This window comes from Acipenser ruthenus, chromosome 1, assembly GCF_902713425.1.
Source record: "Acipenser ruthenus chromosome 1, fAciRut3.2 maternal haplotype, whole genome shotgun sequence".
In the NCBI taxonomy this organism is placed as follows: domain Eukaryota; kingdom Metazoa; phylum Chordata; class Actinopteri; order Acipenseriformes; family Acipenseridae; genus Acipenser; species Acipenser ruthenus.
Window position 1 is genome coordinate 45,072,168 of NC_081189.1, and position 221,677 is coordinate 45,293,844.

At 39.4% G+C, this 221,677-nt stretch overlaps 3 protein-coding genes across 6 annotated transcripts; 2 read left to right on the top strand and 1 right to left on the bottom strand.

The window, feature by feature from the left end:
• Positions 1-29,143: 29,143 nt before the first annotated feature.
• On the bottom strand, positions 29,144-66,789 carry c1h9orf85 (chromosome 1 C9orf85 homolog). The gene is made up of 4 exons (XM_034034514.3): positions 66,566-66,789; positions 49,355-49,461; positions 47,966-48,079; positions 29,144-33,448 (listed from the first exon to the last, which is right to left on the bottom strand). Exons 1-4 carry the CDS (start codon positions 66,665-66,667, stop codon positions 33,157-33,159), a joined length of 615 nt encoding a protein of 204 aa, XP_033890405.1. The 5' UTR covers positions 66,668-66,789; the 3' UTR covers positions 29,144-33,156.
• A 258-nt stretch (positions 66,790-67,047) lies between these two features.
• On the top strand, positions 67,048-106,749 carry abhd17b (abhydrolase domain containing 17B, depalmitoylase). Of its 2 annotated transcripts, XM_034034394.3 has the most exons (5): positions 67,048-67,508; positions 67,856-67,934; positions 79,080-79,554; positions 104,560-104,739; positions 105,508-106,749. In XM_034034394.3, exons 3-5 carry the CDS (start codon positions 79,088-79,090, stop codon positions 105,725-105,727), a joined length of 867 nt encoding a protein of 288 aa, XP_033890285.1. In that variant the 5' UTR covers positions 67,048-67,508; positions 67,856-67,934; positions 79,080-79,087; the 3' UTR covers positions 105,728-106,749. The 2 variants fall into 2 exon arrangements, with proteins under 2 accessions (XP_033890285.1, XP_033890283.1); XM_034034392.3 differs by lacking the exon at positions 67,856-67,934 and having other exon boundaries at positions 67,050-67,508.
• An 8,653-nt stretch (positions 106,750-115,402) lies between these two features.
• Positions 115,403-186,485, top strand: cemip2 (cell migration inducing hyaluronidase 2). 3 transcript variants are annotated; one of them, XM_059025683.1, is made up of 25 exons: positions 115,403-115,478; positions 115,798-115,975; positions 117,480-117,822; positions 121,461-121,601; positions 123,290-123,851; positions 129,016-129,185; positions 129,654-129,842; positions 131,128-131,297; positions 134,382-134,591; positions 135,312-135,517; positions 136,049-136,118; positions 136,949-137,077; positions 150,340-150,428; positions 158,445-158,576; positions 159,057-159,092; positions 159,492-159,647; positions 163,969-164,146; positions 166,205-166,420; positions 166,897-167,108; positions 167,650-167,832; positions 169,927-170,146; positions 175,940-176,041; positions 178,751-178,896; positions 184,562-184,668; positions 184,763-186,485. In XM_059025683.1, exons 3-25 carry the CDS (start codon positions 117,492-117,494, stop codon positions 184,957-184,959), a joined length of 4,152 nt encoding a protein of 1,383 aa, XP_058881666.1. In that variant the 5' UTR covers positions 115,403-115,478; positions 115,798-115,975; positions 117,480-117,491; the 3' UTR covers positions 184,960-186,485. The 3 variants fall into 3 exon arrangements, with proteins under 3 accessions (XP_058881666.1, XP_058881673.1, XP_033890991.3); XM_059025690.1 differs by lacking the exon at positions 115,403-115,478 and having other exon boundaries at positions 115,613-115,836; XM_034035100.3 differs by lacking the exon at positions 115,403-115,478 and having other exon boundaries at positions 115,614-115,975.
• Positions 186,486-221,677: the final 35,192 nt, after the last annotated feature.

Consider the following 221,677-nt stretch of genomic DNA (forward strand, 5'->3'; position numbering starts at 1 on the left):
TGTTTCGTCGACTAGCCCACAACACCTCAAGAGGGCTCGACGGTGATTCTGGCGTCCCAGCATCACCCCCCTCCGTCCTCCACTCAACTCAGCCCAGCTTACTTACCTGTACATCAGCGTTTCTTTCTTTCTATTGTGCTTGAGATCCCCAGCCAGAATCTTTCCGTCTCAACCACAGCCAGTTGCTGCTCCTCTCTGCTGCTTCAGATAAGTTCTTCACTGTGCGACGCAACTCTTGGCCACTGAATCCGACGTCTCTGAGAAACCGGGTTGTAGAGTGTGCCACAAATCCTCGACAACCCACTTCCACTGGGTAAACCCGGACTCTCCATCCTCGCTGTTCCGCTTCAGTGGCTAGTTGAGCATACCGCAGTTTCTTCCTCTCATACGCCTCATCTACAGCATCCTCCCATGGCACTGTTAACTCTACCAGGTGAACAAGGCGTGCTGATCCAGACCACAAGACAATATCTGGTCGAAGGTTAGTGGTGGCAATCTCAGGTGGAAAAATAAGCCGTTGACCAACATCTGCCAGCATTTTCCAGTCTCTAGCAGCTTCCTGTTGTCCTGGGCGAGGATTGGTTTTAACACCTTTTCTTGGTGGTTGCTCTCCTGGGCGGAGGAATGTTGTCTTTTGTGTGTAATGTTTTGATGGAACAGGTGGCAACTTATTGGTCATGTTACGCTTGTCTTCCAATGCTAAGGCCAAACATTGCAGCACCTGGTCATGGCGCCAAGTAAACCGTCCTTGGCTAAGAGCCACCTTACATCCTGTCAAAATGTGCCTTAATGTTGCAGGTGATGAACACAAAGGACATGAGGGATCCTCTCCTACCCAGAGGTTTAGGTTCTGTGGTGATGGGAGAACATCATATGTTGACCTGGTGAGGAAACTGATCCTGCTCTGTTCCATTGACCATAGGTCTTGCCAGCCAATCTTGCGTTGTTCCACACTCTCCCATCTCATCCATTCTCCCTGCTTGGCCTGGGAAATGGCCTTTATACACCTCATCCTCTCCTCCTGCTTTTACACCTTGTTGACTACCAGCTTCCTCCTTTGAGCTGGGGCTGCCTTGTGCCATGTAGGAGGAGCTGAACTGAAACCAAGACCCCCTCTTCCATGCTGAACTTGCCCCATGATATCACCAATTCGAAGGGCAGCCTTTGCATCTTCCACAGCTTTCTTTGCCGCCCACTTTCTTCCAGTTTTCAACACAGGTGCTGCCTCCCTTACGCATTTGTCACGTGACTCTACTAATGTCATTTCCAGTCTGACCTTGGCGTACTTAAACTCCTCAGTTAGAGCAGAGACTGGTAGCTGCAGTATTCCTTTACCATAAAGTCCCACTCTGCTGAGGCAGCGTGGAACTCCCAACCATTTCCTGATGTATGAACTGATTAAAGCTTCCAGCTTCTCTACTGTTGTCAAAGAAACCTCGTACACAGTCAGTGGCCACAGCAACCTTGGCAGTAGACCAAACTGAAAGCACCAGAGTTTTAGTTTACCTGGTAGAGCGCAGCTGTCTATGCTCTTCAACCCTTCCACTGCTTGTTGTCTAACTTCTCCCACACAAACTGTGTCCTTTAGATCCCCGTCGTACCATCTCCCAAGACTCTTCACTGGCTTCTCAGACACTGTTGGTATTGCCTCACCATTAATGAAGAATGTTTTATCTACTACTTTGCCTTTAATTATAGAGATGCTCCTTAATTTAGTGGGCTTGAATTGCATTCGTGCCCATTCAATGTTATTGGTTAATTTGCCCAATAATCGATTAGTGCAGGCTACTGTTGTAGTCAAGGTTGTCATGTCATCCATGTATGCTCAAATTGGTGGTAGTCGCATTCCAGAAGCCAAATGCTCTCCTCCTACTACCCTCCTCCTACTACCCACCGTAGGTACGGTGAGTATGACTCTAACCTTTTTTTCCAGTTGTGATTCACTCTTTTAAAGCTCCTTCTATCGAGTTTTTCAGGAGTTCCCTTACAATTATTTGCTGGAAGTAGGCTTGCCACTTCCCCGGAATCAGAAACTCGGCAACTGAAGGCTGAGCTAATGCTACATCGCTTAGCAATTGTAGTCTGCTTACTAACCTCTGAAGCTTGCACATTTTCCTCTGCTTTTTGCAGCTGTAAAAAAAAAAGAGAGAAGGGAGAACACGACCCTACAACGCGTCTAGCCCCGCTCTGCCGCCACTGTCGACTTGAGGGCTCTGGGCGACCTTGTCACGCCCAACCGCGGTGTGCGGCCTAGTGCCCCTAAAAAATCCTCACACTCCAGTTTACTGTTGAGTGCTGTGTGTACTGCTGCCTTGCGGTTAAATAAATAAATAATAAGAACTGTGTGCTTCCTCCATTAGGCCTGATATGGCCTATTGTTGAGTAAGAAAATCACATTGTTCCACTCACCCATAAAGCAGTGATTAGGTTAAAAAAAAATCCTTGTTTCTGTCTCTCTTTTTTTGCTTCTCCAGGTCTGCAGGCTGGGCCACCCCACTGCAAGCTTCGCGCTGCACTGGTCATGTGACTGCACGGCAACTGTCTGCAGGCTACGCTCCACACCGTTGCAAGCTACGCGCTGTTCCTGGTTGTGTGACTGCAAGCAGGCCAGACACAGACACACAGCCCAGTACCTTGGGGCTTTGCCCTTGGTACTTGGTGCTCGGTGCTTTGGTGCCCCCGTGTCTAGGCCTCGACACCCACGGTACCCTCGGGTCCTCGGTGCCTGAGAGCCGCGGTGCCTCAGTGCTTTGATGCCCTTGGTGCACTAAAGCCTCGACGCCTTGGTGCCTCGATGCCCTCAGTGTTCAAGCATTTCCCGACATCGGTGGCTTCGTCCCTCGGTGCTCCATAGCCTTGGTGCCTCGAGAGCTACACGCCTCGGCACTTCGACGAGGCCTTTCGAGCCCTGTGCAGTGGCGCCTTCGGTGCCACGCTGCCTCTGAGCCTCGGTACCTCGGTGTCTCGGCACCCTCAGTGCCTCAATGAATCCACGCCTCGGCGCTTCGACACCTTCTAGGCTTATGAGCTCTGCGCATTGCACCCTCGGTGGCCTTGGTGCCCCTGCGCTCCATAGCCTCGGAACCTTGACACCCTCGTACCTCGAGGATCATACGCCTCAGCGCTTCGACGCTTCGAGGCTTTTAAGCCTTGTGTCTGCGGCATTTCACCCAGCACACTCGATCCCCTCTGGGCTTTTTGGTGCCTCTGTGATCTATAGCCTCGATGCCTCGGTGCTTCAGCTCCATCGACGCTCCAGAGCTCAACACCTCGATTGAGGATGTCTAACTTCCATCCGTGCACGTCCTGCAGGCGCAGATTACCTCTGCAAGACAAACACACCCTGTGTGTGAAGTGCTTGGGATCCCAGGCCTCCCCTCCCCGCCCTTTGAGCCCTACGCAAAGCATTCCTTCTGCACAGGCTCCACAGCGTACCCGCAATCACTGTAGATCTCCCACAAGGGGCAGAAAGAGAGGGAGAAACACAGACCAGGCGAGGGACATCGCCGAGTTAAAGAGTCAAACGGCCCAGATACTCGAGCACTTAAGCCTGTCTCTCAATACAGCACACTGTTCTTAGGTGTAAATATGTTACTCAGCCATATTACAAAATGCTTAAGAAAAATTACAGAACATTTGCGTTACTCCTTAACAAAGGTGAGAGAATATCTGGAATTAAAAAACCTGCCTGTATAGTTAAACAATTAACTTCTTGGTTACCTTACAATACATTTAATACCAAGATACCATTGCAGAATTTTATTTAGATCATAATTATTATTATTTTTCCCCTTTCAGAAACAACACTGAGGTATTTGCACCGATCCCTCTCAGTGATGACAGCAGTGTTGAAAACACAGAAGAAACTGTGATAGGTGAAAGGTAGTGCTTTATTTTTTGTTTGCATAAATTTTTCCTTGCCTGTTACTTTCATGTTTACTAGTGTAATACTAAAAAAGAATGATGTTATACCCATTTCATTAGAGGATTAAAACACAACTCATTGAATACTTAACCGACATTCGCTGCCTCCTCAAACTGATTCGTGTCTTCAACAACCTGGAAAGGTCCAGGTTCCAGGGTCTACCTTCCTCGTGTTTCGTCTCCACTTCAGGGTACAAAAGACATGTCTTTGCAAAGAACAAGAGTCATTAACTATTTAGGTACAGTATGCCACTGCGGCAATGTGCCCCACCCCTGTGTGTATTTTTGTGTTTTATGTTGTATTTAGTGTGTAAATGTTGGTGTATTGTAGTTGGTACATGGGATATAATGTGGGTAATGAGCATAAGTGTTTAAAATGTATAATTGTATTTAGGCATGGGGATTGCACTTCACTTCACATGTATTTAAAGTATGTAATAATATGTGAGCACGGGGTTGCACAGAATTAGTTCACATGCTGGGATTCAAGTGAATAATTAATTAGTAATTGAATCCCGGCACAACTGTATATATATATGCACGTTTTACTCACTCAGGGTTGTGTGTTTAGTGAGTGGAGAACGGGTGTGGAGAGGTGAGAATTTCAAAAACTAAAAACTAAGGAAAAAGTAAATTTAAGTTTCTTTGACTCACCGTGTTTGTTTGTCTGTTTGTCCACTGTTTGTTTTAGTGTTAATCCATTTTGGTCTGACGTCACCACTACAGCCTCCTTGTCACACGTGGTGTGAGGGTGGGATAACAGTGCCTCTGAGACTCAGGCCAGAAAGATTACTGCGGGGAAAAAAAAAATGGGAAAACACGGCAGAAGACAGCAACAGCAGGAATGGAGAGAGGTCCCGGAGCATCCACAGCCCAGGAGGGAGGAGACAGAGCCTTTCCCATCCTCTGAGGAGATGCTTGACTGGTTGTCGGACCCAGAGTGGAACTGGGAGGACCTCCCGAAGGTTGTTGACCTGCTGTGGGCCACAGATGGGGAACATTGGGAACACTGGGAACAACACTACTCCCCAGTGCCCTTGTGAACCCAGCAGCCGTAGTGATCTACTACTTTGCTGCCGATATGGGACTGCCCCAGCAGGTTGCATTCCAAGTAGGAGGAGCCACACCTACCTGCACCCTCACTGGGCTAAAGGGAGACTACTTGCAGCTCCCATCTCCACCAGCAGAGGAAGCATGCCTCCTGTCCCCATCTCCACCAGCAGAGGAAGAATGCCTGCTGGTTTTGCAGAGCCAGAGGGAGAGGAGCCGTCTCCAGCGCCAGAGGGAGAGGAGCCATCACTGCCGTCTCCAGCGCCAGAGGGAGCGGTCCGACCACTGTCTCCAGAGCGAGAGGGTGAACCACACCAGTCCCCTGCAAGAGATGGAGAGCCGCACCAGTCCCCTGCAACAGAGGGAGACCCGCACCACTCCCCTGCAACAGGGGGAGACTACATGCTGCTCCCACCTCCGTCGCCAGGAGACTACACGCTGCTCCTACCTCCATCACCAGAAGACTACAAGCTGCTCTCACCTCCGTCGCCAGGAGACTACATGCTGCTCCCACCTCCACCACTTCGGTCACTAGGAGCAGAGCAGCAGGAGCTGCCTCTGTCTCCACCACCTCCACCAGGAGCAGAGCAGCAGGAGCTGCCTCTGCCTACACCACCTTCACCGCCAGGAGCACAGTAGCAGGAGCTGCCTCTGCCTCCACCACCACCAGGAGCAGAGCAGCAGGAGCTGCCTCTGCCTCCACCACAGGCAGGAGCATAGCAGCAGGAGCTGCCTCTGTCTCTGCCACCGCCAGGAGCTGCCTCTGCCTCCACCACCTCCACCAGCAGAGGGTGAATACCTGCCGCTCCCACCTCCACCACAAGAGGAGCTACAACTGTGTTGGCCACCGCCCGGGGATGCCTTCACGTCACCGTCCAGGGATGCCTTCAATGTCACCGCCCGGGGATGCCTGCCTCGCACCGCCCGGGGATGCCTGCCTCGCACCGCCCAAGGATGCCTGCCTCGCTTCGCCCAAGGATGCCAGCCTCACTTCTCCCAAGGATGCCAGCCTCGCTTCACCCAAGGATGCCAGCCTCGCTTCGCCCAAGGATGCCTGCCTTGCATCGCCTGGGGCTGCCTGTTGCTCTGCATCGCCTGGGGCTGCCTGTTGCTCCGCATCGCCTGGGGCTGCCTGTTGCTCCGCATCGCAGCAGGAAGTACTGTGGCCAGAATCCCACCAAGGGGAACTGCCGGCCGCGAAGAAGGGGGGGGGGGGGGGGGGAGTTCCAGAGACCACCAACCCCAGCAACAGCTTCGCTGCTGGAGATCGTGTGGAACGTCAGGAGACCTGCTCCCACAGCAGCACTTTCACTGCTGGAAGTACTGTGGCCGGAACCTCACAAAAGGGAACTGCCAGCTGCGAAGTAGGGGGGAGCAGCCTTTCCACTGCCAGGACTACCTTGGCTGGAGGAGCCAGACTGGGAGCTATTGATGTATCTGCTGACAGCATTTCCGCTGTCAGCTGGGAAGCTGTCGGCATTGCCACCAGCAGCAGAAGAGTGGCAGGAGTGTGCCACCCCACTGTCAGCACTGCTGTTGACAGCCTTACAACCTGTGGGTCCCTTAAAGCCTCCAGTTGGACTTTTGGGCTTTTAAGGGGGGAGGTGGCCATTGAGGCCATGTGTGCTGCGCACAAGGGGGGTATATGTGGCAATGTGCCCCACCCCTGTGTGTATTTTTGTGTTTTATGTTGTATGTAGTGTGTTAATGTTGGTGTATCGTAGTTGGTACACGGGATATAATGCGGGTAATGAGCGCGAGTGTTTAAAATGTATAATTGTATTTAGGCACGGGGATTGCACTTCACTTTACGTGCATTTAAAGTATGTAATAGTATGTGAGCACGGGGTTGCACAGAATTAGTTCACGTGCTGGGATTCAAGTGAATAATTAATTAGTAATTGAATCCTGGCACAACAGTATATAGATTTATTCGCATTTTATTAATAATCATTCAAATAGCTGACCTAACACAAATTTAACTAAAGTATTAATTTTATAAGCATTCATATGCATACATTATGAAACACGCAAATTTAAAAAAGCTTATTAAATATTCATTTTAAAAAGGTAGTGTATATCTACAGGTAGTGTAAATTGGTTTTAGTTAAAACTCATGTTAAAACTCATGTTGCTCATGTAAAGGATTCCTTTTTCCTGTCAAGTCATATAAGAGCCTTTGAAATCTAGGGTATTAAAGCACATTGCACAGTTCTTGCATAGCACAAGATCATGTAGTAAATAATTCATAGTGCATTAATGGTAATGGTGTAATGAGTTTTATGTATTTATATGTATAATACCAGTACAGTATACAAGATTTTTAACATACCTAATCATTTTTAAATACAATATAATTACCTTGATGAGCACTATTGTCTGTCTCTGTCTATCAATATAAATCTATCTATATGAATCAATGAGGGAAAAAAATGTCAGTCAACTATACATTGCACTTAAATTATGGTTTAAAAATTTTAGCTGAGCAGGTCAATTAATCACCTGCTTCTCTTCTGAAAACTTCCTGATTTGAACCAGAAGGGCTTTTACATAATTTCTGGCACCAGTTTTTCTTGGCATGCTGCTAATAAGGTTTCACATACTGATTTTTTAATTTGGCCTCGTTTTTCTTGGCACACGTTTAAAAAGATTCACACCCCTTTTTGTAAATTACACATACTTTATAAAAAATGTGCCCCTTTTTTATTCCCACTACTTTTTTATTTTTTGCTAACCTTGTTTTTAAATTCCCACAAAAATGTGGAACACTACATATACAGCATAAATTAGATAGAACATGAGGTGTTAGGTCACTTAAACCTGTAGTCATATGACCTGACTTGCTACTTTTCGATATTAATCGGGAAATCTTGTTAAACGTTGAAATTCCCAAAGAACAGTTCAATTGAAATACATTTACATGAGATAAACGTCAGTAAAACCGATCGCTATTTTTTTAATTTTCTTACTAAAAATAATAATTTAGAAATCATCTTTAGTTTGTGTAGTTTTTATACTTGTCCAGTCTCTGTTCTGCTCTGAATGGCTAGGGGTCACTCTCAGTCATCTCAGTGGCCCCTTAGTAGGCTACTATAGTTTCAATGTCAGTCATTTCATCCTGTTCTGACAGGTCTCGTTGACTGAAGCAGTGCTAGAATGCTCTCATTCGTTTATAGGACTGTCAATCATCTGCACCGACTGTGCACTTTCATTTGCCAGTTACAGCGCCTGTCATTCAAAGCGCCTACTTTGAAATTAGCTGGTTAAGGTGTAGGTGAGCTTTTGCTATAGGTATACAGTGACAGTTACTATTTTAATTTGAATGGGGTGCAAGAGGAAAACACTTAATGAGTATTGTGCACAATACCCTGACCGACGGCTGAAGTCTCCGCGGCAGGACTTAGCGGGCCCGTCTGCCTTACTTTCCAGTAACTCGGAGTCCAGCTGTGCTGAAGCAGGAGAGGATGGAGCTCAGACATCGAATAAATAAGTGCAAGATAGTTCTGTTCAGCTATCTAATGTTTTGTTCTGTGCATGTGATCTTTATCTTTACAGCTCTTCTGGACCAAACATTATTTCAATTAGAATTTTGGTAAAGGGGTTTTGCTAAATGAGACGTTTCTAAATCGCATAAAAAGTTTTTTTAAAGCTACAAAGCTAATAGATCGAAAAAAAACCCTGGTAAATTCTTTGTAAAATAAATGTTGATGTTAATCGTCAATTTGACCAAAAAAATACAAATTGAATAGTAGCAAGCCAACATATGATTACGTGTGATTTCGATGACCATTCAAAATACATTCCTTGTATTTTCAGACATGGCTAGTCTTCCTGTCGTATTGAAATCAATTCGACTGGAATATAGAAACAGGTGATAACTGATGGAGATTGCAGGTGATAACTGATGGAGATTGCAGGTGATAACTGGTCAAAAGACCTATCGTATTTAAACTTACAATCTCACACTATAGAAACGAGGCCCAGGTCTCATTTGGTGTTAATTTTGAGCTGCAACTGGCCTCAGCAGATATCTTTGTCTGAGCCCCCCTCTGGGCATCAGATATGATATGTCTGAGAACAGAGTCACAGCAACATACAGAATATATATATGTATGCCAGCTTCACAACCACATTCAAAACTACGTAAAAGTTACCCTCAAAACCCTTTCAAAACCCTTTCACCTCTAACAGCACTGACAAAGAAACACATTTGAGAGGCTTTCCTTAATTCCCACTGTCTGTCTCCAGGCAGTCAGCCAATAATGCATTGCATCCTTACTCTAAACTTTACGATTTAAGTGTCACATCATTCAAACACATCATCTACCTCCTCCTTCACACACGCTTCAAAGCAGACCATATTTCACAGACAGGCAGAGATTAGGTGTGGCTAGAAACCCCTGGCATTTAAGCACAAAAAGAATATCAAAATCTTGTAGAGCGGAGAGTGTGAAGACAGAGTATCAGGGATATGGGGTTCCGGATAAAGTGTCCTCATGCAAAGAAAATCTCAAAAACAGAGGCAGGATAAGAAAGTTTAAAAACTACAATTCCCGACATTTCTCCCATAGACAGAAAGCAGAGGAATTTAGAGACTACGATTCCCATAATTCCCTAGGAAGGAAAATGATCTGATTGACTCCTAGACTGGTATAAAAAGGGCCCAGTATTCTAGTCATGGGTTGGGTGTAGAGATGAGAAATGCAAACCAAGGCAAGTGTATGGAGAGAAGTGCAATGTGGAAAGAAGACAGTGTTGATTGTGAATCTTTAATGACAAAGAAAGTTTATGGTACAGACAAAGGAATCTGTGTGTGTGTGTGTGTGTGTGGAACTTACTTACCAGAAATAAAAGAAGAGTGAGGCTCCTGCTGAAACAAAAATACACCTGTGACCTACCTTCTCCAGGAATGGAGGACACCTTTTGGATCTGAAGTAGCTGAGAAAATGCTACACCGAAACAGTGAGTACACCTACGCTTGTGCTTTGTTTACTTGGTGTATTAAACCAAGTGTGTTTGCTGAAAGAACGTTAATACTGCAGTGGATATTGTGTGTTATGGAAAGAGCCTGTTTGATTACATGGACTGTATTATTAATACTCAGTAGCATTCAGACCTGAAGGAACATGCGCTGGGATAAATAAACGGGCCTAGTTTTCTTTTAAGCTTCCCCCGCAGTAACTGCCCTATAAACGACTGTGTTATTTTAAAAAGGGGACACTGCAGCCAAAATAAAAAGGAACAGAAGTCAAGGGGTTGATTTTAATACTTTATTTAAATATTGTGACAATCATTTTGAAGGGCTGTAGGGCCTAAGAACCAGAGACCGCTGGACTGCTGGGCTTTCACACGAGGGCACTGGCCTGTAAACAAAAAAAATATTAATGAAAACGTGGAAAATAAATACTGTTGTGCAGTAGTTGGTGATACTTACCTTGTGTGTGAGTCCATCCTCTTCAGGGCCTCTGGATCTGCTCTGTGTGGGTGTGACGAAGTGCCCGCCCCTGCGTGTATTTTGTGTGTTATGTGTTGTATGTTGCGTGTGTTAATGTTGGTGTATAGTCATTGGTACACGGGGTATAAACGGGTCTGTGTTTCACATGTATTTAAAAATGTAGATTTGTATTTAGGCACGAGGAGGGCACAAATCACTTCACGTGCTGGTTAAATGTAATATGTAAGCACAGGGTTGCACAGAATTAATTCACGTGCTGGGATTCAAGTGAATAATTAATTAGTAATTGAATCCCAGCACAACAGTATATATAGATGCACATTTCTTTCGGGGTTGGGTGTTCAGTGAGTGGAGAACGGGTGTGGAGCGGAGGTAAATGTTAACGAAAAGAATAAGAAGTAGTTGTTTTGTACTCGCCGTGTTTGTTTGTCTCTGTGCACCGTTTGTGTGTTAGTACGTTTTGTTTGTCTTTTTATTTTGGCGTATAGTGCCGTGTCCTGTTTTGTGTTCAAACCTTTTATTTTCTGGTCTGTTAATTATTAAATGCTGAGCGCGATCACGCGCTCAGCTTCACCAAAACTCCAAGTGTCTGTGTGTTTCTCTCTCTGATCTGACGCCACCCACTCCGGCCGTCTTTGTGACAGTGGGAAACCCTGGTGGCCAACTCTGGAAACAGCAAAAGGCAATACCTGTGGAAAGAGAAAACCAAACACCTGAGAGGAGTACGGATCCTTGGGGAATACTTACCAGGAGAAGCATACTTCACCTCATCGCTCCAAAGAAGCTCAGGACTGAGATTCACTTGACAAGCCCTCACCATAGGAATTCCCGTTACTGTGGTATAATTACCACAGTCAACCTCATCCTACTGTTTGTCATGTGTAGTACTTCTTTTTACCTGGTGAAGGCCAGCTTCAGCAGGGCTAGACAGGGGAAAAGGACAGTTTAGTTAGTGCCCAGTGGGCAGGTTTTTGTTTTGATATATTATTTAATTGCCAAACTGAACTGTGTAATAAATAAAACTTACCTTTGGTTCAGTATTTCTGGCATTCCGACTCCTCTGTGCAAAATGCAAAAATTTGGCTACCACAACAAATACAGAATGCATCGTTCACAGTAATTATATTTAGAATGTATATAAAACCTTACAATCCCCCCCCCCTTTGTAACTGTCACGTGTGACTTTAAAAACCTTTCCTCCCTTGTACAAGGTGCGAGCACCTTTTTTAAGTGAAAGGTGTATGCGGCAGAGATGGATGGCTCTGATAGAACCAGCTTAATTTCTTTGAAGTTTCCCCACTGATGAGGGAGATGAAAATGCAGAGATGGGAGCCCAGCTAACAAGATTTAAGGTTTTTGCAGGTATCAGGCTTTTAAAGACTGTCACCCACACTTGTGATGTCCAGAAAGGGAATTTGAATCTCGCTGGAAGAGATGATCTGCTTGACATGGACTGGATGTTGTAAACAAATTGTTAAAACACACTGTTTATGATAATGTTATGATATACTCTTTGTTAGCTTATAAGTAATGCTGTAGGGTTCTGTATTTGAATATTCTATTATTGGATCTTTGTAAGTCTGAGCAAAAAGGGAGCTGGGCTAAGCTCGTTGACCAGTAACACCTGTGAAATTAACTAAGTTTTCCCTTGTCTGAGAGCTGCCGGAGCAGAATGTGTAACCTTGAGAGAAAAGCAGAAGTGAGCATTTAATTTAATTAAATTAGAAAAGTGTTCACAGTGAAAGTTCTTATCAGGAAAGCAGTAACTTTAATCGGAAAGAAGTTTGTAAGCCAAAAACACGGAGCCTCCTAGGCATTGCAAAGAAAAAGCAACCTTTGGACAGAATTACATTTGAAACAAAAAGTTTTACTGTAATAGAAAACAGAAATATTTATTACAGGGAAAATGTTTAAAAGTGAGACAATTTAATGCAAAGCCGTGACCAGATTTAATATCTTACTGTGGGGTACCCCTCGGCTCTGCTTGCCGGAGTAAAGCAGTATTAGACATTCAAAGTTGGTTTGCTGGTTGGCCGTGTTTCCCATTCAAGGCCATTGGCTATGTATAAACTGTTTATATTTTACTAACAAGAAGCATGAGCAAGGCAACATTAGGAATTTTTGCATCCAAAGCGGGACTTGGCTGGTTAGACACTGTTTCCAAGTCAAGGTTCCTTCGCTGTTTATAATCTCTTATATTAATTAATGGAAGGTACTTTATGGTTCAAGAAAACAAAGCGACCCTCTCCTGCTGAGAGTGTGTCGGTGAGGAGGTCTCCGTCTGTTTGATCCCATGTTATGGCCCGCAAGCAGCATTTATTTTATTTGCAATGTTCAGTCCATTTAATCCTCTTTGAGAAAAACATTACATGACTGTTAATTTAAAAAATAATATCTTCTAGTATAATGTTTTGTTTTTGTTGCTGTTTTGGCAGATGCCTTTACTGATTTTCTTGTCTGGTTTGTCTCCTAACACAACCCACAATTCCCCTTAATAAGTAGGCTCATTATATATTTTTTTTAAATGTCTCAGGTGTTCAGCTTTATAATATGGGTATTTTAAATACTCTATCCTGATTGGTCAAAACAAATAGACTTTTGTTCTTGTAAAAACAACTTCAGTGAGTGACAGCTAAATGGTTAAGTTCACCCATACGAAAATGTTCTATAAAGATTCTATAGTTTATAGAAATCAAAGATTCTATAGAAAATCTATAGTAGTTTGATAGAGTTCATGTAGTGGTTCTACAGAAATGGCTTGTATAGAATATATATACTGTGTATATATATAGATAGATAGATAGATAGATAGATAGATAGATAGATAGATAGATAGATAGATAGATAGATAGATAGATACAGTGCCTTGCATAAGTATTCACCCCCCCTGGACTTTTCCACATTTTGTAGTGTTACAACCTGGAATTAAAATGGATTTAATTAGGATTTTTTGTCACTGATCTACACAAAATAGTCCATAATGTCGAAGTGGGGAAAAAAATCTACATATTTTTCAAAATTATTTACAAATAAAAAACTGAAAAGTCTTGATTGCATAAGTATTCACCCCCTTTGCTGTGACACCCCTAAATAAGCTCTGGTGCAACCAATTGCCTTCAAAAGTCACATAATTAGTTGAATGGAGTCCACCTGTGTGCAATTAAAGTGTCACATGATCTCGGATTAAATACACCTGTTTCTGGAAGGCCCCAGAGTATATTAGAGAGCATATCTAAACAAACAGCATCATGAAGACCAAGGAGCTATCAAAACAAGTCCGGGATAAAGTTCTGGAGAAGCACCAATCAGGGTTGGGTTATAAAAAAATATCCCAAACTTTGAACATCCCCCGGAGCACCGTTAAATCCATTATTAAAAAATGGAAAGAACATGGCACAACCGCGACTCTGCCTACAGAAGGCCGTCCACCAAAACTCAGTGATCAGGTAAGGAGGGCATTAGTCAGAGAAGCAACCAAGAGGCAAATGGTAACTCTAAAGTTGCTGGAGAGATCCACAGCTGAGACGGAAGAAACCATCCATGGGACAACTATAACCCGGATGCTCCACAAAGCTGGGCTTTATGGAAGAGTGGCGAGAAGAAAGCCATTGCTGAAAAAAAAACATGTCAAATCCTGTTTGGATTTTGCCAAAAGGCATGTGGGAGACACAGCAAACATGTGGAAAAAGGTTCTCTGATCTGATGAGACCAAAATTGAACTTTTTGGCCTTAGCGCAAAACGCTATGTGTGGCGCAAAGCCAACACTGCTCATCACCCTGAGAACACCATCCCCACGGTGAAGCATGGTGGTGACAGAATCATGTTATGGGGATGCTTTTCATCGGCAGGGACTGGGAAACTGGTCAGGATTGAGGGCAAGATGGATGGAGCCAAATACAGTGAAATTCAAGAGGAAAACCTCTTTCAGTCTGCAAGAGACCTGGGACAGGGGTGGAGCTTCACCTTCCAGCAGGACAATGACCCTAAACACACAGCCAAAGCTACACTGGAGTAGTTTAAAAACAAGAACCTGAATGTCTTAGAATGGCCCAGTCAAAGCCCGGACCTCAATCCAATTGAGAATCTGTGGCAAGACTTGAAAATTGCTGTTCACCAATGGTCCCCATCCAACTTGACAGAGCTTGAGCAATTTTGCCAAGAAGAATGGGCAAAAATTGCAGGATCCAGATGTGCAAAGCTGGTAGAGACTTACCCAAAAAGACTCACAGCTGTAATTGCTGCCAAAGGTGCTTCTACCAAGTATTGACTCAGGGGGGGTGAATACTTATGCAACCAACAAATGTCTTTTTTTTTGTTTAATTAAACAAAAACAAATTAAACCCCTGTCTGCCTTGAAATTTCTGCCTGGGAGAGACCTTGCTGATGCAGTATAACTACCTTGTGTCTTGTTGCTGTGCTCAGTCTTGCCATGGTGTATGACTTTTGACAGTAAACTGTCTTCAGCAACCTCACCTTGGTAGCTGAGTTTGGCTGTTCCTCACCCAGTTTTATTCCTCCTACACAGCTGTTTCTGTTTCAGTTAATGATTGTGTTTCAACCTACATATTGAATTGATGATCATTAGCACCTGTTTGGTATAATTGTTTAATCATACACCTGACTATATGCCTACAAAATCCCTGACTTTGTGCAAGTGTACCTAGAAGAATTGATGCTGTTTTGAAGGCAAAGGGTGGTCACACCAAATATGGATTTGATTTAGATTTTTCTTCTGTTCACTCACTTTGCATTTAGTTAATTGATAAATATAAACTATTAACATGTCTATTTTTGAAAGCATTCTTACTTTACAGCATTTTTTCACACCTGCCTAAAACTTTTGCACAGTACTGTATATATATATATATATACACACAGTGCTGTGAAAAAGTATTTGCCCTCTGTCTGATTTTATGCATTTTTGCACATTTTTCACCTTGTATTTGGTCAGATTTTTTTGTGGGTTGTAGTAGTATATAGAGGGAGTCTGAGAGAAGAAATGACACCAAAGATGGTGCTTCTTTCATTTGTTTTGTGTGCAAGGTAATCAAACATGCAATCTTCAGGTGTGAAAAAGTTATTGCCCCCCCCAGTTAACTCAACCCAATTAAAGGGATCATTAGGGTCAGCTGTTTGAGTACGTTGGTTAACAACCAGGCCTGATTTGGGCCAGCCCTGCCCAAAATAAATCTGACTAACTTTGGCCCTTACCATCAGAGTGAAGGTGTCAGCACACAGGTTCTAGAGGCATCATGCCACGAACAAAATAAATTCCTGAAGACCTCTCCAAGAGCAAGGCGTAAAATCGTCACAAAGAACCCTAAAACAACATCCAGGGATCTGCAGGCCTCTCTTGCCTCGGCTAAGGTCAGTGTTCATGACTCCACCATCAGAAAGACACTGGGCAAAAATGGGATTCATGGCAGAGTAGCAAGGAGGAAACCATTGCTCACTAAGAAGAACATGAATGCTCGTCTCAAGTTTCGTCTCAAAGCACCTGGATGATCCTCAAGAGTTCTGGAACAATTTTCTATGGACAGATGAGTCAAAAGCGGAACTTTTTGGCCGACATGGGCCCCATTATGTCTGGCGAAAACCAAACACTGCATTCCACAGTAAGAACCTCATACCAACGGTCAAGCATGGTGGTGAAAACACTTTAAAACACTGGAGTGGCTCAAGAACAAAAAGGTGAATGTCCTACAGTGGCCCAGTCAAAGTCCTGATCTCAATCCCATTGAGAATCTGTGGCACTATTTGAAAATTGCAGTCCACAAGTGTCGTCCAACCAACCTGAACAACCTGGAGCAAATCTGCCAGGAAGACTGGGCCACAATCACTCTGATACTGTGTGCAAAGCTGGTACATACTTACCCCAAAAGACTTAAAGCTGTTATTGCAGCGAAAGATGGCTCTACCAAATATTAATGTGTGGGGGTTGAATACTTATGCAACAAGATATTTCAGTTTTTTATTTTTCTTAAAAATATTTCCCAACATAAAACCAATGTCACCTTACAATAATTGATTTTGAGTTTCAGTGTTTTAAAATAAAATATCAAACAGAACGAGATTTCAATGTACCATTTGTAATTCAGTAATATAAGAGAATTGGTCAGGGGTCTGAATACTTTTGCAAGGCACTGTATATATGTTATTGCAGTTTACTGGTAATTTTGTAGTGATTATAAGTAAAGCCTGACAAGGTTTTATTTTATTTGATGACATAAATTGAGGAAAAAAATAAAACAATAAATGTGAATAGTCATGTAAGCAAAAACTTTTATGTTTTGCTTTTGTAAAAGGAATGTAACAGAATTGTCCTGACTTAACAAATAATGCAAAACAGTAACAAAAAAAGAATAGGGATTTAAGAGAGGAGTCTGGAACGTACTTATGAATGTTTATTGAGAAAGTGTGTTAATATACACCTTCTTGACATAGAGCAGGCAGCTTGTATATTGCAAAACTATTTTTAAAAAAGGAAACAAGAAAAGGGGAGATTACAATGAGTGTTTTTTTTTCTTTTAACAAATCAGTTTATTTTTCAAGTCTGGGTGATGTATTAATTATAACAGAGATAGCTGCTTGTAATAAGACACAGAAAAACTCAGTAGAGACATTGAGAATTAATAGCTGTAGAGGCCAAACAGGTCATTGGACCAAATTATTATTGGATCTTTGTAAGTCTGAGCAAAAAAGGGAGCTGGGCTGAGCTCATTGACCAGTAACTTATCTGAGAGCTGCCCGAGCAGAAGCCTGTGTAACCTTAAATTAGAACAGTGTTCACAGTGAAAGTTCTTATCAGGAAAGCAGTAACTTTAATTGGGAAAAAGTCTGTAAATCAAAAACACGGAGCCTCCTAGGTATTGCAAAGGAAAAGCAAACTTTGGACAGAATTACATTTGAAACTAAAAAAGTTTTACTGTAATAGAAAACAGAAGTATTTATTACAGGGAAAATGTTAAGTTTAAAAGTGAGACAATTTAATGCAAAGCTGTGACCAGATTTAATAACTTACTGTGAGGTACCCCTCGGCTCTGCTTGCCGGAGTAAAGCAGTATTAGACATTCAAAGTTGGTTTGGTGGGTTGGCCGTGTTTCCCATTCAAGGCCCTTGGCTCTGTATAAACTGTTATATTTTACTAACAAGAAGCATGAGCAAGGCAGCATTAGGAATTCTGGCATCCAAAGTGGGGCTTGGCTGGTTAGGCAGTGTTTCCAATTCAAGGTTCCTTCGCTGTATATAATCTATATTAACTAACGGAAGGTACTTTATGGTACAAGAAAACAAAGCGATCCTCTCCTGCTGCAAGCGGCATTTATTTTATTTGCAATGTTCAGTCCATTTAATCCTCTTTGAGGAAAACGTTACACGGCTGTTAATTTAAAAAATAAACTCTCCTTATTAATTTGTACTTCTTCTAGCAGTAGGACTATCTGTAAGCTAGCTCTGCTAGTATAATGTTTTCTTATTGTTGCTGTTTCGGCAGATGCCTTTACTAATTTTCCTGTCTGGTTTGTCTCCTAACACAACCCACAATTCCCCTTAATAATTAGGCTCACTATATTTTGTTTTTTAAATGTGTCACATGTGTTCTAACATATTTCATAATTATTAAGTTCCAACAATAAAATGTTGTGAAACTTTTGCAGCTTTATAATATGGGTATTTTAAATAATCCTGATTGGTCAAAACATGTCACATGGGGTGTTGATATAACAGCATATCACCATGGGTCGGCACTTCTTTTCAAAAAAGAGCATATCACTGGCAGATATCTTGTAATAGAATTTATGAAAAAACAAACAAAAATAAGACCAACAGCCGTTTTATCGCAATAAAAATAACTAACCAGCTTTATGCAAATGTGACCTTTTGGAAAATCGAAGTGTGGGTGAGATTTTGAATGAGTCTGAATTGGACATCATTGACTCTAATTCAAGCAGTGAAAAAAGCAAAAGTGTTCAAATGAATTCAAAACTCATTTGAACACAGCTGTGAGATCTGTGATGCAGATAGGGTTGCCAAAAATGCTCTCCATTCAGAGGCTTTCCAATACGCTCTTACTTTCAAAGATCTAGATCAGTGGTCCTCAAAGGAATTTGGGCATGGGCATAAATTGATCTTGACTGTTTGCGGGCACGCTGACTATTGCATAGGTTCCCTTTCAAGTCGAAAATAACTATAAAGGTATGGCATATTGTCATCAGGCAGTAGGGATTGGCAGATCTTTATAGCAAAGCTGCCGATAGGCCTCTGCGCGAGCTGCCGTGTAAGCCCGCCCCCTTGGGAGCTTACTATACGCAGCCTGCAGAGACTCATTTCCTCTTTTGTCTTCAGGATCGGTAGAGGTAGATAATAGAGCTTGTTAACTTATTGTACTCACTAAGCTTAGGCTTGAAGTTGGCTATTGCCCCTTCTCCAAGTTTATTTCAGTTGCACTCTTCTGAGTAATTATTATTATTGTTAGGATTATATATTTTGTATTTTTACATTTATATATTTCCTTCACGCTTTGCTTCGGCATCACATTTTGTTTATTTTCGTGGTTTTCGTTTCCCTATGTTTAATTATTAATAATTATTTTATAATTATTATTGTTGTGTTTTTGGGGGTTTTGTAAATAAAAATTATATATTGTGTATATATATATATATATATATATATATATATATTTTGCTTAAGGACGCGCGTTGCATTGGCCTTGGCCAGGCGTGTACCTGCAGCCTCGGTCTTGCCTCTGGCTAGACCGTGTGTGTGGAGCCTGCACTGCAGTCTCCCATATACTACCCCTGCGGTGTGTTCTAAAAATACCGCGTGGTAGCTGTACTGCCTGCTTACAGTCACCAAATCACTATATAGTGTTGCTGCAGCGTCCCAAAAAAAACCAAAAACTTTCCCTTTTCACTATTGAGGAAGACAATCACCAAGCACATACTCCCTTAAGCACCTAAGGTAAGTATTGCACAGCATCAGACAGCGTTCCAGCACTAGCGTCTCCGCTGTGCGGGTCAGCTGACGCTTAGGCGTCTCGTGCTAGCGTCTCAACGCTTGGTACTTGCGCTTCGGCGCTCAGTGCTCCGGAGTTTTTGGTGTCAGCGCTTCGGCGCTTGGTGCAGAGCTTCTGCACTTTGTGCAGTGCTTCCGCGCTTGGTGCTTTGCGCTTGGGACTCGGCGCTCAATGCACGCACCTTCGGTGCTCAGCGCTCAACGTTTCGGCACTCAATGCTCGACGCCTCGGTGCTCGACGCTCCACGCTCCATGCTCGACGCTCCACGCTCGGTGCTCGACGCTTCGGGGCTCGATGCTCAGTGCTCGACATCTCGGTGCTTGGTGCTCGACGTATGCACCTTCGGTGCTCGACGTTCGACGCTCGGTGCTCGACGCTTCGGTGCTCGACACACGCACCTTCGGTGCTCGGTGCTCCACGCTCAACGCCTCGGTAGCAATGTCGGGCTTTCATCGTTGTGTGACCTGTCAGGCGAAGTTGCCTGCCAGCGATCTGCACAATGATTGTGTAGCGTGTCTGGGGCCAGAGCATGCTGGATCCACTTTGGCGGATAGTGCGTCTTGTCACCTCTGTGTTGGCTTCCAGGCACGCACCCTCCGCCAAAGGGAGAAGAAAGCAGTGGGTGGGCACTCTCCTTCCTCAGGATCATCCCATACCATCTCTGCCCCACCGTCGTCTACGGCGACGCCGCCAGTGCGGCTACAGCTCTCCAGGAGCCCGTCCTCCCAGCTAACAGCTGGTCAGAGGTCCCCCAATAGACGTGCTCGGGAACGCTCCCGCAGCCCCTCCCTAGATCACCTCGCCAGAGGGGAAGCTCTCGTTCCCCTCATCGGGACAGGCGATACAGAGACAGATCGGGGTTGGCGGAACTCACATCTAAGATGTCAGAGTTCATGGAGGTCACGATAGGGCAGCAGTCCCTTCTCATGTCATTAGCAAATGTGGCGCCCCGGGTCTCAAAACAACCAACCGGGCCCATTGCTAGCCAGCCAGTGGCTGCTCCACAACCGGTACCTGTCCCCGTCCCTCAAATACAACCTCAAGGGGTGTGGGATGTCGATGCAGTCTCCAGTCGCATCTGACGTGGAGACTCTTTTGGAAGAAGTCAGTATAGAGGCTGAGGTAGCCTCCCTGCACTCTGAGCAGGACGAGCTCGAGGTGCTGGATACCAACGTCCCTATGTGGTCGGTGGTTGAGAGAGCAACCCGCCACTTGGGCATCGAGTGGCCTATGGTGGAGCTACCGCGGCGCTCCCTGTTTGAGTCGCCTTCAGCCCAGCCCCATCAGTCCAGGGTGCTCCCGGCATTCCCGGACTTTATTAAGGTGCAGTCCACCTGGGGAGCTCCGGCCTCTGCCCCTGTGACTTCTCGCAAGGCCTCAGCCTTTAATATGCAAGGGGCAAGCGAAGCTGGGTTGGCATCCTTTCCACCGGTGGACGCTGCGTTCGCCGTGTTGGTGAAGACGCCAACGCTATCAGGGCTGACAAGGGATCCTGCATGCTCCAATAAGCAATGCAGGATCACAGAGGTACACCTTAAGAAGGGGTACGCTGTGGCCACAGAGGCGGTCAGGCTGTCGAATGTGGCCAGCCTGCTGACGGTCTACCAAGCGTAAGAGACCTACCTTAAGAGACCTACCTGACTGCCCTTCCGCGGCCCTAAGGACTGAGTTGGGGACGATCACTCAGCTGCTGGTAAAGCTTGCCCAGCTGAATGTGCGGGCTCAAGGCAGGAGCGTCTCTGGTGGCGGCCAGAAGGCAGTTCTGGCTCTCGCAGGCGAGAGTGCAGGAGCCTGATAAGGCCCCATTGCTGGATGCCCCAATCACACCGGGGCACACATTTGGCCCGGCGGTGAAGGAGATGCTGCAACGCTCCACCAAGGCGCGTGAGGCGTTGCAGCAAATGGCTAGGATGTGGCTGAGTAAGCCTTTCCAGCCGAAGCAGCCACAGGAACACCAGTGGCGCAGAACACCGCCACAGCAGCAGGCGCACCCACTGGGTAATAAAACCTCCCCTTCAAGTGCATCAGCGCGTGACCAGCCCGCGTTTGTAAGACTGCAGCATGGAGGGTGGTGCCCTAGAGGAGGTGGCAGGCCACGCCCTCGTGGCTCTGGCCAGGCCCCTCGCGAACGAGTGCACTGACGACATCTGGGTGCACAAAACTATACTCACCGGGTACACCCTTAAGTTCCGGTTAACCCCCCCCCCCCTTTTGGGAAGTGGTGGTAACTGCAGTGAAGGACTTGGTTCAGTCCTCAGCTCTGAATGTGGAAATACAGGTATTGCTCAGGAAACGTGCCATTCAACAAGTAGACCCTGCTCTGATCGACCAGGGGTTCTATTCCAAATACTTCCTGGTGCTCAAGAAGGACAGTGGACTCCGTCCTATTTTAGATCTGAAAGTACTGAACAAATACCTGCGGGTGTTATCGTTCAGGATGCTTACGCACAGGCACATCATCCAGTCAGTCCGACACGGTGACTGGTTCACCACCGTGGAACGGACAGATGCATACTTTCACGTTCCCATCTGCCCAGGTCACAGGAAGTATCTGCGGTTCGCATTTCAGAGCAGGGTATACAAGTTTTGTGTCCTTCCATTGGGCCTGTCACTAGCTCCTCCAACCTTTTCGAAATGTATGGATGCCATTCTAGCTCCTTTGCGGGCTCAAGGCGTCGGACTGTTGAACTATCTGGATGACTGGCTCGTCTGCGCGCAGTCGAAGGAGCAGCTGGCACAGCACACAGTGATGGTTACAGACCATCTTCAGCGGCTAGGTCTGAAGGTCAGTTCAGAAAAGAGCCGTCTCATGTCGAGCCAACAGACCGAATTCTTGGGTCTGCATCTGGACTCAGTGTCCATGGAAGCGACCCTGTTGACACAAAGAGTTGCCTTGATGGAGTGGTGTCTCTCCCTATTCAGGTTGAGAAAAACAGTCAGCATGGAGCTGTGTCAGTGCATGCTGGGGTTGATGGCCTTCCTTTGGGCTTACTACACCAGAGACCTCCGCAGGCCTGGTTCAATGCCTCCGCGTTGCATCCGCAGAGAGACAAACACCGCAGGTTGAGGGTATCCCGAACCTGCAGGGTAGCGCTACACTGGTGGAAAGTTCCGTCGAACATCTGCCTTGGGTCCCATCTTCCGGAGGGAAGTCATCATGACCAACGGTTCCAACCAAGGTTGGGGAGCAGTCTGGAATGGGACAGGGACCCATGGAGTGTGGTCAGGACCCTGGAGGTCAGCCCACATCAGTGCTCTGGAACTCAGAGCGGTGGACCTCGCCTTTCGGCACTTCTTGCCAGTGCTTCTAGGCAAGCACGTCTTAGTGCGGTCAGACAACACCACAGTTGTGGCGTATATCAACCGCCAGGGTGGCTTGCGGTCCCCCGTTCTTCACCGGATGGTAACACGGATGTTGCTATGGGCACAACCGCGTTTAACCTCTCTGAGTGCGGTTCACCTACTAGGCAGAGTCAATTACGCAGCAGATCTCCTATCCAGAGGAGGCCCTCTTGCGGGCGAATGGCATCTTCACCCTCAGGTGGTAGAGCGCATCTGGGAATGGTTCGGCACAGTGCAAGTAGAACTCTTCACTTCACGGGAGAGTACGCACTGCCTCCTATGGTTCTCGGTGAAGGACCTCGACAGCCTCCTAGGAGTCGATGCACTGGCTCACGAATGGCTGCCAGGACTCCTATATGCATTTCCACTGATTCAGATGCTCCCTGCCTTCTTAGAGAAGGTCAGGGTAGAGCAAGCAACAGTGATTCTGATCGCTCCTCGGTGGCCTTAAAGAATATGGTTCCCGAGTCTGATGCAGTTGTTGCATGGTCGCCCGAGGGAGCTCCTTCTACGAACTGACCTGTTGTCCCAAGCCCAAGGAGGGCTATGGCACCCGAACCCCAAGCTCATGCAGCTATGGGCTTGGCCCCTGAGCGGGAGTGCCTGTCAGCCTTAGGGCTTTCGACGGCGGTGATTTTGACCATTCAGCGTGCCAGAGCGCCCTCTACTAAGTCGCAATATATGTACAAATGGCAGTTGTTTCAAGGTTGGTGTCTGGCTGAGGGCCATGACCCAATATCCTGCCCTATGGCAGTGATATTACAGTTTCTACAGAAACTGTTAGATGAAGGGAAATCTCCCTCTACACTTAAGGTGTATTTAGCCGCCATATTGGCTTGCCATGTACGCATTGACGGTTTGTCACCAGGTTGCCATTTTCTGTCATCTCAGTTCCTAAAGGGCGCAAGACGCTTGCGACCTCCAAGGACGACCAGTTTACCGTCATGGAGCCTTGACGTGGTGTTAGAAGCCCTTACCAAGGCACCGTTCAAGCCTTTCCACACTGTGGATATGAAGCTCATGTCTATAAAAACTTTATCAGTGGTATCAGTGGTATCAGCCAAACACGTGGGCGAGTTACATGCACTATCAGTGCATTCATCATGTACTCGTTTCGCAGGAGACGGTTCTAAGGTCTCCATGTGTCCAAACCCTGCCTTTTTACCCAAGATCATATCCCCATTTCATATGAACCAACCAGTCGAGCTGATGGCGTTCCATCCTCCTCCTTTTTCTTCCCCAGAGGAAGAACGGTTACACATGCTCTGCCCCATGCGGGCATTGAGCTGTTGACTGTACAATGACTGTGAGGCAAACAGAACATTTGTTCATATGCCATGGTTCTAGGACTTTGGGTCACCCGTTGTCTAAACAACGCCTTTCCCATTGGACAGTGGATGCTATTAAATTAGCATATCTTCTGCCACCAGGCCTTCCGCCACCAGGGTAGTTGAAGTCGCATTCTACTAGGGATATGGCGACATCCTGGGCCATCTTTAGGGGGGTGCCGGTGTCTGACATTAGTGCTGCAGTCAGTTGGGTTACACCGCATACTTTTACGAGGTTCTACCATTTAAATGTACTGAAATGTATGGACAAGGGTGTCTGCTAAGAAATAAATAATAATAATAATAATAATACTGGAATCCTCTGCTCATTTGGAGCATCCGTGTTACACTCTATGATGCCCTAGTTAGTGGTCATATTGAGTATTGTCACGATATTGTGTTGATTTCCACCTTAGGACAGGTGTCATTGCGAGCGTAGATGCTGAGATTCGGCTCCGCATATGCGTAGATGTATTGCCTACGCAGTTGCGTTATGACGTAAGTCTGTCCTGCTGCCGAGAATCCTCCCTCACGCCGGCTTGGGCACACTGTTCCCATACCTTGATGGTTATTTTCGACTTGAAAGGGAATGATAGGTTGCGGATAACCATCAAGCCACGAGTTCGCTCCAGAAGCCTTCACGGCCTGAAGAGCAAAAGAAGAAGTGAGTCTCTGCGCACTGCGTATAGTAAGCTCCCAAGGGGGCAGGCTTACACAGCAGCTTTGCTATAAAAGCTCAGCCAATCCCTACTGCCTGACGGCAATATCCCATACCTTGATGGTTATTTTCTCTCTCAGGGAACCAGGGTTGCATCCGCAACCTATCGTTCTTATCCTTCCCGCGACATATACAGTGTGTGTATGTGTGTGTGTGTATATATATATGAGAAAAATAATACATGTTAGTCAGAGTTTTAATGGGAGTTATTCTTGGCTCAGACAGTAATTGTGAGCGCTGCGCTTATTCTTTAAATAATTTAGGCTATATGAAATATGCAATGCAAATATTTGTAAATAGCATGTTTACACAGATAACTATGAGTAAACTAAAATAAAAGAGGATGGATAGCGTCTCGCTTTGTTTCAATTTGGCAAAATTCCGTTTAAAGATCGCTCATAAAGATCGTTGGTAACTAAACCTACTACGGCGTTTCCCTTGCCTGTTGAAATGAAAATATATATAGAGAGAAAATTAAATACAAATTAGTGAAATATTATCAATAACAGTTGCCGAAATTCAGTGCTTAAGTGGCATATTAACAACCCGCCTCTGTTCACGAATGATTGGACAGCTGTCAGATCTTTTACTTTCCCATTGGTCACTTACTCGCCAATTTTCATTCAGTGCTTGTGCTTGCTTATTATTGGACAGCTGCATAAAACTCTCCTATTGGTTAAACTTACTGTCAGTACCTGCAACGGAAACAGACACAGTTTATGCCCCACCCAGCTAACTTATGTTTGGGTTACCGCAGAGAAAATAAGAACATAAGAACATAAGAAAGTTTACAAACGAGAGGAGGCCATTCAGCCCATCTTGCTTGTTTGGTTGTTAGTAGCTTATTGATCCCAGAATCTCATCAAGCAGTTTTTTGAAGGATCCCAGAGTGTCAGCTTCAACAACATTACTGGGGAGTTGGTTCCAGACCCTCACAATTCTCTGTGTAAAAAAGTGCCTCCTATTTTCTGTTCTGAAAATGCAGATATTCAGTTGGTTGATCGTATCGCAGAGGCCCTTCAGGAAAAAAAAATATATATATTATGTCGAGTACGTAGAAGCACAGCATAAGCGAACACCACTGTCAACAGACTGCTGTGACACTTTTGTTGGAAAATGTGTTTAACCCTTTGCAGTCCATTTATTAAGTGCGCGTCAGGCATGTCAGGTCCAATTTATTTTCACACGTGCAGTTAATTTTAGACGTGCTTTTTTTTCCACAGTCAAACGGGTTTAAAAGGCCCTGCATATCAACAAAGCACTCACTAGGCATCTCCAGCCCCGCACCACCCTTTCGTTCACTATCGCTTTCACATATGCTAAGAAATAAATAATAACAATAATAGTCGTACATACCGATCAATCAGCTCTTGATCACTCATTTTATCACCAAATTCCTCATTAATGCGATCCAAGTCATTATTTTATTACTATAACATCTCAAAAAAGCTCTGCAAATGTCCGTCATATTCTCTGAGCGCTGATGCAGTACCATCCAGCTTGTTTCCTTAATACCGCCCCTATGTGATGCCAGAGGCAAGTATGACTATTCATGAGATACGCCTTTTTTTTTAATATATATATTTTTTTAATCGGCTTGTCTCGGCTCCTGTCGCTCCCACTCGGCCATTGAATGGTTTTCTCGGCTTTTTCTGGAGAAAAAACGACTAGAAACCATGGACCGGATAGGAATAATTGCAATGTCGGACCAGGTCCGACATAGGACCGTAAAGGGTTAAAGCTTTATTTATTTTCCTATGCTATGACCCGCCAGAAATGTGTTCACGACCCATACATTAAGAACAGCTGCCGCGGGCACTATGGCCTAGCTTCGCAGGCACGAATTTGCCCGCGGGAACCTCTTTGAGGACCACTGATCTAGGGAGTCGCGTGATGTTTTTGATGGTGGACTTAGAATTAATGTTGTTTATTCTTGTTCCAATATACCAGAGCTCTTTATGATAAATACGATCAAACCACACGGTTGTAAGTTGTCTCATTACACCAAGATCAATGCAATGCATATAGTCAACAATAAATCCAGAGACATTGAAATAAGGAATTAGCATGAAAATAGGTCCTTTCACTACATAAATGTCTGATTGAGCAGTATGAGCACTTGGTGAATGGCTTATCATTTCCTTATGCTTTCGTTCTGTTACTTCTTGGTGTAGATATACTTGCACAGGGCCTTTCCCCTTTTCCATACAGTGTCCAGGATGAACACACCAATTGCAACCACATTTTCCATTGAACTGTTATATTTTGGAACACAGCTCTCACCACACTATCACAGGAACATATCAAACAGAAAACAAATTATAGAATGTTGTTACCATTATGGTACCAATGAAATCCTGAAGATGACAAAACGTTAATTTCATCAAGGAAAGGTTTTAAAAAATGTAGTGATCACAGGTTCCTTTTTCCCCAAAGCCTGACAATAGCGTATGCTTTTTTCGATCCTGGGGAGGCAATTCATTTATAAAGGACGGTATAGGCCTGAGACAGGATGTGAGTGGTGTGACAGTGAAGTGAATGCCCAGTCAGTACTTGAGTGCAAAAACATCCATGTTTAATGCATAATAAATAATAAAGCCGCCCCTCTACCAGCGATGGTATCGGGGGTAGACAGCAGGTTACAGTCCCGAACAGAAAATACACTCCAATTCCAATCCAGTGCACAAAACTGTGCTCTCCAAACTGGGGATGTGGTGCATGTCTGTGAAATGCAGTGAGGGGAGTGCTCAGGGGTTTGTGCTGCTCCATGGCAGCAGCTCACATCTCCTAATCCTCCTCTGCAACACAAGACAAATAAACACAAACAAACAGCACAGGCTTGTTATTCTCTTATTTAATGGAAAAGAAAGCTACTTCAAGAGATTTCTAATGATTGTCTGAAACTAAATTACTACCAGGTAATATTAAGTATGGCTCAAAACATTGCACCGATACATCTCTCTCTCCTTTCCTATTTCGATTACATATCTTAGATAAAACATGTAAAAAAGTGAATAACGCAACACAGAAAAAGAGTGTTATTGTGACATTAATATACATGAGAAAAGCTGTGTCTCAGTTTAAAGCCTTTTAAGTAACTTTATTCCATTGTAATTTATTAACTCCATACGTCTACTCTAATGACAGACTTTGCGAACAAAATTTCAGTATTTAGCTTACACCAATGCGTTCACATTCAGCTCCAGAGACATCCAATTCCATCAGGTCACCCAACTCTAAGTCAACTCACAGGTCGCACCCACCTTGTGTTACGATCCAGACTGCGGGGGGCAATGTAATGGCAGCAAGCGAACGGCAAAAATATGGACTTAATAATGCACTGGAGACAGGGTTGGGAAATTGCTGTGTTGGTGTGATGTTTGTGTGCTGTTGTTTCATTCTGCACTGTTGTGAATGTGTTTTGCCATCAAATTGTTCTCTCGCTTTCCTTGAGTAGCCTGCCTGCCTGTCAGTTTCTCTGTGTGTGTGTGTAAGGGGATACCGATGGGCCTATAAGTGATGAGTGGGCAGAGTCAGCGTCCATGAAAAGGAATGCTGTGCACCAATTGAGGAGAGTTGAGTTGGTAGTATGGTACATGAGAGAGCAAGAGAGAACACGATAAGAGCGCAAAAGCCATTGAGAAAAAGGAGCTAAATAAAATAGCAGTTTTCACTGATTTTACCACCAGAACCCCTGCATATAGCCGGGCGCTACAATATAAAACAAATTATATAAAAATTATCCAAAGGGATTCGGTATAACTTTGTTTTCTTCCTTCAATTTTTCTTTTTTAAGTAAGAAACGTATCCATTTCAAACATCGAAAACAAATTCAACCAGCCGCCTAATTAATAAAACAAAGTGACTCATTTAGTGTGGGGTGGTATCTTATTTATACTCATTGTGTGTAGGTGTGTGTTTTGTTTAAATTGTTATTATTTAAGATAGTTTGAATTTTGCTGTGTGATTTGTTTACTGTACTGTTTTGAATATGTGTGTGTATTGTTTTTCTTTGTTTGTTCCACAAATTAATAATTGAGCACAATTAGCCATGTACCAGTTCCAGGAGCCAGACTTTAATTGCCACAGGTGCGTGCGATTCTGCATCAATTGACAGACTGCTATAAAATCAGAACCAAAAAAACAGAGCAGAGTCGCGTTGGGCAGTTGGGACTTCAGCAAAGGGACTGCAGGAGTAAACAATGTGGACACTGAACTGAAACACGGGAACCATTCAGAAGTGGACAAAGAATCGCTTGAAAAACAAGGGAAGTGTTATGCATTGAACAGATTAAAAGAAAGAAGGAGACTGTTTGAAATTTCAAAGGAAATAACTTCTTTTTATTTTGAGGACTTCAAGCAGGAGTGTAGCATATCTTGTACACAGCTTCCATTTTGCTACACTGCTGTTTCCAGAAACTTCCACAGCTTAATTAACATAACTGTTCTAAAATGTATCATTCTATTACATAAACAGCCAACAGAATCAATATACGTATCATCCAAATTAGGTGAACACCCTATAGTAGACTCAGTGCTTAACACTTTTTCAAAGAAATAGCTTTCAGCTTTAACGCTTTTTACACTACAGCTCCTCCCCTGTAACTCTCAAAAACACCTTTGAGACTTATTTTTTTTTTCCTTTACAAAACATCATTCTGTATTTTCAAAACACACACACACACACAAAAGAAAAAAAATGTACAAATTCAATCTTTGAGGAGCACGGACATTCTGTATGCGATTTCTCTCTAATGCCCACAGTAGGTGAAAGGGGCTCCTTTTCCTGGCAGGAATACTAAACTGAAGATGACCGTGGGTAGGGGGCATCTGGACTGGGTGAGGCTGAAAGGACAGTTGAATTATGGACAGATAAGAATAACTACAAAAAAGCGGTTTGGTGCAAGGAAGACATAAAGTATATATGTCGATAAGCCCCAACCACAACAAGCAGTTTGATGCAAGGAAGGCACAAAGTATATACAGTGCCTATAATTGTAAAGTGTTTACCCCACTTTAACGTTTTCACAGTTTGTTGTGTTACAACCTGAAATCTTGATGCATTTAAAAATTGGATTTTTTTTCTTTTGATTTACACAACCTACTCACAACTTTGTTTAAAAAAAAGGAGGGGGGGGGGGGGGGGTGAAAAAAAAAATCAATTAAAAATAAACCTGAAAAATCTTCATTAGATAAGTATTCACTCCCCTTGCTATGACACTCCTAAATAAACTCAGGTGCAACCAATTGCCTTCAGAATTCACACAATAAGTTAAATGGAGTCCCTCTGTGTGCAATAAAAGTGGTTCACATGATTTCAGATTAAATACACGTGTCTCTGTAAGGTCCCACATTTGGGTAGTGCATTCAAAGCAAAGATACTACCATGAAGACCAAGGAGCTTTCAAAATAACTCCGGGATAAAGTTGTGGAAAGGCACAGATCAGGGGAGGGGTATAAAGATTTCAAAGGCATTGAATATCCCTTGGAGCACAGTCAAGAATCAAGAGTCTAGATCATCAAGGAAGGTATACAGCACCACCCGGAAATTGAGCAGCTGGGCAAGAAGGGCATTGGTCATAAAAGTCAGCAAGAGGCCAATGACAACTCTGAAAGACCTACAGTGTTCCATGGCTGATATGGAAGAAACTGTCCATGTGTCAACAATAGCTTGGGTACTCCAAAAATCTGGCCTGTATGGAAGAGTGGCAAGAAGGAAGCCATTTCTGCCCATGTAAAATCCTGCTTGGAATTTGCAAAAAGGCATGTGGGAGACTGAAAAGATGTGGCAAAAGACTCTGTGGTCCGATGAAACAAAAATGGAACTATTTGGCCTAAATGCAAAGCATTATGTCTGGTGCAAACCCAACACATCACATCACCCAGGTAACACCATCCGTACTGTTAAGCATAGTGGTGGCATGCTATGGGGATGCTTTTCATCGGCAGGGACTGGGAAGCTTGTCAGGGTAGAGGGCAAAATGGATGGAGCTAAATACAGGCAAATACTTGAGGAAAGACTGAAAGAGACCAAAACCTACAGGCAAATCCTTGAGGAAAGACTGAAAAAGACTGGGACGGAGATTCACCTTTCAGCAGGACAATGGCCCCAAGCACACAGCCAAAGCGACACTGGAGTGGCTTAAAAACAAGAAAGTGAATGTCCTAGAGTGGCCCTGTCAAAGCCTGGACTTGAATCCAATTGAGAATCTGTGGCAAGACACTAAGATTGCTGTCCACCAACGATCCCCAACCAACTTGACAGAGCTTGAACAATTTTGCCAAGAAGAATGGGTGAATATTGCACGATCCAGATATGCAAACCTGGTAGAGACTTACCCCAAAAGACTCACAGCTGTAATTGCTGCCAAAGGTGGTTCTACCAAGTATTGACTCAGCAGGGTGAATACTTATCTAACCAAGACATTTCAGTTTTTTTATTTTTCATTAACTGTTTCACAATAAAAAATCTCTTGCCTCTTCAAATTGTTGAATAGGTTGTATAAATCAAAGGAAAGAAAATCCCATTTAAATGCATCAAGATTTCAGGTTGTAACACAACAAACTGAAAACGTGCAAGGGGGTGAATACTTACTAGAGGCACTGTATACATGTCCTGAGGGGAAAAAATACATTAACCATCAAAGGACTGCGAGTTTTAGAGGCAAGATACACAAATGACACCTACTCAGCAGAGTGAAAAGACTATATTCAAGCAAAAGTAAACATTTTGCGCTCCAGATCGATTGTTAAACAAGGTGCTGTCACTCTGCTAAACAAAGCTGCAACTCCAGCACTGTGCCTGAGTACAGGACCCAAGAAGAGAAAGCAAGCTACAAGCAAGTCAACGACCAAATGCTACAAGATTGAGGCCTGCTGTGCACCTAAAGCTACAGTATCCAAAATAATCTGTGCCCTGCTACCGGCGTAGCTAAGGATTCAGTGAAGAGGACCGAGCGGACGGGCGCTGTTGTGGATCCCATTGGGAGTGAAGACTTTGCAGCTGTTTGTTGATCCTACCAGGGATTGAAGACTTTGTTGCCTAGTTTGTTAATTCTATTGTGGACTGAAGACCGTTGCTGAGAGGAGAGCCTTTTATACTGGACACTTCAACAGATTTGAGTTTCCAAACCAGCCAACCAAAAGCCTAAGCTTCAACAACCATTAAGTATAATTCCAGTTGCATTTTCCTTTCATGAAATTAAATTAATTGTAACATATTCACATAGAATTGAATTGTTAATTATTTAGTTTGCACACCTTGCGTATAGAACAACTTTTAATGAAACTCAATGAAATAACTAGAAGTAATCTACCTCATACTGTTGAGTTTATTTTAAAAGTAAACTTGCTATAGCCTTAATCTACATACCATTAGTAAGCTTAAATGGAATATACTCTAAGGTGTCGGCACCATTTCAGTTTAGGTTGTGTGTGTGGGTGTATATTAGCAAGAGTGCTGCGAGTGTATTATTTGAGTGCGCAAGCCAGATCAGATTTCACTGGCCTGCCAGCTGCTTAGCATAGTATGAAAGCTTGGACTTGTTTTTCTGTGCATAGACACTAAGATTTACTTTCTGACTTTTCTGATTTCGGTTTAATATTTATGTACTTAATAAAATACTACTATTGATTAAACATTCCTTGTGTCCAGCGTGTGTATGTGTGTTCATAGTAAATCCTTGTCAATTAAATACTAAATCAACCTAGATAAACTCTATATTATTAATTATAGAATTGTTCTTACAGCACCAACCTTTCTTTACATCATTTGTGGTGAGACTATGTATATGGTTGGTTTGTTTCCATGAAAACTTGTGACTCTTAGAACTTGATGTAAATACATCTCCCCAATGGATAAGACAATTGTTTGCAGTCACTGAGGTATGCCATTTCCTGAAACACAACACATGGGGTTACTCTTGTATTAAATATGATGGTCTGAGAAAATATAACAAATACAGTCTGGAAGTATTTATTTGCAATACTTTAAGCAATGTTCTATACAGTACATACTTTAGAGAAATTTACCTATTGAATGGATTGAGCTGATATTATGCATTTCCTCCTTCAAAATGTTGTGTGCAATTTTCTGGGTCTATATTCCACTCACTTTGCATTTTTATTTACATAAAGTGGATTCAGATATAAAAGAAAAGCTTATGAGAATGGCACCACCTGGTGGCTACACATTGCAAGTATGCTATTTGTCTTGTAGGGAATTCAGATATGAAAATAAAATCACTAGGGCCTTCTAGGGGGAGCATTCAAAAGATAAAGATGAGTGATGTACTGTAAAAAAGCACAGTACTCTCATCTTCTCTGTTACTGCTTTGTAGGGTTCAGCATTTTAACTGAAGAGATGTCAGGGAGCTCTCGATTCCCTGTTTCTGATGCTCGTTCTTCCTGCTTAGACTCCCCTGTTCTCTTATTAGGCCTAGGTGATTCAGTTGGCTTTTCTTTGACATCTGGTTTATCTTCTAAATCACTGTCAGAATCATCAGGGTCACTGTCGAAATCAAAGTCCTCTTCATAATCATCTTTTCTTTTTCTGTGGCTCCGTTTTTGACCAGATTCCTCAGAATTGTCCTCTCCTACCTTTGGTTCAGTGTTCAGGCTAAGAAAGAGGAAAGAACATTTTAAATGTTGAGGAAAAAAATAATACAAAATTAATTAATTAATTAATTAATTAATTAATTAATTAATTAATTAATTAATAAATAATAATACTACTTAAAGCCAAATATTAAGATTTAAGGTTAGTATATTGGATTTATTGATATGAAATATTTATCGTCCCTTTATTTGAATCTCCCGCTATTATACTAAAGAAAAAAAAATGCAAAACAGAAATTAATTTGCCACTGTGTGCTTTACTTCCTTATGTCACCTGGCTTCTTGATAGAAAGAAAGAGACAATCAATCAAGCCAGAGTCCTGCACGGGGCCGACCCAGACCCGAACCTGCAGCAGCACCATCATCTTACCTACGACCCGACCCGCTTTGATAAGACCTGCAACCCGACTCGAACCCGCAAGTGTTTGTCCTTTACCTATTGCCTGCGTCGACTGGCTCCCTCACATTCACACAAGATATCGCTACCATTCTCGATGGATTGAGTTTATACAATAGGATATACAGCGTGGTAGCTTTCTCTAGTGGTCTGGATATATTTTAACATTGTAACATATTAACTATCTCTACTTACTTTACTATAAAATACCTGTCTATTCCTTTTGTGCCACCAGTTGAAAGGGAGCTACATCTGTGCTTTCACAGGGATGATGTACCAGTTTTGTACACAAAAACATAATGACAGGTCTTACAAGCAAAGAATCCAGTGACATGTTCATTTTTTTCATTCACTATGATTTTAAAAAGAATTCCACACTTCTCATTTACCTCTCAAACTATTATCCACCACATGATATAAACCCTTCACGATGTTTTGTTTAACCTCGTCCACATACGCTTATAATATCACCAAGCAGACGTTATAAAAGAATCTTGTGATGTATCAAACAAGCGGCAATACAAACCGCTTGTTTGAGCACTGCTTAATCAGCTGACTCCTCCCTAATCGCCTCCTGCTTTAATGCGTACATTTACCTTTTAATACGTTATTTGGGAAAGGGTTACAGATGAGTACACTGAAAGGACAGAAAACATTTTTGGCGATTCAGACCCGAGCCTGACCCGAAAATGACATTTTTTGAACCGCACCCGGACTGCAAACTGTGAAAGTTCACATTCCGACCTGAAACCATCCTGCTTTGCAGGTCAGCCGTGGACACCTGTGGGTACCCGGCCTGATGCAAGACTCTAAATCAAGCATTGCGACTGGAGCGGAAAAGCTGGTAAATGGAAGTTTCTTTAAAACACTTACTTATTAACAGAACCGCTATGTAACGCTACAGAAGTATGTTTTTCCATTGCTTGTACAAACTTTGTAAATAAAATATGAGCACTACTAGCTGTTTATGAAACGTACCATGTTATTGCACTCTTGTGTTGGATCAAAATAATCTTGCATGTATCTATTTATCAAATTTTAGAATATTGCTGTGGCCACTTTTGTACATCTCCATATACCCTGGGCCGGCCTTAAGGCAAGACGAGCAACATGGCCACCTAGGGCCCCCACTGTTTAGGGGGCCTCATGCTTAACCGGACTGTCGTGAGATTTAGTGTGTTCATTACGTGAGCGCAAAACGCTCAGGGGTGCAAATATGGCGCTATGGTACTAGATTCTAGCGCTAGGGTACCTTACATACCACCAGCAACATTAAATTCTGGCGCCAGTAAACATGATTACATTTTTTTATTGATGTTTTATTCCTTGGCAATCATAGATGACGATAGTTTCTCAGTGGGTCTGGACTACTCACATGACCCCCCCGCACTCATCCACATACATAAGAGAGAAGGTTTGTGTTGTGTGGGAAAGTGATAGGAAACATGTTGCATCACACTTTTACAGAGTTATCAATTAAATCTTTCTTCAGCAAGCCAAAAAACTATGGACAATTAGTAGATAACAAGTAACAATACATTGTAAAATAATGTTTTGTGTTCGTAAGCCTCTTCATTTTACTGTGAAAGTTAAGGTTGTTAGTTTATAAACACATTTAGTTGATTAAAAATACCCACGCTTTGGTTAGATGCATAGAATCACAGATTTATGTTGTTGCAGCTAATGTAAATCTAATCGATTAATACAATTCAATGTAGCTGAATTCATGAGCTATTTAGTTAATGTGTCGAACATTTGGGTTACTCAGGTCTGCCGTCTTAGATTTCTTAAGATAGATAGATAGATACATAGATAGATAGTTTTTACTTTTTGAAAAAACAATTAAATAAAATACACAAAATCAATATTTATAAAACAGATATTATCACAAAATCAATTCAGATCCACCCAAGGTGAACAAAATACATAAAATATTATGGACACATAAAAATTCACATCACAGATGCTCCTCCAGATCACCATCCTTAACAGCACACAACACACGGTCTACACACCAGACTTACTCAAACATTGCTATATTATGCATGGCTTTATAAAAATTAAAATCCAGTCTAACCCGTGTTAATACAAGCATTCTAAAAATGACAAAAGGATCAGTATTTAAAACGTCATTCATTTTGTTTTTTCTGCTCTTTAAAATTGCTAATTTTAATGTGCCTGTCCAATAAAAAAAATTCACCAGCTGTTTTGAGTACTTTCTCTTTTTACAATACTTAAAACCAAAAATAAGACACCTCAGAGAACACAAAACCCAATCCAGCAAGCAATTCCTTCAGAGCAGCAAACAAAGGTTTTAATCTGGTGCAGAACACAAAACAATGGTAAACAGTTTCCCTTTGTGAGCAAAATGGACAGGAATCTTTCACCTCAGGGTTTATGATGCTCACAAAGGAGTTAACGGCAATGATGGTATGCAAGATCCTCCACTGCAGATCCCCCGATCTTTTTGGCAGTGGTGGCTTATACAGGGTTCTCCAAGCTGGCACTATCTGTTCCGCCACCCCCAGCTTCTCTCTCTCCAGTGTGTGTCTGGTATTGCCCTGAGCTGCTGCTGGTAACGGCCCTTTACACACACCCTATACAGCTGTTTCCCCTCTACTGTACACAGAGGGAGATCTCTCAGACCCTCTACTGTCAGTAAGTAACCCTGCTCATCAGAAGCCTGACTGATCGCTGGGGACACTAACAGTGATGGAAAGGGGGAATCCGTGTGCAGAACTCTCTGTTCCCTAAACAGCTGGCTTAAGAGCTCCAGCCCCTCACCGGGGAGAGCAGCACGCACCTGGGCAAGGAAAAGCTCAGCAGTGCGGACAGACCGCATCCCCAGGGCAGACACTAACCACTGAGGAGTCACCCAGCTGTAGGTGTTGAAATCTAAAAGGGCTTTAAGCTTTACAACACCTGCCTTCACTAACCTATGTATAAAAGTAGCAGACTGAACAATATCACACTTCAAGAAAGTATTATATATTAACGGCTCTTCTAGGAGCCAATCAAGATTAATGTTTTCAGTGCCCCTCTGCTCAACACGCACTGCACTGCCATGCCCTCAACAGGCTCCTATAATAATCTGGCAGTCGGTCCATCTCCAGTTTACCCATCTGTCTGGAACGCAGTATGTTTGGTCTCCTTGCACCACCCGCCCTATCACAGTCCTGAGACGGTTTGCGAGGGCTCTGGAAAGGATTTATAAATCGGCACAGAGCAACGACGCAAGTCTCCAGTTTTTAATATTACACAGATCTCCCTTTTTAGGGAGAAGAGTGATGACCGCTCTTCTGCAACTCTGAGGCAGAACTTTATCCTGCACACTCTCCCTGAAAACATCCAACAAGTCCTCTCCCAGCAGAGACCAGAACTTTTTATAAAACTCCACTGGGAGGCCATCAAGTCCAGGTGTCTTTCCATTGTTCAGCCCCTGCAGGGCATCAGAGAGTTCAGTCAGTGTCAGAGGACTTTCCAGCCCCTTGGCTTCCTCCTCAGGCAGCTGAGGGAGGTCCTGCAAGAAACACTGTGATTCCCCAGTTTCCTCCACCGCCTCTGCTGTAAACAGGTCCTTATAAAAACCCACAGCCAGCTTCCGGATCTCTGCGTGCTCCCTGAGCTCCTGCCCAGCCGCTGTCCTCCGGCAATGAATCACTTTGCTCTGTGCACTCTTTTTCTCCAGCCCAAAGAAATAGTGAGTGGGTGCATCCATCTCCACTAAGCTCTGGAAACGCGATCTCACCAGAGCCCCCTGCACCTTTACGTCCAGCAGATCCGCTAACCCCCTTTTTTTACATTTTAGGACTGGACCTCAGAGCTCTCTGGAGCTGTAGGATGTCCTGTAGGATGGTTTTATTTAAGCTCTTTGTGACGTTTCTAGTATACTGCTGACAAAAAGATCGAGTCTGCACCTTCCCTACATCCCACCATTGCCGCAATGAGGAGAAGTCTCTTTTTTTACATCTCCATCTCTCCCCCCAAAAAATTAAACTTTCCTAAAATGCTCGTCATTAATCAAAGCAGTATTAAAATGCCAGTATGCACTTTGTATTCTCAGAGAGGGGAGCAACACGCTGGCAGAAACTAAACTGTGATCTGACAGGCTTGTGGGGCTGATAAACATAATTTAAACATTTTTTAATCTTGTTTTAACAGTATAAAACCGGTCCAATCTAGCCATGGAAACATCAGTGCCATGTGTTTTGACCCATGTATATTGCCTATCCTTTGCATTAATGTTTCTCTACACATCAACTAGTACCATATAGTTTTCAATTCTAACCAGCTCCCTGGCAGACTGAGGATGTGGCTCAATGTGATTCCGATCTAATCTACTATCAGCTGTGCAATTAAAATCCCCACCTAAAACTAACACCTCATCGGTTTTACATCCGACCAACATACCTTCAAGCCTCTGGAGGAAGCTTACTCTCTCCCTACCATCAGTAGGTGTATACACATTAACAAAAACAAAGACTCTGCCTTCAACAACCGCTTGGACTCTGAGTAACCGTCCTTGTATGACTTCACAGGCAACTACAAAGCTCGGTTTAAACCCCTCAGAAAACAAAATGCTAACCCCAGCACTCACATTAGTTCCATTACTGAAAAAAAACTCCCCTTTCCAATCCTTTTCCCAATCAACCTGATTTCCCCCATCTATGTGAGTCTCCTGCAAAAACGTAACATGCAGATTTTTCTGCAAGATAAATTCAAACAATGTGGCTCTTTTACAAGCATTTCTACAGCCATTAATATTAAGGCACCCGATATTAAAGCTAACCATTGCAGAGTTTGAAAAGGAAACACATTGATATTCAGAAAAGAAAAACAAGCAGACAGTAAAGAGAAAGAGTATTAGGAGTGTACTGGCCATCAGGACTGACTGTTTAACATTGCCACGGCGTTTGCTCGATATGTATTTGAGGCGCACTAGCTCCTGAGTACTAAACGTTTCCTGAGCAGAAACGATTTGTTTTAAACCTCGTACTGAGCTCAGAAACAAATCAATAAATCGGGAAAAAAATCCTCAACAGCAATTCCCCTTCGCCCTTTCGTCTGCTCCAGGAAATCTTTGATACTTTGAACACTGTACCCTCCCCGGGGTTTATACGCACCCAGCGATTGCGATGCTTGAGAGGAGTCAGTGAGACTGCCTTCATCCTCACTGTCTACAGCGGGATTGTCTGTCACTGTGCTGACAGCCTGCGCGCCGCACGTCTCTGCAGAGCTCCCAGGCTCCATACCAACACTGCTGCCGTCAGAAGAAACGCTGCGTTTTTTTGTGACAGCACTGCCCTCTGTTTCACTCATCCTTTTTTCTCCCGGCAATCTAAAAACCTCACTATCCTCGGCGAACTTTACCCCTTCTACCTGTATCTGAACATCACCCCACACACTAGCAACCGTCTCTGTGTCCATTTGCTCACTCTCTCCCTCTGTTCCGTGACTTTCTGCGCTCTCATTGTCTTTTGCTGTATCTTGTATTTTTGTTTGGCTTTCTGCCCCCAACACAGCATCACTGCCTGCCTCCTGGGGCTCAGCTGCCCCCCCACCCCACGTCACTAGCCTGCTCGCCCTCCGAGCTGCCCGCAGGTACTGATCCGCCGGCGAGCCCAGCACCGGCCGGTCCTGGCTTCTGCTTATCAGCAGTCTCGTCTCCCTTACTCCCATCCCGCTCCCTACTCTTTCTCGGGACAGTTTTTCACGAGGTGACCTTCAGTCCCACATGTGAAACACTTAGAGTCAGAGGTTGCATAAATGACATAATCACTGCCATCCACCTTAAATTTAAGCGTGATGTTAAGATCTTCATCGATGTTTTTTAGAATCATAAACAACTGCCTTCTGAATGACATAACATGTTTCAAATGTGGTGACTTGCAGCCTAAAGGGATTCTCTTCAGCCCAGAAATGAGCTGCCCATATCTAGCCAGCTCCCTCTCTATCACTTCATTTTTCAGGAACGGGGGAACATTAGAAAGGGTGATTTTCCTAGCAGGGACAGCTAAAGGAATTACGGGGAGAAACGTATTATTGACAACAATCGCCTTTTCTACAACCATAGACACTAGCTCCCCTGTACCTAAAAAAACCACGATCGATCCACTCATGCGAGAAGCCGATATTACGTTTTTCACAACCGACTACCTCCCCAATAGCGAGCACACATTCCTCCAAAGGGATAAACCCCTCGGCGGAAACTTTAACTCCATGCCGGCGGGTTAACCTTTCAAACGAAAAGTTTAGCAGCGGCCTCCCTCCTGTGCCGGCCATCCTGCCCGTTGTCGCTGACAGAGCGTCAGCTCAGCACATAGAACTGTTCACCAGTACACTTTAAACAAGAAATGCAAAACAATATAAAAACAAACAAGAGGAAAAGACCGACAAACCTGCCAGCAGCGCTCATGCACACACCACCACTCCACACCGCTCTCACTCCGCCAGGCAAAACAAGTCGAGATAGATAGATAGATAGATAGATAGATAGATAGATAGATAGATAGAATGTAGAAAAAACTAGGGCTGTTCCGATTAACAGATTAAAATCAGATTAATCAACTAAAGATTTGATTGCAGATTATTTATTTATTTTTTTACAATTGAATTGTGCAGTCTTTGTAGACAGAGAAATGCGTGCTGCTACATAGGGAAGTGCTGATTTGAAGCGTGCGCTCTCTCTTCCTGGAAGTGGTAGGACATTGGTTTTAAGCTTGTATAAAAAGGGGTTAAAGTTGTGGAAAAATCAATAATTGTCTTGTTTTGTACAAGGATTGCTGACAGCTACAGATGTACATATGTATTTGGAACTAGAATGTTTATCTATGTTGATTTAAAATGATTGCCAAATGTGTGTCTGCAAAGTTTCTCGTGTGCATTGTAATCACAGCTGTTGAGCTCTGTGGTAAAATCCAGCATGGCGCATTTATCCTGAATAACATAATAAACTGTTGATTTGGTTATAAACCTCCGAGTGTTTGTTTCCGTGTTTGTGCATTGCTAATAATTTTACTGTTTAAGGGTTACCCCAGAGTGGTTAAACAGTACGCGTAACTGAGCTTGCCCTTGGGACTTGTGACTGGTTATCAGGTCCCTAAATCTAAAAACACTCCGACACAGACCTTGACAAATTACTGAAATACGAGACATCATTAATTTAATTCTGCTGAAACAGCATCTTCTGTGCCGTCTCAACTTCGCCTCCTGGTGGATCTTTTCAATGACGCGCTATCAGAGTAGAAAGGAGGCGGATGAAAAGCCTCAAGTTCCACCGTCTGGTTAATGTGGAATGCCGAGATGGTTTTCGGCAAAAAAAAGCAGGATTGGTGCAAAGTGTAACTTTCGCCCTGGCTTCTGCAAGAATTAAGCAGGCTTTAGCAATTGAAAAAGCTTGCAATCTCACCCACCTGCTTAGTGAATGTGATTGCAAGCAAGAAAGCTTCAAGCACCACATTAAGCCTCCAGCGAGGGACAATGTCCTTCATAGGTGGCCGAAGCCGCCGAGCTCCCTTTAAAAATTGCCCTGCCAGGAAATTAATTCCTGGAGAGACTGAATCAATCATAATATGACAAGCTGAAATGGCTGCAAAACAGAGCTTTAAATGTAGAGGGGGATTTCCCTTCATCAAATAGGTCTTAAAAAAAGGTAAAATTGCAGTATAACTGCCATGGGACAGGTCGTGGGGTCAAAACCCTTAGGCAGGCACCACGTTTGGAACGCACCCCACTTCTACCCATACATGGACGCCGCTCTGGCACTCTAAGTTGTCAATGACCCTATTAGATAACCCCAGATGGCTCAAATGTTGCCGTTCAGAGGCCAGACCCAGAACTGTAGGCTCGATGGGTCGGGATGCCACAATGTCCTCCGCGCCTCACTGAGCAAGTCGCGGCGTTTCAGCAAAACTGCACGTCTGGCCGCTCAGGAGCTGCATCAGGGTTGAAAACCAGTGTCTCCTGGGCCAACAAAGGGCTACTAATTGCACCCTGGCCCAGTCCTGTCTGATCTTTTCCAGGCACAGCGGATGCAAGGCGAGTGGCGGAAATGTACAAAAATTCTGCAAGGCTAGAAACACCAGGGTTTGCATATTCCTTGCGCTCCCCTGTCGTTCCAAATGGCGCCCCAGCCAAGGCTGGACACATCCATGATAATAACCTAAGTGCAGGTGGGCAGGCTGTGCCCACCAGGATAGCGCCTGCAGACAGTGCCAGGTTCAGGCCCAGGTTCAATGCAGGCTGAAAAAACCCTGTTGTTGAACCAGGCTTGGAGAGAACGGATCTGCAGAAGATTCAAAGGCAGGGTCTGGGAAGCTGCTGCTATCAAGCCCAGAAGCCTCTAAAACATCACAACTGTAAGCTCTTTGTTGAGCTGAAAAAGCTTCAGACAAGCGGCTATTCTCTATACTCTGTTCTCCGACAGAGTGGACAGCGTGGACCTGGAATCTAGACACACTCCTAAATAGGAGGCTGTTGTGAATTATATAATGATAAAGTATAAGAAACTAAAACAACTATTTATTAACCTTTTAATATCATTAATATTATTTACCGTATCTCAACGTTAGTATATGTAGGTGCATATGATTACACGATGCACCTATATACCAACTAAGATATGGTTGCTACTGTAACATTCATTTGATGTTCTGGACCCCGCACTTAGTCATCACTGCACAGGGCCCCGCACAGCCTAAGGTCGGCCCTGCATACAGCTATACATTAAGTGTAAAATCAAAGTAAAATCCTGGTTTCTCTGGTCTAGTCTACTGATTGTTGAAGCATAACATCTCATTCTCCGGGCAACAGACAGGCTGCCTTCAATCATACCGTAGCAACCAGGCGATCTTCATTACTCAAGCTTGGCGTGGTCGTATCTTTTACTGTTCTTGTGTTAACTGTCTTTTCAAATGGCTATTTATACAGATTCTTAAAATCAACTCATTTTGGCAATTCTAACTCAACTCAAATACCAAAAACTGAGCATCTGGTGTTTTTATGAAATCGCATGACTTGAGCTCAGTATTGTTATCCCAAGGAACAATACTACTCAAACAATTAACAAACCTACCTGCTCACTATTTGAAACGTAAATAACATTATATATGTGTCCAATGAGCTACTGCTGTAAAACTTAGACTGCTGCGTTTTCATTGTGCATCAGTACATATTAAGTTAACAGACTCTTGCTTGGACTCCAGCAGCTTACGGTTAGTCTCAATTATCTCTCAAATTTGACAATCTTATTTTTCGCTCTTTAAAAAAAAAAAAAAAAAGACAGTTGAAAACAAACAAATACAGCCCTCTAATTTGTAAATTAAAGTTGAACAAAATAAAATTAGCACAGCTGCGGTTTGTGTTCACTTCAGTCTGTATGCAAAATTAAGCAATATAACCCAATAGAAAACTAGTGCTGTTGGTTTTATGCAGCACTTGTTTTTGTTACTAACAAATACAAACATTTTCCTCAAGAGTAATTTCTATGATTCAGTATTTAAGCTACTGAAGTTATTAGCAAAAAAAAATGTATTAAAAATATCTAGTAATCTACGTGCCAATGCTATTGTGCTGCTTGTTCAGTAACTTGTTTCCATAGTGTGTTCATAAATTTTCAAAAACTCCTTCCTGGCTTTGCTAGAGAAGAGCGCACAGTGCCTGTGTTAAGCTGATATGCTGAAAAAGTTGCTGAAAGTAAATCAGACTGCATCCAGTTGTTTGATTTCTTCAACTCGTCATTGAAACTGGAGGCCTGTTGCTATTGTGGTTACTGTATTGCCGCTGAACCAAACACTATTCTTGATTTCATTTAAGTCTACATTGACAGACAACATTCAGAGGGTGTGTAAAACAGAGATTTTCTTTCATCAAGCAGAAAAAAAGGTAACACACAAATACTGTATTTACCAGCAGATTGACTTGGAACAGTGATTAAACCTAGTTTGAAAGGTAACAGTCAAGGTTTTCTTTACCAGAGATTAAGGCCCTTGTTAGGAGTGGGCAATATGCTTTACGTATATATTTTCTATATATATATATATATATATATATATATATATATATATATATATATATATATATATATTATATATATATATATATATATATATATAGAAAATCATGATATACAACATTTTGATCAAGGTTCATTTTGTACATACTATTGTAACAGGGTGGTTGGTGCAGAGGATTGCAAGAACTCATGACACGTGAGGATTGGAATTGTTAAGCACTTTTCTTGTGCAATGTTATTGTGTGCTGTGTTTTAAAATGAACTCCCTTCACCCACAAAAGCTCCTTCCCCAATTACGTCTGACTCAGGTAATTAAATTATTACTATACCTTCAATAATCAAGCCCTGACTCAGACTTACCATGGAGTTTTGCATTAAGAACTCCCGCCCTGACAACAAAGACTACACAAAAATAGACTACATAGCTACACAGCCCGTGCCTGTCAGGGCGGAGATGTCTCATTCCCTCAGCTATCCCAGCTGTAGTTATTTTCCCCCTGCTACAACTTCTTCTGTACATTTTTTTTTTTTTTTTTTGCCAAAAACACAAGTTTGTCACCTGCGCCAGGTTTTAGTTTTATACGTTTGCAAGTAACAATGTTACCACAGATACTGAAAACTCTCTCAGATGGAGAATTTGTTGCTGGTATGCACACATACTTCTGTACAAGTTTGCGGAGTCTAGGTAAATTAATCTGTTGAGCTTTCCACCAGATCAATGGATCTGATTCACCATCAGTCAAAGCAGTATGCATGGAATGATTTACATCAAAGTAATATTTTGTCTTTTTCAAGAAATAGAGGCATTAGTAGCTCCTGATACACTTGACTTAAAAAAAAGCTGCCCAAGGTCTTAAGTTTTTTAGCAGGTGCCCCTTTATTTGCTGCTTCTCCTACTCCCTGAGATTCAGTTTCAGTGTTACTGGCTATGGCAGCAAACCTTGTCCTCACTGATATACTGCACTTTGAATCTAGGGTCGATAAGAGGAGACATCAAGTAGATCTTGGGTGTGCGAGTTGGAATACTTCTCATTCCAGTAACTCAGAATCTTCTCTTTGATTGACTTTGCAAGTTCAGTCTCATCTTCCTCAACAGCCAAAATCTTGTTGTTAAGCAGATGCAAAATAGGTTTGAGGTAGGAGACATGGACATAGTTTTCACCTGACAATGTCTGTGAAATCCACCAATGTTCTCAAAGACTTATTCAATGAATCAAGCACATCAATGTCCTGCCATGTAGGTAGTGAGTGCCTGTTTTTTCTGTCAGCAGTTAGGACTTGTGCAATTGCCTTTTCCCATTCCAGCACCCTTTGAATCATTTGCAGACGTGATCCCCAGCAAGTAGGTGTTTGTGTCATCAGCTGGTGCTGATAGATTGAGCTCAGCTTGTGCTAAGTTCAGAGCTTTTCTTTTCTTCCAGCTGTAAGAGAAAGCGCTCACCAGCCTCTTGCTCACACCGATGGCATGGTCAATGCGCTTATCCCCTTTCACGCTGTTTTCCTTAAAAAAAACCACACACAAATGTAAGGAATAATTTATATAAAAAAATATATATAAAAATGTAAATCGCCAAGTTTGAATTAATGTCACCAGAAAGTGTATGTTGCTGTACACAAGAGAAAGATAAAACAAACGACAACCAACTAGTCTAGTACTACAGATCAGATTTTAAAATAAATTGCCACTTTGATATTCATTTTATCCCATTATGTAAGATAACAATAACATTAGCGATACAATTCCCTCCTGCATTTAATTTCTACTCAAGTCAAAAATATTACTCCTTTTTGAAAGGGATTGTAATAGTTAAGTCATTAGCCAAATTATTATTTTTTTTAATTTTGCAAATTTATGCAAAACTGTACCTTTCTTTTCTGTATATAGTTCTTTAAACTGCTAATAATGTCTAACAGCCTGATGCAAAAAAAGACTTAACGTAGAAGCAGTTTTAAAAGCTGCTTTTATATAATACGATCCCAAGCTAATTATGTACGTTTAAATTGTTTACAAAACATCACATGCTTTCCTTTCTTTGAGTTTTCATGTATTAAGACCCGGAACTGAAATAAAGACTTACCGATAACAAGGTGAAGTCTGTGTCCAAAACACTTAAGTCTAGTCCACACATTTAGTTCTGCATCTTTGACGACGTTGGTGTGTAGCAATGCTGATTTGCTGCTCTTCTGTCCAGGCAGGCAGAGCATCTTGCAAACCTTGTGCGAGTGCTTCACCACTGTAGTCTTCAGGAAAGTACAATGTTTGCAAGCACTTGCTGCATAAATTCTAATTAGAATCAAATCAATGTAGTGCACAGTTAGACTAATGTATGTAATGAGTCGTTCGGCTTGACCACAGGTACGTGGTCCTGGGGGTGGGGAAGAGATATACGGGTTAACTCTTCGGCTGCTCACACATGAAAAACACTTGCGAGTTGGGAGTTGGTATTTCTTGTCGATCGTTTTCAATAACTTTCTAAAGCCTTCTTTTTCTACAGTGTAGACAAGAACCATATCTTTCGCAACGTGATACGTTACTGCATCGGTAATTGGATTCCATTGTTTATTGTCTGGTTCATAGGGCACAACATTGATTCAGAGATAGGGGTTTGTTTTTTGTTTTCGATGGCTGATTTAGTAGTCTTGTCGGGCTGTCATTTTTCACTGCATTTACTGTATTCAATGGGATGTCGTTGCTTCAGGTGATGAAACAGGTTTCGATGTGTTGCCTCCTTTAGCTGGCAGGGCATGGCATGGCACACTACTGAAGATCAGCTTCTCTCCCTTATCTGAATGAAATGAAGTTAACACTTCACTGCTTTGCTCTTTTGTGAAGTGACTGACTGATGAAGACAAAGTGAAGATCCGAACTCCCTAAGTTTATACATATTGGGGAGAGTTCAATCGACTGTAGTTTAAACGAATCCTTTTAAAAATTTACTGTGATCTGATTGATTAAATGGGTGCATGTTGTATAAAATATTAGTTCTGCAATTCAAAATTGAAATAATAAAATGTAATAAAAATAATAATACCAATCTGTACTTTGAGACCTCCTTATGAAGTTCAAATGGATCAGTCCAATGCGCACAGGATACAAACACAAATTCAGAAAATACATTTTGTGCATCCACTTCCCTTGCTGTCTACACATCAATAGGTTTAGTTTTTTTCGCTCGGTTTGTGCATTGGTGTACACTGGCTATATTTATATACATTCTATATAATATACATACATTATATATATATATATATATATATATATATATATATATATATAAATACACACACACACACATATATATATATATATATATATATATATATATATATATATATATATATATATATAATACATTATACATTACACACCACACACAGAGATACTGATACAGCACAAATAAATAAATAAAAAACCTAAATAACAGAAAATGTTTTTCAAGTTCATACCGCATAGTTATCAAAGTCTTTTTGGCGTACAGCTCTCCGCCTGCTGCATAATACAGTTCAGATCCCTGCCGTTATATTTGTTTACATCGTCGAGTTGAATTTCAGAAAGTCAGAAAACAGACATTTTAATCACCATTTTAGTATTTGGAACATCTTAGTAGTAGTAAAAGTTTTGTAATTCATTTTCTGTTAAGTCACAGAATCGCTGTACAGCAGTTTTCACATTTAGCCATTTTCTCTTGTTGGGGACGGGCGGTATGTTCCGGTATGTTCCGTTGAAAAGGGGCGGGACTGACAGTGATGTGAAACAATCACATGTAAGAGGAAGACTATTGCCCAGTGGTGTAGGGATGTTTGGGCAATAGTTCAATCTATTTTTGTTCCTATGACGAGGTTTTAATCAAATCACAGGCCACAATTTCCAAGGATTGATTGATTCATTCATTCACATCTATTAACAGTATACTTTAATAATTATATTTTTTACAGGAAGTAGAATTACAGTGTTAGGTTTCATGTAATTGTTTAGTTGTCCAGTTTCCAGCCAGATCTAATCCCATAGCCTGGGCACAGAGGTCTACATTTTCAGATAAACATGCTGTCTGATAACATGTCTTTCTTTACCAGCACAATGTAAAGAGTGTGAAAAACAAAACACTTACGGAATCACAATTTCTTCTTTTTTTCCACATTTAGCACAGAGATCCAGTTTGAGAGCACAGGGTTTACACATAATGTAATAGGCATCTCTCACAGTCTTCTGGAGGCATTTAACACTGTAATGAAATAAAGATATTAGGGAAGTCCTTATATAATGGCTCATAGTTCAAAGCATGGTGAAGATTAAAATGAAGCACAATTAAAATTGATTATTGCCCGTTTAGTTATTATTATTATTATTATTATTATTTATTTCTTAGCATTTGTAAAATTTAAAGCACAGAAAAGGTATGACACCGTTTGACTTATATACTGTATAACTAACATTTTTCTTCAAAATATTTATAAATATTTCTGTAATTGTTTTTGCTAGTGAAAGGCCCTTACAAACCCAATACTGTAAACACCTTATTTTTAATATCTAGAGCCGATATACCCAGGTGGTAATTGATTCAATTCCAGCCCAGTTAATTTCAATTTAGTTGAATTTTGCGTGAAATTGCAGAAATTATCATAAACATTAACAGTAAATGTATTATAGACGTTAAAATCTAGACATCCGAGTTCAAAGGAATATCTATTACCATGGAATCAGGCAGTGTTAAAATAAGACTGACCTAATGTTAACCTTATTGTTGCTTACATGGTTCTCGAGCCTGTTTCAATTTAGGAATTTAATAGATTAAAAAGGAATAAAAACAAAAAGGTTATTTATAGTAAAGAGTAGGCTCATAATTGCGTAGGCTGTCAAGAACAGTTGGATAAAATGTCCTTGCCTAGCAGTGTGTTGGTAACTGCACAGAATGCAGGTTTACCCACTACATCCCATTACATGCCCATTATCTTAGTAACCAACAATCACACCACAATCCGGTGATGTCATTTTGATGCACAGACATGGTTCAGGGCTCCATAATTTCACTGAAAGCTGCCTTTCACAGACAAGTAGATCAATCATTATTAATTATTCAAGAGTGTTCCATACAGAATCTGAAGTCTACAGTTGCAGCCAATTGTTTGATGGCAACCCCTTTATAGAAAAAAGACTGGAAAAGCCTGCTATTTAATCAAAATGCAGACCGGCTTTGGGAGATTAAGGTAGTGTTTGATGTTCTGTGTGAAAAAAAAAAAAAATAATATATATATATATATATTACACACACACCAGAAATCTTAAACATTACATCTGGTACATCCAATCCAGGGATGACTAAGTACAAAACTACATTTTCACTCTAATCAGTCGGTTTCTTAAAATGATAACAATTTGCATCGAACATTCTCATGGCCCAAATGCAAATACTGGGTTTAACAAAAAAATAAAAAACACTAAAAGAAAATAAAAATAAACACTTTTTTTTTTTTTTAAATATGAAGATTCATTAACTTACCATTTTTTTGACTGATCAAGTGCTTTGTACTTATTAAATTTTATTTTCCACTCCAACACATCTTTGCAGCGCTGACAAACACCCTCATGGACCTTAGCATTTGCTTTCTATAAAATGAAATATAATTATCAGAAATAAAATATTAAGCATGTATCACATTAAAGACTTAACATGGTTTATAAAATTACTAAGGAAAAAAAACAAACATTGTTAAAAGTAGGTTTCCCCGTACACATTTTGTTCAGAGGATGGTATTCACTTGATTTATAATCCAGCATCCTGTACTTGCACACTTGAGCAAAAGGATTCAGAGGAAAGTATGAGGAATGTTGTTTGGTGCGATACAGTTTTTTTTTTTTTAATTCAACAACTGTTTCTGTTCTTTACTTGTGTGTTTCACATGCAGGATATGCAAATATTTCCAATGCGCTGCAGATAAACAGCCACATCCTGGTTCTTTTGCTACACTGCAGGTCACATGGTCTGACTACAGCAAGACCACTGGAGTAAGACTGAACTTAACGAAGGGACTTAGTACCACGAAGCATGCACACATTTTCATCTAATATCGGTTTGGGTCAGTTTGCTCTGATCACAGCCATTAATATTTCAGGCAATTGCTGCAGAGGATTGTGATGGCAAATGAGTTGTTCAAGTTTATCCCGAACATGCTCAATTGCACCGAGATTCAGGGATTGTGGTGGCTATGAAAGATGCCGTCATGCTCCTCAAATCAATCGGGCACAATTGTGGCATGGCGAATGGAAGCATTATTGTCTTGAAAGTAGCCATCAACAGGGTACAAATGCTGTAGGGTTTGATCCGCAATAATTCTTAAGTAAACTATGTCATTCATTCAACCGTCTACAGCAGTGGTTCTTAAACTATGGGTCACAACTCAAAGTGGGTCGCGAGCACCTTTCTGAGGAGTCGCAGCACGGGAACATAAATGCAGCTGCATTCTCCACCTTTCTCACTTATTCCACTCTGTCGGCATTTTCCCGCGTCTGCACCAACCCGAGGACGTCTTCTTACAGCTACTACCATTATACAGTGATCCAAGAATTTGTGAAAGCAGCTAATTAAGATGAAACGAAAATACAGGGATATCTTTTTTAATTTTGAATTTGTAAAAGCTGTTTGGAATACAGGAGCGGCCTCAATGTGTGTTTTGTGGGGAGGTTTTATCAAATGAAAGCCTTAAGCCAATCAAACTGAGGCAACATTTGGAAAAGCTTGCTTTTAAAAAAAAAAAAAAAAAAAAAAAAAATCGAGCGGCCAACTTCAGCAAGCAGAGTTTCGACAGTGGAAAAGTATGTTCAAATTGGATTATAAGAATATCATATTTAACCAAATAATATTACAATCTTTTGCATTGCAGCACACAATTAATGGTGTTTGTTAGGTTTGTGAGTGATGGAGATATTCAAGAGGAATTTATTTTTTGTGACCACTTAGAGAAAGGGACATTTTCAAGGTTGAAGGACTTGCAGTTGAAATGGGGTGATTGTGTAAGGATCTGCACAAATGGTGCTAAGAGTGTGATGGTTTGTAAATGGCTGTCCAGGGGGAAGGTACTGGATAGATTGTGGGAACTGAGAGAGGCGGTGCAAGCTTTTTTGGAGAAAGAAAAGTCTGACTTTTCTGCCTTCTTTCTTGATACCAACTGGTTGTCAAGGTTGGCATATTTAGAGGACATATTCAGAAAACTGAATTACTTGAACTTGGGTCTTCAAGGCAGGAGGTCCAATGTTCTGATTCTCTAAGACACCATTCAAGGGTTTATGGCACGCCTAAAATTGTGGCATTCTAGACTGGAACTAGGAGAATATGGCACGTTCCCTATACTTTCTGCCTTTCTTGCCCCGCCCACCAAAGATTAGATAATTGGCGTCTGTGAAACCAGCTACATACTATAAATGTTTGCCTTACATGAACATTTTTTATTTCCATTTGTATTCAAGAAAGACATCTTTATATCTTAACAGGCAATGCATATGGAAGCTATTTCAAGCTCTAATTATGTATTTAAACAGAATAATAATAATGTTATTTTTCCAGTAAAACATATTAATTTCATGGATCATCCCAAACAGAAATAACATTCAGATTATATTACTTATTTATTCGGATCTTTTGCCTTTTGTAATTGTCACAACATACATTTCCTTGACTTTAAGTACAAAATTAGGTAATCTGTGCTGAAGATAAATTAATAATTAACCTCTACAAATTGAAGTACAAGTACTGCAGTTATACTTGTACTTTTTTTAAACTCTTGTTAACATACAAATGTTTAAAGTAGTGTTAAAAAAGGAAAACAAATAAAAAAATAAAAAAGGGACAGAAAGAGGCGTCCTGATGCACAGAATACATGGAATAAATGGCCATGCCAAATATTATTGTTACATTCAGACATCTAAATAATTTATTAAAACCACAAGTTGTGAATAGTTATGGGCAATGCTGTATTATAAAGTACAAGTAAAGAACTGCAATTCCGTATGAGATCCATGTACTGTACTTATTCAAAGTGTACAAAAAGAAGACATCAATACGTGAAACAAACTAGCACTCTAATTTCAAAACACCATTGAACTTTTTTGGTTTCTTGAATTGTTAATGAAATGCTTCAGCAGTTCTTCTCCAAGGGTATGAACAAGGCTGTTTGGCAGTCTTTACCTATAATCATGTGTGATGCAGTTGTTTTAGAAATTACCTGTTGCTAAGTTACAGGAGAGGTGTGTGGAAGAATGCATTCATTGCTACCAAGAAAGCCTTCACACGGAGGCACATAAAAGCTGATTTACAGCATGCAGGCAGGGACATTATAATGCTGCTTCCGACGTTCAGCCTTATAAATGGGCAATTCCATGATAGTGACAATGGCCATGGAAAAAAAAAAAAAAGTTGCATTTATCAAAAACATATCTTCCTCTATTTATTCATCTATATTATGCAGGCTGTATTATTTTTGTTGAGTTTGTGCCTTTTTACTTTACAGCCATTTGAAGTTACTGTTAAAGAAGAAAAAAGCAACATTTTCAGAAGTCCAACTTCCATACATTTTAGGATCAATGGTTGGATAAATCTGTTACACATTTGTAAATACAGAATGTCACATTTTGACTCCATGGGTATGTAATACCAAGTTACTAATATTACATTTTCTTGAAATAAAGGAACATATTTTAAAGCAATTCAAAATAATGGTGTTTAAATAAAACCAAATGTCACATCCACAGCATTTTCTTGGTAAAGTTTTTATACTACATAAGTTGTATACTACATTATATTTTTTTCAAACTTTCTCTGCAAAGCTAACTTTTTAAAATAAATGCTATGGAATACAAATGTTGACCCTCTAATAGTAAGCGTCCAAATTAGCGTTATGGACGTGACTGGTGAGATTGCAAAGAAATCCCAAAATATGAATTGTAATCACAAAAGGGCACCATAGCACATTGTTATGAGACTATATAAACAGATCACAATACCAAAAAATTGTGTCTGCCATTTTAATGGGGATTCAAATGTTTTTACATTTTCTGTTCATGTTAACGCTCCTCCTTAAGTAAAATGTCGAGCACATATAAATGTAATAAAACATTCACATGTAGTTTAAAAATACGTTATACAGAACAGTAATCATGTTTTTATAATTTAAATAAAAATAAATACTGTACACGTTTATTTACAAGTAATTTATGCTGCTTACGATATATAAAGTAAGCTTGCATTGCAGGAGCAACACCAACTGCAGTGGACTTAGGCAAAACAAATTGTCACTTTAACAGTAACCGTTCCAAGCAGGTTATCAGTCACAATCACATTTCACTACTTCTAAAACTAAATAATAAATAACATGAATTTACGCTTGTCAAGTGACCCCGGAGATTGGTTGTGCCTCCATGATACATCAACAGTCGCTTGCAGTTTGCATTCAACTTTTTTTTTTTGTTTGATCTCTGGGCATTTAACAAAAAAAATCCCAAACAGCAGAGGGGTTTCGAGACATTTCTTTCAATACAGCTTACGCTATACAACGCTTTGCTGTCGAGATGGCGAATGAAAGAAGAAAAAGGTTTGCCACTAGTTAACACGAGTTGGAGGGGGTAGGGCCAGACGGTGCTCAGTTTTATGCTTAAAAAACTCTGTAAGGGCATCCCTGTTAAACTAGTGGGGAAAATAACAAAAGCACACGTTAAATTAGGCGACTGCAAAAATGAAATGCGAGTTAAAAGTAGGATCAGGGATGAGCAATTCACATAAATTTGTCAGCTCTGTTTGAAATAAAATTAAAAGGGACCGGAATTTGGCTCGGGCAAAATATGAAAAAGTAAAAGCAAATATTGTTTTGTAATTAATAGCATTTTCCGAGTTTAATTATGACATAAAATCAGCTACATTTGTTTGAAGGAACGTTCCCTAATTAAAAATAAAACCCCAAAACTTTGAGCTCTACTTGTGAATGTTCGCATTTACTTTTTCCTAATTACTTGTTTTATTTCTTAGCAATATGGACCTCTTAATATGGTGATAAAAAAAATATAATAATAATAATAATAATAATAATAATAATAATAATAATAATAATAATAATAATAATAATAATAAAATACAGTGCGTGGTGGGATACTATCATATTAATTTCCACCGTTCAATGTGCTGCTAGGAACTGTAACCAAACTATTTTAATAGTAATAGTGTGTGTACGCATTAAGCCCAACTAAACATGCAATGGTACTTCGGTGTGGACGCTTTGAATTGGATTAATTAAAACATTTGCGTAAGGTTCTTGAGATCGGTTATGTAGTGTGGACTGGGCTTAACAGTAAATATCCTTAAATCACCAGGAATTTTTCACAGCTCGGTGGTGGGAGGAGAGGGGGGCGGGGGCAACGAAAGAAACAGAGATCCTCGCAACCCCCTGCAGGCGAGGCAGGACAAGTCATGCACAAGCTTACACTTTGTGGAAGTAGTTGTCGGCATATATAATATTCTATATATATATATGGTTGTCAGTAGTAAATTCACGACTGTCGTTTTGTTTTTTTTCCCCAATCGTAGCCTACTGCATAGTAGTAGTTTCTGCATGCGAGTTGTATTAAAATAAAGTCTACTAAAAAAAGCTATACTAATAACGTGCATCATCTCACATTTTAAATATTCTAATAAACTTAACTGTGATCACGTGATTGTGGAATTTTGCTTTTGTTGTTGTTCCGATACATACATATGGTCATTAAAAGACTGAACTTACACTTGATCACACGTGTGCTTGCAAGAATAAGTGGAACACCTGTTTGTCACTGTTGTTCCATAGTAAAGGAATATACAACAAATGTTTTTCCCCCCCCCACTTATCACAAGTAAAACTGGACATGTACTGTGTCCCACATTTTATATTTTAAAACCTACACACTATATGAAGGTCATACAAAAGTTTTATTGTAAAATTGTGCAACTTTGGATTTTTTTTCTAAAGACCTTGAAATAAAAGACTGCATATCTCAAAACTCCTTGGAATACACATTACTGTTCTTCGTCTGAACGATTTACTTATTTAACCCAGATTGTTATGCTAGCCTCGTCGCTACAAGCGAAACGTTTTCCCTTGTGGCTCAACTATTTTTCCTCGAAGTTCGCCACGGTGGCGAAGGCTTTGAAAAAATTCACTTGTGTAAGACTGCCAGCACATTCAATGTGTGCTGGTAGATTAATCAATACTGACTGTTTAGTTTGATTTCATTTTGCCCAATGAAAGCTCTTTAGCTGGATCACGTCGTAACATATTATACATGCCACAAACACTGTGTTTGGCGGAAGGACAGACGCTCTAAAACAAACAGTCAGCGGACGGCGCTCATGTAAAAAAAAAAAAAAAAAAAAACCCACATGGCATGCAAAAGGAAAAAAAAAATGTTGTAAAACAAATTGTACAGACCAATTACCAGAATCATGTTCTGAAAGATGTAGCCCAAGGAATACCAGTCACCCATGTACACACAACTAAAATATGACCGTGATACTAGTCACTGGGAGGTGAAGCAGTCATGGTGTCAAACACACCCTCTGATCCCGAAAGAACATTTTCAAACACGGCAAGTCAGAAACACGCAGTTTCAAGATCACAGCTAAGTGTCTCTCCCCCCTCCCACCCCGTTGTTTGCTATCTCTTAAAACTGTGTTGAAATATGTTTTGGAAATAGTAACAGAGTGGATTCGAAAGAGGAATAATTTAATAAAATAATAAATATTTATTGAGTTTTAATGTCAGAATCGGTGCAATATTATTGTCAGTAGTCACAGGTGAAAGAACACAGTAAACAAAACTAATGTAAAGGATTATGCAGTACATGAATATCTGCAAACCTATTCAGAATTTAGGAAATCTGTAATTACGTTACTTCATGTGGGACTAAGTTTGGCATTTATTAAATGGGAATCAGAGTTATAGTGCAATTTAAATATAATATTTGTGTATTGTAAATGGTAGGGTCTGGCATTTAAATATCTACATGTTTTCAAATAAAACACACATCCTTTTGCCTTGCTGAAACAGTATAACTTGTTTATAGTATTGTTAAGTGGCTAAGTTTTTCCAGTGTGCTAAAAAATGTTAAAGTTACTTTAGCCACAGTGGCTAACTAAATGAAAGTCTTAGAGGGAACGTAGTTATGGTATAATAATAAAGATCTGCAGTGGTGTTGGTTGTTACAGAGCTGTGTATCAGGGGCACACCCAGGATCTAGTCTCATCCGTCAACAGTGGGGAATGTGCTAATAAAGTTCCCTTTCAATTCAAAGACGACCACCAACATTATGTATGGGATATTCCTGCCCTTGAGGTAGGTAATGCTGAGCTCTCTATATCAGAGCTGCCGAAGGCCCCTTCCTGGGATGACGCACTCGGTCCCGCCCACTGAGGGTATAAAACCACCACTCACAGGAAGATCTCCCTCTTTTTCCATCGAACTCGTGAGGGCGACTGAAGCGACCTCGTAGTTGGTGGTCGTCTTCTCTTTCAAGGAACCAGGGTTACGGCAAGTAACCTAACGTTCAGTGAAGTTCAATCTTGTCTCCGTGTCGCATACATTACACGCACCAAACTAAAGAACATGCTGTTACAACCAACCCATTGAAGAGTATTGAGAGCTGAAACATGTATTTTAAGCAAACCAATTTCTCACATAAAAGGAATAATCAACAATGTTTCACAGGATTATTATTATTTTTTGGCTGTTACGCAAACTGAAAACACAGCGTAACGGCCCGAATACAGCGTCATTTTTCCAGATAACATAATGGCATGTTACGCTCAACAGCGCTGGCGAGAACACTTAATCGCACGGTTATTTTGCTGCAGTGTAATAGATTACCGTGAATGTGCATGGCTGCATCCCTTTCCCATTCTGTGTGTCCCGTGAACGCAAGACAAAATATTTTTCTGTCCAATGGATTTATTTTGCGTCTGATGGAAAATTTGGCGTTAACACAACCTCTGTTAAATGTTCCATAATTTTCATTGATTTAAGAACGCCCAAACACACCTTTAAACTGAAGTGACATCAGGGTGTTAATTCAGCCACTTCATTCAAAGCACTTGGATTTCACTTTTCATTTTTGCATCACGTTATTATAACAATTCAGGACGCACTTCAACATTATTATTATTATAATAATAATAATAATAATAATAATAATAATAATAATAATAATAATAATAATAATTATTAATTTCTTAGCAGACACCCTTATCCAGGGCGACTTACAATTGTTACAAGATATCACATTACACATTATACAGATATCACCATTTTTTTTACATACAATTACCCATTTATACAGTTGTTTTTTTTACTGGAGCCATCTAGGTAAAGTACCTTGCTCAAGGATACAGCAGCAGTGTCCTCCACCTGGGATTGAACCCACGACCCTCCGGTCAAGAGTCCAGAGCCCTAACCACTACTCCACACTGCTGCAATATATATAAATAATTTTTGTGCCAGTTTACATGTTTTTATTTAATACGGAGACAAAACTTGAATTTAACTACTTGTAGCATGTGTCCACTTTGTTTTTGTCCGCATGGATATTCACAACCAAAGGGGAAAGGGTGAGTTTCTAATTTGATTGGCCACAGTGCAAAAAGCAAAACACACGCATCACATCCATAACGCTGGACTTTGGGTTGTACTATTAAAATATTAAAAACCTGATAGATTAATTAATATGATTTTGGGGAGCAGAAAAGTCTCTTACAAAATTACATTAAATGTTCTGGGTGCAGGTCCCACAAATTAGACTTTTGAGAACATGTAAAGTGACCCAGAAATGCTTGTCCATTTCTGTCACATCCATAACGAGTTTTTTGGGCAACAAAAAAAAGAGACTTTGAACCATGGAATTTTAACAGGACACAGTTTAAAGAGCACTTCATCTAAATAGTCTATACCGCTTCTTTAATTAATTAAAAGAGCCCTTTATGTATGGTAACAAAGTTACATTTTGTGTGTAAATGTCACACTCATAAACGCTGCAATTGCCCAAATACAGATCTACTAGAAACCAAACCCCGAACCCCAGACTATGAGTAAACAAACAGACTGCTGTTAGCACTGTATTCAGCAGGTGGTAATTTGTATTAATATTTACTGCAGAAGTTTATTCATTCTGAATTGGCAGGTTTGGCTGCTGTTGTCATTGTGAGGAGGCCAATTTTAAAAGCCACGTAACACCCTCCAGAAGTGCATTCAATAGGCAGAGCGCCCCAGGGACTTTTCCTATTGAACGATGCACATGTCACGAGTGCTTCTTAACGGTAGCGAGTCAAGCTCAGAGCTGTCTCGCTGGAGGTTCAAAATGGCCGATTTATATGACTAAGACATGTACAATGAGCAGGGATCCTAGTTTTCCGCAATAAAATAATTATTCTCAAATAAAGTAAATGAATCTGCGTTATTCTGCAATAATAAAAGGCTAAAATTGAGTCGTTGTGTAACAGTTAACACAACAGGAAGTATTGGTACACTTTCAAATTCGAGTTACAAGCTGAATTGGCATCAATCAATCATATAAACAAACGTACCATTTTACTTTAAACATTAAATATGTCTGTGTAGTAATTTAAAGTTTATCTCAAGTTAGTCTTTATCACTTGGATGGCTATTGCCAAACTCATCGACCCGATCTTGAAGTGATTTTTTCTATCGTTTTCGGCATCTTTAAACAACTTGAGTAGTAAAAACGCACCGGATACTGAAGTAAACTGCAGCTACGTTTCAGCATGAACGCGAGTGACACTGACCGTGCGCCTTGTTCAACCTTGACCTCTGTACACCAGAAGCAGTTATTGAACAAGTATATTTTTTTCAATTTAAAGCAAAATTGCCTGTGTTGATGATTATATATCAAGTGTGTAAGTGTATTGATTTGGTTACCAAACAGCCAGACAGCATAGAAAATCTGTGTTTTTCCACAGCAAACGGATTCCTAGGATCCCTGTTTAAGTAATATTTTTGCTGTCTTTGGCTTTTATAAACAGACTATGGTTTTTTTTTGATGATTGTATTAGAAAATATAATGACAAATAAGACTTGCGTCTCAAGACGCAAAATCAAAAAAGTGTCAGTAACTTCACATTACAAAAATACCGTACAGTAATTACATTTAAAAAATATATATGCAAATTGCAAAACTTGCTTAAAGCAACTGTTTTAATACAGAGATTTCTTGCCTGCTATTGAAAAACTGCTTGCTCCTAAAGCCCGGAACACACTGCCCAATGCGACCGTCATATCTCAATGAAGACGATCGCATCACAAAAAAATCTTTGCCAGCGGGCATCACACACTGCCCGACTGAAATCGCAGGAAGGGACGCACAATTATTATTATTTTTTCTGATGTTTGACCTGCCCTGGATGCATTAAGTACAGCGGCAATAGGGCAAATCAACGACAATAGGAGAAAACATAAGGCTATGACAGTAGACAATAATACCTACAATTTTGGCTAGAAGGCATAGTGATCGTAAAAACCACATGAGACATGCATATATTCTCACCAATACACACACAAGGTACTCTATTGGTTAATATCTGTGCCGATATCTTTTGAAAACAAGCCCCGACAGCCCCATAATCATTGTACTTAACTGTTAGACAAAATATTTACATAATAGTTAACTGCTGCTACAAACCAATGGAACCTTGTGTGTGTGTGTGTGTGTAATTTATATATTATATTTTATATATATATATATATATATATATTATACACACATACACACACATACATGGCCTTAACTAACTAGGAGGACACAGAGGTTGTGTCCTTGGTTGTTTTTTTTTTTGGTAAATTCTGGTAAAGTACAGAAGGCTCCTTAATTTTCTCTGTTGGTTTGCTGTGTAACATAGATTTGGAGGTTGAATAGTAAATACCAAGCAGTCATATAAATACTGCCAGCTATAGCATGAAACCTAAGATTGACCTTGGTAGAATGTCAGCTCTGGTTACGACGCTGTGTGTGTGTGTCATTATATATATATATATTATATATATATATATATATATATATATATATATATATATATATATAATCTATACACACACACACACACAAGTAAGAGATAGCTATATAGATAGAGAGAGAATGCATGCATGTCTGTCTCCAGTAATATGACTTAACGCGGTGTGCTCACTGGTTGCTGACTTTGAAACTTGCGAGTGGGTGTGACACACTAGCTGATGAGTGTGAATCACATCGCAAAATATTAAACACGTTTAAACTTTGCAATCGGATGATTCTGTAAAATCCCACTGCAAAACATAACACATTGCCCGATGCGACTGAAAAATAGCGTCTAAACCAATGCAATGTATGTTCAAAAGTTAACATTTCCTTATATAGAATGAAAACTGTATTCTAGACACCCCTATTAGGTACAGTTTTGCTCACTTTTTTTTTTCTACTCTTGGGCTGGTCATGTTTTTTTTTTGATTGTGCAGAGGCATAGGAAAAGAAATGGCAGAAAGAGGAGGATGAAAAGCGAAATCTCTTTGGAAATATTCTGTATTTGAGGGCAAGGAAAGCAAAAAGGTGAAATGCCAAAAGTGCAAGAAAATTCATGAACATAATCAAACCACATCTCCTGAAACATCTGAAAATTTACCACAAGGAAAACATTGGGCAGGATCCACAGGTACCGGTATGTTTATTTTTGTTTACATTTAAATGTGTAACATTGCTTCCCTTATTACTGCTACTACGTAGTATTAGTAATGATACCTTTATATTTGCAAATGATATATATTCAATCATACAACATTTGCTCAATTTTGAGGGTAATTTAGTTTATTTACATACTTCTATTCATACTTTCTTTGTTTTAGAGTGTTGAATATGATGGTGATTAATAACAACGACTATTATTATATGCAGTAGCAGTGATTACGATATAATGATTTCACTCACGGTCGGAAATACACATATCTGATGCGCATACGCAAGAATACGAAATAGCATCAGCTACTCAGCTATTCTTTTCTTCCGTGCCATACATGCCTAGAGTTAATAATTGACCAGTTTCAAAAAAACTACCGTAAGGGACAAAGTGACAGCTACTTTTGTTTTGTTTTATTTATTTATTTTTCAGTTATGTTTTAACACCATAACGTGCCAAAGGTGACAAAGTGACAGCCTTTTTGGTTGTTTGGTTTTATTTGTGCCCCCCCCCCCCCCCAATTTTGTTTTATTTTCACTTTTCTTAAATTAAAAAGCAGACCAAATTGTAAATAGTTCTATGATGCAATAAATATTGTTTACACAGCAGTATGTGGGTGTTTCTTTATCTTGTATTTATTGGAATCGGAATCAACAGGAATGGTTTTGGGAATCGACTCCAAAAACGTTGTCATAGTGTTACCCTTTGTTTCACTGGAGCAGACAGAGTCATGTGACATTGACCAGTGCGCTGACTGAATAGGATTGCTTTAGTTGTCAGGACGTTGTCAGGGGTGTTACACGGGGCAATCCTGGGAAGATTTGGTCGCAAGCAATATAGTTGCTACTAGTAAATTGCCTAGAGTAGACAGTTGCCGCTAGAGCTGCTGACAAGCTTTTGAGATCAATAATTATGAACAACAAAAAATAATTGCAAAATTATTTTCATTCTCCCTTGATACTAGTAAACTTCCAGACTTTTTCAAGACTTTCATAACAGAGACATGGTTTTTAAAGCGTTTAAGTCCCGGAAATCACTTAGGCATTTTTCCACACTTTCCACACACACACATACATTATTGTTAACACCTACTGTTTTGTAACAACTGAGCAAATATAACTTACTATCTCTAAAATTTAAGTTACTTAAATACAAATTCTGTCGTTTTTTTATATATATATAAAATTTAGTAGTTGCCAATTATTTTTATTATTTTCTCCCAATTTGGAATGGCCAGTTATTTTATTATGCTCAGCTCACCTCTACCACCCCTGCGCTGACTCGGGAGGGCGAAGACGAACAGACACTGTCCTCCGAAGCATGGGCCGTCAGCCGACCGCTTTTTTTCACACTGCGGACGCACCATGCAGCCACCCAAGAGCTACAGCGTCGGAGGACAACGCAGCTCTCGGGCAGCTTCCAGTAAAAGCACTTGCGTAGACTGCCGGATGCGCCCTATAGTCCGGACGTCGCGAGTTCGAGTCCAGGCTATTCCTTTGCCGACCGAGGACAGGAGTTCCCAGGGGGCGGTGTCATGCCAAATTTGTCCCCCCCTGAGTCATGTGACATGTCAGCGTTCTGTTGCTATGCGCGTCACTGCTTTTGCTCCACAGATCTTGACACTGACAGTTGGAGTTCGTTGGCGCCGTCATACAATTGTAATCAAATAATTTATCTTTTTACAATACAAATTTGTAATACTGTGTTTTTTCCCCCTCAAAAAACTACATTTATCAATCGATATGGATCACTTGAGAGCGGTATATCGCTACCTCAGCACAGGTGAGTATCCTGAAAAAACCACCAAAGAGAAGAGGGGTATCAGAAAGAAAGCCAGTACATTCGTTTTGAAAGGTAAAAAAAATAGAGAAATATTGAAAATTAATATTAATACATTATAAGTTATTGAAGCCGTCCTGTATTTCTGAAGATGTACATAGATATTTAAATAAATGATAAACGTGTTATATATATATATATATATAATATGAAAGAAAAGGTTTAAAAGATTAAAACATCTCTCTATATATAACTAATAGCAGAAATGTGAGTACCAGAAAACAGAATTTGTATTAAAGAAGAATATATAAATATATATAAATTATGTAACTTAAGTGTCTTACAAATGACCATTATAAAGGGCAGAGACAGTTTTCCACATGTCAGTATTGTCAGTGGTTCTAATTCTTTTGAATAGGTTTTAGCTCATTCTTTTTAAAAACATTCATTTAAAAATCTCCACTCATTGAAGTATTTACTGTAGTATTATCTTTCCTTTTGTTTTATCTGTCAGGTAAGTACCTGTGTGTCCCTGAGAAGACTGGAGAGTGTCTCTGTAGGGTTGTGACTGATTAAGAGAATACTGCCATTCTCAATGAAAGGGGAGGGGGGGGGGGGGGTGGCAGAATTAGGAGTCATTTGTTTTATTGTGTTGGACAGCAGACGTGGAGGGGTGATGAGGAGATGGACCACAGCCAGGCTCTGATACGTAGACAGTACCCACAGGTGGGAGGTTTGTATGCTGTCACCAGCCTGACACAGCTGACTTCCTTCAGCTCACCGGCTCAGGGATTTGTACAGATTCTTAATGTGTCTGGCAATCACTGGGTCACGGTAAGTAACATAGGCTATGAGGAAGGTACTTTAAATGTGTTTGACTCTTTGGGAATTAATAATAACCATGATTTCCATTCCCAGGTCGTATCACTGCTGCAGTACAGTGGAAAGACAGTTTGGATCGGGTGGCCACATGTACAGCAGCAGCAGGGATGTAGTGACTGTGGACTGTTTACCATCGCAAACAGCCTCACACTCTGCATGGGTGGAGATCCAGGTAAGTTATGTTATGATTAAAAGCAAATGCGTAATCATCTTTTTTCTTGTTTTGTAGATGGATCTCTTACTCCTTTCCCGAGCTGTGAGAGAAACCCCCTCCCGAGATACATTTCTGTGATGTGGAGACCATACAGGATTGCACTGGAGCTGTGGTGAATGGTTCCATGGCCAGTGTGAAGATCTACAGCCAGATGACCTCATAAGTATGGAGGAGTATATGTGCTCCATTTGCAGAGTTACACACATGGGTAAGCATGGTAAGTAAAGGCGTAACAGGTTTATTTTGTTTTTTTACTGTATATGTTTTTTTGTACATATTATACTAACACTCCAATGTGGTAATGCCTGTCAAGCAACATTACCATAACTTACAGCTATTTACATGTGTATTGTTAATAAGACTCATTGTCTTCAGTGTTTATTTTTCATGAGCGCACAAACTACTTATTTTGAAGAATTTATTTTTTTCAGCAGACCCTGATTCTGTATTGATACCTTTTTATTTGGAGAAATATTGCAGATGCTTTTGCACTTTCATTTTTAATTGGTATGGTAGTCTTAGTTTCTGAGCTACTGAATTACTGCCTGACTTGAGTATTTCCAGGGCAGAGATATCAAAAGTAAACTGGATATCAGTTCTAACACCCACCTTGTTTAATGTAGTTATATTGAACCAGCTGGGGAGGGGATGATTCACTGTATTGAAGTGAAATTGTGCCAAATAAGGTGGGTGTAACATGATATAAAAGTACAGTAGATGTAATTCTGAAGTAATAAACAACTTCACATTTTACGTGTACATGTTTCAGACATTAATGCTTCAATTTCAAATTCAATTTCCATTCTTATTTACTGATATTAGACAATTACATACTATAAAAGTTAAGAGTATGAAATGTCCATATGATTTACTGATAACACGTCACTATAAATTGGTAATGTCATTTTTAGACAGGCATCCTCTTTAAAGTCCTTTTTTTGTGGGTTATGTGAGAAGGCATTTTAAAGTTCTGTTAAACCTGCTCCTAACACCCCTCTCCATAGGTCAGGACCTTGACGTGGTGAGGGGGCTTTTTACCAAAGCTGACCTGCAGTATAGTGGGGTTTTTTTTCACTAATGCTTACACATTAAGTCTTGGATAGCATGTTACAATGGAAAATATGCAATCTGATCATGTACTTGTTTTATTGTGAAGAATACAGAAAAAGTTTGCTACATTTTTCAACATGTGCCTTTTTTGTGAATGTCTTTCTGGTTTGGACAACTACATCTGATACACAACTCACTAAAATGATTGAGTGCAGATTTCTGCTCGCCATGCAGTGCTCTGTTAAGGGTTCCCCAGCACTAAGACTGGACAACTCGGATCTACATTGACTTCTACTCTAGCATTTACACAAATCTGACATCCTGTATGCTTCATTAGTTAAGAGCCTGAATTATACACACTAAAGTCAGGGAGAACATGTAGTGATTAACAATCATATTGCTTCTAGTTCCAAATTTGTACTTTTGAGTGTTTGAAGTTATGGAAGAAACATTCTTATTTTATAGCATATGATATAATTTGGCTTCATACATATTTAACAAATGCATATACAGTATTACCGATAACAAAGGAACAACAACCAATCTGCAGACCTGCTTTGAGAAATGACAGGCTCCATTCCTGGATGATGCCAATGATCTGACAAACAGTGTAGGAAGTGGTAACATATACAATGAGGGTGTATTACTTCATTTTTTAATGACAAGTTATATGGTTAAACTAAGAGAAATGTGTTTGCAGATTTAGTGCAAGACCATGCATGAATAATGCTAAAGATTAAATTTTTTGACCTGTTCATCACGTGAAGAGCAATCAAATAAAATACAACCATTTATGATACAAAAAACATTGTTAAATATTAATAATAAATATAATACGAATAAATGTAAAAAAAAACACGCAAACGTAATTCAGTAAGTAAAACAAGAACAATCAAATACAACCATTTATGATACAAAAAAACACTGATACAAAAAAATAAATACAATACAAATAAATGCCAATAAAAAAGCAAACGTAACTTTCAGTAAGTAAAATGCCAATGTTTTACCCTATCCTCTCCGCATCACGAAACCTAATCGTCACGTGACTCGTACGCTAATATGTCACATGACTCAGGGGAGGGGACAAATTTGGCAGCGGCACTCAATTGGCCGAGCGTCGCCCGGGGGGAGGGAGGGTTAGGTCGGCCAGGGTGTCCTCAGCTCACCGCGTACCAGCGACCCCTGTAGTCTGGCCGGGCGTCTGCGGGCTTGCCTGTAAGCTGCCCGAGAGCTCCGTTGTCCTCCGACGCTGTAGCTCTTGGGTAGCAGCATGGTGAGTCCGCAGTGTGAAAAAAAGCGGTCGGCTGACGGCTCACGCTTCGGAGGTCAGCGTGTGTTCATCTGCTTGTTTAGAACCACCTAGTAGCGGATGTGACGTCACACTAAAGCCGCGCATATACATTTCCCAGTGCTGCTGGGCAATGTCCCGCCTTCCTGACTTGTTTCTATCACCGATTCGTTCTGAATACTTTAAGCCCGCCCCAACTACTGAGTGACAGAACATACCTACATTTCTATTGGAGACTACGTTTGCGAGATTTAAAACGAGATTACAATCACGAATGGAGGCTTATTAACGGGATTTAAAACTGTATTACACGAGTTAAAATACGGAGGATTTAAAACAGAATTGTGACAAAATGTAAAAAAAGCCTACACACAAAAAAAAAAACCCCGAAGAATGTGCCCGTGACCATAGGGATTTCGTTGTGGAAGACATACATATTTTGACAGAAAAAAAGACGCTGAAGCATTTTGGAAAGTAACCGAAAACACTCATTTGATACAGTATATCAAAAACGAAAGAGCCAAACATAACTCGAAAATAGCTAAAAAAAAATAAGCACCGAAAATTACAGTTAATAAAAACCGAAAAACAGAAACCCTATAATTGACAAGTGAAATAAAATATTGCACTGAAAATATAATACGTGTCAACTTCCATCTGTTTATCTACAGACTAATTAAACAAGCAACCAAACATTATCATACTATTAACAGATACATATAATAACTATAATTTTTCAGCAAGTTACCGTAGTATAATCAGCACTCACCTTCAATTGTACAGTTGCTCCGTATTTGTTATTTCTAAACACCGTTGCGTTTTGATGCTTTTGAGGTCGTGAGCGAGACACGTTACCTCTTTGAGAACTCATATTTACTGATGAAAAACAATTACGTTACAAAATGTGACTAAATCAGCGCAGACAGTACAGCCACATGCACGTTTGTCAGGCAACCCGGAAGAAAACCCAGACATGCTCATTATTTCACCGAGTAACACTATAGTTTTTCATTGGTTCCCTTAGTACAATGGTTTGCCAACAGTGAAAATCTGATTGGCTCATATTGTTTTTTTTTTTTGAGAGCGCCCTGAGTGTTGAGCATTACGTCATGCCATTAAAAAGATTCGCCTTACTTCAAAGCGATTGGTCTGTACTCCGACATAGTAATTTCCTATTTGATAATGTCTGTGCCACTCCAGATATCTCTCAACGACGACATCATTCTGCAGTTGTCAACCCAGCTTCCTTTCTATAGGTATTCATTTTTATTGGAGATTTTTTCATGCCGTCATTTTTTTTCTCCTTTCTATTGGTTGAAATTACTTTCAATCTCCTCCATACCCTGGCTTCTTGTCGCCCACTGAAAACAGAACAAGGTAGTAAGAATACGGTACAATAGGTTATTGTCTGTAGCAGGTTGAAGGGATAGAGCGAGTGTGACTGTAGAGGTCGGGTTTAGGTTAACAGGGTTAAAGTCTGTTTGTCACTCTTCAAATTTTTTTAGCCAAGACTCAAGAGAACTGCCGCACATGTTCACGCGATTATTTAATTAGCAGGGCAGAGCCGAGTTTGGTTTTTTTGCAGATCGAGCGAAAGAACGGTGTGTGTGGGGCGAGAACGCCGGGGGTGACTCCAGACATCGTGTGTTTTTGTGATTATTATTATTTGTACCACTTCAACATTCAACATTCAACTGCTGCTGGTCTTCCAGGTTCGTACAACGTTCTTTATTCTTATATTACTTTATTGCTGTATTAGCAAAACACGGGGAATGAGATGTACGGTATTCACAGTAACTGAAAATAATTTTCATTGCTTTCACTCTGGGTATATCCAGACAGTTAGCTACCCTCTTTTTTTGTAATTCTTTTTTTTTGCGTTTACATTTTTACAAAAACAAAGGAGAGAAGAAGCAATACACAAATACAAACACAAAATAAATTAAATAGAGTAAACAACCTAATGTGGGTAATTACGACAAGAAACAGCAGCAGATTCCCACCCACACTAACTTTTCTACACCCTTGTCATTCTATATTTTACACTATTTTTTAACAGGGGATCCACTGTACATTATGAATTACCCCATGCAGTAAGAGGGCGATAAAGAGAACATGATAGAGAGGAAGAGCTGAAGGTGAGCAGAACGAGGAAATAGAAAAGAGAGAATATATATATATATATATATATATATATATATATATATATAATTTTACACACATACACATTTGTTATGTGAGCAACCCTCATTCTGATGATAGAGGGCAGATGCTATGCAATCATGATGCAGTCACATATGACTAGATTGCGGTTTTGGGGTTTCAGTCATACCTACTGTATCTTTTTAGAGCTGTTGGTCTTGGAAGATTTCATGTGGCGGTATATATAGTGTAATACCGGTACCTTTTGAAAATGAAATACAAGCTTTTATAATGTTGAATGACTAGGTTACCATAAATGATCTCATTTTAGACACAAAAATTGAAATGTCGTCACGTAAACCTTGCTTTAACACTTAGTACATTATTGTCGTGGAAACGTGTGACCCGAACACTTGATTTGTATTTTATAATCAGAGGTAAATTGCTTTAATGGCGATAAATCATTGCAAACTGTGTCAGTGTATTTTTGTCAGGGAATATATATATATATATTCACACTGGGCCTTTTGTGGCCAGGCGACCAAGCAAGATAAATTACCACACCACACTCACATTCCCTGTGGTCCATTATATACACAAACTGATTTGGAAATTGCTCTGATGTGATTTGGAAAGAATGCAGTGTATGGGTTTTGTATTTAAACAAAGAGGCAGTGCTACCTTACATTTGAGCCCATCCTAGTAACAGAATCTAAATGTATGCTCAGTCATTACTCATCACCGCATGGACTTGAGTAATGGTGCCCAGGGCCTCCTATTCCTAGGCAGTTCATTTATTTTGAGATTTTTAGCAAAAGGTACCATGAACATTTCTGGAATTAAAACCGCACAATATAACAGCAACAAAAGAAAATTATGAAGCAGTCAAGACCAGATTCTTACTGGGTGGGGGTGGGGGTGGGGATGAAGGAGGGGGAGGGGGAGCGTGTAGTATAGAGGATATAGTGTCGGTGCTGCGTGTCCTAGACTTTTGGCAAACCACATTACATCATTTGTTTTAAGCTTCTGTAAAAGTAGTTAATCCTAATAGTCTAAAATCAGTAGATACTGTGCTAATGAGCTGTGGTTACAAATGCAGCTTTGACTGCAGTTAAAACAAAAACAGCTGTTATAATACTGGGCAAAGATATACACTGTCTTGTTTCCGGTTCTTGAATAAGATCCATAATCTTGGCACATTGATATTGACTGGAGCCATTCCAGGTACAGAACATGCCTTGGGCAGTTAACATTGATCCCTGTGAGCTGCATCTAAGCCATCCATATATCTCCCTCTGTAAAGGATAATTAAAACTACACAAACCTTTTTACATAAAGAAGGCTTTTTATGTTTACATTCTCAGGTACTACAGCGATATCTGATCTTTGTATTCAGAATGGATGGGACTTGGGCAATCGCACCTGCTTACAGTAGCACCTGCTTCTCAAAGGCCATGAAAAACAGACATAAGATATGGCAGTTTTCCTCTGTATATCTGGTTATAACACAAATCCAAAAAAATATTTATATTAAATAAATATTAGGCCTGGTTACAATACAATGCTGAAGCATTTGGCCCTCTGTCATTGCACATTAACTTTATAGTGCACTTGTATTTCTAGGCATTAAATGCATCACAAAAGGTTGACTTATTCATTAAGCTGAAGATTTATCAGATTTGTAGCATTTGAATTAATTGCCATTAAGTGATGAAGTTCTGTGTATTACAATTTTACAAATGAGGGGGTGTTGCTACTGTATGCTTGTATTTGAATAAATGAACACATTTAGGCTGCATTCACACGGGGTCAGTTTCAAATAGTGCTGAGACAAATATCCAAATATTTGAACAAATATCTTTTGACATGTATTCGGATACAAAAATCAGATGTTCGTATTTGCTACAGATGACAAAAATACCTTGCACTTATTTATAATTCAGGCTCTGGGCATAACCCCGCAAAAAAATAAATGTACAGAGAATTTGATTGATTGAATGTGTTTCACGACCAATTAGATACAAAATAAACTTGAGTAGACATTTAAACTGTACAATGTTTTTTCTATAGCCATCAGTTTCCAAGATGGTGGATATTTCCCGGTTGCGTGTTGGATATCTCAGGAAACAAAGCATGTAGAAAGCCCTTTCTGGTATCAAAATATAGGTTTTTGGGGTCAAGAAGTCCAAAAAAGTGTTATATTTTTGTTCGGATTAGTTCTACCAGTTTCAAGATGAACAAAAGACTGAACAAAAACTGTTTTTAACTGAACAATTTTGGAATGACAACATAGCATTGATCCTCCTGGTATCTCTGTTTACTTGTTTTGTAATGACAATAAAGACTGACAGGCTAGGCTTATTTCAAGAGCAATTTTGGCAATTATTTTTCACACTTCCAGAAAACAGAAGATTTTACTATTGATGTTTTGCATTTGCACCATTTTGTGTTGCACATTTTGCACCCGCACAAAGTCACCAAGTCATCCGGTAGTGGCCTGAGACATTTAGATGGCCATAAAAGACCATCCATCTGTAGTCTGTTGAACTTGGCATGGTGTAGTCATGGTCGAACACACTGATCAGATACTTTTCAAAATTTCCAATGTCTCTCTCTGATAGGTTGTCTCCAAATTCTGTCAAATAATTTTCTGGCTGTGCGCTCAGTGCTGTATGCTTGGTTCCAATCTTGCTTAAAACGTTGTCTCCAGTCCCAATGTGAGATTTCACCAAAATGCTGCACAGCGCAGGTCCAAGCTTGGCTAGGAGGTGGTGCAGCAGGAAATAGCGACGTTTCTCCCCAGTCCCGAATCTAACCCAGATTCTTTTAAGCCTTTCATTTCGAGGGTGCATGTGTACCTTAGCATCAGCACCACCACTTCGGTGTCATTTGACAGGATGACAACACACTGGGCACCATGTCCAACTGCCCAGTTTGCACGGGGAATGATGCGTTGGTCAGCCCCCTCAATCATGGTGCTGAGTTTGTAAACTTCCGTTTTTTCACTGTTCGAGTGCAGCTCTGCAGGGACAACCTTGTCATTGATGACTATTCCACTTGCAATGACTGGGAGGTTTGCCCGAATCTATTCGGTACCTAGTTGTTTCCAAACAAGTTGCTCCAAGTTGGTTTTGTTTGTTGATGATGTCCAGAACTTGTCCATTTGAACAGGAATAAGTGTGTCGGCATGCTGGTGTTGGACGCTCTCCGGAGCCTTTCTGGTTCCTTGACAGACAGCTCATTGTAGCTATCAAAAACAATGTGCAGCTCTTGCACTTTACAGACCGCCTGTGAGCTTTGGAGCACCATGCTGACTGCTTGTCCAAAGTTCTATTAAGTTGATGTTTTCACCATTCAAATTTGCCACATGAAATCTACGAGGACTGCAGTTTTTAACTGAGACACTGGCTCAAACACACAGTCTTCAACTGTGAGTTTTTTCTCAAGTTCAGCAATTGGTGTGTTTGGCTGGTTTAGTCGCAGCATCACCTTCAAACAATGGGCTTGTTCGCAGCAGATCATGAGCCAAAATATCCTTCACTGACTCTCCTCTCTCGTGCAATCTCCATAACTTTCTGTGCCTGGGTCAGTTGCTTTGCTGTTCATGGCTGGTGCAGCAGACTATCCAGCAGGTCTTTTTGAGTCAGTAAAGTCCAGGAGGTTTACCTTTGATATCGTGTCTGAGTTTTTTTTTTTTTTTTTTTCTTTCAAAATTAATCTTTCTTTGCGCAGTTGTTTGTAGGTTTTTGATCCGTGCTTAATAACATTGAGCAGACATACTTTGACGCTTTCATTAAAAACACACTGTTTGGTGACAAAGTTTTGAAGATGAATGTGCTTGGTGACCTCCTTGGAATTTCCTTTCTCCTTCATGAACTGGAGAAGCCTTGTGACAATGGTGTCAAACAGCTCTCCTTCCTGTCAGCTCATGATGAGATGTCTCCCTGTGATCCATTACCTTTGCGTTTGTCAGCTCACAGAAGACATTACTGATTGCGAGGACTTCATGGTAGACAAGCTGACATTCGGCAACATAGTCACTCCTCCTTGTTTGGCCAACAATGCCTTTTGAGCTTTTCTGGGACCTTTGGATTGTCTGCTCCAGCTTCATGTCTGGAGCAACAGAAATGAACTTGCCTTCCTTCTCTCGTACCACAAAGTGGCCGTGGATGAGGATTGGGTTGTCCACTTCAAGCTTTTTGATTCTTTCCATGTACCAGGAACCATACAGCAGGTAGCTGATGCAGTCAAACTTTTGGAACACTCTGATCAGTGACTCAGCTGTTTGCATGTGCAGCTCCCAGTTTCTTTCACGGTCCGATGGCACCAGATTTTTCACGAAATTCTTCTTAGAACTCCACAAACTTTTGTTTGAGACTTTGTTTTATCCAGCAACATGTGAAAAAGCAGGTGACATTTATTTTCGTCGTTTGATTGCAGTGCTTCCCTCAGCTCTGATTCCTGAAATCAATTCATGGAATTCATCAGATTTGTTCCTGTTCCAGAAAGCTTCCCACGTCATTATCTCGGAAACAATCGAAACAATCAGCATGCCTTGCAGCGAGCGGACATAGTGCTTCCCATTCAGGACAGTCTGGACAGTTTTCCCTCCAAAAATGTCAGACTCTGTCAGGGCATTATCCAATCCACCCCCACCTATGTACTTCCCAACACAGTGAAGTGCCACTTTTGCCATATGAAACATCCGCATCATTGGGTACAAGTCTTCAAATTCTTCAGGGTTGCTTAAGACTATGTCAGCAACAAGACAGACTGATGTACCTAAATGCGCACATTTTGAAAGTTTTTCATGGCTGAGTACACTGTATCATAATTAGTGACTGGGGATGGAATCACTGGGAGGAATCCTACTCGCTTGAGTGGGACGGTGCTCTGAGAGATCAAGGCGTGTAACCCTCCCCATGGAGGCCCTTGACCTTTATCTCCTGATGGCAGTCCGCATCTCGCTAGAGTGATGAGAAATTCTGTGTCAGCTGCCTTGCATTACACAGTGTCAGATGGTTGCAGCCCGACATCTTCAGCTACTTTGAATGTTTAAGGCAGGCTTGGCCGATTGACTGGCTTACGATGATGGCCCACACGTTAGCCTGGCAGCTCAGACGTTAGCTTGTAACTCTGCTTTTTCAATTTTGCGACTGAAACATTTGTTCGGGTGAAGCTCCACCCGGGAAACCAATCTTGAAATAGCACCATCACTGTGTCATGTGTGCTAGCCGTGCCAGACAATGACGAGCCATCCTCAAAGTCAAAGTTATCAAGAGCACCAATGGTGAAGCCTGTGCTGTTGAAGTGACTTAGAATTGGTATACTATTGGCTTCACATGTCTGCATAACATAAGCAGACAGCAGATTTCGGCTTCTCAGCAAATCGGCATAGCTGGTGGATACTCAGATTCTTCCACGACTGACACAGTTCATTAGCATCACAAAATTTGTCCTGATGTTTGAAATCAACTTTCTGCATTTCTTGCCTCAAGGTAGCTCCTGCTGATTTGACAGAATCATGCAATCTTATTTTTGCAGCAAGCTCCTCAATGCTTAATTCAGCTGAAAATACTAGCAAAGGCTCATTTTTCCAATGGGATTGACAAAATCAAATTTTGTCTTGGTACGTTCTCACGAGCAAGATTTTGACCTTGTTGCTATAGATTAAATATTCTTGTCAATTTTGTTAATTAGTTCTCTAATCTCAGTGAGTGTGAACCCCTAGCCTAGATGATCTAGGCTAGGGCCATTTCTTGCTACTGCCAAGAAAAGGCCGTCCCTCAAAACTCAGCGCTCAAACAAGAAGGAGACATGTGAGAGAAGCCACAGAGAGGCCAACAACCACTTTGAAGGAGCTACAGAGTTCAGTGGCTGGGAGTGGAGTAATGGTGCACCAGTCAACCATATCAAGAGCTCTGCATAACACTGGCCTGTATTGGGAGGGTGGCAAGAAAGAAGCTGTTACTCAAAAAGTACCATCTGAAAGCACGTTTGGAGTTTGCCAGAAAACATGGGAGTGACCCAGCTGCGATGTGGGAAAAGGTTTTGTGGTCAGATGAGACCAAGATAGAGCTTTTTGGCCAAAACTCAAAGCGCTATGTGTGGCGCAAACCTAACACTGCCCATGCCCCAAGACACACCATCCCTACAGTGAAGCATGGTGGTGGCAGCATCATGCTGTGGGGATGCTTCTCATCAGCAGGGACTGGGCATCTTGTTAAAATTGAAGGAAGAATGGATGGAGCAAAATAAAGGGAAATACTGCAAGAGAACCTGCTTCAGTCCGCTAAAAAACTGAAGCTTGGGAGGAAATTCACCTTTCAGCAGGACAATGATCCCAAGCACAAGGCCAAAGCAACATTGGAGTGGCTCAAGAACAAAAAGGTGAATGTCCTACAGTGGCCCAGTCAAAGTCCTGATCTCAATCCTATTGAGAATCCGTGGCACTATTTGAAAATTGCGTTCCACAAGCGTCGTCCAACCAACCTGAACAACCTGGAGCAAATCTGCCAAGAAGAATGGGCCAAAATCACTCCGACACCGTGTGCAAAGCTGGTACATACTTACCCCAAAAGACTTAAAGCTGTTATTGCAGCGAAAGGTGGCTCTACCAAATATTAATGTGTGGGGGTTGAATACTTATGCAAGCAAGATATTTCAGTTTTTTATTTTTCTTAAATATTTTCCAACATAAAACCAATGTCACCTTACAATAATTGATTTTGAGTTTCAGTGTTAAAATAAAATATCAAACAGAACGAAATTTCAATTTAGCATTTGTAATTCAGTAATATGAGGTAATTAGTCAGGGGTCTGAATACTTTTGCAAGGCATTGTATATATATCAGGTGATTCCAGCTGGATTATTAATAATTTGTTGTTGTTAATGTATGTATGTATTTTCTTATAACAAATGCCCTTATCCATATAAACCACACAGATCAACACAGCAACTCTTGGGCCTCTATTTAAAAGTTTTAGACAGCAAAAAAGTAAACAAACCAGATTTTAGACATACACTCATTGTGATCTCTATTAAAAGCCATCCTAAAACCCATCCGAAGGTGCCCCAAAACATATTATTATTTATTATTATTTATTATTATTACTACTACTACGACTACTACTACTGGCGTATTTATGTATTAATGTATCGGGAAACAAAGGCAACACAAGTAACAAACAAGCAACCAAACAAAGAACATCAACTTCCTTTTATATGTTTCATTGCCACTTACTTTTAATAATAATTTAGGCAACTCGATACAACAAAACAACACACGTTTATTAAGTAGTTGGCTTCACTTACAGGTTTGCTAGCATTTTTTCTCTTTCGTTTTCTCTACTTCTGGTGTTCCTCCTTCCTGCTCATACATTCCAGTCACAATATCTACAGCGCCATGTACTGTGTGTATTTTAAATAAACTAACAATACAACACTAACACCCCTTGTAACATTACATTCTGTACCATTGCAAAAATAAGTTTTTCAAATTTAGGATATAATATGTCACCTAAAATGTAAAACCTAGCTAACAATTTTACATTGTTACATTTCATTGCCACAACATTACAGCCCACTTTGTTTGTGACAAGGTTAAATAAATGTGTGGATTCCAGGAGAGGTTGTTTCACTGTGTGTGTGTGTGTGTGTGTGTGTATATGTATATATAGATATATATATATATATATATGTATATATACACACACACACACACACACACATATACATACATACATACATACATACATCTACCAACCTACCTCCCTCCCTCACAAGCTCAGGAGCTCAGGAGCTCAACACACTGCAGTCAATACCCTAGTTAAGGGGAAATGTATCCATATGTGTTATGCTTAAATTTAATACTTAAGGTGTTTTATGTCTACAGAGAGAGAGTAGCGAATGGAGACACTATTCGGCAGTGACAGTATTGGGCACAGTAGGTGCCAAATTGTCACTTTGCCAAATAGTGTCACATCGTTATGTAAATGTACAGTAACTACCTGTTGGGTAAACAAAAAACATTAAACCGTAATTGTTTTTCCAGAGGATCATTTCTGTAGACTTGCCTTGTACAGTAGGCCAGGCAACTACCACATAAATGAGTCATTAATAATAATAATAATAATAATAATAATAATAATAATAATATATATATATATATATATATATATATATATATATATAATATATACATATATATATATATATATATATATATATATATATATATATATATAAAACAAAAAAAACTGCTGACTGAGCAGCAGGGTGGAGGAAGTTGAAGTTGTTTGTTTGGTTGCTGGTTTGCTATTAAAAAATGTACTACATACTTTCTTTGTCTCTGTTTTCCGATACCACAGCGAATAATAACAATAACAACAACGACGACAAAAAACAACTAAAACAACCCGGGTGTGTCTGGTCTACCCGGAATGAAAAAAATAAAATGTGGTGTCTTTATGTACTGTTTTGTAGTTAATTCACTGGGGTAAAGTAAGTCATACACAATTTATTCTTTACTCCTGGGATATTTTTCTATTTTAATGTGCTACATATTATAAGGTATTTCTGTAAAATAAAGCTATGCTGTCTCTGCCTGCTTTCCAAGCAATATAATGACTTTTATTACTTTTAGAAAAAGGAACGAATATCGGAATGAATATTTAAGTTATGTGCGAATATCCAAACATGAAAATCCTGTGTTCGTCCCAGCTCTAGTTTCAAACGGTCTTGGTGTGGTTCCTTTGGATGCCAGTTAAAGTTCTTTTTTTTGTGGTCCTTTTTCATTTTTTCAGGACCAAGTTCATTTGTGTTCACAATGCAGTTTGCAAGTGCCCTCGGTTCGTTTATATGGTGTGAACCAGATGTTTACAATGTCCTGCAAGGTATATTGAAAGATGGCAGCTATTGATGTGTCATTTTACATATTGCTGTGGAAAAAAAGCACTGGGTTAACTATTTAATTGAGTACATTTCTTGAATGCCTATGTTAAGAGAATGCAGCTTACTCAATTATGTACGGTTAATTTGAGAAAAATCGGAATATATTTTACTATTTATGTGAGTTTTGTACAGTTCGGCTTGGATTTTGGTGTCTGATCAAATTTTCTGTCAGAGCTTCAGTTTCTCGCACTGTCCATGTAGTTTAGGATTACCAGATTTCCACAGTGAAAAACTGGGACTTCTCTGATTTTTCTTCAATTCACTAACACCGTAGCAACTCTTAAGCTGTTAATAAAAATAACAGTATATAAAATAACACAATAATAATTTAAAAATTAGACATCAGTGAATTTATTGCAGATCATAACAACACATTATTTTCTTTATATTTTCATCTAGTCAAAACATGTTAAATGTGGGGGCTCCCGAGTGGCGCATCCAGTAAAAGCACTCGCGTAGAGTGCAGGATGTGCCCTATAGTCTTGACATCACCTCTTCGAGTCCAGGCTGTTCCTTTGCTGACCGAGGACGGAAGCTCCCAGGGGGCTCACAATTGACCAAGCGCTGCCCGGGGGAGGGAGGGTTAGGTCGGTCAGGGTGTCCTCGACTCACCGCGCACCAATGACCCCAATGGTCTGGTCGGGCGCCTGCGGGCTTGCCTGTAAGCTGCCCAGGGCTGCGTTGTCCTCCAACGCTCTAGCTCTGGGTGGCTGCATGGTGAGTCATGGTGAGGACAGCATGTGTTTGTCTTCGCCCGAGTCAGCGCAGGGGTGGTAGCGGTGAGCTGAGCTAAACAAAATAATTGGACACTAGTAAATTGGGGAGAAAATAGCAAAAAAATAATTGCAGACTACTAAATAAAAAATAAAATAAAAAAAAAACATGTTAAATGTACAAAAATAGATCAGCTATTACCATTTAAACATATGGTATACACAATCAGAATGATTAAACAAATAATCCATTAGATTATTTATTTTATTTTTGAATGGTACAAACACACAACCTAATACATTACACTGCTATTAAGTTGCTGAGCATGCCAATATAGTTAAAATAAATACATAAATAAATAAAATACAATAGCGAAACTGGGACGATTAGCCTAACAATTTTACTGTTTCTAACTGGCACAAAAAAAAAAATAAGGCTGTAAACAATCTTCCCCAGAACGATGTGTGGTAACCCAAATGTTGTGGAGCATGCTGTTTCCATGTTAAAACTGTACAGGTGCCGTCACAAATTACAGACACTTTAAAAATATGAAAAATATAAACATGTCGAGTTCATTGCAGTCATCAGCTGCATAGATTAACCACTCAGCAGAATGAGGCAACAAACAAGTGAGTACAGACAGACATTAAGTTGCTGTTTTAGTATCACTTTAGTGTCTTAACAAGTTGTTGTATTTTAAGAAGTTGAATATGATAGCAACCAACTTGCTCCTGAAGTGACCGAGGAGCCATTGGCTCCTAAGGCAACAACTGTGTCTTGAGCCCTGATTTGATTTTTTTTTTTTTTTAAAGTAATGTATTTTAAAGAATAAACAGGAAACAAAAGCAAAACAGGTCATGAAGCTCATTTGACCAAAAGTGCTTTACCGATGTTATTGCAAACACTTGTACAAGCAAATGAGACAATTGTGTGATTTTTATGTTTCGTGCTGAATTTACAGAATCGTGATGTGTATCGTATCGTGACCCTCGTATTGCGATACATATCGTGTTGTTAAGACACTGCCCTAATTAGAAGCTTAATTGGTCCAATTAATTAATTTAGGGTACAGTTGGAACAAAAACTAGGAGGGACACCAACCCTCCAGGACCAGGATTGGACACTCCTGCTCTAAATAAACACAGCCTTATTCTACCAACAAACAGTTCAGCCAATGTTGTACTATTTTGTTGTCATGATGTGGGACTTTGCTAAACTCCCTTGTGCATGTAGTTCTGTGGGACATTTAAAAGCAGTGAGAGAGTGTTCTTAATTTCTGTAATGTACAGCTGCTTGCTAATGCTGAGTGACACATGCACGCATAGTTACTGCCTTTGCTGTATTGTGTAGATAATTTGGGGCTTTTATAAGCTTAAAAAAACACAGCTTATGGGGCTGTCTGATAATGTAATTTCATATTATTAGAGGGTTTTTTTTGCAGTAGATTGACTCTTTCATGTTTTTTATATTCCAGAACAGAAAATGAATAATCTTTCCTTTAGTGAGCTGTGTGGCCTGTTTTGTTGCCCTCCGTGTCCTAGCAAGATTGCCTCAAAACTCGCTTTCCTGCCACCCAACCCCACGTACACCCTGATGTGTGATGAGAGCGGCAGCCGGTGGACTCTGCACCTCTCGGAACGAGCAGACTGGCAGTACTCAGCCAGGGAAAAAGATGCCATTGAGTGCTTCATGACCAGGACCAGTCGAGGAAACAGAGTAGCCTGTATGTTTGTTCGCTGTTCCCCAAATGCCAAGTTTACCCTGCTCTTCTCCCACGGGAATGCTGTGGACTTGGGTCAGATGAGCAGCTTTTACATCGGACTCGGCTCTCGAATAAACTGCAATGTCTTCTCCTACGATTATTCTGGGTATGGAGCAAGTTCTGGGAAGCCATCAGAGAAAAACCTCTATGCAGACATTGATGCTGCCTGGCAGGCACTCAGGACACGGTAAGGAGACATTCTGTCTGTCTAATAGTAACCTGACCCTATGTTCGTTGCTCAGAGGGACTTTAGTAATTGACTTTTTCAGTCCCCACATTCAGCATACATCTCTTAGATTACCTACCCCCCATTTCATCCCCTGTAGAGTTGAATTTCCTATTATTGCAATTGTTTCCTGGCAGTGCTATTTAGCCATGTGCTTCATTGGTATACATCCAATATCGGTTTTTAGTAATCATCCACTTTGTCATGAGAAATTACTGTGTGGTATAACCAAACACATTTTCAGGGTTGTATTTCACTGTACTATACCCCTCAGACTGAATAAGCTGTCAGCTGATCTATAGTCTCATGCACTGTAACTCTAATCCTTAATAATACGATGGGAAACTGCAGTGCCAGTCTGCCACGTGAGCAAGCAGGAGGCATAAGTCATGAGAAGTATTCTGTTTTAGCAAAAGGATTTAGTAGCTCAATACAAATTGCTGCCTTTGTTTTTGTGTTTTAAACAGCTATTGGAGTTTTGAGTATTGAGCAGTGCTAAGATTTTTAATACATATCTGATACAAGTGAAAACATTATTTGAATTATTTGTTAAAATAACCTAAATACTGAAAAATGTAAACTAAAAAGGAATGTATACTTCAAGTTATCAGTGGTGAATGATGTAGCGGATTAACGCTGATATGAGTCAAATACCAATGTTCATGTGTTTTCTTATAAAGCTGTACTGTACAGTATACAAGACAAGTACATTTTGTTCCTAACTCTTAAACTTTTCAGTTTAAATCTTTTTCTACACTGTTAAAAAAAGGGATTTGTGCGACCATATGGTTGGGTTATTCTCTGGGAACCTTATTTCCATTGGGCTCTATAATAATCTATGTAGTCTGTTTCATATTGAAACCAAACGGTTTTTAATATGCAGTAAAGATTCAGTACTTTAATACATCATGGAGCCCTTCATGGTAATAATTATTTCACTAAAAGATACATTTCTAGCATTCAGGTGAAAGAGTAAGGAAAGTTGAGACAATTTTTTTTTACAACTAGAGAGTAGGGAAACTTACAGTACATGGTAATTCACAAAAAATGGTTTAGTTTTAGAGAAGATGGATGCCAATCCTTTCTCACTATGCCTAAAGTCAGTAATGGTAAGATGACATTAATTGCAACTGGCCAGGGTGGAACCATCCCCTGTAATTAAATCAGTCCTGGAATCCATTTCTGTCTGCACAATGAAATATGCGACATACTGCACATCATATGTAAAGGGCCACTGTAAATCCCTATGGGGAATGTCCTGATAATTAATAGTCTTGTTGATCTAGCTTGCTTATTATTAAATTACATTGTTTGCTGACAGTTCAGATAATCCGTTACTGTTCTGATTATACAAAGAAGCACTACACATCCATTGAGACCATAGGAGAACAGGACAATACTGTATGTTGACAATGTAATCTACAGATCTGTGTAGTCAACAAATGACAGTGGCTAAATCACTGCTAGGGGTTGTTTACAGCCGTCCTCATAAGAGAAATAAACAGTACTCCATGTGTCATGTAGTTTCTGTTTATTAAACAAGTACACTATATGCAGAACAAAAACATAATGGTATAATTAGAATTAGAAAAAGGATCAGAGATTTCCATTAACCTGATTGGTCAATAAGAGGGATTTAATATCTGATAAAGGATCTAAAATGTTACCTTTCAAGCTGTGTTTAATCACTGTTCCAACTCAGTCTGCCTGAAAATATGTAAATACAGTATTTGTATATTTTACCCTTTTTCATCTTGTTGAAAGAAAATCTCTGTTCTTGTACAAGCCCTCTGAATGTTGTCTGTCAATGTAGACTAATTCTGCTTCCTCGCTGTCCTATCTATCTATTTAAATTTAGAAAATTAAATTTAAAAATCGAGAATAGTGTGTGCTGCCAGCGGCAATACAGTAACCACAATAGCAACAAGCCTCCAGTTTGAATGACAAGTTGAAGAAATCAAACAACTGGATGCAGTCTGATTACTTTCAGCAACATTCCTTCAGCACAGTAACAGCACAGGTACCATGCTCCCCGCTAAAAATGCCAGGAAAGGAGGCTTTGAATAAACTTTATGAACAAGTTACTAAACAAACAGCACGATCAGCATTAACACATTATTATTATTATTATTTATTTCTTAGCAGATGCCCTTATCCAGGGTGACTTACAGTTGTTACAAGATATCACATTATTTTTTTACATACAATTACATTATTTTTTTACACATAATTTTTTACAATTACAATTACCCATTTATACAGTTGGGTTTTTACTGGGTAAAGTACCTTGCTCAAGGGTACAGCAGCAGTGTCCCCCACTGGGGATTGAACCCACGACCATCCGGTCAAGAGTCCAGAGCACTAACCACTACTCCACACTGCTGCCCCACATAGACTACTGGGTAAGTTGTTCAGTGGTTAAAAAAAAAAATTGTGTGATCCTGAGCAAGTCACTTAACCTCCTTGTGCTCCATCTTTCAGGTGAGACGTAGATGTAAGTGACTCTGCAGCTGATGGATAGTTCACACACCCTAGTCTCTGTAAGTCGCCTTGGATAAAGGTGTCTGCTATAATAATAATAATAATAATAATAATAATAGATACGCTTAATTACTAAAACTTTTTTATATTTTTCATTTTGACCTATTACACAAATACATGAACATGCACTCAAATCCTAATTTAAAAAATTAAAGTCAGCTGTACTTTTATTCTTTTACATGTTTTACAAACAGTTCACAAACCGTGTTCGCTCTTCTGTACAAGGTACCTGAATTGAAGAACAGCTTCATGTAAGTAGAAGCTCTTTTTTTTTTTTTTTTTTTTTAGTATTGAGGTATTATTTTGCAATTGGAAATACCCACAAAGCATCCACTGCTGGAATTACTCATCGAATAATGAGGAAAACATTTGTATTTATTTGCAACAAAAACTAGTGCTGCATAAAACCAGGAAAAAAAGAAGAACTGTAAATGTTTTTTTTTTTTTAATGTACCTATTTTCTAATAGCAATAGAACCCTCCAAAAAGGGCTTTAACATTTTTGTAATGTTAAATACCCTCGCCTCCGGCTCGGGACATTTAACAATGTGAAGTGAGCCTTACACAAACTATGAAGCCCTCTTCTTTGGGTTCTATTGCTTAAATATAACTGTCCTAATACCATATAATTGGCCGAGCACAGCCCAGGGGAAGGAGGGCTAGGTCGGCCAGGGTGTCCTCCGCTCACCGCGCACCAGCGACCCCTGTAGTCTGGCCAGACGCCTGTGGGCTTGCCTGTGAGCTGCCCAGGGCTGCGTTGTCCTCCGACGCTGTAGCTCTGGTGGCTGCATGGTTAGACGGCAGAGTGTAATAAGCGGTCGGCTGACAGCACACGCTTCGGAGGACAGCGTGTGCTCGTCTTTCCCGCTCCCGAGTCAGTGCAGAGTTGGTAACGGTGGGCTGAGCCTAAAAAAAATAATTGGACATTTACTAAATTGGGGAGAAAACAATAAAAATAATTGGCGATCACTAAATTAAAAAAAAAAAACATACTTCAGTCAACAGCTACTGTAATCTGCACATCCAACAATGTATAAGACCAATATTAAATCTTCTATAAAAAATAAGAAGTAACCTAAATTATGTAGAGTCCAATCCAGATTGTAATTCAGGTCAGTCAGTCACTCCCTGACTGGTCATGATTCAATCATACAGGTCTAAGTACTGCACTGAAGCAAAAAGTGAAAGCACTGCGAGCTGGGTAATCCCTAATTAACTGGCCATGGCCACAATTAGAACAACCCTTCACTTCCTGTAAATGCACAGTGCTGCAGAGTACTTAATACATTTACTATCTACTGTATTTGTAGGTCTGGAGAAAAAATATCCAAGGCTTTCCTTTGGAGAGAATAGTTTCTTGAGGCTTTAAGGATTTGCATGTGCAAAGCACAGGCGACTAGAAATGGGATTCAGAAAAAAAACAAATAATCAGACTGGGGATTAGAAAAGACAAAATGGACAGCTGTCTAAATTTGTAAACATTAACTTTCTCACTTCATAACTGTACCACAGCCTTTGATTTTATATGGATGTTGATTCTATTTGCAGTTAGATGATTATTATTATTATTATTATTATTATTATTATTATTATTATTATTACACATTTTTCTTGTTTTAACGACAAATTCGACGTGGATTTTAGACTGCATTTGAAACCATCAACCCTTTTTTGATATTCAAAAAAGATTTTTATAGATTGGCATTTGAATCAAATTCTGTATTTATACATCTATATGAAACTGTGGGATGTTATTTGACAACAGTGGTTGAAATGGCAATCCTGGTATTGAAAGGGTTGCAGGTGGTATTAATCTATAATCCTCATTAAAATACATTAGTATTCCATACTGTATGACATGTGTAGCTGTCCAAACAGAATGGACCTGAATAATTCCAATGGCTGTCCCAAACTCTCAGAGACAGCGAATAGTAAAATGTAACAATGCCCTCCTCATTTCTGGACACAGAAATTGATATATGAAGAAAGTTGGCAAGTAAAAAAAAAAACCAACATATTTGTAAATACAGACTGTTACCAAAGGCAAAAAGGAAACTGGGTTGCTTAGCTAACTGTGTGCAAAAAAAAAAAGAATGGATGTCATTTTTATATTGAAAATACGGTCTACATTTTGTATCCCAGGTAGAAAATTGAATTGAGAGGATGTACAAATGAGTGTTTGGGTACTCCCATTCTACTTCATGGGAATGATAAATAACAGTTCTCAACAGTTCTCCTTGAAAACACTGTTGAATGTTTGATTAGAGCACACTGTTTGGCCTGGATGTTTACAATTTATAATCCACCTAGTAAATCTTGAAAGCTTTTGAACTCCCTTACCCTTTGTGCTGCACTTGAATGGATCACTCTTTGGGCCTCCTTTACGAAAGGGCACTGAACTTTATGGTGTGCGATATGTGCATGTTAATGATTTCTGTATTTATTTCAATTTTATTAATTATCTCGTGAAATAGTGGGCATATTATGGTGCAGACTGATTTTATTGTGCCATACTATGGTAATCAAAACAAATATGTGATTTGTATGGTAATGCATGATCATATATTTAAATGAGCATCCAGCTCAGAATAATGAGATGAGCTGTATTCACATGCTATTTACTAAAGGACGCTAATTTTAGTGCGTGCATTAAAGTGATTATTTATTAGTGTGTACGGAGACCAGGCTTTAACCACTGATAGGCGCGCTGTTTAAACCTCTTCTTCTGGCCTGAAAACTAGGGATGTGCAGTTCGATTCTTTTTACTGACTCGATTTCGTTTGATTCATTCAGTTTAGTGAATCAATTCAACGGATTTCTTTGATTCGCTGATTCATGAACGCGAAATAAATACACATAAATACAATAAATAAACAGTCTTAGCTTTATATATACATTGACAAAAAAACTCAATATCACAAATTTAAAATAATTGGAAATAGAAGAGTCTTTTATTTCAATGGAAATCTCAGACAGTAAAAAAAAAAGATTATATAATTCCAAGTCTCAATATTTAACTTATATTCCAATAGATAACGTTTTTAACAGCAATGGAAAAAAAAAAAGATACTGACAAGCTGTGAAAATGCGAAATAATAAACAGTACCACTATGACTGTGCCTTTTCATGACTTCTGTCCGGACACTTGGCACTTCTTTTCTGGCACACTTGATAACAATGCTCATTACGTGTTCTAATTTTGTAAATTTTCCACATAATGCCTGTTGATGCAGAATCCAGTGTAAGAAAATTGGTACTTCTGCATTTCTCTCTTTAATTTTTTCCAGCACACTGCTTTGACCAGTCATATATGGTGCTCCCTCTGTTGTAATCCCAGTTACTTTCTTCCAAGGTAATTCTGCACGTTCCAGGGCTTCTTGAAGTAAAAAAAAAAAAAAAAAAAAAAAAAAAAAAAAGCCTTTCCTGCGGTTGTGTTGTTAATGGCATCCACAGCACTTTTCAGAAAAACCTTTAGTTGACTCCATAGCTTTTTTCATTTCCAGTAAACTCAAAATACGTTGCTTTGTGCAGCATGTCATAGTGACGTTGTATGTTACAATCTTTCATAACTGAAACCGTTGCACTGCAAATCAGACGCATTGCCTTGCTGTCAAAATTATTCATCTGGCTAATGATTTTGGAATCTTCTGTGTTCCGCCTCCACCTTTCGCTTCTGTGACCTCTCCAACTATGTTTTTTGGCCACAAAGTAAAATAAATAGTTTAAACAAGCCTTTGCTTCACTATCCTAATCAAACTTGTGTGCTGTGTGCGTGAGGAAACAAATCCTGTGTGCTATTTGATTTGCTGTTTTACTACCTATGTGAGCTGTGATTGGCTTAATGGGAATGTCACTCATGCAATACAGACGGCACATGTTGAATATGCGTGTTATATTAAAGAGGTGGGTTATTTTAAAGAAGAATTCCAAAACGTACATGTGGTGATGTCAGGCCAGGAAATGCAGGACACAGAATGGTGAGTGAATGAATGCGCTGTTGCGCTGGTTTATTGCAAAATAAAAGGTTTAGACAAACACAAAACACTTGAACAGAACAAAACGGCACAGGCCAAAACAAACAGACATGAAACAAAACAAGTATAGTGCTAGTCTAAAACTAGCACGCGTAGCAATAGTTTTTCTCTTATTTAATTCTCCTCCCGACTCTTGCTCTCTCCTCACCGAACACACTCACATACAGCTGTGCCAGGATTCAATTATTAATTAGTCATTCACTTGAATCCCAGCACATGAACTAATTTGTGTAGTCCCCGTGCCCACATACTAATACATATTTTCTCTGCATGTGAAGTGATTGTGCAATCCCCGTGCCTAAATACACATATATTTTAAATCGCTTGTGATACGCAGCCCAATTTATACCCCGTGTACCAATATATACACACCACATACAACATAAAACACAAAATATGCTCAGGGGCGGGGCACCCTGCCACAGTACAGTACATCAATGCAATTTCAGAAACTAATGGGCGAACTGTATGCATTAAAGGAGAAAGGAAAAAGGCTTTTTTATTATTTATTTTTTTACATCAGACTACAACTTGAAAAGGTAAGAGGTGCAGTTTCACTTTACGTTGCCTCTGCCTGTCCCCTGCTGAGTGCTGTGTCTGTTGATCGCTCATTTTTCGGTCAGTGTAAGCCACCTCCACCTTCACAATAAGCTACTGACCAAAAGATACTCCGGGACTGCTGGGGCTTTTGATATCACGGTGATCACGGGTAAGTCTCTGACATTATCGTGCTCATTAAATTATCGCTCACAATACATGTAGTGTGCATGGTATGGTATGTAAATTAGCCAAATACTGTGCACGTAAATTAATGCGTTCTCTGTTAGTAAATGGGGCAGAAAATTAAGATTGATCGCGCACGTCAGGCTCACTATTTCATGTGCACGCTAACTCCAAATTTAGTGCCCTTTCGTAAATGAGGTCCTTTATCTCCAGTCATATTTGGCATGTTACCAGACATGTGATTTTAATGGGAAAACAGACTCCGATAGCTTGACAAGATATAAAAAGTATAAACAGTAACAAACCTTTATTATTTAAAAAAAGAGCATATACAATAACTCCTCAAAAAAATAATGTTATTATATTGATACATACATTATTTTCACTTTCAAAGATATGTATTAGTATAGAAGCACTTAAAATTGTTGGACAAGACCCAGGCACCATACACACACAAAGTGGTATTGTGCACATCAGTCATGAAGTGCTGTACCATTGCTGTGTGCCATTCCAGTAAAGATTTTAGGCGCCTTCCTGATTTTATATTCACAAGGTTGGCAGCTGTGCATTTTAAACAGAATTGACTGTTGGTATCTAAAGTCAACAATCCACCCTTCCAAGTACTGTAGCGGCAATCAATTGATTTTTATTTATTTACAAGCGGCTGTTGTGAGTGAAATACAGTGTCTGCTCCTCTGGCTTGTCACCAGCCACAGAGGAGAGTTCAGAAGCTAGTTTTAAACCTGATCTCATTGAATGAGTAATCAGCAACCATATTCCCTTTACCTGACCACATCAAGGGCCAAAACTTGTGACTCTTTACCCCTGTGATCCTTCTACTGTAGATGGAGAAAAGGGTTTATTGTTGATGTGAACAGCAACAGGGAATTGGTTAATATTCCTTGTTTGCTTCAGAGCAGGTCATCTTCTCCTGATCTCCTGTATTTTGAACATTTGAGGGGATGCTAGAGGTGGGTGTGGGTTAGGATCTCTATATACACTACAACTGAGCCTTCCCTGTGAAACAGAAATTAGTAACATCTACTGTATGAACTTGTTTGATTTGGCATTTATGCCACAATACCTAAACTAAAATAATGTCATATTGTAAAAAAAAAAAAAAAAGTACAGTAATATCTGATCACTTTAGAAGATTAATTTTCTTTATTAGCACAGATGTTTGACCTACTTTACAGGTAGCCCAAGAAAATCACTTAGTGGTATCAAGGCTTTAGCCATAATCACAAATTGGTTTCAGTCAAAACTTAATCTCTGGAGCCTCTGTTTTGATTTATTGCAGTATCCACAATGCTGTAGTAATCAGTGAATTAAGTGCTGTATTAATTGTACAGATTAGTTCATTATGTTGTGTGGTATACTTTCTTTGCAAGAGTACAGTATCCTTTTCAGTAACGCACCTGCAGTAATGGTATGTATACATGTGTTATTATGATTGAGGGCAGTATTTGTAAGAGTATACAAACATTAAAAAAGTAAGCATTGAGCTGAAATTTGACCTGTGATTGAAAACCCTTTTTCAGTGATAACAAATGTACTGTAAATTACAGAAAAAGACATTTCTAAAATGTGGTCTACTGTAAACAAAAATGACCTTTCCCCAACATAAGCTGCTATTGTATGCTGTCTCCTTATGGTTAGGATGGGATGCAGTCACAAGCACTTCAACTTAATTAAACAAGCAAGTATAACATTGTTTTAAGTCTACTTATATCTGTAGCACCTGTCATTAAGTCTATCCTGAAAAAAATCATTAGCAGTTAACATTTGTCTTGCAGTTTGACTGACTACTTGTACGTACTGTAAAATGCCACATCAATGCTGTTATCCCTTAATTAGATAATGTTTATTGTTTGCTTTGTGTACTTTTAAATGTAAAGTTATGTCTGTCTGCTCTGTAAATGGATGTACGTAGTTTACCACACATTCTTAAGGGTCTCAAAATCTAGTATTTTTGCTCTGTGTTTTCAAGATACAGAATGGTTAGAAAGCATTCACTGACTGGCAAAAGGAAATCAAGGATATCCTCATGAAGTTGTATTACAATTTGTATTGCTATACAGTAGCAGTGGTGGTATAGGTATGCAGGAGTGTGGAATTAAAAAAAAAAAAAAAAAAAAAAAAAGCACACACGAAGGTAGAATATAGGTAGGGTTTCTGATTTTCAGTATAAGCGATAAAAAACGATAATACACCCAAGATTAAAAATAAATAAATGTTCCCTGTGCAGTTGGGCAATGTCCCTCCTTCCTGTCTTGTGTCTTGCATTGATTAATTCTGAGTACTTTAAACCCACCCCAACTACTGAGTGGTAGCAAATTCCTACGTTTTTATTGGAGGATTGTAACACGCTTGCAAGATTTAAAACACGATTTATAATTAATTGTTTTTTGTTTTGTTTTTCTAGTTTGCACCCTACCAAGGGAGGTTTAGTTTGTAACTGCTATTCTGGGACAGAGTCTCAAGATATTTAATAAGTTTTAAAAAAAAAGAGAGAAGATTGCTTACATTCTATGTATATTTTCTGATCTTTTTTTCATACTGCTGCCAGTTAGACAAGTACAAACTATTGCTATTAGTAAAGGACTTTTTTTTTAAACGGAATGTTGATCCTGCAAATGTGACAAGTCTTTCTTTGAATTAATGTGATACTTTGATTGGAATACAGTCAGTTTGGTGTGAACATAAGTAGTTATGGTCTCTTTTATATACAGTAAGTAGGATAGATTAGCCTTTTGAATTTTAGCACTGTTTGAAGTCTGCATAACATTTCTGTAAATAATGCAATAGACTTTATTCACAGCAGACTCAAAACAAGACTTGGTGTGTAGCTATCCACTTCCGGCTGCCGGATTCATACTGAAGTGGAGTTATAGTTTGAGAGAAATGTGGTGTTGCATTGTTGTGTGTCCAATTTCTAAATGTGATCCCAAGGGAAAATAAGAAGAGACATCTGTCCTAATTATCAGGCAAATAACAAGAATCCTCCAGTTTACCGATGTATCTTCACATAACAATATGAGAAACTTAACCTTGTTCTTGGTGCAGGACGCTGTGTAGTTTAACACATTATTTTATAAATGGGTAATGTTTCATAAATAAATCCAAATAATATACACAGTAAATTATGCAATTATACTTTGAGAATTATACAATGTATGTAACCCTGTAGTGTAATAATCCCACGTCTTTTTGGAATACTCAGTTGGAATACTGCTGATTTTTATTACCAATATGCTATACTTATCAGTACTTATTTGGAGTACTCTGAATAATAAAATATTACCCTGTAGGTAAACGTAATGTTTGTGTTATGTGGAGGTTATATAAGATGTCCCATGAATCATGAACACATTTAATGATTAACAGGTTACACAGCAAAGTGATAATACTGCAGTATACCTGGGCGTGAACGTCTGTCACTGGGTTATAAGCTTTTTTTATTAACACATGTTAAAATATAGAATATGTTTGAATAAGTAAAGACAGTTTGTCACACAATGCATGACAGAAAGGGCATCCTTACCCCATCCTTACGGTATGTTTCGTATCGGGTATCCCCCTTCATGACAGTCTGGATCTGCCCCTGTATAGTATAGATCATGTTTTAACTCCATACATATTTTTTTATTAAACATTATCTGATTTTTAAAAAACATTTTGACAAACAGATCTCGCACAGAAAAATAATTTAGTTTCCATAATTTCTCATTAGCAGTAGTAATGGTAACATACAGTCCCCCACTCTTTTTAAATTACTGCCTATTTACCAAAATACTGCCCATGCCCTCTATAAAAATACAAGAAGATAAAATAAAATAAAAAATAAAAAATATATTTACACCGCCACACACTACTATTGTGGGGCTGTCATAATTACACATACAGAAATCTACCCATTTAAAAAAAAAAAAAAAAAAAAAAAAAAAAAAAACACCACAGGATTTGTATTTCACTCCCATTGCACTGAAGCAGGGTTCCAGTAAACAAGCTTGGAGTCTCTCAGTATTTAAACAGTAAGCAAAGCAGATTCATTCATTCAAAGCATTTGCTCCAGTGCAGAGTTTGCACCACTTGAAATAAAACGACTCTTTGCTGACTCTTATTTCTATTAAAACGTGAAAGAGCTGATTAACCAAGACTTTCTACTCCTGCGAGAAACGTGCAGAATGAAAGCGACGGAATAAAATAAATTACCGTTCATTTTAAATAGTGCTCTTATAATGTAAACCCATAATTAATCATCCAAATTATTTTTTTTATTTGACGAGTTTAGCAAATGCATATTCATCAGAACACAGCCAATCAAATCGACAGGTCAGCCGAAAAGCTCGAGCTGCAACCCTCTGAACTGCACATTGGTTAAAACTTATGATGTGCTTACAACTAAACTAACGCAGCTAAACTCTCCGTCTTTTAAAACCTGCTTAAGCTCATTTTATTGCTGAGTGTAATTTTATAATTAATATCGCACAAAAGTTTATGTATGCATGCACTTTTGTCTTCTCTGTATTTGTATAGTGACATCACTGTTAAATTTCTAATTTGATAGATCAGGATTTAAAACTACATATGGTGTCTAAAACAAATAGTCTGGCATTGCAGCATTTCTTATTTTTTATATTGGATTCAGATGTTGCAAAGAAAAAGCCACTTATTTGCACTGTACAAAACCACACAGGTCCTGCAAATTTAGAACCTCAGGTACTCAAAATTATTTAATAGTATCTTAATCAGAAAAAAAACTATGTTAACGAAACTTTTGTTTTTAAATAAACAACATATAATAATGTCAATCTTTTTTTTCTTCAGTTTATAAAAACTTTAATGTAGGGGCAGGCATGTGCACGGGCAAGTGACTTGGTGATTTTTCATGGCTGGCTATGGCCATATTAATTTCATCTTCATGTTGGTACAGCATCCACACTTCTGTCAAACTGCACTACCTGATGCGATCTAATTTAGAACTAGACTCGATTACCCCCTGAGGTGGTCTCAAGTATGGTATTAACCACTTCAACACCATGATGTAAAAATGAAAATGAAAACCCACTTACAGTACAATGCCGTACGTGCGTGTGTGTGTATGTGTGTGTGTGTGTGTATATGTATATATATATATATATATATATATATATATATATATATATATATATATATATATATATAAATAAATAGTGTTATGTTATTATTTTTGTTTTATTATTTGTTTAGTAATTTTAATTTATATAGTTTTTAGCGAAAGCTAGACATGGCAACGTACGTGGTGTTGGTTCGGAGGATTTTGATACCAGCGACAGTGATGCTTACTTATCACTCAGCGATGATGATAGAGAGGATGTGGAGTCAAGAACAGCAGGGGCTGGGTGTTTATTACTGATCCCTATAATGATGCCAGTCCTCCATCATTTGATTTTGCACCTGTTTACACAGATTTGTACCCCGCCGTGGAACTTGAGAGTTTTTTGGCTTTTGTTCCTGAAAAGCTAATCACTTTCCTTTGTGACTGTACAAACAAAAGAGCATGCAGCTACTTTACAGGTAAGCCAGCTGCAAACTGGAAGGTGTTTGGTTTGAAATGGCAGTGCTGTGATGAAATACTATCAAAACACAGCACTGGGTACAAGGCAATAAGCAAAAGTCTGCGGCAGGCAGATCCATCAAAATGCCTGCGCAAAGTAGCCCTGTACACACTGGGAAGCAGAGACTGCAAAAAAGGTGCATGGTCTGCTACGAAAATGAAAACAAAAGAAAGGACACAAGAAAAATGTGCAGTGGTTGTGAAGGCAACCCCGCGTTCTGTTGTATTGAACATTTCAATAAATGACACAGAGCAAGTCGATAATGGCATACGTTTTGATGTTTGACTTTTATTTGATAATTACTGTTTACTGATTATTATTGTTATTGGTGTTATTAGCAGTGTTTTTGTTTTCATTGTTCAAACTAAAATAAATTAAATAAATAAATAAAACTTGTTTTTATCTCTGTGTTGAACATGGGTATGTAGTACACAGGAGCATAAAGGGTTAATGAAAAACACAGTTTAGGTCATTTTATTTATGTTTTATTTGTCATATTTTCTAGCAATTACAGGTTTGAAAACCTTATTATTATTTTCAAAATCTGGTACCTGGGAAGGGGTTTCATTTTTACATCTGGAGTTGAAGTGGTTAAACGCTGCGTAGTGTAGATGCTAACCGTATTTAGCAGTTTTAAGCTGGTTTAAAGGCATAGTGTGCACAATGCCTTTAAAGAACAGTAAAATAAACCAGTAAAATAAAAATTTAAACTTTGGCAAAGAGATCGGGGTGTCGATCTGAAAGATGTTTCAGTAAATTGGTGGTGTTTCCTCCCTTGTTTTTCACTTCTTTTAAAACAATTACGACATTTTAGCTGTCTGCCTTTAACCAGATTGTAGTTGTCATCTGGCTGAAATCCAAAATAGATTGCTGCAGTAATTTAATTTTCCCAGAGCGCGCAGGGTAGTTGGTCACTTCTGCTAAGCGGAAATGAGTAAGCTTAGTTCATATTGTTTTTAAAGCACACAATTAAAGTTTTACTTTAAAAGCTTAAAAAAAAAAAAAAAAAAAAAAAACCAGATAAAAAAATCACGGTACTTGGATATTTTTCTTTACCCCGATATTAAGTGTCATAGGATTTTGGTATCACGATGTACTGTGGTTGTCAGTACACCGTGAAACAGTACTTTGTAACACTTAATACTCCCCTTGTTTGTGAGCAGTTTTCTTGTGTTAGGATATAGATTAGTAAAAGGTTGTGTTTTGAATAAATAACTGCAACAACAGTAGGGCAGCAGTGTGGAGTAGTGGTTAGGGCTCTGGACTCTGGACCGGAGGGTTGTGGGTTCAATCCCCAGTGGGGGACACTGCTGTTGTACCCTTGAGCAAGGTACTTTACCTAGATTGCTCCAGTAAAAACCCAACTGTATAAATGGGTAATTGTATGTAAAATAATGTGATATCTGTATAATGTGAAATAATGTATAATGTGATATCTTGTAACAATTGTAAGTCGCCCTGGATAAGGGCGTCTGCTAAGAAATAAATAATAATAATAATAATAATAATAACAACACAAAAACTGTATTCGGTGGGTCATTTTAACCGAAAATGGAAAGTGGTGCTCATAAAGTATTAACGTTAATTACGTTTCATATCCCAGTCCCAACATGGTCTACCAGATGGTAATGCCCGCTCATCAGTGTTATATTGCTTAAATAAAGAATGCATTCTACTTGGTAGATCTGCGCAGTTAGTTTGGAATTTTCTTGGGGGAGGATGAGTAGTGTGCGTGTTTGCCAATGGGGTGGTATTTCTACAGGATGTAATGTTTGTTGAAAATAGGGAGTGCCACAAAAATGTGAGTGTAATTCTATAGTGAGTGAGTCATAGGTATTTTGTCCTTAATGCTTTTGTTTTACTGTAGCAACACACAGTATTTTGAATTCGGGAGCAAAATAGCAACGTGAAACAGAAGTTGAATAGAATTATAAAAGGTGTACCATTTTAAATACATCTTTCATGTTCTTAATTAATAGTTCTACTCCCTACTCCCAAATATTTAAGTAGTATCTCCTCTTATGTCTGTACAGTCGTTAAGTCTCCAAGTACACTTGATGTCTCCTCCTATGTACAGTACACAGTAGTAAAGTATTGCAGTCTTTTTCTTAAGATCCTGAATTGTAATAAAGTCAGTTATGTGTTCAACCAAATCATTCAGCTAGGTGACAGTCGGCAATTGACCCTTTTTACATTGTTGAGGGACTGCAAGATTTGGAATCCCAATGAAAGTGAATGGTAGAAAAGTTCCACTTGTCGTATCACTGCAAATCTGTGCAGAATGTGACCGAGGGATAATATAACAATTGATAGCTAGTTAGTCCCTCTGTCACAACTATAAAAGATCTGTAGTTTGGCTGCACGAGGAAGGGTGTTCCGGAGTGGAGAACGAGTGTGGAGTTAGGAGGTAATTTAAAGACAACAATTGCTACGTATGCTGGTTTCACAGCCAGCACACTACTTGTTACTGTTTATTGTTTGTTTGGTTTTTTGTTTGTTTGGCCAACATGCCTTTTTGTTTGAGCGTTTTGTTTTGTTTAAATCTTTTGTTTTATTATTTAATAAAACCACTGAGCGCCTTAGCGCCTCAGTTTGCCCCGCCATTCATTGTTTTGGTTTCATTTCCCTGGTCTGTAAGCTGGGTTGAGTTGAGGGGGGGACGGAGGGGGGTGATGCTGGGATGCCAGAATCATCGTCAAGCCCTCTTGAGGTGTTGTGGGCTAGTCGATGAGACACCGAGGATGAAAGGTGCCCACTTGAAGACCCCAGAGATGTACCCTACTTAGCTCAATCCAGACGGTTGTCATGCTGATGCTCCGGGTAGACCGCACTGTGGTTGATCCCCGGAGCCAGCATCGCAGCCGTTGTGTGTGCTGATGAGCAAGGGAGGCAATAAGCTGATCCCTGGAGTCAGCATTACACTTCAGCCATCAACACCAGACAGAAGGATATCTACATCATATGGAAGGAAGCGCAGATGGATGGAGACACATATGGATCACATTAGTTTTCTGTAAAGTTATGTTTTAGTTGGTGCTTATCTTGGCGAGAGCCGAGTTCAGATCAGCATGAAGTTTTAACATCTACTCTCGTGTAATGGAAATCATGCATTCAAAAAATGTAGAATAGTGAAAAACAAAAATAGACATGCATTAACAAAATGCCCTGAAAACTTAACATAAATAAACAATTTAAATGAAGCAATAAGCTCAATAATTACGCTAAAAAGTAAGTGAAACGCTTACCGTTATTTTTATTTTATTTGGAACTCCAATAACCCTACGTTATCTTTCCACAGTCAAATCGTAGAGTGCCTAAACAAGCACAGGAATTTACCATAATAAAAAACAGTAATGAAAAAGAAAATGTAGAACATAAAAAAGCCCAACCAGATATAGTCAACGATATGGCACATTATTCAAATTCTTTGTCGTACTATATATTTAAGATAAAGCAAGCTTATTTTTCCGTTAAAAGTGCTCACGGCTATAATGTTCTGCTGCCCGGCTGTACAGAATTCCTGGGGAGAACCCTGCAGACGATAATCAAACCAATTAAAACTGGTTCTAAAACCACTTAAAAGTGACATGCTATAACTTAGTTAAGTGTCACAGAACGCATAATAACACACTATTGGAACATGTAGGCTTTTTCTGATAAACACACACCTTGTGTGGGACAGTGTACACATTGTTCCAGTTAAATGGCACAAGCTCTTATTGTTTCATCAGCCTTTGTTCCTTTTCATTATACAACCCGTTACTTATGCTTTCCAATTAAATGATGAAGGAAGTGAGAAAACATTGAAACGTCTGTAAACATTGTGCGATTTTCCTGTGCTTTAATGTAAGCTCTGAATCAACACAGGGTTAATAAACTCTTAAAATTGGAGCTGTACATAGCTGGTGCACATCATCTGTTTGCAATCGCCAGCCTTATCATTCGATCTTGTGATACGTGGGTATAGCTCTATGCTGCCTGTGAGAATTGAGCAAAACTCATATTATTTTTCTTAAATGTAACTTCTTGTTATCTGAGTTTCTGCTGACATTGGTAAAGTGAAGAAGAAACGCAAATGTGCTTTGTCTCACACCATGCATCATGCGAGGGAAATAAGACCAAATTTGGTCAAGGAAATTACATAAGCTAGCTGTATATCTGTGCTGTAATTTCTTAGCTCAGACACTACACTGATGGCAGCTCGGAAACTAACATCTCTGTGCCATGCTGGCTCAGAAGAAAGCATGTTTGTCCAAGTTTATAGATAAGCTTCAAGTTCAAGTTTGTGTACCGACTGGTACCATCTCGGTTACATACCCTTGGAGCAACACAGGGCTTTAAGCACAGACTGGCAGCAGGAGGATATGCTGTCCATCGCCGCCTCTGAGGAGGTGGGTGAACCGGAGATCCCCTCTGAGGAGGTGGACTGACAGCCCATTACCGGCAGCTAGTCGCTCCCTGACGGCAGAGCTGGCATTGATTAAGAGGGCTGCTATAAGATTGCAAGTGCCCTGGCCTGCAGATGAGGCACGGAAGCAGTCCATCTTTGAGGATGATCCTGCTCCTTCTCCCGTGTCCCCCCCCCAGTGCACGCAGATTTTCTTTTTGAAGTCTAATCGTCCTGGGGTCACCCGGCTACAGCTCCAGCTGTTTCCCAGGTCGATTGAGGGCGTTGTACAGCCTGTATGATGTGGAGAAGCTGGGATTGGCCCAGTTTCCTCCCGTAGATGTTGCAATTGCCTCTCTGGTGCAGGCACCTAAACTAATGCCCCTGACCAAGGACACTACCTGCCCTAACAAGCAGGCCTGACCTGTTTATTGAAGGCTCTTTCTGAGTCATAGACCCTCACAACAGCAGCTGGAGGAGGTTGGTGAATAAAAACCTGCTCCGTATCTCCAAACTGAACGGACAGGCTGTGGGCAGAAATCTTGCTGCTTTGATAGCTGCAAGACGACCACTTTGGTGTCTGATTGGGATAAATCACCTCTGTTAGATGCTCCCATTACACCGGGGCATACCTTTTGGTCCTGCGGTGGATGAGATACTGCAGCGCACAGGAGTGCATAAAGGAACTGGTGCGTCTGCTCCACAGCGACCACCCCTGGTGCACAAACCAACGGAAAACTGGCGCCCAAGGCTCCAGCAGCCTCAGAGACCAGAACAGTTGGCTGCAACTACAGCCAGAGGGGGTTTTCATAACTGAGTCGCGGCTGCGTACTGTGGCAACTTTAACAAGTTCCACTGCCAGGCGCAGAGGCAAAAACCTCATGCTAAGCCATAAGCCCAGCAGCAGCCCTAGGCCCAGGGCCACTTTTCAGGAAGCAACCTGGAGCATTGGCATCAGTGCACCATGGACATCTGGGTGCTTACTACCGTACAGACCGGCTATTCTCTGCAATTCTAGCACGGTCCCCCTCCCTTTCGGGGCGTGATTACAACTTTAGTTACGGACCCGTGGTACTGTCTCAGGAGGTGACAGCTCTGCTGCAAAAATGGGCTATTTGTACGGTACACCCTCTCCGTGTGATGGAAGGGTTCTACTCCAGGTACTTCCTGGTGCCCAAGCGGGATGGTGGCCTCAGACCAATCCACGACCTCAGACAGGTCAACCTGTATCTGAGTCGACGGAGGTTCAAAATGTTGACCACGCAACAGCTGTTGCAGTCAATCCGGCCAGGCGACTGCTTCGCCACGGTGGACCTCAAGGACGCGTATTTCCACATCCCCATAAGACCAGGGCACAGGAGGTACTTGCGGTTTGCTTTTCAAGGAACCACGTACGAGTTCAATGTACTGCCATTTGGCCTCTCTCCCTGTGCCTTTTCGAAGTGCAAGGAAGCTATCCTGGCCCCATTGAGACTCAGAGGCATCAGAGTGCTCAATTATTTGGACGACTGGCTCATTTGTGCTCAGTCTCCAGCACAGGCAGAGGCCCACAAGGAACTGGTCACCGGCCACCTTCAATGGTTAGGCGTTATGGTGAATCATGCGAAGAGCTAGCTCATGCCTTCTCAGACATCCTCCTGTCTTGGAGTGTGCAGAGAATAGCTGCGTGTTTTGGAGCTCTTTCAGCTAAGAGTGCTCATGGTAATGGCGTTCCAGAAAATGTTGGGCTTGATGGCAGCAGCTTCCCAGACCTTCCTATGGGTCTCCTGCACATGTGCCCTCTGCAGGCCTGGTTCAACAGCAGGATTTTTCAGCCTGCATTGAACTGTGACCGCCTGTTGACAGTGTCTCATCACTGTCTAAAGGTACTCTCTTGGTGGAAACAGCCAGCTCATCTAAGCCTCGGCGTAGTGCTGGGCAGTGTCACCAGAAGGGAGGTCGATACCATGGATGCATCCAGCCTGACCTTGGGGCGCTGTGCGGAATGGCAGGGGTGCGCAAGGTGTGTGGAACCGCCCTTGGCAGGGTCTCCACATCAGTGTTTTAGAGCTGCAGGCAGTTTACCTGGCCTTGCAAATTTTTTTGCAGGTGGTTTCGAGAAAGACATGTGCTTGTCCGTATGGACAGCACAACAGTGGTTGCTTACATCAACCACCAGGCCGGCCCAATCTACATCGCGTGGCCCGCAAGCTTTTGCTCTGGGCACACGAGAACCTCCTCTCCCTGCGGGCAGTCATCTGAGATACTGAGAGGCGGACCTCCGAGGTGGTGAGCCTCATTTGGGAGAGGTTCGGGAGAGCAGTGATAGATCTCTTTGCCTCCCAGGAATCAACCCACTGTCCCCTTTCTCCATAATAGCAGGCAGGGACCTGCTGGCGATAGATGCCTTGGCACACCAGTAGCCGAGGCAACTGTTATATGCCTTCCCATGCTCCTGCTGTGTCTGGAGAAAATCAGGCAGGACCGGGCCAAGGTGCTAGTAGCCCCTTATTGGCCCAGGAGGCTCTGGTTTTCAACCTTGATGCAGCTCCTGAGCAGCCAGCCATGGAGACTGCCCAAGTGCCGTGACCTGCTCAGTCAGGCACAGGGGACCTTTTGGCATCCCGACCCATCGAGCCTGCAGCTCTGGGTCTGGCCCCTGAACGGCTGCATTTGAGCCATCTGGGGCTTTCTAATAGTGCTAGACGCCTTGCAAAATGCCAGAGCACTGTCCACGCGTTCCCAGTATGGGTGCAAGTGGTATGTTTTTCAGACGTGGTGTCTGCCTCGTGGGTTCGACCCCACAACCTGTCCCATGGCAGTTATACTGAAATTTTTGCAGGATCTGTTCGACCGGGGTAAATCCCCCTCTACATTTAAAGGTCTACCTGGCAGCTATTTCATCTTGCCATGTCAAAATTGACTCTCTACCCCGGAGCTCACTTCCCGGCGGGGTAATTTTTGAAAGGGGCTCTGCGGCTTCGGCCACTTATGAAGGACATTGTTCCTCGCTGGACGGTAAACGTGGTACTTAATGCACTGATGAAGCCTCCATTTGAGCCCCTGCATTCAGCTAAGCTGTAATGTTTATCACTCAAAGTGGCTTTCTTGCTTTCTTTCACCTCTGCAAAGTGGGCGGGTGAGTGAGATGTAGGCATTCTCTATTGCAAAAGCCTGCTTAATTTGTACAGAGACCAGGACAAAGGTTACGCTCTGTACCAATCCTGCCTTTTTGCTGATGACGATCTCGTCATTTTATGTCAGCCAGTCTGTGGATTTGAAGGCTTTCCATCCACCTCCTTTTCAGTCTGACAGGGAGTGACAGCTCCATACGCTCTGCCCAGTGCAGGCCCTGGTGTACCACACTGACAAGACGAAAAGTTGGAGGCAGTCTGAACAGTTTTTTGTCGGCTATGGGGCTAAATCCCATAGCCGACAAAAAACATATATTTTAATAAAAAAAAAAAATTTTTTTTTTTTTTGGAAGGTGTTGCAAGTCAAGTGTATCTTACAGCTTGCATATTATGTGGACTAAACACACTTTAAATCTTTCTGTTACTTATTATTAAATACTTCAGAAGATTCAGTTTATTTGAAGCAATAGGCCCTATTACAGCGATCATGTGCATACTTTTACTTTCCTTTAAAAGACTGAGCTGATGTTGCATTGCTTGTATTGAAAAAAATCGTTGCCAATTAAAAATGTTTTTGAAATTTAGTTTTTCATTCTACCTTTTATTGGTGTAATTAGGGTAATAATGTGACTTCTGCTGCAGTGTACATAGCTACAATATATGCCAAAGTATTTCTCTCGGCTGCTCCATTGTTTGACTCGGCAGATTTACTGGCCACCATCTCTTTGGGCCTCACAAAGAGGATGTAGAGGGAAAGAAGAAAGTAACAGCAGCTTGGAGCTCTGTGTTAGCACTGGCTGTTGTGCTGTTTCACTTTGAACCACAGCCCCGGCGATCAAGAGCAATTGAAGACTGCACTTGAAGCTGCACAGGAACCCACAAAATGCCAGATACTGATACAAATTCTGGAAAGAAGGGTCTTTACAATTGAGAAGTTTATGATGTTGATTTAATCAAATTCTGTGTAATCACAGTAAGAAAGATGTACACTGAATTTTCAGTTATATATTTTTGTAACAATATGCAAAAAAATACATTACCTAAATCTTTCATGCCAGTAATAAAATTATCTACAGTAACCCTGCTTTTTCAGGGCTCTGAGAACTAGCATGTAACATTTACTTTTTCTTTACTATACTAAAATGCACAGAAAAGACTGTTAGCTGTTGTGTTGTTTTTTTTTTTGTTTGTTTGTTTTTTTTTAAATTTAGTAGTCGGCAATTGTTTTTATAATTCTCCCCAATTTGGAATAGCCAATTATTTTTAGGCTCAGCTCACCGCTACCACCCCCACACTGACTCTGGAGTGGTGAAGACGAACACACACTGTCCTCCGAAGCGTGTGCCATCAGCCGATCGCTTCTTTTACACACTGCAGGCCCACCATGCAGCCACCTCAGAGCTACAGCGACGGAGGACAACGCTGCTCTGGGCAGCTTACAGGCAAGCCCACAGGCGCCCGGCCAGACCCACAGGGGTTGCTGGTGCGTGGTGAACCGAGGACACCCTGGCCGACCTAAGCCCTCCCCTCCCCGGGCGCCGCTCTGCCAATTGTGCACCTCGCCCTGGGAGCTCCTGTCCATGGTCGGCAATGGAATAGCCTGGACTCGAACCGGCGACGTCCAGGCTATAGGGCACATCCTGCACTCCACGCAGAGTGCCTTTATCAGATGCACCACTCGGGAGCTCCCAACTGTTGTAACAAAAGTTCACAATTTTTATTTGGTTAAATTGTCTCACACCATTGCTAAAATAGCATATTTTTACATGCGAGTGTGGTTTGCATAACGTTCTGAAAAATTGTTCTGATTAGCACAAAGATATTTGGGGGGGAGGGGGAGAGATACTTACTGTCCCATTAAAATAGCCATTAGTCTTGTGAAAGCAGGCTACAGTATGTGGAGTACTGTATTGCCTATTGAAATGAACAATACAGATTGATCTTCAAATAACTCGGTTTGATGCAGCAGTAAAATACATTTCTGATGTGTTGGCACAAATGGGCTTGGTGTTCTGCAACATGCAATATTCCATACAAATCAATTGTGAATTCCTTTCTTGGTTAGTGGAGAAACAACTTTTTTTCAAACATTTGCAGCATTCGATAAAGTGGACCCTTCATCATTGTTTAGTGTTTAAACACATGTTTCCCTGTGTAAGTGCCTCACAGAATACTTACCCATGAAATACAAAACTATTGGTGGACATCACTGTAGTTCTTATGCAGAACTATTTAGTAAAGTCTTTGTATAAACACTGTTCTTTCCTTGATCTATCCTGATATGTAATCCTGTTACAGTGGGATTTTTTTTTTTTTTTTTTTTAATATGAATTAGGATTTGTTTTGAAATTCAACAGATCATAAATAATAAATCTTGTTTTGCTTACTGTGTGCTTGTTGGTCATTAATATGTCTCAACTATACATTAAGTGAATTATTTTAGGGTAGGAACATAAGTAGATCCAATGGAAGTGTATCAATCTGGTTTTGTGTTCTGTAGAAAATAAACAGCTGGTGTAATATTGGTTAGTGTGCTAGGGAAAAATGATGTACGCTTGGATTTTTTTCCTATTGTAAAGTTAGATAGATATACTAAATATTTACCACTATTTAGCATCTATGGAATAAAATTCTCATACCGGTAGGTTACATCCTATTTGGTGTATGTGTGTTTTTCTACCCATAAGCTGTTCTAGGAAGAGAAAATCATTACTGGTATAGTAGATGATTGAGTTTTCATCGCTATTTATATCTACAGACGTGCTCAAATTTGTTGGTACCCCTCCACAAAAAACAAAGAATGCACAATTTTCTCTGAAATAACTTGAAACTGACAAAAGTAATTGGCATCCACCATTGTTTATTCCATATTTAATAGAAATCAGACTTTGCTTTTGATTTTTTATTCAACATAATATTGTAAATAATAAAACAAATGAAAATGGCATGGACAAAAATGATGGGACCGCTAACCTAATATTTTGTTGCACAACCTTTAGAGGCAATCACTGCAATCAAACGTTTTCTGTAGCTCTCAATGAGACTTCTGCACCTGTTAACAGGTAGTTTGGCCCACTCTTCCTGAGCAAACTGCTCCAGCTGTCTCAGGTTTGATGGGTGCCTTCTCCAGACTGCAAGTTTCAGCTCTTTCCATAGATGTTCGATAGGATTCAGATCAGGACTCATAGAAGGCCACTTCAGAATAGTCCAATGTTTTGTTCTTATCCATTCTTGGGTGCTTTTAGCTGTGTGTTTTGGGTCATTATCCTGTTGGAGGACCCATGACCTGCGACTGAGACAGAGCTTTCTGACACTGGGCAGTACGTTTCGCTCCAGAATGCCTTGATAGTCTTGAGATTTCATTGTGCCCTGCACAGATTCAAGGCACCCCTGTGCCAGGTTCAGCAAAGCAGCCCCAAAACATAACCGAGCCTCCTCCATGTTTCACTGTAGGTATGGTGTTCTTTTCTTTGAAAGCTTCATTTTTTCGTCTGTGAACATAGAGCTGATGTGACTTGCCAAAAAGCTCCAGTTTTGACTCATCTGTCCAAAAGACATTCTCCCAGAAGGATTGTGGCTTGTCAATATGCATTTTAGCAAATTCCAGTCTGGCTTTTTTATGTTTTTCTGTCAAAAGTGGAGTCCTCCTGGGTCTTCTTCCATGGAGCCCACTTTTGCTCAAAAAGCGACGGATGGTGCGATCAGAAGCTGACGTACCTTCACCTTGGAGTTCAGCTTGTAGCTCTTTGGCAGTTATCCTTGGTTCTTTTTCTACCATTCGCACTATCCTTCTGTTCAATCTGGGGTCGATTTTCCTCTTGCGGCCGCGCCCAGGGAGGTTGGCTACAGTTCCATGGACCTTAAACTTCTTAATAATATTTGCAACTGTTGTCACAGGAACATCAAGCTGCTTGGAGATGGTCTTGTAGCCTTTACCTTTACCATGCTTGTCTATTATTTTCTTTCTGATCTCCTCAGACAACTCTCTCCTTTGCTTTCTCTGGTCCATGTTCAGTGTGGTGCACACAATTATACCAAACAGCACAGTGACTACTTTTCTCCATTTAAATAGGCTGAATGACTGATTACAAGATTGGAGACATGTGTGATACTAATTAAAGAAACTAATTAGTTTGAAATATCACTATAATCCAATTATTTATTATCTTTTCTAAGGGGTACCAACAAATGTGTCCAGGCCATTTTAGAATATCTTTGTAGAATAAGCAATAATTCATCTCTTTTCACAGCTTCTTTGCTTTATTCTATGACATACCAAAGGCATGCAAGCATACATGATAAAATAGCTTTTAATTTCATCACTTTTCAGGAGGAATGAAGCATTATTTCAATGAGCTGTAAGGGTACCAACAAATTTGAGCACGTCTGTATGTGAAGTCATGGCATCTATTCAATTGATGCACTGTAAAATGTGGAGGACAAAAAAAGACAGCTTTCCTTTATCTTCATAACAAATGGTCCTATTTAAACAACCAAACACTGTAGATCTGTCAGTGAATGTTTAGATCAATTGAATAGACCCATATTTTTTTTTTCTTCCTTGTATAGATACGGTATCCGCCCTGAAAATGTGATCATATATGGCCAGAGTATAGGAACAGTACCATCGGTGGACCTTGCTGCACAGTATGAGAGTGCAGCTGTCATTCTGCATTCTCCCCTGACCTCCGGAATGAGGGTAGCTTTTCCAGATACAAGGAAGACATATTGTTTTGATGCATTTCCAAAGTAAGTAAATGATGTCATGTATGCAGAATACCTGTACTGTACATGGACAAAAACTGCTTTCTAGTTCTTTTGCCGGTAGGTACTACAGTACATTGTGCCAGTTGAGTCATGCTTGTTACAGAAAGCATGCTTATCCCAGGTTTTGGTGACATATAGACTTTTTTATTATTATGTGAGGAAATACCAAGTAATTGTCTCTTCCTGACAAGGTCTTTGTTCCAAGCATGTTCTTTTTTTTAATTAAACGTCCATCCAAGTCCTAAAGTTGTTGACTGCTTAATTTATACCTGTTGTAGAATATCCCTATTTGATTGTAGTTGATCATGCATAATAATAATAATAATAATAATAATCTGACATTGCTGAAGAGTTGGATGGAATGCTTGTCATTTTTTCTGTTGCTGCTGTTTTGTCCTTTGTCGTGGGTTTAATAAAAGCCTTGTCCTTCACAAGCAGCAGCACCTGTTTGCATTTTAAACAGCAAGTGTACCACACAACAATGTATCCACTCAAGAAGGAGCTCATTACAGCAATGTTCAATGGCTGTACAAAGTACAGGTGCATTAATAATGACTGCGTCTGCAAATAGTATTGTAAAAGAAAAAAAGGACTGGTATTGTTCCCCTTTCCAAATCCCATGTGTCAGTGGACATATGTATGCATTTATGTGGGCTGTAATTTATTTATTGATCATTATTCTAAAATGCACGGGCAGTATCCTGAAGTCTCACAATGATGTAATTCCCTTTTGTCTTTTGTTTTTTGCAGCATTGACAAAATTTCTAAGATTACCTCTCCAGTATTGATTATCCACGGAACAGAAGATGAAGTCATTGATTTTTCACATGGACTAGCACTATATGACCGCTGTCAAAGACCAGTGGAGCCGTTATGGGTGGAAGGAGCTGGCCATAATGACGTGGAGCTCTATGGACAGTACCTTGAAAGATTAAAACAGTTTGTTGCACATGAGCTGGTGAATTTGTAAAAATAAAAAAGGACTTTAAAATGTTCTGTAACTGTGAATTTGTTTTGTTTCATTGATGTATGTTTCTTCTCATTTATGGACTGTACATATCAATGTGGTAAATAAGCTGTAAACCTGAGGGGTTTGTTTGTAAATCAAGTTTGCTGCCTTTTAAGAAATGTACGAGTTATGATTTACAAACATTAATAATGAAGGTTTATTTAAAAAAAAAAAAAAAATGCTGGAATACTATATTGCAGTCAGTCTATAACTAGTTTCTGTACTTGATTCAAAGTAAGGTAAGCAATTTTGTTACATTTCTGTGAATACTTAACTGAAATTGTATTACATAACATTTAGAAAGTACTGTATACAATTATAATATTAATTCAGAAAATTGCTGTGCAAGTGTTGCCAAATGTTCAGCAAATTTATACAGAAACATTTTTAAAACATCACAAGTAAGCTTAAATGTTTGTTTTTTTTCAAAGATTTTGTTTTACTAAATAATAATAATAATAATAATAATAATTCAGTCAGCTTAAAGTTTACTTTTCTTTCTCAGACCACTCTTTAAATGTTGGATGAATTTGAAGGCATAACAACATACAGCTTGGTTAGTAACCTAGCTAGTTTTTTTGCCACTCTGTTAGACTTTTTTTTTTGTATTTAGTTTTTTTAGTTAGGAAATATAAGTGAAGAAGATGCTAATCGTTTGTAGGTGCGGACGAATCCATACAGTCCTCTGGCTGTAAATGAATTGCTGTAATATGCTGTTTACTTTGTAGATCGAAATGGAGAAAACACATTCTCTCAGCTTTTTCAACTTGTAAATAATGTAGTCTTTCTACTTTACAGTTTTATTTCCTCCTTGTATGTTTTGCTGACATATTTGTAAATCAAGTTTCTTTTAAAACAGGGTGGGTAACAAAATTAGTATTTATCCTGCCCAATGTAGTTATTTTTTATTTTTTGTGTAAGCTACCTTTCATTACAAAGGAGCTTTGCTTGTAAAACACTAATAAATACAATGTTAAACTCTTTTTTTTATATATATATATATACAAAATCAACATTCAGCAACCACATAGCTAAATGCACACTATATATTTACAAACTGTACAACTGATGAAAGTCAATTTACACAGTCACTGCTGAACACATACTGTGTAAACATATTTCTTGATTTCTGATGTCCTGAGATTGCCATCTGCTGATCTGAAATGCCTCGAGAAACAAACAAGATGAATTCCATGGTCTATATAAAATTAAAGACAAAGGATCACTGATTGGCTTTGGACAACCTGATTTCTCACCTGAGGGTTTTCACGGTTTTTGTCTGCAGTATTATTCTGGTTAAACTTTTAAACAAAGTCGCAAACCTTTTCATGGAAAATATATATATGATGAACCAGAGAATCCTTGGTTCTGTACCAAGTTGAGTATTGGCTAATACAGAGCAAGCCAACACTCCTAGAATGCTGTACATACCCAGGCCCACCAAAAAAATATAAATTTGTCCTGCGGGTGGAGCGCTGTTGCCCATTTTGCCTACTCGTCTTCCTTACCAATTAACTTGGTATCCCTGATTGGACAATCTTCGGCTCCTCAAATACAGTATATTAAAAAAAAAAAAAAAAAAATTACATATAAATAAAGCCTCTTTGTATCCAAAAAAAGATAATATCCCCCCCCTCTTCATATAACAAAAAAAGTCCCAAAGTGCAATGGTATCCACCCCTTTGAACAAATGTATAACAAATTTTCATTTTTTTTTTATTATTCCTGTGGATATTATAGTTTCCAAAGATTGTGTTTCAATTTAAATGACTATATAGGTAAGTATAGTACAGTATAATGTTTAACAAAAAAAATGTTATGCAACTTTTAACTTTAATAAGAGCAGTTTGAGGCCAGGGGACTTTGTGTTTCATCTTTCTTAAGTTACTGCAGCTCCTGGCTGCCAGGGAGCACGACTGCCCTCTTTCCTTCACTTTTTGTGAATAAGCATGCAATGCAAATTTCTTTCCTATGGCACATCTGCAGAACCACACAAAATGTAAAACATGCATGCTTTCTGTGGCCCCCTGGTGGCCACCCTGCAACACAACTACATTCATAAAAAAAATAATCATACAGTTCTTTACAAAAATGTTTTTGCAAATTTAGGAAATGTTATTACCATTTAGTAGTACAGTTTTTGCAGTACAATGTCATTAATATACAAAAACACAATTTGTTAAAGAAATGTGATCCATAACTTAAAAACGCAATAGTGCTTAATTTAGAAATACTAAAAGACACTTCAATTCAATTACAAGTGTTTCGACTGTCTTTTTTAAATGTCTCAAGAAATGTGTCATTTGTCATTGAATTTAAGTTTCTTATAGTATTTCTAATGTTGCTTTTGAGCTGTGCACAAACTGGTTTCAATGGTCGGGGAGCTTGAACAAGTAAAAACTACATTTAGATGTAAATTTGGATGTCAATGTAAATAAACTGGGACTGTCTGCTTTAAGAAAGTTTAGAACTCCAGAATATTGTAGTAGAAACACACAAAGGAAATCGGCTTTAAATACTTCTCCCATTGCACTGCTCCCCAACCACTTCAGCTGTTAAACTTATAATAGGGTAAATGCATGGGTTACTATTTTAGATAAAGGCTTGTCAGTTGTTTTTAATAGTTTGATCATCTCACTGCTTATATTATTTGTCCACTTTTTCTTTTAAATTAAAACACAAAGGGGCTGCAGGACGACCCTAAGGAGGCTGTGTCAGGTTGCACATCCCTTGCTTAACATATTTTTGCAGCTTACTAGTCTATAATATGCATTTGTAATACAATATAAATGGTGTGTGACCCAAGTATAATGCAGATCAGACTTCCTTAACTGTTTTAAATCTGCTACACCTGCATGGGTAGTTGGCCTTGCAACTTCTTTGTTAGCAAACAGTATCTGTTTTTGTCGTTCTAGTCTTAGTTGCCTGATTCATCTTTGATAAGAGAAGCAGTCGAAACAAGCAATAGAGTTGTCACCTAAATATTATTGCCACTATGGCCACTGGGGGGAGCCAGGGAAAAGATTTCCTTTGTGTATCATTGGTGGAAGGATTAGGGGTGGAATAATCAAAAGGCAGAGAAATAGACACATTTAACTCATAAATATTTATTCCATCATTTAAAATCATGACAAGGCACCAGGGACAAAACTGCCTGTTTGGTAATTCAGGTCATTCATGACTCATTTGCCATGTTCAAACATACTTGACAGTACTTCACCAAGCTGCTTACCATTATTAATTAGACCCATCACATTAAACACACCTAATGGGTTATTAGGTAAAAGTTTTACTTCACCATGTAGTGTATTAACAATTCTTTACTACATTTCACTAAGCTTTTTATGATTAAGAAATGGACAAACGAGAATGCTTTAAGCTTTGCTAATATAATATTACTTTCTACAGGTGTTTGTAGTACACATAGAGTGCATTAATTGATGTCAGGTAGAAGCTACTTTAATTAAAAAGAAAAATAGTACAGTATGTAGCAATTCAAAATGATCTTGCTCAGCGTATGCCATGTATGTAGTAATGATTAATTAAAAAGGAATAATCAAATACAACTTTCAGCAACTTTTCAATATGATATATAGTATTATAATAGCAGTTTATAAATTTAACAAAACGTTTAGTTGTAGAATAGGTAAATATTAGAATTATTGGATAATGATACATGTTAATCCTTTGCCTTTTGTAATATGTTTCATACTTTTTACTGATTTTTTTTTTTTTTTTCCATACAAGAAGTTACAGTTACAGTTCCCAGTTCACATCATCAGCACTAAAGGTCAGATTTATCAGTAAAAACAGGTCATTAATTCCATATGCACTGTCAGCACTGGATAATGTTTTTTTACAAGTCGGAAGTTAGTGATTTATATAGCAGGAAATAGGATGACATCCTGTAGGCAATGACAATGGTCAGCCAGGACAGTTTTCCTGTTTATTGGAAATCCAGAGTGTGCAGAAGACAACTGCCAGTTTTGTTCTTTGGCTCAGTCAAATAAAATACTTTTTTTTTGTTTGTTTGTTTGTTTTAGTTTTTATTTTTCGTTCATAACATTTTCCATTACTGCTTCGTGGAAAAAGACCAGTATTCCAAAAGCCAAAAGGTAAGCATTGTACAGACTGGAGCTGGCTGGCATCCAATACTGAGTTATTTCATGTTTTAAACTGTTTTTTTTTTTTAAATGTTAGTGTATGAATTCCTATAGACTACAAGGGTTGCACAAATCGCAGTGTCATTTTTCCTTCAAGCCTGCTGCAATCATGGACACAGCGACCTTGAAGGTTAATGGTTACATTTCTATTTCAGGGAACCAGGGTTATGATAATAACCTAACGTTCCCTTTCAAGTACGAAATGTAACCATTACCGAATCGGTCAGTATACCCAAGCCGTCACAAGGGCAAGATTGTTGCACGACCGGAACGCTACAAGGCTAGGCCGAGGCTGCCTTGTGCGTTACCATTTGGAAACCCAGTAACAAGTAGCTAACGCTAAAAAGCTGAGGCAGAAACTTGCCTCTATATCTGTGTTGTAAGGGTCGACAGAGAAGCTGCCCTTAACACCTTTGATTGTCTTCAGCAAAAGGCAGGATTGGTACTTAAGCAGACTTTCGCTATGGAGAATGCCTGCATCTCACCCGCTTAGTGAAGGTGACAGCAAGCAAACAATTGCTTGAGCAATAAATATTTCAGCTCAGCTGACTGCATGGGCTCAAATGGAGGCTTCAAGAGTGCATTGAGCACCATGTCTAACCTCCAGAGCACTGAGCTCCTGGGGAGACAGAGTCAATTTTGACATGGCAAACTGAATGGCTGCCAGATAGACCTTTAATGTAAAGGGAGATTTCCCCTCATCAAACAGGCCTTGAAAAATTTGCAGTATTACTGCCATGGGACAAGACGTGGGGTCGAACCCACGAGGCAGACACCACGTCTGAAGACGCGCCACTTATACCCGTACTGGGAATGTGTGGACTCTCTTCTAGCATTATGTAAGGTGTCAATAACCCTATTGGATTGACCCAGATGGCTCAAATGCAGCCGTTCAGGGGCTCAATAGGTCGGTATGCCATAAGGTCCCCCGTGCCTGACTGAGCAGGTCACAGTGCATCGGCAGTCTCCACAGCTGGCCGCTCAGGAGCTGTATCAGGGTTTAAAACCAGTCTCCTGGATCAATAAGGGGCTACTAGGAGCACCTTGGCCAGGTCCTACCTGATTTTCTCCAGACACAGCGGGAGCGAGTGGTGGGAAGGCATATAACAGTTGCCTCGGCTATGAGGCTCTGGGACCCTCATTGAGAAGTCTGCCGCCCAGTTTATCACCCCGGGCAGATGTACTGCCCGCAGTGAGAGGAGGTTCTCGTGTGCCCAGAGATGGAAATGAAATGGAGACTGGGTGACCTGAAGCCACCCTGGTGGTTCATGTAAGGCACCACTGTTGTGTTGTTTGTGCAGACACGCACATGTATCCCTCGAACCTTCTGCAAAAAAATGCTGCAAGGCTAGGAATTTGTGCTCAATCTCCCTCTCACTCTCGTTCCTCCTAACCCTCTGCAACAGGATGATGAGTGGTGCAGTGAAATTAAGTTAATGTCCAGATGTATATCACAAAAACAATCCGTATTTATTAAATTTAAACAATAAATCCACCCTGCTACCAACTATGGTATCGGGGGTATACAGCAGGTTACAGTCCTGAAAACAAAACACAAACACAAACAATTGTAATCCCGACGTGCACGGAAAAGTGCTCTGTGTCCCTTAATACGGCTGGTGCTGTGCTCCATTGTGCGTGCCTGTGCAGTGCTGAGTAGTGCCCTGGGTGGTGATGCTGGCTCACTGGCTGCAGCTCCCTCGCTCCTCAATCTTCTGCAACTTAGTACACAACAACAAAACAATAACAAACAAGCTCCAGCTTCAGAGTACGTTTCAGCGTAAGGGGCCGTACTCACGTAACTGGGTCCCCTTTGTACCACCAAACTCCTCCCTGAAATCAGCCTGGCACCAGGGTTTATCCAATCTCAATGTTACTTAATTTGGGAGATGGCCACATTACGCATGCGTTTAGCTGGATGGGGAATTTAAATCATAATAAACAAATCATACAAAATACAAAATAAATATAGGGGCGGATTGAAAACTTAACTTTCTTCTGAGGGCCACTAATACAGTAATACATTTTTTTTTTTTTTTTTTTTTTTTTTTTTTAGAACTACTGTATTCAGAACCAGTGAAATATAGTTTTGTTGTATAACACAGGAGACCAAAATATGAATGTTTGTTAACAGGTTAATTTACTGTAAGCTTTCTACAAAAACAAAATAAAATGATTAATGGTGTTTTTATGTAACACAACATTCTGTTATGATTGTTTAATTTCAGAGAACATGTGGGTGTTTCTAGGTGTTTTTGTCTTTATCCTTCCCAAAGTGTGAGAATCACTGCTGAAATGAATGCTGAAGCTTCTCCACGACTTCAGAATAGGGCACGGAGTCACGGTTATGATCAGAAAACATCTGCTGGGAGGTAGGAAAGTGAGAGAGTTCACCTCGCTGCATTTGCGTATGGAATAGCTTCAGTTTAGTTTCAAATCTTGTGCTTTGTTTGGTGAGGTCAGAAACAAGTTGTTCCTTTCCTTGAAGATGGACATTCAGATTGTTCAGACGGGCAGTAAGGTCAGTAAATAAAGCAAGATCACAGAACCACTTTGCATCATCCAGGTCTTTTTTTCTCTGTCAGAAAAGCTTTGATCTCCGCCAGCAGCACCACAAACCTTTTCAAAACTTTACCTCAGCTGAGCCACCGGACTTCGGTATGATAAAGCAGATCACCACAATCAGCATACATTTCTTCTAAAAATGCTTGGAATTGACGGTGGTTGGGTATGCAAGATTTTATAAAATTCACTGTGGAGACCACAAAATGCTCAGCCCAGATCTTTTCCGCACAGATTTTGCTGGTGAATAATACAGTGACACTGGAGGAGCTGTTCCTCCCGATCACCCAGATATTGCTTGAGATGTGCGATCATTCCATTTCTCTCACTGGTCATCAAAGGTGCACCATCTGTTGCAATGCCTGCCAGTTTTGCCCATTCAAAACCCAAACTCTCAACCTTATCTCGGAGACTGTTATACAGATCAATACCCGTGGTTCGAAGTGATGCCAATCCTACAAATTATTTTAAGATTGCGTCGCATGTTCATGCAAGAATTCTGCAATAATTCTTTCCTTGGTGGGAAACTACAGCCTACAGCTCCTCCATCAGTTCCGAGTCTGCCGATCGCTTGGAACGGCGACTCTTTTTCTTCCCCCTCAGGGGAGGTGAAGGAGAGGCAGAGGAGGATGAGGAAGACTGTGAAGACGGCTTCCTGCAGAGCCATGGGGTGAGGATGCAGTCACCTCTCTACCAGAGGGTGTAGAGCTGTGGGAGAGACATTTCTCCAGCGTGCACTTGGAGAAATGCGCACAAAACTCGCAAAAACTGTGGTTCACCAGTGCCTCCTTTGCTTGCTCTGGCCCCAGGCAGAAAGAGCATCTGCCCTGCTTGTCTTCACCAGGCAGATTGGCCCTACATGTCTTGCAGGGATAAAACCCAGGCATTATGCAGGTAGCAATGCAGTGTACAGTACGCTGCTGCTTAAAGTACAGTAATGGGAAGTTCAAGACCTGAATAAGACCGGCATGGTACAGGATCGAGAATGTAAGCCTTGGTCGGTAGAGGGTCAGAACCGGGATCGTACCGGGTCGTTTAAGTACTGTTTCGGTGACTTTAGATGGTCCCGGTGCGGTAACCTCGGCCCCGGTTCGGCACAGTATCAGGAATGGTGCAGGTCGGTGACCTCGGTACCAGTACGGCACGGGTCTACCAGTCCACAATTACCAAGGGTAGCACTGTACAAGGATGCCCACCTGTGCACGCTACTGGCTAAGCCACTCAGACAATGCCCACACAAGACTGAGGGAAGTCGACTTGTTAGAATGAACTAACAGCTTACCGGTTCGGTACCTGTTCGGTAACCTCAGTCCCGGTTCGGTACGGACGGTACTGGGTTGGTAACAGAGTGGGCCAGTGACCTCAGTACCGGTACGGTATGGGTCCATTCAGTTCGCAATTACCACAAGTAGCAATGTAAGGGATGCCCATCTGTGCAAGCTACTGGCAAAACCACTCAGTCAGGGATTCCTGAAGCAGCCTCTTGGTCCTGCGCAGCACTGCTGAGCCCAGCAGCTGCCCTCACTACATGTGTACCGCATAAAAGAAAATATTTCTTACATACAATAATAGTTATACAATTACTTATACAAACCGTCTTGTAATTTTGTCCGAAGTCAAAATGAGAATACAATTATACACTAACCACATTGACACTGACTGGTAGTGTAAATTCAGTTGTATACAGCTGTGTAGTTGCTATGATTTAGTTGTACCTTACCTTTATGCTGTTGAACATTTTTTAACTGAAGATGCATTATTTTTTTTCCGATTTTCCAAATTATGTTTACTGAGATAGCCTTTGGACCAATCAAACTAATTAATTTAATGACCTGATGGTACATGGCTAGTTTTAGCTATCAGAAAAAGCATTGTTTAGGAAGAGTGTGGAGGAATGGGAACCCATTTAAAATACTCAATTAACTTATTGTCGAAAAACACTGTAGTATGCTATTATATACTGTTTACTGCTGCATAAAACTAGTGTTTCTGGACATTGCTGCTATGTATTTTTTATATATACACGGAAAATGGATGAATCTGGATCACAATGCACATAGTTTTTCATTTAACATTTCAAAATTGTACCCAGTCATTATTTTGCACGTACGCTAGTTTTATGTCGATCATTCCCCAATGTTAAACTAGGCCCATTCACATTAGCGTTTAATAACCGAGTTAAGGGTTCAAAACCCATTTGAAAGTGCTTACCTCGAGTTGCATCCACAATAATCACGGTTCTAACCGAGTTTGACAACCGAGTTTGAAACCTACTCAGGACGTAATCTCGAACTCGGTTGTCGGCATACCTGATTAGACAAACTGGTTTAACTGTAATCTGGACGTGAACCGTGTTCGAGTCTGGTTACACGGTATCCTGCGATATCACCTAGTGCTTTGCTGTAGTACTTTACCATTCCCGGTTACATGAGACGCCGTAGTTTAGGGTTCTATACTGTATGTACATACGAACGAGAATAAAGAAAAGACCGAATTAAAATACAGGAAAATCTATTGTTGTCATAATATTCCATCGGTACAGTCAGGTATGCAAAAAACTTAAAATGTGTCCAAAACACTTTTTAAATTATCTTTGATCACATCATAGTATTAGCAAATTCAGGTCTTTATTTCGACTTTTAATTAAATTAAAAAACGCCTTATCTGCCCCAGATTTTCACTTTGTGCAAATGCCCAGCTAATTTATTTACTATGGCGATAGCATTTCACCCCCCTCCCCCATACGAATTATTCCCCTTTTGATTAGACGCTTTTGGTAGCTCCTCAGTTCTGCTCCCGTGTTCAATGAAAACAAACAACAACATTTACTGGGGGGGGGGGTCGGAAGAGAGGGAAGAACGTGTATACATTACAGGGGTTTCTGGGATACAGTCGCCCAGAGCATTTCTTTTTTTTTTCAACAGCTGGGTTAAACTACCCGGTTTCATTACGGCAATCTGGACGCTCACTGTTAGGCTAGGGTTCAGGTAAATCGGGTTTGAAGTCGGTTGTCGAATTTGTTGCTCTAATGGACAGGGCCTTATAGACGACGAAGAAGTACTTAGGATATTAACAGTAACGTTAAAGAATGTAGTATTTAAAATTAAACAAATACTAATGAAAACAAATACTGTATACCAGTGCAGTAACAATTGCGCTTGACCAGACATTTCCAATAACTGGTCAATACACTTTTATGTCAGCAGGTGGTGTGATGAGACAATGCAGCGCACCTTGTAATCTGACTATACTGTTTGAGGCCACTCCTTAATCTTGTGTCTCACTTCCTTTTCCATCTGCTTATAGGAAGGGGTCTGCCGGAGGTTACTTTTAAAGGAAAAACATGTAAGAAATGTAAAACGTCAAAAAGTGAGAAAGATATTTTAGCGTTAAGAGGTACTAGAGAGAAGTAAAGATCTTACAAAATCGACTCGATAAAACCGAGAGCTGATGGCAAGTGAAGCACAAAAGTAACAAAAAAACGGTAAGATATCAACGTAATTCTATAGATAATTACTGAACAACTTCAATTTAAATTTACTTTATTTGCAGATTATAGTAAACGATGGGTTTTTTTAACATTTTTTTTTTCATTTGTTTTCCAGAAAATAAAATAATACAAAAACAAATGGGTATAAACGAATAGTGGGAGCTATAAAACAAAGTAAAACAGTAACAGGAATACAAAATGAATTAATAAACAATAATAACATATTATATATATATGTGCATACATTACATATATATTAAAAGGGGGGGGGGGGGGGGGGGGCTAACTAAACACATTTCTGAGATAAGAACATCTGACCATGCCGTTACAGTTTTTACGCTGGCATGGTGTAACTGTAGCTGTACTTCTCTCCACAAGCACAAAATCTGCAAATGAAAACAACTAAGTGCGAGCTAAAGGTATCTCAGTCTCCATCCAGCCTCATAAAATTAACTTTTTAGCTGCTGTTAGTCCTGCCAACAACAGTCGTCGTTTCTGAAGGTTAAGTATAATAAGCTGTTTTAAAATTTGTAGCATGCATAAACTCTTTAAATTGCAAAACTTGCACGGCACTTTTGTTACGGTCAAGCAAAGAGATAACTGTGTTCTAATTATTGTACCTAACTGCACTGTGTGTATAAATTTAACCAAAGATACTTACTAATATAATTGTACATAATATGTTATTGAGTAGTGTTAAAAGGTCTAGTGTTGAATAACTTTGGTTCGTGGTAAAAGTTGAAGAACGCCCTAAGACAGTCGGATCAATACAAGCGGCTCTCCTCAAGCAAGCCGTTACGGTTATTTGCGCTGCGCTGATTTTGCCTTGCCTTGTCTGCATGTGCAGCTGCTGCAGTCACAGTAATTAAGTTGTACTTCGTGGGATTCTTTTTTAAGACATACTGAACAGAGCAGGAAGTACTGGTATGTGTGTGTGTGTGTGAGCAAATGTCTTTTTGATTTGAGTAAAGTATGCACAATGTGTATGTGGCATGTATGAAACAAAGTATGTTTTGGGTTTCAACCCCCAACTTCTTATTGAGCCAGCCATACAAACAGAGCTTAGTTTACAAAACTATAGAAATTGAAAACTAAAGACATAAAGAGCAGACTGCACTGAAGAGACAAGTTCAGGGATGGAAATATGACTCCCAAGGCATAGCAGTTTGATCCATTCCTGGTTTTACTATATTTAATAAAATACACCTGAGCTTGTTACCTATACACTGGGGCTAATCAAGCACATATTAAAACTTGAAATGGGTGAAACTGCTGTGCAGTAGGAGACTTATTTCCATCCCTGAAGTTCAGTATGTCGTTTTGCTTCTAAAACATGTATGGTTTACAGGTTTTAGAAGCAAAACGACATACTGAACTTCAGGGATGGAAATAAGTCTAGAGCAGTTTGCTGTATTGTGGTTGTACTGTATTTGCTTCTACCGAAGTCTACAGATTCTCTGGTCTGAGTTGACTAAAAGCAATGTTGTTTTGTTTGTAGGCAGCTGACAACATGCAAGTAACTGATGTCTCCAGACGTTCCCCTGTGTTTCTCCCACCCCCCAATGGGAACAGCCACAGGTCACCTGGTTATGTGCCGGGAAGAATTGCTCCAGTCCGATCGCCACCCCCGCCAAAGACCAAGCCTTCTCAGAAGCCTTCCTCGGATCCTCAGCAAGGCCACGCCAGTTATTCATTTGCAGTGGGAGAACAGAAACGAGAACAGGCAACCACTCAAAGAAGGAGAAGCAAAAACACATTAGTATGCTTTGCTGTTTCTCTTCTTGCTTTCTTCATAGTACTCATTCTTATGCTCAGCTTGACAACAAGAGAAGTTATTGATGGTAGGTATATATTCAGTGCAGAGTTTGCTATGTACATTTTGTTTACATTTAAGTTGAATTTATGAATCAAACGCTATTTTACTGACAACATTTAGTCATATGACCCTTTAGCGTGTTAAGTTTTAATTTTTAATTTTTATTTTTTAGGGGTAGCTTTGCTTTTTCACAGACTTGACAACATTTTCTTTCATACCTTATGTGGTCTAGTGGTTACAGCAAGTAAATCAGTCGTTCTCAACCTTAATCTGCTCCAATGCTTCATTTTGAAGAAGCAGCGTTGATCTGGGTGACAGAAGCAAAAACACAATGCTGGTGTCAATGCCCCGGAAGCAGTTTGTTACGGACGCTTCCATCCAAGCGTCTCTGGATTGAACCGTCGGCCCAAATGTTGATTAAAGCAAATGTTTCTTCATCCCTGCAGCAGTCTAGCTCATGGTGTGTCTCAAGCAACAAAAATATGGGTAAACAGAAATGTTCTTTGAGGAAGTGAAACCTTCACACATGCGTTGCTATTTGCTGTTTTGTCGGCTTACAAATGGCCGTCATGCATTTTGTCTCACTCGACCTGGGTCAAAGCGTGTCAACCCACATCCTGAGGTGAGTCACTGCCAACCCAGGTCAACCCGGGCACAACCCAGGTATGTGCTTTCACACTACACAGGATTGTGACCCGGACACGAGTGCCAGTGTGAAAGGGGCTTTAGTAGTTGATAACGGCAATTAAAGACGCAGGACTCTTTCTGAAAGAATCGGGTACTCACCCAAGCACTTGGTCCAAATCTGATTTAGGGGCATTGATGAAAACCTGAGTATTAGCTGTTCCACTATGGATGAGTTTGATTAACATTTCTTGGGCATTGCCCAGAAACTTGAACATCGTAGAAGTAGCTGGTATGAGCCGCTGGCTATGGAGAGCTCGTTGGGAGCTGTGCAGCTGTACTTTGACACGCCAGCTGGTGTTCTGACCCCCTGAACACAATACAAAAGAGTTCACTGAAAAATCACAGCTTTATTTTGCTCTCGCTCAGATACATACTGCCTTAACTTCTGGCAATCTGTATCCTAGCAACCAAGGAGCGCACAGTTGTGTTGCGGCTGCTAACATGATCAACTTAAACCGCATCTGCTCTCATCTCGCCTGCATGTAGTTGTAGCAGTAGGAGTGTAGTTCTAATCGCACTTGCTTATATATGGCCAGTACAATTATGTTAGACTGTGCTGGGGCCCTCCGACTCAACGTGAGCTGCCCTTGTTTTTATGTATTTTGTTATTCAGGTTACCGATTTTTTTTGCAACATATCACCGGTGAGAGAGGTTGAGAACCGCTGTCCTCTAAGTTAGCATCCCAGCTCAGCCCTGACTTGCGCTGTGACCCTCGTCAGGTCACTTGATCTTCTTGTGATTCAGTCCCCCAGCTGTATAAACGGGCAGATGCAGGGTTCCACTGTAAACAGGTTGAGTGCCAGTCTCAGGTTGTCATCCGTAAATAACCAAGGACTTTATTAAACTGAAGGTGTAATAACCATGTATTGTCTTAACTTTCTTTAGCAAAACTACATTGTTTTGCTACTGATATTTTTCTAAGGTTTATTTTTACCGTGACTCCAATGAAGCACATTTGTCATGCTAAACTTCCTGTGTTACAGGAAGGACCCCACCTGACCCAATATTAGCAGCAATTCACAAAGCCTTTACTCTACAGTGTCGTAACAACTAGAATAAACAACTTCATACAGTACGTAGAGACCTTGAATTCATGAGTTGTTTCTAGTAATACCAATATGTTTTACTTCTTCCAGATTAATGGATTTTGTGAAATTCCCCCCTAGTGCTAAAAAGAGCATAGAATGCAAGGCTAGGATAGGATGTGTAACACATGCAGCTGTAGCAGTATAAAAAAAAATGGCTTCACCAGAGCCAAAGTAAAAAAAAAAAAGTCTGGGAAAAATAAAACCAACAGCAATTACAATACAGGACTTCAGAGAACATTTTTGAGAGAAAACGAAAGCCTTGGTTGTTACATTTAAGTTGGTATAAATTGATTTAAAGCCTTAGAAATGACTGAAACCAAAAATGCCTTCACCTATCGTAACTGTTGACAGTAAAGTTACTTTTACTGCATTGACCCTTATATGTGAAAAATCTTACCTAAGGCAGTATTACAATGAAGCATTACGGCACGACGGGATCGGTTGACATGATATAACAGCACACTTAAGCCTTAATGCTACTATAAAATGTTTATAAAATGATTGGATTTATTTACTTTTTAAATGAACACAGCAAATTAAAATCAATCTTTCCAGTAACCGTAAATATCACTAGGTACAAGGAAATAGTTCCAGTGAAAAGTAAACATTTGTTTAAAAGTGTTTTATTTTAATAATTGAACATCAATTTATTCATAAATATAATAAATATTGATTAAAATGTGTAATTAAGTAAGTCATTTCTGTGTATCAATTATATTCACATATTTACTATTATATTAATAGACATACATATTTAAACTTAGTAAATTACATAAATAAAATCTGATAAAACTTAATTCTAGATCAGTGATTTTTGGAATATATGTTCACTTGAAAATTGCCAGATGTTGTGCAGTTTTATGCTCTGAATGAACTCTATTGACTGCTGTACTGCCAGAAGGGGAGCTGCAGGTGAAAACAGCGGTGTCTGTGTGAGAGTGCTCACTTTGTGCATTGCAGGAATTTTTGTTTTTTTTAATTTTTTAGTGTTACTGAGGGATAGTGTGTTTTGTCTTTTTAACTTGTCTTAGTTTTACAGCTAAAAACATGTTAGCATTGTTAAATTTTGTGTATTTCGCTAAATTCACTTTTCTGCTGTATGGTGGGCCATTCAAAAAGCGATTCATACCAGCTCACAGACGTATAAAATGCTGTATTGCGCTCCATCTTTATTCATCACTGCACCGACATAAAATTCCCTGAGGAGACTGTCAAGTCGTCCTTAGAAAGTACATTAAATGTAAGTCAGTAACTTTTTCTTAGACAGTTTTGTAGGATATTCACAGCCCATTTAGAAGCCATTATTGTGTTTTTAGTTTCATTTCAGTTGAGGTCGAGTTGATTCAGTTCTGTTTCCGTTATTTCACTATGCCGTTTTTCTTGTCCAATACAGGAAATTCATCTTTATACCATTCTTAAACAGATTTCCATTAAAAAGATTATAATTTGATTCTGGGTCTGACATTTATAATTTGATTCTGGGTCCGACGTAAGTGGCGAAGAAATTTGAATCTAAGGGAATGTGTCTGTTGAAAGTTGTGTGGGGTTAATGTATGGCTGATGGAACGCAGCTAACCAATCGGAGAGCAGGATTTTTCCATGCAGATTTATAATGAAAATTAGGCAAACTAAATAGTAACATTAACATTCCATAGCAAAAACACCAGTTATTGGCTCATTTATTTTAATTTTGTTTTCATTTGCCTTGAAGTTATAGGTCAGTGTAATACCAAGAGCTGGCTTCAGTTTGGGAAGAGGGGTTCCTGGCTTATTTGTTCCTCCAATTTTAAATAACTTATCATGGTTTCCTGCAGATGAGGAGCTCCATTGCCACTGGGGTTTGTGATTTAAAAAATATTTGAATGTTGATCATCTTAATAATTTCAGAAAACTGCCCAGACCACAACCCTGCTCTAAGCAGCTGGAATCCCGGACATGATCAACAGAAGACTGTAATTATTAGGAAAGGGGACTTGTTTCGTCTGGAATCTTCTGCCACTGTGAACTCTATAATCATTCAGAAAGGAGGTATGACTTGCATCAATTCAATATTTTTTGTTGGATAGCCTTTGAAATATGCTTTAAAATAATAACTATTTGTGTAAGTCAGTGGTTCTCAATTTGTGGTCCGCAGACCACTGGTGGTCTGCCGGCTCCCTTCAGGTGGTCTGTGGAAAGGTTACATAATTAAGTAAAGGAAGCGGAAGCATAGTTTGTAGATCCCATTGTGGAGTGTCTAAAATGTATTCCTTTCTAGGGAGTTTTCGTGTGTTGTGCTCGCGTGCACTCAACACAGGTGCTTGTAAAGTGAGGGATAACACACGACAGGGTGTGCATTGTGTTGCATTAACATACAGCTGTAGTTGGGTTGGAGACATGAAGCTTAAGCTTCGTGCCTTCACCCAACAAAGCCGTATGTTAATTATTATTATTATTATTATAATTTTTTTTTTTTTTTTTTTAGCAGACGCCCTTATCCAGGCAACTGTTACAAGATATCGCATTATTTTTACATACAATTACCCATTTATACAGTTGGGTTTTTACTGGAGCAATATAGGTAAAGTACCTTGCTCAAGGGTACAGCAGCAGTGTCCCCCACATGGAATTGAACCAACGACCCTCAAGTCAAGAATCCAGAGCCCTAACCACTACTCCGCACTGCTGCCCTATGCAACACAACGCACAACCCCTTGAGTGTTATCCCGCTTATTAAACGGATACAATAAAAAAAAAAAATTGTATTATATATACTTCCGCTTTGGAGAAAAGTAGTCGCTCAAACAAGGTTCTATTTGTTGTAAACATTAAACTGGAGGTTTTCAACATTTCCATTTGGAGAAGCCAACAATACAAAAATACATTATTGCCATTTTTAAATGCTTGGTCACTAACAGGCTATGATTGCGGTTTATGTCAGCACTTTACAGAGCGATTGATACCAGAACGGAGGCTAACATAACAAAATTGAGTACTCTTGACCAGCCGAATTATGCACTGAAGCATAGAATTATCCTAACGGACCGCTTACATTTTTAAGACGCTGTTTTAAAGTCGATTACCATTTCTTTATTTTTCATCAAATCAATAAAAACACCAGCTGCCCAATAATTTGTTTTCTTCGATTTTACTAAGTTGATGACTTCTGTTGTTGAGACCTCTGTGTCTCTTGGTTTTGCTGCTTGTAATTCTAGCCTCCAAAAAGATCAAATGTAACAAAAGGAATGTCACTTATTTTTAAAAAACTTTAAGAGATATTTCACAACAATGTGTTATTTATTGCAAGTTTAATATGTTGTATGTTGATCATTTTATTAATTGAACTGTGCTTCGTCAAAAATAAGTTCTGCTGTGCATTGTACTATTTAACTGCAGGGTAAAAAATCCTCAACAGCCAATCAGCGTGCAGCATCCAAACATTCCGTTTTATAAATTACAGATTTGTAGGAAACACCTCCTCGGAATTCGAGCTAGAATTACTTTGTTTATACCTGTTAAAATGATCATAATTCATATAATTATCCATTTTATTTATCTGTTTGTAACATGTACAGCCATGCTTAGTGATTTCTATTCATATTTACTCTAATAAAATAATAAATATTGTCTTTAAAAGAATCATCACTTTCTAATTGTGCGACAAACTTTACATACTATCAGTATTTTGTTATGTAGTTTGTTTATTTATTTATTTATTTATTTATTTATTTTTTTAGGTGTACTGGTCTTTGCTGACGATACGGAGGGCTTCAAAAATATCACCTTAAGAACTCGTTATATCCTGATAGAGGATGGTGGTGTGCTTCACATTGGAGCAGCAAAATGCCGCTACAGATCCAAAGCCACAATCACCTTGTTCGGTAGAAGGGATGAAGGTGAAGAAGTGCCGGGATTTGGAAGGAAGTTCATTGGTGTCAGAGCAGGGGGCTCCCTGGAGCTGCACGGAACTGAGAAGTTATCCTGGACGTTTCTTTCTAGAACTCTGCCGTCCTCTGGCTTGGCTGCCGGAGGATATTCCTTTGAAAGGAATTTTAGCCGTGGTATCAACCTCCGAGTCCTAGACCAGGACACGGCAGAGGTTTTAGTTGTGGACAGGTTTGATACTCATGAGTCTAAAAACGACAGTCGAAGGCTTCATGAGTTTTTGAAATCCCTGCACCCAGGTCGTATAGTTTCGTTAGCTGTTGGCGATTCAGCGGTGAAAAGTCTACTAGATGAAACCAAGAGAATCATTGCAGATCTTCTGGGAAGCACTTTTGTCTACAATTTAAAGTACAGGTAATACTTTTTTTTTTTTTTCCCTGGCGTTTCAATAGTTATTATTATACAGCAACCTAGATACATTGAAATACAAAGTCTGAGGTATTTTCTCAACCTCCTACAGTCAGCACTCGGATATCCGTTACCCAGATACACGTCAGTCACGTATTAAGAATAAAATCAGTCCCCATTTTATATAAAATCAATCCCCATATATATATGGTATGTAACAAATTAATGCACTTACACACGCAATTTCCGACTCTGTCACCAGTTTTCTGATACAAAGCCCATCTCTTCAATGTTACAATTTATGTGAATATCCGTCACAGCCCGCGTTTAAAAAAAAAAATAAAAATAAAAATCTCTAATGCCAAATCAGTCTGTCTTATATTGTGACGTTACACAGCGCTTCCTTCAGTTTCACCTGATGAAAATGCAGCCAAAACAAAGCGAATATGACAAGCTAGGGTAATGTAACAGTTAAGCATTAAACAGTTTTAGATACTGTGATGTGTTTTTTTTTTATTTTTGTCTGTGATCTTTTGGTGCCTTTGTCGATTTACATTTGCAAGTGAACTGTGACATTAGGGCAGTATCGAGCACTATATTCTGCAATTTAGAATACTGACTTTGGATGCTGTTTTAATTCTGGAAACTGTGTTGTGTTTTTTTTTAATTTATTTAATCTTTTGATTTTGCTAAATTGCATTGCCTTTCAAGTTTTACGCAGTTCTGTGTATGGATAACATTTAGATTTCATTTTGCTGTTGGGTCGTTAATTGGAAATTTTACATACCGCTACAATACGTAACGGATTTAAAAGTATGTACTGTATTACAGTTAACATGTCGTCTCTAGTTTTCGCAAATGGTATTTTCAGAATCATATCTTTCTGAATTAAAATACTACTTCTGTTAAAAATATAGTACTGTACCAACAAAACCAATACAGTACATCAAAATGGAAGCCTACTTATTTTAAAACACAGTCTTATTTTAAAACACAGTATTTTTGATATTTTCAGTTTTTCAGGGAACACAAAAAAGATACAAGGGTTGGAACAGGCCAAAATGAAATAATCAAAAATGCATCACACGCGTTTAACCGTCACTGAAGTCAAAATGTTATAGGGTCGGGTATATGAGAGTGCTGACTGTATATTGATTCTATTTAGAAATTTAGATTTGTTGTTAAAGGTAACTGATTGAGAACACGACCGGTAAGAACAGAAACTCTCACTTCCTTCGATGAAAAGAAAAGAAATCTCTAGAAAACAAACAGACCTGCAATTCACTTGTAAAAATGTATTTCTCATAGGAGCAGTCAGAATTTTTTTTATTTTTTTAAAGCTTTGGTTATTTTCTCATAAATCATTTAAAAACAAATAGTTCATTTTAGTTTGATATTCTATTACTTTTTCAATCTAACACTGTATACAATCATTTTTAAAACTAACTGTATATTTTTTATTTAAATTAATTGGCTATGTATCTGGAAGAAAACCCTTGATACAATTGTACAGTTTTGTGGTCAATGTCTATTTCTTAAAAAAAAAAAAAAATATATATATATATATATATATATATATATATATATATATATATATATATATATATATATATATATATATAGAAATTGATTGCTAGTATTAGTTTAGAAGGAGTATTGTCTATTCTGATAAGTTCAGTAGTTTATTTTCAATGTTAACGGCAAGTCTGAAAATGCTATTTACTCCCATTAAATACATCAAGGTCACAACTGCAGAACTCCAAATTAGCCAGGTTTTCCTTTCTAGTTATTGGTTTTATTTTAACGCAGGCCTATGTATGGAATATTAGCAGCTACAGCAAAGTAGAAGAAGAAAAAAAAATACCAGCCAAGAAAAATAATCCAATATCCCTGGAAGCGATCCTACCTGCCCTCTCACCCCCCTTGAGTGTAAACACACCAAAAACCGAGTCAGAACGGGGTGGTAGCGGTGAGCTGAGCCTAAGAATAATTGGCTATTCTAAATTGGGAGAAAAGGATAAACAATTGGCGACTACCAAATTTAATAATAATAAAATAAAAATAAAAGATTCATTTCTGTTACTTACAAGTCCAAATTCAAATGAGCCAATTTGAAGTCTGACAAGTCTTGATTCAGACTGGTCTATAGTTTAAGTATTTGACGTTTATACATAGACTTGGAACTGACATAATCATTGGGAATTAGACTGAAAACAAGGTACAGATTGAATAGAATCAGAAACACAAATTGAAATAGTGTGCATTTTTTTTCTTCTTATAACTACATTTGTACTTTGAAGAATTGAATGCAAAGCTTCTACCCCACTACCACATCTACCAGGACTGCAGTTCATAATTACAGTATGTCATCTGATGTAACAAATCACTTGTCCTCTTTTTCTATTTTACACTCTCATTTTAAAATATACACTCAGCTGCTATGGTTACTGGTAAAAATTGAATTACTCACAAGTGGAAAAAATAGAATTTAGGCCATTGAATATAGGACCTTTGTTTTGATAGCTAAGAAAGTTGTTGTATATTTATTTTGTTATGAATACAGTGAAAGAGCACAGGAATGCAATACAGTAATCTACTGTGGTGCTTCCTATTGCTGCAACAGTAGATTGCTTAATGTAAAGTGAGCTAATGCTGGGTTGCTCAGGGAATGATTAACTAAGCCAATGTTCTCATTACTCTGCATATGTATTGAAAATAAGCCATTGCTTATCAGTGTGGAAACGCCTAGATGCTTGAATTGTGAGTAAAGCTAAAATGTCTGAATTCCAGATAGGCCAGATCCACTTTTTTTTTTATCTGAATATTGTTTTATTCACCTTCTCCTGTTATGTACTAACTTCCATTGACCACCATTCACCTGTTCTTAGCATAAATTAGTGATTTATTGTTAAGAAAAGTCATAGTATAGTATCTAGAACTTCACACTTTTCTTTCTATGCTGCTCATAGGAACGTGGTTAAGTGTGGTCCCTATGTTCTGCGCAGGAAGGAAACTTTCACAAGACTTAACTAAAATGCAATGAGTTAAACAAGGCTAAATATGTATCTTTAACACCCGTTGCCATTTAACCACATGTATCTAAAAGTGTGATATAAAGAGTTTTATGAGTAATAAAGCAGTTCTTAATCTGACAGTTTAAAAAAATGTCTGCTCTCTACAAACGACCTACTGCAATATACTGCAGTCATTACATATAGTACCCATCATGACCTGCGTGGATGCAGACTTGTGCTTTTCGATGGCGGTTTTATCACTTCCAGGAACACCTTTGAGTCTTGATTGTCAATTCAGCAACTGTGTTAAGGGGCCGGCCAGTTGCGCAAACATCCACTATTAGACCCCTTGTCAATATCCTTCTGCTTTTCTTGTTGCTGAATAGTTGCACACAAAGTTTAAGAGACAGCTTATCAAATCTTGCTATACATTATACATGTTTCTCTATTGTGAATCATCATGACTTGCAGTACCAAAAGAATACTAAACAGGCCGTTAGGAAATAATAATGTTTTTCAGCCAACTACAACACCAGCTTGACTGACAAATTGAAAGTTGGAACTTCTTAAGTCAATAACAATGGGGAAATAGTTTTCTTTTTAAAATCATAACATGTGTTTTACAAGCCTAAACATTTTTGGGTCGCTGGCAACTGCAGGTCAACACTGAACAAATAGGTTTAAAAAGCAGTTTGAAGCTAGTTTTTCTGTAGTAATTGTTGGCTGATGACTGATGGGAGGAAGTCTGTTCAAGGACTTGTAAAGAAGGACGGGGTTTGGAGAAGCCCTTTCATCTTTAGTCTCATAACAAACAAACATGTTGCCTACTTCTGAGCATGGTGAACAGGAAGGCTACAGTGGAGCAAGCAAAAAAAGAGATTAAAAGGGAGGGACTTGACCTGTGAGTTTGATCAAAAGCAGTTAGTCAAAACACTGGAGGAAACAATGAAAGCTTTTGGAATAAACAAAAAGTTAAGTGGCTAAAGAACTGTCTCATTAAGGTAGATTTATCATCAGCCTTCTCTTTCTCTCTATATTGTATTCATATGTCTAATTTCTTTAGCCTGCTATATTCATGAATGACTTGAATGAATGTATAATAATTTCGAATTGCATGTGGGCTGACGGTTTATCTCAAATAATTCATACTGGTCTCCCTTGCTGTAAAAGCTCCCTCATATATCTTGTTCCCTTTTTACTGTCTGCAAGTTAATGAACGTTGGAACTGTTAGCAAGTGAGAGGTGTGGAGATCAGTTACTGTAGTTGAAACATGCAGATTCACAGCTATAGAGGTAATGCCCCTTATACAAGTTTTTGCATAGTATTTTTAGTTTTACTATGGTGTTCCTATGGTTATACAATGCTTTAACCATAGTTTACTCTGGTTTGACATGTTTATCATCCTTACAATGCTTACCTATACTTTACCATGCTTTCACTATGCTTTATTGCACTTTGCAATGCATTTATTATGATAAACTTTTATAAAGGTTGGTTCCAAATAGGGCACGAGGACAACTAGTCGATCAATAAATGATGATTAATTGATTAAGCAATTAATTGTTGCATCTCATGTTAATAGAGAATGTTCCATAACAATTGACCTGTATAGACGAGTAATGGGCACAGGCACAACAGGATGACAAACTTGTGCCTGTACTTCCTTTTCCCATTTGATTCTACAAGTTCAAAGTTGCACTTGGCTTGGCTTTCTTGGTTGGATGTTTTAAGCAACCTCTGTATGTTTCTAAAAGCATTATAAAATGATGTTACATTTAATAATGTTACTTACTGCTATTTCCTCCTGTGATGATACTGTTTCGTTTTAAAATACAAACATAGTTGGAAGGATATTTTAGTTTTGGGAAAAATAGTTGATTCACCATGTTCATGTTTGCCAGAAGTATTATCATCTCAAGTCTTGAACATGATTCCTGGTTTTGGTTTTGGTGATATTTTTAAGAAAGCATGCTAGGGATGTATAGATAAAAATCAGAACACCCATTAACAGGTATGATTTAATAGATTATAACCAGATATTTGTGATGATTGATAGATAAAGTGTCTAAAAAATGTGTGTGATGCTGCTTCTCCTTTGACTGGTCTTGAATGGAGATTGTGGATACCTAATCCATTTATACTGTCCTCCCTGCAGACAGGCATGGGCCCTGGTTGGTGTTATTGGCGGTGGCAACGCCTCCTGTAGTGAGGATGTTCGAGAGCATGAGAACCACGACACCGGAGGACAGGCTGTTGCTCGCAGGGAATTCATCACTGTCGATGGAGTGAGATTCTCTGTGAGCGCTTATAGCGAGTGGAGAGAAGGTTGGAAACTAATTCAAATTCTTCATTATGTACAGGGTTTATTTATTCCCTTTTCCAGTCTTTGCTGCTCCACAGGGACAATTGCTGAGAAAAGTGAGGGTGGGTCAGTTATTGGATTAAAGTGTGTGCCTCTGCTTTAATCAACAGACTATCTGTGTCTGCATGCCTGAGAATAACTTTCATTCCAGTTGAGTCGAGATTAAGAATGTCTCCTGCTGGCGGTGAACTGTGTATTTTAATCAACTAAACAACCCTAAAGTTGTGCTTTATCATGGGCCTCTTTGCACCGTGTATTTATTGTACTGATGTTAATAAGAGGTGTCGGTGGAATTAAGTTAAAGATGGTATACATATTACATGTTCAGTTAATAACTGTAAAAGATGCAAACCATGCATTGAAAAGGGCCAGAGTGTGGCCTCAGACTCATTCAGTTTGTTTATCAGTAATGATCTCCCCTCCTCCCACAGGTTTCCCGATCTCAGGTTTCCAGGTGGAGGTTGTGGATGGGGTGATGTTGCACATGAAAGATGATGTTCAGAGCTGGAATCCTGGTGACCGGGTTATCATTGCCAGCACAGACTTCTCAATGTACCAAGCCGAAGAGTTCTCTCTTCTGCCTTGTCCAGAGTGCAACAAGTACCAGGTCAAAATACAAGGTACACAGACAGCATACATAGTTATAATTCTGTAGTTGCTCACAGAATAGCGGTCCTTTAGATATGCATCCATACTGTACTAAATCAATGTGCTTTACAAACTCACAAACTAACTGCTGGTTTCACAGACCCCGAATAGCACTAATCTTGGACTACCTTATCTGTTTCCATACTTTTCAAGCCCACTTATCTTGCAGCAATAATACATGTTTGATACTGTCCTCATTCACTTCCTGTGTTACAGGTAATATGATCCTAATTGACCTATAGCCAGTGACACAGGAAGTGAACTTTTACATTGGCATCAAAACAAGTGCATGGAAACAATGTTTGGTCATTATCTCAAAAACACCAAAAAATTCATAGATAAAAAACATTCTCCCACGTAAAAAAAACTTCATGCTAAGACTAACGACAGCAGGAAGGAAGCTGGATCTTACTCAATTAGCTCCATTTACATCACAACTTTGTTGAATAGGAAATGGTCAAGAACATACGATGTGTGCAGTTTTTATTTTATTTTTTACATTAGGTTGTCAAAACAAAAGGCCAAGCTAATTTGATGGGCCGCCAAGTTTATCTTTTTATTCACGCTTCCTAGTCTAAACACAGCAGCTTTTATCTGTTGTCACTCGCCAACACTTCATACAGAAACTTTATCAGGCCATCCACAGCCCATTCTCCTCAACAAAAAATCACTGACATTTGCAAGAACAAGGCTTTACCTAGGATAAGAGCACAGAGGCCGAGTTATCTAATGATGTACATCTGGGTGGTGTCGTATTTCAGACGCACAGCATTAAATAGGACTGGGAGATGGATTCATCCTCTAGATTCTGAAATTATTTTAAGAGTTCTGGAGCACACTGTTGGCAATGCTTACTAGTAGATGTAACCATTAACTAGTCTATAACCTCCAGGACCTTAGAATGCAAAAAAATTTGTATGCAGAAAAACATAGTGCAGCTACCAGTGCTGTTATACAGTGAGGTATTACTTTTATTGTTAGTCAGGGCAAGCATAGTTGTCAAAACATCGGTGGTAATTTTGTGTGCAGAATACTGGGGTTTTGAAGTCTTGTCAGTGTTTTTTCTGAACAAGCTTGTCAGTAATTTGGTTGAATTGCAGTGTCAGGTCTAATGCAATTGAAGGATATAAGTCCAGGTGCAGTATGTCCCCCCTGTGGTTCCTCTGACGCACACACACACACACACGTACAGTTTAAATAAGATATCAGAGTTCAGTGTCTGATAAGTAACCAACTGTTTTGATTTGTATTAATCAGGGAAGCCACAGTTCACTCATGTAGGTGAGATCATTGACGCGATTGATATGAGAGCGGAAGTTGGCGTTCTGACAAGGAACATTCTCATCCATGGGGAGATGGAAAATTCGTGCTATGGAAACAACTGGTGCCAGTTCTTCAGTTACGATACATTTGGGGGTCACATTAAGGTTTGTGTGTTTTTTTTACAATTTGTAATTTTTGACACGTTTTGGTTTTCCAGTGAAACAACTGATAATGACTGACCTTATGACTGCTGTACGTGTATAACCAGTTTTTATTTGTAATTGTAAAGTATTTTTGCTGAATCTGTTTTCGAGTGAAGATGGGTTACTCAACCAATGAGTCATTGAGGATATTTGCATCAAATTGGGCTTTCTTTTTCATGGAATTTTGTTATTTAACTTAAAGATCAAATATACCTCTAATGCGTTGACATTTAGGTCCTTCACTAATGCAGCCAATAATAAACATACCCCACTTAGATGGTAGTGTCAGTTGTTAGTTAACATTTTAATAAGGATCTGTTTTACATTGCTATGGTCTCAGGGACTAGTATTGCTTTACTACCACTGATATATTTTTGAAGCTTACTGCTGTATATAGAAATTCATTTTTGCAGTGCTGTCAGGAAATAGTCAAGCCGCACTGGGAAGATTTCTTATTAACAAAACCATGCTAAAATGATTCCTTTATCATTATATTTCAATAGCTCTTACAAAAGTATTTTCACAAAGGAGATGCACAGCAGGACATCTTTTATAATTGAATAAGCCACAGTGCATTGGTTCTTCCATTACAAGTGACTCATAAATGTCTTTGAAAGCTGGAATCCATTTAACTTTTATTGTGTGCTGTTATTTAAGTAATAATGAATTGTCTTTGCTTGTCACTATTATTATTATTATTATTATTATTTATTTCTTAGCAGACGCCCTTATCCAGGGCGACTTACAATTGTTACAAGATATCACATTATTTTTACATACAATTACATTATTTTTTTACACATTATTTTTACATGCAATTGCCCATTTATACAGTTGGGTTTTTACTGGAGCAATCTAGGTATGTTCTCAATCTCATGCTGAGATTGAGAACATGGACCTTGGTCATAAAAGTGTATGGACTTTTTTTTTTTTTTTTTTTTTTTTTTAAGGGAATTTTATAACAATTATCTTGGGTTAAATTGCTCTTTAAAAAATGAAAATAAACTCCTAGCCTTTGCTATAACAGTTGGAAAGGCTTGGTGAAGTTCAAGCTTGATAGAATCCATCCAAAACGTCCCTGAGGGGCTCACCTGGTAAAGACACACCTGCATGGTCATACAGTCAATTTGCTGATTTTTGAAACATTTGAAAAGTGAGCAAAAAAAGGAATCCTTAACATACCTTAAAGCTTTATGAATAGGACCTAATGATTGAGTATATTAATGTTACACTTATAAAATACTTTTTGTAGTTGCCATTCGTTTTTAAAGTGATTAACCCCAGATGTCAGGGAGAAATCGGTTTTCTAGCTTCATTTAAAAGAATGGCAGATGCTGGTGTAACTATAATATTACCCTTGATTTACATACTGTTTGGTGTCTCATGCCAGGCATAGCAAACTCTGTGAAATGCTTTAAACATTAACACATGCCTGCATAAACTCATTAACTGGAAAAATTCTGTATAGTGTTCAAGAAAATAACAGGAAGTGGCCATTGCCATACATAATGGTTCAAAAATACATACCAGATTTGAGATGGACAATTTTAGGGTCTGAGCTATTTTCGCCTATTTTATAATGTTAGATTTGTGGCTATACCTATTTAACTATAAAGGTTACAGGTACATGTCATACATGAAATGAATGTGCACACACTAGGGTTCCATAAAAAAAAGTGAAATAGTCTGAGACTCACCCTGTTTAATACAGATAACAAAAAACACAGAAAGAGAGAGGTGCTTTTTAGAAAAAAAAAACATCATTTACTGTTTGTAAAATGTATTTTAGCATGGCCAGCTAAAATCTGACAGTGTACAATAAAACTTCAACATGTAGGGAGCATGTGGATTTTTTTTTTTTTTTTTAACAAATTGGATAATAAAGCCATTATACAAAAGGGACCAAAAGCAACCAAAACAAAACCAAAAAAAAACTTAATTGAAAAATGTGCAAAAGAAAAAAGAAAACACATTCAAATTTTTCCTCCCAGGGACCATGATCATGTGACGCAAGATTAAGCTATTCACTTTGGCTTGAATGGCCACTAAGGTGGCGACCATGGCAACCTAAATCTAACAGCTCTTGTCTCGTGCATCTGATTCACTAACACGAAAAGCAAATCTGTATGTATCGGAAAGTAGGTTCTTGTGCCTTTGATGTCGCCATTTCTCTTATTTTGTAAAGATTTGGGGTGAAAATGTTTGTTTACTGCGAGGTCTGCAATAACATTGCAAAACACTTGCATTCACGGCTGTCTACTGACATAGTCCAGTACCGGAAATACATGAGTAGGACCTCTGATTCTCCTCTTTCCAATGGTGTATCTCCATCAGGGCTCTCTCACAGTGTCTTTGTAAAAAGATTTAAATGGCCAGGTCGCTGGCAGGTTTTTTAACATTCGGTGGACCCTATAGTTAAATTTTACAACAGTTTCAGAGATCTTGCTGGTATTTAGAAATAGTGAAAGAACCTATAAATTCAATGATAAACATTCCGAGACATCCAGAAAGCCATTTTTACTACAACAAAAACAGTGTCACAATTAAACAAGGATTGAACTTATAATATGGCTGCGTCAAGGACAGCAGAAAAAAGCTTCTAGTTTTTACTGGTTTAGAAACCAATTATGCAATTTTATGTATCCATTGTATACCATTAGGGTATTATAGTATATAAATGAATAAGGTTTGTGGTATATCATATTGATTTAGCCTGAATTGAAATCCATAACCTTATCTTTGTTTTCTATTAGGTAGATTTGTTTTGATCACAAGTAATCAAATGAATTAAAGTATGGCACTGGAGGGGCAGTTTTGAATGTGTTGATAGCTGTACACGTCTGTAATGTGTGGCTTCCTACTTGTGCATTTTAAAATACGTTTTACTAAACCTCTTAACTAAACAAATTAATGGAGGCTCCAGGAAGGACTAAGATACCGGTACCCAAACCAATGTCATGCTGTCTTTAAAAAGATTCTATAGAGTTAAAATTATAAGAAAAACTAATTAACACCACCATTGACTGACTGTTTTGTGTCTTACAGATTTTGGGGAACTTCACATCAGTACACCTGTCCCATATTGAGTTGAAGAACATGGGTCAGCAGGTGAAGGGGAGTTACCCTGTTCACTTTCACCTCTGTGGAGACGTGGATGAGAGGGGCGGTTACAGGACCCCAACATACCTGGAGGGACTGGCAATCCATCACTCGTTCTCCCGCTGTGTCGCTGTCCACGCGACTAATGGCCTTCTGGTGAGCCATTGTGTTCATCTAAAGAAAGCTAATATGAGGGGGAATGGCCAATGGTCCAGTTATTATTTAACTTTGGGTACATTTTAGAGAAAGTCCACACAGGAAGTTGTCCCACTGTCCTTGTCTCAAGACAGACCTTAACCGTTAGAAAAACATTACATGGTGTAACCTTAAATAACATCTATGGCCCAACTGATGTTTAAGATATTTTTTATGGTATTTAAAGGTGTTATCCAGACAGTTGTAAAATCCCAATCACATGTGTAGTTGCTGGGATTCTCTACCACTTCAATAACATAGAGGCAGATTCAGCTCCTTAGTAACACATTTTATTAGTCATACCTTTTAGGACAGATGTTGACTTTCCATGCAAATGAATAGGCCTAATGTTATCCAGCTTTCCTTCGAATGTTAAATTATTTCTTTCTAAGCCATACTTTGTTTGGTTGTTGTTTTGAACCTGTCTTTAAATGCCATCAAAAAACTTCATTAACCCTTTCTTGAGGTTTAACTTGAAGGTATTCATTTAAAATGTAGGTATTGCACTAGTAATGCCACAATTGAAGAAAAGTGCAGCTGCAGTGTAAAACAAATACTGTATGGCCTTAGTAAGTAAATATGGCACATAACTGGTGTCTGGGCATGCAATAATACAAATCTAGATGTAGGTGGTTACCCTGCCACTGCTGGTCACTAAATGGCTTCATTGTGCTGTCACAGATAAAGGACTCTGTTGGCTATGACACACTGGGACATTGTTTTTTCCTGGAGGATGGGACTGAACAAAGGAACACTCTGTACCACAACCTTGGACTTGTCACCAAACCTGGCACACTCTTGCCCACGGACAGGAATGACACTATGTGCACTTCCATCAGGAACAAAGTTTACGGAAACTACATCCCAGTACCGGCAACTGACTGCAAGTAAGAGTGAAAAACAGTTTACACACTGGGGGGCAGGGTGGGGTCATGCAGCATTACCTGTTAAACATTGATTTGCTTCTTTTTTACTGTATGTTCCATGTGTCCAAAATGGCACTAGTAATCAAAATGCCATGCTTTTTACCAAGCATGAATGAATAATGTATTGTAGTAGAAACATACAGTACAATTCTGAGGAAAATAATCCAACCCTGCATATTTCCTACAATTTGGATACATGGAGGGGCTCGTATGTACGCTAACATTTTTAGAAGCCAGTTTATCTAGTCTCATTTTATATCTAAAACGGTACTTGTAGCCTACTCATCAGAAATGTTATTTTTGGTTATAAACGCAAAGTTTTGTGATTTTAAAACTGTACTGTGGGCCATCTCATTGAAAAGTCTGCTCAGTGCAGTGCAACAAAGGGTTGAATTTCTTCTGTTAAAATAAAGCATTGTGTGTGGTTTACACAGGAGGGTAAGGGTATTGCTCTGTGTTTGTTTCACACTCACTCTCTGCTATTTGTTTCAGAGCAGTCTCTACGTTCTGGATTTCCCATCCCAACAATAACTTAATCAGCAATGCTGCTGCAGGCTCACAGGTGAAAAATACTGAAATTCTTTCCCTTACAATTTTGTAATCCTAGATTATATAGAATTAAGTTACTTGTTCATGCTTTTCAAATATTTAGAGAGTACAGTAGACTTCTTGTTTCTGTGACTGTCTTTTGGGTTTCAATAGGATTTTTAAACAGTGATCATGTTGTGCCCTTGTTTACCAAGTGTGCAGGTCTGTGAGCGGTTTGTTTTGCACAATAATGATACAAACATTACTGTGTTGATAAGACCTAATTTTGGCGTAGTGGCCATGCACAATGGCGTAGTGGTTAGTGCTGCTGCTTCACAGCACCAGGGTCCTAGGTTCAAATCCGGCCTAGGGTACTGTCTGTGTGGAGTTTGCATGTTCTCTCCGTGTTCACGTGGGTTTTCCCACGCGAACCCGGGTACTCCGGTTTCCTCCCACAGTCCAAAGACATGCTGTCTAGGTTGATTGGTCACTCTAAATTGCCTTCTGTGTGAATGAGTGAGTGTGTGTGTGTGGTGCACTGCGATGGACTGGCCAGGGGTGTAGTCTCGCCTTGCGCCCTGTGTATGCCGGGTTAGGCTCCGGCTCACCGCGACCCTGTAAAGGAGTAAGCGGTTAATGATAATGGATGGATGGATGCTGGTGTAGCTTGTGGTTTATTTTAATCGCAGAATTCAGGCACCCAGCTGATTTCTTTTTTAAAATTAGTTAATTATAATTTACATTACAATTGTAAAGTATTTAAGTGTTACTTTAGAGCATGCTGTGGTTTATATAAGCTAATGTGATCATACATGGAGATTTAATAAAATAAATGCTTACAATGATATCTGTTTAAACCACCAGGATACTGGAATATGGTACCTTTTTCACAGCATGTCTACAGGGGACACTCATGGACTGTCCCCCGAGACAAAGGCAGAACTCACTCCTCTAGGGATATTCTACAACAACAGAGTGCATTCCAACTTCAAGGTAAACCCGTTCTCGCAATTATAATGAACTCTGCAGTTGTCTGAAGTGACATGTTTTTTGTTTTGTTTTTTAATTAGTTAATAAATTGTTTCTTTATAGTAGCATCTCTTGTAATCCAGCTCTACTGCACAAAAGTGTTTAATGATGCTTGGTCAAATGCAGGGATAAAAATTGAAAATATTATAAAACTTATTATTTGCTCTGCTGACTGACAGAGAGATGGTTATGGTTTTGCATTCAACAAAGAGGAATGGCTGATCCACTTAAAATCAACACTTTTCAGCTGTCTACACTGAGGCTGCTTGATACCTCCTATTATACATGAAAATACCAGCCATCTGGATTGTATTTTTGGCAAAGGTGCAGTGTGTTGTAGATTCTACCCAAATATTATTTCTTACCTCGTATGATGAACTCCACACACAATGCAAACTCCCGGTCTTCATGTTGCTTTGGTCAAGAGAAACAAACCAATCTCTTACCCAGAGATTGTTGTAATATAATCATTTTGGTATTAGGGATGTGCTTTTGGTAAATTTTTATGAACATTTAAACTTTGCAGTATCAGTGTTTTAAACCATATCTACACACACACACACACACACACACACACACTTTATATTGCATTCTGATACTGATAGTCCTGGTTAGTATTTTCTAATCAAATAAACCCTAAATAAGCAAATAATGTTTTAACATCGCAAAGACTTATCTAAAAGGAAGGGGGGAGAAAACAAAAAAACAGTAGGGAGACCACATCAAAACAAGGGCAACAACTCAGGTAAGACCACTATTAAATGTATTTATCTTAATGCTAGATATCACAGAAACAAAATGTTAGAACTTGAAGCTACAGCACTAACAAGCAACTACGATGTGATAGGTGTTACAGAAACTTGGTTGTCTGAGAGTGATGGAGATGACTATAATATTAGTGGGTACACACTGTATAGGAAAGACAGGCAGGACAGAAGAAGCGTAGGGGTAGCGCTATACATAAGAAATAGTCTTGAAGCCCAGGTGTTAAATCAGGACAAAGAAAACAATGCAGAATCAATATGGGTCAGAATAATGGACAAAAATTCAAAGGGCATAATAATAGGAGCATGCTATAGACTGCCAAATTCAGACGCCAAGCAAAATAATCTGTTATACAATGACATTCGAAATGCATGTAGAAAAGGAGAAGCCATACTAATGGGGGATTTCAACTTCACCCGTATAAAATGGGAGAACCCGGAGGGGAGCATGACGAACGAAATTGAAATGGTGGAAATGACAAATGACTGCTTCCTAACGCAATTTGTCAAGGCACCGACTAGAGGGGAGGCATGCCTTGATTTAGTCTTTACAAATAATGAAGACAGAATAACTAAAACAGAGGTCAGAGAGCCATTGGCAAACCCAGACCACAACAAGGTCTCATTTGAAGTATTTTTTTAAAACCCCAAAAGTAATGACTAAAGCTAAGGTTTACAATTTTAGAAAAGCAAACTATGAAGGTATGAAACAGAGACTAACAGAAGTAGATTGGAGTAAAATAGAGGAAACATCCACAGAAAAAGGATGGCTGTTTTTTTAAAAATGTAGTACTACCCAAAAGTAGACAAATCTAAATCTAAAACAAAATGGCCAAAATGATTTATTAGATCAATTAAAAAAAAAATATTCAGCGAAAAAAGGCACTTTACAGAGCGTTTTAAAAGGGATCAAACACAAAGTACACAGAAAGAGTACTTGGAACTGGAAACACAAGTCAAAAAGGAAGTTAGAAAGGCCAAGAGAGAGATATAAATCAATATGGCTAAGGGGGCTAAAACCAATTCCAAAATGTTTTTCCAATATTATAACAGCAAGAGAACATTCAAGGAGGAGGTTAAATGTCTAAGAGACAAATGGCAAAATCATAGATGAAGAAAAAAAAATGGCAAATATATTAAATGATTACTTTTCACAGGTTTTTACAAAGGAGGACACGGACAACATGACCCACATGTCGACCTGTTCCTATCCAATTTTAAATAACTTTAGCATAACAGAAGTGTTAAAGGGACTAGGAGCTCTTAAAATAAACAAATCCCCTGGGCCAGATGAGATACTCCCAATAGTACTCAAAGAAATGAAAGAAGTTATTTACAAACCGCTAACCAAGATCATGCAACAGTCTCTTGACACAGGGGTTGTACCGACAGACTGGAAAATAGCAAACGTAATACCGATCCACAAAAAGGGAGACAAAACCGAACCAGGTAACTACAGACCAATAAGCCTGACTTTTATTATATTTAAACTTATGGAAACACTAATAAGATCCAAAATGGAAAATTACCTATATGGTAACAATATCATGGGAGACAGTCAGCATGGTTTTAGGAAAGGGAGATTGTGTCTAACTAACCTACTTGACTTTTTTGAGGATGCAACATTGATAATTGCAAAGCATATGACATGGTTTATTTAGATTTCCAGAAAGCTTTTGACAAAGTCCCGCATAAAAGATTAATTCTCAAACTGAACGCAGTAGGGATTCAAAGAAATGCATGCACATGGATTAGGGAGTGGTTAACATGTAGAAAGCAGAAAGTACTGATTAGAGGAGAAACCTCAAAATAGAGCGAGGTAACCAGTGGTGTACCACAGGGATCAGTATTAGGTCCTCTGCTATTCCTAATCTACATTAATGATTTAGATTCTGGTATAGTAAGCAAAAATAGGAGTGGCAAACACGTTGCAGCAGCAAAGGTCATTCAAAATGATCTAGACAGCATTCAGAACTGGGCAGACACATGGCAAATGACATTTAATAGAGAAAAGTGTAAAGTATTGCATGCAGGCAATAAAAATGTGCATTATAAATATCATATGGGAGATACTGAAATTGAAGAAGGGAACTATGAAAAAGACCTAGGAGTATATGTTGACTCAGAAATGTCTTCATCTAGACAATGTGGGGAAGGTATAAAAAAGGCCAACAAAATGCTTGGATATATTGTGAGAAGTGTTGAATTTAAATCAAGGGAAGTAATGTTAAAACTTTACAATGCATTAGTAAGACCTCACCTAGAATATTGTGCTCAGTTCTGGTCACCTCGTTACAAAAAGGATATTGCTGCTCTAGAAAGAGTGCAAAGAACAGCAACCAGAATTATCCCGGGTTTAAAAGGCATGTTGTCTGCAGACAGGCTAAAAGAACTGAATCTATTCAGTCTTGAACAAAGAAGACTACGCGGTGATCTGATTCAAGCATTCAGAATCCTAAAAGGTATAGACAATGTCGACCCAGGGTACTTCTTTGACCTGAAAAAAGAAACAAGGACCAGGGGTCACAAATGGAGATTAGATAAAGGGGCATTCAGAACAGAAAATAGGAGGCACTTTTTTACACAGAGAATTGTGAGTGTCTGGAACCAACTCCCCAGTAATGTTGTTGAAGCTGACACCCTGGGATCCTTCAAGAAGCTGCTTGATGAGATTCTGGGATCAATAAGCTACTAACAACCAAACGAGCAAGATGGGCTGACTGGCCTCCTCTCGTTTGTAAACTTTCTTATGTTCTTATGTTAAAAGTAAAAAAAAAAACAAAAAAAACCTACACATCAAAGTATATATTAAAATGTTTATATTTATGGTTGTAATTAAAGTTGCTAGTGAAGATATATTTATACTATATACATATTGAACACATTTTCGGATAGTATAATGTTTTTAGAATAGTGTTTCAAGGGTCATTTAACAGCAATAAAACAGGAACCGATTACGTTTTTTTGTAGTGGTGTTTTTTTTTTTTTGGTTTTTTTTTTTTTTGTTATAAGTAACTTTGCCCCAAATTATATGTTTTAAAAAAAATACTTGGAAATACTTCTGTAAAAGGTCATTACCAGGGATAAAGTAGCACAATATTTTGGAATTTTAAAGAGCACTGTGTCTGATATTAAAAAGTCTGCCTCAGAGATTTAAAAGTTTGCGGTCTTTGATAGTAGGGGTGGGACTTTTGAGATCTGTTGTTGCTTGAGATGAGTACTTGAGCATTACAATTTCCGAGTACTCGAATCAAACACCACTCTCCTCTACATACTGTACTAGTGTACATAAACCTCCCAAACATTGCCACAAGTATTTTAAATGCCAAACTAACACACAATCAAGTAATATATTAAGTAATTAATATAATATTTGCCTTCTTGTGCAGTTAATTGTATATGGTCAAGTATTACTAAATAACGTAAAGTATTCAAATTCACGTATCCACACAACTTTACATTAAATTGTAAAAAGAGATGCCTGGTCTACCTGTTTGAAGTGTGTCTCAGTGGTCCTTTAGTACAGTAGTTCCAACATACAAATAAAAACTGAACTAAACATAAACATCAGTTCGGTCCAAAAGCTTACAGAACAATTTCAAGTGAAAAAAGCCTTCCACCTATGGGAGGATTGGGGAATGGGGTCCAAGAGTCTGTGGTAATTGCAACTTTTTCTCCCTTTGAAAGTTTTGTATGAACAGCTGCAGCACAATTTTCTTTAAGTTTTTTCAGCCTCGCAGTTGTTTTATGGGTCGGCACAGTATTGGGATAATCTTACATCGATTTCAAAACTGCTGCATTCACGATTCACATGCACTGTCCTCGGGGGATAACGTGATCGCGCCCAATGTTCTGCCAAATCTATAGCAAATGTTGTTATGGATGTTTGCTTTTTACTGCCATCAGTAACTCCATCCACAACAATTCTGAATGTTTTCATTTCAAATTGTGAAGCATTGAACTTGTGTTTTTGTGGTACAGCAGTTTTGTTTGGCATAATTATTTACATACCACAGTTTTCTCGTCCATTCCTCAAAATACTTCCAAATGTGGCTTCCTTTGTTTAGAGATGCCATTTTAAATAGAACAAACTCTGAAAAAACACTTGGCTGCTTTTGTTTAGAGATGCCATTTTAAATATATAACAAACTCAGAAAAAAATGCTGATCATTAACGTTATTTAACCCCGCCATGGAATTGATACCGTACCACGCTTACTACAGGCATGAACACACACAGTGCACCAGTGAAGCGCCAGATCGACCGAGAATAAAACCCGCCCCAGTGTCAATCTTTCTGTTGCACCAATTAGAAAAGCTACTTGGAGGCAATTGCCAAACCCCTTCCTTTTTATAATATCCGCCCTTACTGTGGCTCTAGAGCATTCTGATACGCGACGGACTACTGATGATAAATTACTAAAATGAATGCATAAAAAAATATGCGTTTGGTGACATTTGTCATGTGATCGGTTATAAGTCTAGCATATTATTAAACGTTTTACCACTTCTTTAGAGTTTATACGTTTAAACGTTTAAAATTCCCATCCTTATTTGGTATCTAACACAGTCTCCTGTGTTCGCTTGGGTAAGGACTAAATATAGTCTTTATTGTTGTTTTTGCGTGTTTTGTTTGTTGTGCACTTAGTTACATTTTTTTAAAGAGTTTTTTTCCCCTTTTTTTATTGTTTTGTCTGTCCTAAGCACAGACTTAGTATAGGTGTTTGTGTTGCTGCGTTTTTGTTTTGTTTGTTAAAATTATATATATATATATATATATATATATATATATATATATATATATATATATATATATATATATATATATATATATATATATATACACAGTACTGTGCAAAAGTTTTAGGCAGGTGTGAAAAAATGCTGTAAAGTAAGAATGCTTTTAAAAATAGACATGTTAATAGTTTATATTTATCAATTAACTAAATGCAAAGTGAGTGAACAGAAGAAAAATCTACATCAAATCAATATTTGATGTGACCACCCTTTGCCTTCAAAACAGCATCAATTCTTCTAGGTACACTTGCACACAGTTTTTGAAGGAACTCGGCAGGTAGGTTGGCCCAAACATCTTGGAGAACTTACCACAGTTCTTCTGTGGATTTAGGCAGCCTCAGTTGCTTCACTTCCAGGACTCCTTGTTCTTCTTTACGCTGAAGATAGTTCTTAATGACTTTCGCTGTATGTTTGGGGTCGTTGTCATGCTGCAGAATAAATTTGGGGCCAATCAGATGCCTCCCTGATGGTATTGCATGATGGATAAGTATCTGCCTGTACTTCTCAGCATTGAGGAGACCATTAATTCTGACCAAATCCCCAACTCCATTTGCAGAAATGCAGCCCCAAACTTGCAAGGAACCTCCACCATGCTTCACTTTTGCCTGCAGAAACTCATTCGTGTACCGCTCTCCAGCCCTTCGGCGAACAAACTGCCTTCTGCTACAGCCAAATATTTCTAATTTTGACTCATCAGTCCAGAGCACCTGCTGCCATTTTTCTGCACCCTTGTTCCTGTGTTTTCGTGCATAGTTGAGTCGCTTGGCCTTGTTTCCACTTTGGAGGTATGGCTTTTTGGCCGCAAGTCTTCCATGAAGGCCACTTCTGACCAGACTTCTCCGGACAGTAGATGGGTGTACCAGGGTCCCACTGTTTTCTGCCAATTCTGAGCTGATGGCACTGCTGGACATCTTCCGATTGTGAAGGGAAGTAAGCATGATGTGTCTTTCATCTGCTGCAATAAGTTTCCTTGGCTGACCACTGCGTCTACGGTCCTCAACATTGCCCGTTTCTTTGTGCTTCTTCAAAAGAGCTTGGACAGCACATCTGGAAACCCCTGTCTGCCTTGAAATTTTTGCCTGGGAGAGACCTTGCTGATGTAGTATAACTACCTTGTGTCTTGTTGCTGTGCTCAGTCTTGCCATGGTGTATGACTTTTGACAGTAAACTGTCTTCAGCAACCTCACCTTGTTAGCTGAGTTTGGCTGTTCCTCACCCAGTTTTATTCCTCCTACTCAGCTGTTTCTGTTTCAGTTAATGATTGTGTTTCAACCTACATATTGAATTGATGATCATTAGCACCTGTTTGGTATAATTGTTTAATCATACACCTGACTATATGCCTACAAAATCCCTGACTTTGTGCAAGTGTACCTAGAAGAATTGATGCTGTTTTGAAGGCAAAGGGTGGTCACACCAAATATGGATTTGATTTAGATTTTTCTTCTGTTCACTCACTTTGCATTTAGTTAATTGATAAATATAAACTATTAACATGTCTATTTTTGAAAGCATTCTTACTTTACAGCATTTTTTCACACCTGCCTAAAACTTTTGCACAGTACTGTATATATATAAATTCTCCCTCTTTTAGCTTTATTAATTACTTCTTTCTGGATCTTACTTTTCATATTAATGTGCCTGTCTTCCCCATGTCCTCTGTTTCTACATTGCATGGTTCCTCACTGTTTTGTAGTAGGAACCTGTTTCAGTGTTTGTAGATACTTCAGACACAAAGGGGAGGGGCTTCGTTGCCCATAGCACTACGATCAGATAAGTCAGCTCGTCATCCTCCTCGAGACCAACAAAAATGCAGAGCAGCCTCAGGAACAGCGGAGCTCTGCCATGTCTGCACGAGGAAACAGTCATGCAAGTCTATGCATTCCCACAGCAGCAGGGAGAGAAACCAGCGGCAGCCACTGTGGAGACTCCAGCCTACACTGCTCAGCCACCTCCTTCCCAGGTCCTGATCCAGTTGGTAGGGGAATTTGAAGATTTAAAAACAGACTCGTCTCCACAGCCTGTAACCCCAGCAGCGGTCCCTGAAACCGCTACGCCCCTCTGGTTGACGATGACATCATCGATCCCGCTCCTGACGATGATGCTCCACAGAATACAGAGGGCTCTTTTCTTGTTGATGCTGTTTGAGAAGGATTTCATTCTCTTTCAATGTCAATACCCAGACCAAAACAGATGAGGACGATTTCCTTCACAACTTTGATACAAACGATATAAAAAGCCTTTGAAGGGTTCCCCTTCTATAAGGCAGTTTGGAGGCCTGTCGGGGGTATATGGGAGAAATCTGCCTCCGAGGCGCCATCTCTCTCTAGATTAAGTACATTCTACAGGGTGCCAGCAGGCCACAAAGATGACCTTTTTAAACAGCCTTAGCTGCCTACCATCCTGGCTACCACAGCTGCTGGTGCACTCTTCAGATCCTCCAGGCCAGATTGTGCGGACATGAGGATGCTTTCTGAAGATGTATTACACAGCCTTTACTGGGCCCAATGGTTTATGGGGAAAAATCATCTCCCCGTCACAGTCTGTAGTCTTCCTGAGGCCCAGTTCTATACACTGTCAAGAAGAATGTACCTAACAGAGGAGAGGGTGGCCACAATCCATCAGCTGGCAGATCACTTCAAAACGAGCCAGGCAACAACACAATTTTCAGCAGTTTCAGGGCACATTGGCAGCATCAGTCTCTTGGTAAGGGACTGTCACAGGGTGGCTTTGTGACTGATGTCAGACCAGAAAGGAATACACAGAGACAGTAGTGGAGTGTGTTGAAACTGAGTCGCGGCAGCGCTCGGTGTTTTAATTGAACAAAATAAAAAGGTTTAAACAAAACAGAAGACAGGACACGGCACTTGCGCCAAAATAAATAGACAAAACGGATTAACACTCAAACAAACGGTGGACGGACAGACACACAAACACGGTGAGTAAGAATAAACAAACAAGTATCGTGTCTCTTGCACGCAATGGCAATTGTTGTTGTTGTTGTTGTTGTTGTTGTTATTATTATTTCACCTTCTCCTTCTCTCTCCTGTTCACTACTCACCGAACACCCAACCCCGAGTGAGTAAAACGTGCATCTATATATACTGTTGTGCCGGGATTCAATTACCAATTAATTATTCACTTGAATCCCAGCACGTGAATTAATTATGTGCAACCTCGTGCTCACATATATTAAATACTTTAAATGCACGTGAAGTGATGTGCCATCCTCGTGCCTAAATACAATTATACATCTTAAATAACTCGTGCTGCACACACCCATTTATATACCGTGCAGCCATCTCTGTACACCAGCATTAACACACGCAACATACAACATATAACACACAAATGCACACAGGGGCAGGGCACATTTGCCACAGGGACGCACAGAGGTCTCTCCTTTTTTTTCTGGAACCCCACCATTCCAGATGTCCTCCATATCATGTTTTCTTGGGGGCTGCACCAAAACAAAATAAAACACCTTCACATATAGCATCTGGAGCATCTAGCCATCTTCCTGGTACTGTAACACAGGGGTTCCCAAAATGGGGTCCATGGACCCCCAGGGGTCTGCGGCGAAGCTTCAGAGGGTCCGCAGCAAATATGTAAAATTATTTAACAAAAGAAAATTATGTGTGAAATATTTAAAAGCAAATCTTAAAAGTTAAGTAAACAAATCTTAAAACTCATGCCCTCGCGACCCCTGCCCTGCATATGTACTTTGAATGTCCCTGGTTGCTTGTTGCTTTTTTTGTGCTTAGAGTATGTACCATTATCACAAAAGTTGGGTGACTTGCAATTACAATTTAAATAAACAACTATAGCCGCGACCCTCACCAGGAGAAGCAGATCGATAATGGATGGATGGATGGATAAGCAGCTATATTAATGCAATTTACATAATGAGACTACAATTAAATATAAAGCAGAAAGAATTTCTCGCAATATGATTAAAAAAAAAAAAAAAAAAAAAAAAAATTCTAGATATATTCCCCAGCGCTGTTGATAAAATAAAACATTCCACTTCTGCACATGTACAGTGAGAACTCAACAGAGTATAACAGTCAAAATGGAGCGGCTTCTGAAGCACTTGTTGCCAAACGTATGGATGATGAGTTTAATCAGCTGCTGCAAGAAGTGATAAAAATTGTGAATATGATAAAAGCTAGGCCGAAACACAGAATATTTGCTGTGCTTTGTAGTGAAATGGGTGCCAGCCACGAGCACTTACTGCTCTACTCTGAAGTACGCTGGCTGTCAAGGGGGGTAATCATGCAACGAGTGTTTGAACTTTGACATGAGCTGAAACAGTTCTTATCAACAGAGAACAGCCAACTCAAAAGTTGTTTTGAAAATCCTCCATGGATTCTGAAACTATCGTACTTGTCGGATATATTTGGACAGTTAAATGCTCTGAATCAAAGCATCCAAGACCGTGACGTAACTGTATTAAACATGCAAGACAAAGTTAGAGCATTCACTAAAAAATTGCTCTCTGGGAAAATAAACTTAATGAAGGAGTGACAGAAATGTTACCACTTTTACATGAAGAACTTAAATCTTCCAGCATGAGTACTAGCAGCATCCTGCCACTCATCGTGTCTCATTTGATTCATCTGCAACAGTACTTCAGTGAATACTTTCCAGAGCTCGAAAACAAACATTTGAACTGGATCCGAAATCCCTTTGATTCTGAAATCGATACAAACCTGGACCTGAAATCCCAAGAGGAGTTGATTGAACTGTCAAACAATGGGACTTTAAAGATTAAATTCTCTGCTGTTCCGTTACCACAGTTCTGGATACATATTATGGATGAGTACCCTGTTAGAGAAAAAGCTCTAAGAACTATTTTACCCTTTGCTACAACATATGTGTGTGAGACTGGGTTTTCCACACTGACAGCACTGAAGACAAAGCACAGAGCATGTCTGCATGTAGAGAGTGACATGCGAATATCATTGACTGGAATGAAACCGCGATTTAATGACATGTGCAGGAATTACCAAGCACACCCATCCCATTAGGCATGCAGAACCCAGAGTACTTTGTAAGTAGTATTATTTACTTAAATTTCTTTTTATCATCGTACCTTTTTGTTTTATCATTTAATTTGTTGTTTGCAATAAGAGTAAGGTATCTGCTTAGTATCTACAAGAAAAAACGTTGGGACTACTACTGGTCTGCCTTTATGCTACCATATGTCTCTTTGAGACATAATGCGTGACTAAGTGTATTTTTTGTAGTGATGTTGTTACCCTTGTAATGTATATGTAGTACATTATATGTAACATTTAAAAAAAAATGGATTGTCGCAATGGATAAAGGTGTCTGTAGCTAAATTACTTTAATAATACAAATGATAAAGATGTCTACTAATGACATTATTATTATTATTATTATTATTATTATTATTATTATTATTATTATTATTATTATTATTATTATAATAATACAGATTCATTGGGTGGGGGGCCTCAGCCAGGATTCGGAATGTTTTGGTGGGCCTTGAGCTGAGAAAGTTTGGGAACCCCTGCTGTAACCCTTCATCCAGCCTTTAAACAATGGGAAGTACTAGTTCACAAAGACCACACCACTGCATAAAACACATCAACCACTAGGGAGCACAATCCAGGCAGCTTACTTGCCCGAACTCAACAACAGCATCACAGACCTACTCATCAAGGAGATTATTCCCCGAGTGACAGATCTGTCCAGATGTGGTACAGTGGGTATTAAACAAACTAGGTCATCCAAAATTAGACCTGTTTGCCATAGCAGAGTACATGCTTTCAGCAGAGAGCAGCCATGGCAACAGAAGACCTGCGCATTTCATATATGCATACCCGCCCCTGCCACTACCCCAACAGTGTTCAGGAAGGTAAGTAAAGAGTAAGCCAGTTACATCCTAATATTGGGCCGAGGTTCTGGTTCTCTGGGATTCTGGAAATGGGCAAATTTGGGCCCCTCCACCAACCAGTGAGCAGCGATCTGCTGTCCCAGAACAATGGCAAGGTGCTCCACAACAATCTTTCACCATTATGACTAGCTGCCTGAAGATTGAAAGATAACTACTGAGGAACCATGGGCTAGCGGAACAAGTAACTAATATTGGGCCAAGAGGTTCTGGTTCTCTGGGATTCTGGAAATGGGCAAATTTGGGCCCCTCCACCAACCAGTGAGCAGCGATCTGCTGTCCCAGAACAATGGCAAGGTGCTCCACAACAATCTTTCACTATTATGACTAGCTGCCTGAAGATTGAAAGATAACTACTGAGGAACAAGTAACTAACTTTCTACTTACTCAAAATAAATAAATAAATAAATAAAAGTAGTAACTTACTGATCAGGCCTATTCAGGTAAATGGAGAGACATTTTCCTCTGGTGCGGTTCAAAATTCCTGCACTGCTTGGATATCTCTGTCTGAAATATTTTCATAACCCAGCCACCATTTTCACAAAGTTATTTCCCTATCCGCCATTAAGGTTCACATTGCTGCAATCTCCAACATGTTACCTGGCTGGGAAGGTCACTCTGTAGGTTTCCACCCTATGGTGCCTAGTCATTAGGAGGGTTAACCACCTAAGACCTCCAAGGAAATGCATCGTCCCTCAATGGAGCCTTAGCCTGGTACTCAACAAACTCTTGGGACCACTCTTGGCTACATGTGAACAGAAATTCTTCACTTAGAAAAAAGCATTTCTAGTGGCAGAGACCTCAGCAAGGTGGCTCAGAAACGGAAAATTTGTCTGCTAACAGACAGTTTTAAGTTGGATCACATCCTGCATTGAGTTCTGTTACAGCTTCGAAAAGAAACCAGCTCCAGGATCCATCAAAGCCCACTTGGTAAGTGGAATGGCTACTACATGGACAAAACTAAAATCCGTTTCAATACAGGACATCTGCAACGCTGCTACCTGGGCCTCCTTCGAGACCTTTATTAAACATTATAACTTGAATGTCTTGCTCTCAGCCTACTTTTGCTCACTGGTGTTAACTTGTGACTTTCTTTGCTAACATTTAAGCTACCACCCTCTTGTCTACATCATTTGGTATGGTACACTGTGTGTGGAGTTTGTCATACATGGCCCTGGTATCAGATAACGGGGGCGGTCGTAAGTAAACAAGCTGGCTGCCTGTGAATCAGCGCACAGAGAACACGGACATTTGCAGAGCTTTTTTGAGATGTTATAGTAATAAAATAATGACTTGGATCGCATTATTGAGGAGTTTGGTGATAAAACGAGTGATCAGGAGATGATTGCTCGGTATGTACGACTTATTATTATTATTATTATTATTATTATTATTATTATTATTATTATTATTATTATTATTTATTTCTTACATAGGTGAAAGCTATAGCGAACGAAAGGGTGGGGCGGGGCTGGAGATGCCTAGTGAGTGCTTTGTTGATATGCAGGGCCATTTAAACCCGTTTGACTGTGAAGAAAAATACTTTTAAACAGCGCGTCTAAAATTAACTGCGCGTGTGAAAATAAATTAGACCTGGCGTGCCTGACGCGCATTTAATAAATGGACCGCAAAGTTGGCCAGAGCTAAAATGTAATCTGAGACTAAAACACAGCCTCTCTCTCTCTTTGTGTGATGTTTGTTTAAAAAGTCATTTCCTTTTTTAATGAGGTGCATTATTTATTTCAGGCTGGTCTCTTCATTGACAAGGGAGTTAAAACCACAAATGCAAGCGCTGCTGACCCAAGGGAGTACCTCTGCTTGGATAACAATGCTAGGTAAGGTCTCGAGCGATTTTGATTGAAGCCTCAACACCCTGTCACAGTTATCTCAAAGTGAAATGCTTTTATTCACACTATGGACAGAACTTTTTTTTAGGAAACAGATATTTACTATTTTGGATTATTGAATTAAAAGACAAATCAATCATACAAATCACAGAAATGTGGCAGATTTGAAACATTTCAAAATGTATTGAATAAGAACATATGAAGTCCAAATGAAAGACTGATGTACCCTTCAGCAGCAGGTATCAGGACACTAATGGGACAGAGTTTACATATTGCCAAAGAATACTATGAATTTTTAAAACATTAAAAGTATATTTAGTGTTTGCATATTTTTCAGAAAGCTTAATTTTACTTACGTTGACAGCTCTACAATGGCTGTTTATGAGGTCCACATGAGAAAAATGAGAATTAAGGTACTGTTCAGTCAGTATTTCTTCAGTCAGTACTCATCCCTATCACATAGCCCTTTGAACCCCACTGCCTTGTAATAGCACCTGTTGGAGTAAGCAGGCCTGATGGAGCTGCACATCTGTTGGTGTCAGTCCCCAGGTCAGTTGTGTTCACTGGATTTTACAGTACAGGGTATCTAAAGTATTCTCTATCCTTCTCATTTCCTTGAAGAATGACCCAATAAGGCAAATATCTTGAAATTCAATTAACTTGAAACAAAAGTCCTCTGTTGCTTCCTTAATGGTGCCATGTCCTATATGATTTTCAAGGTGGGATTTTACCTTATGAACCCATTTGAGTTTTCTAATGCATGACAAAGCTTTTAGATTTCCAAAATTCCTCAAGGCAAACCGTTAAAAGGAAAATAAACACCGAAAAATTCAAGCCATACTTATAAGAGTATGAAAACAATGTGCGCGATAAGCGAAAACGATATTATGCTGGCGTTGGTTTCAGGATGCAATGAATCAACACGTACCTGAAAGGCAGACACAGGCATTGAAATTTGCAAAGGATTTAAAACAATTGGTGTGACCCGAGACAGGCATGCATTCATTACTTTCACAAAATAATTTGTTTTGTAGATGCATTACCTAAATGAATGTTACTAAATTACTTCCTTTTGTTCTTATTACATCTTCTGACATTAAAGTTTTACAGTGTATGTAAGACAAACAATTACAGGAAATAACGTCAGAGACAAATAGAAAATTCCTAAGTTATGGACCCTCTTTTAAGAAACCACCTGTGTTAAGAGGCCACTATTAGACTGTCCCTTGAGTGGTCTCTTAATACAGGTTTGACTAATTACAAGATGAATCAATTTAGATTCTTAAAGGTGGGGTGCAATGACATAGTCATTGTTGAGTGCAGATAAACTTTCTATACATGTCCTGAAAGTTTAATTCACATTTGTTACTTATAAAGTGGAAAAAAAGGCAAATTTATGGTTAGACCGTTTTCAAAACCCTTCAAGACCTCTACCCAGAAGAGCGCACGTGCGTGACGTCACACCAGGACATTCACTGGTGTAAACAAATGCAGCAGATGGAGGATAGAAGTGAAAGCGATGTTACCGGTTCGGATGTTGTAGCATCTTAAATCAAACAGATCAGAAATGTTGGTCTTGTGTTTCATTTATAGTCGTTTCACAATGTAAAAAAAAAAACAAGAAAGCTTGTTTACATTTTCACTTCTTTCTCTTCCGTGGTTTGTTGTAGTCTGTTGATGGTAGAGTAGCACATTTTTTTTTCTGTGTCAGTGTTTCAGGTTTTTTAATTTGACACCAACAGCAATAAGCTCGATCAGAGATCTTCAGAGCATGGATCACATCAGCTTGTAGTTATCAAGTTGAGTGACACTTGACTAGGATTTTACCTCGGTTTTTATGGAGTTTTTGCTTTGCTTTTTATGTCAGAAGTCTCAATTCAATCTCAAACATTAATCAGCCTTAACAGTTAATAACATTTTCAGAACACCCGGTAACTCCTTCTATAAGATTAATTAGCCATCATCCCATAGTCCACCTCTCCTACATTTCCAAAATATGTAACTTGAACTTTTGAACTGATGTTATTCTTTCTTGGTACCAGGGAGTTCCTGAACACCAGCATGCATGTGAATACAGTGCAAGTATATGAAGAATACATAGAAAGATGTGTTTAATATGTAACACCTACTGTGGTGTAATTATTCCCAATCCTGGGTCAATATATTGTGACAACTCTGAAAATGTGTGTTATGTTTGTCACTTCCTCCGGACCTTTTACACTGTCCTCTAGCATAAAAGAAAGTCAAACTTCCAGGAATGTGGTTCAAACATGACGGCACCTGTGTGTTTATTATTTACAGTGCTTAAAAAAAAAAAATCCAAGATAAACAAACAAAAGCCTAACTCCTTTATGGATTTCTAACTAAACAAGCAAGTATCCCTAACTAACAGTCCGGGCAGCTAAGCTGCTTACCGGCTCCAAAACACCAGGACTTTTAAGTCCTACCTTGCACAAAAGACTCGGTTCTTGTTTCCCTTTTCTCACAGCTCACAGCTCATTCTCCAACTCTCCTCCACCAACAGGGTGACCCTGCCCTTTTTAAAAGGCTCCCAATTGTTTAATTGAAGGCAGCTGTTGAATCAATTACCCAATCACCTATTTTATAATTATGCCATCTAAAATGGCTGCCCATCAGTCCCATGGCCTCCTGGGAATTGAAGTCCTGTTGCGCCAGACCAACAGGACTACATTTCCTTAAAAAGGGTACAGACTGCTCAAAATCCGTGGCCCAAAATACCGGCCCTCGACCACAGTGCCCTACACCTCATCACAATATATATATATATATATATATATATATATATATATATATATATATATATATATATATATATATATATATATATATATATATATACACACACACACATCAAAAGACTTATTTGGTTGGCTTCAATATAGATGTGGTTTAACTATTATTATTACTATTATTATTATTATTATTATTATTATTATTATTAATTTCTTAGCAGACGCCTTTATCCAGGGCGACTTAGTCGTAAAAAAAAAAATACATTTCAGGAATCACAGTACAAGTATAAATACAATTAAGAGCAAGATAAAATACAATGACGTCAGTTCTAGTAAGTACAAGTATATTACAAAATACGAATCAATATCAGAGCAGATAAGTGTCAGTGATAGTTACATCAGGATACGATTAAATGCAAAACACTACAGATTGAATAACACTAGTGGCAGATTACAGTATAGTGATCTGTAAAGTACAGGATTAAATGACGTAGAGGAGGTACAGCCAGTTTTCTAGTGCAGGTGGAGAGGAGAGGTCGAGTGGGGGTGTAGGGAGAGATGAGGGTCTGGAGGTAGCTGGGTGCAGTCTGGTCAAGGCATGATCAAGGCAATTAACTAAAACATATTGGATAGGGACTGGTAGAAGGCTCATGGCAAACTTCAAAGCAGGCAACTATATATCCAAGTATTCTCACTTTAAATCCAGTCTATCAGGAACATAGTCAAAATATGACTGTCCTATTTTAGCCATTCAGTGCTTTAAACTAAACGTGACCTCTCTCTGTTTTTCTCTTACAAAAATCCTGTTCAGGCAAGTTTTGAACCACCTCCTGTCGAGGTCATCCATCATTAGTAGAAGATACCAGGTGTTCATTAGTTCCTATGATTTAATAAGTCCATATAGTTCACCACTGACTCCCCCTTTCCTGTACCAAGAGGTATTTCTTATATGAAATAGATCACTTACCATAGAAACCTTGGATTCCAAAGCCCCCAAACATTACCCTCCATCTGGTACTGCAAACAAGCAAGGGTTACCAAGATGAATGACCTTCTCTTTGGCAAATCCTACAATATGCCTGACACAGACTGGTACTATTATGCTTTGACTGAAGTTTTTACTTTAAGTTAATTTCTACATTTCTATATTCTCTTATTTTCAAACTCTTACAGTTCTTCTGTTAAAATAAAACATTTAGACTTATATTCTGTTTGAATTATTCTAGAATACCTGTGTTTAGCTTAAACACTACTTTCAGATCAAGCTTACTTCTTTAAATAAGAAACCTGATGCTCATGTCTGCCTTTCTGCTCAAGGTTATAATAGACTAAACAGAAATGTAGAGTGCTCTAGCATAACTATAGGTTAATACATAGCATATTGTAACTTTTTGTATGAACAGTGTGTTTTTAAAAATTTGTTTAGTATTTCTTCTGGCTTTATATTCTTTAAAACACAGTACAGTTATTACTACATTTTAACACACATACAGTTTCACAAATGTTCAATTTGCATCCCAAAGATCAGCCTGCTTCCAGTAGCTGTCACAGTCTTGGGTCAGTTTCTGCTCTCAGTAAGTCTGTCAAAGCCACCACAGGTGTGTCTTTAAAAGCCTGATACCTGCAAAAACTTAAATCTTGTTAGCAGAGCTTCCATCTCTACATTCCCATTCCCATCATTAGTGGGCAAAAACATTTTAACTGAATCTGGGTCCATCAAAGAACCACACACCCTTGCAACTGAGGCCTTCCATGCAAAAGGATTTAATGACTTCTAGCTCAAAAGGGATGTGCCAGAACCGTCTGTGACAACACGTTACTGGAATTTAGTTATTAATCAAACGAGATTAAATTATCAATTGTATGTTTCGAGTACGCCACCCTCAATAAAGGTGAGGTACCTCCAGTTATCTCCCGTACAGGTATATAACTGGGCAGAACATCAGTGACTGATAGGAAGTATACAAAACAACAAGGAGGCAGATTGCAAATAAAATGAGCGTTTATTGTTCAGGTTCACAGTAAAAACAAGGCATAGACCCTGAAGTATTCTGAAAGTTTTAGTTATTGTTACATCTTTTATAGAATATGATGTTTAATATTGATAAGGTTTACTTGAGGTAACACCAGACTTTACATAATAGTACAGTCAATTACACAGCGTCACACACACACACACACACACAACCCGATAACCTTCACTGTCTGTGTAGGCTATGCCTCGCTGCAAAGGTTCTTAGTCACTCGGTCGGCTGACACCCTTTAAACATAATCAAATAAACAAAAAAGAATACAGACTCTACCGTCTTTGTTTCGAGACACAAAGAACAAAAAAAAAGGTGTGTTCTCCCAGCTCTGGAACTCCGTACAAAATAGCCAGTCTCTCGTTTCTTCACTGTAGGCTTTTTAAAAGCCGAGCAATAGACACGGAGTACGTTGGATCTCAGTGGCAACAGATCAGACGTAATTTATCATGCAAAACAAGTACAGTAATACCTGTCAACTTATGAAAACCCGAGAACCTGAGGTCTCCTTTTTCGGACTTACTGCACAACTTTCTCCGAACAAATCAATATAATAGTTCTTACATATACAATAAATAATACTTTATTCTTAACTTGTAGCCTATTAGAATCTGATATAGCCTACATCAACATCATAAAGTAGCCTAAGGCATTTTTGCAGGTCGGATGGGGAAAATAATAATAAATAAATGAAGTTGAAGTTTTTATGTGCAGATTGGCGATCTAAATAATCCGGAGGAAGGTTTTACGCGGGAATGTCCCGACGAAATCGAGAGACTTCACAGGAATGCATACGAGAACGTGACATAAAGTGATCATTTTATCACATTATTTATTAATAATGTACGTGGGAGGTTGTTGGCTATATAATCGCGTCACTATACATATTTTCATCAAACAGTAAGAGATAATTATAATGAAATGATAGGATCATGCCCTTACCCTTTTCCTGGCAGCCGCTTGAGTCCCGGTTATTTTACTTTTTTTTACTAGAAGATGATGCTGCTGCTGTCCTGCAGGTACCAGCCGGATAAATGGATGGTACTGCAGCCTTATTTAATTTAACTTTTTTTAACAGCACCCATCTTGAACATCATTAAATTAATAAAGCTGTCTTCGGTAAAGTGGGTGCTGCAGATGCAGCTGCTGTTGGGCTTAGCATCCCAATCCCTGGTCCTTCCCACGAACTTCACCCATTGCCGGCATCGTGCTGGCTCTTTAGGAAACTCGTGTAGAGATACCAATGGCCATGCAGTGTTGGAGCAACCATATAGTACACGCCTATTTACCACGGTATCTCTCCCCTGGGTGCGCTGTGTTTTGGTGAGCGGTAATGCAGGAAAGCAGCGGGCAGGATGGTAAGCTTGTCCTGGTGTGACGTCATGCATAAATTAGCCACAGCTTCGAGTGAGCTGGGCTTTTCATAGAGGTGTCAACTTCAGAGTTGTTTTTTATACACTTAGCATTAAAACTACACAGATACTTTTATTGATCTACCAACAGTACTATACAAGTGAATGCTGAAAAAAAATGAAAAATCATTGCACCTCACCTTTTAAGTGAATCCAGTAATGGATTATAAAAAATGGCATAAGCAATGTAAAAACAGGATTAACTAACACAGAGTGATTAAGGGCAAAACAATTGTCTTAGAGATTAAATACAAAACACACTATTAATTTTAATATACAATATATACCTTTTAGGATACCTGAATAAGACGAAAGCGTGAACATTATAAAAAGCCAACTTCCCAATGTTTCAGTATGTTTAACATACCTTTGTCAAGAGGAAAGTGTGTTTGAAAACAAACAGTCAAGGTACTTATAGGCTTTTGATGCTATGGCAACTACACTCACTTATTTATATTAAAATATATTAATGTGTTTGTGATGTAATTTACTACATTCTATCTAAACCTTCAGGCATCATGGTATTGAGTCTATCCATTTAATTTATTTTTTTCTTTATTCTTTTGTATTGTATATTCTCATTTTATTTCTTTTAAAACCATAAATTGTAGGTCACTCATGTTCATTTTTTGTTAAGTGTTGAACTATTGGTTCATTACTTTATTTCTTATGTTTGATAGGTGATTCTGTATTATTTTATATAATGCTGTACCTGTCTCTCCTATGTATTTTATTTTGTACATGTGTTGACTGAAACGCTATCTATTGGATTTGACGAAAGTTTTCTTCACCCTGTAAACTGTAGATAAAATCTCTAGTACAGTAGTCTACTGTGCTGCCTTAATGTACTATCCCATTTCCTCTGGGACATTAAATCATGACTGGTTTGATGGTTATTACGGAAAGCATGGGGTTTCAGTTAATGCCCTCTCAGTTTCAGCCACAGTATAACAGGAAGAGCACACAGCAAAGCTTAATCTAACACCCCTTAAGAAAATGTTGACTATGCTGTGTCAGGGAACCAAGAGGCTACAGTGTACAAAGAAAGTGACTCACAAGAGCCATCTGATCCCAGTGTTGAACTGTTCCAGTAGCAGAAGAAAAGGGTGGATTAGTGTTGACATTCTATTGTTTATCTGGCCTTTACCCAGTCCAATACAAACCGAGGGTTAAAGGCTCTGTTTTTTTTTTTCTACTGATATGATTATTTTCATTGACTTTCTTCTATAGTTGTCTGTATTCTGCCATAACTCAAAGCTTTCATTAATTATTTTCTATATATCTTTGTTGCAAGGTCCTACAAAAAGCTCCATCCTCCCCAATACCTGCCTGTTTATACTGTGTCAGATTATCAGACCAACAGGCATGTCCCTGCTGTTAACTGCAACTGAAGAACACTGTTTTATAGATTGGAAAGTAAAACAAAAATGTTAGAGTATTTCCCTTTTTTTTGTTATTTAACATGCAGTGCCTATAGATATAAAATGTTAACCATGTCCTTTAAAATGTTTTAACGCAATTTATATAATAAAATGGGCACTATGCCTTTAACTCATTTGCAACTGTTAGAACTCCTAATACTCTTTGTTATATGCCACCGTGAATGCATATCCTTCTTCACAGACTAAATACTTTTTTGCATACTAGTGAATTGCTCATCCAGTTGTGATGAAAATTGGTTAGGATATTCAGAATCGGGGATATATGGAGGACCTGTCTATTTACATTTTTAAATGTACATACATACCAAGGTAGGTCAAAGTGATCATGTTTTTTAAGAAACTGATAGATTATGGCTGAACCCTCTCATTCCAGGTTCCGTCCTCATGTAGATGCTGACCCAAAGAAACCTCGTGCTGTTGCTCTCATTGACAGCTTGATATCCTTCAAGAACAATGACCTGGGTGCTTGGGTCAGAGGAGGAGACATTCTTATTAAGAACTCTGGGTAAGCCGCTTTCTTTTATTTCTGTTCAGTGTTGTAACACTAGGTTTATAGCTAGCAGTATGTGCATTGTAACGTTTTGACAAAAGGATTGGACAAATTGCACTGTTCTGATATAAAGAAATTAATTCCCTAAATCCAACGGTTTAATTTAGATTTATCCAGAATGTATCTTCCATAAATGATACCTGTTATGTAAACAGAATGTTCCATGAACTTGCATGGAGTGCTGCATTTATTTTCTTTCCTATTTGGCCATCTTCATTCACGACTACAGTACTCCACGAATGTTCAAGGAGTATTCTTCTATGTAACATGGTAATTTTTGTCTGTGATGTGTATCTTAAGCATGCTAATATTTGTGTACTACAATATAATAATAATAATAATAATAATAATAATAATAATAATAATAATAATAATAATAATAATAATAATAATAAATAATAATAAAAAACGACTTTTCTTTCTTATGTTTGTTAGGTTTGCTGATAATGGAATTGGATTGTCATTTGCAAGGTACATTTGTCTGTTCTGTGTTTAATGGACTATGAAATGCCTATAATCGAACACAATAATTGCATTTAAGTGCAAATAATGAACTGAAGCTACTAGGTACACACCTCTAGAACTAGCTGATACAGTATAAAGGCACTAGACTTCACAATCTGTTAGAAAAATGCAAACTGGGGTTTCAGACTATAACTGAAACACTACCCTGTAGATCTAGAAATAAGAATCAGTGTCATAAAAAATGCAGAACATATTTGTTAAAGTTGCAGTGTTAATCATTTTGCTTAGTTCAGCTTTGTTGCACAGGTGTCTGCATTGTTCTTGGAAGAGTAAAAGTCAGTGCTAAATTCTGGTTTGTTTTATTAGTCATTTCACTAACAATTGTCCTATTTGTATTAAATGCAGTGATGGAAGCTTCCCAAAAGATGTAGGCTCAAGCCAGGTAGTGTCTGAATCACTGTTCGTTGGGGAAAGCAAGAACTATGGAACTAACGGTGGGCAGAACAAGTACTGGGGAGTAGGAGGCGGGGAGAACAAAACCAGGACTCTTCCCAGAAACAAGTAAGCAGCAGAGGTTTCACAGCACGGGGAGAACGTAATGCAGTGGCATCTTTTTTTTGACACCATTTCTCTGGTAAATGGTCATTCTGTTTTGCCTAAATTTTGTTGCTTGTTCTTTCAACCATTACATGGCATAAGCACAGCAAGCTGCTGACCTTATTTTAGGCAGTAGGCAAAAAATGTATAGATTACTTCAATGTATATTATTATAATGGAATTCGGTTTAGTGGTTGGTATTTAAAATGGCTCTTTGAGGCACTGATAGACTGATTGTGATATTCAGTGTAACAAATGTTACATTTTTATGGAATGGCCTGAATGGTGTGGGGCTAATTCTACCATTTATGTTTTGCCTATTACAGTAAGGTGCCAGAAAATGTTTTAGTCAAGGCTCCTATTTCCCATTGTTTTATATCTCTTCTTTTCTTGAGATGAACATATTGTGTTACGGTTACAGGATGAGATTGCTATCAGTGCCAATTATTAAAAACAAATACAATAAAGGGAGGAACTAATAGGATTATAGCAGAGAGCTTTTAAGCTGCACTTGAAGCAAACAACAAATGCATATTGGAGCAAGACCAAAACAAGAATTGAATAATAAACAGCCAACATTTTCTGGATTTAATCCACTGTTTCCAATTAACGTTAATCTGCCACTGCTGTTATTCTTCAAGTCAGCAATGCCATGCCAGAAATACGGAAGAGGGTGACATTGCCCTGGGGGAAGCATGTTTTACTGAAACCAGTAGGACTATTATTATTACACCGTGTAACAATTTTTTTTTTTTTTTTGGTTCCTGGGTAGTAAGTGTTATTTCCTAATTGCGTATGCCTCAAAAGTATAGAAAATGGCTATTATTCCCCACAAACTTTGCTTTTGTGACCAGGACAGTGATATTTTGAAATTTACCTATTTTCCAGAACATTCCAGTTAGATTCAGTGCTGAGTAAACTTGGAGTAACTTCTAGAACTTTCCAGTAATATAAATAGTAGTATAAATACAGGGGCCTTAAGCCCACCAGTTCAGTTTAGTTCCAGCTGCCTAAGTGGATACATATCTGCATTTTTCTGAGATGGCATCAAGAGGCTGCAATGGTGGCATTCCTGATGGGTCTCCAAGGCGGTTTTACCAAGTTTCCCTGCTATCTTTGCCTTTGGGACAGCAGGGACACCAAGGCGCACTAGCACAGGCGGGAATGGCCACAGCGGACCGAGTTCTCTGTGGGGAGGAACAACGTCAAGTGGGAGCCACTGGTAGACCCCCGGAAGGTGCTGATGCCACCACTGAACATCAAATTGGGCCTTATGAAACAATCTGTCAGAGCTCTAGATAAGGAGTCGGCAGCCTTCAAGTACCTTCAAGACTTCTTCCCTAAGCTGTCTGAGGCAAAGGTCAAAGCCGGTGTCTTCGTCGGACCACAGATAAAGAAGATCCTGGAGTGCAATGAATTCCCCAAGAAGCTCACTAGTAAGGAGAAAGTGGCTTGGAACAGCTTTGTCACAGTGGTTCGGGGCTTCCTGGGCAATCACAAGGCCGAAAACTATGTGGAGCTGGTTGAGACTCTGGTGAAGAACTACGGCACAATGGGCTGTAGGATGTCCCTCAAAGTCCATATCCTTGATGCTCATCTTGATAAATTCAAGGAGAACATGGGAGCGTACTCGGAGGAGCAAGGCGAGCGCTTCCACCAGGATATACTGGACTTTGAACGCCGCTACCAAGGACAGTATAACGAGAACATGATGGGAGACTACATTTGGGGGCTGATTCGTGAAAGCGATTTACAGTATAATCGTAAATCTCGAAAAACTACTCACTTCTAAATCTTTTGTAGTCATTTTTGTATTACTTTAGTATAAATACATGTTAATTTGGTTTCATATGTTGTTTTTTTCTGACTTTATGTGAACGAAAAGATACAAATTCGCCAGTTTTCTCATTGGAAATAGGTAAATTTCAAAATATCACTGTCTGGTAACAAAAGCAAAGTTTGTGGGGAATAATAGCCATTTTCTATACTTTTGAGGCATAAGCAATTAGGAAATAACACTTACTACCCAGGAACAAAAATTGTGTTACATCGTGTTATTATTATTATTATTATTATTATTATTATTATTATTGTTTTTATTTTTATTTTTTGCTGCATTGGGGCTGAAGTGCTGACACTCTGGGTAGGCTTTTGGGCTTGTGTGTGTGTGTTTATGTCGTTGTGTGTCCTATGCATGTTTTTATGTTGTGGTGTGTCTGTTTTTATTTTGTGGTGTGTATGTGTGTGTGTGTGTGTGTGTGTGTGTGTGTGTGTGTGTGTGTGTGTGTGTGTGTTTTTATCAGAGTTGTAATGACTTGAGTCAATGACTCGACTCGGAATCAAGTCGCAATTTTTCGTGACTTGAGTCACTGACGTCAAATGACTTAATTCGACTCCCTGCTCAAAAGACGTGACTTGACGACTCACACAAAAAAGTCTCCATCTGACTCGAGTCATTGTCTTTATGATAAAATCAATAACAAACTTATTTCATTTTCAATACATGCAGTCCCTCTCTCACACACGCAGTCATCTTATCATTTTGCACATAAACAGGTTCCTGCCATGTTTGTTAAGACCATTGCTAAGGAAATAGAAATCACCTGCGGTGGTGGAGTTCGCTTTTAATAATTATACAGTCGACCGAGAGAGAAACAAGCAGCTGCATCTTGCCAGCACTGTAAAGCGACAATATGAATAAACTGCATTCACATAGCACCCGTAACTACCACTAAATTTATACCGGTAGGTTTTTAGTTTTTTTTAACGGCTAAAATGAGAATCTGAATTAATTAAAAACTCAGGCACAATGCAACAGCTGTAGTTTTCCTAAATGAGTAGGTAGTCGATATTCGATATTTAAAAAAAAAAAAAAAGCCAGGGCAAATTAAACAACACGGCAGAAAAAGCACTGAATATTTTTATTTTTCAGGTTTTGTTAGCACACAAATGAATGTATGGAAAACATTTCTAAAATTTTACCTAGTGAAAGCTGATAGGGAAGTATTTATTTGGTGCTCATTATTCTCTTTATTTAATGTATGTACAGTATGTATGGTTGTATGTATTTTATCTGTTTATTTATGGACACCATATTTCTTAAGGGAGTTGGTGCTTTGTAGCTATTTTTAAATGTCCCTTTAAATCCAATTCTGAATAAAATGTTGTTTACAGTACACATTTATTAAGCTAATGCAAACATTTGGAAGTTTACCTAAACTAATATTAGTTAGTCCAAGGTCAGTGCTAATCAGGGTCTGTGAAATTAGAGGTTTATGTTTAAAGTCTTTAGTTAAAGACAAAGGCTTAAAACATTTTTCTTTTCTTTCTTATACTTTAACATACATATACATCAAACTTTAACTTAAAGTTTTATGTATATTAAGTATAAGATGAGAAAGTTTAAAAGATTGATTTGTTTTTGTACTTTCTTCAGTACAGTATTATGTTTTGTTATGCCATTAGGACTCCACAGACACCTTTTTATTACGTTTTGTGCTTTTGTGAAACAGTATCTGTTACTTAAAAATGTCTAGTTGATACTTAATGGAAAAAGACACTCCATAGCTCAGCTTACACTAAGAGGAGAGATATGTAGTACAAATTCTATGTTACCTGTGAATTATATAAAACTGAATTATATAAAATTGCCTCAGTTTCTTTATTTTTCCAATTGTCTCCTATGTGTTAAAATCTTGAAGTAATATCTCAACATGAAATAAAATGCCACCAAATTTATTTTAATTTAGTTTATGTATCTGAAACAAAACTATAAGGAAGTGTCAGCGTTGAGAAGTGAGAACATATTTAGATATGTGTTTTGTGGTATCATTCATTACTAAACATCCAACCCAATTAAGCACAGAGAAAGGGGTCTTTATACAGTGGCAAAATGTGCTTATAAATAGATAAAGGAATCAAATTCACGTAATGAAAAGATGAAAACAAAGCAGAAACAGTGGACTTTTAATGGTGAACATAAGTGGGGCAAGTATGACCACATTATTGTTTTGTTTAATGATTCATTTGTTTATGTATAGATTGCTACTCTCATGTAAAACTAATCTGATTAAATCAAGATATCTTGAACTGTCAGAACTAATGACTCGAAGTGACTCGAGCCAGATTGGTGACTCAAGTCTTTACTCCCCAATTTTGGTGACTTGTTACAACAAGTCACCAAAAAGAAAAAAATGTTTTTTATGTTGTGGTGTGTTTATGTTGTGGTGTGTGCGTATATTTGTTTTTGTGTGTATAACCATTTTTGTTCTGTTCCCCTCAACAGGACATTCCCTATCAGAGGATTTCAGATCTATGATGGGCCTGTACACCTCACTAAAAGCACCTTTAAACATTTTATACCTACGTCTGACCGCTACACAAGTGCTGTAGGCTTCTTCCTGAAAAACCCCTGGCAACTCACACCCAGGAACAACATTTCATCTGTTAAGTTTGAAACAAGTGTAAGTTGCACCTCCTTTATTTGTGGATTAGATTTAGAACTGAAAGGGTGCCTTTTCACTGGCACTTTTTATTACCACACAGATAACTGTATATCAGATGGTTAGATTTCTCATTATTATTCAAACGCCTGCACAGCATTTAACCACAGAAACACTTAATCTGCTTGGGGTATAAAGTTGTAAAACTCTTGATTTAACCAGATCAGTGTTTAACTAGCACATCCTTCTCCAGACCTGGGCTTTACTTCTATTTTTTTAACGGAGAAGTTTCCATACCTGTACAGTATATCTTTTAAGAGCGTCCTGATCGAGTGGTTGCCTTTATCCACATTTATCCAATGAATCAGTTAAAACAAATACACAAATTGCATTGAAATAGTTTCATAACATACTGTACATCATACTGTTGCACACAAACAAGGTCAGTCATAACCGCTGGATTTCTTAATGATAAGCACCAGTCTTTGCTCTTTGATGTTTCTATCTAAATAAAGCGTGAGGCTTGTCTCTTTTGTTGCAGCAGTTTCCAAGAGGGGAAGGGTGAAATCTGAATTTCCAGTTAAGAACTGAGGCCATTGTTCTTCATTGAGAAAAGAAAATTTGAATGGAGATACAGTATTTACAGGCAACATACCAAATATAATCATTCACTGAGATCATTGAATCTCCTTTTTTCTAATTTCAAGAAGAAATCTGGAACTTTGAGTAATGCCTGCATACCCATTAGTAAAAGTTCAAGTAGCAACAGCACTTTTGGCTCGCATCTGAAAGCTAAAGTGCTTTTAGCTTTTTTGGTAAAACAAATGCGTTTTCACATCTGGTGTTGTACTTTTCCCATTGACTAAATAGGTTAAGTGTAAAGCTAGTTAGAATGGGATCATCTGAAAATAACTGCAGGGGCTGAAAGTCTGAAATACTGTGTGGTTAGAAAATATATTTACGTTATACTGCCCTCTGCTGGCTATTTACTTTTGTTTTAATGTATACCACTTGGGGACACAAGCTGCTATTGTTCAGAATTTCATATACAGTAGAGTCAATTATCCGATCTTTGATCAGCTGTACTGTCTAATCAACCGAACGCACTTGTAATCACGTGATGAATTACGTGTGGTGTATTGTGCACACAGCTTGTGCTGCTAAAACGGCTATGAGATTTAGCTGCCAAAAAAAGGACCAGCAGACTGAAACAAATGAAAGTTACAGAATTATTCAGACCACCAAAACCTTACCTGGAGCATTGTGTGCTTTAAATGTCGCAGTTAAATTCAAACAGTCACCTCGTTTCTTGATTTTTCTTCTACTTCGTCAGTAAGGGCTGGCGATCCTGTCGGTGTTATTGAGCAGCTAAGAGCTTTTTATTGTATTCATTTCAATTGCACATTATTATAATGCCTTAACAGCAAGTATCAAAGTATAGAAATATTTTACTGAATCTTTAATGATTCCTAAAGTTCTGTAATGTGTCAATTGTACTGAATTGTATTCTTTGATGGTTTTACAAGTTTGGTATATGGTACATTTAATTACAGTATTTAATTACCTTAACTGTAGGTGTTCAAGTTGAATTGTATTAATTGAATGATTTGTGAAGCTTTGTAATTTTGTATGTTTAATGTGATAGAATAGGTTACTAGCTATATATCATCAGTAGGTACTTGTGTACGTTAACTTTATTCTATACATCGTTAAAGGTACAGTAATTGCTATTAATACCTATTCGATTATCCATACAAATCGATTATGCAAACTAGTATCAGTCCCAATTAGTCTGGATAATTGCCTCTATTGTACTGTACAAAACGTATGGTTAAAACTGAGTAACACAGGATTTAGTTTATCAAAACGGTCTTCAAATATGGTTTTGTGTATATTTCAAATACCAGAAGATTATTCTACTAATTTGCTTTACTTTTATTAGGAGTATAACCAACCAACTGCTCTTGGTCTTGTCTAATGTCAGCAAACAATTACAGATCATAAAGATCAGGCACAAAATAAACATTATAATGGAAAAAGCTGTGCTTAAAAATAATAGAATTTTGTTTCACCTGACAGGTTTCTCTTAAAGTTTTCTTTGGAATATCTGGCCCTTGGTTTGAAGAAAACGAACTGGACGGCGACAAAAACTCGATATTCCATGACGTCGATGGCTCTGTGACAGGGTATAAGGATGCATATGTGGGCCGAATGGATAATTTCTTGATTCGCCATCCAGACTGTATCAATGTCACTAAGTGGAATGGGGTCATATGCAGTGGGAGGTATTCTCAGGTAATATAGACCTTAAACTGCGGCTGTTGGTCTGGCAGCTTTTACAGAGGCAATAAACACATTAAGGCCGTGGAAAGGTTAGAATATTATGACACAGTCTGTCAGATATGATGGTGTTGTGGTCACATTGAGCACCACACCTTCCGTTTGCACATAGACTACTGTTGCTACTTGTCAAATTTCATTACTTTTAGAACGTTTCTTTTTTCCCAGCATGTGTATTGAAGGAGGAATCTCGATCCATTGGAAACACAGCACTTTACCCTCTGGATTGGGGTTGTGTACTGTTGTGCAGTAGCTTTATACAGTGCAGTGTAACTACAACATAATAACTTCTATTGTTATTTTTAAAACATTACAAACTTAATGAAAATGCTGGACAAGTGAATATTGATGAAAATATTGGTGAAAATAGTTTCAGCTGTTTTGATGTACAATCTCTCATTTATGCCCATGATTGTTTTTTATTTTTTTAGGTGTTTATTCAGACCTGGGGTTCACAGAATCTGAGTATGTCTATAGTCAGGGATGAGTACCCATCCAGTCCCATGACTCTGAGGGGCATCAACAGCCAGCGGGCCTCCTTTCAGCAGTACCAACCGGTGGTGATGATTGGCAAGAGCTATACCGTTCACTGGAATGGCAGTGCCCCAAAAGAAACCGTTCTGTACCTGATTAACTTTGATAAGTAGGTTCATACTCCAATAACAGAGATTAAGTGGTCAATACAGTATATGCAGAAGTTCTCTCTTTTATATGCACTCACAGGCAGCCTGTGAGACATTCAGATATTTTATTTTCAGTAGAACAATTCAGAGATTGTTCCTGCAAACAGTCTCAGTCCTACAATTTGCCTAAAATCTCCATGCGAGTCTCCTTAAAGGACTAGATCACTTTCTAATTCAATGAGATACTGCATTTCCTCCCCCCCTACTGTATTGAAAAGGTGGGTAACATATGATTCACATCCAACTTGCGTGCATTGTTCTCCTGGCCTACTCAGTCAGGCAGCATTTAATGCTGCTGATTCAAAACTAACTATACATTGATGTCACATTATGAAGTGGTAAAGCCTGAAATTTGTAGCACAATTAACAGGTTTAATGATGATTAACAAATATGCCATCATAAAAAAAAATAATCACTTAAAAGTTCAAGCCCTTAGTGTATTGATATAAACATTTTAGAAAACAACATGTCTAGCTCTGAATTCCTTTTGTTATTGGCAGGGGTGACTGGATTCAGGTTGGGCTTTGCTATCCCCCTGACACCACTTTTCAAGTGATGTCTGATATCTACCAGAGACAGAGTGCTAACTTTGACAGCATGGAGGACTATGGGCCTGCCAGCTCCCTGGAGGATCTGCAGAAGAGCATGTCTGAGAGAAAGTTCTTTTTTGACAACAGCACAGGGTGAGCTCAGTGTGAAATTAGAGTTTCTGTGTTTCCAAATCTTCTGGATGATAATAGGCCACTGCAGTGCACTGAAATATACAGACATGTTCAATGTGTTTCATTTACTGTATATGCTGATATACTGAAGTTTGGTGAGTTTGTGAATGAATAGCCCTTATAAATGTTTACTATGGTCATTTTACAGTTTTCCTATAGTTATACTATGCATTTACCATTGTTTACCATAGCTTTCCATGCTTTTTAAGGTTTTCCAGGCTGTACCTCGCTGGGTTTCACAATGCTTACCTGTGCTTTACCATGCTTTCACTTTTCTTTATTGCACTTTGATATGCTTTTAGTTAGGGGTGCACTGATAAAGATTTTGTGGGCCGATACCGATAGCCAGTGGTTATCTACCAATATCGTCCGATACCGATAATAATAGACAGTGCAGGTAAAGGATTGTAAACAACTAGAACAAGACATAGGGCCTATATTTAAACTGTTTTATAATTATAAATGTTAAAAATGAACAGATTTTGTTTACTTGATGTATTAGACAAAAATGAACAGGTATTGTTTACTTGTTGCATTTACTTCAGAAAATTAATACAAAGAATAACGTAGTATTATGTTGTGTGCTTGACAACAATTTATACATTTGTTTTACAACAGTTACACAAAAATTAACATTTTGCATTTGTACTAGTAAAAACACTTCTGTAGAAAATATATATAAGGTGACATTAACTTTTATAGCCACTTACTGTCAAACATTATTATTATTATTATTTATTTCTTAGAAGACGCCCTTATCCAGGGCGACTTACAATTGTTACAAGATATCACATTATTTTTACATACAATTACCCATTTATACAGTTGGGTTTTTACTGGAGCAATCTAGGTAAAGTACCTTGCTCAAGGGTACAGCAGCAGTGTCCCCCTACCAGGGATTGAACCCACGACCCTCCGATCAAGAGTCCAGAGCCCTAACCACTACTCCACACTGCTGCCCTACATTGAGTATTATAACTTTTACCTATACTGTACAGTAGAAACGAAACGTAGCCTACGCAATGTCAACTACCACAGTGTTAGTTAAATTCTTATTTTAAGCATACACTGCTTAAATGCAGCCCAACTTAAATTGTTCACTTAATCAAAAACAAAAAGATGTCATAAAAATATCCGGTTACAAAATTCAGTCAAACTTGAATTTGTTACTTAACAAAAGACGGCACAGTAATCAATTCCTGCTTCAAAATGCCACTGAATCCACCTGCAACCAATGCAGACTAACACACATTACAAAAGTTAATTTTGAAGTAAATTGTGTGAATAATAATAATAATAATAATAATAATAATAATAATAATAATAATATAATAACAACTTAAACCATCAATGTTATTTAGGATTCAACCTATATTTATTTTTAAAAAGCATCAGAATAGTATACTATTCATCACAGTTCATCATTGGATTTAATGTCAGTTCTGCTGCACACAACTCGCTATCCTATTGTTGTCTTCAGATATTTAAAATAAAAGATCCACCGCTCTTTTTTGAGACATATTTATTGCTGGATGATCGCACGTTACACAGCAGTGGGAAAATGACTGTCTCTGTTCTTGCATCATTGGTAAGCTCGTCTGACCAAACATTAAATTCTGTGCAGGAAAAAATTCAAGCATGAATATCTGTGTACATTATTGACTAAAATAACAAAAACTGCCGATAGTCAGTTGTGTTTTTCATTCCTTATATCGGTGCCATGCCAATAGGCTAGTGAATATCGGTGCACCCCTACTTTTAGTATGGTAGACTTTTATAAGGGAGCATTGTCAGTTACAGTCAATAAGTGCACAGCTAAATCATGGGATTAAGTGTGAAGCAGAAACAATTGTATCCAATTAGAATATGATTAAACACTGGAGCTACCTACAATTCTCCATTTACCCTTTCTAACTGTATGATTTACTGTATAAAATGAAAATTCCAACATCAATTTTAGTTAAAGGGACAGAGAAGGTTAATATTAATAAACTGTCATTAAGCTATAATAATGTTCTTATGTTCTTAATAAGAATTGTGTTTTTGCTTCTTTAGGCTGTTGCTGATATTCTTGCATGCGAAACACAGCAGAGATGGACACAGTTACTGCTCTACTCAGGGTTGTGAGCGGGTGAAAGTCACTGCCACAATTAAGTCCAAAGACACCAGCAACTGCATGACAAAAGCTTATCCAAAGTACTCAAAACCACCAAAGGCCATCATAGCGATGCCACCACGGACCACCACGCAGTGCAGTAACTGTGGAGCTGCTAAGGTAAACCCAAGTGAAAGTCAAACAAAGTATTCCTTGTTCTTGTGGTTGAACTCTAGGTCTGTTTCACACAACATTTGTACGGGGATTTTTTCATTTCACTGTCCTATCCTACATAGCATTTTCCTCCCTTCCCTATTATAGTGTATGCTGGCAATTAACTGCTAGAAAACAAAGTTTTTTGAGATCATAATCTTGTTAGTTTTAGGTTCTTAACCACTATATAACCTGATAGAGATATTGTGGTTGAAACTTGGTTTGGACATTCTTTAGCTCTGACAGAACATTGTGCAATTGTCCATCTTCATACAGTCATCATGGGACTCTTAATTGGGTTGCAGCGATACAGTATATTTAACATCACGATACAAGCTGAACAGAAAATGACAATATCCCAAAATTATCACGATAAATCTGAATCTAGAACTCATATTTTGTTCTTTTTAGATGCTTTTAAATAAAGGAACCGTTGTACAGTATTAATGTCAACAATAATAGTATAGAATACATGTAAACTTTCAAAAGTAGTGCAATAGTACATGCATGTCCAGACAGTAAACAGACTACAACACTAAATACACTTTCAATTCAGTGAATGATGTTCAATTAAGGAAGCAAGCAGGCAAGTCAAGCACAGTTATACTGCATATACACATATAGATACTGAATGCTTTACTAGAAAGAGGGACCCCTATTTTCAGTATTATATTGAATTAAATAGTCACCAGCCCTGGTTTGTATTTTTTAAACAAGTAAACCCTAAATAAGCAAATAACAACATTTTAACTTCACAAAGACTTAACTACAAGTACAAAAAAAAACCTTGCACATCAAAGTATATATTGAAATGTTTATATTTATGGTTGTAATTAAAGTTGCAAGTGGAGATATAAACTATATACATGCATATTATTGAACACATTTTTGGATAGTATTTTTCTTTTTTTTGTATAGTATTTTTTATTTGTTTTTTTTAAATAAGTAACTTTGCCCAAAATTATATGGTTTAAAAAAAAAAAAAGAGGAGACGAACATCAACCACTGTACAGCATTAATGCAAAACGGCTACAGAAAAACAAAAGCGAGTTGTGCTTACAATTGAAAAAAAGTTGGAAGTACTTTCACTTCTGGAAAATGTAATTACCAGGGATAAAATAGCACAATATTTTGTAATTTTAAAGAGCACTGTGTCTGATATTAAAAAGTCTGCCTCAGAGATTTAAAAGTTTGCAGTCTTTGATAGAAGCGGTGGGATTTTTGAGATCTATTGTTGCTCGAGATGAGTACTTGAGCATTACAATTTCCGAGTACTCGAATCAAACGCCACTCTCCTCTACATACTGTACTAGTGTACATAAACCTCCCAAACATTGCCACAAGTCCTATTTTAAATGTCAAACTAACACAATCAAGTAATATATTAAGTGATTAATATAATGTTTGCCTTCTTGTGCAGTTAATTGTATATGGTCAAGTAATACTAAATAACGTAAAGTACCGTATTACTTCGAATTAACTCCGCCCTTGAATTAACACCTCACTCAGATATCAGCTTTTTAATAGACGCTGCCCTCGAATAAACGCCGCTCTCAAAAAAGAAATGTAAAGGTATTTTTTTTCTACCCTGTTCAAAAAATAAAGAAAGAAACACACAACTCTGGCTATGTACATGTGACGCCCCCGAAGAGACTGCAACCTCAGTCCAGCATGTAATACAAACTAATGTACACCCACCTTAGTAAGCAAATGTTATTTTATAGTACAGTCCCGACAGACAACCCAAGATGAGCTACTTACAGCATAGCAGTCCTTCACGTCCCTTTTTTTTCAGGCAGAGTTCAGTGCCAACACAGCAGTGGATAAAACAAGGGCTGTCTGTTTACCTCATCCTCAGATTGGATGGTGAAAACTTAAACTCAGAGGAACTTGGAGCTTTGCCGGTCACTCGAAGCGCTATCCGAAAGCTGGCTGAAGACATCTTCTTGTAGGGGGTTTAGTTTTGTTTTTTATTCAATTGGAATTTTACTCAGTCCTGTACAATTTTATATAAAAAAACTTGCTTACTATCTATGAGAAGATTTAGTCTCGGTTTCTCTTACAGAGAAATTACAAACAAGCAGGTAAATTACAGTGAGAAAAAAAAATAAATTAGAGCCTCTCATGGCGCCGTTTCAAAAATGCCTTAAATCATTTAATAAAATATTGCAGGGTTTGTAAAAAAGCTTACAGAACAATTTCAAGTGAAAAAAGCCTTCCACCTATGGGAAGATTGGGGAATGGGGTCCACGAGTCTGTGGTAATTGCAACTTTTTCTCCCTTTTGAAAGTTTCGTATGAACAACTGCAGCACGATTTTCTTTTTTCAGCCTCACTGTTTTTGTTTTATGGGTCAGCACAGTAGTGGGATAATCTTACGTCGATTTCAAAACTGCAGCATTCACAATTCACACGCACTGTCCTCATAGGGGATAACATGATTACTCCCTGTTCAGCCAAATCTATAGCAAATGTTGTTATGGATGTTTGCTTTTTATTGCCATCAGTAACTCCATCCACAATAATTCTGAATGTTTTCATTTCAAACTGTGAACTTGTGTTTTTGTGGTACAGAAAATTAGTTTGGCATAATTATTTATATACCACGGTTTTCTTGTTCCTCAAAATACTTCCAAACGTGGCTTCTTTTGTTTAGAGATGCCATTTTAAATATATAACAAACTCAGAAAAAAATGCTGATCATTAACGTTATTTAACCCCGTCGTGGAATTGATACCGTACCACGCCTACTACAGGCATGAAAACACACACAGTGCACCAGTGAAGCGCCAGATCGACCGAGAATAAAACCCGCCCCAGTGTCAATCTTTCTGTTGCACCAATTAGAAAAGCTACTTGGAGGCAATTGCCAAACCCCTTCCTTTTTATAATATCCGCCCTTACTGTGGCACAAGAGCAGTCTGATATGCGACGGACAAATGATGATAAATTACAAAAATTAATGCATAAAAAATATGCGTTTGGTGACATTTGTCACATGACCGGTTATAATATTATTAAACGTTTAACTTCTTTAAAGTTTAAATATTTAAAAGTTCCATCCCTAGTTATGTAGTGCTGTGTCATGTTTTTTTACAAGATGAAACAGATTCGTATCACACATTTCTTTCATAATTTTGAATTGTGTAGGTTTATGGGACTGCTTTCTATTAATGATCTAATACACCCCTTGGTGTGTAGCAAATAGATCAATGACATCAATCAATCGATCAATCAATCAATCAATCAATCAATCAATCAATCAATCAATCATCTCCCAAATAAATGTGCAAAAACTCACAGCCCTAGCTGTCATACCTACAGTAAAAAAAGGTGAGTGGTGAGGCATTGACTCAGACGGGCGAAATTACAGGCATTATTGCAGAGGGAGTATTTTTAATATTTGGTAGATAGATTTTTGTCACTGATCTACACAAAATAGTCCATAATGTCGAAGTGGGGGAAAAAATCTACATATTTTTCAAAATTATTTACAAATAAAAAACTGAAAAGTCTTGATTGCATAAGTATTCACCCCCTTTGCTGTGACACCCCTAAATAAGCTCTGGTGCAACCAAATGCCTTCAGGAGTCACATAATTAGTTGAATGGAGTCCACCTGTGTGCAATTAAAATGTCACATGATCTCCGATTTAAATACACCTGTTTCTGGAAGGCCCCAGAGTTTGTTAGAGAGCATATCTAAACAAAGCATCATGAAGACCAAGGAGCTATCAAAACAAGTCCGGGATAAAGTTCTGGAGAAGCACCAATCAGGGTTGGGTTATAAAAAAGTACCCCAAACTTTGAACATCCCCCGGAGCACCGTTAAATCCATTATTAAAAAATGGAAAGAATATGTCACAACCGCGACTGCCTAGATAAGGCCGTCCACCAAAACTCAGTGACCAGGTAAGGAGGGCATTAGTGAGAGAAGCAACCAAGAGGCCAATGGTAACTCTGAAGGAGCTGGAGAGATCCACAGCTGAGATGGGAGAAACCGTCCATGGGACAACTATAACCCGGACACTCCACAAAGCTGGGCTTTATGGAAGAGTGGCGAGAAGAAAGCCATTGCTGAAAAAAACCCATATCAAATCCCTTTTGGATTTTGCCAAAAGGAATGTGGAAAAAGGTTCTCTGGTCTGATGAAACCAAAATTGAACTTTTTGGCCTTAGCGCAAAACGCTATGTGTGGCGCAAAGCCAACACTGCTCATCACCCTGAGAACACCATCCCCACGGTGAAGCATGGTGGTGGCAGCATCATGTTATGGGGATGCTTTTCATCGGCAAGGACTGGGAAACTGGTCAGGATTGAGGGCAAGATAGATGGAGCCTGTTGAAGGGTGGGGGAAATCACTGACACCGGAGACAGAAAGCTGGGTTTCTAAACACCCCTTGGGTGCACTATTTATTTCTCGCCACAAGGTGGCACTGAGACACTGTTGTTACCAACGATGGTAAAGGTGTCTCAGTGCTCACCTATAGCGCACACGCCATTGCAATAAATCATAAGAAAACAGAAGGCAAAAAGAAAACAAAAATAAATACAAAAAATCTACAAAATAAAGATACTGCACTCAGCAGCCAAAACAAACGCCAACCTTCGCTAGCCGCACGACCTGGGATTCCGTCCTACACTCACCCTGTTCCCTCACTACTCTATACAATTCGGGGGTCTGCCCATTTATTTTCCCCGCTACAGGGTCTCTGCTGGCCCATTCATTAAAATCTGGCAGACCTGAGGAAACAGTAGAGCATTATCTTATAGGGCCAACAATCACCCCAAGACCCGCCTCCCAGCCATTCAGAGAGAGGGAAAGTCCACACACCCCCTCTCCCACCTCCCCGTGTCACGGCCATGACTGACAGGCGGTTGTTGGACGACTGCTGCCCTCTTCCTGCAGCACTGTGAACACGCCAGCAGAGTCAGCACAGGTCTCCCCCTGTTACAGAGCCAAATACAGGTAAAATTCTAGAGGAAAACCTGTTTCAGTCTGCAAGAGACCTGGGACTGGGGCGAGGTTCACCTTCCAGCAGGACAATGACCCTAAACACACAGCCAAAGCTACACTGGAGTGGTTTAAAAACAAGACTATCTGCCCACAGTTCTGGACAATTTAATGTTACACTACACTCTGAACAAAAAAAATTCTAGCCCACCGGCACCTCATTCCTCCCCCACCAAATCATAGTTTATACACCCTTTTCCCTGCACATTTACAATGTTACTGAGCCAGTTGCAAGGGCAGTCATTCATTCCAATCTCCGGGTCTCTGCACTGACTTATATACAAGTGTTAGGCCCGACCTGTGCCTCATTCAAATTATATGCAGCATAGACTATGTGGGCCTAGGGACCCTAATACCTGCTGCACATGAAGTGATCTCATACTGTGGCAGTAAAAGTTCAGTGAGGGACTGCTGTACTCTACACACATATTTTAGTGAAAAATTACATTGATAGAGAGATTCCATTCCCACTCACCATGTGTCCCGGCTGAGCCAGAAAAATCAAGAACTGCAACAATTTAAAGCACACTATGCTCCATCTAAGATTTTGGTGGTCTGAGTAATTCTGTAACTTTCATTTACCTCAGTTTGCTGGTCCTTTTTTGGCAGCTAAATCTCGGGTGCGTTTGGTAGATTAGACAGTGCGGTTGATCAAAGATTGGATAATTGACAGTCTACTGTACATTGTTGTGTAATTACTATAGTTTGTTTAACCAGCATTTTTTGTTTTGTTTTGTTTTTTTAAAAGATGGTATTTACAAGTGATCCTCATAAAACCTACCTCCAAGCACAGATTAAATCCCTCAGCAAGGAAGAGATACAACAAGGAGATAACGAATCATTTATCACAGTAGGTGACATTTATATTACATTGTTTTGGAGATATAGAAGATTACATGTGTGAAATACTATGTACTATGGTACTTATTCACAAAGTTTAAATCATGGTAATTATTTAACTGTTTGATTTATGAGGTGCCTTTTCACAATACTGTTGGTTTATTTTTTTATTATTATTTTTTTACTGTAAATAAAGTGTGTATAAACATTCTCAGTTTTAGGTTTAAATAGTTCTTTTGAAAAATGAGAAGAAACTAATAAACTCTATATAAGAGTTGAATATGGTTTACTGAACTGCAAACTTGATCTAAATAATCAAAATTACAACACAGTCCTGAAGAAAACCTGACAGCTGTTTTCACCACAATTCCCACTAATATTGGACTACATGAACCTTAAATAAGGTTTGTAGTTCTAGACCAGGGCTAATTTGATTCTGTCAACCAACCATACAGGTATATGCAGTACATTTTGTTTTGTTTTTCCTGAATAAGGCCCAATGTTTTTGTAAAGCCAAAAACTCCAATGATTTGACCCAAGAGTGTATTAGATTACAGTGTTTAAAGCCTTTCCCAGTATCTTTAATAGACCCAGCTGAATATCTTTATACACTCTTAGACAAAAGTATTGGCACCCTACGCTTATTATACCATAATTTTAAGGTAACAGATTAAGGACAAGCATTTAGTAAACTTTAACCACTTTTTAATAAAATAAAAAGCTAAATACGCAAATTCTTTGTAATTTTACTAATAATATTTATCAAAATCAAACAAACTTATTTATTTGTTCATGGCAAAAGTATTGGCACCCTGCTTTATTTTTTTATGTCCTCTTTTATTACAGCTTTCAGAAGTTTATGATAATTCTTAACCAGTATGTTACATCTTGCTGGTTAAATGTAGACCCATTCTGTTTTGCATATTTCCTTCAGCTCAGACAGATTGGATACACAATGCTTGGCTAAAGTTTTTTCAGATCAGTCCAAAGCATTTCTATTGGACTGAGATCTGGTAATTGAAAAGGCCATTCTAGAACTTTTTATCTCCATTTTCTTCAAGAGTTAGCCATATGCTTTGTGTCATTGAATGTCTCCAGTCCCTGAACTGCTAAACACCTCCATATCATACATGTTTTAATTGTAGGTACAAGGTTTTCTACAAACCATACTGTGGTCCGTTTTGGGGGGGAAAGCTCTATTTTGGTCTCATTGGACCAGAGAAATTTGTTGAAGAATGCTTCAGTTTCCTGTTTAAAGAAACTGGCAAAATTTAGATGGTTTGTTTTATGAATTTTCTTTAAAAGTGGTTTGCAGCGAGGTCTACATGTATACAACTCTTCTGTGTTCAGGTGTCTTTGTACAGTTCTTTCATGCACTATTATGCCTGATGCTTATAAATCTTTCTTGGCTGTTAATCTTAGATTTTTTTTTTTTAGCTGCTCGGACGATTCTCTTACCTGCTGTACCCATAATTCTCTTTGGATGTCCACTTCTTTCAAGCGTTTCAGATGAATTTGTTCTGTGGTACTATTTGATTATTGCTCTGATTGTGGATTTTGGTATTCTGTAGCCATTCCCTTTGTTGTAGTTTGCTACAAGTGCTTTTCTCAGATATGAATCCGACTCCTTTGTCTTGACTGTCATCTGCTATGTTGCCAAAACATTCTTCTTCAACAGATGTTGGAAATAATTCACTTTTTTAGGCTGTTGACTTTATAATGCATCCTAATTATTGTGTAATGGTTTTCAATCAATTAATATGTTTAATTGGTTCTTAAATGTTTACAGACTTTTAATGTAAAGGTGCCAATAATTTTTTCATGAACAAATACAGATGAACCCGCTTTGTAGCATGATTGCTGTGCAGGCGATCATGTAAGCCATGTTTCACGTTTGTCTAGCAGTGTTTTAATACTGTACATTTAGTCGTTCTTTACATTTAAACAAATGCATATAATTTACTACAGTACGTTTTGTATCATTAACTGGAACGAAACAGTTTGTGTCTATCTAAAAAAGGCATGAATTGTCGACTGATGAGAGCTATCAATTAGGCATTGCACTTGATGGATTTTTTTTGTGTGTGTGCATTTGTATAAGACTGACTTAAAGAAGAACATTTTGGTGACGTTGGTGTTGGTGTTTTGTAACGGAATTGTATCCCGTTAAGACCGCCCACGCAGTATTTAACAGGCTGCACAAAACATGACAATAAGCGGGTTTGTGAGATGATATTAAGAGAGGTAATTAATCTTAAAGAACCTATGGTGCATGGCAAGTGGTTTTTGAAAAATTGTGTTAATAAACAGGGTATGATATTAAGGGAGGTGATATAAACGGGTTCATCTGTATTTTAAATTGCTCAGGTGCTTTTTTATATATAAATGTTTGCTAAACTACCAGAAATCAGTGGCTAATGTTCACCAAATGCTTTTATTTAACACGTTTTCTTGAATGATCTTTTATTAAGTGTATGGTGCCAATACTTTTGTCTGTGGCTAGAACTGTTTACCCTGATGGTCAGTCCAAACATTAGGTCTCAATTCTTTAATTGTGATTTCATACTTTTCCAACACTGTGAAAGTAATCATATTATTTACAGATTTATAACATGCCCGTGTAACCAGTATTCCATTCATTCCAAAATGAGCTCCCTTCATTTAGATTAATTCTTCTAAAATTTAAATTAATTTATACTTTATTTCTTGTTTCCTCTAGGTAAATGGTGAAATGTTCTCCTTTGCAGAGTCAGGATTTTTCCTAGTTATTGTTGATGCGTGCACTGGCAAAGTCACAAAAAACACATTGTTCTTTCAGCTGGATGCTAAAATGGAAAAGTATTTAAATACTGGAATCCCCCAAAGGTAAGGGAAAGATTTGGGTTTGTTTTACCTGCCACAAAGTTACAGCATATTAATGCAGGAACCTAGGATGTGTGTTATTTGGTTTGGAAAGTGTATAATACATAGAGGTATTAAATAGGGCTTGAAGTTTTCAGTTTTAGCCGATAATAACCAAAAAAAAAAACCACTCCGGAAGACCTATTTAGAAAATTGGGTCTTGTATTCAATATGTGATAAACTAGGAAATGAATTGAGTTGAGAAGTTGAGTTGAGAAGAAAACAATGTGAACAACGTGTGAGCTGCTGTCATACAACTATAACATTGGAATCTGTCTGCACCCAGCTGAATTATTTATAGAATAGTTATTTCCTCACCACATCCGAACCCCAGTGTGATACATACGCGGGCGGTAATGGGACGTAAAACAAAATCTGGTTACTTTACATTGCCTGAAATCTAATGTGGGTATTCTCACTTCAAAACAGTAAGTTAACATTTGTATATGTGTTAGTGAAATGTACATGCAATTTATTATAGAAACTGAAAATTGATGCGTTTTGAGTGGTGCTTATTTTTAATAACCAATTTTGCCAAATAATAATACAAAACAGAAGAAAAATCTAAACTAAAAAATAACATTGAAAAATTCAAGCCCTAGTGATTTAAGCAATGTTAATGAACAAATGCTTTGTCTATCCTAACACATTTTAAAGTCCAAAGGCAATATTTATCAATTATTCCCACTTTCCTTGCCTTGTGGCCTCTGAGAATTAGTTTGGTGTAACAGTTATAGACAGTGTACGTTCTCCTATATTCCTTAACCCCAGGGGGTTCATATTTACATGAAGGTGCCAAACCTAGACCGAGATTAATCCTAAATAGACTATAAAACCATGCAATAACATGTGTGAGCATCAAATTAGTTACCTAAGTAGCATTTTGTATCTTGCCTTTATAACCTTCTGTTGCATTGTGTCCATCATACTGAGCATTAAAGCAGGTGGCACAGATGGTATGTTGTGCATATACTGTTCTCTCCAGTGAATAAATAGAAAACTACAAACTAAATGATTTACTGAAGTTGAGTTCTGATTAACTGATGATTTTAAGCTGATCTTTTTTTGTTCTTTTGTTCTGTTAGTAAAACAAAAACCAGTGGATTTATTTCTGCATACCGAACCAAGATGTATTATAAATAGATAAAATGCATAAGGCTTGTTAAGGAAAAAAGAAGGTGGTGGATTATCATTTCAGCTTGCAATAAATCAAGTGTGGAGAAACCAAAATGTATACTGCCATTGCTACTTCATGAACTCTTCATGCAGTTTCATTTCAGCAAAACACAGCAGACTCCCTTCTAAGTCTGAAGATTTCTCTGTATTAGGACCCACTTCCTATTAAGACTATTTGGTTGTCGTAATAAAGGGATTCCACTGTTTTTAGTAAAGACATTTGAATGATGCATCCTATTTTTTATTAAAAAAAAAAATCTGGATATCCGTTTTTTTTTTTTTTAAAGTTCCCTTTTTTTCAGTATACTTAACATGGTTTCTTTTGCGTTTCTTGCTCTTGTGCAGGGTACACAGTACTGAATTTCTGCACTGAACCGAGTAAGGTACACGTGCTGAGGTAGGGCCTTTCGAAGGTTTGGTGAAAAAATATGAAACGGTTCCTGAGTTATTAATAATAAAAGATAACAGTCTAGCATCCAGGACTTTTTGAAATCCTCTTGTCAAGGAATCCTGCCCCTGAAGGAGTGTGCTTGTACATGAGCAGTTTGCTGATGAGGCCAGCAAAAATGTGTGTAAGTGACATCAGGCCACTGTGGGATCTGTAGTTCTGGGGGACCCTGTAAACCAGGGGTGGGCAATCCTGGTCCTGGAGGGCCGGTGTCCCTCCTGGCTTTTGTTCCAACTGTGCTCTAAATTACTTAATTGTACTGATTATTACCAATTATTGGTCTAATTAAGTAATTTAGAGCACAGTTGGAACAAAAGCCAGGAGGGACACCGGCCCTCCAGGACCAGGATTGCCCACCCCTGCTGTAAACAGTGTAATCACATAGACACATGCTCCCGATTGAACTACAACTCCCAGAATGCATACCAAACAGCTTGATGAGTGTTGTTTTGTTAATACAACTTGACAAAGGCAGCAGAGCATCCAATTTTAGTAGTCAGTAAAAACTAAAATAAAAAACATGTCAGTCAGTGATACAAGGTGAATAACCAGTTAAATATATACTGTACACAGAGGCTGCAGAGCGCCACTGTGAGGGCAGCAATAAGTAACTTGTGAGATGTTTAACTCTTTGCTATTGGACGTTGGACCTGGTAAGTCCTCAAAAACAATCGCTCAGTGCTGCGTGCCGTTATTTCACTTGGGATTGTTATATTGATATAATGTTATATTGGAATATATTGATTAGCAGGTTTATTACTGTCTCGCATTTCATGAATTTAAATTCCAGATTAAAACACTGGGCTGATTGTCTACCTTTACTTGTAAGCCTGTGTTTTTTTTTATTCTTTTCATCAGTTAAATCCTTTACATTTGAAAATGGTCTCATATTAGAAAAGTGTTAAGGAATAGATTTTTTTTTTTCTGTTAGCAGCACAGGTGCCTCAGCCTTTTAAAACACAATTTTTTGTGACATTTTCAGCGTAGATGCAGAATCTCATTGTAAGTGCAGTTTAAGATTACATTTAATCGAATCACTTTGTAACTGCAGTTTAACACCAAAAAAGCACTAAAAACACATTGTAATAGTAGCCTGTAATAGAATCACATTGTAACTACAGATTAACACTAGGCTGTAATAAAATTACATTGTAACTGCAGTTTTACACTAGATTGAAATAATCATTGTAACTGCAGTTTAACACCACAATGTAGTACAATTCCATTAGAACTGCAGTCTAACATTACATTTATAGAATCACTTCAAGTTCTAACCTTAGTGAAGAATGAGCAATATGTTAAATCCTTGCTCTCATGATTTCATGATTTTTTTTTTTTTTTACTGTTAATGAAGATTGCATTATAAATTGTTCAGTAATAGATGATAATTAAAGAGGTTTTTATGGATGAAACATAAGAGGCATTTTAAAACCTTGTGAAATATTTTTGTAAAGTAGATACGGTTCTGCAGCCTGAAGTGGGTGTGTATGTGTTGAAGTGTACATGTATATCCATTGCTACAGCACCGGTGGATCATCATGATGGATGTCTCTTGTGTCATCTGGAAAGAGTTGCATGTTCTATGTGTTACCTGCGGTTGCTTGTGTTGTCTGGTTCCTTTGGCTGGGGGTTGGAATGGCGAGTTAGGGTAAAAACCCCAAATCCACATTTCCTTGCTTTTGTGGCAACGAGTTCAACCCTAACTGCTGCATTAATATTGCATTAATAATATATGTTTAGGCATATGTATTGGATATGTGTTGTAAGATTACTTCCAAAATTAAAAAAAAAAAAAAAAAAAAAAAAAAATCTAATTGGCATTTTGCATATGAACAAACTTAAGGGGATGGGGAGGGGAGAGGTTTGGTCGTTTGGGCATTTAAAAAAACAATCCCAAACAGCAGAGGGGTTTCGAGACATTTCTTTCAATACAGCTTACGCTATACAATGATGAAGAAATTAAAGGTTTGCCTCTGGATATCGCAAGCTGGAGGGGGGAGGGGCAGACAGTGCTCAGTTTTCAAAATTAAAATTATTAGTGTCAGCGTATATTTTGTATGTTTCAAACATATTCTACCATGGCACTTCTCTTACACTGTCTTATACACCAGGTATTCAGTACATATTTTACTGAAGCACTACAAGCACTATAGGTACCCTCCTCCAGTGCTTTGGCATACTATACCCTGCTCCATACACGGCGCCGGTAGTGGATTTTAATACAATAACTTTTGTTTACGTAATATGCATTATACGTCCACTTTTTTTGCATGTGAGTGACATTTTAATGTGTAATTTATAGTATTCACACATTGTCAAATTGGTTCTGTTAACCACCCAGCGGCTTATCCTGTGATTTCCACGTGGAGCGCATGTCCAAATTTGTCACTCCTGTGAGAATAGCATGGAGGGGGTTATATGTGCATCTGCAAAGTTTAACACGTATTTTTGACGTGCTTCAATGAATAAATAGGCAGATTACATGGTAAACTTGTCTGCAGTTTTGTTTTTCACTGGCAGATGGCAGCAGTCCCTAAGAAATGTTCTTGACAAGCTGGCTCATCCATAGATAGCACAGCTGGGAGTAAAGAATGGACACCTGCAGCTACAGAGAATGAGATGAGGGTTTTATTTCTTTGTTGGTGTTACAGGGGGTTGTAAGGGAACCTTGTCAGGATTGGTACTGGTCAAAACAACCGATGTATTTATTTATTGTACCTACACTTCACAGATAATAATGCACATGAGGGAGGCTGTGTGGGCCAGTGGTTAAAAAAAAAGGGCTTGTAACCAGGAGGTCCCCGGTTCAAATCCCACCTCAGCCACTGACTCATTGTGTGACACTGAGCAAGTCACTTAACCTCCTTGTGCTCTGTCTTTCGGGTGAGACGTAGTTGTAAGTGACTCTGCAGCTGATGCATAGTTCACACACCCTAGTCTCTGTAAGTCGCCTTGGATAAAGGCATCTGCTAAATAAACAAATAATAATCTACAGTACCTGAAACTGGGGGAAGATACAGTATATGACTTGATTTGAAAATTTGCAACGCTAGTTTTCTGATGTATATGTGCTAGATAAAGACGTTAGCATTGATGAGTTTGAAGAGTGTCTGCTTTGAAATCTATTACACAAAAAATAATTTCTAAAAAGTGATATGCCTGCACAATTATTATAATGTTATTATAATGCTGCAAATGTAAAAAAAAAACATTATTTATAGATATATAATGCTGCCGTTGGGGGAAAAAATGTGTTATGTTGTGATCTATATTGTTATAATGCTACAATTGTAAACACATTGTTGTTATTTTGTCATTTAAGTTCTCTTGAAATAATATATTTCCATTTTTCATAACAATAGAAAAGTATATTTAAAAAAAAAAAAAAAAGCAACATTGTTTTGAAAACTGTCCAAATTGCTTATTTGAGGGCTAAGAATGAAAAATGCAAAACTACAAAATATTGCCAAAGTAAATGGGAAGCTGGGTGGTTAACAGAGAGGAAAAAAATAAAAAATAACAGTGCGTGAATGCCACCTAATGAACCTTTGAAGGTTTAAAATTACCTTCGAATTCCTAGCTAGCGAACTAACCTTCGAACACAGCCCTAGTTAATTATCGCCATCTACTGACGGATGTTCCTATTATAGTTTTTTCTGTATTTTGTCCAGTTGATGCGTCTCTGAGTAGGAAAAATTATAAATAAATAAATAAAGAAAGAAAGAAATAAATAACTGTTATTATGACAAATTTTGGCGATAGAGTAATCATTAGAATTTATATAGTGATTATCTTTTTATTGTCGTATCGCAACATCCCTACAGTCAAGTTCCATTAACTGTTTCACTGCCACATTGTTTAACCTCTGGATATATCAATGCTACTGATTTTTCACACTTCCATTTTACTGTGCTTTGTTCACAAAAAAATACATTCTTGTTTTTGTTTGCTTGTCTTTAATGTATCCTTTAACTCAGAGCATCTTGTTTTTTTTGTATTCATTAGGTCCATTGTTCTACTTAGCACAAGAAATAAGCAAAGTGGTTTTGGCAGCATTTCACAGTATTTGGTGTCTTTGGGAATAGCCAAAGCTGCTGACCTTCAGATTAAAGGTTTGTAATTTCAGAGTATAAACTTTTTGTTGTTTGATTTTATATACAAAGCATTTTCAAAGCTTCACATGACTTTTTTTTTTTTTCTCTTCAGAAAGCTTTGCATTCTTTGGATTTCGAGGAGGTGTTAACACCTCCTGGGCTAAACTGTTTACAGCTCCAGCAGGAAAAAAACTGGGGCTGCTTGAGAAATACATTCCCCTAGAACTGGAAGAGTATGGCTGCACCAAAGCTGACACACCCTGGAGGAAGGATGTGGAACTTCTAAAGAAAGCTTTGAGCAAACACTAGCCTTCAAATGTGAACAACAGTATGAATGTGAACTAACTTATTTTTATTTATGGCATTTTATGAAGAAGAAGTTTACCAAATGTTTACCGTTTTACAGGGTATTTTATATTGTAAACTCAAACTTTCAAATGCCATGTCATGCACTTTCTATGGGAATTGATAGACAATTGTCTGTGTTAAAGAAAAACAGTACAGTTGAACTATTCAGGCAACAGTTGGTGCAGTGCGCTAATTAACAACCCAGTACAATCAAATGTAAATAAAAAGTTAAAGGGGAAATTATTTTAGCCACATATCATGGCTCCTGAGGCAATCAATTTGTAATTAAGGGGTGTGTTTTTCTCTTTAGGCTAATTCTTAAACTAAACTTTTTTTTTTTTTTATAAGCTTTCAATTGACAGAAACATTATTTGGTTTGTCTACCTTGAATTTAGAATAAAGTTATACAGTAGAGTTGGTCTAGTATATGAAGTTGCATACTCTTTTCAAAATACAAAAAACTCATGCTGCAGCTCGGTGTAAAGCAATATCCTGCACGCGGTTGTGGGAGACATTTATTAAAAGTCAATGTAAAAAAAACATAATGCAATTATTTATTTCTTAGCCACTGAAAGGTGAAATTGCACCTTAAACTTTCAGATTTAATTGATGTCCTAGATATGTTTCTTAATGACAGTTCATATATTTTTATATCTATTCGGAAATTGTTACCAAAGTCTTGCTTGCAAGTTAATTCTAGATTATATTTTATTACCCAAAATGTAATTTTCTAAGCATGTTTATACTCTTTGTTAATCAAGAAACAACATAATGAAGTGCTTGTTAAAATATGAATCTGTGGTCTGTGGCTTTTCAAAATGGGGACATGGCTCCTGGCTCTGGAGTTTGTAACACTAAACATTGTATGACAGTTGCTATAATACAACATTTGCTGTTGTTAACTCCAGCAAGTCTTAATTCTGACTTTGATTTAGACAGTAAATGTAAAAATAGCTGTTTCAAACTTTAAACCAGTTTTGTTTTTAATATCTTTTACTTTGGTTAATTTCAAACTGCATGAGTGAAATTCATTCCCTGCACTTTAAGACTCAACAATAGGCTTTTTTTAAAGATATTTTGCAGTAGTAGTTGCCTTTTACACCTTTTTATTAAACGGGCATATTTTCATACCCTGAATGTATAAAAAGTCTGTGATCTCTTATTCTATTACTTGCAGTAACAAGCTAGTATAACACATCTACCATTTAGGAACACCCACGTGCTGTTTATTAACCACTGTGTAATACTGAAAGAGACTCTGCAATACAATTCTATAGGAATTGTATTGATCTTTAAAGCAACACATAGAAGAAGGGTAGTATGTTTTATAGTGTGGGGGTGTAGGCTTTTTAATGTTCCGTCACCAAGCATGTTTATGCCAGGTTTGTTTTCTTGGTGACAAAATATTAGACCACAAATTTCAGTGTAGGACAATGAAAGTTGTGCTGTGTATTTTACATTCCAAATAAAACATTGACGAAAATGCACTGAGAATGATTTTCCAAATGTGTAAAGAAATGAGGAACACAATTACTATTTGTCTTGTTTTGGGAACAGCTGCTACTTTTTTGTTTGTTTGTTTGTTTGTTTGTTTTGTGCCTGAAAAGTCTCTTACTAGCTGCGGTTCTTCACTATTCAGTATATCTACATGCAGAAGGTGTTTTTATTTGCAGTTTGTTCTTTAGTCAAATAAGATGTACACACCCACACCTGGTCTGTACAACTTATTTGACTATTTACTGTTAACGCCTATGTAAAATAAATCCTATTTTCATATTTCCTGGGGAAAGGTTTTGAAAAATAAAATCAACTAGCTAAGTACAGATAATACTCTAATCCGCATTTGTGTTTTAGGGGTGCATTGTTGTACGTTCGGTGCCAGTACTAGTGCATTATCTATTGTAGTCCTTGTAGTAATAAAGTATTACAAACCTTTTCCCCTTTTAAAACTTCGTAAACAGCTGTTGGCATTGTTTTTGCTAACAGTCTGAGGTTCTGTGCATTCTGTGTATTCTAATTTGTTTTTCACAGGTCTGTATTGTCCATGTCGGCTAGAGACCAAAAGGCCTATTTGATGGATGAGTACAACCTTGCCTTGCCTCTTTGAAGTAGCTGGTATGTGTCCTTTCTGTCCCTTACTTTATAGTAATGGCTTGGATCAAAACACAAACTACAAGCTTATTGCATTTGCTGGAGACCCCTAACTGTCTTAAATGATCAGTTTCTTAACGTTATATTAATTGATAATCTAACTAAAAAAATCACATTGTACCACAAGATGGGGCTGCGGGGCTGTCACAAAGACGGCCGGAGTGGGTGGCGTCAGACCAGAGCCAGGAAGTAAAACACAGAGACTTGGGGTTTTGGAGAAGCTGAGCGCGAATGGTAGCACTCAGCGTTTATTAAACGAAATAAAAGGTTTAAACAGAACACAAAACAGGACACGGCACTTGCGGCCAAAATAAACAGGTAAACAAAAACGAACAGACACTTAACAAATGGTGCACGGAGACAAACAAACACGATGAGTACAACAAATGGTTATTTTAGTTTAGTTTAATTTACTTTCCTACTTTCCTCCTTCTCCTCACCCGTTCTCCACTCTCGAACACCCAACCCCGAGTGAGTAAAAACATGCTGCTTTTATGCTGTTGTACCGAGACTCGACTGCTAATCAATCATTCAATTGGAGTCGCGGTACAACTGCACGTGAATCAATAAAGTGCAATTCCCCGTGCTCACATATTACATTTTACTTGCACGTGAAGTGCTGTGCCATCCTCGTGCACACATGGCCTCAATGGCCACCTCCCCCCTTAAAAACCCAGCAGTCCAGAACAAAGTCTCGGGCTGGGAAGGGAGGCTTCAGTGGGCCCATTGCTGGCAATGCTGTCAGCACCCCTGCCGGTAGTGGCACGGCTGACAGCATGCTGGTCCACTCCTGTAGCGAAACTGCTGCTGGGGAAAGTGGTCTCCTGACCTCTCCCCCTGTCTTTGTAGCCGGTAGCTCCCTTTGGTGGGGCTCCGACCACAGTACTTCCTGCAGCGAAGAAGCTGCAGTGGGAGCAGGTCTCCGGACCTCCCCCACGATCTCCGGCAGCAAAACTGCTGCAGTGGGAGCAGGTCTCCTGACCTCCCCCACCTTCTTCGTGGCCGGCAGCTCCCCTTGGTGGGGTTCCGGCCACAGTACTTCTTGCTGCGATGCGGAGCGGCTGGCAACCCCAGGCGATGCGGCGCGACAGGCAGCCCCAGGCGATGCGGCGCGACAGGCAGCCCCAGGCGATGCGGCGCGACAGGCAGCCCCAGGCGAAGCGTGGCAAGCATCCTTGGGCGAAGTGTGGCAGGCATCCTTGGGCGAAGCGAGGCAGGCATCCTTGGGCGAAGCGAGGCAGGCATCCTTGGGCGAAGCATGGCAGGGAGTCAGGACAAACTGGGGTGCGGGTGTTGGCCCTCTTCTCGACCTCTGCGGCCGGGCGGTTCTTCCCCGTGCTTCCCTCAGCAGCCTATGCAAGGGCTGCTGAGGACCACCAGCATCTAGTCCTGGTCCTTCTGGTGAAGGGAGAGGCAGCTCCTGCTCCTCTCCTCCTGATGGTGATGGAGGCAGAGGCAGCTCCCGCTCCTCTCCTCCTGATGGTGGGGAAAGTGATACCAGCAGGCATTCATCCTCTGCTGGTGGGGGAAGTGATACCAGCAGGTATTCATCCTCTGCTGGTGGGGGAAGTGATACCAGCAGGTATTCATCCTCTGCTGGTGGAAAGGGACCCAGCAGGTATTCACCCTCTGCTGGTGAACAGGGACCCAGCAGGCATTCACCCTCTGCTGGTGGACGGGAACCCAGCAGGCATTCACCCTCTGCTGGTGGACAGGGACCCAGCAGGCATTCACCCTCTGCTGGTGGACAGGGACCCAGCAGGCATTCACCCTCTGCTGGTGGAGGTGGCGGAGGCAGAGGCAGCTCCTGCTGCTCTGCTCCTGCCGGTGAAGGTGGGAGCAGCGTGTAGTCTCCTGGCGACGGAGGTGGGAGCAGCGTGTAGTCTCCCCCTTTTGCAGGGGACTGGTGCTGCTCTGCCTCTCTTGCAGGGGACTGGTGCGGCTCTGCCTCGGAAGGGGAAACCAGCAGGCATTCTTCCTCTGCTGGTGGAGATGGGGACAGCAGGCATTCTCCCTCTGCTGGCCGCTTGGGTCCTAGGGCTGTGGAAGCCCCGACTTCCCTCTCTTCGGGCTGTGGACGCACCGACTCCTCCCTTTTGGGCTGTGGACGCACCGACTCCTCCCTTTTGGGCTGTGGACGTTCGGGCTCCCCCCACTCAGGCGCAGGACGTTCGGGCTCCCCCCACTCAGGCGCAGGACGTTCGGGCTCCCCCCACTCAGGCGTAGGACGTTCGGGCTCCTCCCACTCAGGCATAGGATGTTCGGACTCCTCCCGCTTGGGCTGTGGACGCTCAGGCTCCTTCCGCTTGGGCTGTGGACGCTCAGGCTCCTCCCGCTTGGGCTGTGGATGCTCAGGCTCCTCCCGCTCAGGCATAGGACGTGGCAGAAAGGGCTCCTCTTCTTCACCCTGCATGGGGCATAGGGCCAACATGTGCCCATATGCCCCACAGCCAGGGCACCACTCCCCCCATCCCAGTCTTTGGGCCATTGCCTGAAGGGTCCTGTGGACGGAGCAGGGTATGGTGGTGTGGCTAGTTTGGCCACAGTCGAAACACCACAGCCCTGTTTCCGCCTTTCTCCCTTTGCCCTCCTGTGCTCCTCTCCAGCCTCTTCTCCCCATTTCTTTTCCTTTTGTTTTTTTTTTTCAAAAAAAAAAACTGCGGTTCCCGCTCTGGCCTGAGTCCTGGAGGCGCTGTAGATCCCACGCAGGACACCACGTGTCACAAAGACGGCCGGAGTGGGTGGCATCAGACCAGAGGCAGGAAGTAAAACACAGAGACTTGGGGTTTTGGAGAAGCTGAGCGCGAATGGTAGCACTCAGCGTTTATTAAACAAAATAAAAAGTTTAAACAGAACACAAAACAGGACACGGCACTTGCGGCCAAAATAAACAGGTAAACAAAAACGAACAGACACTTAACAAACGGTGCATGGAGACAAACAAACACGGTGAGTACAACAAATGGTTATTTTAGTTTAGTTTAATTTACTTTCCTTTCCTACTTTCCTCCTCCTCACCCGTTCTCCATTCTCGAACACCCAACCCCGAGTGAGCGAAAACATGCTGCTTTTATGCTGTTGTACCGAGACTCGACTGCTAATCAATCATTCAATTGGAGTCGCGGTACAACTGCACGTGAATCAATAAAGTGCAATTCCCCGTGCTCACATATTACATTTTACTTGCACGTGAAGTGCTGTGCCATCCTCGTGCCTAAATACAAATATACATTTTAAATACTCGTGCTGCACACACCCATTTATATCCCGTGCAGCCATCGCTATACACCAACATTTACACACAACACGTAACATATAACATATAACACAGAAAATACACACAGGGGCGGGCACTTCGTCACAGGGGCTTATTATACTAAGAAAACATACCATTGTTAAAGGTGGCTCCTACTGCTTTACCAGTCCTTGAAGATGCCTGGTTATAACTTCCTTCTGCTGCAAATTGTTTTGTTAGCTTGCAAATAAATTGTGATACATATAAGCAGTGGTCCAGATAAGCTGCATACCTGCCATTTTGCGAATTAAAAAATCAGAACTACAAATTCAGTTTAAATTTAATAATAATAATAATCTGTATTTTTGTATAGCGCCTTTCATAGTAGACCACCATCACAAAGCGCTTTACAGAGGTAGGCTGTGAACTACATTATATACAGAGTCACATACAATAGGACATTGATGGAGCACAAGGAGGTTAAGTGACTTGCTCAGGGTCACACAGTGAGTCAGTCAGTGGCAGAGGTGGGATTTGAACCTTCTGGTTACAAGCCCTGGACTTTAACCACTGGACCATACGGCCTCCTAATACATAAAAATACGCATAGCAATTGTGGTGCACAGCTTGTCTGCCTCCCCTAAAACTTCCACTAACAACTCCCAGAATACAATGTCTTCAGTTACTAGGAAATTGTACACAAGAAAAACCAACCCAACAAACATTATCCAATCTTTGGCTAGCCCTGTTGTCTTTGCAGCCATTCACAGTAAGAATAAGAAAATATTGCCAACAAGCTACACAGGTTGAAGCCTAAACACCCCAGTGCAGCTACAGCTCCAACTGGAACCATCGTTAGATGCAACCGCTAAAAAAGGTGCCTATAATAAAATCAAACAAACTGTTTTTATAAGTTATTAATGCATTTCCTTATTTTGTTTATCGGTATGGCTTTATATTGAAGTTTACATGTTCACTGAGTAAGAATTTAATGTTAAAATATAAATTTGCAGTCGGTGTGATACCTTGAAATAAAAAGTGCTGAGCTGATAAAGAACCTTGTAGAACACACACATGGTTGTACAGCAGTTCAAAGTAACATTGCTGTTAAAATGGAAGGCTCTTAATGCCTACCCCATTACCATTAAACATTGTACAGTATTTATCGAGATTACTCATGACTTCAAGGTAATGTTGCATTTTACCCCCTGAAAATACATTTTACTCTGTGTTAAAATTAGAGGGTAAATTACTCCCAGACCCAAAACCTTATCTGCAGCGCTGCATACAAATATATAAATTAAAAGTGTCATTCAGCTCAAGGACCAAATCCTGGGGAGGTGTTGACTCTATTTGTGATGATAATAACATGAACCACCTCCCTGGGATTTGGTGTGTGCAAAACAGGGGCACAGGGTCACTATGGCAAAGTGGTTGCTGATTTTGTACAGGTGCAGAGGTGATGCAGTGCAGGAATAAACAGACAGAGATTTGTAATCCGGTATGGAAAAATATACGTTTTATTTTCGTTATAATCCAGGTCTGGTGACCAAATAATAAACTCCGGTTATACACGGCGATGCGTAAAACATGGAGAACAGTAACAGGGATTGCAGCCCTAAACAATAAACACAGTATCTCCCACAATACACAACCACGGTCACCAGTCCTGGGTGTGTGCTGTAGTGCTCGTGGTGGGTGATACAGTTTAAAGAGTGACAAATAGTGCAGTGCTGTTCCGGGTTCAGTGCTGGCTCTTAGCAACAGCTCCGGAACGTGTTAGCCGTCTATAAACACACAAGTAACAATTATAGACAAAACAAACAAAACAAACACTCACGATACTCTTAATACACAGTGCATGGGTCCATCCGGGTCTATTTCGAAACCAAAAGCGAAGGAAAAGATTTACAATTCACCGGCCCCTTTTATGCAATTATGCATGACCCCTTGGTAAACGATTGCAGCTGACTCTATTGCCTGCAGCTGCTACCTCGTTTACCTTCTAGGTCAATACATTCCCGTACCGGAGTCTCGTCTTTTTCCAGGCTGACTGACTTCCCGACCCAGGGAATGAACTGTCAGGCCAACCTGTCCAAAGCCTTTCCCTTTCGCTACTTAGTACCCTCACAGGTCGAGTGGGAGATTTACAACCAGAACTCCATCACAGTCACACATTGCTTTTCATCATTTTAAAATGCTTTACCTTACTTGCATTTTTGGAAGAGAACAGTTGTCTAAACAATGTACCTCTTTTCACAGTCATTATTATAAGGTAGTATTTCTGCTACCTTCACCATCTGTTGTCTGAAATGAATACTCAAGCACAATCTGTTTCACATTTCCAAATTCCCTTGCACCAACACTCTGAAAGGTTTATATTACAGAGAAGACCTTACACCTTTGTATCCAGTTCTAAAATGAAGATATTCATCTAGTCACTCAGTGTAAATATTCTGGTTTCATAACTGCTCAGTTACTATGTTGGTAATACTGCAGTTCATTTCATGTGTGGCAAAGTGGAATATTCAGATCTAAATGTATACTTAAGACCATTGGCAATTGTACAGACCGTGATCTGCTACTTTGCAATCAATAATCTTTTTGTTTTGCTGGAAATTCACTGCTGTGCACCAGATGGTGCTGGCTCTTAATAAAATAGACACTGTGGCAAATGTAGCCTACATTACATGTATGTTACTCTTTAATTGGCATGACTCTAATGCTTTCTCTTTTTTATATTTTGTGTTGTCAAATTAGAGAGCACCTGTTGTCCTGTAGACTGGAATTGGCATAGATAAAACCAGGGGTGAAATTCTCAACAAAAAAAGTGCAGGTCCTCATATGCACAGCCGGGTGTAAACATTTTAAAAATTGAGACAATTTGAGTGCCAATGAATAAATACTTAAAAAATGTATACATATATTGGTACACAATTCATTTATGAATACAAAATAAGCCCAAAAAATACTGAAAGCTTTGTACCCTCAGTCATGTACTGTAATATAACACTTAAGTTAAACCTTAAATGACAAGCACTAAGAAATATTACACTATGCAGTAACTGCTGTAGAGAGGGATCTTTGTTTCAAGATATCCAAAAAAAAAGAGGTGATGTTATAAAAAATGGTATAAAAAAAAACTGCTATGAAAAAATGTCAAACAATGCACAATAGGGGCTAAAATACCCCTCAAATGTATTATGCAACAGGCACTACTACTACTAATGAACTTGGCCATTTTAATCTCCATCATGTTCTCTGAAATCATCCCCATACTTTCCAGCTCATCTACAACAGGACCTGGCCATGCTACAATAATAGCCCTGAATTAGAACATATATCCATTTCCTTCATTTATTTTGTACTTATTACTTATCTTACAATAATATGTTCTGTGTGCTTCTCTGTTGTGTTTCTGTGTAGATTTAATTACCGTGATCTATTCCAGAAAAAGATGTTTCAGGCAGAAACAGTATAAAAGTAGTCTTTTTTTATTTCATCCCTGGTATTGTGGTTTCTGCACAAGAAACAAAGTGGCAAAAGACACATTTTCATAAAGTAATATCATTACTGTGATTTAATTCTGCCTTTTTAGGTGAAAACTCACATTTAACTTAAATAAACTCTTCAAAATGTTTTAGAAAAGGAGGCATTGTACAAAGAAAAAAACACCTCACCGTTTTGCTTTTCGTTTATTACAGTCCTCAGAAAATACTAGGATCACAACAAAACAAAATGTTGATCACTGTGCTTAACATGTATCTTGCAAGTTGGGCCAGTGTTTGAAAAGCGTGAAGCACACCTCCATCTGTATCCCGGTTCTGACCTCGCTTACCAAATCTGAAGCTGCACTTTGATCCCGTTTTTTTATGTTATTATTAATCCCTACTGTTCCACACATCACTTGCCATTTTAGAAAATTTTGCACAAATTCTGGCAATGTGGTAAATTGGAGCAAGGCAAAACACATTATGATAATTATTTCTAATATTTATCAACTGTGTAATTTATGGCGATTTATTTATCAACTATGTAATAACATTGCGCTAGTGGTGTGAGTTCATGAAATGCATTCGCATCGGATGAAATTAAATAAGTCCTGGTACCCAGTACGTGCATCAAAATAAGTCCTGGTATGGAATACCGGTGAGTACCGGCAGAATTTCACCCTGAATAAAACTAAAGATTAGTTATACCATGACAGATTTCCCTAAAATATTGTTCTTCCATTTAAAATTCTTTCAATTGAAAGTTCAGTAACTTAGTAGCAATCTACTTTGCACACAAAATCGTCTGTTACACATTTGTTAAGTTGTCCTAATAATGTCCTTATAGCTGTCATACTGTGCATGGAATTCAGTGGTCAATGGGTCCAATATTTCTGTAAAGGGTAAATAGCTTTAAATGGCAATTTATTCAATTTTTTTTTTCTTTTTAGCACATTTATTAAATGTTATGTTCTGTGTGTGTGTGTTAAATTGTATTTTATTTGCTTATGGAATTCTCTTTAGCTTGCAGCAAAATGTGTATATTTTGTTAAATGCTAACTACTAAGACATGCATTCAGGTGATAGGGCCACCATGGCCATCCAGGGCAGCACAGGTTGACTGGCAACGTTCTGTAATTAGTTCTAATAGGATACACGTGACCATTCTTTGTGATTGCCACCTCTTTGGGGGTGGAAGTCTGTTCTCCAGAATTGCCTGTAGAATCATCATTTTTTCCCCCTCATTAAACAGTTTCTTGTTAATTTGTGCTGTCTTTATTACAAAAGCGATTGCCAGCAAACGCCTACTGTCTGCTTATCAAAGTCTGTCAGATCTTCTGTGCTCTAGTTTTTCTGTTTGTAACAGGTTATGGATGCCATTTCAATATCAAGTTAATCAGTCATGGCGATGGGACAAACATTTTTCGTGTGTGCTGTGTATCATTTCACACCACCTTTTGTATGTGTCATTCTAGAAATGTAATTGTATTATTTTGGCTACATTTCCTGTCCAGATCCAAAACCACTTAATCATTTAATTGTACCTAATAAGCATATAATGGAACGGTACTCCAGGACTGCAGCTGCCTACCTCTGTCAACCGCGTGCCTGGTTATAAACTAGTTGTATGCATCGGTAAACACATGTCACTGGTCCAGGAAGTAAACTACAGTCATTGCCATCATTCTGCTGTTTTACACCAGGGGGCACTAGTCCCTTTTCCTGCACAAACACAGAGAGTATAAAATGGCTTGCTAAAAGAGGTTGTGCAGTTGCATCTACTTGTATGGTACAGTTTCTCTATGATTCTGCTGTTGAAGGGGTGTAAAAAACCCAACGATGACCATGTATTGGTAGCACTAACAAACACAAGAAGCTCAGGCTTCAATTGCAATTAAGTTTGTTACTTTAAAATGAAATACAACTTGAAAATAAAATATATATATCAAGAGTTTCTTCCTCAAACTAATTTGTTTATTTGTAATTCTTAACGCACTCATTAAAAATCATTACAGTCAAAACTGGAATAAGCGCCATACGTAGATGATTAATATTTAAACGTGCATTACAGCAAGCTATTACAATACTATCGAAGGCATTGGTATAGCAAACCTAGCAGCTGGCTCTAAAATGCACTTGATTTCATGACCTGGACAGCACTGGATCTGCTTTCCAAACTTGAGGTAAACTTGAGTAACACTGTATAGCATCTTTTAGGCAAAATGAGAATGGAGCCCAGACAGTGTCTGATAATTTCAGAAAATCTGTCTGGAACAAAAATGACAAATAAATAAGCAGGGATAGTATATAAAAAGATATATATATTGCCTGGCAAAGTGGGAGACGGCCGCTGCTGGGGTAATCGAGCTGTCGGCCAGCCCCTGGGCCGCATCAGCCTTGCTGGTAAAAAATAAAGACGGGTCACTGGGGTTCACTGGGGTGGATTGTGGTAAGCTGGATGCAGTAAACCACAAGGACTTGTACCCCCTCCCCAGAATCGACAAGGCCCTGAACTGCATTACAGGCTCTTGCTGGTTCAGCTACCTCGACCTACGCAGCGGCTCCTGGCAGGTTGAGCTGGCCTCAGAGGCATGGCCCGAAGACTGCATTCTTCATTGGCCAGGGACTGTGGCAGTTTGCAGTGATGTCCTTTGGACTCTGCAATGCCCCAGCAATGTTCGAGCGCCTGATGGAGCGGGTGCTCGCCAGAGTTCCAGGGTCCAACTGCATCGTATACCTGGACAACCTACTGGTGCACGCCACTACCTTCCTGGAGGAGCTGAAGAACTTGCGGACTGTGTTTGAGCGCATTGAAGGAGCGGGCCTGAAACTCCACCCAAGGAAGTGCAAACTGCTGGGAAGAGAAGCACACTTACTTGGACACATCGTCGGGGCAGACGGCATTGCCACAGACCCTTCTAAGGTGGCTGCAGTACAAGACTGGACAGTCCCTGGGACTGTAACAAATGTGTGGAGCTTCCTTGGCCTGGTGTCTTATTATCGATGCTTTGTGAGGGACTTTGTACAGATCACCAGGCCCCAGCACTGTCTGACCTAAAAGGAGGGTCGGTTTGCCTGGGACACCGACTGCGCAGCCGCCTTTGGAGAACTGCGGGATGCCCACATGAAGACCCTGGTCTTGGTGTTCCCCAATCCCCAGAAAGTATTCCTCCTGGACACGGACGTGGGGATTGGGGCAGTGCTGGCCCAGGAGAATCCAGATGGGCAACAAGTAGTGTACTACAGCCGTGCTCGGAGTAAACCAGAGGAACTTACCATGCACAAGTGGCTCACTGGATTGAACCACTGCAGGAGTATGACTACTCCGTCCAGCACTGGGCCGGCCACCTGCACAATAACGCAGATGCCCTGTCCTGTCGCCCCTGCTCCTTCGAGGACTGTAAACACTGCCATCGATTGGAGGAGCGGCAGGTGCAGTGGTCCCTGGATGAGCAGGTAAGTGCTGACACTGTAGCCGTGGAGACCGTTCTGACTCCTCTGGGCTTCGTCTTGTTTCGCACAACGCCCCGAGGTGTCTGTATATTCGACGTATACGGACACCCTGTCCGGCCTTATTGCGTGAATAATTATATATATATATATATATATATATATATATATATATATATATATATATATATATATATATATACATACATACATACATACACACACAAATTTACAAAAAAAAAACATTATTGCAGCAGTTAGGGTTGAACTCCTTGCCACAAAAATAGGAAATATGGCACACTGATTCTCACAGGCCTGTGCCGAGGAGGAGCAAGCTTAAAGACCTTCCGGCCAGAATTAAAGGGGAAAAAGAATGCTACGCCTTCAAATTGAAAAGATTTTCCATTTCATGTCAGGGCATGGAGCGAGACCCCCTGTCCTGCCCCGTCATGAGCATCCTGGATGACCTCTGGTCCCTCCCAGTCAGTCCTATGGTTGACAACCCTTAAAGTGCACTTGGCAGCCATCTCTTCATACCAGGCGTGGGCTGCAAATATAGTTCTATTTTTGTGAAGATGATATGGTTCTGCAGCCTGAAGTGGGTGTGTATGTGTTGAAGTGTTCATGATTATCCATTGCTACAACACTGGTGGACCATGATGATGGATGTCTCTTGTGTCATCTGGAAAGAGTTGCATGTTCTATGTCTTACCTGATGACGGCAGTCTGCGGTTATTTGTGTTGTCTGGTTCCTTTGGTTGCTATCGCCACATTTCCTTGCTTTTGTGGCAATGAGTTCAAACCTAACTGCTGCATTAATGTCGTTTTTGGCAATTAATTTCCTTGCTTTTTGAGTAGTATGTTTTTATTTTCATTATAAAACTACACCACTTCTGTGGAGGTGTTCCATACATGATTGCTGCATTTTACCACATTTTATTAGACATGTTAATGCAAAGAGTGCAAACTCAGTAATTCGAGCAAAATAGTAAAACAATATTGGTTGTTTGTATCAACATAGTTTTTTAAATCTATCATGCATAACTGTAAAGTAAGAAATGTCTCTTAAGGTGGGTTCACACTAGATAACATACTGGAAGTGACATAATGTAACACAGTAGCCCTTTGTTAGTTTAAACAGGTTTTAATGAACAAGACATAAGGTTCATTTCACAAGGTCTCAAAATGTCTCATGTTTTGTCCATGTGAGAACAGGTGCAGGAGTGATGCAGTGTGGTAATTAAACAGACAAAGCCTTGTAATCCAGTTTGGAAAAGTGGGATTTATTTTTATTCCAGGTCTGGTGACCAAAACAATAATTCCCCCAGCAATACCCAACGTGTACTGCACAGGGTAAACAATAACGGAATTGCAGTCCCAACTAATAAACACGATATCTGGCCCACAATAATACACACACGGTCACCAGTCCTGGGTGCGTGCAGCAGTGCTCGTGGTGGGTGATACAGTTTATTTAGTGACTGTTGGTGAAGTGCCGTTCCGGCTTAGTGCTGACCCTAGGCGACAGCTCCGGAACTGTGCTAGCTGTCTGGTAATGTGCAAGACAAGACAATTACAAAACAAAACACTCACTGTACTTTTCGGACTAGAAACTGGTCTTTCACAGTCCTCAGTTTATTTACACAAACCATGAGCGAAGGAAGAGATTGCGATTTTCCGCCCCCTTTTATCCTGTCACACATGACCCCTTGGTAAACGAGTGCAACCGCCTCTCCAATCTGTGGCTGCCACATTGTTTCCTTTTCGGGTCAATGTGTTCTTGCAACGGAGTCTCGCCTTCATCTGATATAAAGCCCATCTCTTCAATGTTACAATGTACTTGTTTAACCGTCACAGTCCACGGAAAAGACCCCTCTGGCTGAAAAACAAAACTAACAGGAGGACTGTCTTCAGATAGTTTAACATTCAACACAGATTGCTGTAAATATCCTGCTGAATCAAATCTTCCATGAATGGTCTACCATCATCATGATCCATCTCTTGTGATATGTCAGATATAAGAAAAATAAATAAATAAATAAAACTGTGCCAAAAAAATTAAAAATATATGCTACAATATATGTCTCCCTGTACAGTTCCTCAAACCCAAGTCATTTTTTCTTTTTGTATGAAATGGGTGTGTATGTGCAGGGCAGAGGGTTGTTTGTGTGGTAGGGGGAAGATTACAACATGCTCACCTACATACACGTCAAATCAGAGTTAATAATCAGATAGTATCGCACTCGTTTAACCGTCACTGAAGTCAAAGGATATGCGAGTGCTAACTGTAGACTCCTGTAATTTTTGATTAACAAGCAGAACATACAAACGAGATTGCAACATGTCAATAAGCAACTAATCTTTATAGCCATAATGAAAAATAAAGTATTTTAAGCCGGACACACTTTATTACAGGCGTTCTGCGGGACTTTATTTACATAAATAGAGGAGTCACTTCTGCTATGAAATGGAAAAGCAAGACTTATGATTTAAAAGCTCATGTAATTGTTTCATAGAAAAAGAAAAAAAAAACAGTAAATTAAATCAATTTTACTATTAACATGTTTCTCAGCTGAGATTGAGATATACGAAAGGCTTAACAGGTATCAAGTGAATTTTTAAAAGGAGAGTAGAAAAGTTGTCGGAAAACACTGAAAATCAGAAGCCCTATATGTTACAAATTACATACAAAATATTAAATATTGTTACACAATGTGGTGATTACGTTTAGTTACCCGACTGATGTAGAGGATTCAAATATTTTAAGGAAAATTATTATTTTAGTTTTATTTTTAACAAGTGCCTTGACCCCTGACACAATTATTGTAATAACTGTAATATGGTGGGTTTCATTTTGCATTGTATTTTTGCCTCTACTGTACTGTATCTAATCATTTAAATGAAGCAGGTCATTGAAATAGGCACCCCCTTCCGTAGGATGTGGTTATTTTATTCTTGAAAAACTGTAAAAAAAAGAAAACAAAGTTGTTTATTTTATAAATCAAAGGTTACAGAAGGACCTTTTTAATTTTATTGTGTTACATGTTCCCATGTGTTGCTACAACTGTTTACATAAGGTGTGTGTTTTATTTTTTTACATTTTGATCACTTTAAATTTTTAAAATTGCCTCAAGATGGCTTCACATGTACCCGCATGGACCTCTCAGAACTACATTTCCCATCATCCTCCTGCTCATATATAAACAGATTGGTTTACCAGTGAGTTGTTTTTTGTTTTGTTATTTATTTATTTATTTATTTATTTATTTATTTATTTATTTCCAGGGAGAGTGAGGGGTTGGATGGAGTTGTCTTAATCACCCAATCAAACAAGAGCAGATGTCAGTGTAGATGCTGATTGGTGTATGCGTTTTTACCTTTCTTCAGCATTTAATATTTATACTGTAAGGGTTTAAAAGAAATACTTTAAAAGGTTACGATGTGCAATTTAATTATTTGTATTTGTTTGGATTTAAATTGTAAGGCAAATCTTCTCAGCATACAGCATCAGATTTTTTTTTGTGTAACAGAAAACAATTACCATTTTCTGAAGAAAAGCCTTAGAAAGTAGACATGTGTAATTTAGATTGTTTTCTGTTACATTTTGATGTGTAAAACCTGTTGTTTGATTGGGTGATTCAGACGACTCCGTCCAACCCCTCTCTCCCCGGGAAAAAACCCCACTGAGGACTGACTCGAGGAGGGGTGAGGAGGGGTCACATTTGGTTCAGTAACATTCGGATCCCAACCTGACATTGAATTTCTGGTTCACCTAGATCTGTAGCTATGAACTGGTCTACATGTCTTTTAGTTACCCTGCCTTTTACTATCACCAAGTATGTCACTGGACCCATTTTCTTTAGTACCTTACCAGGTATCCAGCTCTCTCTTTCTCCTCCCCGGTAAAGTCGAACCAGTACCTTTTGCTGTAGTTCAAACCCTCTAGTAGGAGTTTGTTGAACTTTTGAGTCCTGTTTTTCCTGCATGGTCTGAGAAAATGGCTGTTTTAAAATAGACCACTGTGTCCTTAGCTGCCTGCCGAGAAACAACTCTGCTGGTGTCTTACCAGTGGTGGCATGTGGAGTGCTGTGGTAACCAAACAGAAAATTAGCTATTTTATGAGCAAGGTGTCGGTTTGACTGTTTTTCTAAATCATTTTTAAGAGTTTGCACTAGGTGCTCTGCAGCACCGTTACTCTGGGGGTGGTGAGGAGCTGACTTGGTGTGCTTAACCACATTTAACCTTAAAAATTCAGCAAAGTCCGCTGATGTAAATTGCGGCCCATTGTCTGAAACTAGCTTCTCGGGCAATCCATAAGCTGAAAACATGTTACGCAACACCTCAATGATTTTAACAGTAGTGGTGCTGGTCATCTTAACCACTTCTGCCCACCTAGAGTAGGCATCTAGCAAACACAGAAATCTACATGTATTCTTTGCTATGGCCTCTCTGCCCACCTCCAAGGGTGGATTGGTGCTTTTCCTGGCAAACTTGTTTGTTTGGCAAGTCTGGCATGCATTTACAACAGCTTATATCTCCTTGTCTAAACCAGGCCACAAAAAATGACTTCGGGCTATGGCCTTCATTTTTACCATACCTAGATGGTTCCTATGCAGCTCCGTTAACATTATAACCTGCAGCTTTTTTGGAATTATCCCCCTAATGGTAAACAGTTACACCCTAACAGGGAAACCCCTTGACGAGCAACATCAGGGGTATCACATTACCGTTATTCTCAACTTTTACATCCAACCTTCCCAGAACTTTCAGGTTTTCAGTAGTGCAAGTCTTTATTGTGTGTGCATTTTGGAGTTTATTTATTTGATTAATTGATTGTTTAGACGGGCGCTCGTTTGAGACTTTGCTGCCTGTTGGGTTTGGTTGAGCGGATGGGCAGTAGATGATTGGCTGTGCCAGTCCTCAATCAGTAGGTGGGCGGGTCTCCACCAAGTGTTCGTCAGTTCAAAAACATCCAGTGGAGATCGCTCAGGGCGACTGCAACGCCATGCTACAGAGGGGAGCTGCGTATACTCAGGAGGACACTGCAGGAACGACAGCTACGCAACCCTGAAACTCCAAGCGGTGCTTGTGAAGGCAATGCCCAGCCAAGGCCGTATGAAGCAGCAGGAGTCGTCGTATGAATACCGGCTCATCAGTAGGTTAGTTTAGGGGATAGTGAACCTCCTGGTTACAAGCCTGTTTCTTTAACCACTGGACCACACAGCCTCCTTACCTTGCATTCACATAGATTTCAATATCAAAGACACTGCTTATACAGTAGTAAGCTAGGCTACTGATTACTGTATTTGTACATTTTGTCGACGCTTTGAAAGTAAAATGTACGAAAGGTGCTCCTTTTTTATTCCACTGCCCGTTCAGCTCATTTTATTTAAGTTGAATTAATTGCACCCCAGGTTTGTCAAGCAAGTTATATATATATATATATAGATAGATAAACAGGTGATTTAAGCGGGATCATGGCTAATACAGAGAAAGAAAAACAAAAAACATGGTATTGTAACAGAAAACAAAAAAGTCAAAAAATGTAAATGAATTAGAATAGGTAACATGTACTCATATTTGTGTGACACATGTCAAAATTATGGAGACAGAAGTAGAGAAATCATCAACTCACTTCTCAGCAAACAGCACAGCATAGAAACATCTGTTTGAATTCCGTAGAATCTGTGATGGCCCTTTAAATATTGAGCTCATTAGCCATGCTAATGCCTATGTTAATGATAAACATTAGATAGAAATGTATGCATGTGAGCAAATTTAATATGCATAAGAACAAAATTATCTGAATTGCTCCGAAGGCCAAATTTGAATGAAAATGAATAAGTTTTGCGATAAGCGTGACAGGCCTGTAAAATAAAGAGTGGAGTTTGATGCTACAGAGATATTTTGTCTGTCTCCTTCATGTTGACACTTATCCAGTTAGCAAGGCACTACAATATATTTTTTTATTTAAATTATATGTTGAATAGCCTACACTATCCTGTGGTCCATTGTTTCATTTCTTCATTTAGAAGCTTATTTATATGTTTGTGGGGGTGGGGGTGCAAAGGTGTGGTGAGCTTTCAGTCTGCATTCCACGTGCAGGTTACATTTGAGTGTAGACTCATCTGAGGAATATTGCTATGTACTGTACACCTATGATAGCTGCTTGGCAGGGTATTGTTAACAGTCCATTGTCGTGTAGTATTCCAATTCTGCCCATTCACGCATAGCTTTTGTGCATTTCTGCTATATTGGTAATTAATGTGCAGGTGGTTCCCTTTCAAGTCGAAGATGACCACCAACCATTATGTATGGGATATTCCTGCCCTTGAGGTAGGTTATGCTGAGCTCTCTATATCAGAGCTGCCGAAGGCCCCTTCCTGGGATGACGCACCCGGTCCCGCCCACCGAGGGTATGAAACCGTCACTCACAGGAAGATCTCCCTCTTTTTCCTTCTCAAGACGGTAAGGTAAGACCTCTGTGTTTAGCTGAGCGTGTTGATAGGAAAGAGCCCTCGAGTCGATTCGGGTCAGTTGTATTTACCTAGCATTCATGCTGAAAGCTGGCTTGCCGCTTTCCTGGAATCAACGACTCTTGAAAAAAGACTGAGTTCTTTAACGCGCCGCACGCATAGCCCGTGATTCTATCTTGGTGAGCAAGTGCGCAACGAGGCTGCGTATTTTCCAATGCCCCAGCATAGGGCACGATAGCGTAACACGCAACGCATCATACACACAGGACGTACGGTGCTCGGTAGACAGGTGCTTAGTACATCAGGGCGCATAGCGCCCTCGGGTGCTCGATGCACGTGGTGCCTCGTTGCCTTCTGCCTGTAGAAGGTGCTCCACTCCACGGTAGGCTACGCGCTGCCCCGGTCGTGTGACTGCACGTAGTCGAGGCTAGACACCCCTGTCCAGTTACTACGCTGTGTTTACTCTTTTTTTCTGCGTAACAGCCTACATCGCTTTGCGATTGCAGTCTGCTGAAAGCCTTACAGCGATCGCTGTTTTCTGTTTCTTCTGCTATTAAGAGACGCGTGTTCCTCCACCGGACCCCGGCTCTGCCGTGCCCCGCTGTGGAATTGACTCTGCTGGACTGCCTCAGCCCGCCTTCTCGGTGTGCTTAAAATTTTCAGTTCACCTGCGTTGCTGTGGTGTCTGCTTTATTTCCCTCACAGCTTGCTGTTGTGTGCGTGTATGTGTGGTTTTATTTAACATGTGTTTTTAAAAATAATAAAAAACGATACAAGCATGATTTCTCCATCCGGGCCCAGCTATGCTGAGCCCCGCTGTTAAGATGCTTAAGCCAGCTTGTTTCAGCCCGCCTACTCGGTGGGCTGGTAAAAACAAAACCAAATCAGTTACCCGCTTTGCCGTGGTAACTATTATTTTTACCCGCACAGCTTGCCGTGGAGTGTGCTACTTCTTTACTTACTAAAAATAAAATGTAGTATGATATCCACCAGCAGCTCTGCTGCGCCCTGCTGTTGAGTTACATACGCAGGCTTGCTTCAGCCCGCATACTTGGTGGGCTGGAAAAACAAAACAAAATCAGTTAACCACGTTGCCGTGGTGACTGATATTTTTACCCACACAGCTTGCTGTGGTGTCTGTGTGCATTCGTTTCTTTACTGCCCTGCAGTTAGAAATAAATAATAAGCTGATTCTTCCACGGGAACCCAGCTCTGCTGTGTCCCGCTGTTGAGTTGAATCCGCTGGCTTGTTTCAGCCCGCCTACTCGGCACGCTTGGTCACCCGCCTGGCATGGTGAATGTGTTTCTCCCATAGCCAAATGGCTGGGTATAAGCCTGTATGATCCTATTACTGCCTTTGCAGTTAAAAATAAATAACAGGTTGCAGCTCCTTGAGCCTGTGCTCCACCCTGGTATATGCTATGCGCTGCCACGTTGTTTGACTGCACACGGTCCAGAACCAGGTTATCGACACTCTGCACCATGGTGCAGCACCATGCGCACCCCTGTACTGCTCTCCTGGTTGCCTACCGCAGCCACTCGAGTCTGGGTATCCACCCCGGTCTATGCTATGCGCTACCCCAGGTTGTGTTGACTACACGCGGTTAAGGCTGGGCGCCTCTCAGTAGACGCCCTCGGTGTTTAGATGCTCCATGCCTCAGTGCTTAGCACCACAGCATATGAATAACACCTGCACTCGGTGCCCCGATGCTTCGGTGCACCAGTACTGTATTCTACCTCACTCAGTGTCCTCATGCGTCTGCACCCTTGGTGCCTGAGTGCTTCAATACACGGCAGAGCTGTATGCGGCGCTGGGCCTGGCCAGGCAGCAGGCTGAAGCCCTTGCTGTGGCCCTAGCTCAGCCAATAACGCTGGCCCCGGAGCTGACCTCGCCTGCACTGGTGGTTGCCCCGGATGTTATGCGTTGGCATCTGCTGCGAATGGTTTATCACACTGGACTGAAAGAACGCGGATTCCACGTTGCTATTCGTCCAGCGCACAGGAAGTATCTCCGCTTCGCCTTACAGAGGAGCGTCCTGAGTTTTCTGTGGTTCAACCTCTCCTTAGCCCCCTGCACGTTTCTAAGTGCATGGATGCCATCCTAGCTCCCTTGCGGCTGCAAGTGATCAGGGTGATGAATTAGCTGAACGACTGGTTGATCTGCCCAGTCGCAGGAAGAAGCAGTGGCCCACACAGTGCAAGCCTACCTGTCGGACGACAGAGTGGCTGTCATTGCAACTGTCTGGCCCTGTTCAACAAGGGTTCACAGTATAATTAATTGGTGTTGTGTTAAAAACTATTGGGTCTGATGGCCTCGGCTTCATCACCCACCCAACTAGGGTTACTCTACAAGCGCCCAATCCAAGTGTGGCTCAGTGCCTTCGGCTGCACCCCAAGCGCAACAGACACCGTCAGCTGACCGTGTCTCGCCTATGCTGGAAAGCCCTACGCTGGTGGAGGCAAGCCTCTCATCTGAGCGAAGGCGCAAGCATAGGAGTGATACACAACTGTCCATTGGTGATGACAGACGCACCCAACTCTGGTTGGAGGGCTGGTCTGGCCCCTGTAGGGTACCGCTGGCTAGCCCTGGGGCTATCGGACGCAGTTGTAGGTACCATGCAGAGCGCTAGGGCGGACTCCACTAGGTTTTTTGTATACCTATAAGTGGTTGTATTTTCAAGATTGGTGTCTGGCTAGAAACTTGCACTAGGCCAGTCATATTGCAGTTCCTGCAAGAACTGCTTGGTGCTGGAAGGTCACCTTCCACCTTGAAGGTGTATTCAGCGGCTATCTCTGCTTGCCATGCCCCCGTAGATTCTGTGTCTCCGGGTGCGCATTTTTGGTTACCCGTTTCCTTAAAGGTGCACGGTGATTACGCCCTCCTAGGAGGACTGTTCTCCCGGAATGGAGCCTTAATATTGTACTAGAGGCTCTCATGAAGGCCCATTTGAGCCCTTACACTCCATAGGGCGGAAGTACCTGTCTATGAAGACAGCCTTCCTCTTAGTTATCACCTCCGTAAAGCAGATCAGTGAGCTGCAGGTGCTGTCTGTGCACAGCTCCTGCATGCGCGTGTGGGAGGATAGAAGCGGAGTGTCGCTGCGCACCAACCCCGCTTTCCTCCCCAAGGTGATTACAGCTTTCCACATTAAACAGTCTGTGGAACTGGAGTCTTTTCATCCACCTCTGTTGCTTCAACGGAGGATAAGAGATTTAATTTTCTCTTCCCAGTGCGGGCATTGAGATGTTACGTGCTTAGGACAAGAGTGCTGCGTCAATCTGACCAGCTCTTTGTCTGTCACGGAACATGGACCCTAGGTCAGCCCCTCTAAGCAGCATCTGCCTCACTGGATTGTGGACACAGTCTCGACTGTGTATAATGGTGCTGGCTTGCCCCACCTGGTAGGGTAGCCGCACACTCAACTAGAGGGTTGGCTACATCTTGGGCCCTTTCAAAGGTGCCTCGATGTCTGACAGTGTACTGCGGCTAACTGGGCTATGCCGCATACTTCTCCAGGTTCTACCATATTAATGTGGTAGACCCTGTCTTGCCTTCTGTAGGCACAAGGGTTCTTGAGGGTGTAAGTTCACACCACTAACCTCAGGGTTAGGCAGTGCTTGTGCGTCCCTCATAGGCTGCCGTTCCTTCTCCCTCGCAACAGCTCTGGTATACATTATCCCATACATAATGTTGGTGGTCGTCTTCGACTTGAAAGGGAACGTTAGGTTACTTACCGTAACCCTGGTTCCCTGAAAGAGAAGACGACCACCAACCACGAGGTTGCTTCAGTCGCCCTCACGGGTTCGATGGAAAAAGAGGGAGAGCTTCCTGTGAGTGACAGTTTTATACCCTCAGTGGGCGGGACCGAGTGTGTCATCCCAGGAAGGGGCCTTCGGCAGCTCTGATATAGAGAGCTCAGCATTACCTACCTCAAGGGCAGGAATATCCTATACATAATGGTTGGTGGTCGTCTTCTCTTTCAGGGAACCAGGGTTACGGTAAGTAACCTAACGTTCCCTTTCAAGTCGAAGACAACCACCAAACATTATGTATGGGATAATGTATACCAGAGAACGTTTTGTGAGGCACAAACACATTTGCGAATTGAGCAAAAAACTGCTATTTTCCAGCTTCATGCAACTGTTTTGTGCCGTGTTGGAAAATATCAATTGTTGTGCAAAAGCACTAATTTTTGCAAGGGGATTGCACATCGCTTCGAATATCTGGGCCAATGTGTTTATTGTGCAATGCATGTGTGTCAGTAGTTAATGAATGTGAAAAGCCATTTTGAAACCAAACACAGAACTTTTGGAAAAACGTATCCACAGGGCTCAGCAGTTAGAAGCTCAAAAGTAGAGACGCTTGTGCAACTCTTGTGTGATCTCGCACTCATCAATTTGTTTTTTGAGTTTTATTAAAACGTAAACTATACAAAGGAGATTAACAGTTTGGTCAGAAACATCAAATGTCATTATTTGGGAAATTAACCAAAACATAGAAACATGATTCCATCGATTTCCCACGTGCTTCTGTTATCCCTATCCATAGGACTAATCTGTCTGTTAACTTAACTTATTCAAGTTTTCATTTTTGTGTCAGAAATGGAATAGAAACAGACACAAGTTTAATTGTTTTAAGTGGCACACACATTTTTTTGTGTGTGTGTATTTTAACTCTTTTTTCAGTCACATCATTACCTTACTTACAACCACACTGTTGCACAGTTCTCACTCTCAGACTGTAAATTATAGTAATAATACATATTATAATAACAGTTATACTATTAATATGTCACATACATTTTAAAATGTTTGTAATGATACTCTGTTTAATGTTCTCAGGGTTCTATTATTAAAGTAGAATTCATATGGTAAAATGTGTAAGTGTTATTCAATATACACCACCCACTCTATATATCGCGGGGTGTCGGGTCCAATACAAATCCGCTATATATCGTGGGTCGCGATACAGCGAGAGACCCATAGAAAAACAAATAGGCTAATAACAAATACTGTACAACCACTCCCTCGTTTTATCAGGGGCGTCAAGTTCCAATCCTCTACGCAACCCGTATTTTCTCATTTTTCGTATAAAAAGCAGCACACTGTTTTAATTCATACTGCAGAGGGTAACTGCTTCTCATCAATTTAAGTCTCCAGTTAATTTCATGAATCTTCCTCTCCTTTCTCAAATGCCCAACCGCTGCATTGAAAGAATCCATTCACAACATAGAGGCTTGTTGCTAGGGAGCTGACGCTCTGTGACTTTCGGTAGTGCATTGTTTAAAAAAAAAAAAAAAAAAACGCTTCAGCAAGTAGATATTTAATTTGTTTTGTGTTATTGTGCAATGCGTGTGTATATAACAACAGTACAATATTAATGTTTTTTTTTGTTTTTTTTTAAATGTTCAGTATATTTTAGTTTGATGTGCAGTACGAAATAAAACTAACAGTAGTTATAAGTAAAATTGTCCATGTGTAGTGCAGCTAAGGCATGCGCAGTTAGACTGTAAAAATGGGGAGCCAACTCCATGACCGCGATATATCCGAATCCGCAGTATAGTGAGGGGCGATGTAACGAGGGGTGTGTGTACCAACATTACATTATATAATATTTATTATATTGCTTAAAAATGTTCACAGTAAAATACTTCTGGCCTGGCTACTCCTAACTTTTTTTCCAATCTGGCCCCCTTAAAAAACTAGATGAAGAGCCCTGCTATATAGAATATCTGCTGGCTGTGCTGTTACCCTGTATTTCTGCGCATGCGACACAATACAGGACTGTGCTCAGAAAATAGCAATTTTCACAATAATTACGTATTGTCATAATTCTCTAATGTTGCCATTTTGTTCAAAAGACCTTGCACAAAAGTGACATTTACTTCATAAGGTTGATACATTTTAATAACATCGCGTAAATATGCAAAACATGACATTGCTCCATTTTTAAAAAATTCTCTTGAGCTCTTTTTATATCCTATGTAATGGGGGAGTTGAGTATCTTTGTATGTAGAATATATTTGATTGAGTTGCTCGACTTGGAGGGAAGTCCAGTTAGGGGGAAGTCTGCAGACTTCCCATAAAAGCAGACTTCCCTGCAGGGAAGTGTTTGAATGACTTGCTCCCTTAGTGTCCAGAAGCAAACCCTTGTGGTTAATTCTCACTTACTATGCTCTATGATTGAAATATAATTATGGGACCACTATCCAAAAATAAAAAAATAAAAACATGATAAAGATTCCTGATGTTTTTTTTGTTTGCATTGTGTGCAGTGTTTTGCATTGAATGATTGCACATAATGTAGTTATCATAGTTTTTGTTATTTGCTATTTTAAGGATAATGGCACCAAGTAAATTTTGTCTATAATCTACAGTGTGTTACTGTAAGATACTTGTGGTACATGTGCTGCTAAATCATCTTGAAAACGACCCAATAGTTTAATTTAATTTGAATATAAATATCTCAGTATGTGCTTCTATCTGTTATAATTTTCATTTCAGTTAATATCCTTGTTGTATTGCATCTTGAATTTAAATAGTGGAAATGATTCAGTTTGAATAATTAAATAGTTTTGACAGCAACCCAAGGTGCGTTTCCATGGCACATCAGACCCCCATGGAGCATATTCACAGTGTGCTAATATATATGTCATTGCTGTTTAATGTCAGTACTGCCGCTTTCATTAATTGATGTATATTAAAACATAACCCAAATCTAATAGATATGGATATCCTTACTTGAATTCTTAATCGTTATACTAAACAAAAATAGTCAAGTCATGCTAATATGCATGAGAGGTTGCATTCCTAGTAGAATATCTACCACTGACATATGTTCAACAAAACAATGACATAATCGTAAGGGAGAATGTTGAGTTTCATGCTTCATTGTCATATTTTATTGCATTAGATTATTCACCCTTTCTGGATTTAGTGAGAGAAATTTAGTGTTAATATTCTTAACTATTAACTGCCAATAAATGGGTTTTGAACATCCATTAATTTACCTCCATTTCTTTAAAGTATAAAACACCTTGACAAAACTAGAACCAAATAACTACAACAATAATAATGCAAATCTAAACAGTTGGTATTTTCCTCTATTCCTCAGTAAACATGAAGCATGGTAGACCGTTTGAACTTACTTAAACTGGACAAATAGTGTTAAAACAACCTGCATATAAAATGTATTTAAATAGGGAATAAACATGTATTCAGTATTAAGAGATTCTCAGGTCTGTAGGGTCTAGTAAAGATGAAATGGGTAATACAGGACAATACCAACAGAGGTGCAAATTTGGCACTATGGCGCTAGATTCTAACGCCAGTGTACCTCATATAGCACTAGCAACATTAAATTCTGTCGCCAATAGACATGTTTATTTATTTATTTTTTATTTATTTTTTTATTTTCTTTGATTCCTTAGCAACCATAGATGATGATAGTTTCTCATTCGGCCTGGACTACTCATATGACCCACCCACACTCATCGACATACACAGGAGAGAAGGTTTGTGTCATGTGCAATGTTTTTAGGGGGCTTGATAAGGGTGGGGTTTGATAATTTAGCACCAGTAGGCTCTCCTGGTTCTAAACTTTCAACAGTTCAGCACCAATTTTGAAAAACAAAAAAATGTTCTGCAGCAGTTGTGATGCATAGTTTACCCCCAAGTCTCTATAAGTCACTTTGGATAAAAACGTCTGCTAAATGACGAAATAATAATTACATTTGTGAGCCATACTGCAGATAATACACCAACCCTTTTATTATTCAGGGATTTGAGTGTCATTGATCTTTTTGGGGAATAATGGAATTCAAAGGCATTTTAACAGACACTGCCACAGATACAATATCTGCCAATTACAACTATGAGTCATCATGTAAATAAAAAATGCAATAGCTTTAGTTATTTATTTATTCTTTCATTATGGCTCCCATTTTCATGATTTTTTTTTTTTCTGTGGACCCTATTAGGAAGATGGGTGTAATGATATAATTACATTTGCATACATTAGCATATTTATTAATTTAGAAGACACAAAGTTAGAAAACACATGAGAAATTTTGCACATAAAATGCTAATCTGTAGTATGTAACTTGGGGTAGAAAGAATTTATATTTTTAATTGCTTTAGTTACTGCACATTATGCTTAGCGATTAATTAGCATGGTACATTCCGAGACCAAAATTATTTAACTGATTGTTGCTCAACTGTTGTAAGGTACTTGCATTGTGCTGTTTAACATGAAATATACAGTATGTGTTTCAATAAAGAAGACATCTCTGATCAGTCCAGATAAGAAATATTCTACCAGCCTCCAATCTAAAAAGTTGCTAGGCATGTTTAGGTAATAAAAATATTTTCCCTTCTTTATATGAGACTAAATTAGTTGTTTTCAAAGTTTTTAAATTTATGCTGAGTAAATCTCTCTCGTTTAGATTATGGAATGAAAAGAGCAGATCACTGTGTGCATAATCACTTAATCAACTGAATTGAGCAAATCAGAAGAAAAGTGAAGCCAGATGTACATGTGAGTGAGTAAATTTACTCTTAATTCACTTACCACGTTTTCAAAATAACCCCTGACTCCTGTGGGGTGAACCACCACCGCCTCAATAGGTTTTTACCCCAATAAAAACATAAAAACATAAGAAAGTTTACAAACGAGAGGAGGCCATTCGGCCCATCTTGCTCGTTTGGTTGTTAGTAGCTTATTGATCCCAGAATCTCATCAAGCAGCTTCTTGAAGGATCCCAGGGTATCAGCTTCAACAACATTACTGGGAAGCTGGTTCCAGACCCTCACAATTCTCTGTATAAAAAAGTGCCTCCTATTTTCTGGTAAAAAAAAGTCCCATGGGTTGACATTGTCTATACCTTTTAGGATTTTGAATGCTTATAAAATGATATATCTTAAACATTTTTTGTAACAAGACATAGACTAATTGTAAATGACAGGACAATGATGTTGGATATAAAATTTAACATGACGAGAACTAACTACTATAGGTTTACAATTTTTTTTATTTATTTTTTTCTCAACATACCCACAGAAACCCCCAGTCGAATTTCTTTTGAATTCATACAGTCTAAACAAGCTGCCTCCTGAGTGATCTACATGGCAGACAGACTACCTTTGGAGAGCACAGACTTTAACAATGAACCAGGTGCACCCCTCACTTCCAAATACCATTCTGGATACTGGATAATACAGATTTTAAAAGTTTTGGGATAAGCAAGCTGTTCATTTAAAGCAATGCTACCCAATGCTTTTAAAACCATTTTTCTTACTTCAGATTTACATTAATAACATTACTACCCCTCTATTGTGCTCAGAATTATTTGTCTCTTTTCCTTTTTTTTTGTTTTTTTTACATAAATTCAAAATGTTTTAAATTAAATGTTTTAACTTTAGATCACATTGTCTGAATCTTTAACTTCAAAATATGTGCTTATTAGGACAGTACCAGGAATCAGCAGCAGCAACTGTTTATCTATAGTGTTGTCTATAGTGTTTATCTAGTGTTGAAATGTCTACACATTCTAAGCTAAAGCAAAAAAACAAACAAAAAAAACACTTAAGATCTTCAACAAACGACTTAGGGGACAAGTATTGCTAGAATTCCTTACATTCCATATTTCCACGCAAGCCATCCCATACTACTGCTATTTGTACATTGAAGTGCATCGCAGTGTTCACAATAATGGGCACCGCACCATGTTTACAAAACACTGAATTCCAATTGTTTTCTAGACATTATTCAATATCAGACACCAGTTATATTTTGCTGTAAAACAACAAAATTCTGGGACACTGCTGATGTGCCATTATTTCTTGGTAAAGGGACTCGATCTTAAACAGTGATAGCTAAAATTGTTGATTCACAGTGTGAATTAAAAATAATGGATACATACACATGTCCAAATCAATCTGCTGCTGTGAAAATGGTCCAGGTGATTTTCAAGTCTCACTCTCTTGACAGCCATTATTAGGAAGCAAATTGAATCGGCAAGCGTAGTCTCATCTAGAGAGAATAGCAAGCAGACTGTGAGAGTAGAGGGGACACTGGGGGGCTTTACATGTCGTTTCCAGACAGTCCCAAGATGCAGTGTGTGTGAGTGTGTGTGGTGTCACAAGGCTGTACCTTCAAGCCACCCCCTACCACTCCTGATCCCCAGGACATCAACTCACTGACATTAATACTTGTCATTTATTTATATTGAAACATGCCAATTTAGCGCTTGTTAGCCACCAACTGTTTTGCAATTCTATTTGACATAATTAACTAGGATCAGGTTTTACTTCCTTATCCAGGAACCTGCCTTGACAGAGATTAAATCCCACATGTAGCAGGAAGAGACCGAGTCCCTACAGCCACTGAAATAATACCAGTAAACAAAGGAATAGAATACACAGAAAACAGATTCACTGCACCGGCCAGAAGCATTTAGATACCAGTATTTAAATGAGTTTACGGCCTAGTGCAGTTCACAATAGGTCTGTACTTGGACTCACTCTGCCAATGGACAGTAATCAAGAAGTGAAGATATTTTGTTTTTTTAGGTGACAGAATTAGCTGAAATTACTAAACAGTTGATAAAGTGGGTTTCAGGTTTTTTTTGCTGAAAGAAAGCAAGGGTTTAATAGCCCAGTTCTCAGCATGAAGCAAAGCCACTGAAGAGAAGATAGACCATAGCACATTATTTTGAAGTATTGTGCAGGCAACATGTCTGCTCTTTTCTGAGGCTGCACAGAGCTCTCATATTTTCCAAGTCAAAGACTGTTGCAGGTGTCCATGTGTGAGTATGAAGCCACCAAGCTGCTACTAACTGAGCTGTAAAACAGGGGGCTTTGATAACACAAGACAGCAACTTCCAGCAAGTAAAAAGAAAAAACTGGTAAGTAACACTATTTTCCCTATTGTGTTTATATGATTTTTTAGTTTTTTCTGAGCGCCTCACATGTGGTATAAAACCTATTGAGATACTGTATGTACTCTACCCAGATACAAATGCTATCAAATGGCAACTAAACTGTATTATTTAGGAAATTAAAGGCAGCTGAAACCATAAATATATTGCAACTGAAATATTAACCAGTTGTAAAACAAATGTTAGCTTCAAACAAGGAAGAATAATGAAAAACATATTAATATTAATGCTATTTATTAATGCTGTTTACGTGAAGCTTTTTGTTCAACACTGTTATTTAAGAGTGTCAACTGTTTTTGAAATATTTTAATTAATAATACTAGTCATCTGCCTATAAATGCATTGTGCCCACGATCATGAAGAGCCAATATATGTAACATAAAATATTGTTTAAAAAAACTGTCAAGTAAGGCATTTAAAAAACAAATAAATCTTACTGGAATAAAAAAACTTTCTAGGATATACACCATGCACAACAGCAATTAGCCATTGAATCTATACCAGCCACAAGGTATTGGCCATTAAAGAAAATTCCAATTTATTAAAAAAATATATTTTTAGAGCAGTATTGTTCACATAGTCAATCACTTGGCCTATTAAATTATAGCTGCTTTAAATTTACTTTGCTGCTTTTGTAATAGACGTTTACAGTCCTTCCATACTCTGCGTCAGATCTCATCGGTCTTCACTGTTGTCTGTCACACTGATTGATTTCTGATTGAAGAGTTGTCATTGGTGTTCACAATCCAGATGAAAAAGGCATTGATGCCCTTCGATCAAAAACAGTTGACTCTTTGGCCTAAGGTGAATTTTCTTTCCAAAAGAAACAAATAGCAATGCTTGAATATCTCAAACCTCAGCAATAAGTGAAACTTTAATATATTTAAATTAAGTGACAAGAGGGTTTGTGAAAAAAAATGCTTAATGGGGTAAAGATATTCAAGCTCATTATGTCAAAAACATAATTTAAAATGTTATCACCATGGCAAAAGAAACTGTTGGGAAAGTATGTCAAAATCCTTAACATAGTAGCGATTTACTTTCATTTGTTAAACTGTAGAATAACCCATGGGACACAGACATACTTACATCAGTGGTGTCAGGTGCCCTCGGCAATGATTTATTAACATTTGTTGACTGATTATCTAAACAGTTAAATGTGGATTGTAGGTCTGTACATTTATATTGCTGCACCTATGACTTTACATAGATCAAATACAAAAGGGTTAAATATGACCACACACACACGAACACAAAAACACAGCTTAACAGGAATAATATTTACCATTTTTACAAATCTAAAAATGACAGCAAATTAGCAGCTGCTCAGAACATTGTAATATCGAATACATAGCCTGTCACAACTGAATATGAATGCGTAATGTCCCAGCCTGCACAAATGCATTGTCAACCTTCTTCCACTCAATAAAAGGAAGTGTCAATTAGTGTTTTAATACTAATGGACGGATGCTGACTGAGTCATTGTCACTGATGACCCTTTCTGTTCATTGAAAATGTTTTAAATTGTTTTAAATCAATTGTTATTATCAGCCTATTTCCTTGTCCATCTATTATTAATGAAACATTTTCATTCTGAAATATAACTTCCATGACATGCTTTTTAATGTTGAGATACCTGTTTAGGCAAAAACTGAACATTTGTTATAAGTACATGTAGGAGATCCCTTATTAAAGTTCACCTTGGTATTATTGTTCAGTCACAGCAAAGTGCAGAAGCATAGTAAAAACACATAAAAAGCACAGATGAGTATGGTAAATCAAAGAAAAGTACCGTATGGTAAAGAATTGTAAACCCCATGATTACCTACATTATGTAAATGGATAGTATACACATGGGGAAAGCATGATAAACTACTGTGCATATTTACCAGGGTAACGTTTATAACAGATACCTTTGTTTAAATGGTCTGCCTCTCACATGACTGATTATCATTTGTCATGATAATTGGACGAATTTTGTATTATATGACCAGTGGAATGTCTGTGTGGCACAGTAGCCTCCTAGCCCAGATGTTATTGCAGGGACAGAGACACAAAAAGCTGCACGGATAAATGTGCTCTTTATTCAACAAATAAACAAAAACAAAACGGTACAAATATGAACACAACCACACTGGTCAAAATAAAAGGCACAAGGGCCAAAACAAAAGGTTTGACAAAAACGCACGAAAATGTAAACAAAAGACAGCACAGCACAGAACACGAAACACAGAACACAGCCCTCCACCTCTATCACCAACATCAATCCTAATCCTTTCTAATTACCACCTGTGAATACCTATTTTATACACCCATGGCTGGAGCCTTATTAATCATTGAATTAGTTATTCACTTGTCGGCTCCAGCCACGTTCCCACGTGCTTAGAAATTTAATCCCCTCCCTGCAAACCCAATATTCCCCACACCAACAGACACACCCTGTGCACTGGCAGGGCTTTCACATTGCCACACGCTCTGCCACTGACTTTCAGTGGGATTCCAAATTAACAGTTTAGATTAACATACATCATAAAGAGTCCATAACACTAGAAGTCAAATGATTCTGCTGGTAAGACTCAGTGTAAAACTGGATTTACATAAGCACGACTTGAGCCAAGCGAGTGACATGAAAAACTAAAAAAATTTGCATAATATGTGTCCACACTGCTATGAAGAGATAGCGTCTGTAGCGAGACAACTTTCCAGATCGCTCTCCACAGAGTTTTTTTCATCCTTAGCCAGTCATAATGAAACGGCAAATGTGGGGAGGGGAAAACTGTTTTGTCAATCACAACTGCATTGGAGAGAACGACAAGTTGATAGTAATCAAATTAATATATACAATAAGAAATACAGAACAAAATATATGTCTTAATGTTAAGAAACATTGAAGTATACATCAATAAGATAGTGGCATTTGGAAGCAAAGCAATACAATCGTGCTTGCACTGTTCAACACAAATGTATTGATTGCTAATTCAAAATGAAAAGTGTTAAAATCTGAATTTAGCTCTTGAAATTTAGAGAAGATTCAATAGAATAAAGAATGTTGTTTCATTTGACTTTATCCTTTTTTGATAAAGTGATTCCTATTTATATGTCAGATCATATAAGCAGTTTCAGTATTTTATTTTCTAAATACCGTATTCCTTTGAATTTTTAAGAGGCTTTTTATTTTTTTTTTGTATAAATTTGGAATTGGCAATTATTTTACCCCCGATTTTTCTCCCAATTTGGAACGCCCAATTATTCAACCTGGCTCACCGCTGCAACCCCTGCACTAACTCAGGAGAGACGAGGACAAGCACTCTCGTCCTCCGAAATGTGTGCCATCAGCCGTCCGCACTGCAAGCCCGCCGTGAAGCTATTACAGAACTACAGCATCAGAGGACCTCGCAGCTCTGAATCGCACACAGGCAGGCCTGCAAGCGCCCGGTCAGCCACAGGGGTTTCTGGTGCGTGGTGAGCCAAGGATTCCCCAGCCGACCTAAACCCTCCCCGCGCGGGCAGTGGTTGGCCAATTGTGTGCCGCCTCCTGGGAACTCCCGGCCACAGTCAGCACTGGGGTAGCCTAGATTTGAACTAACAATCTCCCCTAAGATGCATTTTTTAAACCAATTTTTTCTTCTAAAAAATGCCCTGCATCTTAGAGTATATTCATGCGTGTATTAAAATGGCCAACAAAAGACGTGTCTGCCCCAGTATACAAACAGCAATGTGACGAGAAAAGATGAACAGAAACATCACTGTCCAATCTCGAATCATTCATGACATACAGCCAGCCATTTTAAAAGAAGCATCATTAGCTTCCTGAAGGATTCGAGGAGAAGCTTTTACAATTCAAGCATTTTGTTATTAGGCTCAGTTCTAACAAAGTTGGACAAATTGGAAATGCTGATCAGACCCCTGTATTTTTTGACATGCCAAGCAACACCACAGTTCACAAAAAGGCAGACAAACAGGTGTGAGTAATCACAACTGCAAATGAGAAGCAGTGCATAACTGTAATACTCTGTGTAACAGCAGACAGCTGCAAATGAGAAGCAGTGCATAACTGTAATACTCTGTGTAACAGCAGACAGCTGCAAATGAGAAGCAGTGCATAACTGTAATACTCTGTGTAACAGCAGACAGCTGCAAATGAGAAGCAGTGCATAGCTGTAATACTCTGTGTAACAGCAGACAGCTGCAAATGAGAAGCAGTGCATAACTGTAATACTCTGTGTAACAGCAGACAGCTGCAAATGAGAAGCAGTGCATAGCTGTAATACTCTGTGTAACAGCAGACAGCTGCAAATGAGAAGCAGTGCATAGCTGTAATACTCTGTGTAACAGCAGACAGCTGCAAATGAGAAGCAGTGCATAGCTGTAATACTCTGTGTAACAGCAGACAGCTGCAAATGACCTCCATGCGCCGCCTTCTTATAAGGGTAATTGAGTTTGTGTCTTTCTAAATGCATCTCTATTTGATTTATTTTTTCCTAAAATTGAGGGTGAGAAATTTAAGGCTGCTTCTTAAATTCGAGGGCCTCTTAAATTTGAAGGAATATGGTATACTGTAAATATTTAATGCCCAGTACCAATTAGTGGCTTTGGTTTAAACATAATGTTGCCTTGTAGCCTACAGTATGAGCAAGACACAATGCACAAAATATAAAACTCCTTTAAAAAAAAAAAAAAAAATTGTTAATGCTGTTTTCTCAGTGATTTTATATGTTACAGGCAAAGCCTGAAATGCTGACTTTGGGCATAACCTGAAAAAAAAAAAATTATTATTTTGGGCTTTGCCCAGGCAAACCGTGGTCTGCCCACTGCTTCTCAGGCAGAGTCCGAATCCCTCTGTTCTTTCATTCCTGTTCTGAGTGAGAGGCAGACCTTCGGAACAAGGAATTAACATGAGAAACCCCATTGACACTTGCGTAGTAAGGATTCCCCAGCCGACCTAAACCCTCCCCGCGCGGGCAGTGGTTGGCCAATTGTGTGCCGCCTCCTGGGAACTCCCGGCCACAGTCAGCACTGGGGTAGCCTAGATTCGAACTAACAATCTCCAAGCTATAGGGCGCATCCTGCACCCCGGGCAGAGTGCCTTTACTGGGTGCACCACTCGGGAGCCCCTAAGATGCATTTTTTAAACCAATTTTTTCTTCTAAAAAATGCCCTGCATCTTAGAGTATATTCATGCGTGTATTAAAATGGCCAACAAAAGACGTGTCTGCCCCAGTATACAAACAGCAATGTGACGAGAAAAGATGAACAGAAACATCACTGTCCAATCTCGAATCATTCATGACATACAGCCAGCCATTTTAAAAGAAGCATCATTAGCTTCCTGAAGGATTCGAGGAGAAGCTTTTACAATTCAAGCATTTTGTTATTAGGCTCAGTTCTAACAAAGTTGGACAAATTGGAAATGCTGATCAGACCCCTATATTTTTTGACATGCCAAGCAACACCACAGTTCACAAAAAGGCAGACAAACAGGTGTGAGTAATCACAACTGCAAATGAGAAGCAGTGCATAACTGTAATACTCTGTGTAACAGCAGACAGCTGCAAATGAGAAGCAGTGCATAACTGTAATACTCTGTGTAACAGCAGACAGCTGCAAATGAGAAGCAGTGCATAACTGTAATACTCTGTGTAACAGCAGACAGCTGCAAATGAGAAGCAGTGCATAGCTGTAATACTCTGTGTAACAGCAGACAGCTGCAAATGAGAAGCAGTGCATAACTGTAATACTCTGTGTAACAGCAGACAGCTGCAAATGAGAAGCAGTGCATAGCTGTAATACTCTGTGTAACAGCAGACAGCTGCAAATGAGAAGCAGTGCATAGCTGTAATACTCTGTGTAACAGCAGACAGCTGCAAATGAGAAGCAGTGCATAGCTGTAATACTCTGTGTAACAGCAGACAGCTGCAAATGAGAAGCAGTGCATAACTGTAATACTCTGTGTAACAGCAGACAGCTGCAAATGAGAAGCAGTGCATAACTGTAATACTCTGTGTAACAGCAGACAGCTGCAAATGACCTCCATGCGCCGCCTTCTTATAAGGGTAATTGAGTTTGTGTCTTTCTAAATGCATCTCTATTTGATTTATTTTTTCCTAAAATTGAGGGTGAGAAATTTAAGGCTGCTTCTTAAATTCGAGGGCCTCTTAAATTTGAAGGAATATGGTATACTGTAAATATTTAATGCCCAGTACCAATTAGTGGCTTTGGTTTAAACATAATGTTGCCTTGTAGCCTACAGTATGAGCAAGACACAATGCACAAAATATAAAACTCCTTTAAAAAAAAAAAAAAAAATTGTTAATGCTGTTTTCTCAGTGATTTTATATGTTACAGGCAAAGCCTGAAATGCTGACTTTGGGCATAACCTGAAAAAAAAAAAATTATTATTTTGGGCTTTGCCCAGGCAAACCGTGGTCTGCCCACTGCTTCTCAGGCAGAGTCCGAATCCCTCTGTTCTTTCATTCCTGTTCTGAGTGAGAGGCAGACCTTCGGAACAAGGAATTAACATGAGAAACCCCATTGACACTTGCGTAGTACCATCGGCAACAGACGGATAGGAATCGAGATATATATAAAACCTACGTAACACTTCGGAAACACTATTACCTGCAACATCGGAAAACAAAAATTAACATGAGAAACCACATTGACACTTGCGTATCAAAAGGACAGTATTATTAATTAAGTAATAACAACCAATAATAATAATGAGTTGTATTGAACTGTCCAGTCAGAGAGATGGATGCAGTTACTGGGTGGAACATGAATGATATAATTGATTCACGTTTGACAGTGTTTATGACAAGCAGTTGGAAAGCGTACTCAGCAGAGTGACTGAGAGTGTAAGTTAAGCATGTAATACTTTTAATAATTTGTTAAAAATGAATGTTGTATATCTCATTAAATATTTTATATAGTCATGTCGTC

Bases quoted from the DNA above. Each gene is read 5' to 3' on its own strand.
- c1h9orf85 (XM_034034514.3), bottom strand. From the start codon at position 66,667: ATGAGTTCTCAAAGAGGTAACGTGTCTCGCTCACGACCTCAAAAGCAT. The intron at 49,462-66,565 runs GTGAGTGCTGAT...TTCATTTTATAG, and splicing joins GAGCAACTGTACAATTGAAG to AAAGCAAATGCTAAGGTCCA. The intron at 48,080-49,354 runs GTAAGTTAATGA...ATTTCATTACAG, and splicing joins CTTGATCAGTCAAAAAAATG to TGTTAAATGCCTCCAGAAGA.
- abhd17b (XM_034034394.3), top strand. From the start codon at position 79,088: ATGAATAATCTTTCCTTTAGTGAGCTGTGTGGCCTGTTTTGTTGCCCT. The intron at 79,555-104,559 runs GTAAGGAGACAT...TTCCTTGTATAG, and splicing joins TGGCAGGCACTCAGGACACG to ATACGGTATCCGCCCTGAAA. The intron at 104,740-105,507 runs GTAAGTAAATGA...TGTTTTTTGCAG, and splicing joins TGTTTTGATGCATTTCCAAA to CATTGACAAAATTTCTAAGA.
- cemip2 (XM_059025683.1), top strand. From the start codon at position 117,492: ATGCAAGTAACTGATGTCTCCAGACGTTCCCCTGTGTTTCTCCCACCC. The intron at 129,186-129,653 runs GTTGGAAACTAA...CTCCTCCCACAG, and splicing joins TTATAGCGAGTGGAGAGAAG to GTTTCCCGATCTCAGGTTTC. The intron at 137,078-150,339 runs GTAAACCCGTTC...TATTTATTTCAG, and splicing joins GAGTGCATTCCAACTTCAAG to GCTGGTCTCTTCATTGACAA.